The sequence below is a fragment of the Muntiacus reevesi genome, chromosome 6, assembly GCF_963930625.1.
Source record: "Muntiacus reevesi chromosome 6, mMunRee1.1, whole genome shotgun sequence".
Taxonomy (NCBI): domain Eukaryota; kingdom Metazoa; phylum Chordata; class Mammalia; order Artiodactyla; family Cervidae; genus Muntiacus; species Muntiacus reevesi.
In genome coordinates, this window is record NC_089254.1 from 48,981,722 (window position 1) to 49,230,451 (window position 248,730).

General features: G+C 38.2%; 1 protein-coding gene and 1 non-coding gene across 4 annotated transcripts; both read right to left on the reverse strand.

The window, feature by feature from the left end:
- Window positions 1–11,192: 11,192 nt before the first annotated feature.
- MET (MET proto-oncogene, receptor tyrosine kinase) lies at window positions 11,193–122,604 on the reverse strand. Of its 3 annotated transcripts, none has more exons than XM_065939928.1 (21): window positions 122,466–122,604; window positions 93,017–94,233; window positions 64,975–65,166; window positions 56,534–56,668; window positions 55,344–55,433; window positions 50,203–50,363; window positions 48,418–48,520; window positions 48,170–48,306; window positions 47,353–47,514; window positions 46,299–46,398; window positions 42,528–42,746; window positions 35,707–35,853; window positions 34,325–34,481; window positions 33,990–34,130; window positions 30,547–30,777; window positions 28,534–28,614; window positions 26,321–26,502; window positions 23,448–23,557; window positions 22,074–22,239; window positions 13,525–13,661; window positions 11,193–13,419 (listed from the first exon to the last, which is right to left on the reverse strand). In XM_065939928.1, exons 2-21 carry the CDS (start codon window positions 94,217–94,219, stop codon window positions 13,209–13,211), a joined length of 4,065 nt encoding a protein of 1,354 aa, XP_065796000.1. In that variant the 5' UTR covers window positions 94,220–94,233; window positions 122,466–122,604; the 3' UTR covers window positions 11,193–13,208. The 3 variants fall into 3 exon arrangements, with proteins under 3 accessions (XP_065796000.1, XP_065795999.1, XP_065796001.1); XM_065939927.1 differs by having other exon boundaries at window positions 55,344–55,517; XM_065939929.1 differs by lacking the exon at window positions 33,990–34,130 and having other exon boundaries at window positions 55,344–55,517.
- On the reverse strand, window positions 37,806–37,878 carry TRNAE-CUC (transfer RNA glutamic acid (anticodon CUC)). The gene has a single exon. It is a non-coding gene; the product is annotated as a tRNA-Glu (tRNA).
- Window positions 122,605–248,730: the final 126,126 nt, after the last annotated feature.

Consider the following 248,730-nt stretch of genomic DNA (forward strand, 5'->3'; position numbering starts at 1 on the left):
TCAGGATGAGCAGGTAGGTGAAGGATGCACAATTTCCCGTTTCAAAATGAAAGAAGAGAAGCTTGGATATAATTTGCTAATTATATCTGGATGGTGGGAGTCATTGAATAGGGAGAGGATTAAAAAATGGGAGAAATTACAACTACTGAGTGTATCAGGTAGTAACAAAACGTAGATATTTTTACTTAATCTTTCTAGATGATAACTGTGCATTTTATAATGAGGTAAGTAACTCCTTCTCAACCTCAGCTTCCTCACCTTTAAACACTGTGGTGCCCTGAGGGTCCATCTTGGCCCTCTCTGGCCTCCATGCCTAGATGACCTCATCTGGTTCCATGGCTTTATACCACCCAAGATTGATGTTTTTGCCTCTCCATGATTTAGACTTACATAGTCAAATGTCTACTTGGCATTTCCACTTTTTATGTCTAAAACTCACCTAAAATTGACATGTCCAAAGTAGGACTCCTGATCTGAACTGTGACTCTCCCAGCTTTCCCTCTTTAATAAGTAGGGATACTATCCATCTAGTTGTCGAAACCCAAAACCCAGGAACCATCTTTTGATCCTTCCCTTCCCCTCCTTACCCACATACAACTCAGGACCATGATGCATTAATTTTTCCCTAAAACTCATCTCAAATCTATCGACTTAGCTCTACTTCCAGTCCCTCTATGCAACTTCAAGCCTGCCTTGATTTCATGCCTGGAGTTATTCAATAGCCTCCCTGCTTCTTCTCTTGCATTGCTATAATATATTTTCACTCTGCAGCCAGACTAAACTATTAAAAATAAATCATGTCCTCTGCTACTTAACACCCTTCAGTAACTTCCCACTGCTGTCAGAATAGAAATCGAACTGGCTCTTGCTTTCATCTCTAACTTTGCCTCACACCTTGCTTCTCCTTTAACAAACTACTACTGTGAAGGTCGTTTTACTGGGTCTCAAAAGACAAAGGCCGTTCCTGCCTCCAGAGGCAGGCTTTGCACTTTGTGCTCTCCCTGCCTTGACTGCGGCATACCAGCTCTTCACACTGTGGGGCCCACCTCATCTTCTGGTCTTAGTCCATGTTCGGCTTTCTTAGAGGCCTTTCCTGGTCACTCTGTGCAGTCATTTAACCTTAATCGTTATTATCCTATTTGTTTCTTTTGTAGTATTTATAACAATTTGAAATTAACTTTTATATAGCTAGCTCTTCTGTGTATCTATCAGCTACACACCCATCCATCATCTATTTATCTGTATCTATCATCTTCCTACTTTGGGATTAATGCACTGTGGGGGCAACAGTCCTGTCTAGTATATTTGTTGCTGTATTTTCCCTTCTTCTAACAGTGTGTGTTATGTAGAAGGCTCTCAGTAACATTTTAACATGGACTAAATAAACAACCATATTTGTTTATGGCAAATAGTGATTAGATGGCAGAGATGGGATGAGAACCTGACCTTTTCTTGCTTTAAACACTTACTCATTCATTATAAGATCTCCTTATCGGTTAACTAGAACTTAGAGTTCTTCTCTGAGCAAGACAATTTTATTAAAGCAAGGACTATTTTAACTAAATATACTGAAGAAATGCAGTAATAATTTGGTTAACTAGTCTTCCCTCTAAGTATTTTACCTAAATTCCACTGGTGCTTTAGTTAATCACACATATTTTATTTGAATTATTTAAATAATTGCCTCAACTCTCACTTTTTTTGGCTATCATTTATTATTCTTTCTATGTATGAAGAACCATTTCCTTTTAAAAATAACATTGTCCATACCCTTGTGAACTGGTTAATTTTCTTTCCAACATTTTCTTTTGGGCTGTTGTAGATATGACCAAACAGTCACCACAATAATGCTGTTGTTTCAAAGGGTAGACTTTTTTTCTTATAAAAAATTGAATGTGAAAAAAAATCCACCTCATATAGTGTGAGAATGCCTGTTTTTCTTGGTCATATTTCATTTCCTTAGTAAGACTATTTTCTTCTGCTTTCCATTGTCAGCAGACAAAAAAGATACAATTAAATCAAGGAAACCTGGCAGAGCCGATTTTGGAAAATAAAATGAATTCAGTTTCTGACTTGAACAAAGAGTAATTTATTATGTTGGAAAAATACTGCTGTGATGAGATTCAAGCTCACTGTGTCTCATGTTAGCTCAGGACACCACTTTAGATCTGCATTTGTATTATCTTTGAGAAGGGGCAGGGATTTCACCCCCAAACTTTAAACTCTGAAAAGGACGTGGAGTTGTTTAAGGGTCAGAAAGTAATTAGCGCCCAGAACCTATGTGTGGAGGCTGGGGCCAGGTTTGCAGACTTTTCCAGTCCTAAGCGCTTTGACTCTAAGTACAGATGTCTGCAAACAACTTGAGACATTCTGTTGGAGCAAATGAAGAACTAGAGTGGGTTAGAGGGAATTTTATGAATCAGATGAATTCCAAGATATATTTAAAATTAAAAATGTTTTTTGATGAATCTAACAACCATAATAATACCTTATAAAATATATTATCATTTAATATTTACATAAACCATATTATTTAATATTTACAACCAGCATTGTGAGGTATAATTATTCTCGTTCTTTATAGACAGGAAAAGTACAACTTGAAAAATTAAGCGACATTGAGAGTCACACAGATAGTAAAGTCAGCCAGGACTAGGCTAGGACACTGTTCTGGTATTACTAAGAAGATGAAGAAAACCAGTGTCAGTTTTCATGAATTTTTCCTTCACGTATTTCTAGATTGTGCCAAACTTTTGACCTGTTTGGTAGTAATTTTATCCTAGCATCTTCCACATAGAATGTTTTTGTGGGACAAGTCAGGTAATTAACAGTTAATTATAGTAAAAATCAAGGTCCCCAGAAATATCACTACCACTTACTGAAAGTTTTATATGCATCGTCTCATTTAATCCTCACAGTCTTATAAGGAAGCCACTATTTGTATTTTCATTTTACAAATGTGTAAAATGAGGCTTAGGAGAGTTAAACAACTAGTCCAAAATCTCACCACTGTTAAGTGGCAGAAATGATTGAAACCTAGAGTATCTGATTCCAAAGTGTGTGCATCCAAGCTTTATCCCATAGTACTTCTATGCAGAATAAGACGGGAGAGGCTGTGCTGCCAGGTCACTGGACCCTGAACTATGACTGGATTGAGTCAGTAATATGATGTCAGCTGATTCAGGTTTCCACATGTGGCTCCTTATGTAATGGACAAAATTAGGTTGGGTAAGCTTCTACCAAAAGGACAGTTGCAGTGAAGAAAAGTAACTTGCTACAGTAAACAACCCATCTCTGTGGTGTATGTTTTACCACACATAAACAGAGTTCTAGTCAGTTAAAAGTTTGCCCTCAAATTCTGAAATAATCCCTCACAGAATGCTTATCAGGAATGGTGGTGTTTTTTTTGTTTTTTTTTGTTTTTTTAGTTTTTGGGGATGTTTGTTTTTATTACCTAAGTTTAAAACTCTTATAATTTCCAAGCAATCAAGTTTGGAATACTGAAAGAGAGAACTAGAATTTTAGAAAAATACACTATTTTGTTGATCTTTTTAGTGAATTGATTCTGCTTTGTTAAACGGAAATAAGTAAATATGTTCTTTAATTTTTTTTATTATGAGAAAATCATTTAAATCTCTTCTCTATTTAAATAAAAATTGAGAAAATATTTAAAGAATATCAGTTTGAAGGGACACCAAATTAGAAGCCAGCTACGGAGTAGAGGGAGGGTGTCCCCCAGAGCACAGTGTAGGCCCTCTTTACATCAGAAAGAGGACACAGTTAGTAGAATTTCAGTCACAGAGGTTGAGAGACAGCCTCCTTGACTGAGGAGATTATGCTGAGTAGTAGTTTGGTCAGTAAGTGTTAGTTGCTCAGTCATCAGTCGTGTCTGACTCTGCGACCCCATAGACTGTAGCCCGCCAGGCTCCTCTGTCCATGGGGATTCTCCAGGCAAGAAAACTGGAGTGGATTGCTGTGTCCTCCTTCAGGGGATCTTCCTGACCCAAGATTGAACCCGGGTCTCCTACACTGCAGGCAGATTCTTTAGCATCTGAGCCAGCAGGCAAGCCCCAAGACTTGGGACTTTTGAAGGATGTTCTGAAGTGTTTGGCTAGTTGAGAACTAATGCAGGGTGGAAATTTCTGGAAGAATACAGCAGAAAGTGTTAACATTGATTACACTTAGGGAGTGAGAATGGAGAATTGGGGAGGTGGTCAGAGGATATTTCCTGTCCACTGTGTATTTTTTAGTCTAAGTAAAATTTTTTTTCCATGAGAATATACTTTGTAATTAAAAACAAAACAAAACATAACAACAAAAAGAATTGACGCAGAGACCGTCTAGGAATGGGCACAGGTTTTCAAGCAGGAAGATGACAAAGTCAGATATATAATTTTGGCAGATGGTTTTAGACTATATGAGTCAATACAGAGAGAGCAGAATCAGGAGGTCAGTTGTTAGAATAACCTTGGAATCAGATGTTCAGTAATAACTTCTAAGCCAGCTATACTTTGGAAGCAATATTCTAAAGCCCACATGGAGCATCCATTTTCTTCACATAAGAATACTTAAAATGGTTCAAAGTAATAATAATTTAAAGTTTGATATGTCTGCACTAGAGGGAGTTACATTTTTATTAACAGCTTAAATCTCTGTCAGTATAACAATCCTTAAGTAAACATATCTTCAGAGTAAAAGTAGGAGATAGATATATGAAAGAAAAAAAAAACAAAGGATACATTACAAATGAATAGAAAAAAAGAGTAAGAGCAGCACATGACATATTAACTTTTTTTTCCCCTGTGTATCAGGCAGGCTCGATGGTGGCAGCTCTGGTTTTTTACTTTCTGTCATTATAAGCATCCGTTTACTAAACTAACAGCATTTCATTAAGCAAGACTAATTCCTGAGAGCATTACCTTAGCCCATTAGCTTCCAGACAGTCATTAATTCCTCTGACATGTCTCGGGATGAGATCATTATTATTATCATTATTGTTTTTATCAATTAAGTTCATTTGCAGAAAAAAGTATCTATGTAGTTTTAACAGTGGGTATTTTCCTTTGGAAACATGGGTTTTTAAAAAATATTTTATTTTTTTAAATTAATATTGGAGGCTAATTACTTTACAATATTGCAGTGGTTTTTGCCATACATTGACATGAATCAGCCATGGGTGTACATGTGTCCCCCATCCTGAACCCCCCTTCCTCCCCATCCCATCCCTCAGGGTCATCCCAGGGCACCCGCCCTGAGCACCCTGTCTCATGCATCTGACCTGGACTGGCGATCTGTTTCACATATGGTAATATGAATGTTTCAATGCTATTCTCTCAAATCATCCCATCTTCACCTTCTCCCACAGAATCCAAAAGTCTCTTCTTTATATTTGTGTCTCTTTTGCTGTCTTGCATATAGGGTCATTTTTACCATTTTTCTTCTGACTTACTTCACTCTGTATAATAGGTTCCAGTTTTATCCACTTCATTAGAACTGATTCAAATGCATTCTTTTTAATAGCTGAGTAATATTCCATTGTGTATATGCTGAAACATGTTTTTATAGTATCTTTTTGATAGTGATTTTTTGCTTTACCCATGTGTTTCCATAGATCTTTTGGCTACCACTGAAGCTAGTCCAAATTTTTTATGTTTAATTCTCATAGTCTAACAAAAAATCAGAAACAGCTTTACAAAAGTATCCCAACAACATATTTTGGTTCCTCTGTAATTTTTCTTTATTGGTACTTCTGAAAGAATCTCTAAAGATGATCATGTGCCTGACATTAGAAGTGCGAAGCAAGATTTCACAAGCGTTCTGAATTTGAATTTCTTGTTCACAAGAATTGTTGCCACTGATGCATATGGTGATTACTGAGCCACAGTTCCATGGATGGGGAGGCCCAGTTTGACTGTAATGGAAAGAGCAGATGCCACCGGAACACAGTGGCCAACGTCAAAGTGACCGCTTGGGCTGGCAGACAGTAGTCTGTCCGTTACCACTTTCCAACACTTCCAGAATTAGGGACAGAAAGCAAACTCATAAAACAACTGTGGAAAGTATAAACAACCAAGAAAGGTAAGGGAAAATGAGATGAAATAGAGTGTTTAAAAATTCTAGGCTCAAAAAAAAAAAGAAAAAAAATAAAAATTCTAGGCTGTCCAATAAAAGTAGGAACAGACATTAGATGCAATGGAACATAGTGGGGAACACAAATCATTTGGGGAGTCAGTGAAAAACAGTTCTGACATGTTTGGATGCCAAAGATTTTTAAAGTTGATCTCTTTTGGCCTGGTAAGATTTTATGCATTTTTGTCGTTCCAGTCCAGAGGTCTAAGGATTAGTGGACATTTCTGCCAGCCTGGAACTCATGTAGTGAAAAGGACGTATGCATGTGACAGTGAAAGGGTGAATACATAAAGACAAAGGGCTTCTTTTCAAGAAAAGGATAAAAAATTAATTATCACTGTAATCTAGGACCAGTGCTTCAAAATAATGTTAAATTAGTACTTTACTTAAATTAAAATTTTCCATTTATATATCCTAAATATGGCCATTTTCATCTCAGTTGACTTTTTTTTAATGTTGACTAGCTTTCAGAATGCTTAACCAGATAGGGTTTAACTGCCCAGAAGAGTGGGACTTGAGCCCTATTCTAAATTGATATATATGGGGAACTAGCTCTTCATTAAAAAAAATAATAATAAAATAAAATAAAATATAAAAAAGGATTAGAAGCTATTTGGATGTCTGATGCCAATTTTATATGGAACTAATGAACAAACTAATTCATATAAGTTTTGAAATAAATCTATAATTTCATTGATAAGAAGGAAAACATGTTTATCAGAATAGCTCAGAAGCATGCAATGGAAATAAGTGTGAACACAAAAGTACTTTCTGTTTTTAGCATTAGTTAAATATTTGCCTTGAAGCCAACACAGTACTAGTTGGATGACAGGACAGTAAGTTCTATTAATGATGGACTTTTCATTATCATAGATATGCTTTTGCAATTTTCCTAGATTTCTGCTCCAGGGTCACATGGTAAGTCAATAGTAGTTATAAACCTCTCAGCATTGTGATCAATACCTTTGGCTGACGTAATCTAGACCTCTGGTGTAATTTACAACAAAGGACAGTTTGGGCAAGCCTCTGTTTTATTGCCTTCAATTCACCAACTGAAATATTTCACTGGTTTATGACTGAAGTTATTTCCAATTTTTGATAGATAGGGAATTGAGATAGTCTTGAAGAAAAATGTCAAGTATGAAATGGAAAAACACTTTATGGAATTAAAAGCAATAAGCATTTCTTCCTTTGGGGCAGAGTGTCTGCATACCTATCTCCTGACACTGTCTAAAGCACCACAGGAGTGCATCCTACTGTGTCTGTGTAGTCAGCCATGTATGTCCAGTCATCCAGATGGACTAGAATATTAATGAAGTATTCCTTATCTTCCAAACACACCCCACATAACATAAAACACCATATAACAATACTGCACGTAGTCTGCTTTTCCTGAGTCTGAATAATCATTAACCATCCACTTGAGCAAAGTAAGGAACAGTCATACTCTCTAGACATGAATACTGAGAATTGGGATTCCTGCAACTTGTGCCTTCCTGCAACCTTCCTGTCATTTAGACAGGTTGTTTTTTTCCATGTCTGTTGTTAACTCTAGGTTTGAAGGCTAAACAAGAAAAAAGGAAACTAGTCATTGGAGAAGTATTAAAGAAATAGTAGAGAATCTGGAGAAACAAGAAGGAACAGAGGAGTCTTTGGGTGAACCGTACTAAGAGGGAAGATGCCACCATCTTGTCCTTGTTTTGTCAGGCTTCTCAACCCCCACCTGTTCTGCAGGATCAGCACTCAAGGACGAGGCAGAACCACAGCTTTATTTCTACTATATAAAACTGGTACGAGGTGGATGGTGGGGGAAGGATTTGTATTTAGGCATCTATAAGGTTCTTTTAGGCTTAATTTCCCTTTTATCAGCTACAGCCTACGTTTACATGGCCTTTTATTGAAGATTATAATAATAATATCACAATTACTGGCAACTATGGTATCTAGGTGAAATTTACACACTATTTTTAGTCCTTATACAACTTGCACAGTAAGTAGGATTAACCTATGTGACAGATGAAGAAGCTTAGACTGACAGAGGTTCAGTATTTTCTCAAAGTAAGTCAGAGCTTGATCTTTTTACTTTACGAAGAAGCTTCACTTGGTATGTTTAATCTGTGATGCCCTCCCTGATTTCCAACTGTTTTACAAAGCTATAGTAATCAAAGCAATATGGTATTGGCATTAAAACTAGACACAAAGATCAATGGAACTGAACAAGAAATCCCAGAAGTAAACCCACACATATGTGGTTGGTTAATTTTCAACAAAGACACCAGAATATTCGTGGAGAAGGGACAATCTTCTCAATAAATGGTGTTGGGAAAATTGGACAGACATATACAAAAGAATGAAACTGGACCACTATGTTAGACCATTCACAAAAATCAACTCAAAATAGATTAAAGACTTGAATGTAAGACCTGAAAACATAAAACCCCTATAAGAAAACATAGGTAGTAAGCTCCTTGACGTAAATCTTGGCAATAACTGTTTGAGTCTGACACCAAAAGCGAAGGCAACAAAAGCAAAAATAAACAAGTGGGACTATATAAAATTTAAAAGTTTCTGCACAGCAAAGGACACCATCAACAAAAGGGAAAGTCAAACTACTGAAGGTGGGAAAATATCTCAAATCCAAAATATATAAAGAACTCACACAACTCAGCAAAATAACAATCCAATTAAAAATTAGGCAGAATATCTGAATAGACATTTTTCCAAAGACGATATATAGATGGTCAACACGTACATGAAAATATGCTCAACATCACCAATCATTAGGGAAATGCAAATCAAAACCCCAATGACATGTCAGCTCACACCTGTTAGGATGGCTATTTATCAAAAAGACAAGAGGGGGAAAAGGCAAGAGAAAACAAATGCTGATGAGGATGTGGAGAACAAGGAACCCTTGTGCCCTACTGGGAATGTAAATTGATGCAGCCACTATGGAGAATAGTATGGGAGTTCTTAAAAAAAATTAAAAAGATAAAAGTTGCATACAATCCAACAACTCCACTTTTGGACATTTATCTGAAGAAAACAAAAATTCTAACTCAAAAAAGATATATGCACTCTCATGTTCACTGCAGCATTATTTATTAAAGCCAAGACATGGAAACAATATAACTATGTCTTGGTGGGATGAATGGACAAAGAAAAGTTTATATATATATATGTGTGTGTGTGTGTGTGTGTATATATATATATATATATATAGTGTTACATGTTAGTCACTCAGTTGTGTTTGATGCTTTGTGACTTATGAACTGTAGCCTGCCAGGCTCCTCTGTCCATGGAATTCTCCAGGCAAGAATACTGGAGTGGGTTACCATTTCCTTCTCCAGGGAATCTTCGAGATCCAGGGATTGAACCTGGGTCTCCTGCATTGCAGGCAGATTCTTTACCATTTGAGTCAACAGGGAAGCCCATATAAAATTTAGCCATAAAAAGAAGGAAATCTTGCCATTTGCTACAACCTGTATGGACCTTGATGACATTGTGCTAAGTAAAATAAGTCAGACACTGAAAGACCATCTGATCTCAGTTATATGTGGAATCTAAAAGGAACAAACCATCAAAACACATCAAATCAAATCACAAGGTCCCCACAAAAAATGCTCATAGATACAGAAAACAGATTGGTGATAGCCAGAGGGGATAAGATGGTGCAAGAAATAGGCCAAGGGTCAAAAGCTACAAACTCCCAGTTATAGACTATGAAGCCTTTCCAAAATGGTTTACAGATCTAAGAAAATGCAATTCTAATATTCACTAACTGTGTAATATTGTCTCTTTGATTAAATTTCTTGAGGTGGGAGAGTGTTTATTTGTATTCCCATTACCTAGCATAATACCTGACATATGTAGATGTTCATTAAATATTTAAATGAATTAAAAATTAATTTATTTTACATGTTACTTTTTTTCCTTAACTAAACTGGGTAAATTAACAAAGCAAGATGTCAGCAATTAAACATTTAATGTGCTTGTACAGGTTTTCTATCTCTTCAACATATTTCTCTAAGGAGGCAATCTCTTGTGTAGGTCAGAGAGCAAAAACATAATTGATGCCTACACTGTGGAATAAAAAATCTTGTGATAATTAAAAATTCAGAGCACCCAGAAAAACTCTGCAAAGGTATATCTTTTTACCCCTCTCTCCCTAGAAAGATTCCCTTCCAACCCCCATGTCGGTGATTCACCAAACATCATGGGAGTTGCATACGCAACTCTGTTACCTGTGGTGGCTTAAAGTGACTGACTGAGGACAAGAAAATCCTGTTTCAGTTGAGCAATTGTTTGAAGATCTGCTAAGTGCCAGATACTTGGGATGGAAAGATGACAAGTTCTCTTCTGGGGGTATGCGGTCTGACAACATTCTATGGAAATGCATCTCTTGGCAGAGAAGGAGTCTGACTGGGTATGGGCATTAAATTCTCTCACTAAAGAATCAGCCCCCATCACACTTTGGAGGCATTGGTTTAAACCTGGACCTTTTTTTAAACAAAATCAGACTGCCCCAAGACTCAGATGACTGAAATTTCACCTCTGAATTCCTTTACCATTACAACAATACTCATGGATATATAACCTGAAGATAGCTTCGCTAGTCCCTAGGGACACCTGAAGAGTGGGAACTCACGATGAAAAGTGGGGTTTTACAGGGGGTAAGAAGTTCTCTCTCCTCCAACACCCAACTGGGAATTTCTGTGCCAACTGCAGGTTGCAGTTCCATTGTCATATCTTCTGATATAAGGATGCACCTTGTTGGAGAAGAGCATCAAGCTGAAGTAGGGGCCAGCTGCTCTGGCAACTCAAAGACTGTTACGGAAATGCTAGGTAATGCAGCAGGTCAGGGGAAACACTGTTTAGAAAGGCAGAGACTTCCTGAAACTCATGGATGCAAATTCTTTTAGGTACGGATGCATCAGCTTGACTAACAACACTCTTCTAATGGATGACTTGATGTAGCCAGGTGAAATCAATCTTAGGCTTCCCCTGTCCTTATGTAAATGAGCAGGTAATCAAGCATGACTAACAATAACCAACTATCAGTATACAAGATGATACATCACTTTAATTGTATGATTTATCAGAACAACAACTATTAACATACAAAGTACCATTCAGCTCAACTGCAGGTATAGGCAGTGACAAGTATCTAATTCTTCGAAGCATCACTTAACTCCCACAGTCTGTCCAGACATATTAACCTAAGGACACATTTATAAATAGCAAACATGACTTTCACATTGTAGCTTTTTCAAGCATATATACAGGTGTGCAGTCTTGTTGATGAGTTGTTTCCATAAGCTCTATTCTTGATGTATTCATTCTCCTGACATTAGTAGAAACAGTTTTTTTCTGCAGAGCAGATTTTTTTTCTTCCTCATCCATTATGTACAATATTCTGGAATTAGTATCACTCTATACACTTCTGAAATAATATTTGAATTGGAATATCTCTGCAGTACAATTCCTTGGGTCTTCTGGTAAGTTCCACCACTGTCAAAGAACTTTCAGTTGTAATCACTGTCTCACAAGAAGAGCTTAACTTTAATATTGGGTTTTAGCTCAACTCTACTATAACACACCCTCTTTATAGCTTGCTGTGTTAACCCTTGGCTTCAAGTCCTGGTGATGTAATGAGGGTGGGGAGTTCTGGCCGTGAGTACATTTCCTTATCACTTATTCACAGCCATTTGAAACCATGCTGTTATTAATCCAAGTTCGACATACCTTTTCTGAAATGTTCACAGTGCAGTAATTTTGTGGCCTAACAAAAGTTTTCTCACATCATTAAAAATAAACCTTTTTATAAAAATATAATACTTTAAATGTTTACATCAACAAAATCAGTTTGAGTATCCTGTGCCACATGCATTATACAGTAGTAAGCACAAAATCCCACAGAACAAAACATCACAAAAGTCCTGACTAGAGTAACTGTTCATCCAGGCGAAATGGTCAGAACTTTCAATCAACATATTTTTTTCCCTAAAATATGTTTTGCTTAATAACACAAAATGTTCTAATACAAAACTGGCTTCCCCCGATTTGATTGTTTCCAATTTTTTGTGGGGTGGAAAGCTGCCACCTGACAAAGAGGCTGATATTTCCAGTCCATTGATTCTTTCCAAGGCTCTATGAGCCACGATAGGAACCAATAATGCTTTTAGTCAGAGGTATTCCGCTTTAAAAACATGCTGTTACCTTTAAAAACAACTGTCATCACAAATTACTTGTTTTATTTTCAGAGTTGTCATTAAAAAAAAAGACAAGACTTCTAAATGTCCACATCCAGATTAGAAAAGTGTCATTCTTAAACAGTTGATTTTTAACTGGCAAATATTTCACTGCGACTAAGCTATCTTATGAAAACCTTAATGTCGTTTATGTACAATATGTAAATATTCCCATAAATTTATAAACATATTTCAAGTCCTGTTGTTTTGAAATGTTGACTGTATTGTCTATGGATAGTTCTCCAATAAAAGGAATGTGTAGACAAAAATTTAAAAGAGAATGTTTACCTAACAGGCAAATGACAACATCGGTAATAAAAAAATGTGTTTTTCATACAATGCATAATTTCTTTGAAACATTTTAATTCTAAATGAGTGGCTTGGTCCCAGGGCTGCCATGCTCTACTGGGACATTACCATTTCTTTTGAATTTTCTGTCATTAAGAAGCCCTCAAAATGCATTGCTTCAGTTCCCCATATGAAATCAACTGGGATCTTGATTTTTAAAAATTTCAACCCAGCATTTGGGTTTTGGCCTGAATGTGACAGAAGCATTATCACAGCTGCAGGATTGCTGTTGGTCACTGGTCTGCAAGACCAAGCTGCTTGCTCTGATGCTTTGTCAGATGAGAAATTCTGTAGAATCCAGTGATTTTAATAACAATATAAGGTCCTATAATAGTGCAATCTTGGCAAAAGCAAAAAATACCCAGTGGCCTTTCAGTGGCCTGGCAGTGAAAAGAATGTTGGACAAAGGGTGGACTGTTGTTCAGGCAGTTCAGTGACGTTTCTCAGAAGGGGACTCGATGGCACAGGTGCCTCCATCCATCATGTATCCCCCTCGCCACTGACATTATCTTGTGATGACAACAGAGAAGGATATGGAGCGACACATTTGACGTTCACGTAAGTAGCATTCACATGAACATAGTGCTCTCCAATGAAAGTAGAGAATATCGCGGATATCCTGGAGACCAGTTCAGAAAAGGATGGGCGCAGCTCAGCCTTAGGGTGCCAGCATTTCAGCATCACTTCGTACCTGTTTCAGAAAGGACGCAATGCTGTGAGGACTCTGAAGGCAAACACTTGTGCAAAAGTACAGAACATAAGAGCTACAGAAGACGCTGCTGGAATTCTTACTTACAAGGCATCTGGGCAGTATTCAGGTTGTAGGAGCCTTCTTCCTTGCAACAAATAAACTGTTATGTCAAAGGTGTTGACGTCAGGATAAGGTGGTGCTCCTCTTGTCATCAGTTCCCAGAGGAGCACGCCAAAGGACCACTGGTCAAATAAGGGAAGGGAGAATCCAGGTGAGGGGAGAGTGGCCACACAAATATGAAAGGTCTTCATAACAAAACTTGGTTTAGTATTCAATACCATTGCCGTTTTAGGCAAAGTTTTCCTTGAAGACAATTAGTACCCTATAAGTTTATGACTTGTTTAAAACAGAATTAAAATTTAGATTACAAGTAAATGCAAAGTTTTCAAAAAGGATGCCTGGAGTCCACATGATGATTACAATTTCATCAGTAGTTAGCACAGTGCATTTTCCAAGTTCTTTCCTATAGAGTCAAAGCATTAACATGTTTCTATCCTTCTTAAGTCAATGGCTTCATTACAATTTTAGACGATTAGTGAAAAAAAAGAAGACAAGGCTTCCAAAATTTAAACTTGTGGGATTTCCAAATGAATGAAAACACTCCTTAAGAAATGTAACCATATCTAAAAGTTAATGTTAAAAGGTCTAAGTCAGTAAAAGTAAAAATCTATATTAAAAATCAGAAGTAATAAGACTGCTCAGCATCAAGGCTCTTGAATGAAAATGAATTTCAATAAAATAACTATATTTTGAAAATGTTAAAGGAGGAAATTAATATAAAACAGCTGTAACATACTTTATAGGATGATTACAAGGACACAGAGAGGTTGACTGATTTGCTAAAAATTCCTCAATAAATCTGAATCCACATAGGGATAAACATTTCAGAGTTCATGACTCTTGGGTTTTGCTTGGTCTACTAAACTTCTCTAAATATGCAGTTTCTTGATTTAGAGCACTCTCCTTGGAATAGATCAGGTCATGCATGTTATCTCACCCTGGACATGTGCCGAGGTGAGGATGACACAGTGAGAGTAAGTCAACACGTGCGGGTCACCCCCCGGGCAGAGGACCCAGGAAATCAGTTCTTTCACGGCACTTCCAAGACACTTGCACACAGCAGCGCATGGGGGCAGAAATGAGGCCCTGAGGAAATGGAAGCTTGGAGGGGAAAGAGAATACAGCCCAGAAAACATAAAATTGAGATGCAAGTGTAGCTCATAACTCGGCAAGGAGACTAAAGCATGTGTTTCTGAAAGGAAGCAAGCAGGTAGACATTGTAGTTGCTGATACAAATCTCCATGAATGACTTTTTCCTTTTGCCCAAGTTCAAGAACGCTTTAAGGCCACTGACTTCCTTGATCCAAACAGAGAAAATAAACTCCTTGGATGGGTGGGTGGGGGGAGGTGGGGCAGGGTACTAGATAAATTTGCTGTCTTCTGCAGCCTTTCAAAGTTTTCAAAGGCCTCAAAATCTTCTGAGTCACTTCTGATGACACCGCTGTGTTAAGTCCCAGAATTTGCATTAGAATTTAAATCAATTTAACAAGTATCTATTGACCCTTGAGGGCTTCCCACGTGGTGCTAGCAGTAAAGAATTGGCCTGCCGATGCAGAAGACAGATGCAGGTTCAATCCCTGGGTTGGGAAGATCCCCTGGAGAAGGAAATGGCAACTCACTCCAGTATTCTTGCCTGGAGAATCCCATGGACAGAGGAGTCTGGTGGGCTACAGTCCATAGGGTCACGAAGAGTGGGACATGACGAACGTGACTTAGCACACACTAACCTTTGATGATGCACAGGTAGGTTACTGTCCAAGTTACTGGACAGGCCCTGAGGCTGATTTAACAGGGTTAAGAGAATTATGCAATTAGTTATGCAATTACCTGTCATGTAGAACAATAAGATCTAATAACTGCAATACAGAGCAATTATAGTAAAGAGGTACAGATGTTGTAAAAAGGCAAAGGGATAACAGTGGGGTAACTAAGAGATGCTTCAGGAAGAAAGTGACAGTAGAGTGGGTCCTGAGGAACAACGAGAGTCTGTTCTGTAGATACATGTATTGTGAGGGCAGAAAGAGTATTCTGGATGAAGGCAATGGGCTCAAGGGTAAAGGGTAAGACACTCAAACGTGTTTTTTTGATTTTTGAACCATAAGGACAACAGGTCACTCTGCTTGATGTGTGGAGCAGATGAAGGGATGAAGGATAGATAAGGTTGAAAGGGGACCGTGTTTTTGAATGTTAATCATGGGTTAAACTGAAATCAATGGGACGTGACTGGGGTTGAGCTCCAGGAGATTGTATCTGTAAACACTGCTTTAAACAAACAGGGGAAGCTCACCCACAATACGGAGACCAGTTAGGACACTTTTGAAAGGGGCAGGTGAGGGCTGCTACTGAATACTGGCAACATGGAACCTTATGAGACTGAACTCTGTCTCTCCCGGGAGAGCCTGAACTCTGCCGGGAGAGCAAACTCTCTAACTCGCTCTCCGAATTAGAGGGGTGGGAGAGAGCATGTGTCATCAAATGAGCTTGGCACGGGTGGGCATCACGCCCTTTAAAAAAAGATTGTCTTATTTAATCCGTATAACAAGTCTGTAATGTATTCGGTTTTGTAGATGTTTCAAGAATGAGGAACTGAAGTTCTGAGAGGCTGATTACTAGTGTGTGATCAGGTCTCCCTAACTGACAGCCTAGTTATAGGAGGTCTGGAGGCAAATTTGCAAAAATAAGGGGCAAGAGTTGGATAAATTTAGTCCTGTAAGGAATTATAGTGAAATTCGCTCAGTCATGTCCGACTCTTTGGGACCCCATGGACTATACAGTCCATGGAATTCTCCAGGCCAGAATACTCGAGTGGGTAGCCTTTCCCTTCTCTAGGCGATCTTCCCAACCCAGGGATTGAACCCAGGTCTCCCACACTGCAGGTGGATTCTTTACCAGCTGAACCACCAGGGAACCCCAAGGAATTGTAGGACTTAGACAACTGGTATCAGAGGAGGGTTGGAGAAATCATGGGACAGAAGAGGTGAGAGGGAGGCAGTTTCATGAACAGTCTGCATTCCAAACTCCCCTTAACAGCTTGGACTGATTGGATGGTAGGGGGTGGGGAAGTGAAGGGAGAGAATGACACTGACCAAGAAGGTAGGGGGTAGAGGCTGGGGGTAGGGCATGGGAGGGAGGGATAGAGAAGGAGAGAGAGAGAGACAAAGGGCTGGGGGAGGTGTATGATGCCTGTGCATTAAAAATGATGGAAGCAAGTCAGTTTTAGTTTCAAGACTGGAGAGCACAGTCATTCATGCTTATTGTGTGAATGATCAAGGCTTTCTGAATATCTGAGCACCAGCAGTGAGCTCATCTAAAGAATCTCTGCCTAATTTTACCAAAGATGAAGCTGAAAGCAGTTATTAGAGGTAAGAGATTGTTATAAGCTATAAAAAGTGATAGGCACATTGCTGCAGCAATCAAAGAATAGATACAGCCAAATTGGAGCATTCAAAAAGAAAATAAATTAAAAAAGTAAACTGAGATATAATACCTTTATAAAAAAGCATAACTGATTTAAAGATGGATTAATTGATAAAATTTAGCAACTGGTAGGTTGATAATCTTTTCAATAAAACTGAAAACTTCTGCTCTTTGAAAGATGCAACTAAAAACGCAAGCCACAGACTAAAAAGTATTATTTGTAAGAACACATATCTGATAACATGTACCTATAACCAGAATACATAATGAACTCTTAACAATAAAATAAAAAATAACCCAATTTAAAAAACACTAGAAAACAGAATACATATGATCCAGCAAGACTACTTATGTGAAATAAAAAAATAAATAAATAAACTGTAGGTCTCAACAGTTACAAAAAAACAAATACTACATGATTTCACTTATAATGAGGTATCTAAAGTAGTCAAACTCTTAGAAAGTAGAATGGCAGTTGCCAGAGATGCTGGGGGAGGGAGAAAGGGGGAGTTGTTCAGTGGATATAGAGTTTCAGTTTTGCAAGTTCTAGAAATCAGTTGCATAGCACTGTGCACATAGTCAACTGTACTGTACAATACCCTTAAAATGGTTAAGATGGTCAACTTTATGTTTTTTATCATAATAAAAAAAGAATAACTATGGATATATTGATACTATTGATCCTCTCAAATGTATTATGCTATGTGAAGGAGACAGACTCAAAGGCTATTTACTGTATGATTCCTTTTATAGGACATTCTAGAAAAGGTAAAATTACAGACAGAAGAAGGACCAGTGGTTTCCAGGTTTTAGGGGTTAGTGCAGGTTACACCACCAAGACGTGTAAGGAAATTTTCTGGGATGATGGAACTGTTTCATATCCTGGTTGTGGTGGTTGGGGTCATACAACTGATGCAATCTTTAAAACCTAAAGAACTGCACAATAGAAAGGATGAAGAGTTGGTATATTGCACAATGGTGATACCATTAATAGAAATAAAGAAGTGAGCCATCAACAGTTGGCAGGAAAGAACCTGACTTTGAACACAGTAAATTTGTGTTGCCGATGAAAACATCCAGTGAGAGAGATGCAAAGGCGACTGTTGATGGGAATGGTTGAAACTGTTGAGAGAGGCTGACACCTTAAGACCAAAATCCTGGGGGACAGTTGCATGTAGGCTGTGAAAGAAAGAGAAGCTGTCAAGGTAAAGAAAACACAGTCTAAAAGCAGGAGGAAAACAGGATGGTAGAGTGGCCCTGAAAACACAGAAGGAAATTTCAAGAAGAGAAGGACAGCTGAAGATATTAAATGCAGTAGAATGATGAAGCAGGATGAGAAAGCCAGTTGGCTGAACAAAGGAGAAGTCAGTACTGACTTTAGTGAAAGCATTTGTACTAAGCACAAACACTATGCAATACTGGATATGAGTAACTGCATGTATAGAAGATACCTCAGTTGTTGGAAAGGGTTTCAAGAGTATTCAGATTTTAGCTGAACTGCTTCTGGGCATTTGCGAGAAAGTAGACCTTCCTACAAACAGGCAAGTTTTTGTCTGTAGGTCTCAACATAATACAAAACATAAACAACATAAAGGTTTATTATAGGTGCTTGGATATGTTCCATGTCAACATTCAAAAGACTGTGCTGTTCTAGAAATGAAAACTTTATGCAAATTTATAAATCCATCAATAACCATCCAATAAATAACTATTTGTTGAAGCAGCATGGTATGGATTACACAGGTTCACCCTTTGGTGAACCCCCCTCTTTCAATGAGAGGGGGAAAGACACAGCACTTTGAATCTACAGAAGCCTGTGTAAATCTCCTGAGTAGCTCAGGGGCAGTTGCTTTACAAGAAGTGCTAACCTCCTCGCTGTGCATGTGTATTTTTGTGCAGATAGTTGTGAGTGGTACAGGACTATCAAAAAGCTCAGAATCCCAACTCTTGCCTTGAGCATCCAAAATTTCATCAGACTTGTCTCAATAACTTTGCTGAGGTATGATTTATATGTCATAAAATTTGCCAACTCTAAGTGTATAGTCAATGATGTTTAGTAAATTTATATAGTAGTGCAGCTATCATCACAATTCAGTTTTAGATCAATTCCAACATCCCAGAAACTTCCCTCATGCCTGCTGGTAGTCAATCTTTGCTTCCACCCTCAGCCCCAGGCAACCACTGATCTGTTCTCTGTCTCAATTTTTTGCCCCTTTCTAGAAATTTCACAAAAATGGAATTACTCAATGTGTAATAATTTTGAGTCTGCCTTCTTTCACCTGACATAATGTTTTTGAGGTTTATCCACATTGTAGCATGCATCAGTGGTTCTTTCACATTATTGAATAGCATTATTCTGTTGTACAGATATACCACGCTTTACATACCCATTTGCCAGTTGATGGACATCAAAATTGCTCCTGGTTTTTTTACTATTATGAATAACACTACAGTGAGCATTCATGAGCAAGTCTTTGTGTGGGCATATGTTTTCATGTGCTTATTAGCTAGGTGTTCATACATCTCCTTGCTAAAATGTCTTTTCAAATCTTCTGCCTATTTTTAAAAAATGGGTTATTTTGCCTTCTTATTGAGTTCTAAGAGTTGGTTCTCCTTCCTAGCAGTTGTCAAGTCTAGATGAAATGTACATGCTTTCAGGATGGGTTAATTCTCCTTACCTAATGCCTTTACCTGTTACCATCATTAATGTTTCCTCAGCCTACCTCTCTAGCACGTTTTTATTTCATCTTTTTCACAATCTTTGAGGATCAAAATCCAGGCAATAAGCTCTAGCATGGGCTATCACATCCACTTACCAATCTTATCCACCCTGAAGTCCCATTCCTCCACCATGTCCTAAGATACATGTGTTCATTGAAAAAAGGCTCTCAGTCACCCTCAGCTTATTCTCTAATGACTCCTCCACTTCCTCAGGAACTGAAACTCTGCTTTCACTTAAAGACCACAACATCTTCAAAACTCTTACCAATAGAGGCCACACCTCTCTCTCTTGCTGACTCACAGGGAGGAGGGTAGACAACTTCTCACCTCCCAAAGCCGTACTCAGATCCCCATCCCCTGTAATATCTTAATAGCTGCCAATCCTTTCTCTTTTGCAATCTATGTCTTCTATTAATGCTATTTTCTTCCCACCTTGTTTGCTGATGTCACCAGTTAACGCTTTTCTTGTTTTTGGTTGCTATCCTCAAGGACTGAGACATTACTGTTTCCCTACCTCCACATAACATAGTCCTCTTGATTTATGAAAAGCAAATAGAATATTCCATTCAACACCCAGGCTCCTCTGCACATTCTAGATCAAATCATTCAGGTTCCAAGAGCTTTCTTGTGCTCTGAGTAGCAGGAGCCTCTGCTGACCATACTCCATTTCTTCTTGACACTTTCTCTTCCTCTGGGTCTCCCACCTCTCTGCTTTTCTCCTTCATGGCATGTATGTAGGTTCCTCTGAATAACTGTATTGGAGTCTCAAAAGCCTATTTCCAGCCTTGACCTCTGCTATGGACTGAACTGTGCACCATCCTTTTCAAAATTCATATGTTGAAACTCTTAACTCCCAGTGTGATGGTATTTAGAGGGGGAGCCTTTGGGAGAAAATTAGGTTTATATGAGATCATGAGGATGGAATTAGTGCCCTTACAAGAAGAGACCCAGAGAGCTTACTCTTGCTCTCTCCCCAGCATAAGGCATAGTGAGAAGGTGACTACATGCTTGCCTCACCAGAATTTGACCACACTGGAATCTCCATTTCCCACTTTCAGCCACTAGAACTGTGAAAAGTAAATGTCTGCTATGTAAGTCACCCAGTGTATGGTGTTTTGTTATGGCAGCCCGAGTTGATTAAGACAACTAGTGTTTGTACAAGCTGCAGATCCACACTTCCAGTTGCATGAAAGACACCTTTGCCTGTATGTCCTACTCCCAAGTCAACCTCAGCATGTGCAAGGCACGATTGATATTTTTCCTCTTAAACTGGCTTTTGCGCCTCTATCTCACATAATTGTAATTGTACCAGTATATAACTTCAATCAGCTATGACTTTCATCAATTTCTTGCTAAATACTGTTGTTTCTACCTCTGAGATGCCTTCTCTTCCATCTTTTCTGTTTTTATAGTATCTATGTTATTTCATATTCTATCTCTCATTTTGTCTTCCTGTGTCTACTCCTCTCAAAACATTTTGCAGAATGAAGAAAGGCTATAGTGTAATCTGATTACATTTTAATGTTTCCACATGGCCAGAGAATAAATTCCAGACTCCCTAGTTTGCTTTCCAAGGATCTCTATGATCTATGATGAAAATATTTTTCTCAATTTATTCTCATAACTTCCCCCTGTGCCTTCTATTTTTGCCAAATCACCACTGCTTATTGTTTGCTTAGAACTTTAAAGAAGTGTATACCTTCCTGCCCCTTTATCTCACCTGGACTGGCATTTTTTATTTCACTGTCCATTCCATCATCCTTACTTTAAAGCCCATTTCAAGAATCACCTTCTCCACCAGGTGAAAGGGCAGTGTGGTAGATTCGGCTGCTCAGGTGAGTGTCTTCCCCACCCTCAGAGCTCTGCTGCATGCCCTCAGATGCTTGTTCTGTGAGAGGAGGATGACCTTTGCAGATAAAGGAGGGCTAGGCAAAGGGATAATGTCTTCACTGCTAGATATGCCTCAGGGACAGCTTCCAGGTTTCTCTAGGTAGAATTTTTCTGCCCTTGAGCTATGAGTGACTAGATTAATCCCAGTCTACTTTGTGTGAGTGATGAACATGGCTTCCCTCTCCTGCTGAGCAAAGTTCCTGGAGGGCAGGGCTTACACCAGGTTCCCAAGGACCTAACATGCTGTTCTGCTGGACATTTATTCAAACAGTTTTTGAATAAATGAATGAATTTATGAGGCCATAGTATGGGTACCTATTAGACAATCAAGCCTATTTTTACTTATTAGAAAAAGCTGGAATTATGGTGTTGAATATTTCTTTTTTAAAAAAATTAAGTTCCCATAAAATTACTTAAAAAGTTGGATATGAAAGTATAGAGTTTGAAAATTACTAAAAAAGTTGGATGTGAAAGTAAAGAAAAGTTTGAGGTGATGAATACATTACCACATCTGACTTGGTGGTAAATTTCTGAGTCTGCAGGCTTTCTAAAGCCATCCATTTCACTGGCAGTTTTGCACCTGTTTTGTTGTGTACGCTATAGTATTCCTTATCATACACGTCTCTGGCAAGACCAAAATCAGCAACCTTGACAGTGAATTTTTCATCCAGCCTACAGAAAAAACAAAAATTATTACCAGTGGCTAAAAGAGAATAATTTACAGTGATTCTGAATCTCTATTGATTAGAACAAGCAGCTTCAGTATTTGAAATCCATAACTTCTGCAAGAAGGGCTTCATCTGGCCTGTATTGACTAGCGCTAAATCACAATGGAATCCTTGAATAAAAATGCTTGACATTTACATTTCAAATTCAACAGGCCAAGGAAAGAGATTGTGAATGATGTGGCATAAGAAAATCTTTTTGCTTTAATGTAGATCTGGAGAAGTAGTAAAATTGGCCACCCTCCCAGCTTTCTTTGGTTGCTAAATCGAGTATGCCAACTGACAAACCAAAGCAATCAGTAATCACCACTTGTCAACTTATTAGCAATACTTAGTTTTATGGGGGAGATATGACAGGGGACTGTTATTTTATTTTTTCCTTCTCAAAGGGCTAGGCTAGTACATACAACTCTTTTCTACCAGTGAGGTAATAAGAGAAAAAGGATACACAGTAAAGTATCTGGGAAAATAGCAAGGTTCCAGGAAAATAAATTCTTCTATCTCAGGTTATGTATCCTTTGTTTAAGCTGGTTTTTATGTTGTTATGCTGACCAAAACCAAGGTAGGAAATTAATAGCACAGTGCTCTCATTCACACATACCATAAGCCATGAATCAGTGCTATGGAAGGGAAAGCACTGAATCAATTACAAACTGTGGACTGTTGTATTATACAGCTCAGGCAGCCAGACACAAATAAACCTCTTTGTATATTCATTCTCAAATACCATTTTTGGTAGGGTTTCTGCAGGCTGACTTCAAATCCACTCTTGGGAAGTTACAATATGTTGGTATTTGTGTTACCAGTCCCTCTCTGTTTCACTGTAAAATGCTGCAGATCGAATTGTCTCTTCCAAACACTAATGCAGTGTGAAACCACAACACTGGGGACTATGGGTGGGAAGGAAAAAGAAAAGCTAGAGCACACAACAGCTGTTTAAGACCCCCCTCTGGAGAATTCCTTTTAAATTCTGTTTGATAAAGCCTGAAAGCTCCACCTACATACCCAGTGCTTACATATCGATTTAGAACTGTGACGAAAATAAAGGACTTTTACATGAGAAGAGAAAACATCCTCACTAGCCTTGAAGAGTGGGAAACAGATTCTTCTCTGTCACTTAATCTGGACTGCAGGCACAGAGATTCTTATACTTACATACAGTTTCTTGCAGCCAAGTCTCTGTGGACAAACTTTTTGCTTGCAAGATATTCCATGCCTTTGGCTACTTGAAGACCAAAGCCAATAAGATCTTTTACAGTTGGGTTCTGTAATCAAAGAGAATTGGAAACCCATAAACTAATAAGCATTTACTGTTCTAGCTATGGTCTCAGAATTCTGAAATATTGATAAGAATTACCTTATCAATTTCTTATCAAAAACAAAGAATTACCTATTTCAAATAATAACTTGTTTCCTGTTGATAATAATCATTTACTTAGTATCTATTATTTGCAAAATACCATGTTAGAGGTTTTTCATAAATTTTGGCTAATCCTTACACCCTCACTTCTGTCCATTTTCCAGATGGGGAACTGGAGTTGTTTTAAAATGTGGAGTTTATTATTATTCAGGTATGGTACAGCCAGCAGATGGGAACAAATGCCATCAAAAAGACCGTTACTCACAATTCCCGAGAGAATGAGGCATGTCATGTCATGCAAGGCCATACAGGGAAGCACCGGGGTTGGTTAGGAGGCAGAGGGAACAAGGGGAAAACATATTAAGAGCCTTTATGGTGATTTCTGTGGGAAGGAATGGGTGAGGCAGAGGAAGTAGCTTAGAATCGGCTGGTTTGAATAACTTCAGTGTGCTCTGTGGTGTAAGGACTGTCCCTGGAAGTCTGACACCCAGTTTTGAAGTGATGAGGGCAGGTAGATGGTGGCCCAGGGTGTTGGCACCCTTTAAAAGAGGTGGGTGGGGTATGGGCTCTGGAGTGGTTGGCTTAGTGACGAAAGGCATGCTCTCTGAAGGTGAGCTGTTTAATACCTCTGGGAATTTGCCAGTCCTGTGGGAAGTGGGGAAAGCAGTCCTTCCAGGGTCGGCAGGTCTCCAGAAATATATGGTTAATACAAGAAGCTTTGAGAGAAATAAATCACTATAAACCTCTCAGATGGTAAATTGCGGAGTTAGGATTTTAGCCTATATCTGTTAAGACTCCAAAGTTTATGCTGTAGTGAAATCAATCATATGAGAGGCCCTCCTACTGGTACTGAAGCAACAGTGGCCTGAACCCACACAGAAAACAGGAGATCTCTTTCTCCATATGTTCAACACACAAACTTGGATGGACAGCATAATAGCTTTAGTAACTATAAGAACTGTATCTGAAGTCACCCAGATATCACCGGAGTGCCTGGTCATCAGGAACAGGATAACTCTTCTTCAGCAGCCACAGCGGAATTTCTGAGCTAAAGAGGCAGTCAGTGGGGACCCTGCAAGGAGGGCTACAGTCCTCCTTAATGCAACCAGCATGTAGAGAGGCCATTTCCTATGTTTTTGGCCTCTCTTTAAGATATATCTGTTAGTGGTTGTAATAAGTACAAACTCCTTGGACTATAAAGGCAATGGTACTCTGTAAGGTAAATTCACCTTCACCTTATTTGCAAAAATTCAGAGCTAGAGAGTATTCTCTTTTGACTGAATGCAAAATATTTCTTTACTATCCTAGAGCTCATTTCTCTAAGAATCTGATCCCATGTTTATGAAGTTTTTTTGATCAAGAGTAAAGCTACTCCATAACTTCTAAAGAGGTCTGTTCACACAAGTCAAAAAGCAGCCTGGGGCCATCTGTGACTTCAGTTCTGGAGACTTCTTCTTCCCTCCCTGCTCCTGGTCTAGCCATGGCTTGCTCAGCCTTTTTGGAACTAGCATATATGTCACTAACAAAACTGTCATTTGGAAACATCTAAGAATCTCTTTTGTAACCCTGAACTCATTCATTCAGCAGATACCTCCTGAGAGTCTATGTACCTAGCTCTATTTTAGGTGTTGGAGCTACAGTACTGAACAAAATACACACAAAATTGCCTACCCTCACACATATATACATATACATAGCTATCATTTATTACTTGGTAGAGTACTGTTCAATAGAAATATGAGACAAGCCACATATGTAGTTAAAATTTTTCTAGTAGTCACACTAAAGAATTAAAAAGAAACAAGCAAAAATTATTTTCACAGTATGTTTTTCAACCCACATATCCAAAATAATATCATTTTAACATATAATCAGTATAAACAATTACTGATGAGATATTTTACCTTCTTATTTTATACTAAATATTGAAAACCTGGGATGTATTCTACACTTACAGAAAATCTCAATTTACACTAGTCACATTTGATGTGTGGCTTATGGCCACAGTTTTGGACAATTCAAGCCTAGTGTATCATATGAGGGTGTGATGGATAACAGCAAAGCAGGGGAGAGGAGAAAGAAAGAAGGCATGAGAGTGTAGTGGTCAGCTGCAATTTTAGATAAGTCGGGGAAGCTTTATTTTGAAGATGACATTAGGGCAGAAAGCTGAAGTTAATAACCAAGTGAGATATGTGGATATTTTGGAGAAGAATAGTCTAGGTGGAGAGTCTAGGAAGTGCAAAGGTCCTGAGGTGGAAGAGTGGGCAGCAACTTTGAAGAATAGTGAGATTCATTCATAATTAATTTTCAGTGTATTTCCTTCTAAGGTTAAAACTACCTCTGGGCTGAGGCTCATTCTGGCTCTACGTCTCCTGTGCAGTGCTTTATGTGGTGTATAGCAGGCATCGAAAGATGTGTACCTGTCTGGGGGATGGCAGAGCGAGGCTGCCTGCAGGGCAGGTAAGAATCACTGTCCCCGGAAACCCTTCTATGTATCACTATATCCGAAACCAGAGAACTGAGTGGGCCTCTGTCTATTTGAACGGTGTCAACGTTTCACATGGGTTTCTTTGGCTAAAAATTCTAAAAAGGTTCAAAATAGCACATTTTGGAAGGCTGGCTGGCTTATAGCTAATTCACGAGTTAGTAAGCTTGGCAATATACTTACATGAGTCTCATTTCTAATGAAATTTCGAAGATCCCCGTGTTTCATGTATGGTAGGACCACCAGTGGAGACCCCTCACTTCGGAGGCAGATTCCCAAAAGCGAGAGAACATTGGGATGACTAAAATCTTTCATGATGATCCCCTCAGTCAGAAATTGGGAAACTTCTCCTATGTCAGTGATTCCTAAGAAAGCCAGCAGTGGAGACATTAACTTCATTACAGAGACAATGATTACTTCATCAGGTTCAGGGAGAGACAGTAGAGACTATAAAACCATTGGACTACATCTTGCCCTGATGCCTCATCCTCAGAGTGTTTTTTTACAATACAGTTGAGTGAATGATGTCACCTGTGCTGCACTTTTGAGTCACCACCTGCCCTTGTTTTTGAAAGAGTCTAGCAATCAGTTTGTCTCATGCAGAACCATAGTTTGTCTCACACAGAAAAAGGAGAGGGAAGAAGGCCAGTCCATTTCTGTAGTGACTGTCTAGGGCAGGGGTTGGCAAACTTTTCTGTAAAGGACAAGACAGTAAATATTTTTGGCTTTGTAAGCCACATGGTCTCTGTTGCAAATACACAACACTTGCCATCGCAGTGCAAAAGCAGCCACTAGTGACTGATAATAGTGGTTGAGTCTTGATAAACTGTTTACAAAAACAGGCAGCAGGCCATAGGTTTCCAGTCCCTGGACTAGGAGGATTTGAAGACCAAACGTTGCCTATGCTATCTAAGTAGACTCTTTTGTTATAATAGTTTCCAAATAGAGATCCCAAGACTTTTTTGTTATAATAGTTTCCAAATAGAGATCCCAAGGGCCTGATATTAGTCAGCACTAATGAAGAGTTAACAACCTTTAATTTATTAATCTGATTAGTATCAGTGTCAGTGATGATACTCTTACAAATGCAGTGCATTCCAAGACCTGGACATCCATCTGGACCAAACAGAGATCAACATACACAAGGGACAGAGAAAGATTTCTTGGCATTAGGATTTCTTACTACAACTGGCAGTAGTGCTCTTTACTGAGGCAAATTTATTGACAATTATACTTAATCCATCACAGTTTGTAGTTAGATTTCATATAAATTGTTGCTTTAATTATCTTGTGGTTAGACTTCCAACAAAATGAACCATACAGAACACTGTTCAGCATGCAGATTTATGTTCAAAAAGGCTGAAATACTTCTGTTGATAACATATCTTGTAGGAAAAACTTTCACACATGCACTGAAAACATTAATTCCAATATAAATTTGTAATGTATCTTGTTAACATTTTTTTTAGGCTGCCTCAAACTATGAGCAGAAACTTAGAAACGGGGCAAAGTACATTGACTTGACATGTGAGACCTGTCAGTAAAGGTGAAGCCAGGCCAACTCTACTATGAGTACGGTGGGTTGTACAAGACAGTAATTCATGCCATAATTATGGCTCTGGGTCATTAATAAAGTCTTAGTTTATGTTTGGAAGCATTCCATATTTCTCTCTTTTTTTAAACAGGAAAAAAAAATCAAACAAAGTTTAATAACACATATACATGGGAAAGATCCAGGAAAACTGAGTAACTCTAGCATTCCCTGCTTCTTAAAAAGAGTATGCATTCCATTTTAAGCAGATTTTTCTCAATAGTAAATAATACTAAAAAATATATATATATTCTAGCATTAAAAGGGGGTAAGTATCACTTGCTAAGGAAGTTCATTTAATTAATGGATTATCTCATTCATCAAAAATGTGGATAAGTGAGGTATTACCACATTTAAAATTTTTCAATTTTCTGCTGTTTTCTCTTGTTTGACTTATTTCATTTTCTATCTTTTTGATGGAAGTTGTGGTTAAAGAAATAATTATAGTAATGCCTCTGGGTACAATGAGTCATTACTACTGTATGTGCCAAAATGCTTCCAATAGTTTCCATAAATGTCACTTGCAAAACACATATTGTAAGCCAAACATATTTAAATGATACTTAGGTTCATCCAAGAACCTCATTTCTCTTTCATTCTTCCTTATGAGAGCTCTGAGGGATAATTTCTGAGGAAATATTTCAATAAGAATTTAGATCAAACAACATTTCAGGATTTGATCCATCGTTCCAGCTAGTCACTAATATTTCCACAAGGGAAAGTGTAAATCAACATTTGATTATGAACTGTTTATTAGTCTGCAACCACAGAAGTGTACTCCACTGTTAAATAAAATACAACTTACTATTCAAGGATTTCACAGCACAGTGAATTTTCTTATCATCATTGTCCAACAAAGTTCCATGATATACACACCCAAAATGTCCTATGTGATAGAGGGAACTTGGTTAGTGCTGCATTAGTTTTATTTGTTTAATATTATTTATTAAGCTCTTCATGATCTTCATTTCTTTTTTGCTTCCTACATGGCAAAAAAGTGCATTGTTTCTTATGCTTTTGAGTAACAGTACCCCTACTTGTGTGTGTTTGTAAAATATATAGATGTAATATATTTTACCCAAAGATAAAAAAGCAATATGATTATTTAATATATGGTAAAATATTTAGATGATGTAATTATTATTAGAGGTTAAGATAATAAAGTATTCAATAACAGTGGAACCAGTGAAAACAGGAGTAACATCTGCCTCATATAAGGAACATTATTATTAAGGATCAAAAATTATCTTTTAAATATAAAAACAAAGTTTTACCCACATGAAGAACTACAGTAAAATATGTTCTCTATATTCCAATAAACTGAAATGAAATAAAAATGTCACCATTAGAAATAAGATGAGCATTATAGAATAAGGATTTCCCCCATTAGTCACTGGTTAATATGTAATCCAGGCTGGCAGAAACTGAAAGACAATGGCTTGAATGAAGCAAATTCACTCTGAGTCATTTCATCCAGTTCTCTCTGGTTTTAGCCACATCACTTTCCCAATGGTAGCCTTTCATCCAGTGGCAGTAATTTTCCCCAGAGGTGCCAAATGTCTAATAGCTGTGTAAGTCATTAATTCGTCCAGCTGGCTAAGACTCCCTGAGTGCCTAGCATGTGAGTGTTGGGCATTAGTCTACCCTCTTGTAATGCAAAGATGAATAAATAAAACCTACACTCTTGAGGGCTCACATTCTCTTGGAGAAAGCATATAAACAAACAGTAGTATTCACAGAATCATTCATATTACTACTTTATAAGAGAGATAACTGCCATTTTAGCAACGTTCATGATAAAAATACAAAAGACTAATTTTAGGATATGTAGAATTAGAACATGACTAGTTTAGTCACACATTCTAAAACTGGTAGTTACTGGGATTTATAGACTGGTAAAAGAACTATGTATTACTCTGATGTGAAAGATGTCTGTTAACAGTGAGGATGCTATTTGTGAAGGGGAGCATGCCAAGGACTAAAATCTGGAGTATACGATAGAGGAATGTGTTGATGCTACCATAGGAAAATGGGAAGGCCTAGTGAACACATAAGGCAAACTGTCCCTTCAGTCTCCTCTGCATCATGCTGGCTGATGTCTGTGCTATCTCTTGCAGCACATACTGAGTAAAAGGATCAGAGGCCATTCAGTATTAAAGGTAAAAGCTTTTCAGAAAAAAAAAAGGGAACAGTGGAGTTCATTTCCTGGCTTCTTGTTGGTTTCTTTTCCTGTTCAATATTTCCTCCAGTACTGTATATGCTAGCTGTTATTGCTGCTCTGGCTGGCTTAATACAAATATTCATTCCTCTTTGTATAAAGAAATTGGAGTGCATTGTAGAGATGACGTATGCTGCTTCAGATCAAGGGAAGGCTATAAATTCCCGTTCTTCTGATGCTGTCCAGCAGTATACGAACTGCTATAAACCAGGACTTCATAGAGTAAGTCAATATTCTCAGGGTAAAGAAAGACTGGAAGGAGATATGAGTAAAAATATTAGAATTTAATAGAATGATTTTTAGACAGAAGTAAAAGGCACTTTCAAGAAATTATAGTTGTCATTACGAAAAAGGTGAGGAAAGAATGTGATTCATTAGTAAGATGTCAGGGAGATTATCAACTTGTCTCCATGCACAGGGGCAAATCCCCATGGATGTGATTTGCAGGGTTGTATTTCTGCAGAACAGAAATCAAGTGCAGTTGTTATCACTGCTCTGTCAGTTGCTTTCACCATTGTCTAATTCCTAATCTGCAAAGGCAGAAGATAAAATGCTTACTGGAAAATTGTGTTTAACAAAAAGCTGAGTGGAAATACTTACCTCTTCCTATGACTTCATTGAAATGTACAATCAGACTGCTCGGCCCAATTACTACGTGCTGAACTGCCTGGACCAGCTCTGGATTTAGAGCACTGAGGTCGATGTGGACGGTATTTTGCAGTAATGGACTGGATATATCAGAGTCCCCACTAGTTAAGATGGGGGATAGATCTGTCAGAGGATACTGCACTTGTCTGCATGACCCATTCTGAGATGCGTTAGGAAACTGGTCTGCAAGATTAAGCAAAATTATTAGAAACAGTAGCAAAACCTCAATTAGTGGGGACTGCAACAGGAGGAGCAAACTGAATTAATAACAAAATCAAAATTTAAATTTAAATGTAAAGAAATAATTATTGTATCACTAAATGAGGCTAGGAAAAACCTTTACAAAGGAATTGATCTAATAAAATAGTAAATTGGGAAAAGATAGGGGTATGTGTGTATGTGTTTGTAAAAAACACTTATTGACTTCCTTACATTAAGGAGTAACTTTGAAAGTTTGTTTTTTCCTTTTCATTTCCTTAGACATTTCTCTTTTATACAGCAAAAGTCAAGCTTGAGGTTTGTTTTTTAACATACTATACTCGTAAGAATGAAAAGTGGCAAAAGTAGTCAAGCAACTGCCTTGTCCCACAAAAATTCAACTGAACTATAAGAAAAGGAAAAAAGAAGCCTTTTGAGAGACTACTGTTTATTAATGGAATTTATTAGTATTGCTCAAAATGTATGTGGATTCCTGGTCAAAGAAAAATATGTATAATGAAATATTATATACCTTTCTCTCTCTCTCCCTCCCTCTTTCTCTCTTCCCTCTCTCTCTCTATATATATATACACACACACATACATACAAACAACTAGAAATATGTAATGGTTAAACTTTTAGAAACGAAAACTTTCCCAGAGTTTTCCATCCTATGGTGGCGGCAGCAGATCTAGTATCATTGTTTAGAGGGAGCAGCTAAGGACCAGGTTAGGGTGCCATCCTCCTTGCTTAGCTGAGGGCAGTTGGAAAGGGATCAGATCAGCATTCCTTGTGAGTTGATCTTTATAACGAGTCTTAGCAAGGTTCCCTTTCACTAGGTAGGAAACTGCGGGGCTGAGAGCACATTTCTTAATGTCACATAGAGAAGGCACCCGTTGCTTTGCCCTTTCCAATGGGAATCCATACACGTCAAGGAGAGGGTGTTATATTGGAAGCAACTGACTTGAAGATAAACTAGGTTGGGTATTGAAATGTATTAGTATGTAACACACAGCGAAGGGAGGCCTATGTGGGGGGAGGGTCCTCATTAGCACCAAAAAAAAAAATAGTTTGCTTGCAAATGATCAGGAAAATCAGAACTTAAGAGAGCAGCATAAAAAGAAAGTTGATGGTACCTCTGATTATTTCTAAACCCACTTAAACATGTTTAGTGTTTGCCACATTGGACAGTTTGGTTACTACACCAATTTGGTCAGAGCAGTAAATTCAGCAATGGTTCCAAAAGAGCTTTGGGATCACCTGTAGTTATGAAAATTGTAAGTTATAGTAATCATTAGCTAGAAACGAGACAGATGCATTCCACATCCTTCTTTAAAGGATGTAGAACATTAGGGGAGTGCTTGAGATGTTGGATGGGTGAGGGATGGAAGGAGCCTAGCTGGGTGTCTGTTGCTTTAATTCCAGAGTTAGGGTTTCCAAACCTTTCCTAGGGGGGAAATGCAGATGAGCCAGAGGATGGAAACTATAAACTCAGTTCCTCTGCCTTCACTTCTCAAACTTTTGCACCTAAAGATTAGGGTTCTAAATTCTCAGAGGTGCGGAGATGGAGGGAAATCCTTGATGAGGCACAAGAAAAAGTTCTCAGGCACAGAAACTGCATTGACCTTTCTGTTAAGTTCAAACATGTGCACAAACCATCAGTGTGATTCTGGTTTGACACACAGTGTATTCTAAGTCTGCAGAAAAGACTCATAAGGAGGCTGTCCCCACCACACACACACACAGAGAAGCTCTCTAAGTGCCTCTTCATTAGATATTGGCTGTGCGTTTCCTCATTCTTCTCTGGGTAACCTTCTTTTGTCTATTTTACTTTTCCATGTCTCCAAAGAGTAGGTTCACTGTAGCAAAGAGGATGAAACTCAAGTTCCTTAGCAATGATGACAGAGGACTGGTGAGCAATGAGGCTGAAGGAAGATTAAGTATGCTTCTTCTAAAAAGACACTAGTGAATTTTAAAGATCTCAAACTAGAGCCATTAAATGTGAATAAAAAATAATAAATAGGTCTAAATCTCAAAACTATAAACTGGATTTGATTTTCCCATGTTTTTAAGGGCTTGGATTCTTAAAGGTGAATGGAGTTATATGGGAAAAGACAACGTTAATGGTGTCTGTAGAACTAACATAAAACTTGAAAAAGTAAGAGGCAATAAGTGTTGAAAAAATTAAAATGCTAAGTGCCTCATTGCTCTTGTACTTGTTTTGATGAGCAACTTCTAAGTTCTGCAGTATCCTCAACGATCTGTGACTCATTTTTTTTGTCCAGTGGTAAATATTCAACCAGGAAAATGCTTGAACTTGACTCATGTCCTGTAACTTCGAAAGATAATGGAGCAGATACAATACAGACATTCTGCTTTTACCAGGAGAGTTTAAACAAAACAACGTGAAATACTGTGGTTAATCTGACAATTATTAGGCCTAACGTTAACTCTCCTTTTTAAACGGCATAACTGAAGGTTCCTGGTGGCTCAGATGGTGAAGAATTCCCCTGCAATGCAGGAGACCTGGGTTTGATTCCTGGGAAGATCCCTGGAGAAGGAAATGGCAACCCACTCCAATATCCTTGCCTGAGAAATGCCATGGACAGAGAAGCCTGGCAGGCTATAGTTCACAGGGTCACAAAGGGTCGGACATGACTGAGCGGAGTGAGTAAGCACACACTGGTTAGACTCAAAATATATTCAAGTCCTGGGCTGCTGTGGATAAAAGACTGGGTGCTAACAGTTCATTGAGACTCCTTCAAAGGAGTGCTAAAGGTATAATTTAAATGTCTGAGGATCAGCAGGTAGAAAAAAAATATAGCAGTACCAACTTCTGTTTCAATAAGTATGTCTTGTATCTTAACTCTTCCTGGGTTGTTAAAGAGAGCTTCACAGTTTCTTAGCATTGCATTCAGATGATAAACAGCTTACCTTTGCTCAAATGGTTTTTAACATGAACTTTTTTGTGAGAATAGAGCTTAAAGACTCTAAAAAATCTTATATATGAGCTCATTTAAAAATAAAGAGTCATGTAACTTTGTGTCAAATTAAATACTTCTTTGGCCAAAGAAGAGGTGACTACTTCTTCTATATTTTTATAAAAATATAAAGGCAAAACCAAAAATAAACAACACTGCCACAACCCACTGAGGTGTATGTATAGGTATTTTTCAGAAAAATAAACTGAAGTATACCTTCTGGAAAAGTAGCTCGGTAGTCTACAGATTCATTGGAAACCATTTCTGTAGTTGGGCTTACACTTCGGGCACTGACAAGCCTATCCAAATGTGGAGTGTGTACTCTTGCATCATAGCGAACTAATTCACTGCCCAGATCTTAAAAGAGAGAGAAAGACCTCGTTAAAGACTTGGCTATCATGGGTCCCAGTAGACTTTGACCCGGTGACCAGAACTCATGGCTTGTATGGATTGCATAAGACCACACACATGAATCTATGACAATTATAAACTGTAATGATCGTATAGTTAAGGCAACTCCTTTAAAACAGACAATAAAAAAAATTATGCACCTTTAATTTGCTTCCTTTTTTTCAGCCACAGGAAAAGCCCGAGTAACAGTAAGAGTATTATTGATATTGAGACAACACCAACAATCAATCCTGTGAAATTCTGATCTGGTTGAACTATCACTTTTCCAAGAACAGTTGAAGAAATTGCTTGCTTCCACTACAAATGACAAATAAAAGTCAGAAATTAACCACGATACGTACAAAATACACTACATAGTTGAATCATGATCTCTCTAGGCTCAAAATAATACCTGGTTATTACTGTTCTAGAAGTGGAATAATTGTCTCCAGAGTATTAAAACATTCTTCAATTCTTGTTCAGTGTTCAAATAATTAGGGGCTACTAATCACTGAAATACTTATATGATGCCTAGCTGTTTGTGCTTATAACTAAGTACTAGGAATAAAAAGATAAAAATCAGTCTCTGACCATGAGGAACTAAAGTGTGAAAGGGACACAAACACAAATGATTAAAAAAAAATAAAATAAATGCTTATAGTTCACGATGATATGTGCTGTAGAAGTATGAACATATTGTAAGAAGCAGAGACAACAGAACATTAATTCTGTCCTAGAGGATAGGGTAGAGGGCACAGGATTCTCCCCATAAGAAGTGAATAATTATGTTATTATTATGGGATAATAAAATCTCAGAATATTTTTAATTGCTTTGTTTTGATACATAGAAGAAGTTTTTGATGCTCCTTCCAGCTCTAACATGGTATCATTTTTAGGATTTATGGTCCATTTGAACTCCAAACTCTGATCTCATGATTGAGCTTTTTATATTTAAATTTTTCATATGTTCCCATTTCATAACTTTTTGAAAACTTCAGGAACCCTTTAAAAATCACATATATTTGGATAAACAAAACGTGGTTTATCTACACAGTGGAATATTACTCAGCCTTTTAAAGGAATGAAGATAGCTGTTTATATGAAAAAGGTTACTATAAAACAGTTTCTTCAGTTCATCCAGTGCATACACATTCTTTTATTTATGGGACTATGCATTTGAGATCACTGTGGCTGGCAGTACTGTGTTGGCTCTGGCCTCCTAGGGTGGTGAGAGGTGGGAAAAGACACCACTGAATGTGTCCTTATCCCTCCTGAGGATTACAGCAACAAATTTCAGCAAGAGTGTGGCATGATGGAGAAGAATGGAGCCAGCAAGGAATTTTGAGACCTACCCTCTGAAGCTTGGGAAGGAGACAGTGCAACAAAAACATTACTATTTCTAAAATAACAACTAAGAATCAAGGTGAACTGATGAGCTAAAGCCTACACACAAATGAGCTTTAATGATTTATTTTAAGCCTGCAAGTGACATAATTACACTGGCATCTTTATTTACATCATGAGAGGAAAGCAGGAATCCCACCTCTATATTTAGTTCGCTGTTCAATTTCAGCAGGTCATTGGGGACCGTACATAAAACAGCTTCAGAATGTGAGTGTATATTTTCACAGCTCTTATTTCCAACTTTTAACACTTCCCCTTTAACTGCTTCAGGGTCAATATCGTTTCCCTGGAAGGAAAAAAAAAGGAGGTTGTTAACACTTCACAATTTTGAAGGAATGCAAAAAATTATAAAGGAATATAAATACACTGCAAACACAGGCCATGTTGTTTATCAAGGCACATGATTATGAGACACTCATTTTCATGGGGATTTGGATGGTTGAAACACAAAGTGACCATTTCAGGGTACTAATTAGTCAGGAATCAGGATCTAGCTTTTCCATCAAATTGGATTTTAGAGAAAAGGAGAGATTCTTGACTCACACCCTTATGTCAAATGATGTCTTTTTCGTAATCAACTTAATAATGTTTTCGGGGAGTACTGATAGTTGGCAAAAGGGAAATAATTTAGAGATTTAGTTTGAGCTGCCTAATGCAGAGACACTTAGCTCGGGCTTCACTTTTAGAATCACACTGAGAGCTTTATATAAAATACTGATGCCCAGGTCCCATCTCCAGAGATTTTGATGTATGGATCTAAAAGCCAATGCATTTCTTTGGTGTTTGAGTTGGGTAGTTTCTTTTCATCCTTCTTGCACAGTTGAATCCTATACAAAAATGAATCCATTTTTAAAGACATTCCTGTAAGATGCCCTCGACCCTCATTATGATGACAGCATGATTATATTATTTTGAACAATTATATAGTTACATAAGGACTTTAAAAACATTATTCAATTTGACATATTTAGTTAAATGAAGTCACCATTAGGCATTTAAAATACCACTGTTTTGTTTAAGAAACCAATAATTACCCTTGGGAAAGAAATGAAAACAGAGGTATCGTTTCTCATATGAAGACTTAATGAGTATGGTTAGAGTATTTATTAAAAAGCCATTAGTCTGAGGAGAAAGATATCAAAACATAATTGTATTTTTCTGAGGGACAAAGAGCAGCTAGTAACAATGATAGTACTGCTACCTTGTTTTCCACTTTATTTTACATGATCTTTAATACTTGACAAACCAGTCTTACATTGCCTCATATAGATCTCAATAGAGTGCTAGGTAAGATATCCTGGGAAAAGAAGTTAGAAGAAAATTCTTCTTTCTAACACGAATTTGGAGTTTAAAAAAATGGATATAGACAAACTCTATCCTCATGATACTTCTAGAGGCAGTACGTGTACTCCATTGAACCAGGTCAGCCACACAGGGCAAGCCAATGCAGAAGCACATAAATCTAACAGGTCACCTTGAGGCTTCAAATAACAACTTGTTGGTTAGGACTGAGGAGGGGTAAGCCCCTGGACCACATATTGGAAGGAATTCAGGAAATGACAAAAGAAAGAGATTAAAGAGCTGGAAGGCTTGATTTACGAGGGAATGACTAAAACGTGTCTTGCCAGCTTAGATAATGATGAAGGCTGGGGGAAGGGATGAACATACTGCATCTACATTTCCAGTACTACTTCTTTTAGGCTCAGGGTTGCCTAGGATGTTGCATAAAAGCATCTCCAACACAAAAACAGACAGCAAAGCTGAACAACGAAACTCTTTTTTATTTGTGCCTGCTAAGAAATGCACAAAGATTAGTGACTTATGTTAGAAATTAATATCAGCTTTGTATGTATAGTGATTATTTTAAAAGTCTACAATCCAACATAAAAATGTGATACTGGAAGTCCACTACTATATAACAGACAGGACTGAATCAGGAGAAAAAAAAGAAGGTATAGTCTAGTTTTTGTCATTTAAAATAAACATAGCTTTATCAAGCTGTGGAAAAAAATGTATATGTTTAGAAATTTTATTTACTTTTTATTATTTAACATTAACTATTATTAAATAGTATAATATAAATAGTAGAACAAAATTGAACTAGCTGACATTTCAATCATTATATATAAGGTTTTTTCGTTTTTATTTATTTATTTGGCTGTTCACAGACTTAGTTCTGGCATGTGACATCTTTAGTTGTGGCATTCAAACTCTTAAATGGTAGCATGTGGGATCTAGTTCCCTGATCAGGGATTGAACCTAGGCCTTCTGCATTGAGAATGCAAAGTCTTAGCCACTGGACCACCAGGGAAGTCCAGTAGGCTTTTAAATAAAGCAATATAAAAGGAGATTTCTGGTCTTCAATTCCTTACATACATAGAGCAATCTAGAGTTGTAATTATCTCATTTTATCCTGTAAAGACATTTCCCTGAGGTAGGGATTATTGTCATTACTGCTTTACACATTGAGAACTAAGGTTCAAGAAGAGACTTGGTCTTGAAGCAAATCAATTCTATTTGATACAAAATTAGGCTTCCCTGGTGGCCCTGTGGTAAAGAATCCGCCTGTACTGCAGGGGCTACAGGAGATGCGGGTTTGATCCCTGGGTCAGGAAGATCCCCTGGAGAAGGAAATGGCAACCCATTCCAGTATTCTTGCCTGGAGAATCCCATGGAGAGGAGCCTGCTAGGCTACAGTCCATAGGGTTGTAAAGAGTCAGACCCAACTGAAGTGACTTGGCATGCATGCACTGTTTACCATCTACTACTGTATGACAAAACACTAGTTACTGAGAATATAATGATGAGTAAGAGTTGCTTTTTCTCACTGAAATGTTAAAATGAATACATTTCTGAAGTGAAAAAATTATTACTCCCAATATGTCACATTCGTATGTCTCTTGCCCTTTCCTCTGCAACTCTGGCCAGGTATGACATGTTTCTACCTAGGACTCAGGCCTGGAAACCCATATCTGAGCTGGTTACAGAACAAAGCAGATAGGAGTAAAAGCTGGATTTGAAAAATAGTATCATTACACAAGGGACCTTACAAGTTTTCATGAGTCCAGGTGGCCACAATGTTGAGTCTGGGCAAGTCAGCTAAGGCCATGCAGGGGGATGGCAATAGGACTCAGCCATGGTTCAGGGGGGTGGGCAGCAGGAAAATCAGTGAGGGGGTGGTACAGGGACATTTATACTTTACTGAGAAAATATGAGCCTCCTCAGGTGGGGAACTAGAGCAAAGAACCTTGATGGAAAGCTTCAAAACTAAGTGTGCAGGACATTAACAGGCATTTGGGGAGAAAAGTTCCCAGGTCATTTGAGAAAAACTGGGGGAACCAAAATTAAACTGGCTTCTTCACTGGGTACATAGGTCAGTAGGATACCCCAGGTGCTGTCTATGAGCCCTGGAATATGGCTCCCCCAGCCCAGAATGCATATTAAAGTGTATAGCACAAAGAAAAACAGTTGACCCCTGAATAACATAGGGGTTAGGGGTGCTGACCCCTGTGTATTTGAAAATCCACATATAATTTCACAGTCAGCCCTCTGTATCTGAGGTTCTGAAACCATGCATTCAATCAATGCTGGATTACATAGGACTGTAGTATGTATTTATTGAAAAAAAAAAAAAAAAAAACTGCATGTAAGCTGGACCTGTTCAGTTCAACCTATATTGTCCAAGGGTTAAGTGTCAACTTATGAGTTCCATCAATAAGAATAGGTCTTGACACTGGGCCAAATGACTTCTAAGAAAAGAGCCCTTCATTTCTACCCTGTTATAGACAGAACTGGCCTCACAGTGGTTGTGAATGGGTTTGGGCCTGTAATTCCAGGTACATCAGCCAGAAGTGGGAGGAAGACAAATTCTGGTGGCTCTGGGCAGGAAGTAGACTGAGTTAGCATAGAATGACTCTCCCTTCTAAATCCTTCTAATGCTAAGACACTGACACAGACCTCCATCTGAGCGTGCTCTGAGCTTTGTTATTAGGCTCCTTCCTAGTATCATAGCCCAAGTTCCTGTTCCTTGACTTAGCTGATCTTCCTGCTCTTTTTCATGTTTTAACCAACTTATCCAAACTGAATTTCTGAAGCATCTCTGTTACCATGTATATCAATATGCTTGAGAATATGATAAAGCCCCAGGGCAGTGTCAGGCAGTTCTAGTTCCAGCATTAAATACTGTGTTTCTCTAGTTTCCACAAAATATGAATAAAAAGTCATATAATAGGATAATTAGGAAATATAGGGTTTCTTTTCATCAGAATTGACTTTCAGGTATTTGTAAAGAGTTTAGAGCTATTTTACTTAAAGAATTGCATGCACATCTACATACCACATGATAGAAAATTTCCCTATTATGAAAGGTATTTTGGTATATATTAAATGAAAGTTAATATGCAAAGCTTGTAATGTAGTAGAAAGAAGACCAAATATGGAATCAAGAAATCTGATTGTGAGCCCAAGTTATACTGTTTGCTCCCTACATGACCCAAGACAAATTATCTAATCTTTCTAAACCTCTGTTTACTTATCTATAAAGGGGGACACGACTGAAGCGACTTAGCAGCAGCAGCAGCAAAGGGGGATAATTATCACTGACCTCCCAACCTCATATGTCCACATGAATCTCAAATGAAACCATATCTGTCAAAGTATTATATTAACTAAAATTTCACAAAAACGTGAGCTGTTGCTGACATGAACACTGTGCCTTCATGTGTACTCCCAAAGAGATGTCTACTTCTGATGACCACTGTCCACACTGGTGCCTAAGCCTTAGATACAAACTACTGACCACATTATGGGGTTTCTGACTCATGCTGAGGAAGACCGATCCCTATTATGTTCCTCTTGATCCAAACTTGGCTGACCCTCTTGGCCATAGTGTAATCACTGGGCCAACTACTGACTAAGGCAATTCTCACAACTAGGGCTGGAAACTATCACCATCTCTTTTTAGCCAAATAATTCTATATGCATGGCTGCTTAAGCAGCACAAAACTCTTCCTGGCAAAAAGAAGCAAATCTCACTCTAAACACAATTCTATCCGTAGTACTTTCACTGATGGAACACAAATATATTTCACATTCATGTTTTGAATGGTAATTGAACATGCACAACATGAAATAAAATAGCACCCTTTCTTTTGCTAAAAACAGTTCACTGCTTGTCCAGAAGAGGCCTTTTCTCTTCTCTTGCTTTATGTTCCTTATTTCAGAGAGGCAGAGGTTTTAATATGGTCAACTTTAGAAACTGATAAAGGGTTAAACTGCTGTGACACAAAGATTCTCGTGTAGCTTAGATTTCCTCTTACACGTACATAAAATGGAATATGGGAGATGACTGAATCATGACAGTCTCAAAATAGTCCCCCTAAACTGTTCCTATTTTCCCCAGATTGCCACTCTGTGACATGACAGGTGCTAGACCTTTGCTAGAGAAAAGAATCATTCTGTACATAGACAAGAAAAGAAAGTCTCTTGTGTCTATTCCCAGAGACCTCTTGGCCAGGTTGGGAATAGCATTAAAGGCTGAGGATGATGTCAAATCATATTTTTCTTGGTCCAGCAATTTTGTAGGACATTGAATAATGGGTATGTAATTTATAGAAAAAGGAGTTTTCTCCTCCTTGTAAGACTATTAGAAAGGGTAGATAAAGAACCATTATTCTCTAATCCTTCCATGACAGATACAGGAACAGAAAAATATAATTTATCTGGGTGTAGAAGTATTTGCAAATAAACCTTTGTTTTCATCAAGAAAATCAAATGGAATCTTTGAAATGGCAAACACAGTAATTGTTGAAAGCAAAAGGTCACACTAGATTAATTTTATTGAAAAAAAAAGTGATAAAAGCTCTTTCTCCCTTTCTAAAACTAATTAAAGAAGCAGATGAAAGAACTTTGCTATGGTAAACATGCTGTTCACTGAAGCAGGCTTCCATTTAATTTCATGCTGGGCTTGCTTAATTATTGTGCAAAACACAACTGGGAGGTTAGTAAACTTGTATGAGTGTGAATGTATACATGGGTTTGGCTGTAGACAAAGTCTTGTTGAAAAAGCAGAATAATTTTAGTAAAAATATACTCTTACCTACATGGAGATGATCTATGAGAATTTATATTACATCTAAACAAGGACTATGCTATTACTTTGTGTTTGTTCATATTTGCATTCAGGCTATCTCTTGGAGGAAAATATTGCATGTCTAAAAACATCATGTTGAAATATAAATATTCTGCTGTTTCTAGAGACTGGGACTATAGATAATTAAAGTTTTGATCATTTTGCCCCTTTTATTACTATTTGAGGTAAAAAGGACTGAAGCAACATAAAAGAGTTGTATTCTAGTCTTAGTTCTGCCTCAGTTTGATCACTTGTCAAACCATGTAACCTCTCTGGGGTTTTGGTATTCTTTGTTTGCAACAGGCTGGTTTAGAAAAGGTGATTTGTCATTATCCAATTAAATTATATTTAGAGGCTAATATATTCCTGAGTAGAGGAAATTCAGCTCCATTTATAAATCACCTTAGAGATGACCACACCCAGATACAAAAGTCCAAGTATTAGAAGGAAGTACAGAACTACAATTGATGTCTTTACTTTTATGACTCTTACCTTTTATCTTGTAATGAGCACATTTAGGTGTCCAGGGAAATATGTAAGTAACATCGGCAGAAGAATAAATCACAGGCAACTTACTTAAAGGATTTGTGTCCTACATTTACTACTCTTTATTATATACATTAAGAAAGAATTTTTAAATGCTTCATTAAAAAGCAGTTCATGATTATGCATACCTTTTAGTCCTATGTCAAAAGATGTGCTTTTCAGAACTTAGATATTTGCTAATGTAATATAAGATAATGACCAAGCACAACAATTTTATTCACATAGCTATGAAGTCAATTAAGTGCAAGTTGGTGATTTAAGAGAGCATTTTAAGCATTTCTTACCTTAATTTCCAGTACATTTTCATTGCCTATTGAGATCATCACTGGCTTTTCAAAAGGCTTAAACACAGGATTATGTACATAAATGAGATCAAAGTATTTGGAATGGATCCCATCTAACATGAAAAAGGCTTTGGTTTTCAAGGGGAGTTGTAGGTTCAGCTGTTGTAGTGAAGGAGTTGTACAGCAGATTATCTCTGAATTAGAGCGATGTTGACATGCCTACAGTAAGACACCAATTATTCACTGTAAACAGAACACAGCTTGACAGCATCAATAGCAACTTTCACATTTCACTGTTTCAGACAATCAATTGAAAATATACATTATATGAAAAAAAATCTCCATTTAACTCACTAGTGTTGAAGAACACATTTCTGGAAACTTGACGGATGTAAGATTATCTAAACAATCCAGCCTTAAAGGAGCTACAAAGCTTCACTTGCTGGGAAGATGTATGCTATTCTATCTGAAGCTGTCTCTTTCCTCTGTCACTTTATCTTCCTTAAGAAGACAGCACAGTCACCAGGAGGGTGGCTGTTTATGAAACAGCTATTGCAGAGTGGGAAGTTGAACTTTGTGCAATTAAAGTCCTGTTCGCATCTTAGCTTTAAACCAAGCTTTAAGAATTAAGGCAAAGCCCTTACTTGGAAACTCAGTTGCCTCATTTAGAAATTATCATTAAAATGTTACTCCCAGTGTGGAACACTACAAGGTAAAGTGCTTTGTCGACTGCCAAGCACCATATGGTTCACACTATAATTAATTATGTAGTAAGATCATCTTATTAGTGTGTTTTAAGCTATCAATTACTGAGTGCCAGGTTCTGTGCAAAATACTTTACAAGGCTGGTGTCATTTAATTCTCACAATAATCCCATGAGGTAGGTGCTAGAGCTTTTTGAGGCTGATATCATCAGACCAGGTCACAAAGCTCTGAGTAGCAAAGTAAAGAACATAAATCCTAGACCACCGGCTCTAAAATTCACATGACTCCCATGCTGTGTGGCTTCTTGTTCACTCTGTATTCTACATTGGTCAAACTTTTCCTATCCTATTTTACAAAGGTTCTGCTATTATTATTTCATGTCCTTTCATCTTTCATTAAAAATTTTCCCCTTTGTAATTCTGATTTATAGAAGTTTGGAAAATGTGGTTTCCTCTTGATTGTGCTTAGACGAAACCAGCAACACAAAGTGGTGCATTTAAGGTTAAATGGTTGCATTTTTCCCCCCAAGGAAAAGACAAACAAGCAACAACATCCCTTAGATTTCCTTTTCTTTGACAAGTAGAGTTGGAGATAAAACAATTACTTATGTCCACAATAGAAAAATATTCAGGATATACAGAAAAAGCACAAACAAAATTGGATATTTGATATTTTCTCTTAAAAATAATTTAAAAATTGTCCTATATTGAAAAATGTGTCCTATATGCAGATAAAGAAAAATGATATAGACATAATATGAATAAAATATTATTTAGTTTTGTATCAAATCCATATTACAATGCTAGAAGCTATCCTATGATCTTGAAAAAAGGAAATGAACAACTTTACTGCTATTACAGTTATTATCTATGCAACAAGAAATTTGAAAATTAACAAACTTCTGGCTTCTGGGGCATAATGTATGTTAGCAAATTAATACGCATTTTGTTAAGAAGGTGATCAATATTTTTATTTTAAAAGATCTGAATTTGTTAGACTGGAAATTTACTCTGGCTGGATCAGTAAATCTAAATCAGACCTGACCAAGAGTTTTTATCTGTTAAATAATGAATGACTTCAATTCATCATGGTCAGCTTCAAATTCTACAAGAAGCAGGGAATATGGAAAGAACACAGGTCTCTTTATGAGATTTTTTTGCAAACAATAGTCAAATAGACCCACTGAATTTTTCATTCCTGTCCAAATTGAATCCATTGTTCTATTGTACTAATATCTTTGTGGCTAAAATAACAAAGTTTACATTTCCAGATATGCAAACAGATAAGATTCTAATCTTCTACTGTTGTTTCAATCTTGTCACACCTAGGAGGTTTTTAAAAACTACATGATTACAAATGAATGAATGATGTCACGTGTCATCATAATGTTGGTGAGGCAGAGGGAAGAAATCTTAGTCATGGTTTTAATAACGTAAGCTCAGTGTGAATTAGATAAACTAATAATTTATCAGACTTCGACTTTAAAAAGTCACATGCCAACACCAAAGGGGGTTACTGTTATTTTTATTGGTTAATAAAAAATTGCTATGCTTGGTTGTGGAGAACTGATGTCCTTTAAATTAATAGTGGTGGTATTCTAACTTTGTTTGTGGCCATGTGCAGGGATTGGTTTCAAAGCTCTCTACTTCATATGGGGACTCCCTAGAGTATAATCTCTCAGGAATATTATAACAATCTAATAATACTCTTTAGAGGTGATGCAATGTGGCTGATTGAGAAGGTCAAGAAAAATCTCATTTGAGATGACCTTATTGTTTGGTGATTTGGCTTGACATTTTTAGCCCCAAATTGGTTTTTGTAATTAAAGCACACTGTGGCCTTAGCCTTCAAGAAATATTGGATGGGAACCTAAAAGGAAGTGCTGTAATTCAATCTATTACCTCCCCAATCAAGACCCTGCCTGAAAGGGGGCACTTAGAAACTTTCATTCTATGTTACATGTACAAGTTTGACTAGATTATGGGTATTTTATATCAAAGAAAAACAACAAAATATATAATCTTCATAAATAACTCCAAACTTCCTATAGTCTGAAGTAAAACTGTCACTTCAAATGTGACCCCAAACTGTCAGAACATAAAATAGGTCAATTTAAGGAGGAATTCAGTTAAATTCTGATAGACCTTGCAAATAAAAGAAAAAAGGTGAAGAAGTGTTTACACATCACACCCACTCTAGGACATAAGTATTTTAATGCTCTTTTTCATTATTTGATAACATGCTAACAAAAGAACAAGAGGCATGGTTAAGAAGGGATATGAAAGAAAACACTGTACCACGTAGGAAGACACGGATGCTTTGGCAAGATTAAAGGCTTTACCCAGGGGTTTTATTAGACCAAAAAGGTTGATGTCCTATGGGGCATTATAAAAACTGGGATAGGAAAATGTTATGGTTTGAAAGTTTGCATCCTCCTCAAATTCATATTTGGAACCCTAATCCCTCACATGACGGTATTTGGAGATGGGGCCTTTGGGAGCTAAGTAGGTCACGAGCGTGAAGTTCTCATGATGGAGTTAGTGCCCTCATAAGCAGAGACACAAGAGAGCTTGCTTCCTCTTTCTTTCCCCTCCGTGTGAGGATACAATGAGAACATAATCAGCTGCAAACTAGGAAGTGGGTCCTCCCCAGAAAGCCAGATCTGCTGGCACCCTGATCTTGGACTTCCCAACCTTCAGAACTGCGAGAAAAAATAAATGTTTGCTGCGTAAGCAAACACTCAGTCTATGGTATTTTTGTTATAGAACCCTGAACAGACTAAGACAGAGATGACATAGTTTGCATTTGTACTGACTGTCTTTAAAAAACACTGCCTCAAGCTGATAATCATTATTTGTGTCTAAACATTATGTGTGAGTGTGTTTTATGTTAGCCTGAGACTAGATATTTTTAGTCATTGAGTTAAAAAAATCCTATTTGACTACCTGCAAAGAAGATAACCAGCAGACATTAAAGGTAAAACTGAAATGTCTCTGGTACCCTGAAAGCTGGCAGTACAGGCAGAGATGCAGAGCTCTAAGCACAACTATCACGTGGAGGACTTACCACTGTAAAGTTCCTTCCGGCTTCATGCACATTTATTACCATCCTTAGGATACTAACTGAATTCAGGTTTTTTCCAACACCTGTTATTGTACTCCCACCACTGGCAAAATAAAATAGAAAAACAGCAATAAGAGGTTCTTTCTCTATCAAGTATTTTAAGAGAGAAATGAAATTAAATCACATGTAGTAACTACAAGTTACAGACACAACTGAAGTCAAATGAAAGTTCAGTGGTAAATTTTCTTTGGAAATATTTAACCTGGAAGTATTTTAAAAATTCATTACTTCATGAACTGAAGGAATGAATTTCTCTTTTTATTCATCAAATACGCAAAAGAAATATTTTTTCCTGTCTGAAAAAAATACAAAGAAAAACGAATTTAACTACTGTCACTAGACTGATAGAAAGAACAGAAATAAGGCAGACTGAAATGGGTCCAATGAGATACTGATTTAGAGGGAGTCTGGTATTGGCTCAGACAGTAAAGAATCTGCCTGCAATGTGGGAGACCTGGATTTGATCCCTGGGTCAGGAATATCCCATAGAGAAGGGAATGGCAACCCAATCCCGTATTCTTGCCTGGAAAATTCCATGGACAGAGGAACCCTGGCAAGCTATAGTCCACGGGATCACAAAGAGTTGGACAGGACTGAGCGATTAACACACTGGTATAGGGAAAAGCTGTGTGTAAAGTAGGCAAGGAAAAATACACTAAAATGGACAGAAAAAGGTGACTCCACTGTTAGGCACTAAGGTTAGTAAAGAATTAAAATGTACATGATGTAAGTGCTTACTTAAATATTATGATATACAGTTAAATTGTTTTAACAAAATCTATTTAGACTAGGATAAAATGGCATGAACTAGCATTGATAAAGTCAAATTGTACTCAGAACCTGAATGTAGTTTTCACTCCTGAATTGGAAAGGTATCCTTCAAAAGAAATGCAATAGTATGAAATCCAGAGATACAACTATCTTCCTTTTGACTATTTGGCAGCCAATCATCCTCAAGTTCATTATTTTCTTATACCCATCAGAAACTTTTACTTACCTAACAAAAGATTTGGTGGGATGTATTTCATAGACAATGGGGTCTTCCCGGTAAATGAAGCTGTTCACCTCTCGGTTGGCTAAGTCAATTTTCAATTTAATAGAAAACTCACTTGGAGTGCTTTGGGCTGGGGTATAACATTCGAGAATACTATGTGAAACACTGAACAAAAAATTAAGAAAATGGATCTTCGTTATTAAAGACACACATATATTAGAATTATATCCATAAATCAAAAAGGACATCAGTCAATAGCTCCTAAATAGGAATTTCTAGGGGAAAAAAAGCTCTTTTTAATGTACGGCGTTTGCATTTGACTAGATCCCAGACTTACCTTTGTTGTAGGCAAGCCATCCAACTTAAAAATATTTGGGATTTTAAGCAATTTTTAAAGTTTTGGTACTTGATTTAAGCTTTCCCAACTCCTAAGACGCAGAAACATAACTTCCTAACCTACTCGCCCTCATGGCTCTCACCACCCCAAAGTGATCTGATCTAATTGTAAATCTTGATGGAAATGTTTATTGTCAATTACCAGAATCTCACAGCTTATAGCATAGGTGGGATACTAAGTGTAACAATAAAGAAGGTGGATGGGAAGACAAATTTAAAAGTGGAATTTATAAACCATAAGGGAAGGGTAGAAAAAACAGCAAAAAGGAGTAGAGGGATTCAGGATGGAAAAAGTTTTTTAAGGTAATGTCAGTAAATAATAAATATCTTGACTTTTTGCCACAAAAGAACAATATTTTCTTGATTTGCTAGGTACAAATATTAAACCGACTTGACTGATGAAACAAAAGATAAACTACAACACCTTTTTAAGGTACATGTTTTTCCACCAATTGAAATGTGTCTTGAATTTCCACTGTTTAGGTGCTTTCCAGTTAATGTAAGTAATGTGCCACCAGTTTTTGGACCATAATTTGGAGAAATACTTGTAATTATAGGATCCTGAATGAGAGATAAAAACAAAATAAAATAACCTGTTAATTTTATAACTCTAAGTCAATTAAGTAATAATTAAATATCCTAGTTCATGAGAAAATGAATGCCTAGACTTACCACATAGGAAAATGTACTACACTGTACTGACCCGCGACTGTTTGAAATAACTATGGACATATTGAAATGTTCATTCATTGCAGGACCAACTGTGCATTTCAACCTGAAAAAGTAAAGTTTTATATGTTGTAAGTCCAAAGGCATTTTCTGGCTTGGGTGTTTTATATTAAGAGTTATTATCTCCAAATAGTGAGCTGACTACTCTAAATAGCAAACAGAGTTTTCAGGTAAGCATCAAGACTGAAAATTGTATAGCTCTATTTCTGTACTATTATGCTAAACTTTATATTGACTGTCTTGTATTATTCATACAGACAAAACAGGAAATGTTAAACATCATTGATGTAGAACTCACCAATTGAAAAGTTCATAATAATCTCAGTCTAATCCTATACAATTGTAGGCATAATGTTTGGCATACTTAAAGAAATGGTATTTTGATAGCATATGAAACAACGGGCTGATTACAACTAAGCAGAAATCTCTTCTTCAAAGGGTGTATGCCAAAAGATGCATTTTTGTGGTTATACATGCTTATTTAATAACAATAATGATAAAATAACAATAGGCTTTCCAAAAAATTATTTTTAAATTAATAATCTTATTATAATCATATAAAGTATAATTTGCTTTATTAAGAAACTTTTAAAAATGAGGAATAATTGTGCCTCACTTTTACAGGCTCTAATTTATAAGCAATGAGCAAGAACTTACAAGGGAGATTTCTTGAATGAATTTTTTTGCCATTAAGCTAAACAAGTATGACATTAATTGATGTTTTGGCCTCAGTAAAATAAGGTGAGTAGATTTAGATCTTTGCATAACCCTGGAAGGAATTCTACTAGGTATAAAATAGCCACTTGAAAGAATAGGTCAAACTATAAAACTTTAAATGTTTGGTTATTGTTACTACATAATTTAAAATTTCTGGGTTCTCTGTTCATTACGGGATTCAGATCTTATAGAAGTTACAAGTAGGATACAGTAGACACAGGTCTTGGACCAAGAGAGCTGAGTTTGAAGGCCTGTTCAGCTCTCATACTCTTGATTACCTCTACTAATCTATCTTTCTGAACTTCAGTTTCCATCTTTGTAAAATAGGGATAACATTGCTATTTCCTGAGATTTGGGAATGACTACATGAGATTCACTCCTTTCTGGCAAACCATTCTAGTATTCTTGCTTGGAGAATTCCATGGATAGACCATGGGGTTGAAAAGAGTCGGATACGACTGAATGACTAACACTGTAACTTTTCATTACAGTGTCAAGATCAGCTAAATATAAACTCATCAAAAACAAATGAGTCTCAAAAGTGTGATACAGCTGCTTCACTACATTTCTGAGATTCAGAAAGTGAATTTAGAAAAGAGGGTCCATATTGAGCTCTTTTCTGATTTTTTATAGAAAAAACTGTTGGAAACGGTCTCTTTATGGAAGACTTTATTTTATTTTTTTTTATGGAAGACTTTAGATGGACCAACCCCAACCAGTGCTAATCTTTCAAATCTACCCAGACAATTTCTCAAGCGTTGTTACAAAAATGGTTGAAAAATTCCCAGATGCCAGATTTTTCTTTTCTTCATCTGAGTAAGGTCACTTTCTTCCTCCTTAATCCTGGTGAGTAAATAGTTTTTAAAACAAAATAAATCCACAAGGGGAGTGGTGGACCAAGACATTTTTTAACTCAAGAGATGGACTTTTGGGGCAAGTTTTACAAGTATTCATTCAAAACTAAAACCTGTTTTCCAACCACACCCTGGCCAAGTGTTTTTAGGTCCTTACATGTTTGTTGTGCTCTCACTTAAGGTTAAGGTGCAGCTCTCATTTCCAATGAGAACTCTGGTTTTCTTCAAGTCAAATTTATTATTCCTCTTGAATCCAAAGTCCCAGCCACAAACAGTCAGTGTTGTCCCTCCTTCAAGGGGGGCACTAGTTGGAAAAACCTATAAGGACAATATAGAACTTAAAAAAAACAAGCACATTATTATCTTTCATATGTGTGGGGAAAAAACAGACAAAATATGTATCCTCAAAGAATCTGAAATCCTTCTCTTCTCCTGTTATCTAAAGAGATTGAATTTTCACCGTAGGAAAAAGGGATACAAATCTCAGAGAATCTGGAACAAACATTAAAACTATCTGTCAGGTTGATGAAACAAGCTGTTTTCAGAAGATTCAGAGATGGGAGAGAGGGCAAATTCAGCCTAGGTGGGGATGAAAGGGCTTTTTGGGATGAAGAAGACACACTTTAGGCCCAAATTTTACATTTTATATAAGCCATACTTTTATATGCTTATATAATCTGGGCCTCCAGATTGAACTATGATCAAAACTCCTTCATGGGTCCTAGAAGCCAAGCACTGATACATGCCTTATTCTGAGTACCAGCTGGGTGTGTGGTATACGCATGTTGTTGCTATGGTATTCCCCACCCAGAGGAGAAAGTCACACAGTAAAAATACTTCTTTCTGTACCCAGTGTTTTCACGGTTGCATTTAACAGCTATCAGGATATCAGTCACGTATATGGTATTTAATACATATATGCCGTTCACTCATTCACTGCTGCTGCTGCTGCTGCTTAGCTACTTTAGCTGTGTCCGATTCTGTGCGACCCTATGGGCTACAGCTTGCATAGCTCCTCTGTCCATGGGATTCTCTAGGCAAGAGTACTGGAGTGGGTTGCCATGCCCTCCTCCAGGGGTCTTCCCAACCCAGGGATCGAACCTGGGTATCCTGCATTGCAGGCCAGATTCTTTACCACTGAGCCACCAGGGACGCCCCTATTCATTCACTATTTATTTATAAATCATCTGCTATGTGCTAGGCGTCAATAAATGAATAAGTGAACTTATTTTACTTAATTATTTATTCTTAATTCACATTTATTACTAGCTGCCATTTTTTCCCTTTAAATATAGTCACTATTTGATAGATACCAGCTGGTTAGTTAACAAGCTAAAAATGATGTAACATTTAATACAGTCAACAGATTCTGTTAGAAATAGATAAAAGCAGAATTGGAGAGGGCCTCAAGTGTGATCTATATTGTAGCAAATGTTTCTAATTATTTCTTTTGGCATCATTGTATATTACATTTCTAGGACTGACTTATTTACTTCAGGTTCAGTATTAAATAATAATAGGTTCCTTTTATTATTGCAGGCTTATCTTTGATGTATTAAAAGTAAAATGAATTTATTAATAAAAATTTGGCAACTGTGATACAAGATAGCATTAGGCTCTTATGAAGTCTACAAGACAACTATTTTTAGGCTAAAATTATTAAAACAAAACAAATTTCCATGTTAAAAATAAGCTTCTCCTCAGCAGCTTTGTGACAATTGAGAAAGGAAATGCTCTTTTGGGGGGACATATTGTAAATTGTGCTGTAAAGTACAATGGTGGGAAAACAGCACTGCTATACAGGCAACTCAAAAATCAGTAAGGGTATTTGCTAAAGACTAGTTAGTGAAAGTTCACGCACTGGAGAAGGAAATGGCAACCCACTCCAGTGTTCTCGCCTGGAGAATCCCAGGGACGGGGGAGCATGATGGGCTGCCTGTCTGTGGGGTCGCACAGGGTCGGACACGACTGAAGTGACTTAGCAGCAGCAGAGGCAGCAGTTAATGAAACTGTAAAAGTGATTCTTTTACACTTTAGAAGAGCTTTTAGCAAGATTCAAATCTGCAAATGTTACCATCCCTCCCAAGCAAATAATCGCAAACCAACGTCATACCCTTGTTGTCAAACCCCTGTAAAAGTCTTAGCCTAATGCCTTTATATAGCTACTTTACCCATGAAATCCATTATACAGTTGTGCCTTTCATGAAAACTTACCTCGTCCGTGTCTAGCCAATGAGAATTGCTAGAAAAAAAATCTTTTTATTATTATGTTAGAAATTCAGTAGGAGAGAAAAAGACATCTAACCCTCCAGGGCTCTCTTTAGCCTGAGGCAGTTACACAGCTGCTATTTCCTCTTTTAATGAGGAGTCTTCCCCACTGAAAACAGCTGCCTAAGGCAGATGTTGGCCTGATCCCACTGCCTAGATCTCCCCTTTCTATGTAAAAACTGAAGTCTGTCACTCCACGTTCATCATCGTCGTCACCTTCTATATAAGACAAAGGGATTGTGTGATGATTTCAGAAAAGACACTGAGAGTTGTTCAATTGGTGCGCTGGCAACAGACATGGATGCTACTAATATAAAACCTCTGTGAGATCATCAGGATTTGAAAGGCCAGCTTTTCTTAGCTTTTCTCTCCTGACTGAAAATTAGAGGCAGGCAATTGAGCTTTTCTGCCTTAGCTTACGGGGTAACGTTCACTCTTCCGGGGGAAAAGGAAAGACACAGTCTTGGACTACACACCCTGGGACAGACCCAACAATGGGCTGGCAAACTGTGTTATCCTGAGGGTAGAGAAACTCTGTGAGGAGGAAATGAGTGTACAGCATAAAGCCACAGAGGCTGGATCTGGATAGGGTAGAAATAGCCACAAAAATAACTATTGTCCTTACACAGGTGAAAATGATTTAAATGATCATGTTTTCAAAACCCATCAGGATAATACATGAGAAAATTAAAATAACAACAACAATCTTGGAAAATTAAAATCTGTCTCTTCAGTAAATGTCATAAATATATTGGTGGCAGTGTACCGCAGACAAGAGATAAAATATCTCATGTCCCTCATAAGATATCACTGCTGCTTCTTATCTGAGTCTTCTGATCAATTAATAAACTGTTCTACTGTCTCACGGGACTGAACTCTAATCCTACAAGATATGACAATTTTATCTTAATAAATTCAGAATATATTGGAAAGTACTCTTTCTTTTCTGAAGCATTTTTCATTGCTCTTTAAGTGCAAGATCAGATAACATGTCTGAAACAAAATAATGGGCTTGCACTCCTGAAATATTTCATACATGGAACTGCAGAGAATCTCAGCCACTGAACATCATGTACCTTGAAAAGCAGGTTGACTTACATTTATAGGAAAGTGAAACTCTACACATTAGCTGGGTTTTGTGCCTGCAGCATTTAAGACAGATAAGAAAAAGATGAATAATCTGTCTTACTCTTTGCAGTAAGAACGCTAAATGTCATGCTCTAGTGCAGCATGAAATCTTCCTAACAACTATGAACCAAAAGGGATTTATGGACTCAGCTGCATTACTTTCTTTCTAACCGTACAGCCCGAGCCTCAGTGAATGGTGCGTGATACAACCCAACCTTTTAAAAATTTCCAGTTAGAGTGCTGGAGTTAGGGACAGTGGAGGAGGGGAGATTCAAACGTTATGAGAGAGTCTCTGGTTCCAGAAAATTCTAAGATATTTATTGTTTTTAACCATTTTAATGTAGCTTTCATTAATATTAATAACAAAAGGTGGTAAATTGGTCAAAGTTAGATGTTTCATTTGTACAGGTTCTCAACCTGCTCTTTATTTAAAACAGCAGGTTGGTTGTTTTTGAAATGAAATTGTTGTGATTTAATTGCACATGCATATGTGCACACAAACATACACACATACACACACACACACACACACACACACATTCCCCATACCTTTCAGGGAATAGCTGCATTCAGATTCCTGGTGTCTCAAACTGCCAAAGCTACGTTTTTTTAAAAGTATAAAACTGCATGTGGTTTTAAAAGTGTATTAAACACACAAACAAAAAGTGCATAAACACTACAGATTTAAATTTGTTGTAATATCTTCTCATTTATACTCTAGCGATCAAGCTGAGGCTTAATAATTGTGTCACACCTAACAGAAAATGATTTGGTTTAAAACCCAGTCACCCAGTACAAATCTTTGCCCAAACCGTAGCTAAATGAAAACAGCCATGTGCTTGGGGGCAGATCCTGTTCTAACTTGCACACTCTGTTTACTTGGGCTTGAACCAGGCGACCGACCAAGATCTTTAACTTGATTCTTTCACATGCATCATTTATTATTACCAAACTCCAACTGTTCCACATGCAGAAAGAGAAAACACACACTGAGTCCTTACCAGGTTAGTAGCTTCAAGCAAAATGTGTTTGAATCAAGAAAGAAATTTTTACAAATTGCCATGGAGATTTTCAGAGCACCAAACACATGCTTAAGCATAACAAAGCAACAGAAAGAGAGTGTGTCTACAATATCATGATCGAAGTCCACTGCTAGAAGCTCAGTTCTCTAAGAGCAGGAGGCACTTTTGTCTTGTTTGGGAATTGTCCCCCCAGTGTCTAGAAGAGAGCCAGTTGTGTGGTAGGCACCCAATAAATGTTTCTGGACTGAATTAAAGAATGAATTGGCTTGCAGAGTATAGAGGTTAGTGAGGTTATCACCTGTGTCTTTACTTCTCTTCTATGAACTTTGAGAGAAGGCACACAGCTACCAATGTGTCCACCATCCACTTGCCTCCTAACTGATGAAACAGCCACCGTCTGTGTGTTAGAAGGAACAAAACCCCCGGTTTGCCTGCTCCAGCATGGAGCTCTTGGACCTCTAGCTTGCACGGTCCAGGTTAGGGTTCTGTGTTATGATGAGCAGATCCCTATGTATGATGGAGGCTTATGTCTGGGCACCTGGCAGATAGAGTAGCTGGTGAGGAATCAGAATGGGCAGGTCAGAAGGGAACAGGTCCCGGCGTGAGGAAACGCGGAGCAGTGTTGCTCTCTAGCCACTACTCTTTTATTCATGTATCTGCTTAGGGAGAGAACTGCCCAAGGAGAGTGTGAAGCAAGCACTTCAAGTGCAGGGTCCAGAGGCTTGTGCCCAAAGACACCCTAAAGGGAGAACCTGGAAGGAGGTGGTGCTTCAGCTGATGCCTCACAGACAAATGAATACTTTGATTTTTGAATTTTTTAATCCATGGGATTTATGCTTTCCAAAACAAAACACATACGAGAGTTGACAGAAACTCTTACCTTGTAGATTGCTGGCAGACAGGTCTCTTGAGTCCATGTTCCACTGGGGCATTCCTCCAGTCGCACACATTTATCACGGCACCAGCCACACTGCACAAAGGAAGGGGCGGAGAGGCACTGACTGCAGGACTGGAAATGTTCACAGCCCAGGCCATTCAGCGGGATCTTGGTGATCTGTGAAGACAAGTGATGGAAAGAGCTTCCAGAGGGGGATTTTGCTTGCTTATTAAATAAAAACTAAATACATCAAAGATACATATAAATATAATTTTACAGAGTCTAACAGAGATGCCACTTATGTGCGCACATCATGTAATAATGCTAATGTGATTAAACTTAAAAAAATTTTTTTCCTTCCCTCCACTTTTGGCACATATGTGATAAAAGTAACTATTACTGGCCAGTGAACACAAGCATTATCACGCAATGTCAGAGTTTCTATTTAGTGGCGACAGTGAGATGATTTTACTTTTTAAAAAATTTTTTATTGAAGTATAGTTGATTTTCAATGTTGTATTAGTTTCTGCTATATAACAAAGTGAATCAATTATACATACACATATATCCACTCTTTTTTTGATTTTGTTCTCATACAGGTCATTATAGATTATTGAGTAGAGTGCCCTGTGTTATACAATAGGTCCTTATTACTTATCTATTTTATTTGTAGTAGTGTATATATGTCAGACCCAATCTCCCAATTTATCCCTCCCCTGCTGAGATGATTTTAAAATAACAAGAGAGTATAATTTAAGCTGCTGGAAAACACACTTGAACCTCTGGGAAATTCTAAGTAAGGTTACATATCATTTTGGCAACAAAATGCACCTCCTCTCAGGGAAAAGGCCAGCAAAATCTCTTCCAACGTACACTTCAGGAGTTATCTGCCTGCACTAGAATTCTGCCCTTAGGACTGTAATTCTCATTTTGTGTGTTTGTCTTTCTCATTGAGAAATACAGGACAAAAGGAGAAGTTTACCTCATGAACACGACCTTCCATAGGTCCAATTTTCCCCAAGTAAAAATTTAACTTGATTTTAGGAGATGTCTGGAATACTCAGGAAAGAGCTTCATAGAAAAGATGTAAATCCAGATGAGGGAGAAGTTAAAAAGGATCAGGTGACACTGGCTGTAAATATCCACTCAGGAGGAACCACACTGATGGAAACTTCCTAAGGAACAGCGCTTACCTTTTTCCCTGTGACAACCAGTGTGTAGCCATTCTGGTTAGGTGGGTGCTCCACAATCACTTCTGGAGACACAGGGTGGGAATCCAGGCGAAAATTCACGTGAGGAGTTAATGATCCTGATCGAGAAACCACAACCTGAGAAACAAACCAGAAAGCACTCTTAATCCAACAGTCCAACAAGCTCAGTTTAAATACACTATCAGGGGAGAACGTGGATGATAATGGTAATACCAGATTAGATGAGCTCATGGATGTTTGAACGATATGCCCAACAGCTTACTGCACTGTAAATCAATACATCTTCTAATCTCCTGTCTTGAAGACAATTTATCTGAACCCCCAAGACAGAGTTTTGCCTATGATCTTTTAATGATTTCTAGGAAAGGAGATCTTCCAGCCAATCAGCCAGCACATGCAGACACATCCTCACGATTGTACTGGGAACTGGAGGAGCCAAAACTCACCCCAGAAGGGCTCACTTATGCTACAAGGATTCTGGATTATTTTAATATCTATCCTCCTGACCCTCCCACAGGGCAGCTTCTCTTGACCTTCCGGAAAGGGTAGTGAACAGGGAGTCTAGAGGCCTGGATCTGGTTCCAGCTTCGCTACCTTTTAGCCATATTTATAGATCTTTTGAGGTTGAAATAGGCCCTCACATAACTTTGAAATGATGTGCTGTCATTTCTTATAAACCATTGTCCCATTGTACATTATTACTTAGACTATAAATAAGGTTCTGTTTCTTGGCCTGGTTTTATAATAAGACCTGATGGTTTTAACAATGTCTTAGGAGATTTGATGAGTGGTGTCATTCTTGCTGTCAGGTATTTCTAATTTGGGATGGTTCTCAGCTATAAAAGTTCCATCAGTCCAGTTGCTAGAACCCAGTAATAATGAAGTCCAGGTATAAGATCAGAAGAAGGTGAACACTCAGACTACAGGAGAGCTTAGACGCATTCTCATTCTTAAACAGGCTATAACGTTCTATCTTCAGGAGGGTGCAAAATGCTGAGCATAGCTCTGGGCTTGAAACTAACTTTATGAAATTGCTTGACACCCAAATACCCTTTCATGTTTCACTGAAAGGGTATTTGTTTGCCATGTTTGAATCATGGGACAAATGTGGGCATCCGTGAAATTGAGATTAAATAATAAACCACTTCTACTTCAGCTTTCTTATCCATAAAATGGGAATGAACTGCTTAGTACTCTAACAAACACACAACATAAAAATGTTTTGGGGAACCAGGAGTAAATTTTTTCTTCAGCACAATAAAGGAGTATTTACCCTGAAACAATTTGGGAAGATTCCCCAAATCCCTCATTTGCTCCCACAGAGTGGACTGTTGATAGAGAAACGAACCAAGTTCACACAGATCTGTAAAAGTTAAACACCATGACATTGTTTTTTCAAACATTTGCTCTACACCAAACACTCAACACGTTCAAAACAACTTCATTAAGCAGGGTGGCTGTATTTGCAGAGAAGTTAAGTGATGGACCGAAGGTCATTTGGTTGGAACGGGAAAGAATGGAAACTACTATTATCCCTAAATTTAGGGCCAAATAGTTATTTGTGACTTTTGTAGGGAATGCAAAAAAATTCAGTTACCAGTCCTACCTCCTGCTGGTGCTGGTTTCAAGCAGAATACCAGAACATGTCTAAATCTTCTATAGCAAATTATTTTAGTTAACCAATTTTTTCTATCTTGACTTACTTCTGCTGCTCATCACCTCTTGTTTTTCCTACCCCTCTTGCTCCCCTGCTCCCCATTTTAAAAAAATATTTCTCTGATTGTTGTCAATCACTTCAAACTGCAAAGGGAAAAAAATTCCTTTTCTCACATACAAGTAAAAACCAAAACAACATATTAGCCTCTTTTAATAACCTGATTCTGTTCTCTGCCTCATTCTGTGCTTTCTGCTTCACTGGAGATTATTCATCCTTCTGAACCTTCCTATAGATATTTGAATTTTGTGTCTGTCTCTCTTATACCTTCCATTCTATTCAGACCTCCTACATAACGATCAGCTCCTACCTTTTTTCTCCTATCTTTTTGATCTCTTTAATATCATTTCCCATATCTATAATAAGCAATCTCTTCTTAATTTAATAGGCCATCATCTTTGACTTTGGGCTTCCCTGGTGGCTCAGACGGTAAAGAAGCCACCGGTAGTGCAGAAGACCTGGGTTTGATCCCTGGGTTGGGAAGATCTCCTGGAGAAGGGAATGGCTATCCACTCCAGTATTCTTGCCTGGAGAAATCCATGAAGAGAGGAGCCTGGCAGGCTACAGTCCATGGAGTCCCAAAGAGTCAGAGACGACTCAGCGACTAACACTTACCCTTGACTTTATCAAATATCTGAAGCCCATTCAAATATCCATTTCCCAGAAAGAATTAATATTTCTCTTTTCATAAAGATGCTCTTTGCACCGCTGGAACTTGGATAGATTGATTTGGTTCATTATCTGTTAAGACTCTTTATCTGGAGAACACTGTATATGATGGGTACTGAGCCAGGCATTGTATTAAGTGCTTTAAACAGGTATTTTGTTTCACAATAAAGCCTACAGGGTAGGTACTATTATTTTCCATAAAGAAAATACGTTAGAGAATTTTAGCTAGCAAATACAAGTCAGGTTTCCAAGGAACTTTCTCTCATGCCAGAAACTGTTTGCTTGACCTCTTCTTAAACACTCAAATATACTCTTGGAGCACCAGAGTAAACACCAATAAAAAACTTCAACTCTGAGCTCCCAAGAGCCACTTGTGAGTCAAAGCATTAAAACAAATTTCACAATATGTTTGCCTTGCCAAATACTCCTTGTTTCAGTAATCTTGGCTGCACAAGTTAAGTGTGCCTAAAGAGAAAGACTCCACATCTAAATAGTTTCTGATAGCACAGAGGAAATGTTATTAGCACAACTGACAAGTTCAACTTTTGATCATGAACTAGGATGAGTGTGGCTTGGTATAAAAAATGAGATGAAACAGAGAAGACAGGAAGGCTGGGGAAAAGTGAGATGACTGCCTGGAGTTTCAAGCAGAGATCATGTCACAGATGCAAATACCTTTTCAGTTGATCATTAGCCCTTTCTCTGGAAGGATACCTATTGCTATAAAATGCCATGAATGCATTTCTATCATTAACTCCTCACTTTCTCTTCTTGCCAAAATTCTAAGTAATTGGGTAACCACTTTAACTCTCAAAATACTCCTGAAGCAATGTTTGCAAGAAATAAGGAGTTCCTTTTGGTTGTCATGGAGATATTTCTAAGGACAGAACAAAATCCAGCATTTAAATTTAATTCTTATGATAAATCACCTGGTAGTTTTAGAACAATTAGTAAGAAATAGAAGACCAGCAATTATATTTTGAGTTTCTACTGTGTTGACAATTAATGCTCTATAAATGGGATCCCACAGAGTTCTCTTGCCCTCTTTCCACCATGTGAGTACACAGCAATCTGGACCAGGAAGCAGACTCTCACTAGACACCACATCTTCTGGCACCTTGATCTTGGAATTCCCAGCCTACAGAATCCTGAGAAATAAATGTTTGTTTTTTAAAGCCACCTAGTATGTTAATTTGTTACAGCAGCCCAAACTGACTAAAACACCAGCAATAGGTTTACATCTTAAGTATGTGAAAGAAACTGATATTTGTCTAGAAAGGAATCAGATACGAAGAGCTTTGTTTCAACCAAGGTAAACACTGAGCTTTCTAGAACTAAAAAAATGAAACATAAGAAGTGGAAATCGCTGATTGGTGCTGACAACTTAAAATTAGAAGTATTAAGACAAAGTACCAGGCAGCAAAAGTTGAATTAAATGAAACTGCTTTGTTCAGTCACTCTTTTTGGTAAACAGGCACAAGTGTTTCTCTACCAACCTGACACTACAAAGGCCAGGATATGTATAAATAGCAATTTTCTTTATGATTATAACATCAATGTGTGTGTCTCAACATTTTGAAATGAGTTAAAGTGAGTCGAAATGAGTCAAGACCAAATTGAGACCAAGCATCTAAGAAATAAATAAGCTAGTAAATTTGTAACAATTTTAAAAATCCAAAACTTTCAAATCAGTATTTCAAATATAATGACTATAGGATTAGTCAATCTATACCCAGAGTATATCTATCTGAATTTCAAAAAGGCTAATGATAAATATATTTCATTTTAAAATGCCTCTCTATTTCTTTTAAGTAAGCACCTAAATGAGAAATTCCAGTTATTCCCTGCTACTAAAAAAAAAAGGTTAGCATTTTCCAATGTTTCAAATACTTATGATGTTTTAAATTTCTATACTATAACAATTTATAAGATGTATGTATTTCAAGATCATGCATTAATTCATTTTAGGAGACTATATACAAACTAGGCTTAATTTTTTGCTATGGACATAACTCTGTAATTATTATTTACAATAGATTTTTTTTCCTCACAGAAGAAATCTCAGAATCAATGAAACATATTTTCTTCTAAATAAATATACCAAAGTTACTGTTCTTTATAGATGTAAGTAAATTAATGATGTATGCCTTAAAAAAAAAGGCAGATGACATTTTTACTTGATCATTTTATAAAGGAGATAGGTAAGTCAGCAATCTCTGAAGAGAATGTGGAAGTTCAGACTTCGTTTGGCTGTGTCCCTGCAGGCTGCTCACAGCATTGATGAGTTGATGATCTGTGTCTACATAGTCTAAAATAGCAGTAATCCCAAATGTAACATGCTGCAGGCTTCAGCACAAAGCACTGAAATACCACGATGGTGGCACAGGAACCGAAGGAATTTGGAGACAGGAGGTCAATAAATAAATTGATTCTTCTTAGTGGAAGTCAGTAATTACTCTCAGGTTCACTGATTACTAACATAATCCTTTAGGTAATGGTTGTAAGTAATGACCATGAGCTAAGGATGTCTTTTTAGGTGATCCCTACCTCTTGAACTTTCTTACTTAAGACCAACCAGTCCAGTTAAGAGAAAAGGGCTTATGGGTGGTAACAGCATCACAGAAAGGGGGATAGGGGAAGAGAAGGATGATACCAAAGAATCTAATGACATCTATGACAGCGCTCAGGCAGTGGCCACTGTATGCAGACAAGCCAGTGACTGCGGAGATGAACTTGCAAAAAGTCTGGAAAGTGTGTCCCCACCCCTACCCCATCCCTATCCACTCACTCTCCCTGGCCTGACAGTCATGCACAAATATTTTAATAGCAATGCTTGCATCTAGAGATTAAAGGCCTTATATAAGTGCTGTAAAAAAAAAAAAAATCAAGCAAGCATTGTTTTTGGATGTAGATTAGACGAGGAGCTCAGAAGGGGAGATGTGGGCAATCCCTGTGATTAGTCCTGTGATCTTCATGAGTATCCCGCTTCCCTCTCCCACGTAGCCCTGCACTCTGTGCTCATGTTCTCCAGCCTTGTTCTTTTCTACATCCCCACCCCCTCCACAACTTGTAAGAAGCCCCGTTCTTACTGTTTACTTACACTATCTCCAACATTGTTTATCATATTATTTTACTTCAAAGCATCCCAAGAGAGCAATCACACAAATAAAAACTGTTTTTGAAATCTAGATCTACATTGACATGGCTCTACAGATAGACTTGAATATATGTACACATTAGTACATTTAGACATAGCTGCACCTGTATGAGATAAGTTACATGCTTAAATGTTAGAAACATGTCAAAAATGTCTTTTCTTCCATACATATAATATTGTTAGCTAAACAATATAAGTCTTGCTAATCAAATAACCACTGTGAAATACCTGATTCACTTTGCACCCAACAGCTGGAGCTGAAGTTTGTATTCCCAGCCAGAGCTGAACATAAGCACAATAGGAAAGGCAGAAACAGCTGCAAACTCTTGGGAGAAAACATTTGCAAAGCAACTTTGCCTTTAGGCTTCAGGGTAGGAAGGAAGTAAAATCATTCTTCTGTTCCTTTTCATGTATGGCAGCTGTCTTTGGGGAAAAAAATTATGTCCCTTCTATTTTGTAACAGAAACTTCATAGTATTATTGAAACATGGATTGTAGAAACTTAGGCTTGGCCACAGATTCAGCACTTCAGTGCAGTCAAAACATTTACAGAAGTTAAGTCACTGCTTGGATAGATTAGGCTGGATGGTCCCCAAGTTTTTGCTGTACTCCTGACTCCATCTCCAACATTATTTGCTGTAAACAAATTGGATTTTAGTGATGGTGATTCTTTGATCCTTCAAATGGTTAAGGATTATTTACATAAAATTTTACCAAATGGAATTCTCTTAGGCAAGTGGCAGAGAAACAGATCCTCTCTCGGTGAGTCTCAATAGCCTTGTTTTCTCTAGGTATCAGGTACATGTTTCTATCTCCCCTACTAAAAATTTAGTTCTTCAGAGGAAGGTTCTCTGTCACAGCTTCTGTTGCCTCACTGATTTGCCTAGTAAAGCATAGTTAGTATGTTCCTGATATATAAGGAATGAATTGAGAGTTACCTGCTTTCAAAAAATTAAAGATATCAGTGCTTTTCATAAGAAAAGTATTTATTTAAATACTGATTTTCATCTTTGGTTTTAAAAATCAAGGATATCAGTGCTTTTCATAAGAAAAGTATTTACTTAAATACTGATTTTCATCTTTGGTGTTATGGATGCACAGATATACTATAGCTTCTTTGATGAAAATGCTGGGACATAAGAATAAAACATTTGTTACAGCATTTCTATTCTAATGAAACTGATATATATATAACATACCACTTGGTGAAATCTGAAATCTGTCACACAGCAGAATTTACTCAGTTATTAAAGCAATCTATACAAAAATGGAATTTTATTAGAACTTCAGAGTCTGGAAATAGGCCAGGAACCTTGTGATGTGAAAAAGTGTCAGACCTAAAGTGACTGTAGAAAGCTTATTAATATGCAACCAGATTGGTGATGTAATACACAAAATAAAAAAGCGAAAGCAGAAAAAAAGATAAAAGGAGGCAAATGAACATAGGGAAACCAGTAAGAATTCAATAGATGCTAGCTTCGTTCATTCTTCAGATTTTTCTTGAAATTCTCAAGAATAACATCAATATCAACCAAAAACACATATAAACACCAGAAAACAACACACATTTTACAAGGATAGTGGATATGACTATATTTCAAATTTGTTAAGAGTGCTTGTCTGTGTGGGATGGGGCTGGGCATCTCTCCTTAACATTTTGAGGACAGAATTAAATGGTTTGGAGTGGGTAAATAGGAACACTGCACTGGGAGAGAGGGAACAAGGAAGAAAAAGCATAGTTAATTGTGAAGCAGTGTGACGAGGGGAGACCAAGTGTGGAATCATTTAGAATCTATATGATTCGTTGTGAAGTGGGAAAGTTTTATTTACACGTTTTATGATTTTGCAAAAATTCCACCAGGCCCGCTAGTACAAGAACATTTGATGCATATCCAGACCACTATAAAGATAGTGGTAGTTTTTAAAAATATGTTTTGTTAAAGAATATAGATAGAGAATGTACAAATGAGCAAGTCATAGGAAAACATCATCATCTTCAATTGCTTTACAGTCATTTCCTGACCAGGATGTTAATTATGTCAGATGATCACGAAATAAATATCTCCCTTTTAAAGAAATTTCTAGTCTTTGTGGAAAGTCAACATTTCCATAGCTACCATCGTCATTGTGCGTTAACCAAGAATCTACTAATGAACTCATGTTGAAAGCACTACCAATAACTATTAAAACAGTAAAACAGACCCAACATGAGAGCATCTTAATTTCTGCAAAGTGCTAGGGTATTTGTATCTAGGAGACATGATAACTGCAACTCTGAAATGTGAACTTTTATTGTATGGGAATACTGTTGCTATCCATTAAAAGCATTTCTTAACAAAATCTGGATCTTTTTACCCCCAGTGTTTGCACTTCTTTGTGTCTGACCCCATCATTTTGCAGAATCAGAAGAGCTGGAGTTACAATGGGATTCTGATGATAACGTCCCTTCCTAACGCCTGCCAATATTTCTCAATGATGTGAATGTTTCCTCTCATGGAGACGCACGGTTCACACAATAGCTCTCTTTTGATCCGTAGCTTCCCCTGAAATAGGAAAACATCGCCTGGAAGTGCTTTAATTGTTTCATTTTATTTTCCAATCATGTGATTTAAATCATGAATGGAAAAAAAAACCTCAAACTGTTCCAGGCAAGAAAATTAAAGCAACCACATTTAAACTGAAAGCTTTAAGAATTTAACAAAAAATGGTCATACACTTCAAGAAAGGGACTAGGCTTCATTGTTTTGCTTTCAGTCTGTGTCTCTAGCTTCCACTGTGATTTTCACTTTACAGTATTTGCCAAAACCTTACTATAAAAAGAGAAGCAAATTAATTGTATGACACTGGATAAAACAGACACAGCCACTCTCAGGAAGTATTGTACCTGCATGAATCGACCCTCTGATGTCCCGAGATTAGCGATAGTGAGATCTCCTTTGATAAAGGTGGATATAGATGTTAAGAGGACTTGGTTGAACTGGCCCGTGAATAAGTCAACGCGTGGCAAAGCTGTGGTAAATTCCGTTCGATATTCATCACTGCGCACTTCACATCCTGATGAATTTCTCAAAAGTGTCTGGAATAAAATATGGTCACAGAATTAATGTGAGTCCAGATGCGAGCAAGCTGTTAAGAAACTTTCCAGTGTCTTTTCAGAGGTTAGAGGGAATGGCAAGGATAACAGACAATCTGCAAATGGACATATAGCCCCAGATAGGCAGAAACAGTTCCAGTGATCTAAATGACTTCAGTATCAGTAAGAGCTGTTGTATACACACAGACTCAAAAACTAGGGCTTCCTTGGTGGCTCAGATGTTACAGAATCTGCCTGCAATGCAGGAGACCCTGGGCTTGATCTCTGGCTCAGGAAGATCTCCTGGCAAAGGGAATGGCAATCCACTTGAGTATTCTTGCCTGGAGAATCCCATGGACAGAGGAGTCTGGTGGGCTACAGTCCATGGGGTCGCAGAGTCAGACACGATGGAGCAACTAATACTTGCATTTTGATTTTCTAAAACCAGGGTCAGATCTTATCACAGTTTGTACCACAGTTCCACATGTAAGTACATAAAAACAGACTTCAGCGGGCGCTAGTAGGAGAAAAACAAAACTACGAATGTCTCAGGCCTGGACATAAAGGCAATGCTTCTAGCAGGAAAGTCCAATGAGATGGATATCAACTGGAATAATCATAAATGTGGGAGTCACACTGGGACAGTATATTTTAAACTGTGTGCCTTTGTGTACAGTGAGGTGGTGAGGAGTGATGATTTATAGATAATTCATGGGAAAGCAGCAGAGAACCAACCCTAGACCCAGGTGCCTGCATCATACAGCAATTATCTATAATATGATTGTGAAATTCATGTTACTTCTGTTTCAGTTCTCCCATTTGTAAAACTGAGAAAATTACAGAAATGCACCTACCTTACAGAGCTGCTGTAAAGATTAAATGAGCTAGTTTACAGAAATCTCTTATAAAAGAACCCAGTACACAGAGAACACAGAAAAGTTGTCCTCATTATGGTGAAAGGCTCAAAAAATACAAAAGCTATACATCAAATGTTTTCAGTTCAGTCGCTCAGTTGTGTCCGACTCTTTGCGACCCCATGAATCGCAGCACACCAGGCCTCCCTGTCCATCACCAACCCCTGAAGTCCACCCAAACTCATGTCCATCGAGTTGGTGATGCCATCCAACCATCTCATCCTCTGTTGTCCCCTTCTCCTTCTGCCCTCAATCTTTCCCAGAATCAGGGTCTTTTCAAATGAGTCAGCTCTTCGCATCAGGTGACCAAAGTATTGGAGTTTCAGCTTCAACATCAGTCCTTCCAATGAACACCCAGGACTGATCTCCTTTAGGATGGACCGGTTGGATCTCCTTGCTGTCCAAGGGACTCTCAAGAGTCTTCTCCAATACCACAGTTCAAAAGCATCAATTTTTCGATGCTCAGCTTTCTTTACAGTCAAACTCTGACATCCATACATGACTACTGGAAAAACCATAGCTTTGACTAGATGGACCTTTGTTGGCAAAGTGATGTCTTTGCTTTTTAAAATGCTGTCTAGGTTGGTCATAACTTTCCTTCCAAGGAGCAAGCGTCTTTTAACTTCATGGCTGCAGTCACCATCTGCAGTGATTTTGGAGCCCCCCAAAATAAAGTCTCTCACTGTTTCCATTGTTTACCATCCATTTGCCATGAAGTGATGGGAACAGATGCCATGATCTCAGTTTTCTGAATATTGAGGTTTAAGTCATCTTTGTCACTCTCCTCTTTCACTTTCATCAAGAGGCTCTTTAGTTCTTCTTTGCTTTCTGCCATAAAGGTGGTGTCATCTGCATATCTGAGGTTACTGATATTTCTCCCAGCAATCTTGATTCCAGCTTATGAATCATCCAGTCCAGCATTTCTCATGATGTACTCTGCATATAAGTTAAATAAGCAGGGTGACAATATACAGCCTTGACATACTACTTTCCCTTCTAATACTACTTTTCAAACTGTATCATTTGTCTCCTCTGCAGGACCATCCATGCTTGCCTAGCAATGTTAGGGTTTCTCAAGGCTCCATCCTAGGGCTGCTCCACTGCTCACTCTTGACACTCTCTACCCAGGATATGTTTTATTTTTTTTAGGTGACACTCATATATCTGCCTCCAGGCTACACTGCTCCTCTGAGCTGACTACATTTATCAAACTGCCTACAAAACTGGCATTCAGATGTCTCAGAGACTTCAAGCTCAACATGACCAAAGTAGAAACAACAATCCTCCTTGCCTGATCTCATAATACAATATACCCCAGCAAACGGCTCTACCATTTCTCCAGGTGCACAAGTCAGAAATTCAAGTGTCATCCCTGATTCCTCCCCATAAACAGTCTACTGCCAAGTCCCATCAATTGCACTTTCTAAATATCTCCTGGGTCCATCTAGTTTTCTCTATCTCCACCATGGCAACTTCATCCAAGATACCCCCATCTCTATCCAGGACTATGAGAATGGCTTAATTGGACCTGACCAATCCAATCTCATTCAGCCTCTTTCTAAATCCATTCTCCACACTGCAGTCAAGTTTTCATTTTAAACCACATATCTCATCATGTCACTCTGCTTAAAATGCTTAAGCATTTCCCCATTGCTCTTAGGATCAAGGACTATATTTTTAACATGCCTGGTTGGATCCTGCCTCATCTGGCCCCTGTTCAAATTCTCCAGACTCGGCCTGCATTGATTTCTTCCTTGCTCCCTATGTGCCAGTGAGCTGGCCTTCTTTCAGTTCTCCAAATAAGCCAAATGTCCTCCTTACCGAGTCTCTGAACACTGTTCCTTCTGCTCGTCCCACCTCCATCCACCTTGGAAACTCCTATAGCTCCTTCGGATCTCATTTGTCATCAATTCTTCAAAATGTCTACCCTGATCTCAATATTGAGGTCAAATGCTTCTATGACAGACTGCCATAATACCATTTACCTATGTGAAATGGCACTTACAGCTCCAACCACTATTTGTTTTTGTGATATATGAGTTACGTGAGACTTCCCAAGTGGCTTCCTATGATCAGAGACTGCTTATTTGCTACTGTACTGTTAGTAGTAGATGAATTGCCACACACAGCAGATGTTTAATAAATATTAATTGAATGAATGAACAAGTAAGTAAATCAATTATGGGTAGATGGGGAATGAGTGTGGAGATACGAACCAAATTACTAAAGCTATTTTTTCTTTTTCAGGTATGGGGGTAGCTTAAGAGTTTACAAGAGACAAATGGAGAGACTGACTCCGACTATCCTGACAAAATGATTGCAAACTGGTAACTCTGAGGCAGATAACTGGGGCAAAAAGGTGTATAAGTAAAACAAAGCCTAACTTGGAAGAAAGAGAAAAAGTTCTGTTTTACACATCTTTGTATGTGGCTACAAGTCCAGGAAAATGATTTAAAGATTATAGAGATTTTCTATTATTGTCCTATTGTATTTGTCATAATCAGAAAGTTGTTATATTATATTTCAAACCAACTAAGTGTTTAAGAACAAACTGAAATAAAAAATTTAAGTACCCTTATGTAAAATAGGCTTCCCTGGTGGCGCAGTGGTAAAAAAACCGCCTGCCAATGCAGGAGATGTAGATTCAATCCCTGGGTTAGGAACATCCCCTGGAGAAGGAAATGAAAAACCACTCTAGTATTCTTGCCTGGGAAATCCCATGAACAGAGGAGCCTGGAGGGCTACAGTCCACAGGAGTCACAAAACAGTTGGACACGATTAAACAACAACAACATGTAAAATAACCTTATTCCATAATGTCAAACTATGTCACAGAGAATGCAAAGTTCTTACATCTATTAACTTTTATGGTTAAATATAACCTAATGTGCTGTTTTATATAGCAACAACTACTTTTTTATTTTAAATGGTGAAAAATTAGTGAACAGAGGGTCTCAGAGATGCTAAAGTTATGACATAGTTAATAAGATGGTCTAGTTCTAGATATTTTTGATATATATTAGTGAGTACTCTTTCACTATTTAATTAGAAGCTTTTCTTCACTAAAGTGCTATAGATTGCTCTGAGGAGTAGCAGATAACTGAGATGTATCATCAATTCAGTAGTAACTGATTAATTGGTAATTAGGTTTCCACTGGTGATCAATCATCCATTTTGAAGAGGGCCGGAACTAGAGAAGCTTCTTAAAGGAACAGAGGCCAATTTTAAATCAAAGGCCTTCTCAAGTATCCTGTTATAGAGGAGGCTGCTCTTCAGAGTCAGCTTCTCTGATTTTGTTCATTTCTTGTTCTACTTTTTTCTATGTCTAGGAGGCATTCTGGGAACTTTAAAGGCTCAGACTTGACTTGGGATTCAGTGCTGGTGGAGATATGATGGATTCATTAATATATAAAACAATTGGCAAATTGTGGAGTAGAGTCTTAGGTTGTAAGTTAGCAGCAGCTGTCTACTAGATGATACCATTCTAATGGCAGAAAGAGAAGAGAACTTAAAGAGCCTCTTGATGAGGGTGAAAGAGGAGAGTGAAAAAGCTGGCTTAAAACTCAACGTTCAAAAAACTAAGATCATGGCATCTGGTCCTATCACTTCATCATGGCAAACAGACGGGGGAAAAAATGGAGATAATGACAGATTTTCTTGGGCTCCAAAATTACAGCCATGAAATTAAAAGATGCTTGCTCCTTGGAAGAAAAGCTATGACAAACCTAGACAGCATATTAGAAAGCAGAGCTATCACTTTGCCGACGAAGGTCCACATAGTCAAAGTTTTGGTTTTTCCATGTATGGATGTGAAAGTTGGACCACAAAGAAGGTTAACTGTTGAAGAATTGATGTTTTTGAACTATGGTGCTGAACAAGGCTCTTGAGAGTCCCTTGGACACCAAGGATATCAAACCAGTCAATCCTAAAGGAAATCAACTCTGAATATTCATTGGAAGGACTGATGCTGAGGCTGAAGCTCCAATACTTTGGTGACCTGATGTGAAGAGTCAACTCACTGGGGAAAAACCCTGGGGCTGGGAAAGATTGAGGACAGGGGAAGAGGGTGACAAGAGATGAGATGGTAGGATGGCATCACTGACTCAATGGACACGAATTTGAGCAAAAAACTCCAGGAGATAGTGAAGATCAGGAAGGCAGGCATGTTGCAGTCTATGGGATCACAAAGATTCTGACATGACTTAGTTATTGATTGAACACCAAGCAACAAGAGTCCAGGAACTGTCTCATTCATCTTTTAACCTCACTGTGCACCCTGCCTAGCACATTGTGTGTGTTTAACAAGTCTACTGAAAAATTAATGCATGTGCAAAGTAACCCACGGTTAAAGCCCATTTGCCTACCCAGCTTGCTTTGTGATCTGTGTTGCTGAATGGGGCAACCTGGAGAACAGAGGTTGGATGCACCTCAGATTGTCTGCAAACCTGCAGGACCTCACTGGTCTTTTCTAAATGAAGGCAGAAAAACAGGACCAGAACCTTAGCTTCTATTTGTCTGTTTTCTCACGTGTAAGGCTTTTTTTTTTTTTTTTTTTTTTTTTTTACACCATTAGTTAATAACTGATTTAAAAAATGTACAAAGCAAACATATGGTATGATGCTCTAAAATAGTGAAATTTCATTTGCTTATTGGCTTTATCACATGTAAGGCTTAACAAACGTAGAACTCTGCATCAGAATTAATGTAATATTTACATTGCACACTTCAAGGCTTCTCCTTCAGGAAATAGTAAGTTCTCTAAATGGTAGTTCCTCAAGGACTGAGAGGATTGTTATGTCTCTACTCCCTCTTCTCCCACCCCCCAGCAAATTCCAAAGTACAGAAACTCTGTACAGTGTTGGAATAGAATGTACATAATTCCTTGATCTTGAAAAATTGTGTACTTTGGAGCCAAAGCCAACAAACATTATGTCTGGTTTGAGTGGCATTCAAATTTCATAAGCCAGGGACCCCAACCCAACCTTTTTCCTTTTCCTTTTCTCCACAGCTGAGATCTGCAGGAGAGGGACTACTTCTTGTCTCTTTTTGCTGAGAATCCAGATAAACTTGACAGCTGTGGGCAGGGTGGCAAGAACTGGCTTACAGAGCTGCAGGCAGTCTTTGAGCTTAAACAGTAGACTTTTAACTATTAAGGAGCCTTGGTTTAAACTCTCGGCAGTACAAAGGTAAAGTACGGTGTAAATACAACGAGATATCCATCAGATTCATTCTGTCTCTTACAGATAATGAGTGAATGTGTTCGTTGCTCATTTGCTCAGGGAAGATGGGGTGACTTTAGTTTCTGGATGTGACATCTGGAGTGGGATTTGCCTCCAACTGGAAGGACAACTATAGACCTACTGCCAGGGGTCTCCTTGCCACTTGTGCTCTTGTGTTTCTCTTGAACCCAGAGGTCTTGTGCTTTGGGGTAAAAGTGAATGCAGCTCGGGGACAGCAGTTCTTTGGTACAACAGCTGCTTTGGGGGCACCACAGAAGAGTCTAACAAGAAAGGTTCACCCCAGCACCAGTTGAGGAGCCAGACGAAACTCTCTTTTTGGTAACAAAAGGAGGAAGAAGGAAGGAAGGGAGGGAGGAAATCAGTCTTTGGCCTGCACCTACACTGTGCCAGGCACTGAGTTGGGCATTTTCACATACAAGCAGAGACACAGTAGCCCAGTGAGGTTCTAGCACGTTGAATTTAACTCAGGGCAGCCAAGGGTGGCCACAGGTTCACAGTGGAACAGGCATCCAAATTTAATTCTCTCTGATTCTCAAGCTCAAGAAGTGCTCTTGCTACTGTTAACTATTCTGGGCAAAATTCCTAGGATTTCACAGTTACAAAAATGGAAAGGGCCTTAGAGATCATCTTACTCCAGCACCCTCATTTTATGTATGAGAAGCTGAAAGTCAGGGAAGTTGTAATGCTCAAGAGTAAGAATCACTTAAAAAAAGTTACTATTCAACATGTAAACCCACAACTCTTCAGAGTAGGAAATGTAGATTTGCCCTCCCTGATTCCTTTTCTGGGAGAAAGGCTGGAATTAATCATTATTTTCTGGACCATGGGACAGAGATGATCTCCAGCAATTTGGGCTGTTCTAGTCAATGTGACTCTCAGATCTACCTTTCGGTCTGCTATTTTGGTTAGTGATCATTATGAGGTTTCCCTCCTGGTAACCTGAAATTTCAGCCATCACCAACTTCTCTTCCTCTAGCATGTCTCACAGCCAACCAGTTGCTAAGTCTTGCTAAACCCTGTCCACAGCGTCTCTCCAGTGCTACCTCCACCCACCCCAGCACCTCTGTTCCAGGTGAGGCGTTCCCCTTTCATCTGTGTCCCATTTCATCTGCTTTGAAGCAGTTATGAGCTGTCTCTTCATTCTTCAATACTGCAGTTGCTTCCCAAAAGCTGTATGACATCCGAATCTGCCCCTGTTTACATTTTTATTCTTTTTTCCATTTAAGGCATGAGGATTTCTCATTAAGATGGTGAAGTGCCCATCGAGAACACCAAACGAAACCCAAAGTGCCTATCATGACACAAGAGCCTTCCCATTCTTGTATTCTTGCATTTGCTTTGGCAGCTGACATCCTCCTCCCGCTGGCCACTGATACCCACTCCCTGCTCATGGAAGCCTGACTCTCTTCGGAAGTCTCTCTCTGCAACATCTTTTCAATTAAAGAAGTAATGTGTTTTATTGGATGGGGGAGGGGAGACAGTGACAAAGACTAACGGTAGAGGATAGTACAGGGCACGGGGAAGATACCATACAGCTTGAGATATTTGAGTCAAGAGAGAAAACCACCCAGTAAAATACATTGTCTAGGCATATACACATGTGCAGCACAACTAAAGGCAAGGGGAAGATGAACAAATAATTTGCAAATGCCATTTACCCAATTTTCTGGGGCGGGAGGGGAGGGGTATGACTGGACGGTACACATGGGGGCTTCAAAGGTATTGGTAATATTCTCTTTTTAAGCTTCATGGTAGAGAATCAGTATTTATTTTTCACACGCATAACACAAACATGTATACATTATTCTTTTGTGTATATGAATATAATCATTAAAAATAAATTTTAAAAGAAAACAGTGAATAAATGGGAAGTAACAAAGTGGAGAGAGTCTATTAAGTAGTCTCTCCAACCCAACTTCTTGATGTCCTAAGCATGTATGAAACACTCTCATAGCTTTTCTCAGCTCACAAAAGCTCACAATACTGATGTTAAATAACATCTGCATGGTGCATTATGGTTTTCAAAGTACATTATCTCATCTGATTCTCTCAACAAGTCTCAGCTGGGTTTGTTATGGTTATCATATTTCTACAGGTGAAGAAACTGAGGTTCAGAGAGTCGATGCTAAGTATCAGAGTCTGAGGGCTTCCCTGGTGGCTCAGTGGTAAAGAATCCACCTGTAAAGCTGGAAATCTGGGTTCAATCCCTGGGTTGGGAAGGTCCCCTGGAGAAGAGAATGCCAATCTGCTCCAGTATCCTTTCCTAGGAAATCCCATGGACAGAGGAGCCTGGGGGTTTACAGTCCATGGAGCTGCAAAGATTTGGACACAACTTAGAGACTAAACAACAACAATTAGAACCTGAATCCAAGGTGTTGATCTAAACTCTGTATTCCCTATATTGCATCGTGCTATTTATTTATTGGTTCTTACAGTATTTCTGAGGCAAACCCACACTCTAAGGATAGTCTAATAAGGACCTGGGAGGAGCGAAAAATGAGAACAGGAGAGGAATGGTTCTACCCTAGCTAAGATTTGATGAATCCCATGAACTCAGGCAAATTGCTTGATCTATCTAGGTCTGAGTTTTACTTTATTTATTGAACAAACATTTGTTCATAGTATGTATAATGTGTCAGACATTGTTCTAAGCACTTTTGAAATATTCATTCACTGAATCCTCTTAACAATCCTAGGAGCAAATTGAAGGACTGAAAAGTCACATGACCAGCTATAGCAGGGCTAAGACTAAACTGAGGTCATTGTGCCCCAGGGTCTTCACTTCTGTCCTAGGCTTCCTGCTCCTTATCTATAAAGAGAGAGGTGGAGAGAACTGATTTCAACCTTCTCTTCCAGCCCTACCATGCCGTGGGTCTATGGGTGACTTTCCAAAGCTTCCCTGGGCCTGGAATTACCAAGCTGTCCCCGGCCCACTGTTGGAACAAATGAATGCTCACAATGTTTAAGATGCCATGGGTGGTCACTGTCCCCCAACCACCAGAGGCTGCTTCAAAACATACATAGACTCTGGATACATACACCCATTTTATAAGAAGCTTGAAAAAGCATTTAGCTTTTAAAGGTTTATCCTCTTCTAAAATAATTATGTGATGTTAATTCTGAGAAACAATGGTAAACATTCTGTTTTGGTTTTTCTTTAAACTTGTTAAAGCCTTGTTTCTTTAACCTAGAACCTTATATACTGTCATATGCATGTGTGCTCTGTCACTTCAGTTGTGTTCAACTCTTTACAACCCTATGGACTGTATTCTCCAGGCAAGAACACTGGAGTGGTTGCTAAGTCCTTCTCCAGGGGATCTTCCCCACTCAGGGATCGAACCTGTGTCTCTTGTGTCTTCTGCCTTGCAGGTGGATTCTTTACTGCTGAGCTACCAGGGAAGCCCATATACAGTCAGAGTTAAATAACAGTACTCAACAATCCGTAAACCTTGAAGTGATACTTTAATTTAGTCTTTCTTTACCTTGTCATGAGTACTTGACAAATATTTCTAACCTGACTGAAACATATACTATTTTTTTACATATATAAAGAAAACTGAAGTGCTATATACTTCAATGTATTTGATTCAAAATGTTTCCCTTAATTAACATTATGATGCATGCAGTGAATATGTAATTACATTTAATTCAGTATAATTAAGTATGTGATATATTTAAAATAGTGATTCTTCTAATTGATCTATAGGACAAATTTAGCTCATCTATAGATAATTTAAATCAGTCTTGCAGAGAGATTTTTAAAAATGTTCTATCTTGTGAGATCTTTGCCAGTTCACTCATACCAGCTCTCTTCCCTCCTTGCCCATGACTAAATTAAGAGACAATATTAAGTTTATTCATAATTATCTTTTGGACAAATTTTATGGACATGTAATAATGTTTTTCAGGGGGATACATATTTCAAAGATAGAAAGCTATTCTTTGTCTAAGCCTTTTAACAGAGTTAACTAAAACTCAACTGCTTTAATTTCAGGAACTCCACTTCACTTGTTTCCCTAAATTTCATTCATGTGCTCTCTTATATTTGTTACACTGGACTGGGAGGTGGGTGGTATTGAGAGCTGACCACAGGCATAGGCACAGAGCCTTAAACTTCAGTGTCTGCTTATGCGTCTTTCAGACATAGTTCAACTTCTCTCAGCCTGTTCTCAGATGTCTAAGACGTCAACAAGCCGGGATTCTCTGAAAAAATGCCGAAGAGTCACCTCTCTGGCAGAGCAGGCCCTTCCTGTTGGGGTCTTTAATGCAATGCCAGACTATTAGAATCTGCCTGCAATGCAAGAGACCCGAGTTCAATCCTTGGGTCAGGAAGATCCTCTGGACAAGGGAATGGCAACCCACTCCAGTATTCTTGCCTGGAGAACTCCATGGACACAGAACCTGGTAGGCCACAGTCCAGGGGGTTGCAAAGAACGGACACAACTGAGCAACTAACACTTTCACTCTCAGGCTATTAGGATGCTGTGGTCAAACCCTAAGAATGTGACTTCACTGTTTTGTGCTATGAAGGGGATGCCTGATGTTGGGCTCAGTCATGATTTAAAAGAAAGAAGCTTCCTTAGTATTTTTGCTGCCATGAACTTCTTTTGATGAAGTGATCCTACCTCATGGCTTCAATAATCTGAAACTTCAGTTGGAGTTCTAGCAAGGGAGCAAAATGAGTGAGCAGTTAAAGAGAGGTTGATCATCTCTAGGAAGGAATAAAGGGCTGCTTCAGACAGTCATGAACATAGTATAACCAGACATCTGGCCAGCAAGCTGCTGGCTCAACTCTGGTGATTCATGAGGTAATGGTGCTGTCTCATGGTGATGACCTCACTTTACACACCCAGGCGCATTCTCTGTTCTGAGGACCAGCCCTGTCTCTGCAACTGCCTTAAGGCAATTGTTTGAATGTACCATTGATGACATGGAAACTCATCATTTTTCTTTCCAAACTGATTCCCTTTCCAGCTTCCTGTTTCTATACAGCATCATAGTCACTCTCTCCCTAAGCCTGAGGTCTTAGTCATCTTAACTCTTCCTCTTCCTTTATTGTTTACATCTACCTATCTACTCAAATTTTTTTCTATTGAATTAAAGGAAAGTTCATACTAAGACTCCTACAATCTGATCTCCTTGATTCCATAATCTCCTTCCTTAAGCCCACTTCTTAGTCATGCCCAGTGGCAATCACACAAGCCTAGTGGAGAAGAGTATAGATTCAGGGATGACCCTGCCTTCATTGTCTTTGTGAACTAGGGGGGATACTTAGATCTTGAAACCTCAGTTCTTCACTTGAAAAATAGAAAAACACATACCTGATAGAATTGTTTCAAGGTTTAAATGAAAAGACTCCAGTGTCAGCAATATATTAAATGGCCACTTCCTTCATTCATGTAGTCATTCAAAAACATTTATTGAGGTCTGTGGCGGGGTGAATAGAGTTCCACCAAAAGTCATATAGCCATCTGGAACATTAAAATGTGACCTTATTTGGAAATGGGCTCTGTCCAATTAATTAGTTAAGAATCTTGAGATAAAACACTCCTGGATTTACTGTGAGTCCTAAGTCCAATGTCTGGTGTCTTCCCAAGAAAAGGAGAAGACACAGAGAGACACACAGGGAAGATGGCCATGTGAACATGAAGTCAGTGATTGGAGTTATGGTGCTACACCCTAAGGAATGGCTGGGATCCCCAGAACTGTAAGAGTTGTACAAGGAAGGGTTTTCCCCTAGAACCTTTAGAGGGAGCATGACCTTGACTGACATCTTCGTTTCAGACTCCTGGACTCCAGAACTACATGAGAATAAATTTCTGTTGTTTTAAGCCACCAACTTTGTGGTCATTTGTTGTGGCAGTTCTAGGAAACTAATACAAAACCAGGCCATGATATTGTCCTGGATACTGGAGGATATAGAAGCAAACAAAAAAGGCCTAAGTCTATGCTCTTGTGCTTAAGAACATAAATAGTTGTCGTTATTATTACTGTTGTTGTTGGTTGGTCTACTGAGTCTTCATCGTGCCTAGAAGAAAACGTTCAAAATTCTAATTATTTAGGTTAAGAAGCTTGTAAATGGGAACACTTACACCTATTTAATAGAATTATCTACATATAATAAGGTCAGAATTATTATCTATCCATTATTATTTTTCATTATTCTTAAAGCAGGGCTTGGCATCCATTTTATGTAAAGGGTTAGGGAGCAAAAGGGCCTTTCCTAGTGGCTCAGACTAAACAATCTGTCTGCAATGCAAGAGACCAGGGTTCAATCCCTGGGTCGGGAAGATCCCTTGGAGATGAGAATGGCTAACCACTTCAGTATTCTTGCCTGGAGAATTCCATGGACAGAGGAGTCTGGTGGGTTATGGTCCATGGGGTCACAAAGAGTCAGACACGACTGACTAACACTTTATTTTTTCAGAGAGCAAAAATCTTGGCTTTTGAGTGCCATTGGGTCCCTGTAGCATATTCTACTTTAGTCTGTCTATTTTTTTTAACCTTTTAAAAATGTAAAAACCATTGTTAACTTGCTGGGTGCACAAAAACAGTTCATAGTTTGACAACCCTAGCAAATGTTTCCAAAGTCCAGCCTGTTCCCTCAATACCACTTGAAGGCAATGTGAACGAAAGGAAACAAGAGGTAGGCAAATTTTTTTTGTACTTTACATTACAGCTAACTAATAATATAAAGAACAAAAATTACAGTTGATAGCTAAGTTCTGAAAACGTTGGTATAGGTAGTAAATGCGCTAAGATTAGATAAAGATGAGATCAGAGTGGGCTTAAACAGCTCATGGCAGAGGCCAAAGTTGAGCCTGGCTGTGACAGAAGTTGAATTAATGAAGAGGGAAGAGAGAAATACTTGGAGCAGAATATATTTTATGTGTATACGGATTTATATATACATGCGTACAAATGCATTTATAAATAAATGAAATAAATATACCTATTTTTTTTCCTCTTGAGATATTGTCAGGATTCAAAAGATGATTTTAAGTTTACAATGATAGGAGCTTTGGAATTTTGAATGTTAAAACGTTTGCTTCTTTATCATCATTTCCTAAGGTGATTCAGATCTGAAACAGACCAAGTCCATGTGGTTTTGGTTAGTAGCCTTCATAGTGCCTTTCAATCACCTTCATGAGTGACAGAGTGATTCATTAAAAAAAGTTGTTCCAAGGGAGGCAGGTTTTAATGCTTAGTGCATAGAGGTTTTCGTTTTCTGCTTTTCTTTATTAACAGAAAAAATTCAATGTATACTTCCTCAAGAGAAGTAAAAGAGATATTCAAAGACAGAATAGCAGTTACCCTGCATTAACCAATAAAACAGAAGTAGTTCCTCCTGAAGAATAAAAGTGCCATGGTCTGTTTATGTGTCTAACAGTGTCACGCTCAATAGAAATGACAGGCTGATGAATGTCTTTGTGGAGGGCCAGGAGAGGTGAAAGATGGATGAAACCAGAGTCCTTCAATTATGCCCCCCAAAAGTTGTTTAAACCCAGAACTGTTTTCTAGCCTGCCATCTCTGTCATTACTCTTATCCCTCCTTTCCATCTTATCATTGTGCAGTGAGGCTCTTTACTCCTCTTTTCCACTTGTTCCTGCCTAAAATCTGTGGGCCACCCTTCTCACTGGCCAAGGTCCTTGAGACCCTGACAAAACTCTCTTCTAATCTGACTGCAGCTACATCAAGGCCAAACTCAAGAAAGTTTCTCTCTGCACCAAGCATGTACTTAAGTGCCTATGGAACAGTGCCACTGTGGAGTCTAATCCTGTGGCCACGGTAAAGAAGGTACTGAAAAAGATTTTCACATTCAAACTTCTTTTCCTTAGCCTGTACTTTCAACTTGAAATCACAGATTGGTGATCAGTGGTGAAAAATCTATGGATTCCAAAAGCAAACTTCATGGAAGGATGCTTCTACTGGTACCACTGCTTGAGCAATAACCACCAGAGGCTATGCAATAAGGTCCCTCATAAAGACCATGTCACCAACACAAAGGAGATGCTCTGTTGATAGACTTGAGAAAGCTTTAAGGAGCTCAGAGGTTACACTGTCTTTCTTTTATTTTTAAATGGCTTTAATTATGTTTTCCCAATTTTGGTTAAGTACAAAGTTCTGCAATTTCTGTCTATTCATTGTCCTTATCTTCATCTTTTCTTTTTTCATTTCTTCTCCTTCTGTTCTTTGATACATCTTTATCTCAAACTGGTAGGTGGAGGAGGGTGTGTGCATGTGAGTATGAGTGTGTGTGTGTGTGTGTGTGTGAGTGTAAGAAAGGGTGGTAATGGTGAATGGAACGCTCCAGAATTTCTTCAGTGCTCTTTAACTCTTGGAAAGTTCCCAGTTTTATCAATTAGTTTTCACAGATTTGGGGGAGAGAAAGTAAGCTGTTTTATCTACAGCTAATTTTTGCTAATCAGCATTCTATTACAGTATTTGAAATACGAGGTTTTGTCACAATTAATTGTTCTTCTGATAAATATATATTTTGTTCAAGCTATTTTGGTAGGTACTGAAGGTATGGAGGTAAAAGCTATAGTCCATATCTTCAAGGGGGTAATAAGGGACCAACGAATACATTACTATGAAATATGATTAAAGATATAGTTTGTAAATAAGCAAAGAGTGCTACTGGTGTATATAGGAAAGGCAACTTATCTAGAATGAGGAGTTGGGGAAAAGTTAGAGGAGGTTTTCTAGGGAAGGAAATGCCTTAATAGAGTTGTAAAAAAATAGGGAGAAAATGTTCACCTGACAAAATAAGTGTCAAAGGGAAACTGAGGTAGGTGAAATAATATGAGTTAAGTCAGGGTTCTGAAAGAGACTGATGAATACTGGAAACTACAAGTATGATAAGTTGACACATATCCAATAAGGGGTTAATAATGCAAAAAATGCATACAACTCAAAAGCAAAACAAAATATAGCTTAAAAATAGGCAAAGAACCTGAATAGATATTTTTCAAAAGAAGACATATAAATGGCCAACGGCACATGAAAAGTTGCTCAACACCACTAATCATCAGGGAAATGTAAATTAAAACCACAATGAGATATCACCTCATACCCATCAGGATGGCGATTATTAAAAAGACAAGAGATAGCAAATACTTATTAGAATGTGAAGAAAAGGGGATTCTTGTACACCTTTGGTGGAAATATAAACTGCTATGGTAAACAGTATGAAGGTTCCTCAAGAAATTAAAAACAGAACTATCACATGAGCCCACTTTTGAGAATATATCCAAAGAAAACAAAACCATTATCTCTAAGAGATACTTGTGCTTCCATGTTCATTGCAGAACAAGTCACAAAAGCCAAGACAAGGAAACAACCTAAATATCCATCAGTGGGTGAACAGAACAAGATGTGTGTGTACATACACACACACACAAATGGAGTATTATTCAATCTTAAAAAAAGAAGGAATTCCTGTCATTTGTGACAATATGGATGAACCTGGAGGGTACTATGCTAAATGGAATAAGTCAGACAAAGAAAAACAAGTATTTCATTGGATCATTTATACTTGGATCAATATATATATTGGAATATATATTGGATCATATATTGGAATTTTATTTTTAAAAACTGTATTCATAGAAACAGAGAATAGAAAAGTGGTTGCCAGGGCCTAGGGTGGTGGGGGAATAGAGAAAGTTTGGTAAAAGCATACAAACTTTCAACGAAAAGATAAATAAGGTCTGGGATCTAATGCATAACATGGATACAGTTGATAACACTGTAATGTATAATTGGAATTTGCTAGAAGAGTAGAAAAAAGGAAAATGTAAGAATGAGAGAAAATAGAAAGTTGAGAGTAGGGTAGAGTGGCAGTGGTATGCTTGAGGTATCTTGTACCAACTTACAGAGACAATTGTGAACATGTCTTCTTAATTTTGATTCAGTGACTTGAAATTGGCTTGGTGAGGGTATTTTACACAACCCAACTTGATAAAAGATCACAAATCAGGGACTTCTACTCCTCCTATGGGTGTGTTAGTTGCTCAGTTGTGTCCAACTCTTTGAGACTTCATGGACTGTAGCCCACCAGGCTCCATTGTCCATGGAATTTTCCAGGCAATAATATTGGAGTGGGGAGGCATTCCCTTCTCCAGAGGATCTTTCTGACCCAAGGATCGAACCTGGGTCTCCTGCACTGTAGGTGCCTTTACTGCTCAGCCACCAGGAAAGCCTGGCCCCAGAGTTAAACATTTGCCAGACCATCACTGAGTGTGAAGGAAGACCAGGAACTAGCCAGGGCCAAGGTAAGAAACCTCTTGAATACCACACTGGCGAGTGTGGACTTCACACTGAAACCATTGGGGAACCCTCAAATTACTTTTAAGAGATGCAGTTACATACATGGGTTGGCTTTCAAGAAAGATTACTTACTCCAGGAGCAGTCTGGAACCATTCAGACTACTTGGGGACGAAGATGGAGCCAGGGGGATCTAGTCTTATCTTACTGGTATCATTTTCAACAGATGAATAAAAACAAAACCTGTACAGAATTGACAGTATAAAATTTTCTGTTTCTGCTTTGGGTATACATAGAAGGAGAGAAGAAGTAAAGATATTTAAAGTTCATATTTACTATGAATGAGACCAGGTTTTCCTCTAGAGAAGGCACAGAAGAAACAGACTTAATTAGGCCATGCTAATGAAGAAGGTTTAGATAGGTGAAATAATTTCTTTGGAAATATTATTTCTTGATTAAATAGGTGTTGTTAGTTGCACTGAAACCAGCAGCTGGTTATGGTCCTTAAGAAGGTCTTAAATAAGGTTAGTGCACTGAAGGAGAAAGTCAACATGGGTTAATGAGTGAGAGAGGCTGTGTAAACTATTACTTAATCCCAACTGAGAGTTTCCTGAGCCACCGGGGACTGAGCTGAGGCTGATAGACGAGAATAAGGTTAGAAGGAAACAGAACATTAAACAAACAATAGTTCAGTTAAACTTGTGATTCACCTGGAATTTAGAAAGCTGTGTTAGTAGCAGAAAAAGGTAAGATGAAGCTATGTCAACATTATTAAAAATAACTGTCCAGTCACTCACTGGATCAGAGATTTTATTATATATTGGCAGAGAAAATAGAAAAGTTGACTGTTTCTTAACCAATTCTTGAATACCCAGTTTATAGAGTATTAAATAAGGCACAAGGGGCTCTAACAGCTGGCTCTAAGGGCCCAGAGAGTACAGAGAGAACTTTAATATCTAAAGTTCACACAAATACTAAATTAATATTTACTTATGAAAATTCAGGTGTTTACTTTTCAAATCTTTAATAATCCTTCTTTTTTCATGAATTCATCTTCATTCAACTGGCTTGTTATCTTACCACTAGTGTGATAAGATACTCAATATCACATAGTTTACACCATGGCTACCCTAGATCCTATAATAATTTGGAGGGTTTTTGTTTTTCTTTAATACAGAATTTTCTTTTGTTAGGTATGGTAAAGTCCCGGTGTATATTTTCCCAGGATCTGTAACTGTCTCATAAAAGATGAACTTCAAATTTTCAACACTGAAGTGACTATGTTTTCCTGCGTAGAATCCACTAAAAACAAATGGACATAGGACAGGAGGCCTGGAGTCAATTACTGCACCACCTAACCACATACCCAGGATCATAAAAAGCATTGTTTGCCTAAAAATCTGAGACTGCTGTTTATGTTTTCATAAGTGTTTGATTCTAAAAAAGTATCTAGATAGAAAATACCATAACTGTCAAAATTAACCATATCATTTTTAAAAGGAGGCACATATTTTAGTCTTTCCACTTTGTACATGTCAAAACCCTGAACTTCGACATTTCAATATTAATTACAAGTAGTGCCTACTATTGTTAAACCACCACTTAAATACTATTCATCATTCTCCAAGCACTGACTAGTATCCCTACTAGTGGGTCAGTAACAGAATCAATCTTGTGCTTTGTCTGCCCAGTTCTATCTGGAATTAATACTTTTCCTCTGACTCTTCTGAAATGAGAGCGAGTTTAGTTGAGAGTATAAAACACTGTGTATTTTTTCCCCACATCAGCTCTAAATAAATCCAATTGTAACTGGTGTTTTTCAAATTAGAAATATTTCTCAATTATTCTTACTAATATATTTACTGATTCTTGTTTATCATGATGTTGGAGCCACAGATAAATTTGTATTTGATGAATCATCAGGAATATTATATTAAAAATTCTTCTTTATTAATTTAATTCAGTTCCTTTAATACCAGGATCACCTAACTTGACCTCATATTCACCTCTGTTATTGCACTGTAGACTATTTCAGTGTTTTAGACCTTCTCAGATTAGTGAAAACATGAAGAAAAATAATTTCACATCCCTAATCTTTTCTGAGGTTTTGTATAAACCATACTCACAAGGTACTCTTATAAACAATCTCTTACATTCAAAATTCTGGTCACTTTACTGGAAAATAAACAGTCCTCTGCCTGTAATTATAACCTTCAGGAAGGGGCAAGCCAGTGACCTCTCTGACTTGTAGGCACAGGAATAAGCCCTAAAGAATAAATGCTCCTATTCCCTCATCTTTTCCCTTGGCAAACTGTACTTCATTCAGGGCCAAACAAATGTGAACAAAGTGAACAGTGTAAAAGTGAGAATTTCTTTCTACTCTTCATACATATTTTTTTCACCTGCATTGCAGATATTTGTGACTTGCAGAGATGACAAAAACAATGCCTCTTGTGATCCAGTCACAAAAATGTATTTGTTGATTTTATCAGGATTTTACAGTGTTTTTATCCAAACACTGTAGCAAATCAGATGGTCTCTCTTTACTGTGCAAATATACATACATATTTTTTGGAAGACAAATTTTTTGTCAAAATCAACATAATTATTGTCTATGATCTGCAAAGCACATCCTTAGGTACAAAAAAGCATGACAAAGTGCCTAAGGCAAACTTATTTAGATATTTGCAGAATTAAATATATACAGATAAACATGACTATCATGAAAGAAAAAGGCAATATGTGTCTGCAGCCAGAGATGCATTAGAACAGCATAAAGGCGGCACTAACTACAGCACATGCCCATGTACACGCTCATGTACACTCATGAGCAGGTGCCCGTGACATCTCATGAGTCCTTGGGAACACGTGTCTCTCACTTGGCCCTCAAGGCCGCATTGTTCTCAGGAGAAGGAAATGGTGTAAAATGGATGTAGTTGTGTAGAGGACAGTCCACAGATGCAGGAAGACAATGAGGCTCAGCACCACACTTCTTTTAATTCCATCAACTTTTACAACTTTGACAGTCTCAAAAGAGTTTATTTTGTGTATTTTTATAATTATATGACTCTTTTTTTTTGGTCATAGGACTTACTGGTAACAGGACAATCCCATCTGTCCCTAAGAAACATGGGTTTTCTGATGAGTAGGGTCCTAAGTGTTGGCCACAGAAGAAAGAAGAGAGGGAGAAGAAAGGAACACCTTTGACAGATAAAAGAAATTTCTGTTTTCAAAGAAGGTGATTAAAGTGATAGACTATGAGAGGCTGTGAAAATGAGAGCTATCTAAATTATGTCCTTAGCTTCTAGAAATCCAAACATTATCTTCTTCATAATAAGAATTATTAATACTTAGCAAAAAGTGACAATTTCTTAGAAACCAAAGAAAAGACAAAGTTTGGAAACACTGACAACTTTTTTTAAAAAAGAGAAAGTGTTTAAAAAGTTAAATTCTCCAGCACAGTTTTACTTCTTGTTATAGATTTTTCTGCTGCACTTAGGGTCAGAACCCATTTTAAAAAGCCACAGCATGTAGTTAAGACCACAAACTTATGATATAGGTAATGGCTATCAGTTTGTTAAAAACTGGCTATGTACTTGACCATGCAGTAAAGACATAATTGCTTTTTCTAAAACTTTGAGCTTTATGTAAGTTAACTTTTAGCTTCATGAAAAAGTTAACTTTCACCTCTTCAAGGTGGCCTTTTGTGACTATACTACCAAATTTAGATCTTCCTCTTCATTTGCATTCAGATGCTTATTTCCCTTACACTGTATTTCATAAATTATCATGATGTATTTGTTTGCTGGTATGGCTGTTTATTGTCATCTCCTCTCCCAGCAGCTTTGCTTCATAAAGGCTAGAACCAGGCCTATATCACTCATTATTTTAAGGCCAGTAGGGTTAGACAGTCAGTAAATGTCTGTTGAATTTTTTGTTGAATCTTAGTTGTATGAATAAGTCCTTTCCTCTGTCTCTTGATGAAAACAAAGATAGCAAGTTTTTGGCCGTTATGCACTAAATGAAATGGTTAGGCTTCTACTACTTGGTTTAAACTAATAAAATGAACGAATAAGCATGTAATGTAATTAGCTTAAAATAAATGGAAAATGTTGCACATTTTATTGCCAAGATAATTTTTAGAGATATTCATTCTTACTATTGACTGCCACTGCATTAGCGCTTGTGGTCTGCTTAGTGCATTAGCACTAAATACTATTGATTCACTCAGAGCTAACACACCAATTTAATCTTTGTATTTTTCCCATTTCCTTGGGTAGCACTTTACCTGTAGTTTACTTTGTAGACTAGTTGCTAGAGGCAAGTGTTAAATGTATTTTAAATTTAAAATGTCATCAGAAAATTTAGTATCATACAGATTTACATTTTCTGGTACATGGACTCAAATTCTAGCAAATCATGAGAAAGCCATATATTTTGAGATGACAACTCAGCAACTTTAATTTTCATACTATCAGTTCTAGAAGAGAATGCTTTACAAATCAAAACTGACCTCTATTCATGCCTTTACCTACAGCATCATTTGGAATATCACCATTTTAATGTCCTTTGATTGATGAACATTTTGGTGATTTATCCAAATCAAACAACTGAAATCAGACTTTAGTCTGAATTCAGAATTATTTTTTTGTTTTATAGTTAGATACTGTTCATAAAACACCTCCATTAGTGAACATCAAGAATAGTTAAAACAAGCCTTATTCTATATTAGCATGCATTTATAATACATTTTTCTGTTCTCTTGTTGAGAAACAAGAGAGTATTAGGTATATTTGCAGTATAGAAGGAAGACACACTTCATCTGCCCCACCTTAGCCTTGGTCTATGGTGAAGTGCAGGAAGACTCTTTTCCACGGCTTTTACTTAGCAAGTCATTCATACACAAATGAACCGTTTTAGTTAGAGGAAGAATACATAATGAGCAGACTGGAATGTACCCAGGATCCTAGAATCATTTACCACATTCACTATTATATTTTTTAAAAAATAAAGGAGTTTTAATGATATAAAGAGTAGCTGAGCACTTGGTTTCATTTCCCGGATAAATGAGCCCTTTACAGCCCTCTCTGGACATTGGAGATGTGACTTACTGCACATATCTGGGCACTGAGTCATCCTGAACTCAGGGTGCCCACTGACTCGGTATCTGTGCCAACCTATGAATAAGCAACGGCAGAAATTCCTGGTGGGTCTTCTATCCAATTTCTGACAGCTCCCCATTTTTCTTACTAGAGGAGATAATAATGCAGGATGGAATGTCATCAATAAGACAGAAGTCTGAAGGAAGGATGTAACATTCAAAATTTGATACATTATTTGGAATAAAAAATCCATTATTACTCAAGGAGGTGAATATTCTTCTCAAAATGCGAAGTCTCATGTGCTTCCAGAAGTCTCTAATCATGTGCTGGTATGGCAATAATGTATGTATCAGAGCTGTAGCTTCAGAATTTTATCAGCAGCTCAACTTTTCAAAGACCAACTTTAGGATTTATTTTTTTGCCCAAACTCCTTATTGTTTGCTCAATTAATTTAACCAAGTGAATCTCCATGTAGAAATCAACTACTTAAATAAAAGATCACACAACTTGCTTCAAAGGACAGTGAGAAAAATGGAGAATTAACTTATAATGCATGTGGCACAGTTAATGCATAAATACCCATGTACAGGTGGGAAATATTATCAATCACATTCTGAATTGATATAATTCACAGGTTAAACCTATTTACAGTTTTGGTGATCATCTCAGCATTAACTGTGTTTCTTTAACTTATTTCAAAGGTCAAGTCTTTGTTTTTTCATTCTTTCCTAGGGTGTACCTGTAAATAAACTACAAAATGGCTTAAAGAAGGGTTATCAGGAGGATGAGAAAAAAAGCAAAGATCTTTAACGGCTCACTCTGTAACATGTTTTGTAATATCCCAATGGTGTGCCCTGTGATCTCAGAGTGTTACAAAATTCTGGAAAGAAAATAATTTTAAATTCCTCTTAATAAAATAATGCAATGTAGTACATCTCATGAGACAGACAGCATGGAAAATTCAACTAAGTTAGGGAGCAGCAACTCCCTGAGCCTAGGAGACAATAAAGAGTTTACGGAAGGAAAGGAATCAAGTGTAAAATTAACGAATTTCTACTTAGATTTTCTTTTTTTAAGTAGATTGAATCCTTAGATGCCAAGGATTTTCCTTCTTGCAAGATTTTGCTTTGGTAATCTATTACATTTGGCATATGGCCAAGATGTTTAGTGTGTTTAGAATGAAGAATCCTCAATAGCATTATTCATATGGGATAACATTCTCTCATTCTGAAGCACAGGAAGTAAAAAAACCTTGAAATCTGACTTCACATTTTTCATCCCTAATACGAAATGTGTTCTCTTGAGAATGCTAGGCTGTTTAAATAAGCATGCCAAACCAGTATAATTATATGGATGTTACTTGTAACACTGACTCCACATTTCCAGTTCAAATGGTGTGGTGTGGGAGATTATAGATATATGGCCTATAAAGAGTTATAAATCTTTGTTTATTTTATTAAATATTATGAGACATGCCCTGAGGATGACAGATCAATAATGGTCCTTGTGGTTTCCTGATGGAAGACTGCAATTATTTTCTTCCATTACAACTTAAATGTAACCCAATTTTACTCATCTATCATCTTTATAATAGTAATAAAGAAACATCACTGTATGGTTATTTTTATGCCTATTCCTATTACCCCTTGTTTGCATCTTGTTTTGATTTTGTTTTCATTCAAAATAGTTCTAATAATTTTGCTTTCTTCCTTTGATGACTCTGAGTGGTGACCCTTTAACTTTGGCACTCTGAAACGGAGATGGAAAATTACTACTTTAAGTTTCCTTTATTTTGGGAAGCAGTTGGCTTACTCTTTGAATTTGAGTATAAATGATGTTTAAAAACAAGGAAGCTTGGCACAAACAACCTTGAGGTTGACTTTTTCTAAAACGTCATTATCTGCAAATTCTTGAACATTTAACTTAAGCATAACATAAGCATTGTATTTTATAGTGCCATAGGTAGTTAGAATTAAAGTCAGGGAAAGGAGCACCTTATGCCTTCTAGATTGACTAAACAGCACAATTCTGATTCAGTTGTCCTTCTCGTCACCCTCCAAACCACCACCACTCCCGTATCTCCTTTTTGCCTTTTGAAACTATTAAGTATTCAGGAGGACTTACACAAATTCAACAATATGGAGGTGGTCACTCATAACAGTCAACCAGGGAAGTAAAAGACCCCCATGAGCAACAGAACCAGAATGTGCCTCATCCAGAAAACAATCCAGTAATTTGAATTTGACTTTTTTAATGAGAGTTGTTATTTATTATGTGCCAAGGACAAAGTTAGAGCCTCTTATAAACATTGTTGCACTTGTCCACACCATAGTCCTGCATGGAGGAAAATGGGTTCATTGGATTTAAATAATGCTCTCAGGACAGGCAGATAGAAAATCATGGGGTACAAGTTTGAATCCAGATCTCTTGTTCCATGAGATCATGCTGCCTTCCAATAAGCTAAATTTATGATTATCTTATGTGCCAGGTACTTTATATTTATTATCCCATGTTTTTACAGAAAGCCTGAGAAGTAGGTATTGCTATCTGCATGTTACGAATAAGGAGACTGAGGCTCTAAGAAATAGGTAATGTGGAAGAAATTACACAGGTGGTACATAGGAGACCAGGGCTTCCAACCAGGTGACTCTGGCACCAAATTGCATGCTTTTCCCCTTTAAATGATCAATCACTGGTCATTAAGATAACCAAGATATTGGTAAAAATATTTGCTACAAGTCTATTTATGTTCTTTCAAATGCTTATATGTAAAATAAAACTTTGATATTGGGATTGCAAGAGAAAGTATAATGTCATATAACTATTTTTTAGATAGGTGAGAGATATTTCAAAAACCCCTTTTTCATTTCAACTTTGATTAAAAATCTTTCAAAAATGCATAATTCTACTTCTGTTAGTAAGTATACTGTAATTTAGGGAGCAGGATCTTTGCTGATTTGAGGACAAAAAATTCCTTTATTCAATATTGATTATTTGGAAGAAATTCAATCAGTGTGCTTAAAGTGAATTTTTAATAGTTTATCCCAAAATAGAAGATGAGGGTTTTTTTAATGCCCAAATTTGGGGATTTTCCAAGTCTCCAGATTATGTGGCATTTTTCTCAGTTACATGTTGAATAACAATGTACTGTTTAGGGAATATAGATTAACCTAAAACAACTTCAATCAATACTAATTTAGAATGCTTACATAGGTTGAATGATGAATGCGTAAAAAGGGCGGTAAAGACTTTTAAGACCAAAGATTTAATTATTTGTGGATGTAGAATATCATAATTCTAAAAGGTAGAAATCATTGTGAACAAACCCTTTAACAGTCAATTTCAAAAGCAACAACGAAAATGGTGACACTATAAAGATGAAGAACAACTAATAGTCAATACTAATAGTACATGAATGGATATCTGTGGCATGGGATAAGTTTCCAGAAACAGCATCATATGGGGAATCAACGAGTTTTGAAGTACAACTAACTAAGAGGTGAAGACGACCTGCTCTGAAAACTATCAGATAACTTGAAAGAGGGTTTTAGTGATGTCATCAATATGAGAAGATGTATATAAAAGTTTGCACATATAATTTTATAAAATGTGAGAGTGGAAAAAGCAACATAATATGTGATCTAAAATAAGCAAGTCAGGTCTGATACTCCTGCTGAACCCTTAAAATCTAAAAGACCCCTTCCTGGTGCTCTGTCCGATCCTGTGATAGAGACACATTTTGTACAGGGCAGAAGTTCAAGGAGGGCCAGAAAACCCCTGCTGCTGTGAACATGCTCTCAAAGCCTCAGTGCAAAGTTAGCGCTGCAGCTTTCTTTGTCTACAGAGCACACAATGGTTCCTCTATAAAGATCTGATTGATTAGACATGTTAATAACAAAACTATAATATATGTATCTATCCACTAAATGTTATGCCAAAATAAAAACTCAGTTCCAAGAAATTGTTGGGTCACCTGATATCTCTGCCAAGTAAATTTGCCAAGACAAAATGGAGTAGTTGTGTTGCTTACAGTCTTTCTAAACTTATTTGATCCTGTAAATCATTTGGTTTTGTGTGAGTAATGGCTCTAGGTGCCTTCATTTTAAGATGAAGCTGGGAAATGTCTGTCTGCTGGTTATTGGAACAACCTGAGGTCTTTCTGTGGTGGGTATATGAAAACTGAGAACGTGGATAGTTTCATTCTTGGAAGAATTCTGACCTTCAGTAACCAGAGAAGATAAACAGGCAAATAAATGAAGAGATTTGAAGGTATTTGTCTTTATGGAATTTGGCTAGTATTAAAGTTGGCTTCCCTTGTAAGACGACTATGTTGGCAAGTTTCATCTTGTTTCCCACAAGAATTTTTGCGATGGGAGTGATAATAGTTTCAGGTGTGGTTGGTGCATTTTGGGCATTTTTCCTGGGTGATAAAACTGACCTGAATTTCACTGGGTAATCCTGCCTTTTTGTTCCTCCTGGAACACTAAAAATGTCAAAGGGGTAGGATAAAGTTCAGCTGTGTTTTGAGAATTTCTAGAATAGATAAATACTTTTATATCTGGGGGTTGAAATGTACAAAATAAAGCAAAGAGATAAGATATCAGTATATCCTTGTAAGGTAAAGTCTCTTTAGTTTTCAACAAATTTAAACAACAAGATTTAAATAACAAAGTTGTGTGCTTTAGAGGCCCTGCAGGAATTTCCGAGACTCATTTCTAAGCTTGTGTTTCTGAAGCAATTTATTGGATGCAGGAAAAGTGTTTTCTCTGAAATGCTATTAATATTACATTTTATTTCCTAATTCCCAGGTTTTTGAAAGTTTTTTTGTTTCCTTTCATTCTTTTCCATTTTCTAGTAAGGAAAACAGGTAGCCTCATGAACAATCCCATTGCTTCTTACAGATTTTGCAACACATATTAAAATGTATTCAGGGAGAAATAAGTCTTAGTTGGAATTTATATGTATGTATATTATGTATATTCATAGACTTTGGAGAGGGAAGGAAGTAAGTTATGGCTTTAGTTCACTAAAAGATGGATTCATTTTCTCCGAAGCATTTTTCTAACTTTATAAATAAATTACGTAGAGTTTCCATCTGGAGAAGTACCCTAGACATTTCAGCAAAAGTTAAACAAACGTTTCTGAATTCATATGTCCTTGGTACCCATCTGCAAATTATATACTTTCTTTTATCAAGGACATGTGTAATGTTCTTCCTGCTTGTAATTATAACCTTTACCACTTTGACTGAAAACTGTTAGAGTAAGTGAGATGTACATTTTCAAAGTCAGGTATCTTTAAAGAAGCTATACCATTTGTTCACCCAGTTATGATCACTAGTGGTCCTTATGTTAGGAGGCATAGCAAGTCTGTATGTAATGTTCAATCTGGGTCCCCACCAGGAAAGCACAAGGCCACAATGGACTCCCAATTTGGTGTTCTTCCTCTCAATTTGATGCTAACCCTAAATGATCTCATGACCAGCAGGATAAATCCTCTGGGTATAGCTGGTAGCCTTTACTATATCTAAATCAAAGCAACAAAGAATTTCCCTAACAGTTCCTGTGAAAATACCATTTCATGTTGTATAAACAATCATCGGTCAAAATATTTATAGAAATCAAATGTCAACTGAAAAGCATCAAATCAGAACTTGGTAGATACATGCCTATTCAAGCAGGAACTTCATGCATTGAAGCCAAGATCCAAAGGAGGAATCTCAGAGCAAAAATTTCATCTATAGTTTTCTGATTTATTCAGAGAAGCATATTAGCGCATGTAAAAATGTTTACTGTATCAACATTCTAGAAGAGTTTTTTGTTAGTTTTTAGTTAAGTTTCTTTAAGTAAAGCCAAGAATATAGACTATTTATACAGCAGTGAGCGAATGGGACCTCATTAAAAAAAAAAAAAAAGCCTTCAACACCTACAATTAAGCATCTTGTTCTAAATGTTGTAACAGTTGCATGGCATTTCAATAACTGTGCTTTACAGAACTGCTGTTGTGCTAACTTTATGTACATCTGACCAGAACTACTAAAGCTTATATGAGAAGTAAAGTTAATAATCAGAAAAATGTTGGCAAACGTGCAAACCCAAATTGTAAAAATATTTTATATTTTCTTTAACCTATCACATTAACTTCTTAAGTTATGATTCTATCTTTAAATGAAGATTCAATTTCTAAAGTTTCTTGAAAAGAATTTGCAAACATTTGAATAAATACCATTTACCAAGCATCAAAAAGTCCTTGATATTCTCTTCTAGGATGATACCGATTCTGACTTGTACCTCATAATTTGCAAGTAGGGAACCTGTGTGACTTACCCTATTGAAGCAGTGTTCGTGGTTGGGGCCATAGAAATGCTGGAGACATCTCACATTGTTTTTGTTGACGATCTTGTTGAAGAACTCATTGACATATTTGACAGGGAATGCACAGACAGCAGAGCGATTCATTGGTTCTGAGGAATCTGGCTTGCTTTGTGCAAACACCCCATAGAGAATGTCATCATTCAGGTTGGCACCTATTTGCCTAGCGAGCTGAGCCCCAGGCTTACTGACATATGCAGCTTGGAGAATATTAAACACTTCCTGCTTTGTGGATCTCTTTCTTCTCTTTTCTGTCAGAATACACTCCAGAGGCATTTCCATGTATGAATGCAATCCAGAGTCTGTGGAACAGAACCTGATTATTCTTGTGTGAAAAGTCTGAGCATCTAGAGTTTCCCTTTGGACCGTCAAAAAGTATATAAAATGGTTGCTTTCAAAGGCATGGACATACTTAATGGGGTAGGAATCTTGGAGTTCAGGTAGAACATCAATATAGGATTGGTCTGTCAAAAACTTAAAACCATCTTGCGTTTCCTTTAGCCTTCTCACAGATATCGAGTGCAATGAATGATCTGGAAGGTAAGAAGAATTTATGGTATTGCCCACGAAGAAGTTGATGAATCGCTCCTTTTCAGACAGTAGGACTTTGGTTCCCAGGGCACTCACCACACAGTCAGGACACTGGCTGGTCTCTTCATCTGCCTGAGGAGAGTACATGCAGTGAACTTCTGACTCTATGTCCGCAGTATTGTTGGGTGGAAGGACGTGTCGCTGGCAGGTCCCTCTGTGGACACTGCCACAGCTAATGAGTTGATCATCATAGTACGTGTCAACAAGCAGAGCCATGTTGATGTTATCTTTCCAAACACCCCCTGATAAATTGGCTTTGTGGCTGCAGTCCTGACATGGGAAACAATCTGGGTGTTCCAGCACAGGCCCAGTCTTGTACTCAGCAACCTTCTGAAGGTCTTTGTCATTTAAAACGTAAATGTAGTTAACGGCACCGAGGTAAATGTGATGTTTGTGCAAAACAACATTCTGAATGGATGTTTCTGCAGTGAAGTTAGGAAGCTGATATTGCATGTTCACATTCATCCTGGACTTTACTAGTGCCTCTTTACACTCCCCATCACTCTTCTGCACGAAGGTAAACAGAAATACAAGAATGCCAGGTGCAAGCACAGCAGGAGACTTCATGGTGAGAATTTTATCTGCCAAAAGACGGTCAAGGCAAGAGCGGTTTAGTTGTCATTAGAAACAAAGAAGAAGAAACTGAGAGAACTATACCAGTTAGACTATTACAAACAAATCTTCCTAACTGGAATTCTTACAGTGAGTAAAAACAAAAAACTCTAGCTGGCTTCACATAAAGATGCATTGTGCAGTTGGACATGACTTTACACAGTTTTAATTTTAGAACTCAAGCCACGAACAAGTAATTTTAGAGAACCATTATAAGATGCAAACAATGTTCTGTATTAAGAACAATACAACAACTAAGTTAGACTCATTCAGCAGTGAAGTCAGAAAAATAGCACATTTCTTTCTTAACCCCTTGCTGGTTGTTTTATGTGGTTTAATATCTGTGGTTAATGACTAGGGTGATATTTAAACTTTCTCAGTTAGTCAAGTAAAGGAACTGTGGTTAGAGTCATTTACTCTACAAATCACAGCAGGCATTGTTTCCTTGGGAGCATGTAGAATTACTAAGCTAAATTTAGCTTCCTTTTGGAAGAAAACAATCATAAATTCTAGAAGCAATATGATCACATGCTGTTTATAGGATTTTGTGTGCAGAGAAAAGGTATGGTTATAATTTGGCTATAATTGACCTATTGTTTTGGATAGACAAATGCTTAACTTAATGTAAGATCACTGGGAATGTAAAAACAGCAAGCTTAAAATGTATAAAATATAATCTTTAGGACTAAAGTGCTGGAATTATTTCTCATGGAAAAACAACATATTGTTCATTACCAAGTCAAAAGCTATTTAGTTAAAAGAACGTTATTTTAACATTCCATTTTATGTGCATGGACAGTATTCCTACTAGGAAGCATGAGTGGACTTGTTATTCAGGTTTTAAAAACTTAAGGTGCACATTGTGAGTTTTAATAATAGTTACAGGCAGGGTTGGAAAAGAGAGGCCTTAGAAGGAACAGAAACCAAATAGCTACTACTTCACCTTCATTTTGAAAAATGTGTAATTCTGACAGGACAAAAAGAGTCTTTAAAAACATACTGGGCATTGTAATTATGCCAAAGACCAACTCGAGGTCCATAAAAACACAACAGAATTCACTGTGCATTGCTCTGTGCTTGCATTTTGGGAAATGGAACATGGCACTTACCCTTCAGTGAACTTACACTGAAGCTGAGATACGATACACATATGCAAATTACTATAGTACATGCTATTATGATTTTCTGTATAACAAAAACCAGAAGCTAAAAGCATCAAGACAGCAAAGTATGGCCTGTACTTGGGATTACTATGATCATGAGAAATATGGACAAGTCTAATACATTTGAGATCCAGAAGAAAAGGACAATGCCTGTTTGGCTCATCACTTCATCTCATGGGCTTCATATGGAGCCTAGAACGAAGAAGGTGTTCAATAAACATATGTTGAATAAATGAGTGAATAAAAATTAAACAGTAAGTTCAAAGTCACAGAACAGATAAGTGTAGTAGCGAGAACCTGAATCCAAATCTTATTGATTCCAAAATTAAAGATAATTTTATCCTACCAAATTGACAGGAATTACAGGCATTATTTAGGAGGTAATAGAAAGTCACTGAAGGATTCTGAGGTAGAGAGTCATCTGAGCAAGGTTTTACTCTAGGAAGATTGATCTGGAGGCAAAGTGACTTAGAGCAGGTAGAACCTGGCAATGAGAAGGCCAGATGACAGGTATTATAGCCCACAACCAGGTAAAAAGGGCCAGAAGCAAGATGGTGGCCCCCAAAATAGAAAGGAAGGGATGAGTGAGAGTTATTTGAACAAATAAGATTTGGCACCTAAATTGGTGGAGCACAAAAGACAAGGTAAAGGATAAGCAGTGTAATCTGGGAAAAAGTGGAAGGGAACAAATTAAAAAGCTAGGGTAGTCAGCAGGAGGAAGTTAGGCTAAAGATCGAAGAATATGATAAGCTGACTTTAAACGTGTTGAGTTTGACGTGTTGTTGAGAAATGAGTGAAAATGATCTACTACAGGGATGACTAATAGGTTTTACGCTGTTTACCAGTAAGCAGGTGTCTGAAGTAAGTGAAGAATGAAGATTCCAAGCAGATAGCATTAGTACCAAGCGACAAAGGAGAATAATGAAAATTCTGAGAAGCCTGCTCATACTGAGAAAGTAGCGCAATTGGTCTTGGGTGAGATAATATCCCTCTTAGATGAGACAGAGGCAAGCAGAAGCATGAGTGCCAAGTATCTGTCATCTCTGCATTAGGAAGAATGAAACTTCAGAACTTGATCTTAGTGGGATAAATGGGATTGTAATTGAAATAGAAACAAACTCTGCATGTTATTTGCACAGACGTGATGGTTAATATCAAGAATGACTATGTTTCTGGAGGGACGAGGTGAAGGAAGAGAAGACAAATGAACCAGGTCTTGACAATATGCACACTGGAAAAACTAGAGAAGGAGTCAAGGGAGGTAAGTTAGTTCAAGGGAGGTGTCAAGAGAGCCAATATTGTGCTGTGTCACAGAAGGTGGGTGAAAGGCTCAGGAAAGTGGATGTAATCCATACAAAAGCTACTTGTTGACCTTCACAAGAGTACTTTCAGTAGATTCAATAGTGTCAGACACTGAGTTGAAAGGGAATGTGTGATGAGGAGGTAGAATGCTTGTCAAAGGAAGGACAATGAGGGTTGAGGGGACTTTAATTTGTAGGAAAGACACACACTCATTTGTAGGTCTCTTTTCCTTCTAATATTTGTAGGGTATTTACTAAAGGCCAGACACTGTGGGAGATGCTGGGAATACAGAACACGGTACCTTTCCTGGAAACCTCACAGCCACTTGGTAGAGGCACGGGGTTGATAGAAATTATGGCAGTCTGTAGGAAGGCCAAACAACCATACTGGAAAGGATGCTAGAGATGAGTCTTGAAGGACAGCGAGCAATGGAAATTTCTAGTGGGAGAGCCATCTGTGCAAAGATACAGGGGCAAGAGAGAGCATGTGACACAATCAGGAGAAATACAAGTAGTTTAACCTAGAGAAGTGGGGAAAACAAAAAGGGCAAATGAGGGAGATAAAAGTACTTGATCAACATTCCAAGGGAGCAAAAGGAGGCATTTCCAAGAGCCCTGAAATGTGAGAGAAGCCTCTCTTTCTGAGACAGCAGGAGAGGATGAGATGTCAGATAAAGATATAGGGACATTTAAGGAGTTTAGGGCATATGATCTCAATATCTAAAAATAAATTAGGGTATATGATCATCTGCTGAAATTGATGTATACAGAGAAGTGACCAAGGACTTCAGGGTGTAGGAGAAAGTTTAGAATATCTACAGCAGGGCATGCAAACTGAGGTCAGCAAGAAATGAAAGAAAGGATTGTATAGTAGCTTTTAGGGCTTCCTGAAGATAAGACACAATGTATATGACTTCCTCTTCACATTCATGAGATATGGAAAAAAAACAAGAAAGAAGGTTAAGGACACAATGATTTTCAGAATCCAAATGAAGGTATCTGATTAGGGGATATAGGCTTTAAAGGTTACAAAATTATAGTTGTACCAGAGGGCATGGCAGAGCTTCAATAAGGAATAAACCATGTAATAGTAAAAATAACAATAACATGTACTGAGTGCCTACACCATGTGCCAGGCATTCTGCTGAACCTCTGATATACTCTTCATAAACCCCTGTGACGTAGGAAGTATTACTATTCTCAATTTCTAGACAAGCAAACTTGCCAAAAGTCACACAGTTAGAACCAGATTTGGTCCCACATCTGGCTGACAGGAATCTGTAGAGTCTGTTGAATGCTTCACTAACATTGAAGCAGCTTCCTGAGCTAAGAGGGAGAGTGCACCGGAGCAGAAGCGAGACAGAGCTCTGGTTCTGGCCCTTTGCCTCTCTAGTTGTGCGACTTTAGGCAATTCATTCACTCACCTCTGAGTCCCAGGGTCCAATGGCCTCACATGACTGCTCTAAGTATCAAAAAGAGATCTCATCTTTGAAAGCAATTTGCTCGGTTACATAGCATATGTGTGTGTGTGTATACACACATATATATATATAAAACTATGTGATTCTTACAAGTGTACATATATTTATAAACATACATAAATGTGCTGTTTTTGTATATAATTCTCATTAATTTGAAATATACTAGAAAATTTTTGGCGCTGGTGGTGGGAGTAGCAGGGATTGTTAAGAAAAGGATTCAAGACAAGCTGTCCTATTAGAGGACAATACAAACTACAAATATGTGCCTAAACCTTCTAGAATATATTACGTAGAAAAATTAAATGCAATTCTCAAAATGGTATCACTGTATCTCCTGAAATTGAAAATATTAGTCTAATACATAATTTATCACTGTATTTTCTCTAGAAAACTAATAAGGGAAGAATATAAATGAACTAACTATCACCGCCAAAGGAACAAAAAAAGCACTACAACCAAATTGTATCTTAATTGATGCCCATTAATAGTGTGGAGTGAGAATGACTTTTTTCTTCTAGGCTTTTTGAGGGAGCCTTCAAAACGATCATTTAAAAAAATCTGAGGTATTATATTATGTTTAAAAAACAGGTTCATATCTTAAGGTTGGTACGTCTTTCACGATACTAAATCTCAATCAACTAGAATCCAAGAAAATATACCAATACATTAACAGGTTTCTTTGTTATCTTGCTTTGTGAGATGGCAAATCATAAGAAAACCAGTAGGGAAGGTGAAAAAAAAAATCTATTTAACGAAAAAACCATGCAGAATACCCCTGGAGTTAGTAACTCAGTCTCTTATACTTTCTTTACATTCTCTTGATAGCAAATAATGATGCAGTTTTTCAGGTTGAGAAATCATAGAAAGGTTAATTTTTAAAAAATTTATTAAAGCAAAAATACAGGACTAGGGCCCATGTCAACAGAATTTTAAATTAAAACATGGGTTTCTGTTTACTCCTAAGATAAAAAGAAAACAAACATCCTGTTTTACTGATCATTCCAATTAATTAAGGTCCCCATTAACAACGGTGTGTATTGGTCAGATTAGATCTTCTCCAGGAAATGTTTGTGTCCTTCACAAGTAGTGGAGGAATACTTCTGGAAATATATGTTGCTGAGTCATATACCCTGATGTTGCTGCCAGTTAACTTATATCTGAGTGATTGAGTGCACAGGCTCTGGAGACAGACTGCAGGGTTTGAGTCCATCCACTGTCTATGTGACCTTGGGTAAGTCTTTCTGAGCATCTATTTTCTCATCTGAAATATGGGAGTGGTTACAGCACCTGTCTCTTGTGATGGTCACTCTGGGAGGGGGATTCAGTGAATGAATGCTTATAACCCCCTACGAGCAGTGCTTGGCACACAGTAAGCCAATACACATCTCTATTATTGTTTGTTCACGTGCTCAACTAATACTTTTCGACCATGTAGTGTATTCCAGATGCTGTGCAGAGTGCTGAAGATACAAAAATAAGTAAAACACTTTCAAATTGTGAGATCTCAAATTAGACAAGGAAGTCAACAGACAGTTTAAACTCAACATGGAAATGTCTATGGGAGCCCCTCAAGGGAAAATTAGCCAGGTTAAGGGAGTCAGGCAGGTCTACCAGTCAATCAGCCGTGGTCCTTTCCTCACAGCGCACTCACAATAGTGAAGCTCAGCACGCGGTTCGGGGGCATTACCCTGAGTTTTGGTTGTGGCAGTACAGCTACATAGTTAGGTGTACGACCCCAAAGCACTCACTCAGTTCCTTTGGCATTAGCTGCTTTCTTATTTGCAAAATTATAGTGTTGAACAAGTTGTGTGATAGAGTCCTCTGGAAACAGCTAATGGGAGCTTATCATGTGCATCTCTTCCCAACTCATGTTCAGTGACTTCATCTTGGTAGCTTCATATCGGCCGTGGTGGGAGTATTTACACCATAGAAGTTGGCAAACACAACAAATCAGAGCTTTCCCCCCATGGAGGAATGGTTATTAAATACCTACAAGCATACCCCTGGGTTGAACTGATGAACTTTTGAAGTATATTCCAACTCTAATAATATTCAACTCTGAGACTGCTTTTCTACAACTATGTTTTACTCCAACACCATTGAATTGGCATTTCTTTTCCTTCTCTATCATCTGCCAGATCAGGCTGTGTGAGCAATTTTAATATTTATGTTGGGAGTGACTCCAAAAATACTTTCATCTTTCATATATTTTTGCCTTGATATATTTATTCCTGTGATATGCTTGGATCAGACTTTCAATATAAAATGTCTTTTTACTGTTTGCTTTTTCTTTCTTTCTGAAATAGTGCTGGCCATTTAACCAACTTTGAGTTCCTTACTAAAAGGAACACGTAAAGATGATTCAAACAGACTGACTAATTCATTCTCTTAAAATGTCATGCACATAGCAGGTGAAACTGAATCATTCATAAAACATTTCTTTATTTCTTTTCAGTTGATAGTTAAGATAATCTCACTGGCAACATATTTCCTGGGAGTGATTATCTCAATGGCACCTTTGTCATTAAAGTTTTGGTATTTAGGGGTATTTCCTTTAAAGAGAACAGCTCTATTAGCTACAAATACTAGCTTAACCGAAAGGTAATACCACCTACTCAACTCTGTATGCTATCTATCTACCTCTAGTTTTCTCATCTGGAGAAGGAAATGGCAACCCACTCCAGTACTCTTGCCTGGAAACTCCCATGGATGGAGGAGCCGATTGGGCTACCGTCTATGGGATCGCACAGAGTCGAACACGACTGAAGCGACTTAGCAGCAGTAGCAGCTGCAGCAGCAGCAGCAGTTTTCTCATTTATTGTAACGTGCTTACATTGGGCTTTTCATGCCCTAGAAATCTAGAAATATACTTAATTCTCTAAGAATTCATTAACTACCTGTGCCTATCACCATTACTACTGTCACCATCACTGTTCTCATCAACAAAAACTTGTCTTAAAGCTTATGCCTGTGTTGTGAAAGTCGCTCAGTCACGTCCGACTCTTTGCAACCCCATGGACTGTAGCCCACCAGGCTCCTCTTTCCATGGAATTCTCTAGGCCAGAATACAGGAGTGGGTAGCCATTCCGTTTTCCAGAGGATGGTCCCAACCCAGGGATAGCCTCCAGGTCTCCTGCACTGCAGGCAAATTCTTTACTGTCTGTGCCACAGGAAGCCCCTATGTTGTAAGCAAGTACTGATGCCTCGTGAAAAAATATGACAGGTGTTATGGAATAGGTTTTGTAAGGGAGATACTTTTAAAACTTTGAAATGGGTAAATTTGCTTTCTTTAGAAATTCTCTTAGAAATCATAATATTTTATAACTATATAGTCAGTGCTTTACAGTTTACAAGATTCGGTCCCTTATATAAATTCTTCTAATCTGAATGTTTTCTTAGAAGGTAAGCATTGCTCACGTTTTTTTAAGGAAAATGGAAAAATCCCATGTTTTTATGAAAAAATCGATATTCAAAGAGGATAAAATATCTAAAATATGAAAAACATGCAATCTAGTTTTTATAAGTATATTTCTATTTTAAAAAAATATGATGCTTATTTGAACTGTTTCAAATTATTTGTATTTCCTGGAAAAGATTTCTGTTCTAAAGGCACAATATTTTGAAAAAATTTTCTGTATTAACTTGCACAGCCCCGACTCGCTCTACTACTGGCAACTCTTTTGAAAACTCTCCCCTATCTGATGGGGCTGTCAATCACCTCCTCACCTGAAGGCGAGCTTGCAAACCAGGCTGGTCTGTTAGTGAATTCTATTCCTTTGACCCAGAGCCTGGTCAGGGGTGAGCATGTGACTAAAGCAAGGCAACCAGAGTCTTTGGGGCTTAATATAGATACTGGGAGGAGATCTCTCTCTCTTAAAGATCACCAGTCCTAAGGATGATGTTAATTTGTAGTGTTTGATGACCATTTTGTCACTGTGTGGAAAAAGCCTGCCTCGGCATGAAAATGACCCAAGGAATAGAACATCCTAGACATGGAGAAAGGCAAGTCACTAGTGCTATTGCTGAAGTATCCATTTCTACTGGGTCTTCTTCAGCTAATGAGAACCAGTAAATTTTTCCTTTCCTCCTTTCTGTCTCTTTTTTTAATGAGCAGTTTCATTGGGATTTTTTTATTTCTTGTGCCCGAAGAAGTCTTGACCAAATAATGTCTACTCAAAGATTCTACAAACTTGTGAATTCAAACTCAAGTGCACAAAAGAAGCCTTATATAAAATATTCAAGTAACTGGAAAAGATGGTTTCTTTATTTACTTGAATAATTAACTATTTCATTCTGCATTTGGAAAGTATCTTCTAGTTAAAATTTCTGAGGTGCTATCATAGCTTTTATCCTGCTCTATAGTTTCAAATTCTTCCTCAATATTTTAACATAAAAATAGAAATAATCTATTTGATAGAAATATTTCTATCAAAGATAGAAATAATGTATCTAAGTGAAGAGTCAGGATATAAAAACTAGAAAACACTTCAATCCTGCTTTTAAGTGTATAAAAGGGATTTATGATGATGGAAAATGGCTGAGTTCCCATATTAAGGAAATTGCAGTCATAAAAACAGTCACGGCTAAATTCTCCAGGATGACTTACCAGAGTGAAATACTAAGGAAAATTCTTAGCCTTTTCTACATTTATATATTATTTCCATTAATTTAAAAAAGGGTGCCCATAAAAACAAAGTCAAGGAAAGAAGATCCCAATAGGAGATTCCTGATGACATTTAAAATATTGTATTTATAAACACTCATTACTTACGAAGTCATAGCTTATCAAATATTAATCGAATATTTGTGAGCTCTCATTGTATACCATGCCCCTGTATAAATAGAGAGTTTCTACCCTCAAAAAGTGTATAGTCTGTGGGTTTGAAGAAAGTAAGATAAATGCTAAAAATCTAAATGTGAAACCTAAATTGAAAAGTGACAAATCTACTGGATTGTTGAAATAGCAAATTTTAAAACATGCCTTATGGAACATTTAATTCTTAGGTCTAAAGTTTTAACACTTAAGTGTTATTATCATCAAAAAACCTAAGCTGACTTCAGAAAGATAAAATAATACATGTCAAAAATCCTTTCCAATGTAGCCAGACACTACCTTGATGATGATTTCTAACAGTAAGTCAAAAAGACCTAAAGAGTCTTCATGATTTTTCCCCACAAGACTACTCTTTTATATGACCACATTTAAATGAGTCAAAATACACATGATTTAATTTTATGTCTAATATTTACAGACTATTTTGCTTGACAGCATTGTTCCCAATAACTCATAAGCCTTCTGGAGAAGAGGGTGTGTGTGGTGGAGAGAGTACGGGCTTCGGGGTCATCACACTTCAATGTGATGTGAATCTGGGCTTTACCATTTACATACCTTCTGACCCCGAGTGTCAGTTTCTTCATCTAAAACATGGGAATAATAAGGGTACACATCCATAGGTTGGACAGGAGGGTTAAAGATAAATTATGAGACACTGGAATTTGGCATTCAATAAATGCTGCTTTTATGCTCATCTTCCTAAGTTGTGTCTTAGCCAGTTTCTGGCTACCCTCATCAAAAATGAGGAACTTGGCATAGTCCACTGGGTGAGCCCACTCCAAATACTTGCCGACTGTTTCATCACCTTAGCCCTCTCATCCACAGTTTAAATAGTGTTATTTCTTATTTTTCCACCCTTTGGCCATCTTGTGGTTTTCCTCTAAAGCTATTTCAAGTTCCTGAAGTCCTTCTTAAATTGTACTCTAAGACAAAGGCCACTGTAAGGGCCTTCCACACTAACAGAGAACAACAAACAAGGAACTGGTGTGTGTGTGTATGTGTGTTAGTTGTTCAGTTGTGTCCGACTCTTTGCGACCCCATGGACTGTAACCCTCCAGGTTCTTCTGTCCATGGAATTCTCCAGGCAAGAATACTGGAGTGGGTTGCCATTTCCTTCTCTAGGAAGGAACTATTACTTTACCTCTTTAAAGAAAAGTAAATCCACATCACCACTGAGGCTTAGCTAAACATACAGAATGTTTAGTTAAATTGAATTTCATGTTAAACAATGAATAAAATTTTAGTATAATTATGTCCCATGAATGTATACATGACAGTATGAGCTGTAAGCAAACAGAGAAAAATAAGGGACCAATTACCGTTTTTATTAACAGAACTTAGATTGAAACTATTTTGGCCAAACCTATCTATCTGTTGCAGTAGAAAAGTACTTTTTAGGTTTTTATAGCACACATATGTTGCAAAAGTGCATACTTTTTGGGGGGGTTGTTGTTGCTGTTTTGATGCTGTCTGTCTAAAATGTGCTGTTTTTGAAGTGATTATCAAGGTAACCTGTTCATAACAGGTGGTTTTAAATATCCTGTGAAGATATAACCATGTAAAAGTAAAGGTTTTTTTTTCCCTAAAAATCAAGGAAAAGATTTGTGTGCTTATTACAGTCTATATGGCAACCTGTCACTGACATGAGATTTCTGAAACAGAAAAAGAATTCCTATATTTATTAGCATACTTTATTTATAATAAAAAGCTTATTAAAATTCATACATAAGTTTCTGTAGGAGAAAATAAACATGGCACAAAATGATTTTAATGTGTTATAAATATTATTTTGGTGGCTGCTCTAAACAATTACTCTTGATTATTACACAAATGTTTCTTTGAAAGAGACCCAAACAGTGCTCTTACTCAGATTTTTATCTAATACTGTATCCTTTCTTCCAATAAACATTTTAAAAGTTGAAAATGGCTGAATCATTTCACAAGAAAAAGCCAACTTGCATTTTCCAGCTGTAACATATGATTGAGATCATTGTTCAACTCTGATATGATACTAGTAAAGATAAAAAGAACTGAATTCCATTATATTCTCAAGATTATCCTTCACACAGTCTTACTCTGTTAGTAAATATCTTTGTCCTTTTAAGAATGGCTGAAAGAATTCAACTTCTGGGAATTAAGAATAAATGGACATTTGTTTTATCATCGTGCATATTGTTAAAAAGTCCTGTTCAGAAAATACATTGAACTGTCAGCATCTTGATTGATGGACAGCCTTTGTCCCATTAATAAGCTGTAGGTCAGGTAAGAATGTTTCACTGTCCTTGAAAATGTGAAGATTAAACTTTCAATATTAAAGTGCTAAGATTCTTGAAATCCCATAAAACTGTTTAAAAATATTTTTCGGCCTAATGGAAAGATGCAATTTTATAGTTCAGATTGTGCAGAAGGGCTATCAGATTTTGTTCAATTAATCCAGAAATCCTGAATAACTCAAACCCACAAGGTCACATTTGAGAAACATCTAAGTACACGAATTAAATTAAAAAAAAAAAAAATAGCTTAGCAATCTTCTCCGGTTGCACTCAATTATAGGATTTGATTAGGATGAACCTGACTGAACGACCGGTCTGCATGTGAACCACTGAAGGGAGACACGGAGAGGACGCCGGCACATTACTCATTAATGAATCAGACATCTCCCTCCCTCAGTGGTTGAAAATGCTCTCAGTATAAGACACAGTGAATTCCAAATGGGGAGAACTGTGCTTAGGAGTGAGTTTATATAACTGATTAATCTCTTCCGGTGTTACCTAGAGCAGAAATCAAATGCCTGGAGAGGAATGCTGGTGGTAAGTGGGCCTATTTATGTCATGGCCACTGTCACATAAAGAGAGAATAGCATCCAGGGTAAAACAGAAGAGGAGACATAAAAATGCCAAAGGCCAGGCTGTGACCTTGAAATATGGAGTGGTCAAGTGAGGGGGGTGCTCTACTTTACCACTATTTGCACTTAGTTCTTAGGGTAAGTCTGAATTTTATTTTGCTCACACATGAGAACTTTTCTGGAAATCAAAGTTACCAAGTAGACTCCCTGGCAGTGAAGTGAACCAGGGACACGTTTCAAGGTGAATTTTGTCAATATATAACATTTTCTTTTCAGGCAAAGTATAGAAAAGCTTTTAGAAAACATGAAAATAATGTGAATGGAAGAAATAACAAAGCTGGCCACATTTTGTATAAATGTGGGTTCCTTGGTAAAAATAACACAATTCTGTGTTGAGAGAAAACAGCGTGTAAATATCACTACACTGAGATCAATAATCAGAGAATAAAAGATCCAAATAAATCCTTCCACAGAAATCTTAAATACTTTTAAATAAAGAATGCCAAACAAAGCAATTCTCGTAAAAATAGAACAGAACAGAAAAGAACAGAATCCAATATCTGAACCTCAGTAAACACTCTGCATCTTTGAAAAATCAATAAACCAAAAGGTTAGGACAACTTAAAAACAAGTGTCCTCAGGATTGCATTTATATAACTGATCAAGGAAAAATAATTCAGAGCAGCATATGTGTGTTTGAGGGAGAGATACAGAGAAAAGAGGTCAAGATATCAAAAAACTTGCTAACCATACAGGTGCTGCCCACTCTTGGCAGTCCCAGACTCCTGTCCCATACACTGCCCTCTGGACTGTGCATTCCAGATGGGTGCGCATCTCTGGAGGAATGTAGGGAAGGTAACCCACGGTAAAGGAGGGGCCACAGAGTATTTCAGAGTGAAGATATCACTATATCGGATAAGCTGGAGCCGCGAAGGGACAGTCAAGGCAGGAGACAGATACTCTGCACAGAGACAACACCTATGCAGGCGCCGTGGGGATAATGTGCAGGGCTGTTTAAGATGCTGAAACTGGCACAGAAGCTGTGTGGGCTGGGCTAGGTGTGGTTGAAGTTGGAAGGTTAGGTGGGGCACATCACAGAATGTCTTACACATCCTGCTGAGGAGTCTGCCCTCTTTTAGTAGTGGAGAGTCCCTCAGAAATTTTAATCAGGACATGGAAACCAGCCTACTTATAACTGTGATTAGACAACTTTGTTGACAGTGTGGTGAACGGACTGGAGGGGAGAGGAGCTAGAGGCCAGAAGACATAACAGAAGGTCACTGCATCTTCCCAAGCAACAGAGGATGAAGACTTCCAATAAAGCAAAGACTCCTAGATCTGTATCCTTCTCTCTTTATGTCCAGAGAGTCCAGAAGACCATCTCTCAAGCATAAGCTTTGTATGTTCGACAGCTACTTTTCAGAAAGTACTTATTTATTTACTGGCTGTGTCCTCACTGTTGTGTGGAATTTTTCTCTAGTTGTGATGCATGGGCTCCTAGTTGCGGTGGCTTCTCTTGTTGCAGAGCATGGGCTCTAGGGCACACGGGCTCAGTAGTTGCATTTCTTGGGCTCTAGAGTACAGTCTCAATAGGTGTGGCTCACAAGCTTAGTTGCTCTGAGACATGTGGGATCTTTCTGGATCAGGGATCAAACCCGTGTCTCCTGCATTGGCTGGCGGATTCCTTACCACTGAGCCACCACGGAAGTTCTGTTCAATAGCTATTTAAGACTAAATTTGACAAATATTTATTGAGAGCCTAATATATGCAAGATGTGTGGGGGTATATCAGTAGACAAAACAAACATGCCTGCTGTCGTGGAATGTACTTTGTGGCAGGTGGTTCCAGACAACAAATACATAAAGCAGTTAAATCAGTCATGTAGTATATTAGAAGCTGATGAAGAAGTATTGAGAAAAAATGCAGGGCTCCACGAGAAAAGTATTTATATTGTTTGTTAAGTGTTCTCAACAAATAAAGCAGTTTCAGAATGTGAATAAAAGAAGTTGATGAATGTTACTGGCAAAAAAAAAAAAAAAAAAAACAACACCCAAAACAGCGTCAAAGGATGAAGAATGCACAGCACAGGGGCCAGTAAGCCTGTACCTCAGTCACTAGGAGATTGTATCAGAAAAGACAAAGAATCAGAGCAAGCAGGACCTTGTAGTCTTGAGCTTTTATTGGAGTGAAATGTGAAGCCATCGCAGAGTGGTGAACAAGGAAGTGATTATATTTTAATAGAATGAATCACTTTGACTAGGTGTGAGAGATTTCCGGTGGCAGGGGGTGGGATAGTGCTAAAACGGAGACGTGAAGCCGTTAGGGATTGGAAAGCTGCTGTAATGTCCAGGTGAGTGATGGCGAAGAGAAAGGAATGAGGAGAGGTGACTGAATTCTGGTTATATTTTGAACGCAGAGCTAAAAGGATCTGCAGATGGATTTGGAGATGAGGTGTGTGAGGAAACAAGGAGTCAAGAACAAGCCAAGAGATTTTGGCTTTGGTAAAGGGGGGATGACTCTGCCCGTCATGACACTGAGCAGGACGGTGGGGCGGGTCTGGCACGGCTGTGTGAAGATGGGAAGTTTAGTTTTGTTCGTGCTTGAGAAACTTCTTAGGCACCCAAAATGAGACACTGAGTTTACAGCTGGATATCTGAGCCCTGGAGTTAAGGAGAAAGATCTGGACTAGAGACTTAAATTAGAAACATGTCTGCATATTAATGGTATGAAAAACTGTGACATGAGTGAGACCACCAAGGGAAGGTGTGTAGGGAATGGAGAGAACTGTGTGCTGGGGCACATCAGCGCCAACAGGTTGGTGAAAAGGGGTGACTACAAAGGAGCAGCTGGATAGACCTTCTGGCGCCTCCATCTACTCCCATGATACTTGTTCTGCCGTTCCATATCCTATCTCCATTCCCACATTCCCATCATGCCTAACTCCTCCCTTCAGGCATTTTAAATACCTGTATCTATTCCCAGGGTAGTATCACTTCTTGCTTGTATTTACTACTTGATCTTCCTTCTCCCTTCTTATCCCTGATCATCCATTCCCCAATGAAACAGATATCTTTCTAAAAAGATGGCCTGATTATATCATTTTTTATGTTTAAAAATAGATCAACTCCTTAGCACAGCTTAAAAGAAATGCATGATGTGGCTTCTGCCTAATTCTTCCACCTTGACATTTGCCATCACCTCCCTAGAAATCCAGGCTCCAGCCATCCTGTCTTTGTATGAATTGTTGAAGCAAGCCATGTGTTCTCCTACTCTGGGTTTCAGCATGTACATCTCTCTTTATGGAACACCTCTGCCCTCACATTCAACTGGTTAACTGTTCCTATCTCTTCAAGTCTCATCTTAGGAAACACTTTTATGAAGCCTTCACCATGCCTCTCTTGCCCTCTAGGATGGGATTAGGAACTCTCCCAAGTGCTAATACATCAAACTGCCTTTCCCTTATCTAGACTTTATAATGTTGTATTGTAATTTACTTATTCATAACTCCCGCCAGGCTACAAGCTCCATCTTTAGCCCTTGGCATAGTGCCACTGGGCTTCCTAAGTAGCACCAGTGGTAAAGAGCCTGCCTGCCAATGCATGAGACTTTAGAGACACAGGTTCAATTCCTGGGTTGGGAAGATCCCCTGCAGGAGGGCATAGCAACCCACTCCAGTATTCTTGCCAGGAGAACCCCCATGGACAGAGCAGCCTGGTGGGCTACAGTTGACAGTGTCACAAAGAGCTGGACATAACTGAAGCAACTTAGCACAACAGATAGTGTCATTCGTGGCACTTTATAAGCATCTGTTGAAGAATAGATAATGGAATAAATTATTAAATGAAAGAATGATCCTAAACAAAAACCCTGGCAGTATGGATAGGATAGAAAGAAAGGACTAACTTAGAAATTTATGTGACAGTGATTCAACATGGATTTTGACCAGAAAGGAGACAGAGAAGTCAAAGATGACTATACAATGTCTATCTTGTATGTGATAATCAAGGTAAGGAAAATAGGTAGAGAAGAGTTTTGGGGCAAAAATAATACTTTGGTTAATAACTGAGGTATCTGTTTGCTATTCAAGTGGCAGTGTGTTTAAGGTGGTTAACAGTATGGGCATAGTGGTCAGGAGAAAAGAGGGAGTCAGAAATGATCCATGAGTGTATTTGAAGTCATGGAAGTGATATCACCTATGGACACGTTCAGTAAGAGAAAGGAGGGATTCAGACGAAACCCTGAAGAGGACCAGAAGCTTGAAGAGAAATTTCAAGAAAGGAAAAAACAAGATGTATAGTATCAGATCTCATAGAAGGGTCAAGTGGTATAAAAGAACTATCTGTCAGATTTGGCAATGAGGTTTCCAGTGTTTAGAGGATACTTTCTTGAGTGCGGGGAACAGATTGCTTGAGTTGAATGAGTTAAAAAATGAATGGCAGTAGAAAAAAAATGAGTTAGAGATTTTCAAAAATTCTTTAAAGGATAAAGCAGAAATAGGAATGAATACTTAAGGTAACTGTATATTAAGGATCTTATCAGGTGTGTGACATATGTGTTTTCTTTCTTCCTAGAAGCAAGTTGAGTAAGGGTTGAGTGACAAACGATGATAGAGGCTTTAAAGATGAGGGGGGTTGGTAGGGAAGGTGGGACAGATGGAGCAATGTGCTCAAAGACGTGGGGAAGAACGAGATCAAGACCATAAGTTGAAAAGACCATTTCATCATCTCACACAGAAGCAAGGAGGTAATAATGAGTGACACGGAAACCATTTAGGATTCTGTTTATTCTTTAAATTATAAGTGAAGATACTGCATTGAGAAGGGGAGCCAAAGAGATTCAAGAACTTGAGGGAATAATGTAAGCTTGTAACCACTAGTGAAAGTCACTCAATTGTGTCCAATTCTTTGCGACCCCATGGACTATACAGTTCATGGAATTCTCCAGGCTAGAATACTGAAGTAGGTAACCGTTCCCTCATCCAGGGGATCTTCCCAAGCCAGGGATCGAACCCAGATCTCCCGCATTACATGCGCATTCTTTACCAGACCAGCCACCAGGGAAGCCCAATCACTGTGGTGGCAAGAGGTAAAAGTGAGACTACAGACAAGTAAACAGATATGCTGGAAAGAGCAGCAGGTGCTATCGACTGGTCAAAATAAGTAATGACCAAAACAAGAACAAACGTTCTCAAGGTAATATTTATCCTAATGCACAATGCTCATTTTTACTGAGTATCTAAACAGGCAGCAAGGAGGATTTGAGAATTAAATGGTCCCATAATCATCATCTCTGTAGTGAATTCCTTGTAGTGTTTATATAATTCATCAGATCTATGAACCTTTATTAGGAGGAAATGTCAGAATTGGACTGTTTTTATTTCAAAACCATTATTATTGAAATCTATAAGGAATAACATCAGGGAAAGGAAAAACATATTGAAATAGATACTCTGTTCTCTTTTAAATAAAACCAACAGTCTAAAGATGTTAAAGAAATGAATTAGATATAATGATTATTTAACTCTGAAAATTAAAACCCATTCAGGAATTGTGAGGGAGCCTTGTTACTAAACATCAATTTCGTTATTCATTCAGAATCTTTACCAACATTAGAAAAGCAATTAATCAAGTTATGACATAGATTCTAGGACTGTCTCCTTTCATTGTCATTAGTGAAACTGTCCAGGATTATATCTGCACTTTTATAGTGATTTAAAGAAAAATTTTTTTTTTTTGGTAAGCTATTTGAAAACCAGAAGAATGTTTAAAATCATTGAACCTTAACTTACAGATTTCAATGAACAATCCAAATGTGTTAGTGAGACTGAAATAAATTTAGAAGTATCTTAATTCTGATATGACAGAAAGTGAAAGTGAAAGTATCTCAGTTGTGTCCAACTCTTTGCGACCCCATGAACTGTAGTCCATGGAATTCTCCAGGCCAGAATACTGGAGTGGGTAGCCTTTCCCTTCTCCAGGGGAGGTCCCCAGACCAGGGATCAAACCCATGTCTCCCGCATTCCAGGAGGATTCTTTACCAGCTGAGTCACAAGGGAAGCCCAAGAATAATGGAGTGGGTAGCCCGTCCCTTCTCCAGCACATCTCCCCAACCCAGGAATCCAACTAGGGTCTCCTGCATTGCAAGCAGATTTTTTACCAACTGAACTAAGAGTGAACTTTAAAAAGGCCAAAATGCACTTTCTGTTAGGAGAACATTTCCTTCTGTCAACAACTTTTGCTTTGGCTGCTTCTTTATATATAAATAAAGTGACAGAATTTAAAATATTTACTGTACACTTTTACACTCAATTAAAAAACTAGCTAGGGTAATATTTTAGGTCCAGAGTTTCACATAGGCTCTAAATGCTTCTCTCTGTCTGCTGTCTATCTTAACTAGGTAGTAGTCAGGTCACAGGCTCACTCTGGACAGTGTTGGAGGGATTCTGCCTGAATGTGAAGCCAGAGTCAAATGACAGTTACTCACCTAAGACTCCCAGAGGAGCACAAAGAAAGAAAGTGAAGACAGCCCCTGAGGGAAGCTTTCCTCAACTCTTAGACAACGAAATCTAGAACATGAGCAGCACAATTCTTACACATACTCCAGCATGAATTCTGTGCAACTGAAACCCAAAGAAATGGTCTCAAAATAATATTTGCAAGAAAAGCTAATATATGTCCACTGCAAATGATATCCCAAATTGAAAAATAACTATGGATATAGTTTTAAGGGCTATAACTCTTGATTCTAACAGTAATAGATGCATTACAATACCTTGATATGCTTCCCTCATAACTCAGTGGGTAAAGAATCTTCCTGAAATGCAGGAGACCTGGTTTGATTTCTGGGTTGGAAGATCCCCTAGAGAATGAAACGGCAACCCACTCCAGTATTCTTGCCTGGAGAATCCCGTGGACAGAGGAGCCTGGCAGGCTATAGTACATTGGGCTGCAAGAGTTGAGACACGATTTAGTGACTAAACCACAAACCACCACACTTCTAAGGGCCATAACTTTTGATTCTAACAGTAATGAATGCAATACCTGATTACAATACCCTGATACACTAGAAAATTTCAGTGAAAATGGTGTAAAACATTTGTAAGTTTGGTTTTTCTTTTAATACTCTATAATTTGTTCTGAGAACTCAGAATTTCATTTACAGTGTCCTTGAGTAGCTAAAAGAGTGCACAGGACATGCCTCTGACATGCAGAATCAAAGTTCTTTCTTCTGCTACATATTCCTGTTATTCCTACTGGTAGCTAAGAGTAGGATAGACTAAGAGGCTTGATTTAGAAATGGCTAGACGATAGTCTATCGTTTCTCCCAGAATCAAACCACACATGACAGAGTTGGAGGAAGTTTCGACTTTGCTTATCATATGCGTACCATTTTCCTGTGAGCTTCCCTTGATTCCAAACACAGTTTTGACCAACTTTTTTCCTATTCAGAAGGTGGCAGCCTGACTCCTAATGGGACACTCCATGACTTGCAGTGCACCCAAATCCATGACCCTTAAGCATATCCACCCACCCCTCCCTTCCTTTAACCTTGCTGACCCAATGCCCTGGCAAAACCTGCAGGTCTTCTCCTTCATTATCTATTTCCTATACTTGCAGCATGAGAGTTATTGCAAAAATGTCTTAAATTGAATCACATTTTCCAAATGAACAAATACAGAAGCATTTGACTACTCATTTACTAGGCTGTGAGACCTTTAGAGTTTAAAAAATCCCCTAAATGAGAATGTGTACAAACACATGAATATATAATTATTACTGATGATTTGGTCAACCATTGAAATAGAAATTAAGAATGTCAAAACTATACAAATAAGTTATTCCTTATACACTGTTATCTACAAATAACAAATTTCAAACAAATTTCAAAACAAGTTTAATGATAATATATGTGGTCAGCAAACTTTCAGATTCACCTAAAAAAGCCTCCATTTCAAGACCATAATAGCACAGATTTCCTTTTTGTCCCCACTAGGACATGTTAAAAAAAAAAAAAAAAACCTAATAAATCAAATTCTGGCACCCCAATGTCATATAGAAACAACACACTTTTGTCCAGGAAAGCTTTTCTGGGGACAAAATGTGATGAGCTGTTAGAAATTCACAACATGGTATCAAGAAGAATGTCAATGACCATGATTCAGTTCTATACCTTCATCTAAATACTACTTTTTTTCTTTTAGAGAGAAATTACTGTCTCTATAGCCTTCAATACTCTAATCATGTGCATTTCAATTGCACTTAAAGCTACATGTTTATTCCAAGTCTATATGGGAAGTCTAGTTAACAGAAAATACACACTCATAAACAGGAAATCTAACTACATTAAGAAATCTAACTACAGTAAGAAGGTATTTTTCTCCCACACAATAGAGTTCAAAGACGTGACATCTATGCAATTTGTAGCAAAACTAAACACTACTATTATTGTGGAGTACCCTTCTCTCCCCTCTTATATTATGGCAACTTATGATTATAGCTATGTTTTCCAAGCCTATTTGAACTTGCTGCTCTTGCTTACAGATACAAATGACCTGCCCTTTACTGTGCAAAGCTTTCAATCAGTAAGAATGTCAAGGTGGATGGAAGGATGGCAGGAACAGTAAAAGGGGGAAAAAAATCAATTTTTAGAAAGAATATATTAACAACTGAATATTTAATCAAATTAGTCTAGAAATTCCTTCCTATTTTCAGCACTCTTTGTAAGGCTATTTCTTCATGGTACAGAATGAATTTCAGTAAGTGTCATATATTTAGTTAAATGGTTTATTTTGAAAATTTGTTGAATAAGGTCACTGACTCAGAATAGATCTCATTCCAAGATATGACAGATGGATATTGATAATGAATAAAAAGACTGACATTAGCTGGAAGGTTCTGGGCAGAATTCATTCACTTAATATTTAACAAAATATTTACTGAGCACCTACTGTGTGCCAGGATAAAATGATAAACATTTGGACTTTATACTACAATAAAAAAAAGAGGAGTTGTTCCAAAATAATATTCTTGGGGTTAGTAAGGATTACAATGGAATACCAATAGTAAGCAAGGTCTTTAAAAGCACTTACATTTTCCACATTGCATCAGAAAAATGCATTAGTACTCATTCAAACATCCATTTTGTCATGGTTGCAGGATTTTAGACCTAACTTAGATTTTTGAAGATGCTGTTTACTGACCCTTAACAAAAACCAACTTCCTATTTTTCTGGAACAAAAGGGGGCTTACATTATTTCAAAGATTTCTTAGACATCAAAGAGCTTAGAGAGACATACAGTTTATGGGTAATGATTTAGGATTTAGTGAATCAAAAACACAGAGATTAAATTTCCTTTAAAAGACCCCTAGGTTTAAATTTTAAGAGCCAAAATGTTGGTTCAAACATACTTTACTCCCGAGAAAAGCGAAAATTTATTTTTAAAGATAGTCTGAGTTATCTTTCGGACCTAAAACTTGGCTAGGTTTTACTTTCCCACATGATTAGGCCTCAAAGGAGACAACCTGCCTTCTACTAAACAAATTTACTCCACCTCTCTCTGATTTGTAAAGACACATTATTTCAAATCTCTAGCTCTGAATGTTCTTGATATTTTCAAGAAAATATTAAAAACCAGAAAAATCCCACAATCTTATTGAACAATTGAAGTACATTTTAATTCCTTCAAGTCAATTCTTTTTTTACATACCACTTTAAATCTGGACCCAAGATTCTAGGTGCTAGATTCAGATTTCCAACTATTAAGGAACAAGAGATCATTTCAAAACAGGAAAAGGCCACTGATCTTAATATGTACACAGCTTCATGATATATTATTATATTTGCATTTAAAATAGTAGGAAGAAATACAGTACATAATCTTCCGTTCTAACACAATGGCCTTCCGGAAGGCCGCTAGCCTGGGTATTTCACTGAGTTTTTAGGATTAAAGGAAACAAGTTAGTGCACAACCTATGAACTTTTATTCCTTTGGAAAAAATAGGTTGCAACACTGGTCTGAGGGCTTTTAAAAGGCACTCGAAAGCAGCACAGTGCACGTTTTGAATTTCAGCAGTAGAGGAATAACAACTGGTGAAGTTCAGACAGATCGTAAAAAACAGAACAAAGAAAGCACCAGTATTCCAAACAGAGAGTTTATTCTGAATGAGAACATGGAAATAAAATGTGAAATATACACATAAATTTATAATGAATTTAGATTTCAAAAAAATATTGCTGTAGTTTAAGAATGAAATAACTATACTACTCTTTAGAATATACACAGTTTGATACAAAGTATGTGGGTTGATGAGTTTAGGAAAATAAGTATGTGCCAATAAATATGATGAATTAAAGAATATCTCTTTTTAAAATTGCTAAGCCAATTTTCCAGTGAGGTAAAAAGCCTGAGACCTCTAAAGATAAAGTACTTTACAGAGCGGTCTGGGGTACTTTGGCTACGCATGCTGCTGAATTAAACAGTATCTGAAGTTAAGACATGGGACCACTTGGCAGGCAGAGCTGCGGCCAGGATGACAAGCGAGACCACCAGTAGTTAAATCTGGCCTGCCGACACTTTGGCTCTCTAGCTTGCACAATGTTAAAGATATTGAGTCAACATTTTAAAATTGAGAGATTTCTAGGTTTAAAAATTCTGAAAGCCACCACATGGTTCCATGCCACTCACTGAGACTCACAGCAACGCTGATGACGCCATGCAGAGTGGCTGCCCCTCTTCAGATCAGTTCAGTCGCTCAGTCGTCTCCGACTGAGACCCCATAGACCGCAGCACGTCAGGCCTCCCTGTCTGTCACCAACTCCCGGAGTTTACTCAAACTCATGTCCATTGAGTTGGTGATGCCATCCAACCATCTCACCCTCTGTCGTCTCCTTCTCCTCCTGCCCTTCAATCTTTCCCAGCATCAGGGTCTTTTCAAATGAGTCAGTTCTTCACATCAGGAGGCCAAAGTATTGGAGTTTCAGCTTCAGCATCAGTCCTTCCAATGAATATTCAGGGCTGATTTCCTTTAGGATGGACTGGTTGGATCTTCTTTCAGTACAAAGGACTCTCAAGAGTCTTCTCCAACACCACAGTTCAAAACCATCAATTCTTTGGAGCTCAGTTTTCTTTATAGTCCAACTCTCACATCTATACATGACTACTGGAAAAACCACAGCTTTGACTAGACAGACCTCTGTTGGCAAACTAATGACTGTTTTTTAATATGCTGTCTAGGTTGGTCATAACTTTTCTTCCAAGGAGCAAGTGTATTTCAATTTCATGGCTGCAGTCACCACCTGCAGTGATTTTGGAGCCCCCCAAAATCGTCTCTCACTGTTTGTACTATTTCCCCATCTATCTGCCATGAAGTAATAGGAACAGATGCCATGATCTTAGTTTTCTGAATGTTGAGTTTTAAGCCAACTTTTTCACTCTCCTCTTTCACTTTCATCAAGAGGCTCTTTAGTTCTTCTTTGCTTTCTGCCATAAGGGTGGTGTCATCTGCATTTCTGAGGTTATTGATATTTCTCCTGGCAATCTTGATTCCAGCTTGTGCTTCATCCAGCCCAGCGTTACTCATGATGTACTCGGCATATAAGTTAAATAAGCAGGGTGACAATATACAGCCTTGACATACTCCTTTCCTGATTTGGAACCAGTCTATTGTTTCATGTCCAATTCTAACTGTTGCTTCTTAACCCGCATACAGATTTCTCAGGAGGCAGGTCAGGCGGTCTGAAGAATTTCCCATGTCTTGAAGAATTTTCCAGTTTGATGTGATCCACAGAGTCAAAGGCTTTGGCATAGTCAATAAAGCAGAAGTAGATGTTCTCTAGTAAAAGGGTTAGTTTTACTCATTTAGGTTACCTGTTTACAAATCTTTATACAGGATATAGACAAAACGTAAGTGGGGAAGAAGAAAAGAAGAAGAAAATTCAACATACTGATTTAACACTGGAAAGGGAAAAGGAAGGACAGAGAGAGAAGGCAAGAAAAGAAGTACACAGCAGACAGAAGTTGTAAGCCATCAGCAACTGCCTCCTTTGCTGTCTCCAGATTTGTACTATGAAAGAGATCTGTGACAAAAGGTTGTTGATTGTTTCTCTCATCAAATTCCATTAGGCCAGGCTCACAGTGTAGAAAATAAGAAGGAAAACTGTCTGAATGGAGCAATATCCCAGATCAAGGATGAGGTGTGGGAATAAATGCAAGAAAATATCATGGTTCTCTTCTTTCATAGTCCTCAAACCAAGGGATGTGGGTCTCTCCTTCAACCTCACCTTTGAGGCTGTAAGGAAGTATGGCAGGCACTGTCCCAGTACTTCCCATAAATGACCAGGGATTCCATGTACAGCTGTGCATTGCGTAATTTCTGAGAGAAAAAAAATGAGAATGACACTCTTATGGAATGCAAAGGAGAGGTCCTGCTCCAGATACCCACATGCCTCATTCTTTCGTTTCCTTTAGGTTCTAGCTCAAAGGTTACCTTTGAATTAAGGCATTCTCTGACCCACTACTGAATTTTTCAGTCACCAGTCCATTCCTTCCTATCTTACTACCCTCTCTACATTATGCTTCCTTATATCTTTCATCACCACCTCACATACATTTCTGTATTTTATTTAATTTGCCTTCTTCAATATAAAACAGAGCAACATGAAGTCAGAGACTTTTGTCTGTTTTATTCTTTGCTGCACTGCCAGAGTCTAGAATTATGCCTGGTAGGTGCATAACAATTTATCCTGAATGCCTAAACCCTCAAACACATTCTTAAGAGTACATGAAACTGGCTTTCACTAGAACCTGTGATTCTTTGACCATATTTCATAATTGCTCAGGCCAAATTTCATAATAGTCCTTTGTTATATTAGAAAAAATACTTTTCAAATCCTATGGACCATTATATAATCTATATGGCTCATAAATTTTTATATAATTTTTAATTGCCTTATAGCTACAGATTTTATTATAGAAATATAAAACAACAGGAATAACCTGTATAAACATACTTGCACAAATTTACACAATCACAAAGAAATATGTATACTTAGGTATGTGATTGGCTGGTTCACTGTTGTCTTTTTATTTCACTATGCTCACACCTCCTGTTACAAATGCCACACATGTGATTTTTCTCTCAATTACATTTTACAGCTTATAAAAACACATTCTTCATTTTGTCCCTTGAAAAACAAAGTGGTCAGATTTTACTGGATGTTTTTATTGAAACAAATCCCAGGGGGAATATACTAAACTGTTAAACACAGCTGAAGAGATATCTGAGAATGGGGTTTCTGATAGAAGTGTAGATTACAAAATTACTCACAGCTCTAATCTGATAATAGGAGAATGCCCCACACATATGAATGGAGGTCTTTCTTGGTATGCTTTACTACAAAAAGAACGAGAAAGGAAAAAGAGAACTGGAAAAAAAGAAGATGAGAAAAACTCCTGAGACTAGAAATGTTATAGTCATCATTTATCACTAACTGAAGAATCCCAACATACGCCTCATTGGAAAATGGTTCAAATAGTAAACCTTCCTTGACGACTGGGCAGAGGCTGTGTGGTGCCATGAAAATAGCTTGTGGGCTAGGCTCATGCACAGTTGCCTTGCCTATAATATGAGGAGGTTAAGATATTGGTACCAATCGTGCCTATTTTATAATGGTGTTGTAGTATCAGAAAGATGATACACTCAGAAGCAGCTTCAAAATTTTAAGTTCCAATCTTGTGATTTAAAAAAAATTACCTTACTTCATGGCAAGTAGGTTGATCTCTTTGCTATTAAATAATAGAATTTTCCCCCTAAGGTTGTCATTTGCTTATGAGATTCCCCCTAACAATTATGGACCTTGACTCCATTTTGCATGTGATTGATTTTTCTGAATATCTAATTCTTCAAGGGCAGATATTTCATTTCTTCCTTTTTAAAAATGTTCCTCTAGTACCAAACACATATGATGTTTAAGTTACAGTTCCTAGCTATTTTTTGCTAAGGCAAATGTGGGCCTGGCAGCAACTCTGTTAAGAACAGGGAATCAAAATGATCCTGAATTGACATTAGTCAGTATATTCATCATTTACTACGAAGAAGTGACTATTTTGCACTAAGCAAAGCCCATGGAGAAACTCTGCCCTGAGGGCTAAGTGTCAAAGACACCAGTTTCAACACACACCAGTGAGGTAAAGGAGATTAATTTCCTGGCACTTGAGTCTGCATATTTTCTCCCTTTAAGGTGGCACAATTAGGAAATTCAGTTTTCCATGAACAAACATTAGTAGCTCAAGAGAAATACTGGGGATGACAGGGAAAGAAAAGCATGGATGATTCTGGTGAACCTAATGACAGTAAAGAAGAAACCATGAAATCACTAGATTTGGAAGCACAGAAGACTTGAAAGCAGCTCCAACCAAACCAAAGGGAACTGATGAGGAGGAAGGCGGCAGAGAGATGGAAGGTGCTCTCAATTTGCAGGGAACTGTCATCATGAATGTGTCACCAAGGGTATCTGTACAGTCAGAGAAAGGTGTGTGTCCTGAGAGAATGTTAGCCCTTTTGATTATTCACCTTGTTGTGAGGGGACCACATTCGAGAAAAAGTTTCTTGAGGCTATTACAGAGATGTGCAAAAGGCAAATTAGACTAATGCTATTTTGGACTTTTTTTTTTTTTTTTACCAACAGTTAAGGAAATTGATTTTTGAAATGCATTTCTTAGTCTAATCCTCCTTTAAACAAATTTAAAATTTCAAGATTATAGTAGGTTGTAGTCTTAACAGGAATTTATAAGGGGTTTTCTCCTGCTTACAAAAGCATCATTTTTCTTCTACTGTAGGTTTAAAAGTTATGAAAATACTACTTATGAACTTTCATACTGACTGGCTGTGGTTTAATCTAATACATCTTTATCATTCAGAAAAACCTCATCCACTAATTCTGAAAGGACATAGAGTATGTTTAATGTAAACCTCTACTGTGATGTATTAAGAACATGGCAATCTTTGCAAAAGCAGTAGTCAGCAGATAATCCTCTAAATGCTATAAATTACATCATGTTAAAAATCAAAATATATTTAGGTTAATAACTATAGGCTTATGCACCGTAAAGTTTGAAACCCTGAACAGAATTTACAAAACACCAGTAAATTTTACAGGGAATTAGCCACAGTTTTGGCACTAAAAAATTTCTTCTAAGTGACGTAAATCTTACTTGTATTATTCAGCAGTTCAGAAAGAGTTAACACTGAATCCATCACAGACTTGCAGTCTACAACTGGAACCAAAGCCCCTCATTTTCTGTTCCATTATGGAAGTTTACATGTTAAAACAAAGCCCAATAAGCTTAAACCTAGAAAGAAAAGCTATGTACCTGTAAATAATCCAAGTACCACTTACAGTTTACATAAAAGCACAATTTATATCCTAGAAGCACACAGAAATATGATGTACATCATTTTCAGAGCATCCTCATGCAGAAAAAATTCATTAGTCAGCTATAACAGTTTAGCTGTAAAGGAAAATAATGTCTCTGAATCCATTTGCATGGCAATGTGCATGTGTCTGGTTGATGGAAATGACAGAATAAGTCTCCACCCAACTCTACAAAATGTGAACACTGTTCTTAAAATTCAGGAGAGGGTCCAGATACTCTATATTCTCTCCAACATCAATTTTTACAATCCTCTCATATTCATCGACCGTCTTAACTTGGCAATTAAAGGATCCTGATTATTTTGCCTAAGAGAGTTGACAATATTTCATTCTGCTTCAGGGCTCCTTTGAATATAAAACTGTGATAAGGTAAAACACACTGGGCAACTATTAATGCATGAGCCACAGGAACTCTCTCCAACTGCCAAATTAGTAAAAGGCTCTTTTTAAACATGAAAGGTATGAAATGTGAAACCATACTTTGGAGTAAATTCTGCATTGGCAATAGTCTGTGAAAATACCTTCGTTTCTGGTTTAATTATTGGATCAGTATCAGTACTAGTCAGATTGCCTGACCTCTGGTTATAATCTATTTCACCAAATACGATAGATGTCCTCCACAGAGTCCCAGCAAAGAGAGAAAGTAAGATTGAAAATGATGGATCACAAGACCTGTGTATTTGTCAGAAATTAAAAACAGCCCCTCATAGAAACACCTGCCCCTTGGAAGCTGCCCCACGTAAAGCAAGGCTGGGAACTAGAAAACTGCTTGCTCGATCCTTTCTGGTCACATCACCCTACAACAGGGTGACTCGCTCCCTTTTGTAAAGGCTGAGTCAGATCACAGCCTTGAAACTTGCGGGCCGTAACAGTCACACACCATCTTCTACCCCAGAGACCCTCTCTCCTGAGTCACACAGGTGGCTGTCAGAAGCAAGCCCCTAAAACGAAAAGCCCCATTCTAGTTTCCACCTAGCCTCTAGGGCCACAACGTTCAGTTTCTGAAGCCGCTGAACTCTCACCCGCCTTCCTGATCTTGCCCTCCGGAACACCAGTCAGGTCTCCAGGGGAACAAAGAGCAGAACGGCCGGGGCCAGGGGTGGGGGTGCAAGAGCAGAAGGGGGTTGGAGTTTTTTTTTTTTACCTTGCGGCACCCAGGAACCGGCGGAGGAGAAGTCAAGCGCGCAGGGACCACCCGCGCGCGCCGCGCCTCCCTGCCTCCTCGCAGTAAGTCAGCTGTCGTCCCGCATTTGGCTCCCGCCCTCCGCTGGACTCCGCATCTGGTCACAAAGCGCTCCGGGCGCCGCAGGCGGCGAGAGCCTCGGGTCACCTGCGGCCGGGCCCAGCCGCGCGCTAGTCCGCCCTCCGGCTGCGCTCTCCCTCCGCCCCGCTCTCCCTCCGCCCCTTCCCACCCGCGCGCTGCCCGGCCAGTGACTCAGCCGGGCACCGGCGCGCGCGGCCCGGGGCAGCCCGGACACGTCCAGGAGGAAGCACGGCCAGGAGAACAGACTCGGGCTCTCTCCCGCCCGCCCCTGCACGTGTCCGCCCGTCTCGCGCGAGGTCCGTCCACCTCGTCCACAGGTCCAAGGACCGCTGAGGTGGGGACTGGCAACACCCCGAGAGGGAAATCGGCCCCCGCCCTTCCTGCCGCCCGCGCGCCGCGCCGGGCCCCGCGGGGGGTCGCGTTTCCTCCCGCCCCTCCCCCGCCACGACAAGGTGAAACTTTCTAGGTGGAGTAGTTTTCTCGCCCTGGCCGCTCGCACTCTCCCCCGCCTCAGCTCGGGCAGTTTGAAGTTAGCACAGCCTGAAGATAAGCGGCAGCGAGTCTCCCCCTCCTGGTGCCCGTGTGGCTAGCGGCCCTGACGCATCGAGAGCTCGAGGCGCGCACACGACGCGCACGAGGCGCGCACCCCTGCGCTACCGGCGCGAAAAGCGCGAGGCTCTGCTCTACAGAGGCTTTCCCGCGTTTCTTCTCCGTTAGCCGCGGGGCGCTGACCCGGGGACGCGGAGATTTGGGCACCACACCCACAGGGAATCCTTTGTCAGATACGGAGGTAGGAGTGGATGGACAAATTGTCCCAATGGTTTCATTAATGCAGTTATTATCCCCTACCATGATAACTCAGGTTTCTGAAGGGAGGAACAACAGGAGTTTAACCCTGAGGAAACTTGCTTCTTGCTTCTTTAGCTTTCTACCCCCCCCCCCCCCCCCCGCCCTTCATAGCAGGAAATAGGCTGATTAAATAACTAGGCAAACAGTGAGCAACACAACAGAACAAAAGTTTAATTCTTAAATGTGGAAATCACGATATTAAGAAGGGGGGTTGAGGGAGGGCTTGGTGGATTAATTTTGTGTTAAGGTAACTTTTTTAAAAATCTCACATGTTTGAATATAAAACTTGTAAATATAAAAGTTACAGCCTTGCCTGTAAGGACTTAGCAGTTCTCCTTTCCAGCTCTCTCAAGGGCTGGTCAGATAATGGCGGCTATTAGTTAATGAGAGTCAAGGAACAAAATAGCATTTACTATGCAGGTTCGGGAATTATTTACCACAGAATTAAAAACAGAAAAATACAGTTGGCATACTTAGCGTTTTCCTGAGAGCTTCTTATGAGGCAGGCACTACACAGAGCACTTTCAACCCTCAAGAGTGATTACCTCATGAGCCCCCAATTTTGTGGAAAAGGAAAGTTCTTGATATTGTAGGTAATACTAGCGCCCCGCATGGAACCATTTCCAGATGAGGAAACGAACAACCTAAGAATTCCTAAGAGCCTCACCCAGCTGGTTAGTAAAAGAAGAGAGGTTAGAACCAAGCTCTCAAGTCCCAGCCAGGCGTTTTTCACACCGTGCCAAGAGACTGCAGGCTGGCAAGTCTACCTAAATAACCCAGTTCTACGGAAGATTTCCTGATATCGCATGACACAACTTAACAACGACTACTTCACAGTAAAATAATCATATTAAAATGCTAGTTTACTAGTTGAGGGGCGCTGGCCCTATTTATGGACAGGTCAGTTATATATTTGGGTTCAATACAAACTTTCAATAAAAGATGAACAAATTAATGAATTTACACACACACACACACACACACACACACAAGTAGCCATAGCTGTCCAAAGGAATGATTAGAGTGCTGTTTCTATTTTTCTATTTCCTGGTTTCCATAGCAATATGTTAACTGGGTTTTTAGATTGCATTATGTAGTTGCTGTAACAGGTTTTCTGAGTTTGTGTGCCATGATAAAAATATAAAAGAAAAAAACTACAATTCAAGTGGTAGAAAGACCCAGCAAAACCTTTGCAAACTGGATAATGAAATAGATTATAAATCCAAATAATCTATATTTTCAGCCCTGAAGTTTCCTAGTTTCTAGTTACTAACAATTTTCAATCCAATTTTGAAACTGGATTAAAAATTGTGATTTTGATTTATTAACCATAAATAAGGAGAAAATATTTTCTAAAAATAGCATAACTAAGAATAACATGACAAAAAGTATCCGAATGTGTGAAAATCAAATAATCAGTTTTGCACACTACTAGACAAATTTGATCAGAAAAAGGGTTAGAAGGATTTCAATAGAAGCAGATACTTTAAAAAGGCAATAGGAATTCTACAATTCCATTTTGGTTTGTGGCAAACTCTAATTGTTGCTGTTTAATTTTCCTTGGGTCTGTGGCATGGGTGACACACTCTATGACGAAGTTCTGTTGGTATTTTCCGAACCAAACCAAGCTCCTGTGGCTGATGCTGCTGGCTGACTTGATCAGCACCTGTTTCTAACCAGATATTCCCTTGCTTGCCTCCACTGTTAGTGCTGGAAAGGAGAAATGCTTGCTTTCCCAAACTCCTTTGCTAGCAGACATGACTATGTGATATCATTCTGGCAAGGAGGTTAAGCTGAATTCTGTTGGAGACTTCTGGGAAAGACTTCAGTTTCCTCATTATAAGGATGTAGTAAACTTGGGCCATGCCTTCCCACTTCTTACTTTTTAAATTTATTTATAATACAATTATAAATAACTGTCTCTCAGCAGAGAGCTAGCCAGGGGGAGAGAAGTTGACTCTGACGTTGCAGAGCTGTAGCACCAATGCCACTTGATACCTGCTTACAGATGTCTTGTTTTGTGGAAAAAATACTTGTTCCAGGTACTGTTGTCCAGAGTTTCTGTCACCTGGGGCCGGAAGCATTCAAAACTGATATACCCAAATGGGAAGAAAAATATGTCAAAGACTGAGTTTGGCATAGTAGTTCAAGAGTTTGAGTTTTAGAACCAGACAGCCTGGATTTTGATCTCAATACTGCTGCTTGTTAACTATGGTATTAACTGTAGGCCAGTGGTTTAAAGTCTCTGTTCCTTATCTGTAAAATGGGGAAAATAATAGTGATATTGTGAGGATGAAATGAGAAGCTATAAGTAAAGCACATGAAATAGTTTCTGGTAAAATATAAGTGCTCAAAAGGCATGAATTACTCTTTAACATGTACTTGTCAGTAACACATAGTGCAAAACTATAAAGACGATCCCATCTGTTAATCCTGAGATGGACCAAAAGGTAGCCATGGTCAAGAGGAAGAGGAACAGCAGTTCTAAACGTACTCTAAACATGCTCTACTCTAAACATGTCACACAGTTTCTGCTCTCCCTTCAACACACAAAAAGTTTCCATCTTTTTTGTAATTTGATGGTACTCTTTAAGTGTATTCACATGGCACTGTTTTTGAAACAAAAATGAAAGCAGTCTTCTTAGAACAGTGACTTCTTATTGGCACTGTGTGAGAAACGGGGCCCACAGACATGCGGAGGCCCATAAAGTGCTTTTTAAAAATTTGAATTGTGTAGACAGAGGATGTGTTCTACAGTTAGCCATTGTCCTCCCATCTTCTCTTTTAATGCATACCGCCTACCTCTGATCTAGGTGTCACTTTTTTAGTCATTAGTATTTGTGAGTCCTGTCTTGTTTATTCTTGGATTCTCTCTGCTCTCCTCCCTTCCCTGGCCTCAGTGCCCCTGTTATTGTGCCTATGGAAGATGTCTCCTCAAAGGATAAGAAGAATTCAGGTTATAGTTTCTTAGATCATCTTGTGGATAAACACAATTTGGGGATATAGAACTTCTCTTACCTTATTAGAGATATATCATGCATATTAGACTATTGAAGATTCTGAAAATTCACATGGAAAAAAACCACAACAGAACAAAAGCAAAAACATGGTTTTCCCCTACTTAACATCTTTAGTAGCAATTTTCTATAAAATTAGTTTAATAGGTAACACACTTTGGGAAGCTTTGTCTTAAAGAATGAAAATATCAGTTACAAAGGGCTAGGAGACGGCACTTTCAGTATGACCTGCTTTTATGTCCATTTATATTGGTCATATGTTTGTAACTGGGCTCTCTAAAACATGCAATACTAAAGTTATCTAAAAATATGAGTAAGCATATTCAATATTGAGGACAAGTACAAGACTGCTAGGCTCTTAAGTTTACAAGTATCACAATTTTAATCAGAAGGTCTAGGAAACTGGAGGCAGAAAAATTGAAAATAAATTACTATCTCCAACAGGCTGCGTTAATTTTGTTCATTTTCACATCCAGCTTATTGCCTCTTTCCCCAAATCAGGAAAATATACAATGCATTTCATTCTCATTTATTAAATGTCTACTATGTATCTGTCATGTGTTTGAGTTCTACTTAGGTCCTTACAACAAAACTCCAAGATGAGTATCATATTTCTTGGTTTACATCCAGGGAAGTGAAACTCAAAGAGATCTTGTAACTTAACCCATGGTCACACAACAGGCATAAGTCTATCTCTTTCTAGAAGTCCTGCATTTCCCCTTGTTGTTGCTGTTTAATGGCTAAGTTATGTCCAACTCTTTTGTGACCCCGTGGACTAAAGCCCGGCAGGCTTCTCTGTCCATGGAATTTCCCAGGCAAGAATACTGGAGTGGGTTACCATGTCCCCTCGAAACTATTATAAACTGTCCCTGGTCCTGTGGTGAATGGTGCAGTCTTTAATGTGGGGTAGGAGAAATCAGGGCTTCCTTTCATTTTCCCTTCTTCTCTGTCTACAGAATCAGTCACAACCTAAGACAGGGCCACTGCTCTGTTTGGCCCCCAGGCCCTCAGGAACTGACTGTTGCCATGCATAGTAAAGGTGCTGGCACCACCTATGTTGTCCATCTGTAAAGCACTACCCAGGTTGAAACATGGGTCCTGGGCAGTCACGGTGGCCTAAGTGTTGGACTTTGAGTGCTTATGACCAAGATCTCCCTGTGTGTAGAGGAACTGGAATGCTCCCTTCCCATGCCTCTGTTTTCACAACTCCTGAGCTCTCCTTTGGAGACACGGGGGAATGTGAGCAAGAAAGGGGAATACCAGATGACAGAGAGTCAGGAATAATAGAGGGTCTTTTGGAGACTCTCTGTCCCCTCAGAAGATAAGAAGTAAAGAGTAAAACTTGCAGAAATTCCCAGAAGCTTGCCCTCATATTTCTTTCTGTCAATACTTTGCTTCCTCGAATTGAGAAAGTAGCACTGATATATATACACTGTCATGTGCAAAATAGTTATTACTAAGTTGCTATATAACACAGTGAGCCCAGGCTGGTGCTCTGTGATGACTTAGAGGATGGGGGGAGAAGAGGGAGGCTCAAGAGAGGTGATGTATATTGTGCCAGATTCACGTTGTTGCATGGCAGAAACCAATACAACATTGTAAACCAATTTTCCACCAATTAAAAAAAATACATCAAAATACTTTCCTCCCTGAAGCTGTTAATTTCTTTTTTCTTTTTCTCTCCCCTCTTTTCCCCTTCCCTCCTCTCCCCTTCTGTCCTCTCTCCTCCCTTCCCCTCTTTTTTTCTGTCTTTCAGTTCAGTTCAGTTGCTTTAGTTGTGTCTGACTCTTTGTGACCCTATGTATTGCAGCACACCAGGCTTCCATGTCCATCACCAACACCTGGAGCTTGCTTAGACTCATATCCATCAAGTCGGTGATGCCATCCAACCATCTCATCCTCTGTCGTCCCCTTCTCCTCCTGCCTTCAATCTTTCCAGGCTTCATGGTCTTTTCTAATGAGTCAGTTCTTCACATCAGGTGTCAAAAGTATTGGAGCTTCAGGTTTAGCTTCAGTCCTTCCAATGAATATTCAGGACTGATTTCCTTTAGGATTGACTGGTTTGCACTTCTTGCAGTCCAAGGGACTCTCAAGAGTCTTCTCCAACACCACAGGTCAAAAACATCAATTCTTTGGTGCTCAGCTTTCTTTATAGTTCAACTCTCATATCCATACGTGACCAGTGGAAAAACCATAGCTTTGACTAGACTAGATCTTTGTTGGCAGAGTAATGTCTGTTTTTTAATATGCTGTCTAGGTTGGTCATAGTTTTTCTTCCAAAGAGCAAGCGTCTTTTAATTTCATGACTGCAGTCACCATCTGCAGTGATTTTGGAGCCCAAGAAAATAAAGTCTCTCACTGTTTTCATTGTTTTCCCACCTATTTGCCATGAAGTGATGGGACTGGAGGCCATGATCTTTTTTTTTGGAGTGTTGAGTTTTAAGCCAGCTTTTTTGCTCTCCTCTTTCACCTTCATCAAGAGCTCTTTGGTTCCTCTTCACTTTCTGCCATAAGGGAGGTATCATCTGCATATCTGAGGTTATCGATATTTCTCCTGACAATTTTGATTCCAGCTTATGCTTCATCCAGTCTGGCATTTCACATGGTGTACTCTGCATATAAGTTAAATAAGCAGGGTGACAATATACAGCCATGACATACTCCTTTCAATTTGTAACCAATCTGTTGTTCCATGTCCAGTTCTAACTGTTGCTTCTTGACCTGCATACAGATTTCTTAGGAGGCAGGTAAGGTAGTCTGGTATTCCCATCTCTTTAAGAATTTTCCATAGTTCGTTGTGATCCACACAGTAAATGGCTTTGGTATAGTCAATAAAGCAGAAGTAGGTTTTTGTTTTTTTTTTCTGGAACTTTCTTTTTCGATGATCCAGCGGATATTGATAATTTGATCTCTGGTTCCTCTGCCTTTTCTAAATCCAGCTTGAATATCTGGAAGTTCACGGTTCACGTATTGCTGAAGCCTGGCTTGGAGAATTTTGAGCATTACTTTACTAGCCTGTGAGATGAGTGCAATTGTGCAGTAGTTTGAGCATTCTTTGGCATTGCCTTTCTTTGGGATTGGGATGAAAACTGACCTTTTCCAGTCCTGTGGCCACTGCTGAGTTTTCCAAATATGCTGGCACATTGAGTGCAGTATTTTTAAAGCAGCATCTTTTAGGATTTGAAATAGCTCAACAGGAATTCCATCACCTCAACTAGCTTTGTTCATAGTGATGCTTCCTAAGGCCCACTTGACTTGGCATTCCAGGATGTCTGGCTCTAGGTGAGTGATCACACCATCGTGGTTATCTGGGTCATGAAGATCTTTTTTGTATAGTTCTTCTGTGTATTCTTGCCACCTCTTCTTAATATCCTCTGCTTCTGTTAGGTCCCTATCATTTCTGTCCTTTATTTTGCCCATCTTTGCATGAAATGTCCCTTTGGTATCTAATTTTCTTGAAGAGCTCTCTAGTCTTTCCCATTCTATTGTTTTCCTCTATTTCTGTCTTTACCTTGTGGTAAACTGTTAAAAGTATTTTGGTAAAGAATAAAAGAAGATATCTTTCATTTTTATTTGAAATAGTGTGGCATTATTTCTCAACTAGTTTATCCATTTCATCTGTTAATCTAAACTGTTTGGCAATAATACAAATTGATTAATCCATTTTGTGAAACAATGTACTAAAAAAGTGTTTCCTTCAATGATCAGCTTTTCTTTGTGACTAACCCTTTAAAAATGTGTATGTGAGTATGTTTGTGTAATTACTTTAATTCTAGGTTTTGTCACTAATTAGTTGAGGGCTTTGGCACTTAACCCCTGTGGATTAGTTTCTTCAGCTATAAGAGCAGTTCCAAAGTCTGATATAAATGTTTTTAAAAAATTAAATATCAACCAAAATTTTACTGAAACAAGTCAATTTGGAGTGAATTTAGCAAACAATTTACTAATTGTACTATATAGAAAGGAGCATTATATTAGGAAGAAAGTGCTTCAGTGTGTGATTCTTATTAACTACTGCCTTGTTTAAATATGATAAAATTCATTTTTCTGTTCCAGTGACTGATTGATTTAATAATTCAAGAAGAGTATATTTAGTGAATCCAAAAGTAAATTTGGCAACTCAGGAATGGCTACAAAATGTAACAGTTTGAGAGGGAATATCTAGGTTTTAGTGACATTGAAAAGTGATAGAATGTTTGAAATGTTTAATTAGAGTTAGTGTAACTATTACACGTAACATGTATTCTGATGTATAAGAAAGATAACTCCAATGCTTTTCCATTGGCCAGATTTTGACCTTTTGTTTAACAACCTCAGAGTCTATACATAATTATTAATATATATATACATGGAAGGAAAGGCGCTAACTCTGCATTAACTTTGGTTTACCAACAAAGAATTTTAAAAATTGAGTGCACAGAAAAATTGTGACTAGTCAGAGGTCATGTTCAGAAAGTCAGTGGTAATGTAAACTGCTTCAGACTTCCAGTTTTTTGTTCTATTATAAACATTCCTGCCTTTACTTACTTTGAAAAATAAAATCCAACCAAACTACCCCCAAGAGGCAATTGCAGACTAACCTCTTGACAGACCTCTTGTCAGAGCCAATAAAATCATCTGCAAACCTCTGCTTGTGTTGAAGGAACTTTCAAGGAGTGTGCAACCTGAATTAGAAAAGACATCTTTTTAAAGCTTTTCCTGAAGTGTCTGGGCCATCTGTTTTGGCCCGAACTCCCCATGTTAGAGCTGTTATCAAGTACTGTTGGCTCTCCCATTGCTACTGTTAACAAATGGATTTGTCACCCCAAAGTTAAGAAAAACCAGATGTTTCCTTTGTTGTTCTATATCCCAATGGCAGGTCAGGAGCCTGTTTAAACAGCACCAGTGAAACTGAGATGTAGAAATTGAGATCTTATTAATCTGGTCAGTGAGGTCATATGATTTAGGGCCATTTGAAGATTTAGAATGAATTTCAATATTTGGCCATCTACATCTATTGAATTACTTCCAAATTAGTCAGTTCTTTATAAATATAAACCTATATTTTATGAGAATCATAATTTGTATAGAAGCAGTTATAAATATGGAATAAAATATTTAAACATGTCAGGTTTTGTAATCCATCAAGTAAATTTCTAACCCAATGTTTATTGAGCCCCTGCCATGTGCCAGGGAAGTGTTAGTGTCTGGGGCTACAAAGATGAATGAGATGTGGTCCTTAACACTGAGGAGCTTGTAGTCTGGCATAGAAAGCCAGCATATAAATTAGCAGACCTGGTACAATGTGGCAAGTGCAAAACACTTTTAGGAGAGTGTTATGAACTGACTGTGGGGATCAGGAGGAGGTGAGGAAATAGGGAAGACACTGCAAGGGAGGCCACGTTTGAGCCACATGTGAAAGGATGAGCAGGAGTTTGCCAGGTGACTGTATTTACAGGGGGATGGTGGTGAGGAAATTCATTCTTAAGAGAGGGAGTAGGCACACAGGGGTAAAATAATGATATATTCAGCATTCTGCAAGTGGTTCAAAATAGTTGAAAGTGTGATGTGTTTGAGACTAGTATAGAAAATGAGACTAAATAAGCAGGTGAGTGTGTGTAAGCTCAGTCACTTCAGTAGCGTCCAACTCTTTGCGACCTTATGCAATGTGGTCTGCCAGGTTCCTTAGTCCATGGGATTCTCCAGGCAACAGTAGTGGAGTGGGTTGCCATGCCCTTCTCAATAAGTAGGTGAGCATCAGAATATGACGGTTTTATATGCCACACCAAGAAAGAAAATCTGTGTGGTAGGTGATAAGGAGCCACTAAAATATTTTAAATAAAATAATTAGGATTTTACATTTTAGACAAATCACTTTGACTTAAAGGAAATTTTATCTTTTTTTGTTGTTGTTTTTTAATGAAAGTCTGAGACATAATAACTTGTCATTTTGGGTTTTGGAGGTCTGGTAGTTAACTCAAGATACCAATGTGCCTGACTGTTCTATTGTCTATTTCATTATGCTGAGAACTGTGTTTCTTAGACTCTCCTTCTCCATGTAATTGCAAATTGGAGTTGGTCTAAAGGAAGACCGTGAGTTCTGGGAGGCAAAAGAGAAGCAGCAGTCATTATATTCTGAAACTTATCAATGAGCCTGCGGTTCTGCTGGGTGCTAGTTTGTTCTTGCTCTTCCCTCCTTCCTGATGCTGGCCTTGCCCATCAGAAGTGACCCCAGGCTTCCACTGGATGCTTTTTGGACAACTCAGTAGGTGGTAGCTGTGAAGAGCCAGCCACCTTCCACAGACTTTGTAGTACCCATCCCAACAGCAGAATGTGCTGGCTCCCTACAAGTTCTGAAATTTTCGTGACTTTTTTCCTTGCTCCTTCAACTGCAGTTTTTTTGGATCTTTATCTTCTCAGCTCTTCCCACAATTGGGTAGGTACTAATTCTTATTATAAATTCCTTCTTCCATATCACTTATAGTGGTTCAGGTTCCCAGATTGAATCTTTTTAAAGCTGCAACCAAAGTGTATTTTCAAATATAACTCCTTGAAAAAAATACTACATTTACTACTTGAACAATTTGACAACTATTGCTATTGACAGTTGTTCAGCAACTCACTGCTGAACAACTGTTGACAGGAGAATGTTGGATCCCACCAAAAAAATATACCCCATGTCCAAGGGCAAAGGAGAAGACCCAGCAAGATGGTCGGAGGGGCAAAAATTATGTTTAGAATCAAAGCCCATATCCGCCAGAGACGCTTGGAGGGTTGAACAACTTGACAGTTCTTCAAACTGGATTTAGGAAAGGCAGAGGAACCAGAGATCAAATTGCCAACATCTGATGGATCATAGAAAAAGCAAGAGAGTTCCAGAGGAACATCTACTTCTGCTTTATTGACTACGCCAAGCCTTTGATTGTGTGGATCACAACAAACTGAAAAATTCTTCAAGAGATGGGAACACCAGACCACCTGACCTGTCTCCTGAGAACTCTGTAATGCAGGTCAAGAAGCAATAGTTAGAACTGAATATGGACAGGTTGCAAAATCAGGAAAGGAGTACATCAAGGCTGTATATTGTTACCCTCATTATTTAACTTATATGGAGAGTATATCATGAGAAATGCTGGACTACATGAAGCACGAGCTGGAATCAAAATTTCTGGGAGAAATATCAATAACCTCAGATATGCAGATGGCACCACTGTGATGGCAGAAAGCAGAGAAGGACTAAAGAGCCTCTTGATGAAAGTGAAAGAAGAGAGTGAAAAAGTTGGCTTAAAGCTCAACATTGAGAGAACTAAGATCATGGCATCTGTTCTCATCACTTCATGGCAAATAGATGGGGAAACAGTAGAAACAGTGAGAGACTTTATTTTTGGGGGCTTCAAAATCACTGCAGATGGTGGTTGCAGCCATGAAATTAAAAGACACTTGTTCCTTGGAAGAAAAGCTATGACCAACATAGATAGCATATTAAAAAACAGAGACATTACTCTGCCAACAAAGGTTCATCTAGTCAAAGCTATGGTTTTTCCAGTAGTCATGTATGGATGTGAGAGTTGGACTATAAAGGAAGCTGAGCATTGAAGAATTGATGCTTTTGAACTGTGGTCTTGGAGAAGACTCTTGAGAGTCCCTTGGACAGCAAGGAGATCCAACCAGTCCATCCTAAAGGAAATCAGCCTATTTTTTGGAAGGACTGATGCTAAAGCTGAAGCTCCAATACTTTTGACACCTGATACGAAGAACTGACTCATTGGAAAAGACCCTGATGCTGGGAAAGATTGAAGGCAGGAGGAGAAGGGGACGACAGGGGATAAGGTGGATGGATGGCATCACCGACTCGATGGACATGAGTTTGAGTAAGCTCCGGCAGTTGGTGATGGACAGGGAAGCCTGGTGTGCTGCAGTCCATGGGGTCACAAAGAGTTGGACACAACTGAGTGATTAAACTGAATACTTGAAACTTTTATCATATGAAGTTGTTTTGATTTTGAGAGACTGTTGTTTTTCCTGACTTGATGGTGATCATTAGTGTAGAATGATGATCTTATTGTGTCTAAATAGGAGAAATTGTCAGGATAACTAAGGAATTTCATGAAAATTCAATATTTTGTTCTTATACCTTCAAAAGAAGTCATCATCTTTATTATTTGGATGTGAACATTTTAATACAATCTACTGTTCTAGAGTTGTCTGGGCCAAAGAGAGCCAGGCATGAAGATCCCAGATGCCTTGGAGACAGGGAGAACTAAGGCAGATTGTGGCAGGAAAAGAGGTTTTCTTCTTGCTGGCAGGTTGAGCCATTCTTGGGGTGAAGTGCATAGCATGTAGGTTTTTGCTGAAAGAACAGCTGTGGAATAGAGTTCCTGATTCTGTTGGTTCAATGATAATCCCATCATGAGCAGGTCAAGAACAGGAATGAGAAGGGGCTCCCATTTAAGAACTCTGAAATAAACATTTGCTTCTCTCTTCATAGACCACTCCTACCCTGGGAAGAGAGTGAATTTTAACTTCAAGGATAATAGTGATGAGGTATTGACTTTGTTGTCAGTATTGGGAAATGAGACTTGACCTAGAGAGAGGTGTATCCTGGAGAGTACTTTGCGTGTGTATGTGTGTTGCGTTTCTCCAAAGCCAGCAGTGGAGAACATGGATGTCTCTATTCCAAGAAGAAAATGGTGAAGGAGGCAGTGTCGGCAGCATTGTCAGCAAAGGCAGTGGTGTTGGCATTGTTTATTTCTCTGGTGGGAATGGCCTTTCTTCTTATATTTGCATGGCAAATTTTGACTCATTCTTCATACAAAACTAATGTTAAAGTGCTTCATTGACTGGCCCTCTCCCACTGCACTCTGTCCTACACCCTGGGCTGGCCAACAGGTTGCTTCATCTATTTTCCAGTGGCACTTCATACTCCTAATTTAGCATATCTCACACTATATTATAACTCTTTTTTGTTGTTGTTGATAGTGTAACTGCATGATATATTAATTCATGTGATTTTTTTCCTGTCTCCTCCTTTATGGATCAGAAAGCAGTTAGGGCAAAGAAAATGAGAAAAGCTGTCATTGAGGATGGGGAGAGGTAGAAGGTTTTACATCTCTTAGAGTGTTGTACATTCAGAAGGGGCTTCCATATTGAAAATACAGTATGACCCAGCTTTGCATTTACTTGGTTAGGCCAGACACCAGAAATAATACCCCATTAATCAATTTGTGTAAAATCCTTGGTATCTATGTATTTATAAAGTTTTAAAAATGCACAAACAAGTCTGGAAATTGGGCTGTATCCTCTGTAGACTTCTCTGAAGGCATAGCAAGCATTGGAGATGTGCTGTCAAGAGAGAGCCTTCATATGCAACCAGTTTTATGGGTCTCATGACACTTGATCCATGCCTTTCCCATTTCTTAGGAAACAAATGGGATTAGCAAAGGGTGCCAGTGTTGATTATTCTTAAGGAAGTCACACTGAGATGAGTATCAACTCCCCAAATGATATATTATATGTACTACCCAAAGGGAGAACCATGCAGTGTGTGCAAAATTCTTCGGACAAATTTTTTTTGTTGTCCTTATAGATAATGTGCTTGTTGGCTGTTTTCTATCAGATGCTCACAAGGTATCCACTGCTTAGTACCAAGGAGGCAAAAATGTAGGGAACTGGATGTGTCCATTAGTCTATCACAAATGAGGTAGAGTATGTGACTGGAAGGTATCAATAAACCAGTCTCATGGGCATGGGGAAGGAGGGTTGTGCTTGGATGTCACCCAGGACTCAGAGTACACCTGTCTTTTTGATGCATTTGCTGATCATGGCCATGGCCCCTGGCTATAGGGTAAGAAGAAACTCTCTTATCACTGTAAGACCAAGTGAGCCATGCCTGCTGGTGGTCCTATACTGCTCATGCAGGCAAAATTCCATTGGCCTGTGTTTGTTTCTTGGGCTCCTGAAATTACTTCCTCTTTGTAATGGAAAGAAATGAAATGAAACCTTACCTAGAAAAGATCCTTAATTTTAGCAATATTCTAAAATATGTAGCAAAGGTTTGGCTTTTGAATGACAGCATAATCCTTCTGAAAAGGTGCTTGCTGCATTCTTTCATGATTATATGATTCAAGTCTCCTGGGACTTATCTGTAACTTGGTCACTGGGCTGATGTAACTTCAAAAGAAGTCCGTTCATGAGGGATCACATGTAGCCTAAGGTCCTGCAGGTCAGGTCGAATTAAAGATTTACTTACTTTATCTGTGATGGCTATAGTAATGTAGCCAGAGTGTCTGAATTAAGGTTGAAAAATGAATGACAAAGGTAAAAATTAAGAAGCGGTACTTTGTGTCAGGACTAAGGGATGAAGCAATGCTTCATCCTAGGCATGAGCCAGGAGGGCAGAAGTAGGATGATTGACACTTCTGTTACCTCTCACCTCTGTACCTCTGTAACCTCTTACCTTTCCCAGGTCCTCTGTTTTCCTCTTTCTTGGTTTACTCTTTCATTTTTTGGTGGAACACTGCCTCCTGTAGCCTCCTGAAAAAGGGTGCACGTGATTGGTGCATTTTGTATGGTGGGTGGTATGGTAACCCCAGATTGGTGGTTACTGGAGGGACAGGGAATTGAGAGGTGGGTGAAATGGGTGAAGGAAGTCAATTATATGGTGATGGGTGGTAACTAAACCATTGGTGATGATCACTTTGTAATGTATGCAGGTGTTGAGTTATAATGTCCTCTTGAAACTTATATCATGTTAATACCAGTTTTACCTCAATTAAAGATTAAAGAAGGAGAAAGGATGCATGTGACAAGAATTTTTTAAGACCTTGTAAGTCTGGATGTGTTTTTATTTTACTCTATTGCTTGATTGATAGATTGTGTGGATGTAGAAGTCTAGATTGAAAGACAAGTATCTATTATCTTCTAGCTTCATTCTTGTTATTGAAATATTTGATGATATTCTACATGACTTTTTCTCCTCCTTTTCATCTCCTCTGCTGTCTCTTCTGAGCCTGCAGAATTGAGATGTTAAACCTGTGGGATTTATCATAAAATTTTTTCATATGTATACAAAATATATATGTATATATGAAATAGATACCATGCCAGGCATCGTAGCATCTTTGAGGATTAGCAAAGAAACAAACGTGGACAAAGAAATGTAAGTGATAAAAACAGTCTCAAACATGCTAGTCTTAATTATTTAAAATAAATTGAGGTGTTAATTTAGTAGGTGATCTTTGACAACATAAGTAGAAAAAAATACTTTTTTGACAAATTCAGTAAGTTTTCTCTCTTGTTCTGAATATTATCTGTTCATCTTTAGCTCTGAAAATTTGCTAGGGTAACTCACTAGGTAACTTTAGATGAGTCACAATCTATGGGTTTTAATTTCCTGGCTGTTAAACAAGCAATTGGATATGTGTAATCTTTCATATTGGGCTTCCCAGGTGGCTCTTGTGGTAAAGAACCCGCCTGATATAGTAATGTTGCAGGATATAAAATTAACACACAGAAATCCCTTGCATTCCTATACACTAACAATGAGAAAACAGAAAGAGAAATTAAGGAAACAATACCATTCACCATTGCAACAAAAGGAATAAAATACTTAGGAGTATATCTACCTAAAGAAACGAAAGACCTAAACATAGAAAACTATAAAACACTGATGAAAGAAATCAAAGAGGACACAAACAGTTGGAGAAATGTACCATGTTCATGAATTGGAAGAATCAGTTTTGTCAAAATGACTATACTACCCAAAGCAATCTATAGATTCAATGTAATCCCTAATCAAGCTATCAACAGTATTTTTCACAGAACTAGAACAAATAATTTCACAATTTGTATGGAAATACGCAAAACCTCGAATAGCCAAAGTAATCTTGAGAAAGAAGAATGGAACTGGAGGAATCAACCTGCCTGACTTCAGGCTCTGCTACAAAGCCACAGTCATCAAGACAGTATGGTACTGGCACAAAGACAGAAATATAGATCAATGGAACAGAATAGAGAGCCCAGAGATAAATCCACCTACTTATGAACACCTTATTTTTGACAAAGGAGGCAAGGATATACAATGGAAAAAAGACAACCTCTTTAACAAGTGGTGCTGGGAAAACTGGTCAACCACTTGTAAAAGAATGAAACTAGAACACTTTCTAACACCATACACAAAAATAAACTCAAAATGGATTAAAGATCTAAATGTAAGACCAGAAACTGTAAAACTCCTAGAGGAGAACATAGGCAAAACACTCTCCGACATAAATCACAGCAGGATCCTCTATGACCCACCTCCCAGAATATTGGAAATAAAAGCAAAAATAAACAAATGGGACCTAATGAAACTTAAAAGCTTTTGCACAACAAAGGAAACTATAAGCAAGGTGAAAAGAGAGCCCTCAGATTGGGAGAAAATAATAGCAAACGAAGCAACAGACAAAGGATTAATCTCAAAAACATACAAGCAACTCCTGCAGCTCCATTCCAGAAAAATAAATGACCCAATCAAAAAATGGGCCAAAGAACTAAACAGACATTTCTCCAAAGAAGACATACAGATGGCTAACAAACACATGAAAAGATGCTCAACATCACTCATTATCAGAGAAATGCAAATCAAAACCATAATGAGGTACCATTACACACCAGTCAGGATGGCTGCTATCCAAAAGTCTACAAGCAATAAATGCTGGAGATGGTGTGGAGAAAAGGGAACCCTCTTACACTGTTGGTGGGAATGCAAACTAATACAGCCACTATGGAGAACAGTGTGGAGATTTCTTTAAAAACTGGAAATAGAACTGCCATATGACCCAGCACTCCCACTTCTGGGCATACACACCGAGGAAACCAGATCTGAAAGAGACACGTGCACCCCAATGTTCATCGCAGCACTGTTTGTAATTGCGAGGACATGGAAGCAACCTAGATGTCCATCAGCAGATGAATGGATAAGGAAGCTGTGGTACATATACACCATGGAATATTACTCAGCCATTAAAAAGAATTCATCTGAATCAGTTCTAATGAGGTGGATGAAACTGGAGCCCATTATACAGAGTGAAGTAAGCCAGAAAGATAAAGACCAATACAGTATCCTAACACATACATATGGAATTTAGAAAGATGGTAACGATAACCCTATATGCAAAACAGAAAAAGAGACACAGATGTACAGAACAGACTTTTGGACTCTGTGGGAGAAGGCGAGGGTGGGATGTTCTGAGAGAACAGCATCGAAACATGTATACTATCAAGGGTGAAACAGATCACCAGCCCAGGTTGGATGCATGAGACAAGTGCTCGGGGCTGGGGCACTGGGAAGACCCAGAGGGATCGGGTGGAGAGGGAGGTGGGAGGGGGGATCGGGATGGGGAATACATGTAAATCCATGGCTGATTCATGTCAATGTATGGCAGAACCCCTACAATATTGTAAAGTAATTAGCCTTCAGCTAATAAAAATAAATGAGAAAAAAAAAAAAAAAAAGAACCCGCCTGTCAATGCAGCAGATGTAAGAGATGGGGGTTTGATCCCTGGGTAAGGAAGATCCCCTGAAGGAGGCTATGGCAACCCACCCCAGTATTCTTACCTGAAGAACCCGTGGACAGAAGAGCCTGGTGGGGCCCAGACCATAGGGTCACAGTGAGTCAGACCAAAATGAAGAGACGTAGCACACAATCTTTTATATGACATTTGGCTCTAAAAGCTGAGCTTGCATTGGGTTATCTCAATACTAAGTAATAATTCTATTAAAAGAAAGGGCACAGAGAGGAAGTCAAACTTAAGTAATTTAATACTGGTTCTCCTTCAACATTTCAGGAGAAGGGTTGCTTAGGACAGATCTGCACCTCTAAGGTTCATTTTTAGATTCTAAATTTCTTCTGCAATATATTTATATATTCAAAGAGAAAAAGATCACAGATGCTACTCAGCCAATGTAGTTCTCATTTGAAGAATATAAATGAAGTTTTAATTTAGCTAGATCATTTTAAGTGCATAATTAATAAAACATTCATAGCATTTAATGTACAATTATTTGGCACCGCTCACTGTCACAAGCATTGAATGAGTACTCTTGGTAATAAAGTGTGTATGGAACAAGTTCTTAACATCAAATCCAGTCTCAGGAGTTTGTACCCACACTTTTTTTATGGCTGAGCCACATAACATGTAGGATCTTAGTTCTCTGACCAGGGATCAAACCCGTATCCTCTGCAGTGGAAGCAGAGTCTTAACCACTGGACCACCAGTGAGGTACCTGTACCCAGTACTTTTGATGCACATATTGCAAGCCAAAAAGAACAGTATTTACCCTGACCTATTTTTCCAAATTTATATTCTATTACGTGGCTCTCCACATTCTACGCTATACCACTCAGTATGTTTTAGACTTTCATTTGTCCTGTTTTGTTTTTGTTACTTGGAATCCTTCCATCACTATTGTGCACCCTTTGATTCCAAACACCAAAATCTTACCTATCCATCAAGGTCCATATGAAATATTTCCTTGCTTAATCAACCTTTCCTGAATCTTCCAAGAAACTCTTTTTTTTCCCCTCCATTAAAATTCTCCTTTTCTAGCAATACTTATTTTATTCTCCCTGGAAATATACCTCCTCATCTTCCTTTTCATTGTATGCTACTTGAGGGCAGAACTTGTCTTGCTCATTTCCATATCTTTTACTATACACAGTAGAAGACTCCCAATAACTGTTGTTAAAATGGATTTCATATCACATATGTAGACAATTTTTTAGTTTTATTTAAAAAGAAACCAGTAAAACTTTTTAATATGTATTGGAAAACATATATATGTATCTTTCTTAAGAAGAGTTATTGTATCCCTAGATAAAGCTATTTCCCATTCTGTCATAAATTATTATCATCTTTCTATTCCACCATTACTATTGGCAGAGACTTTGCATGTTTATTAGGTTTTGATGACGAGAATTCTTTTCCTTGGGTAAGTTACTAAAGTTGGATTTGATATTCCTTTGGAAAAGTACTCCCCACACCCCTTCAACCAAACAAAATAACCCATAAGTTTAAACTATTAGCTCTGAAATGGATTTCATTAGTTAGCTGGCTTTAAACTCTAATGTTTTGGGTGTGTCAGTCCATAGGAAAGGGTGAGCCAGGTGGAATGGAATCCCAGTTCCCTCTCTTTATTAACCTCGCCAGGATAAATGTCCTAGGAGAAATTTTCCAAATATTTGTTTTAAGTTTCTTGTGATTTGGAAAATGCACAGCTTCAAAAGATCTTTCAGGATATTCTCTTATATCTAAACTTTGGATTGCTTTTATTTGAAGGGTTTGAAAAAATCTATTCAAGGAGCATTTTGGAAAGATCACTGATGAAAGTCTGAGCTAAAAGCTATTGGTTCATATTTCATTAGTCTTGATGCTGTTTGTCATCAATAAATCTTGCACTGGACACTTGTCCGGTCCTATAAAAAATAAATAATGCTCTTGCCTTTATTTCTGTATTTTAGCTTCCATTAAAGTGAGGGTTAGACCTCACTTTTTTCAGACCTAGATTAGATTGCAAGAAATAAGTGTAATGTTAAAAGCTTTTATTTAGTGACTAAACTAATCTTATCTGCCTCATTAAGGGATCATGGTTATACCTCTTTGTGTATTTGGAAAATTCCCTACAACAAATAAAATCATATAATTGATTTTTTCCAGTGAATAACAATTTTGGGATTTTAAGCATTATCAATATGTTTCATGTCATACTGAGAAGTTAGCTCTTTGGGTAGTATATTCACAGTAATATATTTTACCATTTTTTATTATTTATTCATCATAATAACTCTAACATAGGTTGAGAAAGTACACATAACATGTATTCATATATAGTTTGGTTCTTTTATTCAGGTAAATCTGAAATGTACTATCTTTTCCTTACACATGAATTGAATAATATTTTTTAAAGCAAATCTGGAAACAAATTGCATCAAGCTTCATGCTAAAAGTCTATGTGGTGAAACTCGTTTCAATTTTATTTTTATATTTAGATTTATATGTAGAAGATTAGGTATCAGTTGCATTTAAATTGAAGTATCACTTTGAAATAAAGTTTTTCTTTTTGTGTTTGTTTTAGTAATGTGATTTTGCTTGAATTGAATATAGGGTAATAATCATTTGCCAGCCTAGAAATAGCTGAATACCCAATTTTCAGATTAACATTGAGTTTCTAATACTGCCTATTTGATGTTGTTACATGGCTGAAACTAAGTAAGCTCCATATTGCTTGATTGTAATGTTCATCTGGCTTCCTGCCATGTAAATGGATGTATTAATTCTCAGTTCTCAAGAGTGGTGTGAAGTACAGTTAATTAATGTTTATAAAAGCTTCTTGAGATTGTCTGCTGAAAGATATTATGTGCGTTAAAATTGTATAAAAAGCAAACATGTAGAGCACTCTAGAAATTGTTGCTTAGCAAAGATAAAAGTGCCATGAATATCTATTAGCCATGTCTGAATCAATGACTTTTGGTTTCTTTATTATAGTATTTTGTGACTAGTACATAAAGATGACTTAAAAATGCATCATCTCATTTGATAGTTAAGAATTCTTTATGAAATTTTGGTCAGAGTGGTTTAGGTAAAGCATTTGTCTAGTGTTCATTCAGGCAGAAAATTCAAGTCACTGATTTTGTATAATGTAAAATATTAGCCAGAAGATTCATCCTTCCTTCAAAGAGAGTGCACCTGTGGGAGGCATTCTAGTTGTTGCTGAACATCTAATCTCCATTTCTTTCTCATAGCAGTAGAATACTGAATTTTTTTGCTGGATGCATGGCCATACTGAATAAAGTCTGCACATTGTCCACCTTTCTTTCAGTTGGATATGGCCTGTGTTAACTAATTCCAGTCAATGTAATGTGAGCAGAATTGATCTGTGAAACTTTAGGTTGCATCCTGAAAGGGAAGGCATGCCCCTTTTTTCATCCTATTGCTTGGAATGTGGATGTGGTGACAAGCCATCTTGGGTGAAGAAAATAGCCTAAAGATAGAGGAACAAAAGGACAAAAAAAGATAGACAAAAGGAGTCTGGATCCCTGAACAACTTGCAGAACAGAGCTGCCATAGTAACATTATACTGTCTATTTTGAACATGTTTAAGACATTATTAGTTTGAGTTTTGGTTATAAACCACCTATTAGATCCTAACTTACGCCTATTTTTACAGAAAGTGAGAGGGCAAAATGTGATTCAACTTTCAGATCTCATACCAAATTGCCCACTCATGGACCAGGTCTCATTGAAAAGTCAACTGTAATTTTTATTTGTGTGCTGGGTACATTAAAAAGTTTTAATTTAGGGATGAGACTCATCCTGAGATGGATAAATAAAAGTATCTCTAGTTGTACCTCTAAACAGACTAGGGAGCTCTACTTTGAAATGATTTCATCTGCTGAAAACCCTGAACATTATACCTGTAGCAGACTAAAAAGAAAATATGTAAGCTGAAATTATACTATTCTGAAACATTAGACAGATAAACCATCCTGACTGACCATTGCACTCTATTCTGCTCTGTTTCATTCTTTTGTTTATCAGCTGAGTGGCTTAGTCTCAGTAACCAATCCCCTAAATTGTGAAACACAATGGAGCTAGCTGTACATTGTTAAAAAAAAATAGGCGATCTTTATTCTAAATTCTTCAGAATTCAGGAAGGTGATAGTGTTACATCAAATACTTTTCAGGTATAGTTTTCATTTGATTCCTAAATACTTTTTGCTTTCATGTGAATGAGGAAAATATCTACCCCTCTCAATTTTTTTTACCAAATATTTGTGTCAGTGGCTCTGGGCTTATAGCAAGATAAACTCAGTCAAATGCTAGTAATAAGTACAGTTCGGCTTATTGTACTCAATAAAGATAAGTGGCATGTTCATGATAATATTTATATTCTTCACAATATTTGACTACTAGAAATTCATTTTATATTTACATTTCATTAAGCATCATTAAGGAGTTTTCCTGGTGGCTCAGACAATAAAGAATCCACCTGCAGTGCAGGAGACCCGGTTTCAATCCCTGGGTGAGGAAGATGCCCTGAGGAAGGGATTGGTTACCCACTCCAGTATTCCTGCCTGGAGAATCCCATGGAGAGAGGAGCCTGGTGGGCTATAGTCTATGGGGTTACAAAGAGTCAGACACGACTGAGCGACTAAGCAGGAGCATGAGGCATCATTCATTTCTTTCACTGAACGTAATTTATTGCTGTGTAACAAACACCCAGAACTTAACAGCTTAAAAACATAGCAGTTATGTTACTCACAAATCTGAAATTTGGACAGTGTTCAGAAGGAGCAGTTCATTTCTGCTCTATGAAGCATCAGTTAGGACAGCTCAACTGAAGGTAAAGGATCTATTTATAAAATGACTCACTGAAAAAGCTGGCAAGTTGGTGCCAGTTCTGAGCTGGGAGATTACCAGGGCTATGCACTAGTGGACTTGATTTATTTCCCTGTTGGCCTTTCCACAGTGTTGTCTGAACTTCCTCCCAACATGGTAACAAATTTCCAAGAGTATGTGTTTAAAAAGACAGGAAGAGGAAGATACCAGCCTATTAAGGCTATGAACTGAAACCTGGCCCAGCGCTGTTTCTGTCATGTTCTATTTGACAAGCAGTCACAGTGCTCACTCAGATTCAAGAAAAAGGGTATACCTAATGAATTTTATGAATGTCAAAAAAATGGTGAATATCTTTAGCTTAGTATTTAACATTTTAAATGAATAATGAAGACATAACAGAAAGAAAAATAAGATAATGAGCAGTTGTTCATTCTTCCTATGAAGAAATGACAAAATATTGTGAAAAGAAGTAATAGAATGGATTGGTGAGTGTTCAGAAATGTTTGGAATCGTGTATTCCAGTGGTTCTAGTCTTTCTGAGCACATGATATCCAGAGAGTAGCAGAAATTTTAGACAATACATGGTAGAAGAGGTTAGTTTTAATTCCAGTCCCAAAGAAAGACAGAGCCAAAGAATGTTTGAACTGCTGCACAATCACACTCATCTTACAGGCTAGCAAAGTAATGCTCAAAATTCTCCAAGTCAGGCTTCAACAGTACATGAACCATGAACTTCCATATTATCAAGCTGGATTTATAAAAGGCAGAGGAACCAAAGATCAAATTGCCAACATTGCTGGAACATAGAAAAAGCAAGAGAGTTCGAGAAAAACATCTGCTTTATTGGCTATGCCAAAGCCTTTGACTGTGTGGATCAAAAATTGTGGAAGATTCTTCAAGAGATGGGAATACCAGACCACCTGACCTGCCTCCTGAGAAATGTGTATGCAGGTCAAGAAGCAACAGTTAGAAATGGACATGGTACAACAGACTGATTCCAAATCAGGAAAGGAGTACGTCAAGGCTGTATATTATCACTCTGCTTATTTAACTTATATGCAGAGTACATCATGAGAAATACTGGGCTGGATGAGCACAAGCTGGGATCAAAATTTCTGGGAGCAATATCAGTAATCCCAGATATACAGGTGACACTACCCTTATGGCAGAAAGTGAAGAAGAACTAAAGAGCCTCTTGATGAAGCTGAAAGAGGAGAGTGAAAAAGTTGGCTTAAACTCAACATTCAGAAAACTAAGATCATGGCATCCAGTCCCATCACTTCGTGGCAGATAGATGGGGAAACAGTGGAAACAGTGAGAGACTTTATTTTCTTGGGCTCCAAAATCACTGCAAATGGTGACTGCAGCCATGAAATTAAAAGATGCTTGCTCCTTGGAAGAAAAGCTATGACCAACCTAGACAGCATATTAAAAAGCAGAGTCATTACTTTGCCAACAGAGGTCTGTCTAGTCAAAGCTATGGTTTTTCCAGTAGTCATGTATGGATGTGAGAATTGGACTTATAAAAATGCTGAGTGCCAAAGAATTGATACTTTTGAACTGTGGTGTTGGAGAAGACTCTTGAGAGTCCCTTGGACTGCAAGGAGATCCAACCAGTCCATCCTAAAAGAAATCAGCCCTGAGTATTTGTTGGAAGGACTGATGCTAAAGCTGAAACTCCAATACTTTGGTCACCTGATGTGAAGAACTGACTCATTCGAAAAGACCCTGATGCTGGGAAAGATTGAAGACAGGAGGAGAAGGGGACAACAAAGGATGGGATGGTTGGATGGCATCACCAGCTTGATGGACTTTAGTTTGAGTAAGCTCCGGGAGTTGGTTATGGATAGGGATGCCTGACGTCTTGCAGTCCATAGCGTCACAAAGATTTGGGCACGCTTCCTTCCAAAGATGCTTCCTCTTGGAAGGAAAGTTATGACCAACCTAGACTGCATATTAAAAAGCGGAGACATTACTTTGCCAACAAAGGTCCATCTGGTCAAGGCTATGGTTTTTCCAGTGGTCATGTATGGATGTGAGAGTTGGACTATAAAGAAAGCCGAGTGCAGAGGAATTGATGCTTTTGAACTGTGGTGTTGGAGAAGACTCTAGAGAGTCCCTTGGACTGCAAGGAGATCCAACCAGTCCATCCTAAAGCAGATCAGTCTTGGGTATTCATTGGAAGGACTGATGTTGAAACTGAAACTCCAAATTTTGGCCACCTGATGCAAAGAGCTGACTCATTTGAAAAGACCCTGATGTTGGGAAAGATTGAGGGCAGGAGGAGAAGGGGACAACAGAGGATGAGATGGTTGGATGGCATCACTGACTCAGTGGACATGGGTTTGGGTAGACTCCAGGAGTTGGTGATGGACAGGGAGGCCTGGCATGCTGCAGTTCATGGGGTCGCGAAGAGTCAGACTCGACTCAGCGACTGAACTGAACTGAACCACTTTTAAGAACAGTTACATCACATTTACAGAAATCTAGAGTAGATTGTCACCCCACTCCAATACTCTTGCCTAGAAAATCCCATGGACAGAGGAGCCTGGTAGGCTGCAGTCCATGGGGTTGCTAAGAGTCAGACATGACAGTGACTTCACTTTCACTTTTCACTTTCATGCACTGGAGAAGGAAATGGCAACCCACTCCAGTGTTCTTGCCTGGAGAATTCCAGGGATGGGGGAGCCTGGTGGGCTGCTGTCTATAGGGTGGCACAGAGTCGGACACGACTGAAGTGACTTAGCAGCAGCAGAGTAGACTGTAAGGTCTACTTTCTGTTAGTAGGGAAGAAGGAGAGTAGATAAGAGTAGGGAACCATCTGTTTCTACCATCAATTCAGATCAGCAGATCAACGCTGAATATTCATTGGAAGGACTGATGCTGAAGCTGAAACTCCCAATACTTTGGCCACCTGATGTGAAGAGCTGACTCATTTGAAAAGACTCTGATGTTGGGAAAGATTGAGGGCAGGAGGAGAAGGGGATGACACAGGATGAGATGGTTGGATGGCATCACCAACTCAGTGGACATAGGTTTAGGTGGACTCTGGGAGTTGGTGATGGACAGGGAGGCCTGGCGTGCTGCCGTTCATGGGGTCGCAAAGAGTCAGATATGACTGAGCGACTGAATTGAATTGATTGAATGTCTCTGCTTTTTAATATGATGTCTAGGTTGGTCATAGCTTTTCTTCCAAGGAGTAAGCGTCTTTTAATTTCATGGATGCAGTCACCATTTGCAGTGATTTCGGAGCTCCCAAAAATAGTCTCTCACTGTTTCTGTTGTTTCCCCATCTATTTGCCATGATGTGATGGGACTGGATGCCATGATCTTAGTGTTCTGAATGTTGAGCTTTAAGCCTACTTTCATTTTCATCAAGAATCTCTTTGGTTCTTCTTTGCTTTCTGACATAAGTGTGGTCTCATCTGCATATCTGAGGTTCTTGATATTTCTCCTGGCAATCTTAATTCCAGCTCGTACTTCTTCCAGTCCAGCATTTCTCATGATGTACTCTGCATATAAGTTCAATAAGCAGAGTGAGAATATACAGCCTTGACATATTCCTTTCCTGATTTGGAACCAGTCTGTTGTTCCTTGTCCATTTCTAACTGTTGCTTCTTGACCTGCATACAGATATCTTAGGAGGCAAGTCAGGTGGTCTGGTATTCCCATCTCTTAAAGAGTTTTCCTCAGTTTGTTGTGATCCACACAGTCAAAGGCTTTGGTGTAGTCAATAAAGCAAAAGTAGATATTTTTCTGGAACTCTTTTGCTTTTTTGATGATCCAACGGATGTTGTTTTAACGCATGCCTGCTTTAACAGAGACCAAACAACAGGGGCTTAAAGTTGGTAATTTATTTTTCTCTCATCTAAAGGGTAAGAGGTATGTCTTCAGGGAAGGAGGATAGACAGTTCTAGTTCACCAGGAAATCCAGGTTCCTTCTGTATCATTACTAGGCCATCTATAGGTTATAAAGGTTGTCATTATCTACATGGTCAAAGCTGCCTTAACACCACTATGTCCATATTGTAGATTTCAGGAGTGGGAGAAGTTAGACACAATGGCTAAGTATCCAGATAACAATCTGGTACAGAAGTTGTCCCCATCTTTTCCGCTTAAATCTCATTGGCCATTTTTTTTTTTTTTTTAAAAGAAGCTGCAACCTGTTGAATGGTCTGTTAAGAAATGACCCTAGGTGGAACCCCAGGTGTCCAGCTAAAAAGAATAAGTTCTATATCTTAAAAGAAGGGGGAGACTGCATGCTGGGTGACAGTTATCTGCCACTTTTATAATGAATATGTTACCTGCCTTCAGGGGAGGTATGGTCTATCATTCTGGTAATGTTAGACTTTAGGCTTTTATCAGGAGGTGTTAAAGTGAACACACTGGTATTCTTTTAAAAATATTTATTTATTTGGCTGTGCTGGGTCTTAGTTGGGGCACATGGTATCCTCAGTCTTCATTGTGGCATATGGAATCTTTATTTTCAGCATATGGGATCTTTAGTTGTGGCATGCAGACTCTTAGATGCAGCATGTGGGATCTAGTTCCCTGACCAGGGATCAAACCTGGGCCCCCTGCATTAGGAGCACAGAGTCTTAGCCACTGGACCACCAAGTCCCATATGTCTGGCACTGATATCCAGTGGACCTGCCCTCAATCAGCATTGTTTTTGCTCTCCAGTTCTCATTTATACTAGTTGGTTTATAATTGCTTGATTTCCTTTTTTTCTTGGCTTTTGGATTCCTTGCCTTTGTCACTGTCTTGCCCCACTGCCATTTTGACTGAAGCTTAACACTCATTGCTTTCAATATGTGTATTGAAATTATGAGGCTTGCAAACTGTACTGAGGACTGGAGGTGGTGGTAAGTGACAGGAGATCACTTGTTCACAGAACATTGCACCTGTTCTGTAGTTTTTGCTCTTCCTCATTTCCCTTCTCACCTCAGCTCTGAGGTGAGTTCATCTACTCATTTTTAAGTTGTCTTAAAGACCTCCAAATTCCTTTTCCTCTATTAAACAGAACTATTTTTCTATTCCTCTGAGGCCTTCACAGCCCACACTGGATTCTTCTACCTCAACTGTTATCCCAGCAAAAGTTGTTTTCTCCCTTAAAGGAATTATAGTGCCATTTTTTGGAAATAATAAATTTCCATACCTTATTATAAAACAAAGTCAACTTCTGTATTTCCTGTAAAAATGTTGTTGAGGACATTGTCCATTTCATTACACAACTTCCCTTTATAAAGCTCTGCATCAGAAAGTTCTTTTAGATTTCAGAAAAATTTTGCTTCTCCTAAAGCATGCTTCCTCCTTTCTGATAACAAAAGCTATATAACTTATCATGTTTGCTTAACCGTACAATTCCAAGCCAAATTTGCAGCTCTATCATTGCAATTATGTTAAGCATACTTTAAGCACATTTATGTTTCTGTCATTGTGTGGGCCATTTAATATATTTATCATATCTACCATCTTTTCTTATAAGACATCTCAAATCCTTTTTGAAAAGAGTCAAGATAAAAAATGATTTTAAATAACTAAACAAGTGACTTAAAGGTCATCTAAGGCAATAGTGTGCAGTGTATTTGACACTCCCTTACCCAACTAGTTAGATATAGGAATAGGCCCTATGGACCACTTCCCCTACTCATTTCTACTTTCCAAGGGAAAAATAACCCAATATACATGTTCTCTTTAGATTAAGAATGAAAAATTTAAAAATTTAACCTTTGCTAACTCATGTGGTTGTCTGTACCAGATACTTCTGTATCATTTTAGATTCCTTTCCCATCAGTTGTCCCCAAGTCCTTGGTCTCTCAAGTCACTCACTCCATCTTACTAAGAGTTTCAACCATTTTCAAGAGAGTACAGCTCTCCTTACAGTACCTCTCCTTAAGCCTTCCCGTGCACTATTTATCTTCTGCTCTGGGGCTTCCTTGCTGATGGTGAGGAAGAAGACACCATGGGGTCTGCAAGCTGCCCATGCATTTGTGACCTAGAAATGAGAAGTACCTTATACCCTGTAGTTCGTTGTGGATCATGCAGTAGGCAAGAATACCAGGCCATTCAAAGCTGGCCAAGAATGAGTGAATCTAGAATGGATGGTGGAAAGGGGAGGATGAGCTGAGGAACACCAATTATGGTCTCATGAGACTAGCAATAGTTGTAGGAACTGAAGCTGGTTTCACTAAGTTTCTTGTCATAAGTCTCCTGCTTTGCTGGATGGCACTCTCTAATAAAGTAGTTACACACATGCTTTAACTTCTGTCTCTGCTTTCTGAGGAACCTGGCCAAGATAGTGGGTTTTGGAAATTGGCCGTTGGTCCTATATACAGGTGAAGATCCATAGAGGTGAGTATCATTCCCCATAAGGGACTAAGGAAAGATTTTTGTTCTTTCTTGGTTCAAGAGGAGAATCCTTGTCGCTTACTCACCAGTGGACCATATACCATTCTCTGAGAACCACTGACCCATAGGATTTTATCAAGGATTGCCCCATACTGCTTTTGAAGTTCTAGAGTTGGAATTCTTTAGACAGTTTATATAACTTAGTTTTCTAACAACTTGGATTGATAAATTGTATTTTAAAAGTGTTACTGAAGTATCCAAAATTCTGGTAGAAATTCCAAGAAGGCAGGCAGCTCTGGGGCAGCATTTTTTTTTTTTTCAATTTGTTTCATGTGGACCATTTTAAAGTCTTTATTGAATTTGTTATGATATTACATCTTTTTTTTTTCTTTTTTTTACGTTTTGGTTTTTTGGTCACAAGACATATGGAATTTCAGTTTCTCAACCAGGGATTGAACCCATATCCCTGCACTGGAAGGCAAAGTCTTCATCACTGGACCACCAGGGAAGTCCCTGGGGCAGCATTTTTATTGTTGTATTTGTTGGGAACAGTTTATTACATTGTAACTGGAATGATCATGGATTGGAAAGGCAGAGTTGGGAGTCTGGATTGGGTTAGTTAAGACAACAGTATAAGTGAAGTTTATGTGAATGATCAGAATTAAGAAATCACAGAAACTTGGGTGAGACTATGGCAGATGATCTGACTTGAAATCAGTAACCAAGGTCCGTGAAGTAGGCCAGGATTAGAATTCAAGAGGAGACAAGGCCACAGGCTGAGCCGATGCACCTGCTCAAAGTCAGGGTAGGAATAAAGGGATTCCACTAGGACACTTGGAAATTGAGATAGTATCTCCTTTAGACAGGAGATACTTTTATCTATGCTTTCTTTTATCTATGCTTTCTGGGTCTCTCTAGACTTCCAGAGAATTAGTGATCCAGGGTCTGAGACTTGAAGACTCATGAAGTGCAGCAATTTTCTTACACAAGGAAAATTGTGAGAATTTTAAAAGAAAATAACTTTTTTATCTTCTAGAAAAATTTTACTGCCTTAGAATAGACCCTGTCAAAAGGAGGGTAACACAGATTCAGCACAGACCATGGTTTTTCATGCCTTCCTTTTATCTTCTCTGGGGCCTTTGGCTTTTTACTTCATTTGTTCTTTGTGGTGTGGACACTTCTTTGAGGATGCAACATGTTAATAACTCAGCATTTAGTTAACTGATGTGAACTAAGTTAAGGTAAGATTGATAACTTTCTGCTTTCTCCTTGGTTTATGTTATAAACTGTCATCCATCTGCTCCTGGTGACTCCTACTAATAGGTCGTAACTTGCCAGAATATGCTGGGAAGCATGCTACATTTTTTAGGAGACAAACTGATCATCCAGAGTATGTCAGTTATTTCTTGTCAGAAGCAAAAAGCATGGACATCCTTAGATTCTAAGGGAGAGAAGAACTTATCTTTTCTTGTCTATTCTTACCTTGTCTCTTTTAATTATTGTTGTTTAGTTGCTAAGTCATATATGACTCTTTTGTGACCCCATGGACTGGAGCCTGCCAGACTTCTATGTCCATGGGATTTCCCAGGCAAAAATACTGGGCGGGGGCGGGGGGGGGGGGTTGGGGGGATGGGTTGCCACTTACTTCTCTAGGGGATCTTCCAGACCCAGGAATGCAACCTGAGTTTCCTGCATTGTAGGCAGATTCTTTACCACTGAGCCAGTGGGGAAGCCCGTTTCAGTTGTAAATGTTGCTACTTATTGTCACCATGTGACAGATGAGGAAAGTGACGCTCTGAGCGGTGCACCTTGTAGAGTAAATAAGTACAGATTTGACATCAGGTCTGTCGGGCTTCAAAGCCTGAACTGTGTAACTATATCAAAGGCACTCTGATTATTTTTATAGTTGTCTGTGCACAAATGACAAGAAAATCTTTATGGTGTTTCTTTTTAAAAAACTCACTCTTTTATCACCATTCTAAAATGAATGTGCACTTGATTTGGAAGTTTAGAAAACACTGAGAAACTTAAATGAGGCAGTATCAGTAAAATTGTTTAGAATTGTTTCGTACTGACTATTCAAATATTGATCATATTTAGACAATAAAAAGAGCAAAGCCCCTTAAAAGCTAATTTGATTTTAACAGAAAGTCATGTTGTAAAGTGTAAGGTCTAGCTAAAGAAATGTCTTTTTATATAGTGGGAACATTCATTAGAATAGGGAAAATAATGAGGATCTACACACTCAGTTTAAGGGAAGAATCATGAAAGCATGAAACATCTGAGGGACTCTACCATTGCTGCAACTCTTGGAAATTTGATCACCAACAAGCCCTGTCTGTCATTACTGGAATTTACTGCAACAAACTGATCCCAAACGAAGCATGTCTAGATACCTTTTGTGGTATTCTTTCTGATCCATAAATATCAGTGCTCTGCAAATATATTGAAGTTTGATCTATTCTAGAGTAAGAATGAATTATATATCAGATGCTTTAATCCAGAGAGACTGACTATTAAAATGAGTTTAGGAATATTATAACAGATGTCTCATTATTTACCTGTTTTTAAAGAATATTCTCTTTTCCATATCTTTAAGTAACATAGACCTCTATTTTTTTTAACGATACCATCCTTATGATTTTATATTATTTCATTTTATGCATGACATGGGTACAGTGTGCTCAGTTGCTTTAGTCATGTCTGACTCTTTACAATCCTGTGGATTGTAGCCTGCCAGTTCCTCTGTCCATGGGATTTTCCAGGCAAGAATACTGGAGTGGGTTGCCATGCCCTCTATCAAGGAGGTCTTCCTGACCCAGGGACTGAACCCGCATCTTCTGCATCTCTTGTGTTGCAGGAGGATGCTTTACCTGCTGAAGGGAAAGCCCTGAGTATGACATTTCACGGCTTAATTAGGCAATAGAATATAAACTTGGAGTTCAGTTCCACATGTGTATTTCAGTATTCCAGGAAAGTTTCTGTTAATGAATAAGATACCTTTCCTGAAATAATGTCTATGTTAATCTTTAGCATGTTTAGAACTTTTAAAAATGCCCTAAGAAGGTGATGAATAAGAAGCTAGAATTCTTTTTGTTGTTGTTTAGTTGCTCAGTTGTGTCTGACTCTTAGCAACCCCATGGACTGCAGCATGCCAGGTTTCTCTGTCCTTCACCATCTCCCACAGCTTGCTAAAACACGTGCCCACTGAGTCAGTGATGCCATCCTACCATCTTGTCCTCTGTCGTCCCCTTCTCCTCCTGCCTTCAATCTTTCCTGGCATCAGGGTCTTTTCTAATGAGTCAGCTCTTCATATCAGATGGTCAAAATATTGGACTTCAGCTTCAGCATCAGTCCTTCCAATGAATATTCAGGTCTGATTTCCTTTAGGATGGACTGGTTGACTCTCCGTGCAGTCCAAGGGACTCTCAAGAGTCTTCTCCAACACCACAGTTCAAAAGCATCAGTTCTTCAGCCCTCAGCCTTCTTTATGGTCCAATTTTCACATCCATACATGAACACTGAAAAAGCCATCTTTGGCTATACGGATCTTTGTTGGCAAAGTAATGTCTCTGCTTTTTATTTTTTTTCTAGTCCCATGCCCTTGTTTTTATTTTTTAATTTTTTTCCATTTATTTTTATTAGTTGGAGGCTAATTACTTTACAATATTGTAGTGGTTCTGCCATACATTGACATGAATCAGCCATGGATTTACATGTATTCCCCATCCCGATCCCCCCTCCCACCTCCCTCTCCACCCGATCCCTCTGGGTCTTCCCAGTGCCCCAGCCCCGAGCACTTGTCTCATGCATCCAACCTGGGCTGGTGATCTGTTTCACCCTTGATAGTATACATGTTTCGATGCTGTTCTCTCAGAACATCCCACCCTCGCCTTCTCCCACAGAGTCCAAAAGTCTGTTCTGTACATCTGTGTCTCTTTTTCTGTTTTGCATGTAGGGTTATCGTTATCATATTTTTAAATTCCATATGTATGTGTTAGGATACTGTATTGGTCTTTATCTTTCTGGCTTACTTCACTCTGTATAATGGGCTCCAGTTTCATCCATCTCATTAGAACTGATTCAAATGAATTCTTTTTAGCGGCTGAGTAATATTCCATGGTGTATATGTACCACAGCTTCCTTATCCACTCATCTGCTGATGGGCATCTAGGTTGCTTCCATGTCCTGGCTATTATAAACAGTGCTGTGATGAACATTGGGGTGCACGTGTCTCTTTCAGATCTGGTTTCCTCGGTGTGTATGCCCAGAAGTGGGAGTGCTGAGTCATATGGCAGTTCTAGTTCCAGTTTTTAAAGAAATCTCCACACTGTTCTCCATAGTGGCTGTACTAGTTTGCATTCCCACCAACAGTGTAAGAGGGTTCCCTTTTCTCCACACCCTCTCCAGCATTTATTGCTTGTAGACTTTTGGATAGCAGCCGTTCTGACTGGTGTGTAATGGTACCTCATTATGGTTTTGATTTGCATTTCTCTGATAATGAGTGATGTTGAGCATCTTTTCATGTGTTTGTTAGCCATCTGTATGTCTTCTTTGGAGAAATGTCTGTTTAGTTCTTTGGCCCATTTTTTGATTGGGTCATTTATTTTTCTGGAATGGAGCTGCAGGAGTTGCTTGTATGTTTTTGAGATTAATCCTTTGTCTGTTGCTTCGTTTGCTATTATTTTCTCCCAATCTGAGGGCTCTCTTTTCACGTTGCGTATAGTTCCCTTTGTTGTGCAAAAGCTTTTAAGTTTCATTAGGTCCCATTTGTTTATTTTTGCTTTTATTTCCAATATTCTGGGAGGTGGGTCATAGAGGATCCTGCTGTGATTTATGTCAGAGAGTGTTTTGCCTATGTTCTCTTCTAGGAGTTTTACAGTTTCTGGTCTTACATTTAGATCTTTAATCCATTTTGAGTTTATTTTTGTGTATGGTGTTAGAAAGTGTTCTAGTTTCATTCTTTTACAAGTGGTTGACCAGTTTTCCCAGCACTACTTGTTAAAGAGGTTGTCTTTTTTCCATTGTATATCCTTGCCTCCTTTGTCGAAGATAAGGTGTCCATAGGTTCGTGGATTTATCTCTGGGCTTTCTATTCTGTTCCATTGATCTATATTTCTGTCTTTGTGCCAGTACCATACTGTCTTGATGACTGTGGCTTTGTAGCAGATCCTGAAGTCAGGCAGGTTGATTCCTCCAGTTCCATTCTTCTTTCTCAAGATTACTTTGGCTATTCGAGGTTTTGTGTATTTCCATACAAATTGTGAAGTTATTTGTTCTAGTTCTGTGAAAAATACCGTTGATAGCTTGATAAGGATTGCATTGAATCTATAGATTGCTTTGGGTAGTATAGTCATTTTGACAAAACTGATTCTTCCAATTCATGAACATGGTACATTTCTCCATCTGTGTCCTCTTTGATTTCTTTCATCAATGTTTTATAGTTTTCTATGTTTAGGTCTTTTGTTTCTTTAGGTAGATATACTCCTAAGTATTTTATTCCTTTTGTTGCAATGGTGAATGGTATTGTTTCCTTAATTTCTCTTTCTGTTTTCTCATTGTTAGTGTATAGGAATGCAAGGGATTTCTGTGTGTTAATTTTATATCCTGTAACTTTACTATATTCATTGATTAGCTCTAGTAATTTTCTGGTAGGGACTTTAGGGTTTTTTATGTAGAGGATCATGTCATCTGCAAACAGCGAGAGTTTCACTTCTTCTTTTCCTATCTGGATTCCTTTCACTTCTTTTTCTGCTCTGATTGCTGTGGCCAACACTTCCAAAACTATGTTGAATAGTAGTGGTGAGAGTGGGCACTCTTGTCTTGTTCCTGATTTTAGGGGAAATGCTTGCAATTTTTCGCCAGTAGGGTAATGCTTGCTGTGGGTTTGTCATATATAGCTTTTATTATGTTAAGGTATGTTCATTCTATTCCTGCTTTCTGGAGAGTTTTAATCATAAATGGATGTTGAATTTTGTCAAAGGCTTTTTCTGCATCTATTGAGATAATCATATAGTTTTTATCTTTCAATTTGTTAATGTGGTGTATTGCATTGATTGATTTGCAGATATTAAGAATCCTTGCATTCCTGGGATAAAGCCCACTTGGTCATGGTGTCTGATTTTTTTAATATGTTGTTGGATTCTGTTTGCTAGAATTTTGTTAAGGATTTTTGCATCTATGTTCATCAGTGATGTTGACCTCTAGTTTTCTTTTTTTGTGGCATCTTGGTCTGGTTTTGGAATTAGGGTGATGGTGGCCTCATAGAATGAGTTTGGAAGTTTACTTTCTTCTGCAATTTTCTGGAAGAGTTTGAGTAAGATAGGTGTTAGCTCTTCTCTAAATTTTTGGTAGAATTCAGCTGTGAAGCCATCTGGTCCTGGGCTTTTTTTGTTTGCTGGAAGATTTCTGATTACAGTTTCGATTTCCTTGCTTGTGATGGTTCTGTTAAGATCTTCTATTTCTTTCTGGTTCAGTTTTGGAAAGTTATAGTTTGCTAGGAATTTATCCATTTCTTCCAAGTTGTCCATTTTATTGGCATACATTGAGCTGCTGGTAGTAGTCTCTTATGATCCTTTGTATTTCTGTGTTGTCTGTTGTGATTTCTCCATTTTCATGTCTAATTTTGTTAATTTGGTTCTTCTCCCTTTCTTTCTTAATGAGTCTTGCTAACAGTTTGTCAATTTTGTTTATTTTTTCAAAAAACCAGCTTTTTGCTTTGTTGACTTTTGCTATGGTCTCTTTAGTTTCTTTTGCATTTATTTCTGCCATAATTTTTTAAGATTTCTTTCCTTCTACTAACCCTGGGGTTCTTCATTTCTTCCTTCTCTAGTTCCTTTAGGTGTAGTTAGGTTATTTATTTCACTTTTTCCTTGTTTCTTGAGGTGAGCCTGTAATGCTATGAACCTTCCCCTTAGCATTGCTTTTACAGTGTCCCATAGGTTTTGGGTTGTTGTGTTTTCACTTTCATTCATTACTATGCATATTTTGATTTCTTTTTTGATTTCTTCTTTAAGTTGTTGGTTATTCAGAAGTGTGTTATTTAGCCTCCATATGTTTGAATTTTTAACAATATTTTTCCTGTAATTGAGATCTAATGTTACTGCACTGTGGTCAGAAAAGATGACTGGAATGATTTAAATTTTTTTGAATTTCCCAAGGCTAGATTTATGGCCTAGAATGTGATCTATTCTGGAGAAGGTTCCGTGTGCGCTTGAGAAAAAGGTGAAATTGATTGTTTTGGGGTGAAATGTCCTATAGATATCAATTAGGTCTAGTGGTCCATTGTGTCATTTAAAGTTTGTGTTTCCTTGTTAATTTTCTGTTTAGTTGATCTATGCATAGTTGTGAGTGGGGTACTAAAGTCTCCCACTATTATTGTGTTACTATTAATTTCCTCTTTCATACTCGTTAGCATTTGCCTTACATATTGTGGTGCTCCTATGTTGTGTGCATATATATTTATAATTGTTATATCTTCTTCTTGGATTGATCCTTTGATCATTATGTAGTGTCCTTCTTTGTCTCTTTTCACAGCCTTTATTTTAAAGTCTATTTTATCTGATATGAGTATTGCGACTCCTGCTTTCTTTTGGTTTCCGTTCGCGTGAAATGTTTTTTTCCAGTCCTTCACTTTTAGTCTGTATGTGTCCCTTGTTTTGAGGTGGGTCTCTTGTAGACAGCATATATAGGGGTCTTGTTTTTGTATCCATTCAGCCAGTCTTTGTCTTTTGGTTGGGGCATTCAACCCATTTACATTTAAGATAATTATTGATAGGTATGGTCCCGTTGCCATTTACTTTGTTGTTTTGGGTTCACATTTATACAACTTTTCTGTGTTTCCTGTCTAGAGAAGATCCTTTAGCATTTGTTGAAGAGCTGGTTTGGTGGTGCTGAATTCTCTCAGCTTTTGCTTGTCTGTAAAGCTTTTGAATTCTCGTTCATATCTGAATGAGATCCTTGCTGGGTACAGTAATCTAGGTTGTAGGTTATTCTCTTTCATTACTTTAAGTATGTCCTGCCATTCCCTTCTGGCCTGAAGGGTTTCTATTGATAGATCAGCTGTTATCCTTATGGGCATCCCTTTGTGTGTTCTTTGTTGTTTCTCCCTTGCTGCTTTTAATATTTGTTCTTTGTGTTTGATCTTTGTTAATTTGATTAATATGTGTCGTGGGGTGTTTCGCCTTGGGTTTATCCTGTTTGGGACTCTCTGGGTTTCTTGGACCTGTGTAACTATTTCCTTCCCCAATTTAGGGAAGTTTTCAGCGATTATCTCCTCGAGTAATTTCTCATGGCCTTTCTTTTTGTCTTCTTCTTCTGGGACTCCTATGATTCGAATGTTGGGGCGTTTCACATTGTCCCAGAGGTCCCTGAGGTTGTCCTCATTTCTTTTTATTCTTTTTTCCTCTCTGCTTCATTTATTTCCACCATTTTATCTTCTACCTCACTTATCCTATGTTCTGTCTCTGTTATTCTACTGTTGGTTCCCTCCAGAGTGTTTTTGATCTCATTTATTGCATTATTCATTTTTACTTGACTCTTTTATTTATTCCAGGTCCTAATTAAACATTTCTTGCATCTTCTCAGTCTTTGTCTCCAGGCTATTTATCTGTAACTCCATTTTGTTTTCAAGATTTTGAATCATTTTTATTATCATTATTCTAAATTCTTTTTCAGGTAGGTTCCCTATCTCCTCCTCTTCTGTTTGACTTGATGGGCATTTTTCATGTTCCTTTACCTGTTGGGTATTTCTCTGCCTTTTCATCTTGTTTAGATTGCTGTGTCTGGAGTGAGCTTTCTGTATTCTGGAGGTCTGTGGTTCCTTTTTATTGTGGAAGTTTTACCCAGTGGGTGGGGTTGGACGATTGGCTTGTCAAGGTTTCCTGGTTTGGGAAGCTTGAGTCGGTGTTCTGGTGCATGGAACTGGATTTCTTCTCTCTGGAGTGTAATGGAGTGTCCAGTAGTGAGTTTTGAGATGGGTCTATGTGTTAGGTGTGACTTTGGGCAGCCTGTATGTTGACGCTCAGGGCTATGTTCCTGTGTTGCTGGAGAATTTGCGTGGTATGTCTTATTCTGGAACTTACTGGCTCTTGGGTGGTGGCTGGTTTCAGTGTAGGTATGCAGGCTTTTGGATGGTCTCTTATTACTTAATGTTCCCTGTAGTCAGGAGTTTTCTGGTGTTCTCAGGTTTTGGGCTTAAGTCTCCTGCCTCTGGATTTCAGTCTTATTCTTCCAGTAGTCTCAAGGCTTCTCCAACTGTACAGCACTGATAATAAAACTTCTAGGTTAATGGTGAAAAGATTCTCCGCCATGAGGGACACCCAGAGAGGTTCACAGAGTTACATGAAGAAGAGGAGAGGGAGGAGGGAGACAGAGGTGAGCAGGAGGAGAAAAAGGGGGACTCAAGAGGAGAGAGACAGATCTACGCAGTTGTCTGTTCCCAAAGTGTTCTCCGTAGCCCAGGCACCCACAGAGATTCACAGAATTGGATTGGGAAGAGAAGGGGGAGGGAGGAAATAGAGGTGTTCTGAGGTAGAAAACGGAGAGTCAAAAGTGGGAGAGAGTAATCAACGCACTCCTGAATAAATATGGGTACTGAATATTGGATTCTTTAATGTCCAAAATTGATATCAAATACTGAAAAGCAAAGATTAAGAATCTAGACTAGAGGTTAGACTCTTAAAAATACAATATTAAAAACAGAAGCAAAAGCACAAAAAATTTTAGAAATATATATGAAGTTCGGTTTAAAAATAGGGCTTCTCTCTTTTTTTGTGTGCAAGGTTATAGTGAAATGAAGATGAAAATTAAGGAGTAATAGAGGAGTATTAAAGGACTTTAAAAGAAAATCAGAGAAAAAAATAAAGGAAAAAATTTTTTTTCTAATTAAAAAAATAGTAAAAATATATGAAAATGAAAATGAAAGTTAAGGAATAATGGAGGAGTAATAGGGAATTTTAAAAGAAAATAAAAGAGAAAAAATTTTTAAAAAAAAGAAAAGAAAAAAAATTTCTTTTTAATTAAAAAAAAAAGTAAAAATATATCTAGGAATTTCTCTGGAGCTGTTGCAGTAAGTGTGGGTTTGGTTCAGTTTCAGATAGCTCCTCGTTCCAGCTTACACTTCTCGATATCTATAGGCCCCTTCCGGTGTAGTCGGTGTTACCTACAGGGATTTTAGTCTGTTGCACTGGTCACTTCTGAAGCAGTTCCCTTTGTTTATTTGGCTCTGTTTGCTGGTCTCTTCAGTATCTAATTTCCACCCTGACACAGGCGGGCGGAGGTGGTCTCTTGTTCAGGTTCGCTTGTTCAGTCGTGCTGTGGGGAGGGTGGGGCATTGCAGACAAATATCACCGGCCTGTGTGGGGAGCACGCGCAGTGTTCCGGCCACACTGGGTTTGCCCCCGCTCACTGCGGGCGTGTGTGCTCTCCCTGTCTACACTGCTCAGGCTCCCGGCTGCTCTATATGGAGCGGGCCCTGCGTTGCGTGTGGTTCCAGTTTTCGGGTATTCCACAAAAGTGCGGTCTCGATTGGGCCTGCGTTTTGTGCCTTCCCCGCCCGAGCAGCTCAGGCCGCCAGGAGCTTGACAAGCGCACTCTCCCTGGGTGCAGCACGCTTTCTCCCCTCCGCGGTCCCAGCCTCAGTTTCAGCGCCGGCCAGTCGGTTGCATGCACCTTGTGTCTGTTCTTGGGAGCTGGCCTCTAGCCGCGACCCTCCCAGTGGATGTTGACCATCCAGAATCTCAGGAAGTCTTTGGTTAGAAACTGGAGGCCTGTTTGCAGTTTGGTAGGGGGTGCCATCTCTGGGACCAAGTTTGCCCCTTTCCCCTACCCCCTGCCTCCTGCCTCCGGTGGGGGAATGGCCCTTCTCTGGAATTGCTCAGTCCCTTTGTTCTGCGAACAGCTGGCAGTGTGTTCGGGTAGGTGAATTTTCTCTCTCTCTCTCTTGCGATCCCACAGTTTAAGTTGCTATCTCGCGTTAGCTCCCTCCGATTGCCCTCAGGGCCTTCAGCCCGGTCCTTACCCTAAGCAATGCCGCCCACTCCTCTCCGTTCTGCCCCCACTTGCTGGTGGCGGATGCAGGCGTCTGGGGTACTTTTCTGCTGGGAGTTGCTTTTAGGCATGTAATCTGTGGGTTTTATTTATTTTTCCTCCCAGTTAGGTTGCCCTCCGAGATTGGAAAACTTCCCCCAGACCCACCAGTGCAAGGGTTTCCTAGTGTTTGGAAACTTCCTTTATTACGACTCCCTTCCCAGGATGGGTCTCCATCCCTAGCTCTTTTGTCTCTCTTTTTATCTTTTATATTTTGTCCTACCTCCTTTCAAAGACGATGGGCTGCTTTTCTGGGCACCTGATGTCTTTTGCTAGAGGTCAGAAGTTGTTTTGTGAAGTTTGCTCAGTGTTCAAATGTTCTTTCGATGAATTTGTAGGGGAGAAAGTGGTCTCCACGTCCTATTCCTCCGCCATCTTAGCTCCTCCCTCCTAGACCCCTATTTTTAACATAGAGTTAATTTCATGATTCATTTATACCATGTAGCAAACCATATCTTCAGCTACTTTAAACTGTACATAGAAATATTTAATATTATGGAGATGAGCTGTAAGAAATAGAGGGTTTATATTTACTACTGGAAATATTTTAGTTCTAATCATGGAAAATTTCTTCCAGAAAATGTTGCTAAACATTTTGTGGTATAATTTAAAAAAAATAATCAAATAGAAAACATGGCATAGCATACATAAAAGGCTTATTTATTAGAAAGTTGTTTAGAGAGTTTTCTTTAAAAAATTTTTTCCAGAAGACAGCTGAAATGACCTGAAGAACACATGAATAAGCAAATGTTTTCAACGAATTCTAGAGAAAAAAGCTAAGGGATAGGTTATTCATGTGTGATATTTATTCTGTAGGTAAGATTACTCAAAAAAAAATTAAGATTTACTTGTATTCTTTTTTCTGTTTTATAATTCCTGAAGATTTTCTATAGTACTTACCCTGATGTAGGTCACAATATTCTTGAAAAGTCAACTTCAAATGGCATTATTGATATTTTTAGCCATATCAAAAACCAGTGTTTTCTGTAGGTTTTCACAAGATGAATTAAATCTACAATCTAATTTTAAAACATATATAGGAAACAATTGCAGGAAACGAAAAAATTCCTTTAAATGATACTATATCTTAACAGAAATATTGTACAGAAATGCCTCAATTGATGGCAATATTTGGGTAATATGCTATTTTGTTTAATTACTTTTTTATTTTTAGTTTAAAATTAAGTATTTCACTTTTAAATCTCAATGAAATTCTTTTTTAAATGTATTCATAATCTTTACTGTCACAGGAAGTACAAAAAGTATATTAATCTCTTTGACCACTGTGAATTTCCAGTGTCTGCTTTCTGAATGTCAGTAATCATTGTCTGGTCAGAGATTAGGATGAATATATATAACTTCAGCACATTACCAGGGAATTTATTATTTGAATAAATGCTTCATATAAACTTCCTTTCTTAGAATGTACTTCTTTTTCATCTTTGTCAAAATAAAGTTCTAGTAATGGCTTGGGATTGGCATTGTTTAATCAGGGGCTTAAAATCCTAGACAGATAGATAGATGTTTGTTAAAGTAGGGTTTTATGTGTTCTTGATGGGACTTTGTGAATGCAGGGCTAGACTGCAGAGGCCTTATCTATACACTTGCAGTCATTCACTCAACAGGGTGTAGCTGACAGTTGGGGATTGGATAGGAGAAAATGACCTGGATGTGGAGATGGGCCTTGAGTGAACACAGTCTATTTAACATCCAAGCACTGGATGAAAGAGGAGAGTAAAAAGCTGGCTTGAAATTAAACATTAAAAAAACTAAAATCATGGCATCTGGTCTCATCATTTCATGGCAAATAGAAGGGGGAAAAGTGGAAGCAGAGATAGATCTTTTATTTTCCTGGGCTCCAAAATCACTGTGGATGGTGACTGCAGCTATGAAATTAAAAGACGCTTGCTCCTTGGAAGAAAAGCTATGACAAACATAGTGTATTAAAAAGCAGAGATATCACTTTGCCAACAAAGATCTGTCTAGTCAAAGCTATGGTTGTTCTTGTAATCATGTATGGATGTGAGAGTTGGACCATAAAGAAGGCTGAGTGTGAAAGAATCAATGCTTTTGAACTGTGGTGCTGGAGAAGACTCTTGAGAGTCCTTTGGACTACAAGGAAATCAAACCAGTCAATCCTAAAGGAAATCAACCATGAATATTCATTGGAAGAACTGGTGCTGAAGCTGAAGCTCCAGTATTTTGGCTGCCTGATGCGAAGAGCTTGACTCATTGTGAAAGACCCTGATAGTGGAAAAGATTAAAGGCAAAAGGAGAAGGAGGCAGCACAGAATCAGATGGTTAAGTAGCATCACCAACTCAATGGACATGAATATGAGCAAACTCTGGGAGACAGTGAAAGACAGGGGAGCCTGGCATGCTGCAGTCCACAGGGTCACAAAGAGTCAGACATGACTTAGTGACTGAATAGCAACAACAACTGTTGTAAACTCTGGCTTGACTTTGGAAATAGGAGTCCAGATATGGCTGGATAGTTACCACCAGGAAAGCTCACCAGATGGATGGTGGTTAATTGGTTCTGAAAGACTTTTTTATGTTGGTGCTTGTGAGTAGAAGATTCAACATAGGGAAGGAAGGCTAGGGCACTTTAGGGCCCATACGTATGATCTGGATTTAGAAGACAGTTCCAGTGCTGAAGGAGGACTGGGAAAGTAAATAGGATCACTAGATGTAACCAAGCCAGGCTTCAACAGTACGTGAAACCATGAATTTCAAGATGTTCAAGCTGAATTTAGAAAAGGCAGAGGAACCAGAGATCAAATTGCCAACATATTTTCGTCATCAAAAAAGCAAGAGAGTTCCAGAAAAATATTTATTTCTGCTTTATTGACTACATCAAAGCCTTTGACTGTGTGGATCACAGCAAACTGTGGAAAATTCTTCAAGAGATGGGAATACCAGACCACCTGACCTGCCTCCTGAGAAATCTTTATGCAGGTCAAGAAGCAACAGTTAGAAATGGACATGGAACAACAGACTGGTTCCAAAACAGGAAAGGAGTATGTCAAGGCTGTATATTGTCACCCTGCTTATTTAACTAATATGCAGAGTATATCATGTGAAATGCCAGGCTGGATGAAGCACAAGCTGGAGTCAAAATTGCTGGGAGAAGTATCAATAATGTTAGATATACAGATGACATCACCCTTATAGCAGAAAGCAAAGAACTAAAGAGCCTCTTGATGAAAGTGAAAGAAGAGAGTGAAAAAGTTGGCTTAAAGCTCAACATTCAGAAAACTAAGATCATGGCATCTGGTCCCGTCACTTCATGGCAAATAGATGGGGAAACAGTGAGAGGCTTTATTTTCTTGGGCTCCAAAATCACTGCAGATGGTGACTGCAGCCATGAAATTAAAAGACACTTGCTCCTTGGAAGAAAAGCTGTGACCAACCTAGACAGCATATCAAAAAGCAGAGACATTACTTTGTCAACAAAGGTCCATTTAGTCAAGGCTATGGGTTTTCTAGTAGTCATGTATGGATATGAGAGTTGGACTATAAAGAAAGCTGAGTGCCAAAGAATTGATGCTTTTGAACTGCGGTGTTGGAGTAGACTCTTGAGAGTCCCTTGGACTGCAAAGAGATCCAACCAGTCAATTCTAAAGGAAATCAGCACTGAGTGTTCATTGGAAGGACTGATGCTGAAGCTGAAACTGCAATACTTGGGCCACCTGATACGAAGAACTGACTCATTTGAAAAGACCCTGATGCTGGGAAAGATTGAAGGCAGGAGGAGAAGGGGATGACAGGATGAGATGGTTGTATGGCATCATCAACTCGATGTACTTGAATTTGTGTAAGCTCTAGGAGTTGGTGATGGATGGGGAAGCCTGGCGTGCTGCAGTCCATGGAGTTGCAGAGTCAGACACGACTGAGGGGCTGAACTGAACTGAGATGTAGCCATCCAGTATAAAATCCGGGATCTCCAACTATAACTCGAAGTAGTGAAAGGAGATAACAATGAACGTCTTTTCCTCCTGCTCCTAGTTATGGAAATACGAGGAAAAAATGTACATTTTAAATGTAAACCAAGATTGGAAGAAAGAAAATAAAAATCCCTGGTGCCACAAATAAGGAAGGAACACAAAGTCAGATTTGCTAGGAGAAGATGAATCCATAGAGGCTCAGAGGGGTTTCCCAACCAGACAGATTTGGAAGTTTGGGCTGGAGTCCAGTTCAGAGACAGGAGATGGGGGCTCAGTAAGACAGACATTGCGACAGTCCCGTGCTTCTGTGAAAGTCTTAAAGGGCTGCCCCTTGTATGAAATGAGACTGCAGAAACTCCACCCTCTGGGACATGCCTGAGGTGGGTTGGGTAAAGAAATCTGCAAAGAATTGGAAATTTAAGTCAGCACAGACAGGTGTGAGTCCTGAACTTATACAACTCTCAGGATGTAGGAATTCCAAATTGAGAAATTCATTTTAACATAGAACTCATGAACTTCCCAGGTCTCTGGAAGAAACTAGTGGAACAACTCTTAAAGAATCATCCTACAAAGCAGAGCACATGAGATTTAAAAAAATAATAGAAACTAAAACGCAAAGAGGGTGAGAGAACAGCTGCAATAACCAGGAGAATTTGCACTCCAAGAACTAGAGATTATAGAATGATCTGAAACATAATAGGCATATTAAACAGGCTTAAAGATTTAAAAAGAAAGAATTAAAATCTATAATAAAAATAAACAAAGTAGTATGGAAAAATAAAGGGCATAGTTATAAAACACACATAATAAGTTAAATGAAAATTCAAATGTTAAGTAGCAGATTAAACCTGGCCCAAAAGAAGATAAGTGATTGGAGAGCTAGTCTGAAAAAATTAATTAAAATGTAGCACAGGAAGATAAATTTAGATATTTAAAAAATGATGAAGAGAGATACAGAGTAGATAAGAAGGCCCAGCATAGGGATTTCAGTAGTATAACACTCAGATAATAAGAGTGAGTTTCTGTGATTGCAAATTTTCTAGATCTCAAGAAAGATAGGAGTCCTCAGTTTGACCAATGAAAACCCTAACATCCAAGTGAAATATATGAAAACAAATCCAAAAAACAAACACACTTAAAAGCTATCAGAAATAGAAAAAAAATAAAAACCTAAGAGAAGTGACATTTAGACTGAAAGCAATTTTCTCATTAAGAAACTATATTCAGGAGACAAAGGAATGCATTTTTAAATGTTGAAGTAAATAAAGGGTGAAGTTTATTTCTTTACTTCTTGGATTCTGGGCTCAACTGTGCAACTTGCTGTGGCCAATATGATGAAATAAAAATGATGATGTACTAATTTCAAAGCAAGGCCTGAACTGTGAGTATTTTCTATACTGATGCCTTTGCCTTGGGGAAGAACATGCTTACGCTACCCACGCATCCTAGGAGGAGAATGAGAGACGTGAAAAACACCGCCACTCTAAACTGAGAGTGGTGGAGATAAGCTTAGCCACAGATACATGAAAATAAATCACTGCTTTTTAAGTTCTTGAGTAGATTATTGTATTATTTTCCTATTACTGATGTAACAAATTAACTCAAGTTTAGTGACCTAAAACAATACAAATTTATTTTCTTATAGTTCTGAAAGTCCACAATGTGTCATGTAGGCTAAAATCAAAGTGTTATCAGGGCTGTTTATTCTGGAGGCTCTAAGGGAGAATTTTTTCTTTGCCTTTCCTGCTTCTGGAGGCAAACTGCATTCCTTGGCTCATCCATCCTGTGTCACTGCATTTTTTTGTTCTGTTGTCACATCAGCTTCTGTGGTCAAATCTCTTTCTACCTTCTTCTTATAGAACGCTTGTTATTACATTTAGGGCCCACCTAATAATCCAGAATAATCTTACCATCTCAAGAAGCTTAACTTATATCTGCAAAGCCCCCTTTTCCATATAATGTAATATTCACACATTCTGAGAATTTGAATGTGGACCCTGGATGTAGACATTTTGGGGAGCAGACATGATTTAGCAGAACACAATTGTTCTATAGGGTTTAATTTTAATTAATTTTTTCAGAGAATCAGATTTCAAGAGATACTGAAAGAACTATTAAAGGCTATAGTTAATAGATAGCTTTAGTATAGTGATTGAGCACAGGGAGTTTTTAGACAAACTGCTTTGTTTCAAATATAAGTTCTGCCACTTTCTATACATGCGAACTTGAAGTTACTTACCTCCATGATCCCTGTGACTGTTTCCTCAAGTGTAAGAATGGAAATAATGATAGCTGTACCTACCTCAGGGGCTTCTAATGAGGAGTAAATGAATTAATATTAGTAAAGTGCTTCAAATACAAGAGTCATAGTAAGTGTTATATAAATGTTTGTTAAATAACAAAAATGAAATAACCCAGAATAAGAGAGTGGCATGGATTAATTATTTCACTCCCAACCTGGCAGCACAATTTAAAATACCTGACAACAGCATTGTGCTAGAGATACTGTGAGGGAAATGGGAATTCTGAGGTGTAAGAGTAGTGTAAATTGATAATTATTTTCTAAAGCAATTTGGAGACATCTAATTGAATTGAAGTTAAGCTTATCCTATTAGGCAACAATTTTTGTATACACCCAAACAACCCCCTGGCAAATCTGCACACGGAGACCCATGAGGACTGTCACAGCATTTTATAATAGTGTTTATGATAGGGACCCTGTCTGAGATCAGATTCCTCAGGAGCAAAGTCTGAGACAGCCATAAATATGTATGCCATTTATTATAGGTGTGCTAACTCTGAAGGAGTGAGGAAAGCAGGGGCAGGATGAAGAAATGCCAGGCAGGATGTGGTCTCAGGTAAAAAACTCTAGTTTGGGTCATATCCAAGAAGGGCTCTGGGACACAAATCATACTGAAGAGTACCTCCCTTGAGTTAAGGGGGATGTTTTGTACCCCCACCTGGGATGTGTGTGGGGTGAGATGCTGTCATCTCTAGGGCAAGGTAGCTCCCATCAGCCAAGAGGGGTCTCTGGATAAATGGGCAACTGTGAACTGTCAGCAGTCAACCCTTAGAGCAGGCAGCTGGGGTAAATGCAGTGTCTGGAGGAAAAGGGTGGGACACTGCAATTCCCCGAAAAAGTGTAATTCAATAAAACCTGTTACTTATTAATAGGAGAATGAGTAAAATATTATGTCTTATGCCATATAATGTGGAATTCTTTATAAAAGTTAAAAAATGAGTGAATGAAATTTACCTGTGTGACATGGTTAAATCCTAAAAAGCGCAACACTGAATGAAAAAAGCAAGTTGAAAAATGGTACATAGAGGTTGTATCATTTTTGTATATTAATAACACACAGAAGAATATTTATGTGTTGCTATGGTTGCATGATATGTAGTAAAGATATTAAATTGTGAATTCACACTGACTTTGTTAGGATAATAGTCATCTTTCAGAATGAAGAATAGGAACTGGGTTAGGAGCGATACAGATAGGCCTTCAGCTGTATCTGTAATGTTTTGTTCAGTATGACACACTATTAATGTTTTGTTAAGCCATGAACTGGTACTTTAAAAAATATTACTCGCTTTGTTTTTTTGTATATTTAAAATATTTTATTTAAAAAAATAAGAGAAAAAAATCCCAGGAAGAGGACCAGATCTCTGGACTGTGCCAGTCTAGAAGGGTATTGGGCGGGTATAACTGGAGGTCCTTTTACTCATTTAACTCTGGCTCCTGGCACTTGGATTGTCTGTCAAGGAGACTGTGGGTGCCCAGAAGCTGTGTTTAGGCTTTTAACCATATCTTGGCTCTAGAAACACTGAATCAGGAACTAGAAAGGCCGAGACTTAAATGGTCATTTGGTGGATCAACTTCAGGGAGCTGATTTGGAGGAAAAAAAAGCAGGGGAGAAGGATAATAAGAAAACTGTATAATGATAATATCTTGAATAGAAATGTTTAGCAAATACTTACTGAATCCTTAATATGTATCAAGCAATCTGCTAGGCTAGGGAGTCAATGATAGGTGACACTGCTCTTACCTAAAGGGAGCAGAGTCAAGTGGAAATCTAAGAAAGGAGAGCTCAGACTCAGGAGCATTTTTCCACTACAGGCTAACAAATATATTTGTGGTTAGATTCCTTTGTTTCTGAATCAAAAATCCCTGGATGATTTCTGTGTAAATTGAGTCATCTGAGATGTTCTGTGAAAAGGGGGGCTTTATAGTCAAACATTTGAGGAAATTCTGTATATTGATTCTTGGAGATTCATAAAGCAATTAGCATTAGAAAATTACAAGATGAACTGTAGAAAAGAAACCTAAAAGAAACTTTGCATCTTCTCAAATTATTTGATACCCAAATGAATTTTTTGGAGGGGGAGAGTAATGCCTATGACACTAAAGGACTCTTTAGTGTTTGACAGAATTCATTTTGGTCATACATATTTACATTATTATTTTCCTAACTTCCTTGACATATTTGTAAAAGGTTTACTTAAAAAATGTAAATAAAACTTTCATTCCAGTGTTTCTACTTAAGTGTTCAAGCTCTAATATTGCGCTTAGGTTTAGTGCAGTTATTTTGTTTGATTTTGTAAAGAAAATTAAAGCTATGATGCTTTCTGCAAGTTATTTTAGGTTTTCAAAATAACAAAGCAGAGCATTTATGATAGGCATATTGACCATTATGCTCTCTGAAATTTGATTTTATTGTACCTCCTTTAAATGTCTAGTATAACACTTAGTCTTCAGTCTTTTGAACAAGCATATCAATAGCCTTAAATCAGATTGCCATGCTGAAATATATTACTGTGTCACAACCATTTTGAGCTCCCCACTTAATTGCATCCTATAAAATGAACCAGGAGGTATAAGTTTACAAACATAACATCTGAGGTGGTGGTAAGATTAGAGCTAAATAACACATGTAGTTTAAATTATCAATATAAAGCCATGAAGGACTGTGATTTTAATATACTGCTGACAGGGGACACTTTAGAATTAATTCACATTCTTAATAAATATTTTCAGTGTTAGAGGATATAATAAACTTCAGTTTTATATATAAGGCTCACATATACACATTTTGTTTTGCATCTTTTGCTGAAGCATGGGAGTATTCGACTCATCTATTGTCTAAGCTTAAGGAAATAGTAAAAACATTTCATTCCATAGGATAAGTTTTGGCAGAAAATGGCTGCTCCATAACTATTTATTTACTATGTGATTAAAGTTTTATTTTATTGTATATGTTCGATTAATCTAACCCGTCTCCTCCCCCAAATTGCAGTGAATATATTTAAATATGGGATATGAAACCAATTTCCATTTAATGAAATGTACTGCTGTCTTATGTTTATTTGCTAATTTGCACAATTATCTGTTTTCAATAAGTCTGTCAAGTTTCTCAAGTCAGTGAAAATTTTTTCTTATATGTGTGTGACCTTGGGCTTGCTACTTATAAGCTGGTTGACTTTGGACAAGTTATTTAATCTTTCAATGTCTCTGTTTCCTTGTCTGTAAAACAGTGATTGTTGTGACGATTAAGTTAATTTAATACTTGGAAAATGTTTAGAATACGTGAAAGTGTATGGCCCATGGAAGTATACCATAGGTGTCAGCTGTTATTACTATTATTTTTAGTGTACACTGGAGAGACTGTAAATTATAAGCCACACCATTACTTCCACCATAATCTACAGTCACAGTTAAGCATGTCACTATTAAACTAACTCACAAAAAATAGCCTAGGTTAGATGTTATGCATGATTGCTTTTTCGTTTATTCTCTTTTAAAGAAAAATTTATACAAAGAAATTGGGTAGGTGTTTAAGTTTAGAGAGGAAGGGAAAGCTATTGTTGGTTAGGGAACGCAGATAGGAAAAATTCTGCTATGCTTTGGTTTGCTCAAAGTGTGTACATTACTTTTTTAGTTAGCACCAAAAGTTCAAGAGTCCAGTAGCTTACATCCATGCTTTTCTCATCTATTTCCTTTTTATGTTTTAGCTTCATTTCTATCTCTCCTTAATAGCCCCTCCTTGATTTTCTTTTATCCCATACTGGCAGATAGACCAGTAGGAAGAACAACCTTTGGGAGGCAGGTTGGGGTGGTGATAGATGAGGGCTGTTGTTTGGTGGGAGTAGAGCTGGGAGAAGTAGGTTGCCTTCTTTCCATCCTCCCATTTAAATCTCTGAACTTATCAAAGTGTTTATTCATATATTTTATAGTCATCCTAGGTATATATAATTTTTTTGTATTTTCAAAACTATACTTTTAGAGAAAAAGCAGACAAGTTATATAGAAACAGCTCACTGAACTTTAAAAGAAATTAAAGTGATACTCAAGTGATAACTCAAAAGAGTAGAACAGTGAGTAGAAATAGTGATAGCTATTTTTAAAAAGTTTATTAGGAGTTGCAACGTACGAAAATATTAGGGGAACCATAAACATATTTCTTATATATTTTCTTATATATATATATATATATATATAAACATTTTCATACATATGGGAATAGGGAACATTTTCCTTAACAAGTGGGAAAAAAAGAAAAACTGTAAGTGGATTCCTACAATAATATGTATTTGGATATACTATGCATCAAATTTTGTTTTTGAAGTTATAAATATATACTGAAATATACTAATAGTAACTTCAGGCCACTGTTCAAGACACCATAAAAATGTAGGGCAGAGCTTAGAACAAGAGTTAAAAGAGTGAAGAGATAAAATGTTTCAATCCTTATTCTTTCTTTCTAATTTCCATTCTAAACCTGTAGAGACTAGTGTAAGGCTGGAAATATACATATTAGAAGTGAAAAATAAAGCTAGGATTTGGAGGACTTGGCCTTAACCTATAAAATAAAATATATTAAGATATTTAGATTCTTTTTCATTTTAATCAATAAATTAATTATAGTGATATAAGTTGCAAGTCTTCAGGACAGAAGATGGAGAAGTTCCTGAATGTGTGTATGTGTTCATGTGTACACACACGATATAAGGACATATTTTACAGTTAAGAGGAAAATATACATTAGCAAGAATATAAGTCATGGAGAAATTCACATGACAACAATGTAAAAGCTGTAATGCTGTCAGCACAAGCAGTACTGACCTAGATTCTTATTTTGTTCTTTATAACCAAGCTGCTGACATGGGTACAAAGTCCTATTCAAGGTCACTGGAAACTTTGAACCTGGATTGGCTCCAGGAGGACATTGGATAACATGCTAATTGTTCCCCTGAGTGCCAGAAGTGTAGTAAGACTCAAAGTTGGTAAATATTTTTTTTTAATAGAAAGTCAACTCACTGTTTGTTACCATTGGGCTATTCCAAAATTTACATGTTACAAATTAAAACAGTGATTACAAAAAAAGACATGGCACAGAGGCCATAAGTATGAGTGTGGCTGTTTAAAACCCTTGAGAAGCTAATTCCCATGTCCAAGATAATGTTTCAAAGAGATTTCAGTGTGTTTTTTTAGGAAGGCAAGATTTCAAAGAGGAAAGCTAGCTAAGCAAGGTAACTGTGATACTGCCATCTGGAGTTTTCAATTAGCATTTCTGAGTAATACTTTAGCAAAATAACTCACAAATATTTCCAGAGTTGAAAAATAATCTTGTGGTACTTTCTGTTCTTCTTTTGAGGACATTAAGGCATCTAAAATAATACAAAGAAGTTTGCAAATTTCAGCTTTCTGAAGTGTTCTATTTTTATTATCATGTTTAGTTATTCCCTGTTGCTTGTACAACATACAGTATTTAGAACTGGTAAGGGAAATTATTGCCCCAAAACTTGTAGTTCAATGACTAAATTTTGATTAATATATACGATTGTGTAAAAATAGACATATTATACCAAGAGATTATTTAAAGCATATTGTTATTGGATTTTATCTTTTAAAAATGAATATTAGCAAAATGAAATGAGCTAAATGGGCAAAATGAAAAACCTTAGAAGCACAGATTGTGGACCTGAAAAGTGCCTTAGAGATCAGTGTTTCCAGTCACCTTATTTTAAAGGAGAGGAATCTGAGGACCAGGGAAATGAGGTGACTTTCCTGGGGTCACATCAAAAGTCAATAGTACCAAAAAAAAAAAGAAAAGGAAAAAAAAAAGTCAATAGCAGAGCTATAATGGTACTCAGATCTGCTAACCTCCTGTCTATGCCCACTCACTAACAGAGCTACATAGAGTATTTATAACATTTAGTCACAGTTTATCTTTTGGTTAATTCCACATTTATTCCTTTTTTTGTGGCTGCAAAAATACCCAGAGTAATATGGTTTGTTCCAGTTCAAACAAATATTAAGAAAAAAGGAAAAGCTTTCAGCAGTCATACTTCTCATGTGTAGTTCTTTAGATATGTACGTATATGTATGTGTGTGTCCATATGTGAGTGTGATGCACAACCTCTTATTCACCATCCCCAAATTCAAAAAGCTCTGAAAATTCAATTTTTTCCCATAAATCTGTGACAGACTTCTTGGGTGGTGAAACCTGGTATGAATAATGTGAGACTACTTGTAGACTTCATATATACCAGAAAGTGTGACATCTCATGCACTTTCTCTCAGAAAGTCATAAGTTTGATTATAGGGTACAGCTACAACTCTGGGTATGATAAACAATCCTGGTGCCATATAATTTATTACATTTTCAAACCCTGAATTATTCTGAATTCAGGCCCCAATGGTTTTGTACAGGTGATGGTGGAGCTTCAATTTGTCTAACGTATTATATTAGTTTAGACAGTTTGGGCTTATAGTTAGGCAACTCAAAAATCTCTTAACATATGTGACTCCTTTTAGTTCAAAGTATAAGAACCAAAGAGAATTCTATGAGATAATCACAGTGCTATCTGTGTGGGAGTAAATATATAAAAATAAGGTGCTTACTTTCACCAATATTATTTTGATCAGAAAGCCCAGGATAAACTTGGTGTTCAAGTGAGGCAACTGCCTCATCCTGGGTTTTTCTATAAAATTATCTTTCTCCTTTTCTTCCATCTTTTTGCGACCTGTATTTTATAGTCTTCTTTTATATATGTTTCTTTGTTCTAAGGTGTATTGAACGGTTAGTGTATATGTGGGGAATGAATTGAAGATTTTCTGCCCCACGTCTCACAGTAACTCTGTGTGCTATCATCTTACTCAGCAGTGAAACTGAAGACTAATCAGTCAATGTATACAGATCAGAGTTTAGAATAGTATATGCTGAATTTAAATGGATTAGAGTTTAAATGGATCTCACTATACCTGCCATGATGCATTCTTCCTTTATATTAAACCCTTATATTTAACCAAAGTCTAGATAAGCTCAGTGTCCTGATGAATCTTGCTCTGCCTGTACAACATTGATTGCAGAGTCGTTGGTACTGGTTCTCATCCCAGCTGGAGTTCCAGCTTGACCGATGGCAAACGGAAAGGAAGGGGTGGTCACTAGGGCAAACTCACAACAGGGCGAGTCCTTTCCTTGTCTGCAGGAAATTTCATCAGCTGAAAAATTGTGACCTGTCATACGCTGTCAGGATAAACACACACACACACACACACACACACACACACACACACACACATATCAGGTGGGTAAGAGTTGACATCTTAGATTTTTTCATGCCCCTATTCAGGATCCTAAAAGTAAGATTTGTAGATAAAAGTCATGCTTTTTGGTGAGCATTGCTCTCAACATAATTTTGAATGTGTTTGTAAAGCTATAAACTCAATTTCTAGGCAGTCACCTTAAATGTAAGACATTTACTGATTTCAGCATATGCATATCTCAAAGTGGAGGGTATTCCCCCTTTTGTGAACTGTCCCTGTAATTTGGTAGTTGCTTAGATTGTATTATTTAAAGAGACTTGTGTGACATAATCTAACACTCTCTCTTTGCCCTAGGATCAAACAGTAAGAGAATAGTTGAATCAAATGGAAAATTCCTGGACCAGGAATCAGGTCCCTCCCAGCTGCACCATGACCTAGCTGTGTGACCTTAGACAAGCTACCAGCCTCTCTGGGCCCCAGTTTCCTCTTCAGTAAAATGAGAGAACTGCACCCTGTTCAGCTCTAAAATGTTGCAATTAGAGGTGAACATCAATAGAGTCTTCCCCAAGATCCTTTGGATCTCTACTGAAAGGAGATGCATGAGGTAGCAAGTTTCTTTCAAGTATGGGACAGCTTTTCTTTGCCTGAGGGGAAATTTTTAAGTTTGGATTTCTTAAATGACTTGAGGGAAAGGAAGAGGCTTGTTGATGAGCCTGGTTCAAGAGTTCCTAAGTGCATGCATTATAGTCTTGTAACTACTGAATGACTTGGGAGAATTCCGTCATAGCAATCAAGCCTGTGACTGCTTGACTGACTGACCTACTAGATGACTGGAATCAGTATCTTGGAAGAGTTTGTGAAAGTTCCCATGCTGAGCCTGATGGCTGGAGAGGTGCGGTCAGAGTGGGCACTCTGGGCCAATCCTTTGTGGCAGAGCCAACTCTGGTCTACGAGAGGTGGGAATGGGGAGCGGGTAAGTGAGGAGTCACATGAAACAGGAATTTATGAGAAAACGGGAGAGTAAGCTTTGTATAAAGGATGGGTAGAAAAATCAACAGAAGATAATTATAAAAGAGTAAATCCCTTTAAGTAAAAACCCATTTTGTAGATTTTATCAGATGTGATTGATACCATCAGGTAATGAGTAGAGATGGACTGATTATTTACTAAAATAATAATGCAGTGTTTGCCACGAACTGTTGACAGTCACTTTGGAAAATGCTTTATATCCATTTATATATCGAACCCGGGTCTCCCGCATTGCAGGAAGACACTTTACCATCTGAGCCACCAAGGAAGCTTATATCCTTTAGGTCTTCTAATCATCGTTATAATGATATGAAGTAAAAGTATTATTTCCATTTTACAGATAAAGACACTGAGTGTCAAATAATGCCCAGTGTCACACAGCTAGTAAATTGTGGGATCAGATTTGAACCGAGGTAATGTACTTCTGTTCTACTGCCTTCCTGTTCCTTGTTTTCAGGTTATTAGAGGTAGGCCATGGAGTCTATTTCTTTCTCCTCTTTTTCTCATTTTAATTCTCTCACTCTCACTCTCTCTCTCCTTCTCCTTGTTCCCCAACAGGATCATCATATAGAGGGCTGACTGTATTGTTGCACGGTGGCAACTTCTCACATTTATTGGAGAAGACTATTATGGGAAGCCTTCTTTCCTGTACATTCTTAATGACTGTTTCCAGTTGTTACAAAGGAAAATGTAAAGTTAAGATGCAAAAAACATTTCTGGGCAATTCATACAAAATTTGTTTTCTATAAACTAACCTCCACTGCACCCTGTTCTTCATCATTATTATCCAAAAGGTTTCAAGATCTACAGACCAAGGTTAGCTGTTATCACAATAATTAAAATATTGTTAACTCAGTGTTCCTCAAAAACAAAACTGAAAATTATGTTGTCATTTATATAAATAAGAAGATATGATGAATTATTTTTTCTGCTTATCAGAAGAGAAAAAGAATAAAAGCCTTCTTTTCCTCCAGTTTCAGAGGAAGGATAGATAAGATAGTTCAAGAAGTTCAAGATAAGGTAGTTCTATTAATACCTTGAGTTCTCATCTTACCTAGAGAGAGAATATCCTCCTGAGATAAACCCCAGAAGCTCCCTAGCTTCATAATTATTTTTATGTTAGTTCCAGGCATCCCCACTAGTGATAAAGGATGCTGCCCCCTGTCTAGAATGAGGCTGGTAAAGCAGGGGTAGCTGAACCACCAGGGTCAGACAGCTGGGAGACAAGATGAGATCCACAGCCACAACCTTGTCTGTGGTGGTAACTATATCTCTTGTAGATATACCTCCTGTAGGCTTCCGTGCTATTGGCACTAGTTCTGATCTTTCCTAGGACATTGTGATTCTCCAAAGTGCTAAGGGAAATATACCACCTTCCCCTGCTTTCTCCCCACCCATAAGTCCTTAGGTTCATCCACAGAGCCACGTCTTTGGTTCAAGCCTGATTGATCCAGGAGGGCAGGGCTGGGCCATCTGCCCTTAGTTCCATCTTAAACCCATAACCATCATTCCATTTGACTCCCATCAGCCAGCATATTGGGCTGAGCTTTACCCTGTTTCCAAAGTAATTTTATTTTGGTTATCTGTTGTCTTTCATGTATTTGGGCCTTGATTGAAGCCATGCTGATCTGTCACAGCTTATTTCAATAATTTTGGATCTTAGGGAAAGAGATTGAGCACTTAACATTTCTTCCCAGAGTGCCCTGATGTTAAACCTTTATTCCTCTAATGTCCCTCTCAGTATCCCAACTTATTTAATAGGAAGAGGTCTCGGGTCCCAAACCATGCACAGGCAGAAACCAAGACTCATACTCATGCAAATCTCCTATATACCTTTTCTCAGTGCTTCTAAGTCAGATTGGAGGTGGTTCTAGGTCCATGCTAGGCCTCTTTTCCAGGTTGACAGGTGCCCACTCCTAGACTGCACTCAGGTAAGTAGCCTAATGGTCACAGTGCTCCTGTGTTCTCTCATACCTTCCAAACCCCTTTCTACCACGATTTTAGGATAGAGAAGTTAAGGTGTAGAGTATGGATTAGCTTGTTTGGCCTCCAATTCCAACCTCCTCTTGGAGAGAAAGGAGAAAGTGAACAGAAACAGTTAAGCAGATACCACTTGTCAACAGTTAAGCATTTAGCTACATGTAACAGAAAATCGTATTGTAGTGGTTTATTTTTCTTGTAACAAGAAGCCTTGAAGTGGGAATATGAGGGCTAATGTAGCTGCCTATGTCATCAAGTATCTAGAATCTTTTTATTTTTCTGCATTACATTCTTTATCTATAGCTTTCAGCCTCCTTTCTCTTCTCTCTCTCTTCCTCCCTCCCTGTCTACTGTCTGTCTGTCTCTCTCTAATAATCTTAAGAAACTTCAGTATGCCCATATTCCAGACAGGGTTAAAGGTGAAGAAGTAAAAATCTTCTCTTGTGACTTTTTTTTTTTTTAAGAAAGGAAATCCTTCCAGGTTCTGTTGCATCTTTTGGCCAGACTGTGTCCCATGGCCTCCTATGACCAGATAACTAGGAAAACAGTATTTCAGTTCCCAACATTCATACCTGGTAACAGAATGCAGGCTTATAAATAACTCATTTAGGCAAGTATAACATACATTTTTCTCAAGGAAATGGTAAACTCTTACCATCCCAAGTATTTTGGCTTGGTGAAAAAGTAATTGTGGTTTCAGACTGTGAATTTTAAATCATTATAACTAGGTTCAAACACATCTTTATTAATCAAAATAGGAACCATTACCATTAACACATTTTTGCCAACAAGAAATAAGTTTGTTTCTTCCTGTAGTGTGAAAATTGTGCTTTGGGTTTCGACAAACTCTTGGAAAGCATTTTCTGCCTCCTGATGATTTTGGAAGCATTTTCCCTGCAAAAAGTTTTTGAGATGCTTGAAGAAGTGGTAGTCGGTTGGTGAGAGGTCAGGTGAATATGGTGGGTGAAGCAAAACTTTGTAGCCCAATTCATTCAACTTTTGAAGTGTTGGTTGTATGACATGCAGTTGGGCATTGTCAGGGAGCTTTGGGACTCATTCTGATGAACAATGCCAGCTGTAGGCATTGCAGTTTTCAGTGTACCTCATCAAGATGCTGAGCATACTTCTCAGATATAATGGTTTTGTTGGGATTTAAAAAGCTGTAGTGATCAGACGGGCAGTAAACCACCAAACAGTGACCATGACCTTTTTTTGGTGCAAGTTTGGCTTTGGGAAATGCTTTGGAGCTTCTTCTCAGCCCAACCACTGAGCTGACCATCGCTGGTTGTTATATAAAATCCACTTTTTATCACATGTCACAATCAGATTGAGAAGTAATTCATTGTTGTTGAATAGAATAAGAGAAGACGACACTTCAAAATGACGATTTTTTAAAATTTTTAGTAAGCTCATGAGGCATCCACTTATCAGGCATTTTCACCTTTCCAATTTGCTTCAAATGCTGAATGACCCTGGAACTGTTGACATTGAATTCTTCAGTGTCATAGTTGTAAGAGTATCAACTTCAATGATTGCTCTCAATTGGTTGTTGTCAACTTGTGATGGCTGACCACTATGCTCCTCATCTGCAAGGCTCTTGTCTCATTTGCAAAACTTCTTGAACCACCACTGCACTGTATGTTTATTAGCAGTTCCTGGGCCAAATGCATTGTTGATTTTTCAAGTTGTCTCCACTGCTTTATGACTCGTTTTGAACTAGAATTTAAAAAAAAAATCATTCAAGTTTGCTTTTTATTTAACATCATTTCTATAGTCTAAAATAAATATAAACTGCGATAATAAATCATTAGCAAAAAAAATAAGGCAAGAAATATGTATTAAAATGATGTATTTATTTGAGAATGTATTCCAATATCAAATGACAGATTTCAACAATGTAAAACCGCAATTACTTTTGCAGTGTGTAACCTAATATAAGTATCCACATATTACGCTTGATTTTGCTTCTTGTCTCACAAAGGCTACTGGCCTTTTCCAGGAAAAGCTTGCAGGCCCCTGCCGTAAGGTCTTAGGCTTATAATTGCTATTCTTAGAGGTGGCTTTGTTCTACATGTCCTGAAGAAGCAGACTCTAAGGTGAGCAGAGGCTAACTCCCTTCCTCTTTCCAACGTTGACCAAGGACAGTTGTTGTTCCTAGAGAAATTATGGAGAAAATTTAATGCCAGTTTTCATAAATCTCTGTGTGCTTTTTACTATTCTTATAAAAGATTTCTTTTGGAAAACCCTAACAGGGCTCTGTAGTTATTCATTGGGCTGATCCTCACACTGTTCTGCTAAATAAGTTAATGTGTACCCAGTTAAATCATGGTTAGAAATAAATAAAGAAACTCCAACTGCTATGAGGTGTGGTTTAGATCATTTAATTATAAATAGTTTAAAGAGCACCTGTACTAATTTACAATTGTAATTAAGTTCTTTAGCTTAATATTTCTCATTATCGCAACATATAACTTCAGGTAATCTCTTTTGTGGCTGTGGTTTTTTTTCTAATCATTGCTCATATTATATGACTTCAGTTAGTTGTAGTAATTACTAGGTGTGCTCTACTTTAATTTTTCCTTAATTACTCATATTTCCTTTTAGTACTCCAAGCAGTGAAATGTATTTTGTTTTCACTTTTAACCTAATACATTGGCCTGTGTGAATGTACTTGGTCTTTATTGTAATAAAAATAATTTTTTGTTTATCCCTTTAAAATTATCATTAGTTATTTCATGGTTAATATTATATAGATTGGTTGTACTGATTTGGTGTGTGCATAATCAGGGAATTTCTTCACATTCAAGATTTTAAGTTTTTTACTTAATAAATATTGTTAAAGTTGTTTTTATTTTCTTGCTTGGATCTTCAAAAGTCACTTTTTATTATTTTATTTTGTTAGCATCTGTGTGATAATAATAATAATACTTCCTATAATAATATTTCAGTCATTCCAAATTTACCCACTACTCCAAAGTCAGACTGGGAAGTCTACCAATTATGCTAAGAAGTCTGTTAGAGGAGAGAGTGGCTGGGGAGCGGAGGATGAAGAGGAAGAGGGGGGTGGAAGATGAAGTGGTAAGCCTGCCCTGATATTTCCCAAGACCTCCTCAAGGATTCTGAGCTCTCAGTCTACAGGAACTGCAGTTTTGATCCGAAGGGAAAAATTGATTCAACTCTTTTACGTTTTTATGATTGCGTCTTTAAAACCTATTACCTTAATAATACCTCCCATATGCCCACTATTTTGCAGAGCCAGCACTCCATGCTTGTATTTTGTAATCAAATTTTCTTTTAGATTCCCATCATTTTTCGTGGACTGGTGAAGTTTTCAACATTAGGGAAAGCTTATGCATGTAAGGGTGCTGAGCACAGAGTTTGGCACCCTAACTAGTGCCCAATAAATGGTAACTGTTGTCAAATTTTATTTTATTTGGCTTTAAATTCCTATACATTTTTACAAACATTTATTGAGATTATTTTTACATTGAAATTCAAAAGTCTGGTTATAAGACTGGAGATCTGTGTTGGTAAAATTCTGTACTTGTCAAGCCTTCTGCCTAGGGATGCACTAATTTCACTCTAAGGATGAAAGAGAATTGTTCTGATCCATGTTAAAGGTATTCTTGCCTGGATCTGTTCTATAATAAAAGTAGATTATTTTCAAAAAGTTGCTTGTGTAGAATACTGATTTCTTGGTCCCAGTGGGTAGCTGAATAGTTTAATGTGTATTCATGCAGTATGGGTAAGAATCTTGGAGGATTTCTGTGGTATTTTTGAAGGTTGCATAGAAAGGCCCAGAAGGAGGATTATGGATGAGAGAAACTTTTTCCAAATATTTGTCTACTTGTATGAAGTCAATACTGGAATCCCAGAAATCCTGGATCTCAATTTATTCAGTAATCACAAGTTCACATGTCCCTTTCATCAATGCATAGACTGTAATTACAACTTCAAAATAAAAAACAAACCACTTAAATTGCAATTGAAAAAAAGTATCTTAATGAAAATATTCTGCTAATGAAGTTATAAGATCAAATAGTAAATTAATCTCAAGGAGTATAAAGAGTTTGGTGATATTATATTCTTTTCGCCTTTGTGGTATCAAAACACTTCAGTGGATGAATCCCAAAGAATACTTGCTAAATTCATCTATTTTGGTAAACAATTGATTCTACTTATCATTTTTAATTAAAGTATAATTATTTATAATATTATATTAGTTTCAGGTGTAAGCATAGTGATTCAGTGGTTTTATAGATTACACTCCATTTAAACTTATTACAAAACAATGGCCACATTTCCCTGTTCTGTAAAATATATCTTTGTAGCTTATTTATTTTATACATAATATTTTGTACCTGTTAATCCCCTACCCCCATTTTGACTCAATCTCCTTTCCTTCTCTTCACTGGCAACCACTAGCTTATTCTCTGTGTCTGTGAGTCTATTTTTGTTTTGATATATTCTTTTGTTATATTTTTTAGATTCTACATAAAAGTGATAACAGAGAATTTGTCCTTCTCTGTCTGACTTATTTCACTAAGCATAATACCCTCTAGGTCTATCCATGTTGTTGCAAATGGCAGAATTTTACTCTTTTTAATGGCCAAATAATAATCCATCGTGCATGTGTATGTATGAAAGTGAAAGTGGCTCAGTCATGTCCAACTCTTTGTGACCCCATGGACTACAGAGTTCATGGAATTCTCCAGGCCAAAATACTGGAGTGGGTAGCCTATCCCTTCTCCAGTGAATCTTTGTGACCCAGGAATCGAACTGGGATCTCCTACATTGCAGGCAGGAAACACCATATACTTTTTTTGAGGATCCTCCATGTAGTTTTTCATAGTGGCTGCACCAATTTCCATTCCTACCAAGTGTCCTATGGTTTTCTTTTCTTTATATCCTAGTCAACATTTCATATTTATAGACTTTTTGATGATAGCCATTTTGATTGTGGTGAGGTGATATCTCATGGTGGCTTTGATTTGAATTTCTCTGATGATTTGTGATGTTGAGCATCTTTTCATGTGCCTACTGGCTATCTTTTTTTTTTTTTTTTTTTGTACAATTCTTCTGTGTATCCTTGCTACCTCTTCTTAATATCTTCTGCTTCTGTCAGGTCCATACCATTTCTGTCCTTTATCGAACCTATCTTTGCATGAAATGTTCCCTTGGTATCTCTAATTTTCTTGAAGAGATCTCTAGTCTTTCTCATTCTGTTGTTTTCCTCTATTTCTTAGCATTGATTGCTGAGGAAGGCTTTCTTATCTCTCCTTGCTATTCTTTGGAACTCTGCATTCAAATGGGAATATCTTTCCTTTTCTCCTTTGCTTTTCACTTCTCTTATTTTCATAGCTATTTGTAAGGCCTCCTTAGACAACCATTTTGCCTTTTTGCATTTCTTTTCCATGGGGATGGTCTTGATCCCTGTCTCCTTACATCATGAGAAACGCTGAGCTGGAAGAAGCACAAGCTGGAATTAAGATTGCTGGGAGAAATATCAGTAACCTCAGATATGCAGATGACACCACCTTTATGGCAGAAAGTGAAGAGGAACTAAAAAGCCTCTTGATGAAAGTGAAAGATGAGAGTGAAAAAGTTGGCTTAAAGCTCAACATTCAGAAAACTAAGATCATGGCATCCGGTTCCATCACTTCATGGCAAATAGATGGGGAAACAGTGGAAACAGTGTCAGACTTTATTTTTTTGGGCTCCCAAATCACTTCGGATGGTGACTGCATTCATGAAATTAAGAGATGCTTCCTCCTTGGAAGGAAAGTTATGACCAACCTAGACAGCATATTAAAAAGCAGAGACATTACTTTGTCAACAAAGGTCCGTCTAGTCAAGGCTATGGTTTTTCCAGTGGTCGTGTATGGATGTGAAAGTTGGACTGTGAAGAAAGCTGAGCGCCGAAGAATTGATGCTTTTGAACTGTGGTGTTGGAGAAGACTCTTGAGAGTTTCTTGGACTATAAGGAGATCTAACCAGTCCATCCTAAAGGAGCTCAGTCCTGGGTTTTCATTAGAAGGACTGATGCTGAAACTGAAAGTCCAATACTTTGGCCACCCCATGTGAAGAGTTGACTCATTGGAAAAGACCCTGATGCTGGGAGGGATTGGGGGCAGGAAGAGAAAGGGACGACAGAGGATGAGATAGCTGGATGGCATCACCGACTTGATGAACTTGAGTTTGAGTAAACTCCGGGAGTTGGTGATGAACAGGGAGGCCTGACGTGCTGCGATTCATGGGGTCGCAAAGAGTCGGACACGACTGAGCGACTGAACTGAACTGAACTGATTGCTATCTTAGAAGTGAGATGTGGTTAGATTTGAGTTCGGGGGGTACCTAGCATGCAGCCCAGTGGTCTTCAGTGAGGTTATTTTCAACAAGATTAATCTTATCTTAGTCCACAAGAAAGCAATTTATTTAGCCTCAGAAAAGTCTTTTTTTTTTTTTTTTTTTTTTAATGGCCATAAACACCATTAGAAACTCTCTTTCAGAGAAACTTCTCACTAGCCCATAAAATGATCCTCTAGTTGCAAGGACAGCTAACATACAGTGACTTGGCAAGTATTTCTGCCACATTACTGAATAAAAATTATCTCAAGTCCCATGAATTCTTGAGTTTCTTAAACTGTGTTGCTTGTGAGAAACCATTTTTGTCCACTGGGACAAGCACAGGTTATTGCTTATTCATTTAACAAGTATTTATTTGAAATTTGTTCTGTATCAGACATTGTGATAGAATTTAGGAAGACAGCAGTAAATAAGTCAGATAAAAATCCCTGCCCTCGTGGAGCTTACAGTCTGATTGGGAAGAGAGTCAACAGTGTGGTATGTGCTATGATTGAGGAAGTTCAGGTTATTGTATAACCACACTTGTAATTTAAAAAGATGGATCTGCTCTGGCTAATGACCAGATCCAAGTGTTGGGTGGTTGAAGTGCTGGCCAGCTGACTCTTATGGGCACTGATTTTTCCCAGAACTTTGATTCTAAGTGTGGGTGGAGACAGTGTTTCCAAGATTTTGGTGAAAAAGGAAAAGTGATTGCAAGCTGATGGCTAACAGGTTAAGTGGCAAAATGCCATGAACTTCAAAGAAGCTGTAAAGTTCTCAGGGACACTAACCACAGCTGCCAACTTAGCTTGAGAGGGTGTGGGGAAACCCTGTCCTCTCTGACAGGCTAGGAGGTGGGAGGAATGTTTAGTGAGGGAGCTGGTGGAGTTTGTTAACCATTGAAAAGAGTTCTAGGGGTAACCATGGAAGATGTGGCAGGAGAAGAGCAGTGGAAAATTGGGTTGCTGGAGAGGAAGGAATGAGTATTTTGGTTTGTATCCTTGGGCGGACAAATGTTTGGAGAAGTTTGCATCTTGGAGTTTGACTATGGTTTGCAAGAAAGAGGCACAGGGACCCTCAGATACCTCTGGAATCACTGTGGAGGATGGTGTCAGTTGCATTGCACTTTTGAGAGACATTGGTCTTATTTGGGAGACTTTCTACTTCTTTAAACTGTCAACCATGGTCTGGATGGATTGTGTAGGCATAGTGAGTGGTTAGGCAACTTATATATCTGGTCTCTTGTGATAAGAAGCTTGGGGGCAGTGAGAGTCGTCCTTGATAGTGTGCAGGGTGGGGATATGAGTACACTATCCCCACACTATTTTAGACAGGATAAAAATCATGTCTAAATCATACTAATGCAGTAAAGTTCAATCTGAAAAGACAACCATTGCTTATGCTTTTCATATTTGTGCCTGTTTTCAAAAAAGGATTTAGAAGAATCTAATATATTTCTCCAAAATTATGATCCATTAAATAATTAAGGGTATAGAGGAATGTCTGTGAAGCAAGCATTGGGAGAGCAGGAAGAGATCGATAAAAGCTGTGAAGGGAAAGACCAAATATTGGCAAAAGGAGAATAAGGCTAAGAGGAGAGCAAGCAAATTGCAGGCTACCTGTATCAGTCATACTTTGTGAAAAAAGTACTCTATGTGAAGTTCAAATTGGTACAAAGCTGTGGAGGAAATGGAGGATTAGGGCAGATTAGTTTATTCCCAAAACTTCCACCTTCTCCTGACGCTGCCGTTCAGGTTCATGTACCATGGGTTCCAACTTCTTTAGAATGTCCCAGAAGTTCTGTTGGCAAAAGTAGAATCACTCAGGATTGGAACATTCTTTGTGTCCTGAGTTGAATTTTTAACATTTTTGTCCTTTCTTCCCCAGACTTTTGTGAAGTGGAAAAATACATTCTGTGATACTCAATTACTAGTGCTAATACTAAGCATCTTGAAGTAGATGATACTCTGCCCTCCCCCTTCTTCCCCCTCCCTCCAACTCAGGACATGGCTTGACTGGACAGTGTTTTACAACCTTTATCCAGCAGCCTTGTGTGACAGGCTACAGAGACATGACTTGAGATCATGAGCAATTGCTTAGGGACTGTATATACTTATCAGTGAACACATGCTTACCTTCTGGTCACAGTATTAGTATTAATAATGGTAATAATAGTGACAACTCCTATATGCTTCACATTTAAAGCCTTGCTCATTTTAGCTACAAGGTAAGCTATATGAAGACAGAGATTTTTGCCTGTTTTATTCACAGTGAATGGCATTTGATTCACAGAAGGCAATCAGTAAATATTTTTGAGTGCAATTTATTACTTTATCACCATGATTGTCTGAAATAGATACTATTATTGTCCCCATTTTACAGATGAGAAAACTGAGGCACAGAGTGCTAAGGCTGCACAGCTAGAAAATGGCAGAGGCAAGTTTTGAACCAGGCAGAAATGTGAAAGCAGTTTACTAATTTGCAAAAATGTGAAAACAATTTACATAATAATCACAAAAGAATGGTTGTATTGTATGCAAAATGAATGCACTTGGATAACCTCACTTTTGGATAACTAAGCATTCAATAAATTGTACTGAATCCTTTACCATATTTTTTGCCACATGCTGAGTCTTTAGTTGTTGTTTTTTGAAGTAACTTACATTTTCAGCACTAACATTTTGAATTGTGAGCTATTTTTCAGTTCTTAAGAATATACCTCATTTTGTTAATCCAGATGGCATTTCTTGAGACTGCCAAAATACACAAGCAACATAAAGATATTAACATCTCATTTTTAAGGGAAAAATACCTCCCTTCTGAAAACTCAAAATTAAAATTCTGGAAGCCTAAAAATGCAGATCATCAGCAAGTTCACCTATTGGTCATTAGATCGTTTTAAAAGACATGCCCTTTTAAAATATCAGATGACATAATACACACCTGATTTTCAACTGTGGAGAATGAGAAATTCCATGCTTTTCCATATTTAGAGGGTTCTGAAGACTACATCATAGCAGATGTTATAAGTAACATTGAAAAGATGAAGTAATTAATTTGCTCTTCTTTATAGCTAAAATTAAAGATGAGTTTAGTGTGTTCTTAGAAAGATAAAAAAAGTACTTGACATCTTAGTTTTGGTACCTCATGGGACAATACATCTTTCAGGTCACCCTTGTCTTCAGATTTCTTTGTAGCAACCCAAAGCAATTTGTAAAATGATTTAAACAAACATGCTAGCATTCAAAAACAATCTTTGTTCTCAGCTCTAGGATATAGAGATCAGAAGTACAGTGTCTATCCTTCAAAAGTAACTCATAATCTATAAGGGAAAGCAAAAAGGAAAAGTGAACAGAATGTAAAAACAAACACAAAAAAGCAGATCATAATAAACAGTGCAGGATGTGGAATGCACAGGGTATGAAGAAGCACTCTGAAGGACTGGCTGATAGTGGGGAAAATGCCTACAGGTGTTTTGGTGGAGATGTCATCTGAACTGAGTTTTAAATGGCAAATCCAGGCATTTCTAAGATGTAACGTATTAACTAGTAAAAGTACAAAGCAAGAGGGAGGAAAGTGCTAGCAGGAAACTGGCAGTACCTAGGGATTCTGGAGAGTCATCAAGAGCCAACTGGGAAGGACCTTGCTCAAATGCAGGGAGACTGAATTTTGTCCTAGGGATAACTAAGAAATAATGAAAGATGATAAACAGGAGAGGAAAAGTTAGTTAAATTTTTAGAATGATTGTTTATTTACTATTTGGTGGGATAAAATGAGAAACCAGCTTATGTTTCATTTTCTTCCTGTATTTTCCCTTTCTCTACTGCTTGTCTCCCCGACCTGCCAAATTCAGACTGCTGCCTCTGTCCTCATTACCTTAGGGTTGTAGTGAGAAATAAAGTACCAAAAGTCTAAGAAACTTTGCCTCTCAAACCTAAGCCTTTTATTGAAGTTTCAGAGGATTTGTATAAAAGGTAAAAAGAGTTTAAGACTATACAGCATATACTTAGTATGCTTTGGCCAGAAACATAAAGAGCTGAAAGTTTTTTCTAATAAGATCATAACCTCTGTGATAGACTAAGGTAAGTCTTTTTTTTCTCCATGTATTTCTTTTTCCTCTTCTGTTTATTGAAGGTGGCCAGGATTTTGTATTTCTTGGCCTTAGGGAGCTTTGGGTCTTGGTGTCGTAAAGTAGGGCTGTCAGAAGAAATAAACCTTACTGGAATGACACCTCACCTAGTTCAGTATGGGGGGCAGGGGAAGGGGAGTGAGGCAAGAGGCTCTCCAGCCTGAGAAGGGATGCAGCTCTTCAGGGTCCATTCATACCTGTGCTCCACTCTTTTATCATGTCCTAGGAAAGTGCGGTTTAGCAGGGGATAGGGAGGAGTGCCCTTAGAAAGTTGAACTCAGGGTAATGAGTCTGGCCAATGGTAATGGACCAGCTTCAGCAAAAATCCTATCCTTTGAGAGAACTAGCTATGCCACTCACCATCAAGAGATCATATTTTAATCTACATAAGACTTTTGGAATCCTCATATAGTCCTGGAGTAAATGTTGGAGCTATTAGGAGAAACTCAGTAAAAACTATAATAAAGATTTTTTTGTTCTGCGTTCGATTTAATTAAGTTTTAGGGAAAATAATTTGGCATTACATCTGCCTTTGAATTGGTGGGTCAAAATTGACACCTATTGCACATTATAACATGATTTCTCTGGTTTGGAAGAAGTACTTGAAAATATCTAAACCAGAAGTAGGCAACTACTTAGGGAGCTTATGCCAAAAATTATACTAAGGATGATGGAGGTCTAAACTCAAACAAGGGTTCTGGGACTGAAGAGAAGTCAAGATCTGAGAGATGCTCAGGAGATGGAATTGAGATGGGTAGGGGTTATTAACCGAGCTCTAGTCAGGAGACAGAAACCACACAATGATTTGAACAGGGAAAGTTTAATTAACTAAGAGATAAAGAAAACTCTAAAGAATACAGAAATAGCAGATATAGGGAGGAACAAAATTGGAAATGCTTCCATTCCTCAAGGCTGAGATTTAGGCCTTAGTAGAGAGGGGTTCTGTGGCCCACTGATAATGAAGAAGTCTGCTGAGGAACAGAAGCCTGCGGCTGGCAAGCAGAAAACCATTTGCTAGGGTTTTGATAAAGCTTTCCGTAAAGCTGGACTCTGGTGAAATTTGTTGGGGTGCTGTCTGGAGGATTGTTGCCTAACTTGCTGGGGAGCCACTTCATGGCCGACCTCATTGGGAAGCTGATTGTGGCACCAGTGGAAACTACTAGAAAACTGTCCACATGAGCCTACTGAAACTCCTGGGGGTGAGAACCACTGTGTCATTCACACCGACAGGCAACACAGGAGTAAGAAGAGAGAAAAGAAAAGTGGAGCCAGGAAAAAAAACCTCTTCCTTCTGCAGTGTAACTCCACTTCCCTCCAATGATGAAGTTTAACTTTGGGCCAGCATTTCTTCAGAAATGTTCACTGAATCCAGCTTCAGTATCATAAGCAGGGCAATGAAGGATGAATTTGGAACCTGAAGGTAAGAGATTGATAGCTGGTGTGGAGGGTGGAGTAACCTCTAGGACGATGTATAGGTTTTCAGTTTATGTGACTGAGTTTATGTTGAAGATTTTCATTAAGAAAGGAGTAGGATTGGGGAGGGATGAATTGGATGGATTCAGGTCAGGTTTGTGTATCAGTAAGATTGCATGTAAGATGAAAAGGAAACATAACTGATCTTTGAAACGTGAGAATATCAGTATTTTAGGGGTAGGCATGGAAGCGACCCCTATGAAAGAAACTGGAAGAAGAAAGTTTATAGTGGGTAAGGTTGAGAGGGAGTAGGGTTATGGAGGGCTTCCCTGGTAGCTCAGTGGTAAAGAATCCACCTACCAATGCAGGAGCTGCAGGTTTGATCCCTGGGTCAGGAAGGGCTGGTAGAGAAGAAAATGACAACCCACTCCAGTATTCTTGTCATGGGATTTCCCATGGACAGAGGAACCTGGCAGAATACAGTCCATGGAATTGCAAAAGAGTCAGACACGACTTAGCAACTAAACAACAACAAGGGTTATGGAAGCCAATGGAAGAGAGATTTAAAGAGAGAAAGGAGGAGTGAATAATGCCAAATGCTTCAGAGAGGCTAGATTTTTTTAAAAAAGTAAAAATAAGAACCGATATGTGTCATAGGGTTTAGGAGCTAAGAGAACTTGTGTAGAACCTTATCATTTATAGCATTAGTGCCAAAAGTAGGTAAAGGGGTAAGGATCCTGCAGGTTGAACCAGTCATTGCTCTAGGACTTTGTAATACAGAAAAATACATAAGATGGTATGACTATTTTCAGAGAATTTACTTTAGAAATGGAAGAAAGGCATATACAAATAACTCCAATACAAAGTGTACTTCAGTAAATGTTTTATGAAACTACAAATGAAGTGTAGTTGGAACATGAGGTCAGGGGAACTCATTTCATGCTGAAAATATCATAAAAGCCTTGATTTGGAAGATGTATTTAAATTGAACTTTGCAGGACAGGCAGTGTTTCAGGGGGCAGGTGAAGACACTGAGGTGGAAAGATGCAGGACGGGTGAGGGGGTGGAGGTTATGAAGCTTGACCTACTTGTGATATGTCTAATGGCAAATATTGAGGGTACTACAGGAAATGGAGGCAGAAAAAAAGAAGGATATGATATGGTTGTTGATTATTTACTGTGTACTCTGTAGGCAGTGGAAAGCCAATGAAAGTTAAATCAGAACTTGACCAACACTGTGCATAGAGAGATTGCTGGGAGCAGATGCACAGAGGACTGACTGGATGCATGGCAAAATGGAAAGAAATATATTGTATCAGGAGGCTACTAAAGTAGGCAAGAGACTACTCCTGCCCAGGAATCAAGAGCTTTAATTGGGGAGCAGCTGAAGAGATGGCTCAGAGGAGAACTAAAGGGGTTCTGCAAAAGAAGTGACAGGAAGAAATATTGAGATGTTGGAATCTGGTCAAGAGGAATGTGGAAAAAACAACAGTTTACAGAGATTGAGTCAAGTAATGGTGACACTATTAATTATCATTAGAAATGGAGGAAAAAATATGGGTAGTTTGAGTTGGGAGGAGCTTTAGTTCTGGACAAATTGTGTAATTTTATGAGAATAGAAAATAGTCATTCTCCTTTCTAGTCTTTAACATAGTAGCTACAATTCATTGGGTGTTTTATATGTCATCAGCTGTGTGGAGGGCTTTGAGAATGGGCTCTCATCTAGTTCTTAGAACTTCCTGTGATAGTATTGTTTTCTGTTTCACATGTAGGGATGTGGACTCTTAGACAATCTGTTATGTTGTACAGCCAATAAGTGGCATGGCCAGGTTTCAAGGTCAGGTTTCTCTGTCTCCAGGTCTAGGTTCTTAACTGTTAATATTGCATGAGTATTAATAGTACATGAGACTCTACTTGTGCACGTATCTTCTTCCCTTAATCTACTAACTTTTAATTCCTGGTGATCAGGAACCATGTCTTGTGCTGCTTGATAGCTCACAGATTGCTGAGGACAAATTGCTCAATTTAAGTATTCAGTTAATATCTGTCAAATGAATGAATGTTGAAGTCCACATAATAGTCCCCAAAGGGCTTGAAGAAGTTTAAACTCCTGTGTGTACCAAATAAATATGTACTTGGACTTAAGAAAACACAGCTGGTTAACTCAGTTGATTTGAGAATGATACTAATGAGGCCAAGGTCATAGGTTTAATTCCCTCATGGGCTAGTTCACTTTGCATTGTTTTCATGCTCTCAATCTTAAACAGACTTTCTAGCAAATGTGAGTACCTACACATGGTCCTAAGGGAACCAGCAAAAAAAAAAAACAAAGGAGAAAGAATGAATCAGTGCAAATCCATCACTGCTGTTGGAAAAGCACCTTGAATAATATTACCTATTTATGGCTGATCACCACTGTTCTTTATGTTTATATATGAATAATTGCTCATAATTATTTTGTGCCCTGCTAAAATTTGTTATACTGAAGTCCAAATTAGTACATGTGTCTTAAATATGACGATTTAATAATACAAACAAAACATTATTAAAATTATTTGTCAAAGAATTTATAGCAGAAAAAAATCACTCTTGGTTATAATCAAAATTAATTTAACTTATACATAAAACACCTTTACTAAGTTAAGTGTTATATCCCTGAATAATTTCCTAGTAATTGTGATACAAGAAATTTGCTTTTGGAATAAAAGAGGAAAGGAAAAAAGACAACTCTGGGGACTGATGTATATGCTGGAAAGTTTATGATGGCTGTTCAGGGCAGATATTCCTTGGTTTAAATCTTGAATGTACAACTTCTTGTCTGTGTGATCTTGGACAACTTATTTAGTCTTTCTGAGTCTCAATTTTTGCCTGTCAGGTAATCCTATATAGACCTTACATGGTTGTTCTGTTCGTGTATCATATGTCTGAAATATGTAAAGCATCTTGCCCACAGATGATCTTAAAATATACCTTCCCGTATTCTCTTTATTTTCAAAACTTGTCAGAGTTTCTCTGAATTGTAAGCAGTATGAGTAATTAGATTGTTGTAAATAAAATGGTAGCATTTTTTAAAACCTGCATTATCATATTAATATGAAAAATAACTTTTAAGAGGTTGATAAATTTTTCCAAGTAATTTTTTTTTAGTTTTATGTTTTCTGTGTGAAATATTTGTTTTAGAAATAAGGAAGTACAACTTCCTGTAATGGTTTTGCTTTTATTTGGGAAAGGTGTGTTTTTTTTTTTTTTTTTTTTCTGGTGTAGTGTAAATGGAATTGCAATTAAAATTCTTTGGCAAACAATAACTCTTATCAAAAGGGACTGTGAAATACAGAGGTATTCATGCCATTATCTACTGGAAAAATTACCATTATAAGCCATTTTACAGTGCAGAGTTTGGTTTATTCCCTGTAAGTAAAGAACGGACTAATGGATCAGGCATTATGTTTGCTGGGATCAATTACCCTCTGCATAGCACACCAGTATCATTTTCCCAACAGGCCAAGGGGCTTCTTTGTAGAATTAGATTGATCACAAACTCCAAAAGAAAATGTTGATTAATGTAAGACCCAGTGCTTCCTAAATAAGGTATTTGGAAGCATTTGTAGAAAGGAAGAAATCAGCCCACATCTACTTTTGGTTCAAGTCTCTCTAAGGTTTCCAATGTGCTTCCTTTTTTAGCACAGAAAGTCCATTGTACTGAGTCCCTAGGCTCTAAGAGGTATCTATTAATCTCTGTTACTCATATTCTCATTTTTTCTAACTGACGTTGTACTTGTCTAAGGAAATTTACCAGGAGAATAAAAATGTACTGTGTGGGGAGATTCAGTTCAGTTCAGTTCAGTCACTCAGTCATGTCCGACTCTTTGCGACCCCATGAACCGCAGTATGCCAGGCCTCCCTGTCTATCACCAACTCCCGGAGTCCACCCAAACCCATGTCCATTGAGTCGGTGATGCCATCCAACTATCTCATCCTCTGTCCTCCCCTTCTCTTCCTGCCCTCAATCCCTCCCAGCATCAGGGTCTTTTCCAATGAGTTAGCTCTTCACATCAGGTGGCAAAAGTATTGGAGTTTCAGCTTCAACATCAGTCCTTTCAATGAACACCCAGGACTGATCTCCTCTAGGATGGACTGGTTGGATCTCCTTGCAGTCCAAGGGACTCTCAAGAGTCTTCTCCAACACCACAGTTCAAAAGCATCAATTCCTCTGTGCTCAGCTTTCTTTATTGTCCAACTCTCACATCCATACATGACCACTGGAAAAACTATAGCCTTGACTAGATGGACCTATGTTGGTAAAGTAACGTCTCTGCTTTTTAATATGCTATCTAGGTTTGTCATAACTTTCCTTCCAAGGAGTAGGCATCTTTTAATTTCATGGCTGCAGTCACCATCTGAAGTGATTTGGGAGCCCCCCAAAATAAAGTCTGACACTGTTTCCACTGTTTTCCCATCTATTAGCCATGAAGTGATGGGACCAGATGACATGATCTTAGTTTTCTGAATGTTGAGCTTTAAGCCAACATTTTTCACTCTCCTCTTTCACTTTCATCAAGAGGCTCTTTAGTTCTTCTTCACTTTCTGCCATAAGGGTGGTGTCATCTGCATATCTGAGGTTATTGATTTTTCTCCTGGCAATCTTGATTCCAGCTTGTGCTTCATCCAGCCCAGCCTTTCTCATGATGTACTCTGCATATAAGTTAAATAAGCAGGGTGACAATAACAGCCTTGACATACTCCTTTTCCTATTTGGAACCAGTCTGTTTTTCCTTGTCCAGTTCTAACTGTTGCTTCCTGACCTGCATACAGGTTTCTCAAGAGGCAGGTCAGGTGGTCTGGTATTCCCATCTCTTTCAGAATTTTCCACAGTTTATTGTGATCCACACAGTCAAAGGCTTTGGCATAGTCAATAAAGCAGAAACAGATATTTTTTCTGGAACTCTCTTGCTTTTTCGATGATCCAGCAGATGTTGGCAATTTGATCTCTGGTTCCTCTGCCTTTTCTAAATCCAGCTTGAACATCTCGAAGTTCACGGTTCACATATTGCTGATGCCTGGCTTGGAGAATTTTAAACATCACTTTACTAGCTTGTGAGATGAGTGCAATTGTGCGGTAGTTTGAGCATTCTTTGGGATTGCCTTTCTTAGGGATTGGGATGAAAATGGATCTTTTCCAGTCCTGTGGCCACTGCTGAGTTTTCCAAATGTACTGGTATATTGAGTGCAGCACTTTCATAACATCATCTTTCAGGATTTGAAATAGCTCAACTGGAATTCCATCACCAGCTTTGTTTGTAGTGATGCTTCCTAAGGCCCACTTGACTTCACATTCCAGGACATCTGGCTCTAGGTGAGTGATCACACCATCATGGTTATCTGGGTCGTGAAGATCTTTTTTGTACAGTTCTTCTGTGTATTCTTGCCACCTCTTCTTCATATCTTCTGTTAGGTCCATACTTTTTCTGTCCTTTATTGAGCCCATCTTTGCATAAAATGTTCCCTTGGTATCTCTAATTTTCTTGAAGAGATCTCTAGTCTCCCATTCTATTGTTTTCCTCTATTTCTTTGAATTGATCGCTGAGGAAGGCTTTCTTATCTCTCCTTGCTATTCTTTGGAACTCTGCATTCAAATGGGTATGTATATCTTTCCTTTTCTCCCTTGCTTTTTGCTTCTCTTCTTTTCACAGCTATTTGTAAGGCCTGCGCAGCAGCCATTTTGCTTTTTTGCATTTCTTTTTCTTGGAGATGGTCTTGCTCCCTGTCTCCTGTACAATGTCACGAACCTCCGTCCATAGTCATCAGGCACTTTTTTATCAGATCTAGTCCCTTAAATCTATTTTTCACTTCCATTGTATAGTCATAAGGGATTTGATTTAGGTCATACCTGAATGGTCTAGTGGTTTTCTCCACTTTCTTCAATTTCTGTCTGAATTTGGCAATAAGGAGTTCGTGATCTAAGGCACAGTCAGCTCACAGTCTTGTTTTTGCTGATGGAAGAATCAGAAACAAAATCAAAGTGGAAGCATTAATATGAAGAATTTATGGAGTATAGTTTGTCATGAGTTGTATTGACCAATAAAGAAAATGAGAAGTTTGTGGATTAATATTTTAAACTCATACCCTGAATTAGAATCTAGCAAATCAATGCCAGGAACCAGCAAATGTACTTAGCAATTAGCAGAAGGGGAAAAAAAAAGTGAGCTAGTTAATCATCTTTGGAACCTGCTGTGGTTCAGTTTTGCATTTAGATTAAACAGTTTCAATCTAGTTGTCATTTACTTTTAAAGTTCTAGTGCAAGGAGTTTGCTGTAAATAGCAGCACTAATTGCACAAACTTGAGCCAAGCATAGATACTGCACGCTGTGTGTATTTGTCTTTTGTTGTGTAGTTCTGCCAATGGACCTGTTCCTGCTGTTCCTACCCATTCCTTTCTTGGGCACAGCACACCGATTTCCTAAGTTCTCTGGTATGTATGTAGGTGTGAATGGATGAGTGAGTGTGTGTGTGTATGGTATGTGTGTACATACTCTTATAAGTGAATAATAGCACAGAAATTGAAAACAATTTCCTTTCATTTATTTCTAGGTCTTCAACTCTTTTTTCCTATTTGTGAAAATCCATTGTGCTAGCCTATTCAGCCACTACATCCTGGTATTACTTTCATTCTTTTATAGATGGCTTTCGTTTCTCTTCAGTTTCATTACTTTCCATAAAAGTATAAAAGGATTAGGCACTGCATCGCTGTGCATTCCCACCTCTCTCAAACTGCTGCTTGTCGCTGAATCACTGAGTTGCACCTGAGAGAACCCTTTATGCTAACTCGATGGAGTTGCTGATAATAGGGGACTGGCATGTCAGTCTCAGGCTGGGGCAAGACAGAAACATGAGCTGAAACTGAAAATGCAATAAAAATCCAAATCTAGCTGCATGTATACTTCTAGGAAATTCTTAGAATGTGAATTTGGTAAGTTATGAAAAGAATTGTAAAGAAATGGTTTATACACATCACATGCCAACTGGCAAGAGATGATGTAGCAGTATTTTATTTTTTTAAATTGAGCTTACTGAAAGTATTTTCATAATGTGGGCTAATTGCAGCCCATTGAAGATGAACAAACACGTGAGTAAATTATTAATGACACCAAACCTCATTTTGACTATTGACAAGGAAGGTGCCCCTGTTCCCATTCTCCATCAGGGAAAAGGTTAAATTTACAAAGCAAATGCATTAATTACTGTTTATTTCAAAAGTACTTTATTTTATTATGGTGTGCAGCATTCATCACCTAGACAACCAGCTCCTTGGGAAGGCTGTGCCAATAAAAGAAAGTCAAGATAAAGCTCAGAAGTCAATATTGAGAGTACGGCATCCAAATCAAATTAAAGAAACACTACTGAGGTTGCCAAACATTTGATTTGTCTATTGTGTGGGTTTCAGACACTAGGGAAATGACATCACAGAGATTTCTTTTTGATATTCATATGTGTCTGCCTTAAATGAACTGTGTAATATTTACTAGGCCCAGAATTGAGTTTTCCCTGGTTGTTGATAACAATTAATCCTGACACTACCTTCATCATTTAATTGTATTGCTTCCCCTTAGTGTATCCTGGGTCATAGAGGAGGCTCCCATCAAATGTGTCTGGGCATGAAGGACACACAGGCCTCACAAAGGACTCTCTTGCTATTCTGCTCTGTGGGTCCCCTGCATGAGCAGCCTCTACCCCTGCGACCTCAGCTGGGACAAAGGAACATAACTTTTCTCAGTTCATTTGTTACTAACTGGCAGAGAAGCTGAAACTTGGGCAGTGTAGTAATCTAAGACATACATTTAGGCAAATGAAATACAGTCTTACACAGTTTTCTTATCTAATTGAGACTTCTAGGTAATCCTTTTTCATGTTTCTGTCCTCACTCTAAATAAAGGTTATCTGAGAGAATCACAAATACATCAGAAAGGGAAATCAGGGCTGAAAATTTGTTTCCCACCCAAATCTCACGTATGATTTGAATATGAATCACTGCACACAAGAGATGGTGGTATGTGTTCTGTCGGACATATCATCATTTATCAGCAGTCTTCTGGCTTACATTTTTTTAGTTGCATTTGAGATGCTATTATTTTGAAAAATTTGAGCTGCTAAGACAAGGGCACAGTTTTTGAAAAACAGTTTTTTAGGTGGAAGCTGTGTTTTGTGACTGGGGACTCAGTAATTTGAAAATAAAAAAAGTCCCCCCCAACCATTCCTATTTGTGATCAATGTGTGCAGTTTTAGTAGGAATTGCATGTCTTCACATGAAAGCGCTCCACAAAGATGAACATTCAGGAGAGCATCTAGGTTTCTTTTCATTTTATGGAGCTAGTTTCATGATGGTATTCTTAAATGTGCAAGCCTGGCCTGTGTATAATTGAATGAATTAATAACTCATACTTTTAAAAAGTCAAAGCACTTAATTTTACTCCTTTTAATTCCTTCTTTTAAAGATTATCTATAATATTTTTCTAAATTACCTACTACATTTAAATAATCCTCATTTTAGATCCTTATTCAGAAGCAGATCTTTCATTGCTATCCATTAGCTTTATATATATATATATAGTCATCAAAATGTATGACATAGAGAAAGTAAAGTCTTTTCTCTGTGCTCAGGTCCGACTGCCTCAGTGGTATTTTACACAGTGGATACCAACCCTCTGCTCACTTAACCATTCATTTCTCTGTCCTGTGGCTCTTTCCTTATTCTTCCTTTGTAAAATTATTTTGGCTATATACAGTGGTTCCTTGCTTGACCAAGAAGTCCAGGGTGAAGGTAAGCAGTGGGATGGAGGGCACTGGATGGTCGTGGAGCTTTACCAAATCTTTATCATGGTGGAATGACCATTGCTCAGAGCCCTAGGGATGAGAAATCTGGTATCAGCTTCCAAAATTGATTTACCAAACCTTACCCCCAAGGAAAATGTCACCAGAAACTGATGCTTATAACCTTGATTAAGTCAAACTGCAGTGAGATTTGGAAGAACACTGAATGCTATATACTCTTGTCTTTTGGTCAATGTGTTCTCTCTTTTAAAACAAAGTGTGCGGAAGCCAAATTATCATCAGCAGATTGTATAGTGAGCCTGGGGCAGGAAAATGACATACAGATTATGCAGTTGATCTTCCCAATGTGGATATATAGTCTTGGTCTGTGTAAAGGATGAGTTAATGGGTCAGTGTTCTTTCTCCCCATAGGTAGTGCTTAGAGTTGTATAAGCACAGTCATTATTTGTCTCTGTAGCTCCTTTGTGCCTCTGCTTCATTAGCTGCTTCCCATCATACTATGTCCCACCTTCTGCCCCTCATACACCTTGTACGTATCCCCACACTATCATCGTTTCTTACGAATGCTCTTTCAGTACAGTCATATCTTAACATGTATGGAAATCCTTCTACCTGCTGAGTTGTTAGAAGCAGATTGTATAAAGGATAGCTAATTTAACTTTTAGAAATTTCATTTGTGATCTTATTTCCATGATTTCCAAGAGAAATAATCATGATCATAGGTCCCCCTTCCCTTCTTTGTGCTGTCCTTCATGTGATGTCATTGTAGTCAGAGGAACATAGATTTTAAGTCACAGGTTTTCAGAGGCAAATATTCTTTCTTTCTCAGGTTAGCTGTGATATCTTGGGCAAATTATTTATACTAGCGTACTTCAATTTTTTCCTTAGTAAAATGGATTATAATAGTAATTACCTTTTAATGACACTGACATTGTGGCTAGTTTCCATGTTCTTCTCTCTAGCCCTTGTCATCCCCCTAAAGTCAAGGACTCTGTTACCAATTGCTTACTAGGAGACCCTACCTGGATATCTCACTAGTAATCCTAGACCTCTCACTGGATGTTTTCAGAACATTCTGAAGGTAAATCTTCTCTCTCTTCAGACTACTTCTTCTTCTCTGTAATAGGATGGTAAAATGTGCTGAATGGGACTTATTTCAAAATTGTGATTAAAGTTCAAAGCTGGAAACAGAGGATTCTAAGTAGTCTTCATTCTAAATGCAGAGAGCATAGTATTGTAGGAGTCAGGCACTTTTCCTCAGGGCTTGAGAGATGGTTTTAGCTGAGTCTGTTGTGTGTCCAGCCCTCTCCAATTCCATAACCTCCCACCTGCCTCCTTCTCTCTCCAAGATCTTTCTCTGTCTTTGTCCTGGAAGCAAAAGAAAAGTGTGAAGTTTGGACTGGAGCCATCAAGTAAGAAAACTTCTGTCTCCTCTGTCCCTCCTCCCCACTGTAAGATCAGAGGAGAAACATGGGAGATGAGGGGTGAGAGACATATGTGAAAGAGACCATGCACCAACCTCCACCCCAAACTTCTAGAGCTGCAGATCTAAGATTGGAGAGAAGGGGACATTCAAAAGAGCTCTAAATCCATCTGACATTAAGGTGTCTAAATTACCAAGACTGAATTTAAAGAAGTAGAATGAAAATTGTTGGGGAAAAATCGATAGCAAGTATTAGAGAGAATATGGTGCAACAGTATTTCTAATATCTTACTAGAGGGAAGTGGACTGATAAACTCATTTAGAATTATCTCATGATGTTGAAGATATGCACACTCCTATGACCCAGTAATTCTACTCCTGGATGTTTATCCAAGAATCACTTGTGAATATGTGCACCAGGACACAGGTGCAAAAGTGATTGTAGCAATACTTCAGTAGCAAAAACAAACAAAACTCTGACTAACAAAAATATTTATCGCAAAAAAGGGATAAATAAATGGCAGTTTCACACAAAAGAATATTATACAATGAAAATGAATTAATTAAAGCAAAGCCTAAAATTATCATGAATGCTAATAATATAATGTTGAGTAAAAACCAGACCTAGAAGACTGTATATAACTTGATTACTTTGTTCTAAACTAGCATTTGCAATGCATTATTTTTTTTAAATCAGAGGGATAATAGTCATATCAGATAAGAGGAGGCAAGAGGTAGAATGGGGAGGTGAACATAAATGTAAGTTTTGTCACTGTTTTAACTCTCTAACTGGATGGTTGATTTATGGGTATTGATTATTTTATTATTAATTAATAACAGATGAAGAAGAAGAGGGCTATAAACAATGATAGTATTTAATGAAAGAAATATTATGCTTTTTCCAATGTTGTACTCCTGAAGTCCATTAAAAATATATGAAAAGAAAAGTTATGAAGTTAGGTGGAGGTGAATTCAGTGAGAGTGAAAGGTGAGTGACAGATCATGATAAAGGCATTTATTGGAAAAAATTAAATTGTCATACGTTCATTCCCCAACAAGTTAAGACATTTTCAATAAAGTATTTTCAAATGCATGAAACCACCATTCTTCCAATTGCTCAGGTTTTGATCTGAGTCATCTTTACTACCATTATCCAGTATGAGTGAAGTCGCTCAGTCGTGTCTGACTCTTTGCGATTCCATGGACCATAACCTACCAGGCGACTCTGTCCATGGGATTTTCCAGGCAAGAGTACTGGAGTGGGTTGCCATTTCCTTCTGCAAACCACAGGTCATGACCCAACAGGTTATGAAATCAGGTTAGTGGTTTATTCTCAGCTTTTAAATAAAAGAAAGAGAATAGAAAATAGAAAGTATTAGTGTGCATTAAACATAATAAGGGGTGTGTTTTTGTGAAACTTTTTTTCTCAGTTATTTATGCATATGTATATGTATTGAGTTATGATATAATTAGAGGGTGCATTAAAAAGTGGTGGCCAAATTCTATAGGCCTGTTTGTAATAATGTATTCTCTTGTTCTCACTGCCTTCATCTTTGGGTAGGTCATCTACCACCTCACTTGAGTGAGGTAACAGCCTTCTGTTAATAATTGATATCTTCAGTTCAATTCAGTTCAGTCACTCAGTCAAGTCTCACACTTTGTAACCCCATCACACCAGGCTTCTCTGTCCTTCACCAACTCCCGGAGTTTGCTCATACTCATGTCCTTCGAGTTGGTGATGCCATCCAACCATCTCACCTCTGTCGTCCCCTTCTCCTCCTGCCCTCAATCTCCCCAGCATCAGGGTCTTTTTATTTATTTATTTATTTATTATTTTTTTAGTTCTACCACTTTATTGCTACCAACCCATCTCCCTCCACCCTCGTGCACACATACTCAGTCATGTAACCCCATGGACTGCAGCCGGCCAGTCTCCTCTGTCCATGGACTTTTCCAGGCAAGAATACTGGAGTGGGTTGCCATTTCCTTCTCCGAGGGTCTTTTTAAATGAGTCAGCTCTTCGCATCAGGTGCCAAAAGTATTGGAGTTTCAGCTTCAGCATCAGTCCTTCCAATGAACACCCAGGACTGATATCCTTTAGGATGGACTGGTTAGATCTCCTTATAGTCCAAGGGACTTTCAAGAGTCTTCTCCAACACCACAGTTCAAAAGCATCAATTCTTTGGCGCTCAACTTTCTTTACAGTCCAATTTTCACATCCATGCATGACCACTGGAAAAATTATAGCCTTGACTAGACAGACCTTTGTTGATAAAGTAATGTCTCTGCTTTTTAATGTGCTATCTAGGATGGTCATAACTTTCTTTCCAAGGAGTAAGCGTCTTTTAATTTCATGGCTGCAATCACCATCTGCAGTGATTTTGGAGCCCAGAAAAATAAAGATAGCCACTGTTTCCACTGTTTCCCCATCTATTTCCCATGAGGTGATAGGACCGGATGACATGATCTTAGTTTTCTGAATGTTGAGCTTTTTTTTTTTTTTTTTTTTTTTTAGTTATACCAGTTTATTGCTACCAACCCATCTCCCTCCACCCTCATGCACACATGCTCAGTCATGTAATCCCATGGACTTCAACCCGCCAGACTCCTCTGTCATGAATTTTTCCAGGGAAGAATACTGGAGTGGGTTGCCATTTCCTTCTCCATGAATGTTGAGCTTTAAGCCAACATTTTTACTCTCCTCTTTCACTTTCATCAAGAGGCTCTTTAGTTCTTCTTCACTTTCTGCCATAAAGGTGGTGTCATCTGCATATCTGAGGTTATTGATATTTCTCCTGGCAATCTTGATTCCAGCTTGTGCTTCTTCCAGCCCAGCCTTTCTCATGATGTACTCTGCATATAAGTTAAATAAGCAGGGTGACAATCTACAGCCTTGATGTATTCTTCTTCCTATTTGGAACCAGTCTGTTGTTCCATGTCCAGTTCTAACTGTTGCTTCCTGAGCAGCATAGAGGTTTCTCAAGAGGCAGGTCTGGTGATCTGGTATTCCCATCTCTTTCAGAATTTTCCACAGTTTACTGTGATCCACACAGTCAAAGGCTTTGGCATAGTCAATAAAGCAGAAATAGATGTTTTTCTGGAGCTCTCTTGCTTTTTCGATGATCCAGCAGATGTTGGCAATTTGATCTCTGGTTCCTCTGCCTTTTCTAAAACCAGCTTGAACATCTCAAAGTTCATGGTTCATGTATTGCTGATGCCTGGCTTGGAGAATTTTGAGCATTACTTTACTAGCATGTGAGATGAGTACAATTGTGTGGTAGTTTAAGCATTCTTTGGGATTGCCTTTCTTTGGGATTGGAATGAAAACCGACCTTTTCCAGTCTTCTGGCCACTGCTGAGTTCTCCAAATTTGCTGATATATTCAGTGCAGCACTTTCACAACATCATCTTTCAGGATTTGAAATAGCTCAACAGGAATTCCATCACCTCCACTAGCTTTGTTTGTAGTGATGCTTCCTAAGGTCCACTTGACTTCACATTCCAGAATGTCTGTGTCTTGGTGAGTGATCACACCATCGTGACTATCTGCGTCGTGAAGATCTTTTCTGTACATTTCTTGCCACCTCTTCCTCATATCTTCTGCTTCTGTTAGGTCCATAACTTTTCTGTCCTTTATTGAACCCATCTTTGCATGAAATGTTTCCTTGGTATCTCTAATTTTCTTGAAGAGATATCTAGTCTTTCCCATTCTATTGTTTTCCTCTGTTTCTTTGCACTGATCGCCGAGGAAGGCTTTCTTATCTCTCCTTGCTATTCTTTGGAACTCTGCATTCAAATGGGTATATCTTTCCTTTTCTTCTTTGCTTTTTGCCTCTCTTCTTTTCACAGCTATTTGTTAGGCCTCCTCAGACAGCCATTTTGCTTTTTTACATTTCTTTTTCTTGGGGATGGTCTTGCTCCCTGTCTCCTGTACAGTGTCATGAACCCCCGTTCATAGTTCACCAGCCTCTCTATCAGTTCTATTAATCTTTACTATTGTTTCTTTCGTTTCTTTTTCATTTATTTCTGCTTGGATCTTTATGATTTCTTTCTTTCTACTAATTTTGGGGGTTTTGTTCTTTTAGTAGTTTTAGGTATAAAATTAGGTTATCTAGTCAATGTTTTTCTTGTTTTTTGAGGTAGAATTGTATTGCTATAATCTTCCCTCTTAGAACTGCTTTTGCTGCATCTCATCACTTTTGAGTTGTCGAGTTTTCATTGTCATTTGTTTCTAGAAATTTTTTGATTTCCTTTTTGATTTCTTTAGTAACCTGTTGGTTATTTAGATATGTGTTGTTTAATTGCCACATGTTTGTGTTTCTTACAGTTTTTTTCTTGTAATTGATATCTAGTTTCATAGTGTTGTGGTTGGAAAAGATGCTTGATATGATTTCAGTTTTCTTAAATTTACCGAGGTATGATTTATGACCCAAGATGTGGACTATCCTGGAGAATGTTCCATGTGCAGTCAAGAAGGTGTATTCTTCTACATTTGAATGAAATGCCCTGAAGATATTAATGAAATCCATCTCTTCTAATGTAGCATTTAAGACTTGTGTGTCCTTATTGATTTTCTGTTTTGATGATCTGTCCATTGTTGTGAATGGGGTGTGAAAGTCTCCTACTATTATTGTGTTACTGTCAATTTCTCCTTTTATGTCTGTTAGTGTTTGCCTTATGTATTGAGGTGCTCCTATGTTGGGTGCATAGATATTTACAATTGTTATGTCTTCCTCTTGGACTGATCCCTTAATCATTATATAGTGTCCTTCCTTATCTCTTATAGTATTCTTTATTTTAAGGTCTACTTTGTCTGATATGAGGATTGCTACTCCAGTTTTCTTTTTGCTTCCCATTTGCCTGTATTTTTGCATTCTCTCACTTTCAATCTATATGTGTCTTTAGGCCTGAAGTGGGTTTCTTGTAGACAGCATATATATGGGTCTTGTTTTTGTACCCATTCAGACAGTCTGTATCTTTTGGTTGGAGCATTTAATCGATTTACATTTAAAGTAATTATAGATATATATTCATTTTCTTAATTGCCATTTTCTTAATTGTTTGGGATTGATTTTGTAGATCTTTTTTCTTCTCTCTTATTTCTTGAGTATATAAGTCCATTTAACATTTGTTGTAAAGCTAGTTTGGTGGTACTGAATTCTCTTAATTTTTGGTAGTCTGCAAAGCTTTTTATTTCTCCATCAATTTTCAATGAGATACTTGCTGGGAACAGTAATCTTGGTTGTAGATTTTTCGCTTTCAGTACTTTAAATATATTCTGCCATTCCCTTCTGGCCTGCAGAGTTTCTGCTGCAAGATCAGCTGTTAAGCGTATGAGGTTTCCCTTGTATGTTACCTGTTTCTTCTCCCTTGCTGCTTTTATTTATTTATTTATTTTTATTTTTTTTTTTATTAGTTGGAGGCTAATTACTTCACAACATTTCAGTGGGTTTTGTCATACATTGACATGAATCAGCCATAGAGTTACACTTATTCCCCATCCCGATCCCCCCTCCCACCTCCCTCTCCACCCGACTTCTCTGGGTCTTCCCAGTGCACCAGGCCCGAGCACTCGTCTCATGCATCTCACCTGGGCTGGTGATCTGTTTCATCATAGATGCTTTTAATATTCTTTCTTTGTGTTTAGTCTTTGTTAGTTTCATTAGTATGTGTCTTGGCGTGTTTCTCCTTGGATTTATCCTGTATGGGACTCTATGCTTCTTGGAGTTGATTGACTATTTCCTTTTCCATGTTGGGAAATTTTCAACTGTAATCGCTTCAAAAATTTTCTCATACCCTTTCTTTTTCTCTCCTTCTTCTGGGACCCCTATAATTTGAATGTTCATACTTTTGATATTGTCACATAGGTCTCTGAGACTATCCTCAGTTCTTTTCATTCTTTTTACTTTATCATGCTCTTCAGAAGTTATTTCCACCATTTTATCTTCCAGCTCTTGTTCTTCTGCTTCAGATATTCTGCTATTGATTCCTTCTAGAGTAGTTTTATTTTAAGTAAGTGTGTTGTTTGTCTCTGTATGTTTATTCTTTAATTCTTCTAGATCTTTGTTAATTGATTCTTGCATTTTCTCCATTTTGTTTTCAAGATTTTTGATTATCTTTACTATTATTATTCTGAATTCTTTTTCAGGTATTTTGCCTATTTCCTCTTCATTTATTTGGACTTCTATGTCTCTAGTTTTTTCCGTCATTTGTGTAATATTTCTCTGCCTTTCATTATTTTTTAAAAATTTATTGTGTTTGAGCTCTCCTTTTCCCAGGCTTCAAGATTGAATTCTTTCTTCCTTTTGGTTTCTGCCCTTCTAAAGTTCGTCCAGTGGTTTGTGTAAGCTTCGTATGGGGTGAGATTTGTGCTGAGTTTTCATTTGCTTGTTTGCTTGCTTGTTTGTTCATTTTTCGTCTGGTGGGCAAGGCTGAGTGAGGTGGTAATCCTATCTGCTGATGATTGGGTTTGTATTTTTGTTTTGTTTGTTGTTTAGATGTGGCGTCCTGCACAGGATGCTAGTGGTAGCTGGGTGATGCCAGGTCTTGTATTCAAGTGGTTTCCTTTGTGTGAGTTCTTACTATTCGATACTCCCTCAGGTTAGTTCTCTGGTAGTCTAGTGTGTTGGACTCAGTGCTCCCACTCCAGAAGCTCAGGGATTGATCTCTTAGTCTCAGCTTCTTCACATCTCTAGGTACTGATTTGAAGTCTGGTGTGTACACAGCTCATTGGAGAAGGCAATGGCACCCCACTCCAGTACTCTTGCCTGGAAAATCCCATGGACAGAGGAGCCTGGTGGGCTGTAGTCCATGGGGTTGCTAAGAGTCAGACATGACTGAGCGACTTCACTTTCACTTTTCTCTTTCATGCATTGGAGAAGAAAATGGCAACCCACTCCAGTGTTCCTGCCTGGAGAATCCCAGGAACGGGGGAGCCTGGTGGGCTGCCATCTATGGGGTCACACAGAGTCGGACATGACTGAAGTGACCTGGCAGCAGCAGGAGCAGTGTATACAGCTTATAGGTCAGACCCAGGTCACATGTCCAAGTCACAGCTGCAAAAGAGCTGTGCTGGAGGCTCTAAGTCTGAGATCAAGGTGCCCAGTATGGTCAGGTGAAGACCCTCTTTCAGACTGCAGACTTTTCATTGAATCCTCCCTTTTCTGAATCTAGTTTCTGGAGGGACACCCCACTGTGTGCAGCAGATGGATCTCCAGGCAGGAATGTTGAATTTAAGCCAGCTTTTTTACTTTCCTCTTTAACTTTCAAGAGGTTCTTTATTTCTTCACTTTCTGCTATAAGGGTGGTGTCATCTGCATATCTGAGATTACTGATATTTCTCCCAGCAATCTTGATTCCATCTTGCGCTTCATCCAACCTGGCATTTCACATGATGTACTCTGCATATAAGTTAAGTAAGCAAGGTGACAATATGCAGCCTTATTGTACTCCTTTCCCAATTTGGAACCAGTCCGTTGTTCCGTGTCCAGTTTTAACTGTTGCTTTTTGACCTGCATGCAAATTTCTCAGAAAGCAGGTAAGGTGGTCTGGCATTCCCATCTCTTGAAGAATTTTCCAGTTTGTTGTGATCCACATAGTCAGAAACTTTGGTGTAGTCAATACAGCAGAAGTAGATGTTTTACTGGAATTCTCTTGCTTTTTATATGATCCTATGGATGTTGGCAATTTGATCTCTTAATTCTAATTAATATATTTATTGATATCTTATTTGATATAAATTGATATTGATATGTTAATTGATATCAAATTGATATCTTAATTCTAGACTATCTTCTTTTCAATATCTAGCTGAAGAATCTAGCTGAAATGCAATTCTAATCATCAGTTCTTTGCTCAAAATCTTTCAGTTATTTCCTTTCAATATTTGCTGAAGTCAGTAGAGAGCCCCCTATTCTGTTAAAACCCTTTGAAATGTAGTCCAAACATACTTCTGTAGACTCAACCACTGATATTCTTTTTACTGAGGCCTCTCGAGATAAATTCAGTTTCACATCATTCTTGTGGCATTTCTAGTTCTTAACAGTAATAACCTGTATGCAGGTCAGGAAGCAACAGTTAGAACTGGACAAGGAACAACAGACTGGTTCCAAATAGGAAAAGGAGTACGTCAAGGCTGTATATTGTCACCCTGCTTATTTAACTTATATGCAGAGTACATCATGAGAAAGGCTGGGCTGGATGAAGCACAAGCTGGAATCAAGATTGCCAGGAGAAAAATCAATAACCTCAGATATGCAGATGACACCACCTTTATGGCAGAAAGTGAAGAAGAACTAAAGAGCCACTTGATGAAAGTGAAAGAGGAGAGTGAAAAAGTTGGCTTAAAGCTCAACATTCAGAAAACTAAGATCATGGCATCTGGTTCCATCACTTCATGGCAAATAGATGGGGAAACAGTGGAAACAGTGGCTGACTTTATTTTTCTCGGTTCCAAAATCACTGCAGATGGTGATTGCAGCCATGAAATTAAAAGACACTTATTCCTTGGAAGGAAAGTTATGACCATCCTAGATAGCATATTAAAAAGCAGAGACATTACTTTGCCAACAAAGGTCCGTCTAGTCAAGGCTATAGTTTTTCCAGTGGTCATGTGTCAATGTGAGAGTTGGTCTATAAAGAAAGCTGAGCACTGAAGAATTGATGCTTTTGAACTGTGGTGTTGGAGAAGACTCTTGAGAGTCCCTTGGACTGCAAGGAGATCTAACCAGTCCATCCTAAAGGATATCAGTCCTGGGTGTGCATTGGAAGGACTGATGCTGAAGCTGAAACTCCAATACTTTTGCCACCTGATGCAAAGAGCTGACTCATTGGAAAAGACCCTGATGGTAGGGAGATTGAGGGCAGGAGGAGAAGGGCACGACAGAGAATGAGAGGGTTGGATGGTATCACCGACTCAATGGACATGGGTTTGGGTGGACTCTGGCAGTTGGTGTTGGACAGGGAAGCCTGGTGTGGTATAGTTCACGGGATCACAAAGAGTTGGATACAACTGAGTGACTGAACTGAACTGAACAGGAAAAATCTATGTACATAGTTTATTCTTCTTTTGGATTTCAAGTTCCATGATATCAGTACCTAGAACAGTGCTTCATACACAGTAGCTGTCCAATAAATATTTGTTCATGTGAGAAATAGAACTTGTAATAAAGTCTTAGATTTCTATATTTTTATTTATTTTATTTTTAATATAGAATGTCCATAGCAACTTTATTTGTAACAGCCAGAAACAAACCAGTTATTTACCAATAGGAGAATGTACAAGCATACAGTGGTATATCCATACAATGAATTGCATCTCAAAGCAAAACAGAATAAACAACTAATACATGCAACCACATGGATGAATCTCCAAAACATTACATTGAACAAATGAAGCCAGATACAGAGTTGTGGTACGTATACACAATGGAATATTGCTCAACTATTAAAAAGAACACATTTGAAAGAGTTCTAATGAGGTGGATGAAACTGGAGCCTATCATACAGAGTGAAGTAAGTCAGAAAGAAAAGCACCAATACAGTATATTAATACATATATATGGAATTTAGAAAGATGATAACGATTACCCTATACTTGAGATATAGAAGGCAATGGCAACCCACTCCAGTGTTCCTGTCTGGAGAATCCCAGGGCTGGGGGAGCCTGGTGGGCTGCCGTCTATGGGGTCGCACAGAGTCAGACAGACTGAAGCGACCTAGCAGCAGCAGCCTACATGAGACAGCAAGAGAGACAAAGATTAAAGAACAGACTTTTGGACTCTGTGGGGGAAGGCGAGGGTGGGATGATTTGAGAGAATAGCGTTGAAACATGTATATTACCATATGTGAAGTAGATGACCAGTCCAAGTTCGATGCGTGAAACAGGGCACTCAAAGCCAATGCACTGGGAAATCCCATGGGGGTGGGTTGTGGAGGGAGGGGGAAGGAGGTTTGGGATGGGGGGACACGTGGACATCTGTGGCCGATTCATGCCTGTGTATGGCCAAAACCACCACAATATTGTAAAGTAATTAGCCTCCAATTAGATAAGTTAATTTAAAAAAAGAAGCCAAATACAAAAGAATACATCTTCTAATGATTCTGTTTTTATGAAATTCTTGAAAAAGTGAAACTAATATCTGGATGAAAAGAAATCATATGAGTAATTGCTTCTAGGGAGGAGAGATAAACTGGGAAAAACAAAGGGGAACTCTAGGGTTATATAAATGCCTGATTGATAAAGTTCAGATCATATAGTTGAATACATGTGTCAAAACTCATTGAAAGGGAAGCAAAACCAGTAGAATGATCAGTGGTTGCCAGGGATTGGGGAGGAGGAAGGATGACTAGGGGGGCACACAGGATTTTTAGGGCAGTGGAAATACTCTGTATGATATCATAATGATGGATACACATGATTATACCTTTGTCTAAACCTACACAATATACAATGCCAAGAGTAAACCCTAATGGACTTTGGGTAATTTACACAATAAACTGTGGACTTTGGGTGATTATCATGTGTCAGTGTAGGCTCAATTGTAATGAATGTACCACTCTGGTGGCGGAAATTGATAATGGTGGAGGCTATGCATATGTGGGGGTAGAGGGGATATGAGAAATCTCTACCTTCTCCATTTTGCTATGAACCTAAAACTGCTCTAAAAAATAAAATCTTTAGAAACAACAACAATAAATAGTGTCATCAAATGGTACACTTAACATTTGGACATTTGTTTTATATTAAATCTTCCTTTAAAAAGTTATAAATAAATATTCAATTGTAATTAATGATGTACATGCTGAAGCACTTAGGTAAAAGAGTGTTTGTGTCTGTCACTTACTTTGAAAGACATCAAAAAATAAGCTGGATTGATAGGTGAGCAGAGGGATACATGGAGGAATAGATAACACATGAAGTAACTGTAATAAAATAATAATGTGTGTGTGTGTGTGTATGTGTGTGTGTGCATGTGTGCATTCACTCATGTCTGGCTCTTTGTGAAGCTCATCAGGCTTCTCTGTCCATGAAATTTTCCAGACAAGAATACTGGAGTGGGTTGCCATTTCCTTCTCCAGGGGACGTTCCCAACCCTGGGATCAAAGCCACATCTGTTGTGTTTCCTGCATTGACAGGCAAGTGGGTTCTTTAACCAGTATAAGGTTAATAGTAGAATCTAATTTGTACAGGTATTTACCATAAAATTTTTCAAATATTCTATAGTTTGAAAATTTTAATAATGAGATGCAGGTAGAAGAATTAAAAATGGCTTCTTGTCTATTTCTTTATTAGTGGTGAATTTCTCTTTTTCCATGATATGTCTGCCTTTATGGTGCCAGAGAAGACCAGAGAATGGGATATAAGGAGTATATTCAGAGAGGAATAGTGGGGGTGGGGGTAGAGTGGGGAATTTTGAATGAGGAGGGCTGGGGAGTTGTTAGCAAGAGTGTTGCGGCATGTATCAGTCAGAGTTCAAGCAGAGAAACAGAACCAGTAGAAATGTTTAAAGAGGCTTATTACAAGGTATTGATCTAATGAAATTGTAGGGACTGACTAGGCAAATCCTAAATCAGTAGGGCTGACTGTCAGGAAGGGCAGACTGGAAATTATTAGGCAGAAGCTGATGCTGCAGTCCATGGGCAGAAATTCTATTTCTGTCTGACTTCTTAATGGTCTAAATTTTTAGTTATTTAATTGATTAAAACAGTATAAATTTACCCAGTTATATGTTCTCAAATTTGCTTTTAAATCAATATAGTTTTATTAAATGAGTTAAATGCAATTGTCATCTAACTTTCCCAATTATTGATAATTTTCAATGCACCTAGCAAAAGTTACTAAAAATGAGAAAAACCTTAAAAAAAATTCATAGTATGTGTTGTATTTGCATAAGTAAAATAAAATACAGAACTGGCCATGCTATTAAGAGGAATTTTGTGGTAGCTGGAGTCAGAATGAAGAAACTAGAGAATTCTTCAGTCTTATGGAGACTAGCTTTCTGAACATGCTTAGCTATTTAGTGATGTAAGTTCCAGTAAAATATCCTGATTAATATATGTGAATGGCAAATATACACAAGTTTTAATGTAAAAACAACTTTGTATCATGCTTCTTTTGTACTCTTTTAGAGATACTCTAGATTTGGATATTCTAGAAATGGAATCAGCATCTCTCCAAGCTAAGGAAATAGAAGTGTGCTCATAAATTTAAAGGATCAAGCAGATGTTCAATAAATATTCTGTTTTCTAAATATCTCTTTTACAAGTTTAATTTATATTATTTTCTTGTTCATAATTTGGCTAAGAAAAGTCTTTAAGTGATAAATTTCATTAAACATATGGTTCTTGGGTGCTCCTAAGTTACCTATCACTTATACTCTCTAATTTCATTGCTAGAGTTTGTTTTCGCCTTTACTTAACAATACACACGATGTGTACTTTCTGATATGAAGTGGTGTCAATAGTCTGGGACATAAAAAGTAACTTAGAATTTTACTTGCCAAAGCCAAAGATTGTCTGTTTACTAATTTTGCCATCCATTGCAGGATGAACATTTAAGGTATTATGTACAGGTCTCAATCAAACCTCTTGCATTTTCTCTAGGGGAGAACTGTGAAAGAATGACATCATCTTATATATAACAGAGCTCAGATATTCAGATATTTATGTTCTAACACATATATAACTTTAGCTTGTGGTGCATAATGGCTCTGTGCATGCATGCTAAATTGATTCAGTTGTGTCCAACTCTTTGGGACCCTATGAACTGGAGCCTGCCAGGCTCCTTTGTCCACTGGATTCTCCAGGCAAGAGAACTGGAGTGTTGCCATGCCTTCCTCCAGGGGGTCTTCCCAACTCAGGGATAGAACCTACATCTCTTACATCATCTGCATTGGCAGGTGGATTCTTTACTGCTAGTGTTATCTGGGAAGCGTCAGTGGCTCTGAATATTTATTTTTTGAATCTATTTCCATTTTGATAAATCAAACTTCATTGTGATATGTCATAAAGTCACAGCTTTCTCAAGTTTCAAGGGATAGCTCCTCATCTCATGTGCCAGAATTTGATGAAAGCTAATCATTTCTGTGTATTCATCAGGTTCACATAATTGTATATTTTCAATAAGTAGCTAACAAAAATAAGGTATAGAATAAAGACAAAATTACACAAAAATTCAAGTAGTAGAATATTTTAGGTGAACTAGCATTTGCATTGAGGCACTTGTTTCTTTTTAACTTATCCTGATTGACTATTTGAATGTTATTTGAACATCACTTTTTAAAAAATTTTGCCTAAGTAAGAAAATAGCTAAGATTTTTCATTGTAAAGTTATTACTAATAACCCCAACATTCTTTTCTTATCAAACAGTAACAGAAGAAGAGTGAAATAACATGAAATAAAGACAGAGAATCTAGAAACCCATGCTAGTCCATGGTTTGGACTTTTCCAATCAAGTTGCTAAGTAATTAAATAAATGCTGAGTAGGAAATTTGAACTAGATCTTGCACTCCTTATTCAAACTCAGTGGTTGTGACTGAAAGCAGTAAAATGCCTCAACATGCAGCCGAGGAAAGAAGATTCCAGAGAAACAAGGCCTTTAAAAGAAAACAAACTCTGATTGAATTATCAATCACTAAATCACCAAGAACTTACTGTATTTAAATTCTATGTATTGTGAGCTTAAAAAGAATTAACCGTGAGTTTCCTTGTATTTTATAAATAATTTTCAGTTCTGTTAAGTAAGATTTTGCAGTTTATGTGATAGTATTTCAAAGGTGTTTTATTTTGGTTTATATGAAAATTTTCTGAATGGTTTCTAGGTACCAGGTTTTTCAATTAGATAAATTATTTAGCTATCCCATCTTCCTTTTTTCTTTTGAAGAAAAACATTATTGAAAGGCCTTTGTAGGTATTTTTATACAGACATTAAAATTTTTTCCAATTCTGTATTATAGGCCAGCTATAAGTCAAGTTATTTCAGCTAATGAGATTTGCTTTGATCAGAGGAGGCCAATCATCCTTCAAAGCATTGTTGTGTTTTGAAATGCAAGCAAGTACCTAATAAATTGAGGGTGCTGCAGCAGCAACAGATCAAAATAGAGGTTGATGTTTCATTAGATCACATTAATACCTGACAAAAAGGATGACTACAAATCAATGGGGAAGCCTGCTACTCTGTGGGTTAGTGTAAGGGGAAGGCAGACTTTCTCCTCCTTCCCCTTCTCCACCTCTCTCCCACCTTGCCTCTGTCTCTTTCTTCTTTTCTCCTTCATCTATTAATATTTCACATTTTGTCAATATATTTTAGACAGAAGTGGTGAATTATTCTTTATTTTTTATAGATATTTAGAGGAGTGCTGTGTATTTCAGTGGGTGATAGGACAATAGTTGGTAGAGAGAACACTTTAAAAAGAAATACTGTAGTAATTTTCATAACTACATAAAATCTTTTATAACCCTCTCAATATATGTGTATCTGTTTTTTCATGAGGAATGAGTCTTTAAATAGATGCTTTCAGAAGATGCACATTCCTCATGGAACATTTCAAATATAGTTTTAATAACAGATGATATGTCTTCTCATTGAAAGAAGGGTCAGATGACCTTGGCAAATGAGAGTGGGGAAATTCCTGTACTGTCATAAGTAAGAATTTTCTGTTTCTTTTTTCTAATTGCTAGAAATACAGGTTACTGTAACTTGTTACTCCACAAGTTATAGAGTAAATTATACGACTTCATTTTAGTTATTCATCTCTGCCACTGAGCTTGATATAGCCAATTAATTAGTCATTGGGGATATTCTTTGTTTTTTCCCAACAACAACCAACTTTTTACTTTTTTGATACCAACCGTCTGTCCCAGATTTCAATTCTGACTCTAACTATAAGGAATTATCACAGTTCCACATTTGTGCCCTGACTTCAGACACCAGCTATAAATAGAGTCCTCAGGCTATCTACACTTCTGCTCAGTTAACTACAAGTTCAGAGGTTCCTATGACTGCTCCTCGGGTTCAGTAATATGCTAGAACTACTCACAGAATTCAGGAAAGTTCTATACTTACAATTACAGTTTTATTTTCAAAGATATCAATACAACTCAGGAACATCAAATGGAAGAGATACACAGGGCTAGGTATCAGGGTGGATGGCCTAGAACTTCCACACTCCTCTGAGCATGTCACCCTCCTAGCACTTCAATGTGTTCACCAACTAGGAAGCTTCCCAAATCTCATTGTTTAAGAGTTTTTATTCAAGGTTCATTGTGTAAATGTGATCAATTAAATCACTGACCTGATTAAACTCAGTCTGCAGCCCCTGCCCTTTTCCCAGAGCTCGAGGAGTGGGGCTGAAAGTTTAAGTCCTTGGACTTGTGGTGAACAGCTGTCATTCTGAAACTATCTCAGGGCCCACTACTTAACAACTCAGGTATAGTAGAAAGGGGCTGGCTATGAAAAACAAGACACTCCTATCACTCAGGAAAGTCCAAGGGTTTTAGGAATTTTGTGTCAGAAACCAGGGGCAAAGACCAAATTATATATATTTTTCTTATACCACAGACATACATTTTGTTTTTAGAGTGCTGGTGCTATTTTCTGTCTTAGATTTTAAGGCCTATTCCTTTAGCTGGCACCACTTGAGATCAGCTTCATATATTTATAAGAGGTGAAGTTAAGTTGGCCTAAGACTTAGGGCCATAGTGGGAGAGGTGGTGGGGAGGTGCTGGGGTGAATAGTGGTTGTAGGAGGGCCATTGATGCCAGTACCTGCCTCATAGAGTTGTTCTGAATGTCCAGTTATACCTGTGACTTGCTCAGAACAGTGCCTGGCAGACAGTGGCAGCTATGTAAGTGTTGGCTATTACTATTATCTTTTTGTTATTGTTATCACTGTTCTCTTTATTTTGCTCATAAAAGCACTGAGGCTCGAGAGGTGAAGTTAGTTGTCCAAAGCCTCAGTGGCTCTTACATACCTAAAACCCAGGTATAAGCCCTACTTCTTGGGTAAGAATCGGAAGTGACACATTAAAGACCTGGATTTCTTTGAAGGCCTCATTTTGCACATGTTTTAGGCAATTACAGAAACTCACATTGTATAACACTTAATAGGCACTACATTCAGAGAACTGTTCATAATGGGGTTTTATTGACTGCTGTTTGTGTGTACAAGACATTGAAATAGCATAATCACCATGTTTGGAGCTCTGTAACAGAACAAGAATTTTCCTATACTGCCTATTAGAATCTCATAGTAAAAGCCAGTAACTTGGATTGTGATGAAAATGAGTCCATGATGATAGTGATTTAATGGGTAAGTTATACTGAAAGTCAAGTTCCCTTTCAGCTGCCTTAAATTTTGCTTTGTTGTCTCATAACCTTTTGCATTTGAGCTTGGTGGTTAATGGTCTCTGTAATAAATTTGAAGAAGAGATTTTAAAACTATAGGGGCTGAATTTTCCTTTTTCAGTGGCTAGATAAGACCATCATACTAATATTACTTAGGCTCTGGCCTAGCAATTTTCATCAACTTGATCCTTTTAACTTTCTCATTATAATTAATAATTTACTAACTAAAATTTGAATTAGTTGCCAGTAGCAGATGGCAATAAACCCTTAAGAATTTGAAGTTTCTTAGCTGTTTTCTCTTTCTTTGGTGCTTCCCCTTACCAACTTCTAAAACTTCAAAAAATACAAACAAGTAAGAGTGGGACTCATATCTGCAACCTCTTATTTTGTGATTCTTCAGCTTAACTTCAAGCTCATAAAAATCACTGAAAAATGGGAGCTGCCTTGGGAATATTTTTGCCTAAATAGGAATGCTTTAAAGCTATAGTTCTTAAGAGGAATTCATAAAGAAGTCTTCATTATTAGTGTGTTAAATATCACAACTTAGCTGTGTTCAGCCTATAAACCTTTAACCACTTGCCTCAATCCTTTACGTGATTTCTTTAATGCACAGCAATACATAGTTGGAGAGAGCAAGATGGTGCACTCAGTCTCCTTTTGGCATGTTTGTTTCTGTCTCTTGACCTTCTGAATGGATATGAATAGCTTTAATGCCCTTCCCACTTTCTGTTCTCTTTCCTCTCTCTTTATCCTTTCACTGTCAGTAAGGGATATGTGGGCAGATACCCCAGTTTCTTTTTTTATCTTCACCTCAAGCATTGACAAAATGTAGTCTCAATGAAAGAAAAAGGCTATAGATAATCACACAGGCAAACAGTTTAAAACACAGCTTACTAAATATAAGGACAATTGTAGCCTTTTTCTCAGATTACTTTTAGCTAACTGTGTTCCTGGAAAAATCATTGCAATGTTTTATCTTTATTGGATGTCTATTTGTAAATAATTTGTTAAAAAGTTATTTTCATGCATGAAATCATGTGCTCACATGTTTAGAATTCACTGGGACAAAGATGCATTTTCAAAGTGAAAGCTGGTCTTTCATTCCACCACCTCAAGAGAGCATTGCTGGAAAGCCACCGGGGCAAGATCTTGAAGGATTGCCATGGGTGGCATGAAAGGTATATAACATGATCTCTGCTCTGAAGGACCTAGCTGGGGAGACAAAGAAACCTTTTATCTTTATACAGAATTAATGTGAGGATGCCAAAAATGTTCTAAGTAGGGATGTGATTTACTGGTATGAGGAGACTTTTTCAAGGAAGATAAGGCAAATGATGTTAAGCAAAAGATATTGAAGAGACCACAAGCTGCAAAAGTTACAATTTTCCTGTGTCTGCCAAGGTACATAGTTTCAAGCTCTGCTGTCTATCATGAGCAGGAGACAGAGAAAGAGGGATAGAAATCTATCTATCCAAATCTCTGTCTACCTAGCCACTATCCACCTATCCAGAGAGATTTATTTTAGGGGATTGACTCATATGACTCTGGAGGCTGGCAAGTTCAAAATCTGCAGGGTAGGCCAGCAGGCTAGAGATAAAGGAAAATATTGATGTTGTAGCTTGAATCCAAAGGCAGTTTCCTGGCAGAATTCCTTTTGTCTCAATGGGAGGTCAATAGGCTTTCTTCGGATTAGGTGAGGCACACCCACATTACTCAGAGACTCAGAATGTTCTAGCTTAAATATTAATCTCATCTAAAAACTCTCTTCTCAGAAATGTCTAGGATAACGTTTGACCCAGTATCTCTTTACCATTGCCTAGCTAAGTTGACATATAAAATTAACCATCACAAATGGCAAAATCCTCTTTACAGATGTGGGCTGGGTAGCCTGCCACCCTTGAGATTTGTGAGGAATCTGTCATCAAGAATCAAAGTCTTGATTGGCCGCACCTCAGTAATACATCCACGTCCCTGTTACAGCAGGGTGAGGAGACGGAGGCTCTTGACCATTGGTTTCAATTGTGGGAGGTGGGTGTTCCTTCAAGATCAATAGGTTTCACCTAAATGGAAGTCAAGCTGCTCAAAGGGAGGGAGGTGATATTTTGGACAGGTGAAAAACAAATACCTACTCTACTTCTTTGCTGTGCGATGTCATGTTTCAAAAGTTTTGTATCTAATCTGCTTTTTTCTTGAATCCTCAGCAGCCATATATTTATTCACTTATTTATAATTTAACTCTCTCTTCCAGAATATAAGCTTAATGAGGAGAGGGATCTTGTCTCTCTTGTTCACCACTCCAGTACTGCCTGACAGAGTTGGTGTTCAGCATATATATTTTCTTAATAAATAAATATATGAATAAATGTTTGACTATGGACAGTAGGCAGTCTCTGCTACAGACTGAATGTTTGTGTATGCCTCAGATTCATGTGAGGAAACCTAACCCCCTTTATGAGGGTATTTGCAGGTGGGACCATTGGGGAATCTGATAAAGGCACTAATCCCCTCAGGAATGAGATTAATGCACTTATAAAAGTGACCCCAGAGAGCTTCCTCTCTCCTTCCACCATGTGAGGACACAATAAAAAGATAGCCATTTATGAAAAGGAAGTGAACTCTTACCAGATGCCAGATCTGCCAGTGTCTTGATCCTGGACTTCCCAGCCTTCAGACTATGAGAAATAAAGTTCTATCATGAACTCTCCAGTCAATGGTGTTGTTATAGCATCATAAATGAACTGAGACAGTCTGTAAATAAATGTATATGGTTACAAGTCTATAAATACATATATAAAGTTATATGTCCTGCTTGGCTTTAACTGCTTGCTACTATGAGAGAGAAATGACGGAAATAGGGCTATCAAAAATTTTATTCTTACATTTTAGTTATACAGAACCAAGAGATTTAATAGCAGAAATTCATTTTGTTTGTTTTGTTTCAGTCATAAATTCATGCACATATTCAACACATGTGATATATGACACTTCATATATGCTAAGGAAACAAGAAATATGAAAGTCAATTCCATATTTATGGGTCTTTGTCTTACACTTCATAGATTTTTCTAATCTCTTCCACAATTTGGACAGTTTTTCTTCTTTTATTCAGTGTTTTCTGCACAAAGGGGACTCTTTATTAAAAGTTAATGAATGTCTTATAGACCTAAGAGAAACTGTTTTTACCTCAAAGAAACTGAAAAACATCAGTAAGATACTGATAAAAGCTTTTTTCCAGATGATCAGTGTTTTTCACTGAAGAATGATTTTTATATTTTCCATGGCAGAGAATTCCACATTCAGATGTTCCACTGTTGCCAGTAAAGGTTTTCCCAGCCCAGCATGAATAACACTTAGTTAACAATGCCTAGTAATGTGCATATTGAGCCCCTCAGCCAAAAGTTATAATGGAGAGACTTGCGCTTGGATAACTTATGTGACAGAATGCACTTTCCAGCATTTTGATGCTGTTTGTTTAGGATGATCTAAAACCTTACTTTTTAAGGCCTTTGATCTCTTAGTCCTTCTGATGATTTCCCCAGTTACCTTTTGCTACATAACAAATCTCGCCAAACTTTGGAGTTGAGGGTAAAGCAGCAGCTATCTTACTGTGCTCACTGATTCTGTGGTGGTTAGTAATTCATAAGGCACAAGCAGAGATAGATTCTTTATTCTTTGGTGTCTGGAGCCTTAGCTGGGAAGACTCAAATAGCTGAGGGTGATGGGAATGGCGGGGGTGCTGGAAGACTGAAAGGCTAGCCTCAGCTAGGACCTCAGATTATAGTACCTACCAGTGGCCTCTCCATTGGCTTAAGCTTCTCATGGCATGTAGCTGGGTTCCCAGGTTATGTACCACAAGAATGAATGGTACACTGAATTTTGAATCTCAGAAAATTGTTTTCTTTGAGGCATATGTTACTGTGGAATCAGACATAGGTTTGAATCTCTACTAACTAGCTGAAAGAACTTGGGTATGCTTTTTTGTTTCTCCTTCCTTTTTTCTTTCTTTGTTATAACTTCATTTTTTTCATCTATGTTTGGAGAATCTGACAATATGGTAGGCCAACTTTTTTTCTTCCCCTGTGAGATGAAAAATGACTATTTGGGAATAGAGTAGCTCAGTTTGTATTTTGCTAAGGAGCACAGAAGACTCCAGCAAGAGAAGGGACCAGGATAACTTACTGCCCGTGCCCTGTCCCCACTCAATTCCAGTTTTTCTGTGATTTGAGTCAGGAACTCTGTCACAGTGGACCAGGGTTTCCTTGAGCAAGGCCCAGGGATGGGAATACGTGATACAACTCCTAAAATAAAATAATGATGGGTGTAGAAAAAGAGGACTAGCGGGCAGGTCATGATCAGTGGTTCAAGGAAGTGAAGGGAAACTTACTTTAGCTTTGGCAAGATTTCTCTGTGAACCACTTGAAAGGGTTGCAAGGTTGAGCCCGAGATGGTTTGGCTTGGAGTCTCAGTGACTGTAGTACTTTGTACTAAAGGCGAGGAGGACAAATATCTTTTGCTCTTCCTTGACAGAGCTTATGGATGTGCAGCATCCTGCAGTGGCAGTACAACCATGGACAAAACAAGAACAATGCCCTCTAGCGGTGGAGGAAAAGCCCTTGGTCTGCCTACTTGGTTCAGTGGCCTCTCCTTTTTGAGGCCACACCAGGAACCCTGATTTACTCTGGAGCAATGTGCTTCTCATGTCACTTGTGAAATTCCCCAGCCTGAAGATGACTCTTTTGAGTTGTAGTCTGAGAGACATCAATAGGTCTGGGCCTTTGAATATTTTAGCTACTGACCAGAAACCTTGAGCGTATCAGAGGAGAGAGTCTGGGGGTGAGTGAAAAGAGACAGGAGGGGATTAATGTGCTGTCAGACTCTCAAACTTACACAGGAAACCACAGTTACAAATGTAAAGCAGAATAAAAATGCCAACTATATCTGTTGATGTAAAGAGTACATAATAAAAATAAATATATGTGTAAAGTGCCTAGCATAGTAATTGGTCTACATTAGTCAATCCTAAAGGAAATCTCTTGTGAATATTCATTGGAAGGACTGATGCTGAAGCTGAAACTCCAATACTTTGGCCACCTGATGTGAAGAACCAACTCATTGGAAAAGACCCTTAATGCTGGGAAAGACTGAAGGCAGGAGGAAAAGGGGACAACAGAAGATGAGATGGTTGGATGGCATCACTGACGTGATGGACATGAGTGTGAGTAGGCTCTGGGAGTTGGTGATGGACAGGGAAGCCTGGCGAGCTGCAGTCCATGGGATCGAAAAGATTTGGAGACAACTGAGCGACTGAACTGACCTGAGGAACTCAGTTAACAATTTTTCCTTCCCATTCTCCTCTCTTCTTTCTTATGGGAGGAAAGCATTAATTTGGGGGTCAAACAAATCTGATTTTTGAATTCTGACTTTTTATTTGCTAATTGTGATCTTTGGTCAGTCTTTTACCTTTCTGAGACTTAGTTTTGTCATTAGAAAAATGATTCAAAACTGATTATTTTGTAAGTTTAGTAACATTAAAATGATAAAGACTGAATAAAATGATATTTTCACCCCTTTTCTAATTATTCCTTTTATCTTCCCTTTACTACACACTCAACAAAAATACATGGTCATTTTATAGTTCCAACTTCCTGGGGAATTTCAAGTGTATTCCTCTCTACCTTTCCTGAGTGACACTGTCCTTGACAAGGATTTCTTTGGGACAGTCCACATTTCCTAGACTGAATTTCCCCAAATCTCCCTGACTGAACACAAGAGGCCATACTCACTTCCTTCCTTTATCCAGGAACAAGGTCACCTCCTGTAAATTTTGGAGTGTGTCCATTTGAGGCCTGCTCTGCCTTTTTGTTCATCACTCAAGTTCCACCTTGGAGGAACTAGATAAATTTAGAGGTTAAGCTTGAGGGTTTTATCTTGTTTTCATTGGTTCATAAAGTATTACTACCTCCAGAGAAATAACTAGGGATCCCACACGGAGGACTGGAGTTCTCAACATATGGCACAGTCAGTATTTATTGGGTGACCAGGAACTAAAGGGCTCCCTGTGATCAAAGTGCTTAAACCTAAGAGCTCAGACTAGCCTCAACGTTTACCTGGTCTCAACCTCTGCACTCAAGGGTTTCCTTGAACTTAAAGCAGCTCCACTCCAGACCCTAGTGCCTCATAATGGTACAAAATCCACTCAGATTTTTGAATTCTGTATTTGAAACCGCTGAGTTGTTTTAGAGCTTTCTCTAGTCACCCTACCCTTGGACCAGATTTGTTATGTAGCTTGAAATTGAGGCTAGTGGGATTCATCTTCTGGCATTTGTTCTAACTCCTGACCAAATGCAGCTACCCTGAGATAGTGCAAATTGCTGACTTATTCATGGAGATGGAGGTGGTGGTAGTTCAGTTGCTTAGTGGTGTCTGACTCTGCGACCCCATGGTCTGTAACCTGCCAGTCTCCTCTGTCCATGGAATTCTCCAGGCCAGAATACTGGAATGGGTAGCCTATCCCTTCTCCAGTGGATCTTCCCGACCCAGGAATTGAACCGGTGTCTCCTGTATTCTTTACCAGCTGAGCTACTGGGGAAGTCCTACAGGGCTTAAAATTAAAAGAAATCAAAGGTTCTTGAACTGGAAAGAGAAAACTCATAGACATGTTAGTGTTCCAGCCAAGAGGCTGTTGATGAGAATGTTTAATTTTATTTATTCTGCTTGGCTCCATATTGTTGATGATGACAAATGGATAAAGCTTCAAGGTGATAAATATTTGGTTTACTTAAGAAAAGGTGTTTCATAACTAAAGATGGAATGGATAATCTGAGAGGTAGTAAATTTTCTGTTATTGGGAACATTTACTCATAAGCTGAAAAAAATCAATTGCAGTAAGGATTTAGGCTTAGCAAGTGTTATTGGGCTAATAAACTCCAAGCTCCTATTGAAGCTAAAAATCCTAAATACATGATTCTAACATTTACTTGCCTAATTAAACATTTGTTTACTTGTGAAATGTTTGATCACCATGACAAAGATGGTCCAAATTCAAATTTTTAGATATGAGATTTAGACATTGATATGGGTAATTTTAGCCAAGATTATTGGAATGTGTAATGGTATTGTGCTTTATTGCGATGGTTCTGAGTTCCAATTTTGGTCCATTCATTAATGAAGTGTATAGAAGTGTATTGGAACTGACTCATACCAGCTTGTGCAAGCTGACTGAGTGTGTTTCTTCCCAAGTTTGCATTCAGAGCCTTCATGTTGGCAGCTTGAAATTGGCCGTACTGGGAGTGCTTATAGCATGAAAAATGGAAAAACACTAAAGATCAGGGTTTTTTGCACTCTCTGGAGTTGGCTGTTAAACATTTACCTGTAGAACCATTAAAAAATTTTTGTTACGTGAACTTCAGTGCATAAAACAGATAAATGAAGAATAAAGCTAGGGGAATGGGGCCCTAAGCCATACCCACTGATCTTCCCCTCTTGCCAGGGCACGTCCTTCCCCAGTAAAAGGCTCTAAGGCTTCTCTGTGGCACCCTGTAACTCCATGGGATTTAAAAGCCTCTGGGAAGATAATCCTTTTTACTCACACTATGACTACATTCTTTTAGCCATTATTTTAATTTTCCTAGATCTAAGAATACAGACAGAAAACAGCAGGGTTTCCTCCAGTTTTATAAGACTGTCTTTAAAATGCAAAGCCAAAGGGATCAGTCTGAGAACATTGGAAATCTGATTCCTATAAATTCAAGAAGAACTGAACTTAGGAAACAATGAGTTTCCTAACTTTGTAAGTGTTCTTAATGTAATTGTGGTTTTTCTCTTGTAATGCAGGGCTAGCCCAATGTGTAGCCATGTTTACATGTTATAAACCTCAGACCTTTCCATTAGCATATTACCTTTCTTTTTCTTTGTTAGACTAGAAACTCGATACCCTGAGGGAATAAGATTTGGTGGAATGTTGTAATGTGTGGAGCAGGGACTATGGGAGACACTTTTAAATGATCCACAGACTTTGGATGGGCTCCTTAAAAAGGTGAGAGGGCTTTAAAGGGATAACTCCCCAAGGGCAAACTGTCCACTTGTTTTTTTCAGGTGCATGACCTGTCTCCTGTAGTATCTGAAAACTCCCCTAGGAGGATCATTAGGGTCATAGGATCATAGACTCTCAGGTGTAAGTCTAGGCATCTTGAGTGATATGCTTGAGGTGCCCCTGATGTTTCGAGTGTCCATACATCAGAAAACAGGAGCATGCATGGCACGATCTGCTGTAAAACTTACCAAGTCAAGTTAACTTTATCACAGATTGTGGAATTCCTGTTCTCAAATGCTAAAGTGATATCATGTGCCCATATTTTGGTTTGAATATTTTCATCTGAATTTCTCTTGTGATCTGAACTCTGATTTCTTTACTCTCACTCTTCCCATTTCCCCCAGAATTACAGTGAGTTCATTAGTTCATTTTCCTTTCAAGGTTTTCTAATTCTATTGCCTCTTTCCTTGACTTTGTCCCCTAATTTCCCTTATATCAAGTTCTCATCTTCAGAGGGAGGAGCCGAGTCATGGCTGGCTAGATTGTAGCCCTTATCTCTACCTACATTCCTTCCTGTTTCCTTCTCTTGCCAGGCTTCCCTCTTCACTCTGCCCTCAGTCCCTGAACTGGCTTTGGACTCGCAACCTTTTCTGCCACATGCCCTGCATGTTAAGCCCACATCCTAGTCTGCTTTGCCATGGATTGTCTCCTTCCTCTGCTTAAATCCTTCCCTAGTATCCCTGGTCTTCAACCTGCTATTTTGTCTTTTGCCAGCTGGGGTTAGAGCTCTGTTTATTGACTGATATTTGTATCTGTTTCTGTAAATCATCTAAAGGAGAGACTTTCTATGTTTGCCCTGGAGCTATGCTACCTTTCAGATATTAAGCATACAACATAAGGGTGAATTATTATGCCACCCTAAGTCTCTTTACAGTTAAGAAGCATTGGATATTTTGGTTTCTTCTCAAATGCGGAGGACAATTAAAGATGTTCCCAAATAGTTAACAAAAATCAATTTAATAAATACTATTCTCTTCTAAGAACACAAATCAGAGGTAGGGACTGACTGATTATATTGGCCAAATCTGTAGGGACAACCAAGTCAAGCAAAATTGCTTTACCATGCAATATGTATAATTTTGTAGTGAGTTTTGGAAGACAGATAATTTTTGATCAAATATATAACTGTGTGTTCATCAGGTTTAGCTTTTCAAATCTAATGATATGACACCTAGTGTTAGTTTTGAGTACTGCTGAACATTTCCATACAAAGTGTATTGAGTCTCTATTTTAAAAATTTCATTTAATTTCTTTATATACCTTGTGAGATTTATTCAGGTATGATATAGTCTCAGGAAAGATATAACTTACTCTTTGGTATCCAAATTATAGAATGGGATTTGAAGTCAGAAGGCTGGATTCTAGATATGGAGCTGGGTAGCTCCTCTGTTTTTTTTTTTAAACTTTTAATTTTGTATTGGGGTATAGCCAATTAACAGGCTTCCTAGGTGGTGCTAGTGGTAAAGAATCTGCCTGCCAAAGCAGAAGACATAAGAGATGCAGTTTCAATCCCTGGGTGGGGGAGATCTCCTGGAGGAGGGCATGACAACCCACTCGAGTATTCTTGCCTGGAGAATCTCATGGGCATTGAAGCCTGGTGGGGTACAGTCCATGGGGTCCCAAAGAGTCGACATGACCGACTTAGCACGCATGTATAGCCGATTAACAGTGTTGTGATAGTGTCAGCTAAACAGCAAAGGGGACTCAGCCACGCATAAACATGTGTCCATGCTCTGCCCAACTCCCCTCCTCTCCAAGCCGCCACACAACACTGTAGCTCCTGTGTTCTTGTGCAAACTGTCTTCCTCTTCAAGTCTGTCTGAGTGACCTCATTGTAAAATGAGAGGGATGGATCTTATGTATTTCTAGGCTCTTTCAAACTCTAGTACCCTGTAAGGTATCTTAAGCATTGGATATGTATGCAGCCAACTCCATTTTGAAGCTTGGAATATGTCCACCCAATAAATTAGTAAATAAAACAGTTGTTAGTTGGTGGAGCATTGTTATTCGTTTGCTTAAAAAAAAAACTGATGTTACAAGTTTTAACAAAAACTAAGATAGAATTTTAATGATTTGTAGTAACACTGTCTAATGTATATCTACTTTGCTTAATATTGAGATGGCCTAAAAGTTTGAGTTTTTCTGTACTATCTTATGAACTTTTTTGCCAACCCAATACTTGAAACTTGAAATGTAGCTAGTGAGACTGAGGAACTAAATTTTAATTTTAGGTGGCTCACTGGTAAAGAATCTGCCTACCACTGGGAGACACAGGTTTGATCCCTGGGTTGGGAAGACCTCCTGGAAAAGGAAATGGCAATCTGTCCAGTATTTTTAGATCATCCCTGTAGTTCAAAGGGTAAAGAACCTGCTTGCAATGCAGGAGGCCTGGCTTCAATCTTTGGGTTGGGAGGATCCTCTGGAGAACGGCATGGTAACCCACTCTAGTATTCTTGCCTTGAGAATCCAATGGACAGAGGAGCCTGGCAGGCTATAGTCCGTGGGGTTGCAAAGGGTAGGACACAACTGAGTGACTATACCCCAGTATTCTTGCCTGGGAAATCCCATGGACAGAGGAGCCTGGCGGGATACAACCCATGGGTTTGCAAAAGAGTCAGACACAACTTAGTGATGAAACAACAACAAATAACAAGTTTAATTTAAATTTAAATGGTCACATATGACTAGTGGTTGCCATCTTAGACCATATAGATTTATAGAGTGTAGGAAATATGGGAACTTCTTGATAAATTTGGAGTGATGTTCACCAATATACTTAAATTGGTGCTTTATATGCTGATTGACTATATGTGACTCTTGTTATTTCATTTTCACCACTCCCAATTTTTTTGGGGGGAGGGGGCAGATTTCACTATACAAGTGCTTTAGGATTGATTCTATAATTGAATTTTCTCTCATGGTTTCATCTATGTAAGTCTGATTTAATAGAATTAAGGTAAAGCGAAGGTTTTTTTTTTTCCCTTCTGGTTCACAACAAGGATGAAAACATACAAAAACAGAATATTTTGTAACAATTAACTTCAAAGCCCAACCCCTATAATTATTTTTCTAAACTAATTTTTTGTGTTTGAAAGTTCAGGTTAAAAAAAAGAGCTCAGGAGTCCCATGAGATATTGAAACATATGCTTTTCTTTCTATTATAATTTCTGCAAAGAAAAAATGGATAGTCTTTTAAAAATGTGGATTAACTTAAATTTTAGCTTTCTTGAATTCTACTCTGAAAATGGTAAAGGATTTTGAATAGAAACTTCATTCCATTTTATTCATTCCAAATTATTTATCGTTAGGTATACTTTCTCTTGGGCTTCCCTGGTGTCTCAGAGGTTAAAGCGTCTGCCTGCAGTGCGGGAGACCCGGGTTCGATCCCTGGGTTGGGAAGATACCCTGGAGAAGGAGATGGTAACCCACTCCAGTATTCTTGCCTGGAGAACCCCATGGACGGAGGAGCCTGGTGGGCTACAGTCCACGGGTCGCAGAGTCGGACACGACTGAGCGACTTCACTTTCACTTTCATACTTTCTCTTGTGCTCTTGCAGTTAAAATTTAACCTACTCATCTAACTCTTTCACTAGTGTATAATATATTGATTTCTATGGCATCATAGAACATATTTTAATTTAACCGCCATTGCTGGATAAACAACTCCTCCAACAACACACAAACACCCATACATGCAGACATATATATTACACACGTGCATGTTCAGTCGCTCAGTTGTGTCCGACTCTTCTCCACCAGATAGGCAGGCTCCTCTGTCCATGGGATTTCCCAGGCAAGAGTACTGGAGAGGGTTGCCATTTCCTCCTCCAGGGGATCTTCCCAACCCAGGGATCGAACCCACATCTCCAGCGTCTGCTGCATTGGCAGGCAGATTCTTTATCACCAAGCCACCTGGGAAGCCCCATATATTACACATACATATTCGTAAACACATACACACATATACACTCATACACACATTTTTCTAAGACTTAGGATGACTGGGAGCAACTTACTATATTGTTATTGAAAGGACCTCTCTAATAAGGTATATATGCATGGGAAAATTTGCTTCAAAATGAGTAGAAAAATGATATGTGACTTATAAAAATTGGTTGTAATATCTATAATGAGTTTTATGTTTTTCATCCCTCAGTCTGCCCTATCCCAAATTTCCCATTTATTATAAAATTACTGTGCAAAAATCTCACCTTGCTACTCCTGTTTGTATGCCAAATACTCAGAACCCACCTTGTCACTCCCATGTGTATGTACTTTGAGCATTTAAAAATGCAAAACTCTTGTATTTTTCTGGCATCCAATCAGTCTAGCACTTATCTAGAGTAACAACTGGTAAAAGCTCAACTAAATGTATTTTTTGCAATATTGTAAAAAATAAGGTTTTTAATAATAATCACAAAGCACTACAAAACCCAGAACTGGCTTCTGAAATGAAGGTTGAACTTCACTTATGAAAAATTCAGCATTTTAAGTGTGATTTGATTTCAGTTTCTTAGAAAATGGTAAGCTTCTGTAAATTTCCATAACTGTGTACACACTTATAATGTATGTTTTCAGAATGTATGATTAGACAGAATGTCCTATTCTGCAACATTTGGGAAAAAAGGGAAGTTCCACACATCTACTTTTACTTTACCATAGGAAGCATGATATGAGTTATCTCTGCTCTCTGCTGTATCACATTTTGAAAGTCGTTTTATTAGCGTGAACATAGCTATTCTATTTTCATCAGAGTGGCAAATGAAAACTCCTTAGTAACAAGTATTTCCAGATGAAATATTGCTGGGATTGCATATTCTACCTATTTATTCCATTCAGCCATTTAGATACTTACTTTTTTATTAAATTAATAATATTTGTGACATATTTTTCTTTTACAGATCATGCTTAAGGTATTAAATCCCTTGGTCCTAGATCAGTTTAGCTATTTTTTAAATCATAAATGCCCAGTAGATGGCAGTCTATGCACTAACATTCGCAGAACACCATCCTCTTAAACCCTAATTGCAGCTTGTTAAAAATATGCTTGATGCTGGGAGGGGATTGGGGGCAGGAGAAGGGGACGACAGAGGATGAGATGGCTGGATGGCATCACCGACTCAATGGACATGAGTTTAAGTAATCTCCGGGAGTTGGTGATGGACAGGGAGGCCTGGAGTGCTGCGATTCATGGGGTCGCAAAGAGTCGGACACGACTAAGTGACTGAACTGTACTGAACTGAACTGGAAAATATGCATTTTGGAAATTTTGATGAAATTTCACACAATGAAGTTGAAAGTCACCTTTAAGCTACCTCCTGATTCATTTTTGGCCTTTGAGAACCAATATAAATGGAACATATACCTGCTTTTTTGTTTCATTTTGTTTGAAAACGATTTTGGCATAAAAAAACAAGAGCTATTATTAAATTAAAAGGTCCACAAAAACTGGAATGATAAAGTTAATAAGAAAATTTTCTGAATTTTCTTGATTTGTTAGAAAGGATGAGACTAGAGGATATGATTCCAGACCAAGATGTTCTCCTTTTGAATGTGACCAGCAGCATACCACCCGATGACCTATCTGTTGAAGACAATTCATGGGTAATTGTAGGAAGTTATTCATATTACATACTGAAATTGGCTTAGATAGGGTTTCAATATGATTTATTAAAAGGGAAATTTGAAAAGAGAGAGGAATGATAATGGAATGTTTTCTCCTAAGGAACAGATATTTCCAGGGGGGCCTTTGACTTAGGGGCTGTTCTTGTCTATCTCAAAAGACTTGGGCAAGATAAAGAACCTATCCCAGTCCACTGAAGAGCAGAGAGGAAGAATCATTGCTTCCAGGAGTCAGTGCGGTCAGAGCATCTGGGAGTTTTGTCGGAGATAAGCAGGTATGAGGTTGCTGGAGGTGATGAGGTGGCTGCATCTGGTGGTGAGGACCCAAGGAAGGTCAAGGAGGAATCTTTCATGGCCAAATGATTAGGAAGGTACTAGGTGAGGCAGACTCTCTATGGAGCCTAAGAGGGTGTGCCCTGATGTGGAAGAGTAGTAGAAAATCAGGGAAGGTGAGAAAAGATGTATCAGGTGTCAGTCTTCACACATGTTGCTTGCTTGACTTCACACATGATGTTTGCTTGACTTCTAATGCTCTTCTCCCCTCTACTTTTCACTGGTTGTTATCTTCTCAGTCTTCATGTCTCAGCCTTGTAGTCAGTATTTCTTCAGTAAATGAATGAATGGATGACCATGCAGAAAAAATTAACATTCCAGTCTCAAGAGTTTGAAAGTACAGCAGAGGCAGCAAGTATAGCCTTGGTAACAGTAGCAGGGCAGAGCTGTTCCATGGGAAGGGTAGCAAGCTCTTGTCACCCTGAGGAAAGCCACAGACATTCTATAAGGAGATGTGGAGGTCAGGTTGAGAGCTTAAGAAGTGATCAAAGGAATTCCATGTGCGGGTTTTTATCCGAAAAAATTGAAAGCAGGGTTTCGAAGAGATTTTTACACTCATGTTCATAGTAGCATTTTTCACAATAGACAAAAGATGGAAGTGATCCAAATGTCCATTGACACACGAATGGATAAACAACATCTGGTATGTGCCATAGAATATTATTCAGCCTTAAAAAGGAAGTAAATTCTGACACATACTATAACATGGGTGAACCTTGAGGACATTATACTAAGTGAAATAAGCCAGTTACAAAAAGACAAATACTGTTTGATTCCACTGAAATGAAGTATCTAGAGTAGTTAAGCTCATAGAAACAGAAAGTAAAATGGTGATTGTAGGGGGTTGGGGAGGGGAAATGGAGGAATTGTTGCTTAATGGGTACATAATTCCAGTTTTCAGGGTGACAGATTCTAGAGATTGCAGGGCAATGTGAATATGCTTAATGTTATTGAACTGTACACTTAAAACTGGTGAAGAAGGTAATTTTTATGTATATTTTATCATAGTTTTAAGAGTGTTAAAAAGAAAAAAAAAAAAAAAAGAGGATAGTGCAAGACAGATTGCTTCACCCAGCATCTGCATCTTGGTTTTGCTTGGGGCTGAGATAGTTCAGCCTTGTTGAAATCATTGAGATTTAAGCAATTATAGCACAATACTCATGCCACCTGTGCTCTAGTTGGGCCTTGACCTTATGACATTGCCTTCTTGAATTTCAGTTTTGTTAACTAGGTTCTTGCTTTCCTTAAAAAGCATTGGCCTAATGTCTCTTGGGCTGGGATTTGCCTTATTCTTTCCATCCCTTCTCTTAAACCTAATTCTCGTCCAGAAGTGGAGCCTGACCTTGAGGCCCTGACTTCTTGCCAACTGACTTCCTTAAAAATAACTCTTGCCTGCATTAATTTCCCAGATGCTCCAGCTAGGGTGACCAACCACCCAGGGTAGCCCAGACTGTCTCTGTCTTAGCACTGCAACCACCATATCCTGGGAAACTCCTTGGTCCTGAGCAATCCCACGTGTAATTATCTTCAGTCTGTCGGTGTGTTCCTTGGCATTGGACCCTCCAGTGCCTGTCTGATAGCCCTTAGTGGAGGCAAGTGTGAGCCTGGCCAGAATACCAACGGTACAGCCTAGAGTGAGAGGCAGTGCGAGAGCCATACTAAAGCAGCTTGATACAGAAGGACTCAAAGGATGAGGTAAAGCTTAAGTGTGCGGAAGGTGCGTGCTTGTGCCAAGTCGCTTCTTTGAGATCCCATGGACTCTAGCCCTCCAGGCTCCTCTGTCCATAGGAATTCTCCAAGCAAGAATACTGGAGTGGGTTGCCATGCCTTCCTCCAAGGAATCTTCCTGACCCAGGGATCGGACCATAATCTCTTATGTCTCTCCTGTATTGGCAGGCGGGTTCTTTACCACTAGTGCCGTTTGGAAAGTACTAAAGTTAAAAACTGAGAAGCCAAGAAGATAATTGGTGCTAAGAGATAATGTTTAAGAACTGTGTTGAGATTTTGATATCAATTAACTCATTGAATCCTTACAGTCATATATATGGTATAGGTCCTGATCTCTTTCATAATTCCTGTTTTATAAAAATTATTCTGACTAAAAAAGAAAAAGGTCCTCCTCTTTTCTCGTTCAACTCCATGCTTTTTGCCTTATGAGAAGAAACAGAACCAAGACCTAGATTTTGAGATTTTACTTGGGATGGTAAGAGTTTACCACTTCCTTGGGAAAAATGTATTAGTTATACTTGCTTAAATGAATCATTTATAAGCTTGCATTTTGTTATCAGGTAGGTAATTCTTTTTGTTATTTTGCTAAAGAACCTCAATCAGGTACTATGAAATCAGAAATGACCACACTTGGGTGGACCACTCAACCATTCATTAATATTTTTTTTAATGCAAGAACTAATTAAGTCTCCCATGTGCCTCATGACACAAATATTTCTTACACAGCTCTGGTGTCAGTCCTTCCCGGAAACCAAATCTTATATTATGGCCCTGGAACTTGGTCTATCTGTAATCACAAAAGCCGGGTCTTACAAAGGCCCAACCTCATAGAAGTTAGTTGGCTTATAGTCCAATTCCTATTGATGGATGCAGGAGTTGCCAGAGATTTCATTCTCTTTTCAGGTTCAGACTTAAAAGAATATATAGTTATTTCAGATTTCCAGTAACTTTCTGTGTCCTACAAAGTTAGAGTTTGAGTGATAATATTGTGGTGCTGATAGAAAAACAGGGATAGATTCACTTTCTCTTGCTTGGCTTTCTTGACCAGGACAGAGTTTTGAAACAGCTTATTGGGGTGGGGATGGGGGAACATACCTGGCCATAGGACCCAGGGTGAAGCCCTAGGTAGTATTTGTGAGTCTGGCTTCATCAGTGGTGGCTCTGACCACTAAGTCAGAGATTAACAAACTATGGCCACAGGCTAAATTCAGCCTGCTGCGTATTTTTTCCCAATAAAATAGAGTTTTATTGGAACACAGCCAGTGTGTGGAATGGCAAAGTTGACTAGTTGTGACAAAGACCATATGTCCTGCAAAGCCTAAAAATATTTACTATCTGGTCCAGAAAAAGTTTGCCAACCTCTGCAGTAAGTTATGCATAGATTTAGAAGAGATTTGGTTGAAAAATATTCAGTTTGTCTCTAACCTTTTTTGGAGGTCAAGATGAAACCAAAACAGGCCACCACTTGGCTTGAATGTGGCACCTTTCCCATTTGGAGTCAGCCTCTCAAAGACTATTGGTAGTGAGACACAGTGCTTGTCTGTGGTTGGTGCTAACAGTTTTTTGTTGTGGTTGTTTTGCAAACACTCATTATAAAAATAGGCTTATGTTTGGAAATTATAAACTAGTGTTTGGTGCAGTTTGAATTTGTGCTCTAACAATAAAAGAACTTGCTAGAGGCCTCTTGGAAAACTTCTAGGACCATCATTTTCTTTTTTCTCAGCCTACAGGGAATGCTCAACTGTTTTTTTAATTATTATTTTTTTGAATTTTCTTGTCCCCTTGGGTCTTACTGTTCTCATATATTTTTTAGAACTAGTGAGTCAGAGCCTTGTTACAATGAGAAAAATGATTGGTCTCTGGCCTTTGCTAGCGTGAGAGATGGTGTTGAGGTGCAAAGATGTCACTGGACGAACTAAATATAGGCTGAGCAAGGCACTCCCAGCTTAGTTGTTTCTCTGTAAACGGAGGCCTGCTACATGTCATGAGCCTCCTCCCGCTTTCTTTGCCCTGTGCCTTTTACACTGCTCTGAGCAATCTTTCTCCTCAGGGTAGGGCTGAAAAAACGTTCCTAAATTCTCTGAGGATGTACAAAATTGCGGGAGCTTCATGAACTCTTTTCTGGAGGAAACTAGCTGGTCCTGGTGACCAGACCCAGAGTCCAGAGCCTCAAGAACCCTGTTAGAACATGTTTCCTTCCCAATTCTTAAACTAACTTGTTTGTACATCTTGGTGGCAGCACTTAGCTGTTAAATGTGATGACACTATAGGGTGGAACTTTCAATTTTCTTCTTTGTATAAGTGAATAAGACTATGTAGTTTAGAGATTAAACAATGAGAATACACATTTCTAATGACATGCAGATACTAATGGGATAAAGTCATTTGGGAGAGGGATTGAGCGGTACTATATTTAGACCAAAAAGGGATTTTCCAGCTGATTTTAAACTATTTGAGACTGGTGGGCTTAAAGTCTTTTCAATGGTCTATGTCAGAAGGTAGAATCCTGATTTCCTGACCCTTATTGTGATTGATTCCCCACAAACTCACAGCACAGAGCCTAGACCCCATCTTGGAGTGGGGGAGATGCCCTAGCAGGCGAGAACATGAATTCTTGCTTTGCTTCTGACTCACTGCATGGCCGTGGAAAATTCTTGTCAGAAAACATGCAAAAATGAAAGATTTTCCCTTGAGAAACATCTCCAAGACAGTGTCTCCTAGCCATCTTATTCATTGTGTATGTCTAAAACTACCTCCTTGGGCAGTAAAGAATACTGGGACCCCCACAACTGTGAGGGAGCGGGGAGCAGGCAGCAAACAGCTGGGGTAACCAGTCTGGCTGTGAGCCTAGCCTCTGTCATGGGTGGCTGTGTTGTTTAAGTGCAGCTGCTGTAACAGATAAACCCTGAAATGTTGGTAACTCAGATTTTACTCATGTAAATGCCCATTAGTGCTGGTGAGTGGGATGGGGTAGGGGATGGTGCTTTCCTCTGCACAGTCTTTGGAGGACCCAAGCTGAGAGAGACTCTTGTTTCAACATGTGGTTTTCATAGATGCCCTTAGTCTACAGACATCCAGCTAAAAAATGGAGGAACATGTGAGAGTTTTTATAGCTCAGACCAGGAAATAGAGCACATAATTTCTTCCCACATTTCAATGCCAGATCTGAGTCACATGGCCACTGCAAGAAAGGTTGGGAAATTTGCTCTGGCTGTGGGTCCAGGAGGAAAGGGAAAAGAGTCTCCTGTACAAACTAGTCCAGACTCACATACACCACTTGATGGAGAGGAGTCTCTGATGCTCTATCAGATTTGATAGAATTAACCCTAGAGCTGACCAGGGCAAAAGTGTTGAGTTTCTTCAGTTAGTTGGAGTTGAAGAATATAGAGTTTCTTTCTGAATCCAGTTGACATTGTGGTTGAGTCTCCAAGGTTTATTTTACTACAGATCTAAACCCATCTTGGTTTCCATTTATTTATCTGGCCAGACAATTTGGCAGAGCCAGGAACCACCTTGTGAATCTGCAGCTAAATGATTGATGAGACGGTATGAAATTACCAGTCACCTGGGTAGCCCTGAGGAATTGTTCCTCACCTGTGAGTAACACCCCCTGCAGGTGAGGCCTTCCCCTGCACAGGATTTGGAGATGCCTTGAATCTGTTCATCTTAACCCAGGGGAATCCAGGTGACTATGGAACTTCAGCAAATTCCCCTCCCCTTCATGGTGGCAGAGTCCCAGTATCTGCCTTTTTTTTTTTTTTTTTTGTTCCAGAGTATATGCATTTGTGTGTGTGTGTGTGTGTGTGTGTGTGAAAAGTGGAAACTTCTCTGGCTTGCTCTGCCCAGGAATAGGGCAGACTGGAAGTGCCAGGGAATTAACACCTGCCACTTCCACCTCCCAGCCCCAGAAGCAGGTTTCAGCAGAATCAGAAAGTAAATATAAATGCCTACTCTCTTGCTCCTTGGATGGGATAATTCTCTGGTGTCTAGTGAACCATTTCCCTGAGTTTTCCCATGTGCATTAAGCTGACCATAGTTGATCACTCATAGCCCCCAACTGATGGTTTCTGCTCTTCTCAGATAAACCGTGTGAATTTTTGTTTCAGTGTCTGCCTCTGGGAGAAAGCAAACTAAAACTCTGCTATTCCAGAAACTAGCCTGGGTTGCAAGAAGGGTTTATTCTGACACTTTAAAAATAACATTTTTTCCCCAGGCACATATTTTGGGATCATGATGGCATTTACTCCTAACCTTCCTTCCTAGCTAATTTCAGTAGGTACATGGAAGCTTCCCATTATACCTATCTTTTATTTTATTTGAGACCCAAAGAAAATTTATCTCCATGTAAATTTTGATAGTGGCTTAAAATACTTTTTTGTGATTATCCTCAGTAAGAAATATGTTCTATATTGCAACTCACTACACACACAAACATACACCCACACTCATAAAACTGAAACAAGTCATATTAAAGTCATTATATTACCCTCGCTATCTGTGATTTGCTTTGTTATTTCTATTCTGTCCTGTCCTATCCCATCCCATGCCATCTCATGCCATCCTATGCCTTTCTATGCCATCCCATCCCATCCCAATCTATTATGTCTTATTTTTATTTAAAAATGAAAACCATTAACCATTAAATCAGTTTTAAAATGCTGTGATAGGTCTGCATCCACAGTTTAAGAAACACTAGCTGAAAGAGACACATTCCAAAGCAGATACTGGCGTAACAGGATTCTTAAAGGATGAATGTTCAAGAAGGGGATTTGCAAAACTCTTATTCTCTGTCCCTCAGGATAGCTGTGCAGTGACCTTTGTCGATACAATCCAAAATTTATTAACATCTTCTGTTCCTGGAAGAAAGAAAAGAATCAATACATGGCAGGCATTCTCCTGTGAGAATTTTTCCAGGTGTCCACATTCCAATGAGAACAAGCACTGTGGTGTTAAATGGAACAAATAGATAATGGGAAATTGGGAGACTCTTGAAGCTTTGGAACAGCCCTTGCAGGGCTTGTCCTTGCTTTTAAGAATGGCTCCAGTGTTTTGGCTGGAAAAACCAGGAACAGGTTACACAAGCTGTGTAATCATAATTGTCTCACACAGATATGGTTATCAATAGTCAGCTCTGTGATTCACCAGAGGCTTCTTTGTATGGGGGTCTTAATGGAAAGACATTGAAGGGAAGGGAAACATTGAATTCTAAGGTGAACCCCTATGACTGGGAAGAAGCAAGAGTTCAAACCTCTCAACCATCCAGGAGAGAACTCTTCAGAAGAGAGAGCAGTACTATTGTATTATCTGAGTTACTTCGTTATTCTTTAGTACTAACAGAGGGATATGTGTGTGTATGTATGTGTGTTTAGAGTGGATCGTGGGGGATAGTTAACTTCTGAAATACTGGACTAAAGAATTTATACACTGGGGTAGTCAGTTAGCATTGAAAAACCATAATTTACAATCCTATTAAAACTTTATCTCCAATAAGGACAAGAAGATTTACTAGTTTGTATAAGGGATACTAGAATAATTTTTCACTAGTGAAAGACTGATGAATAAGTTATGTAGACTAGCTGGAAATATTATATATGCCTTTGTATGAACATCGGGGAGTAAGAATCTAGAGAGAGCCTTATAGGAACCTTCTTGGACAATCCTTCATTCAGGCTTTGTTCAACAGCTTAGCATAGGATCCTAAGACTTGACTTCTGACTGGAAATTTAGCTGAATTCTTTACTAGGACACTGCCTTTAGTGACCATTTTATACATATGTAATATTTCCTGGGATTTTACACATGTCTTAGTTTATCTAGATGTTTTGGGGCCTTCTTGTATTGAGTATTTGAACATGTAGCTTTTTTGATTGAAATGTTTTCAGTGTAATATATCACTTGGTATTGAGATTGTGGGGGAGGATAATTACAATTCTCACCCATAGCTCCCGGAGGTAACCGATATCTGCCAGAATAATTTAAAACTCATGAGCAACATAGTTTGCTTATCAATATACTCTCTTGATCTAAGGAAATTATTTGAGGGTTGAAGAGAAACAGGCTTCCATGGTGGCTCAGTGATAAAGATTCTGCCTGCAATGCAGGAGTTGCAGGAAACTAAGCTTCAATCCCTGGGTTGGGAAGATGTCCTAGAGGAGGGCATGGCAACCCACTCCAGTATTCTTGCCTGGAGATTCCCATGGACAGAGAGCCTGACAGGCTATAGTCAATAGGGTATCAAAGAGTCAGACACAACTGCAGTGACTGAGCATGCATGAAGAGAAATGGTTTTTAACACAGCCTAGTGAGTATAACTGGGCTTGTTTTTAGCTCAGCCCTCATAGTTTTGTGGAAATAGAGCCTTTGACAAAGGATAAGTCAAGAAGCCACCTCACTATGGCCTCTATAAAAAATGTGGAGTGGAAGGAAGCCCTGCTTTGAGACATAGTCATACAGTTGATAGCAGCATGATTTTTCTTCAGAACACAGGATGTGAGTAATATTACATTTTTTCCTTTCTCTAAATAAATTTAATATGCTCCAAGCTTCCATTTAGCATGACTAATAGAAATAGCAAACCTTGTCATGATAGAGTCCTTTTTGGTTCCACGTGAATGCGCCATGGGTCTCTTGTATTTGTTCTCTAAAGATCAGAGCTGATGGCAGTAGTCAATGTTCAGATATGTACCATTCCTCAAGGTTGGGGATTCTTCTGGGGGACTAGAATCATTAGCCAAGGCCAGGAGCCAAGTACCCAGTGTCCTGCCTCCTTAGAGTATATAGGTAGTTGATCCTTTCTGAGGAGGTCCTACCATATGTTGAAGCACTGTAAGACTTCAGAAGAGGAGCTCCTAGTGCTTGTGGAGTCCACATACCACTGCTATCTCCCTAATCTTGAAGGATTCTCTCCAAATTGCCTTCCAGTGTTTCTTTCTTCATTTCTGAGAGAAGTTCACATAATTACTTTACAGGAGGGCCTTCAGAAACTTCCCTGAAGGTAAAGAACCTGCCTGTAATGCAGGAGACCCCTGTTTGATTCCTGGATCAGGAAGTTCTCCTGAAGAAGGGATAGGCTACCCACTCCAGTATTCTTGGGCTTCCCTTGTCCATCAGCTGGTAAAGAATCCACCTGCAGTGCAGGAGACCTGGTTTTGATCCCTGGGTTGGGAAGATCCCCTGGAGAAAGGAAAGGCTACCCACTCCAGTATTCTGGCCTGGAGAATTCCATGGACTGTATAGTCCATGGGGTTGCAAAGAGTTGGACACAACTGAGTGGCTTTCACTTTAACTTCACTTTCAGAAACACAATATGAAATTTTCTCCTTGGGGGAGTTGTTGTTGCTTAGTCGCTGGTATGTGTTAGTCACTAAATAGTGCTCAGCGCCTTTGCAATCCCATGGACTGTAACCTGCCAGGATCCTCTGTCTATGGAATTTCCCAGGCAAGAATACTGGAGTTGGTTGCCATTTCCTTCTCCAGGGTATCTTCCCAACCCAGGGTTCAAACTCGGGTCTCCTGCATTGGCAGATGGATTCTTTACCACTGAGCCATTGGGGAAGCTCCCTTAGGTGAGTTGTTGGGGAAATGATGTGCCAATACAATTTTTTTCCCCTACAAACACAGATCCTATAATGCAACCCTCTTGTGGCAACAGCCACATCCAACAATGCTGAGCATTGGTGAGAGGAATAGCTGCAAAATTTTCACTTGAAGTCACCCAGCAAGCAGGATGTGACCTTATGAAATATGAAATGGCAGAGAAAAAAGTGGAAACCAAAGTGGAAGAAAGTAATTTGACCTTTTGTCGAGGGCACATGTAGGTTTTTCCTGTGTAAGAAATTACATATAATCATTTGCTAATAGCACAAGATCATTACTATAATAATCATTTTTAAATGTTATTTAATTCAAAATAAGTAACATTAATCTACCTTTGCTTAGCATTATATATTTTCACACATGTAATCTTATTTGCTATTGACCACATCCTGGGAAGCAGGCAAGGCAGATAGAATTCCCTCATTTTCAGGTGAAAAAACAAGTAAAGGTGCTTTTTATGTTAGTGAAGTGAAGTCACTCAGTCATGTCTGACTCTTTGTGACCCCATGGACAGTAGCCTGCACCAGGCTCCTCCATCCATGGGATTTTCTAGGCAAGAGTACTGGAGTGGGTAACTGAGCTCCAAAATCTTTCAGCCAATAGACAGTTCAGTGGGATTAGAACCCAAGTAGGTTGTTTTTCCACTTGACCACTCTGCACAAAGCTACAAGACTGGAAGTGAAAATATGGTTTGTAAATAACTCATTCTTACACAAATCAGTTACTTTTAAGTCTATCTTTCAAATTAGCCACAGAAGACTTTCCTCACAGTATTTAGTGAATGATCAAATTTACTCTTCCTTTAGATCACACACTTAATCCCAACTGAGACAAAAGAACTGTACACAGAAAATTATAAGACACTAATGAAAGAAATCAAAGATGACATAAACAGATGGAGAGATATTCCATGTTCTTGGGTAGGAAGAATCAATATTGTGAAAATGACTATACTACCAAATACAATCTACAGAGTCAAAGCAATCCCTATCAAATTACCAATGGCATTTTTCACGGAACTAGAACAAAAAATTTCACAATTCATATGAAAACACAAAAGACCCCTAATAGCCAAAACAGTCTTGAGAAAGAAGAATGGAGCTGGAGAAATCAACCTTTCTGACTTCAGATTATACTACAAAGCTACAGTCATCAAGCCAGTATGGTACTGGCACAAAAACAGAAATAAAGACCAATGAAACAAGATAGAAAGCCCAGAAATAAACCCATGCACCTATGGGAACTTTATTTTTTACAAAGGAGGCAAGAATATACAATGGGGCAAAGACAGCCTCTTCAATAAATGATGCTGGGAAAACTGGACAGCTACATGAAAAAGGATGAAACTAGAACAATTCCTAACACCATACACAAAGATAAACTCAAAATGCATTAAAGACCTAAATATAAGACCAGAAACTATAAAACTCTTAGATAAAAACAGGCAGAACACTCGATGACATAAATCAAAGCTAGATCCTCTATGACCCACCTCCTAGAGTAATGGAAATAGAAACAAAAGTGAGCAAGTGGGACTTGATTAAACTTAAAAGCTTTTGCACAGCAAAGGATAAGCAAAGTGAAAAGACAATACTCCGAATGGGAGAAAATAATAGCAAATGAAACAACTGACAAAGGATTAATTTCCAAAACATATAAGCAGCTCATACAACTCAATGCCAGAAAAGCAAACAACCCAATCAGAAAGTGGGAAAAAGACCTAAAGAGACATTTCTCCAAAGAAAACATACAGATGCCTAACAAACACATGAAAAGATGCTCAACATCGCTCATTCTTAGAGAAATGCAAATCAAAACTACAATGAGATATCACCTCACCCAGGTCAGAATGGCCATCATCAAAAAGTATACAAACAATAAATGCTGGAGAAGGTGTGGAGAAAGGGAACGCTCTTGCACTGTCAGTGGGGATGTAAATTGATACAGCCACTATTGAAGATGGTATGGAGATTCCTCAAAAACTAGGAATAAAGCCACCATATGACCCAGCAATCCCACTCCTCGGCATATACCCTGAGGAAACCAAAATTGAAAAAGACACATGTATCCCATTGTTCATTGCAGCACTATTTACAATAGCTAGAACATGCAAGCAACCTAGGTGTCCATCGACAGATGAATGGATAAAGAAGTTGTGGTACATATACACAATGGAATATCATCCAGCCATGAAAAGGAACACATTTGAGTCAGTTATGATGAGGTGGAGGAAACTAGAGCCTATCATACAGAGTGAAGTGAGTCAGAAAGAGAAAGATGAATATCGTATTATAACGCATATATACGGAATCTAGAGAAATGGTACTGAAGAATTTATTTACAGGTCAGCAATGGAGAAACAGACATAGAGAACAGACTTATGGACCTGGGGAGAGGGGAGGAGAGGGTGAGTTGTATGGAAAGAGTAACATAAAAACTTATATTACCGTATGTAAAATAGATAACCAATGGGAATTTGCTGTATGGCTCAGGAAACTCAAACAGAGGCTCTGTATCAACCTAGAAGGTTGGGATGCAGCAGGAGATGGGAGGGAAGTTCAAAAGGGAGGGGATATATATATATATATATATATATACATATATATATATATACACACACACACATACCTATGGCTGATTCATGTTGAGGTTTGACAGAAAACAACAAAATTCTGTAAAGCAACTATCCTTCAATAAAAAAATAAATTCAAAAGAAAAAAAAATCCCAACTGAGCCAAGCTTATGTTTAGGTATTTGAATGCGCTCAGTACTCAGTAACTGCCAGCTGTTTGGAGGGATGTAGTCTTAGGAAGGATAGGTATGTCATTCATTCATTCAGGAACATTTGAATAGTAACTACTATGTGCAGCACATCATACTAGACTTCCAGTGCTGCTCTGTCCAACATAATAGCTGTGAATCACAAGTGGCGACTTAAATTTAAATTAATTAATTGCAATTTAAATTAATTACAATTTAAAAATTCAGTTTCTAGTCACACTAGCCACATTTCAAATGCTCAAGAGCCACATGTGGCTAAAACGTTCCTTTTAGTGCTTTCCATTTTTTATACTGGAGATAAAGCATTTCTCTACTCGAATAAAGTTCATTGGATAGCACTGCTCCAAAGTGACAGAGATGTAAAGGGATCAGACTGGAGCCCACCATTTTAAAAACTTATTATTATTGTATGTCTATGGCTGAAGAGAGTACATCGTGGTAAGTTCAATCACAGAGTGTCAGTTTAGCAGATGCTGAGCTCTATGGCCATACTAATGGCTAAAAATTGGTCTCTGCCCTGTAGTAGCTTACAGTTCAGTGGAGATACAAATAAAATGTCCCAAAGCCTTGAGGGCAGAGCAGCTTTCTCTGCCTGGGAAAGTTACAAGAGGAAAACAATTATGTCCATTTTCTTTCGGCTTCTCTATCCATGTACATGCCCTATTTTCTGAGCAACACAGAAAGTACTTTAATAACTGTATTATGTAATAAGCAATTATTATAATTTTGCATTGGCATTCTCAAAGCACTGGGCTCCCTTTGCTTTATTTTACAAATAATCCTGGACTATAGGGCGGGAACCGTGACAACTCCCAAATTGGCCTGGCGACATTATTCATCAGGCAGGCAATTAGACCTCATGCCAGTGACTCTTCTCTTTGTACTCTGCTGCTTAAGGCTGAGGGAACCTTCCTTCCATCTTCTCTTCCCACTGTGGGTCAGGTGCAGAAGGCCTTTATGTTTAACATGGTCCCTGTGTTCTAAGAGTGACCAGCGGTGATTTTTTATCAAAATTTCTGAGAGCTGCTATTTTGTGTCTCTTCTCCTTTTATCATGTGTTGTTTAAATTTGCACAAGTAATGAAATCGTTATGTCTTTTAGAGTAAAATAAATCCTCATTTAATTTGAGGGTAGTGGCTGAATATTAACTGTGTTTTCTGAGATTTATGAAAGAGACATCTATTCACTGGCTGAATTATTGGAGGGGGTGGGGGAAGTTCTCCATTGCCCTCTAGGGTTAGTGCCAAGGATTTAACCCTTAGGTTCTTTCTGACTGGCATGGATATTCCTCTACAGAAGGAAGTTGCCCAGGAGTGAAAGCATAGCACTGTCGAGACACAAGTCCATGTCAAGCTGGTTTTTTCCCTTACTTTAGTGACTTGGGGTAGTTCCTTCTAGTTGTGCCTGTATTTCTGCCTGTACAATTGGTACTGATCCAATTGGTACTGTTGTTGCCCTTGCTGTATTTAGAAATCTTTGCAATCTTAATTGTTAAAGAGAGACCAGGCTCCCTAAGCTCTCAGAAAATCTGGATTTATTTCCTGCTCCATCAGTCACTCATTAAGTGACCCTAGGTAAGTCATTGGTCCTTAGTGTTTTATTCTTCCCATATGTAAAATGAGACTATGAGGCTACTTGCCTTCCTATCTCATGGGAACATGGAGGACACAGATGTGGAAGAATTTGGAAGATTAGAATTTTACAGATATTTAGGTTATAAGAGGCATTTGGCTAGTTTACTGGTCATATCCCTATTTCTAATTAGCTTCCCTTTCTTTCCATTACATCTTGAATGGATAACTTTTCAAACCAGCTGACACTGATGCTGTAGAGAGCACTGATAGGTTCAGGGTGGAGAAGCCTATCTGTGATCTAGTCTGAGCCAATCAGATGTATGAATATAGAGACAAGAAATGGAAGTCGGACAATGATAGGTTCATGAAATAAAATGTCAGGTATATTTGGGGCATTTTGACTCAGTCCATTTGATAAGCACTAGAAGAAATATGGTCTATGAAGACAGGCAAGAGAATGGCTTGGATGTGTTAAGAAAATCAAGTGACCCAGAGGCACTGGAAAGAATGAAATTGAGTGGTGGATTGAGAGACTGTTTGAAGCCTATTTCCCATGAGGTCTGGCTCTATTTTAGTCATTTTCACATTTTTATTTGAAGCACAGTCTCATGAGATTGGAGGCATTATGACTGCTGGTTTAAGAGACTGTAATTATGTGACTTATCCAAGGTCTCATAGCTGTTTGGTTGTGGATTTGGTTACAGTTCCCCATTTCTGTTCCAGGTTTTTTCTGCTACAGTATGGCTTATTATTCACATCCATCATTGTTTAAGGTTGATGGTGAAAAAACAAGGACTAAACAAGTTGTTCTAACCCAGTGTAGATACTGAAGGCTGATTTTTTTTATAAGTTGCTTGAGCAATATTTGACATCATCTCAGATATTTGTCCTAATGTCATAATCTCACTATTAAATTTGTTTCCTCCTCAGGAATATAAATGACACTCCTAGTTTTTTCCTACTCATCCCACTCAGATTCTCAAATTATTATTCATTTCTGTTAGATCTGGAGTATGAGAGTTTACAAGGTTATTATATATTTATTCATGGTTTTGATAGATCTTGTCTGAGTTTTGTCTTTTCAGTTCAGCCTGGATTTTCAAAGAATTTTATTAGGACATATTTGAGTAATAAGCACAAAAGCAAGCACCGGTCTTTCATAAGATCTAAGTTGGTATAAAAGATGTATTTATTTCACCAAGGCAGAGGTTTTCAAATTTTCTCAGTGATGGAACTGTTTAATCAAGCAAAATATTATACTGAAAATTAATATGAGAAAAAAATTAAAATGGAACTTGTTTGAGAGAAAGTATTTGATACTGTTCCTCTTGTCTCTACTTCTCACCCAACCTTGTTCTCTTAGGAAAGCTATCAGTACTTCTGGATTCTATAATTTTGTGTTCTACAGTTTTAAGGCCATTGTATTGAACCATAAAATTTATTGTCAGTAACCTTTATTTTACAAAAAGCTTATTTTCTCGGAGAAAAATAGCAAAATATCAATTCTGTTGTATCTTAGAGTTGACTTCATTTGGTGCTTCACTGAGCTTCATTGAAGACAAAGGCCTTTATCCTACCCATTTTGTCTTACTTATTTTTCTATTCCCTACTACACCAAAGAGTTGCTTCCTGCTGAAGGAATAAAATAAATAACTATGTGAACAGATACTTGGATTATGGAGATATTATCTGCATGACTTTTAACCTTTTACTGTCTTTTTTTTAACCTTTGAGGACACAAAGTGCTATTTTAATACTGCCAAATGGTGCTCCACTTTAGCATTTTCTCCCAAGATCATAGTGAATTTCTCTATAAAGAAAAAGCTTTGGGACTAATAGTTATGGGTGTTAAAGTGTTTGGGTAACCTTGAGCATTTAACTATTTAGTCCATCTGAGCTTCTGTTTCTGATCTCAAAAACAGAGCAGTGGCAACCACTTGACCTGAAGAAGGTCACATAAGCCATAGGGATGTTGTTAGGGATGTTGTTAGGATTGTTTGTAAAATGCTTAGCGTACTGCTTTGTGTGTGTTGGTGGGTTAGTCACTTAGTGATGTCTGACTCTTTGTGACCTCATGAACTGAAGCCCACCAGGCTAGTCTGTCCATAGAGTTTTCCAGACAAGATACTGGAGTGGGTTGCCATTTCTTTCTCCATCATGTGTGGTATATGCTCAATGAAGGAAAGGCAACGAGCAAAAGGACAAAATCACAGTGAAAATGCAAAGTCAGTCTCAAGCCAAATTATATCTAGCAGTGTGAATATTGTGTTGTGCATTTCACAGAGTGTTTACTTATGTTATGCAGTTGATAGAAATTTGTTTTAGAGTTGACAGGTAACTAAATCTTACCTTTTCCAAGAGTTTGTGTAATGTGATAAAGAGTTTAAGAAATATCCTCTCAAGAAGGACTTTGACTGATACCTGGGACAGTTATTATTTTGTTAATATTTGGCATGATAATAATACAAATGAAATAGAGGAGTAGATTTCTTTGCTGCCCATTCATAGTAGCTCAGACTGGCAGCTGTTGCCTTTTTAAATGACCACCTTCTTCCTGCTCTAAGTACTCTCCCTACCCTTTATGCTAGTTGCCACATGTTTTCAGTTGTTCTGTTAAAGTACTGGGTAGATTATAGTTTTTTCCCTTTGACATACAAATTACTTGATTTTCTTTTTTAAATTTATTTTTTAATTGAAGGATAATTGCTTTACAGAATTTTGCTGTTTTCTGCTAAATATCATCAATCAGTCATAGATATACATATGTCCCCTAATTACTTAGTTTTATGTAGCATCAAATCCTTCACTTTTGTTGATTTTGTTCACTTTCCCCATATCTAACTCTTCCCACTTCTCTCTGATCACAATAAGAAATCCTCTTTCTTGTATGTAACTTCCCAGCTCTGTGGAAGTTTGAATGACTCATCACATAGTGGAATTGATGAAGTCAACAGCTGCTGGCAAATCATCTTTTTTCTTAATAACTGTATCAACATGTGTTTTCCATTATTCAAGTAAGAAAAAATGTATATCAAATATCCATTGTAGTCCTCATTAGAATTTCATTTGGGAAACTCATGTTTTGACATATCAAAGTGTTCAAATGAGTACAATAAAGGAAGTTTCAATGGAGGAAAATCCTGGAGAAAAAAAATGAAGTTGGGGAATAAAAACAAATGGCAAGTATGTTTTGATAATGCTGTAATTTACTTCAGAATGGATTAGAAGACCATTTTTAAGACACTATAAGTGGTAAGGCAGAAACTTGGCACTTCATGCCTTCATAGTCTCCAAGATGGTCTGACCACCCTTTCTATCCATCCATCCATCAATCCATTCATTTAACAAATACTAATTGAATGCCTATTATGATAAAATCTCTGCTTCATGGAGTTTATATCCTAAGGAAGATGAAGAAAAAATATTGTAAACAGACAAAATAATTTCTTAATATGGCACATGCAGTGAAGAAAATAGGCAAGAGGCTAAGATAGTGACTAAGACAGAAGAACTTGCTTCAGATATGGAAGACCACTCTGAGCAGTAATATTGAGGCTGAGACTTAAAGGATGAGCAGGTAGCAAAGTAGAGAGGAAGGTGTAAGAGCATTCCAGTCAGAGTGAACAGCTGTGCAAAGTCCTGTGACCAGATAGGACTTCACATGCCCTTGGGAATGGAAGATCAGTGTATCTAGAGCACAGATAGTAAGAGGAGGTGGTGGTATGAGCTAAAATGGAAGATATAATTAGGGTCTGGGTCATGTAAGACTTTGT

Coding starts and splice junctions, on each gene's coding strand:
- MET (XM_065939927.1), bottom strand. CDS start 94,219: ATGAAGTCTCCTGCTGTGCTTGCACCTGGCATTCTTGTATTTCTGTTT. Junction 26,503..28,533: donor TGCTGTGAAATCCTTGAATA/GTAAGTTGTATT, acceptor TGGCTTTCTTAG/GAATCACTGACATAGGAGAA. Junction 13,420..13,524: donor GAATACTGCCCAGATGCCTT/GTAAGTAAGAAT, acceptor TTTCTGAAACAG/GTACGAAGTGATGCTGAAAT.